This window comes from Zosterops lateralis, assembly GCF_965231275.1.
Source record: "Zosterops lateralis genome assembly, chromosome: 8".
Taxonomy (NCBI): domain Eukaryota; kingdom Metazoa; phylum Chordata; class Aves; order Passeriformes; family Zosteropidae; genus Zosterops; species Zosterops lateralis.
The window spans coordinates 2,134,340-2,384,618 of record NC_139768.1 but is presented as its reverse complement, the minus strand read 5'-3'; the positions used below and the strand labels follow the sequence as shown (position 1 = coordinate 2,384,618).

At 41.1% G+C, this 250,279-nt stretch overlaps 8 protein-coding genes across 9 annotated transcripts; 4 read left to right on the top strand and 4 right to left on the bottom strand.

Moving 5' to 3' along the window:
• Window positions 1-3,508: 3,508 nt before the first annotated feature.
• LRIT2 (leucine rich repeat, Ig-like and transmembrane domains 2) lies at window positions 3,509-6,984 on the bottom strand (the record flags this gene model as incomplete). Its single annotated transcript, XM_083866392.1, has 3 exons — window positions 3,509-4,317; window positions 5,717-6,498; window positions 6,875-6,984. The coding sequence occupies 3 exons, from the start codon at window positions 6,982-6,984 to the stop codon at window positions 3,509-3,511; spliced, it is 1,701 nt and encodes a 566-aa protein (XP_083722518.1).
• Window positions 6,985-14,587: 7,603 nt separating this feature from the next.
• LRIT1 (leucine rich repeat, Ig-like and transmembrane domains 1) lies at window positions 14,588-24,456 on the bottom strand (the record flags this gene model as incomplete). The annotated part of the gene is made up of 4 exons (XM_083865914.1): window positions 14,588-15,576; window positions 18,140-18,445; window positions 21,419-21,885; window positions 24,335-24,456. The coding sequence occupies 4 exons, from the start codon at window positions 24,454-24,456 to the stop codon at window positions 14,588-14,590; spliced, it is 1,884 nt and encodes a 627-aa protein (XP_083722040.1).
• Window positions 24,457-31,576: 7,120 nt separating this feature from the next.
• Window positions 31,577-43,299, top strand: RGR (retinal G protein coupled receptor). Its single transcript, XM_083865915.1, has 7 exons — window positions 31,577-31,803; window positions 34,552-34,708; window positions 35,925-36,046; window positions 39,590-39,743; window positions 40,304-40,421; window positions 41,813-41,926; window positions 42,904-43,299. The coding sequence occupies exons 1-7, from the start codon at window positions 31,725-31,727 to the stop codon at window positions 43,045-43,047; spliced, it is 888 nt and encodes a 295-aa protein (XP_083722041.1). The 5' UTR covers window positions 31,577-31,724; the 3' UTR covers window positions 43,048-43,299.
• A 30,688-nt stretch (window positions 43,300-73,987) lies between these two features.
• SLC18A3 (solute carrier family 18 member A3) lies at window positions 73,988-76,462 on the top strand (the record flags this gene model as incomplete). Its single annotated transcript, XM_083865842.1, has 1 exon — window positions 73,988-76,462. One exon carries the CDS (start codon window positions 73,988-73,990, stop codon window positions 75,572-75,574), a length of 1,587 nt encoding a protein of 528 aa, XP_083721968.1. The 3' UTR covers window positions 75,575-76,462.
• Window positions 76,463-77,649: 1,187 nt separating this feature from the next.
• On the top strand, window positions 77,650-106,688 carry CHAT (choline O-acetyltransferase; the record flags this gene model as incomplete). The annotated part of the gene is made up of 15 exons (XM_083867000.1): window positions 77,650-77,751; window positions 80,693-80,828; window positions 82,732-82,923; window positions 84,998-85,116; window positions 86,535-86,588; window positions 87,481-87,661; window positions 88,660-88,837; window positions 93,141-93,310; window positions 95,153-95,253; window positions 95,451-95,579; window positions 96,769-96,891; window positions 98,327-98,468; window positions 101,872-101,934; window positions 104,713-104,850; window positions 106,419-106,688. Exons 2-15 carry the CDS (start codon window positions 80,766-80,768, stop codon window positions 106,686-106,688), a joined length of 1,923 nt encoding a protein of 640 aa, XP_083723126.1. The 5' UTR covers window positions 77,650-77,751; window positions 80,693-80,765.
• A 13,401-nt stretch (window positions 106,689-120,089) lies between these two features.
• Window positions 120,090-167,443, bottom strand: OGDHL (oxoglutarate dehydrogenase L). The gene is made up of 23 exons (XM_083866761.1): window positions 167,414-167,443; window positions 164,896-165,130; window positions 158,152-158,325; window positions 154,007-154,109; window positions 150,616-150,731; window positions 148,825-148,979; window positions 146,100-146,246; window positions 145,432-145,522; window positions 144,755-144,934; window positions 144,249-144,377; window positions 143,387-143,566; window positions 142,617-142,769; window positions 142,006-142,108; window positions 141,272-141,400; window positions 139,085-139,235; window positions 136,905-137,032; window positions 131,445-131,623; window positions 127,525-127,596; window positions 126,586-126,711; window positions 125,906-125,978; window positions 123,705-123,868; window positions 123,011-123,165; window positions 120,090-122,294 (listed from the first exon to the last, which is right to left on the bottom strand). Exons 2-23 carry the CDS (start codon window positions 165,100-165,102, stop codon window positions 122,171-122,173), a joined length of 3,039 nt encoding a protein of 1,012 aa, XP_083722887.1. The 5' UTR covers window positions 165,103-165,130; window positions 167,414-167,443; the 3' UTR covers window positions 120,090-122,170.
• Window positions 167,444-180,043: 12,600 nt separating this feature from the next.
• On the bottom strand, window positions 180,044-230,501 carry PARG (poly(ADP-ribose) glycohydrolase). 2 transcript variants are annotated; one of them, XM_083866210.1, is made up of 18 exons: window positions 229,953-230,501; window positions 226,998-227,064; window positions 224,313-225,290; window positions 223,148-223,334; window positions 221,889-222,011; window positions 221,093-221,176; window positions 219,936-220,010; window positions 207,378-207,470; window positions 205,134-205,291; window positions 198,087-198,166; window positions 196,396-196,456; window positions 195,694-195,769; window positions 193,798-193,945; window positions 188,667-188,745; window positions 187,755-187,863; window positions 186,780-186,885; window positions 184,108-184,236; window positions 180,044-183,454 (listed from the first exon to the last, which is right to left on the bottom strand). In XM_083866210.1, exons 1-18 carry the CDS (start codon window positions 230,410-230,412, stop codon window positions 183,279-183,281), a joined length of 3,189 nt encoding a protein of 1,062 aa, XP_083722336.1. In that variant the 5' UTR covers window positions 230,413-230,501; the 3' UTR covers window positions 180,044-183,278. The 2 variants fall into 2 exon arrangements, with proteins under 2 accessions (XP_083722336.1, XP_083722337.1); XM_083866211.1 differs by having other exon boundaries at window positions 223,148-223,331.
• Window positions 230,381-247,707, top strand: LOC310912036 (mitochondrial import inner membrane translocase subunit Tim23). The gene is made up of 7 exons (XM_083866212.1): window positions 230,381-230,507; window positions 230,943-231,001; window positions 233,722-233,815; window positions 233,906-233,990; window positions 236,895-236,953; window positions 239,431-239,541; window positions 247,162-247,707. The coding sequence occupies exons 1-7, from the start codon at window positions 230,411-230,413 to the stop codon at window positions 247,275-247,277; spliced, it is 621 nt and encodes a 206-aa protein (XP_083722338.1). The 5' UTR covers window positions 230,381-230,410; the 3' UTR covers window positions 247,278-247,707.
• The last annotated feature ends 2,572 nt before the right edge of the window (window positions 247,708-250,279 follow it).

Below are 250,279 nucleotides of genomic sequence, written 5' to 3'. Positions count from 1 at the left end.
TTCCATGACAGTAAAAAGGCACTGAGAGCAGAGCACTTTTTTCACCAGATCTACCCCACAGACTCCCCCTCAGGTTTGTTTCTGAGGAGATGTTTTTCAGCTGGGCCTGGGTGTTTTCCATCCCCTGAGGAGAAGGCAGCACCAACCGAGCTGGCTGGGGAGTAGCACCCTGCACCCTCTGTCTGAGACCCAGCCCTGCACAGAAGCTGTGCTGTCATGGTACCAGGAACATCAAGGCAGGGAGCAAACCTGACAGGACACACCATGTTAATTCAAGGGGTTTATGAGAGTTCTCCAGCTGTCATTTCAGTTGAACCAGCAGACCTGGCCTTCAGGATCTCCTCTCCCTCCAGCAGCTGAAATAAAATCCCCTTTTTGCACCAGGACTTCATCAGTTCAGCAGATAGCTGGTTGAATATGAAATTACTCACTTACAAGGAAAATCTCTGCAGCAGAGTCCCAGCTGGGGGCCATGGCAGGAGCACTGCTCCCAGAGCCTCTGCTGTCACATCCCTCCTTTTCTCTACTGTTTTCTTGCTTATCCCTCTTCCTGGGGCACTGTGATGTGAGGCCCAGGTTCTCACCTGTCCAATCACCTCATCCTTTTCCCCAGCCAAAAGCTGGCTGGAGGGAGGGGACGTGCAGCCCCTGACCGCACTCCTGCTGCCCTGTGTGAGCACCTGCCTTCTGCTGGCTGAGTGTCTGCAGGTTCTGCAATGTTCCCCAAAGTTCCTGATTTATTCCCCATACCACTGTCTTCCCAGTGTTGTGTTATTGCCAGTACTCAGTGTTCATTCTCTAATGAGGAAAGCCTATAAAGACCATTCAATTAAGTCAGATTTAACAGGAATTACAGGCTTATAGTCTTAGAGATTATATTTAAGAGGCAATAAAGATGTTTTATTACTATGTTGTGAGACTCCCCATTACTCTGTATTTCAACTTCAAGGAATTTTTTAATAAACAAATTTTAAAAAATTCTGCAAAAGGTGCTTCTGTGCTTGATGTGCTTCTGCTGACAACACTGCCTTGCCATCACCTGTTACTTGACCAGCTACAGGCAGCCAGGCCACTTTTTAGGATAACCAAATGGGCTGCAAGTCGGGACAGGGGCTGTGTGGATTTTGGACACCACCAGGCTGGAAGGAGAGGAGGTGAGAAGCAGGATGGCATTGGCACAGGCTGTGGGCAGGGTCAGAGAGCTCCTGGCCGAGCTCCACAGCAGCTGCAGGTTCAGTCTGATGCCACTGCCCAGGTGCTGAGATTTGTTATCAACTTCCTCCACGTGCTCAGGGGATGTTTTGTCTTTCCCTGGCTGTTTCCTCACTATGATTCAGCAATTCTCTCCAGTCCCTACAGTGTGCTGTTGTCCCTCCCTGCTGCATTGGATGGAAGAAGGCCAGTCATTGCTGATGGTGCTTTGTTATTTACTCCCCTCACCCATGGCCCCACACTGGTCTTCAACCAGCGTCAGCACACAGCTCACTCTGTATTAGCCATGTCTGGGGGTGGCTTTCCCAGGACAAGGCTTTCCTGCTAGGCCAGCTGCTTCTGCCCCTTCCTCACCACTCCAGAGCCCTGTGACTTGTACTGAAGCTGCCTGGCCTCCTCCACCCCTGCAGCCAAACCCCAGAGCTCCTTGGAATCCAGGTTTCTTTGCAATTTGTAACTGTAAAAGGCCAGAGATGAAGCAGAAGACCTCTGTGTATTCTGAAAATCTGTTATGTTTATTGCTTTGACACTAAAAGACTGACAAGACTATAGGAAGTCCTGTGAAGTATTAACAGCAACAGTCAGCAGTGATAGAACAGAGCTCTGTTAAAAAGCTGTGCAGTACAGTGTAGCAGGAGGAGGTGCTGGAGGAGGAATCATAGGGCCTGAGGAGAGAGAGCATGGAAAACACACACCAAAAACCAAAGTACAATTAGAAAGACAAGCTACTTACTACAGCATGAAGCTCAAAACAGCTGAGGTGTCTACTCTACACTTTTCTTTTTGAAACTATCTAGAACACACCTAACAAGGGCTGTGGGTCCATGGGCCACATGCTTTGGTTGTGCTGGAAAGCATGAGGTCAAAAAAAGAAAAATAATAAGTCACATATCCTCAGACCCCTGAGAATCACAGCACTGAGCTGCTCCACAAGAAGGAGGCAGTCACTTTTACATGCATCTTTGGGCTTTTTTTGCCTCTAGCAAGGAGGTGAGCTTTGGTTTCAAAGCAGCAGGATAAGCAGGCACCTGTCTGCATTTAGGGAATGTGCATCTTCAGCTTCCAACCCCCTGCCTCCACCACATTTCCTGCCCCTGTCCACTTGTCCCACCAGCCTTGCAATTACACTTGCACTTTTCCTGTTTGTGGTACAACCAAAGCTGTGAATCTCTCAGGGCTGCGTAAACCTTAAGGAGGAGTGAAAAAAAAAAAAAATTCAAACCACAAAAACACACACCACCTCCAAAACCAACACTTCTTGTCAAAATATTATTTTTTCTCCAACTAAAATAAAATCTCTTCATCGTGTTGACCCAACCCTCCCCACCATTAGCTGTTGCTGGGCTGTGAGCACAGCCATGCCCAGCTCCCCTGTCTGTTCCCAGGCGCTGGCACTGGACAGAGCCACGGACACACATAAATAAAGACACACCCGTGTGAGTGACTGAGGGAACGCTTCTGGCCTTTGGCCACAAGCATTACTGTAGTAGTGTGAAACTACTACTTTTTAATTTCTGTATAATTTTTGTTGATAAGTTTCTGTATGATTTTTTTCTACCCGCCCCCGCATGCCCCGCTCCTCTTGATTACAGTCGTTAAGTCACATAATAGGCCTGGGCCATCCTCATTGTATGTCTCTCATAGCCCAGCCTAGGCCATTGTAGATCTATTGTATGTTATCTTGGGCACTCCCTCGTACTTGATGGCTCTGGCTAAGCCAGGTGGCTCTGCCAGGCCTTGGGTATCATCCACAGCCCTTTTTCCCCTATATGTCAAAGTCCAGCCCCCTGTACCTAACCCACTCCCCCTAATTTCCATCTGTAATGCCCACGTTGATAAGGGCAAGCAAGAATTCTCACACTCACTCACGCTTTGACCACCTGGGCTTTCACCCTGAATAAACACCTTCCTAAGCAACACCAAGTGTGAGTCCACTCCATTCTTCCAAGCAAGGTCATGTCTCTGTCTGAAATCTGGACCCAAAGGATTAAGTCGTTTGTATGGTATCTGAAGAGCATAGCTGGCCGGAGAGACAAGCTCGGAAGGACCATACATTACTATTGTTTCAGGGGTTGGTTTTTTTTGTCAGTGTTGGTTTTCTCGGTGTGCCGGTGTGCGTTGCTCCATGACAGAGCCCGGGGCTCTGGAGGGGCAGCTACCTCCACATCCATGGGGCACCTCCATTCCCGGGAATGCCGCAAACACCCCAGTCCTGGCAGCACAGACCACCCTGCCACTACCCACCCTTCGAGGTGCTGCAGCGGCTGTGCCCTCAGGGCGGGCAGGGAGGGCTGGGCTAATAGAGATCAGCGCTGTTCCTATGGGGTGGCCGGGCCTTGCTGGGCTCTGGGGGCTTCCGTGCCGCTCCTCGGCCGCCGTCGGGGCGGCAGAGCCCGTCCTCGCTGCCGGCGGGCAGGCTGTCCAGCGTGCTCTCCTTGCTGCCCGCCGCCTGCCCAGCCGGGCTCCCTCGACGGCGGCGCGGGCAGGGTCCAGGACAGCGGGCCAGGCAGCCGGGCAGCGCCTCGGCCGTGCAGGCGTACATGCCGGCGGGCACGGCCAGCACCATGGCGCACACGATGACCACAATGTGGATGAGCTTCTCTCGCTGCTCCATCTGGCTGACGTCGCTGCCCGTGACGAAGACGACGCACTGTCCCTTGCGGGGGGCCTGGTTGCGCACAGCCACGCACACCTCGTACTTGGTGGCGGGCAGCAGGTCGGTCACCGAGTAGGTGTTGACGCCGGGCCCAATGTAGATGGTGTCCTTTTGGGCGGCGTCGTAGCGGCCCAGCAGCAGCGTGTACCAGATCTCGCCCGGCTCCGCCGCCGCCGCCGCCGCCGCGAACCACTCCAGGGTGATGCCGTAGACCGTCTGCTTGGCGATGCGAACCTCTACATGAGCTCCTGGCTCGGCGGGGGCTGCAGGAGCCCAGCCCTGGGCCGTGGTGGAGGCCCACGGGGCGACCACACGGAGGTTGATGGCCACTGAGGTGTTGCCCAGGAAGTTGGCAGCTGTGCAGGTGTAGTTGCCCGCGTCTGCTGGCCGTGCCGCCGGGATCAGCAGCTCCGAGCGGATGGTGTCCTCACTGATGGGCTCGGTGGACACTGCGTGCAGAGAGAAATGAGGGGTCAGCAGGGAGGCTCATGTGGGACAGGCCCGCTCAGGGCTCACCCTGCCCGGGGAGAAGGGAAGAGGGGACAGGAACGTGCCCCACAGAGCTGACAGCAAAATAATGTCCATCTGAAAGGCAATAAACTTAGCATTGGGACAGCCAGGCATGAGAGGCATGGAGTGTGTCTGACCCCTGCCCATCTGCCATCAGCCTTCTTAGGGCAGGGCAAACCAGCAGAGACACTGAGGAGGCACAGCTACATTTTGGACACATGCTGCATCCTCTGTTGGGATTACAAATGTCAGTTTCAAGGGGCTCTGACCAAAATAGGTGTATGAAGCTAGAAAGTGTTGGGCTGGAAGTGAAATGCACTTTGAAGAACAGTGTGAAACCCTGTCATCTACCTAAACAGGGGTGTGTGGCTGTGGTTGAGAAGAAACTATGTAATTAATCAGCGTGTGCCTGTGGAAAGACACACAAGTGCTGCTACTGTGCTGCAATTGAAGCAAATATCAGCCCAGGATTAAGGGCTAATGCTATCCTATTTAGTTAGCTGGCTTATTAGGGGCACACAGAATCTGTGTGCTGGCTGCCTGTATGTCTTATTACCTTACCTGATGAAAATAGCAACTTGTCCTATTGAAGGCTCTTAGTAAAAATAAATGTGAGGGAGGGCAGATTAGGAGGAAAAGGTCTCATATTACAACACCTTTGCTAAAGAATATAAATAAGCGAGACTTCAGGAAAACCACCACCTCTGTTTCAGTTCATTCAGAACATGAATGGACACAGACAGAAAACAGAGCAGCACAATTTTGTGGTTTGTGTAGTATTTCTTGAGGAAATACATGGGAATAGTGTAGGAACATAAAAAGTCAGTGTATATCTGTGTGGGGTCGTACAAACATATCTACATGCACATATACAGAGTGTGTGCATATATATATATATGGTATATGACATATAGTAAAGTGTGTAGTGTATATAATACATAGTAAATATACCTGCCTATTTAGATAACTATATATTTGTTAAATATGTACAACTAATATAGGATTAGTAGCTCCTACATCATGTATCATGAGGAAAGAGCTGCTTCTTAAAACCCACAAGATAATTGTATAAAAATGAGGCCATGCTCCTTTCATCACTGACTGATGTCCTGCATGAAACAGCTCTTCTTATAATGGTCAGATGTGCTTAGATGCACAGAATTATTAAGATCATTTGGATTACTGCCACCACAATAACTGTGGTGCTCTAAAGGGGCTGAGTTGCTGTGGTGACTGTGGTGGCCTGCAGACCTATGTAAGTAGCATAGTACAGCATAAATTTTTTATGAGAAAAAGAAAAAAAAAGAGAAGAAGAAGAAGAAAAAAAGCCTTGCTTACCATTAAATGCCCTTAAAAGTTTGAGTGCATAGGTCCACCAGACAGCCGGGGAAGGGCTGGCTTGCACAAAGCAGGTCAGGGTGATGTTTAACCCTGCTGGGACTGTCAGGTTGGTGTCAAGGGCTGAGGTCAGGGGCTTCATGCAGCTGTTAAGCTCTACTTCATGAAAAAACTTCCCTGTCCTGAATTTTGGGCCTGAGCAAGTTAAATAGGAATTCATCAGGATAATGGGAGGGCCCACGGACTTGATGAACTGGACAAATCCCCGCAGGCGACAGTCACAGATCCAGGGGTTGTCGTGGAGGGCCAGGACAGCATTGGAAACATCTTCCAGAGGCCCCTCCATCCTCTGGCTTCTCTGATAGACAGGCCAGTTGTAGAAGACATCCCTGGATATGATGGTAAGCTGATTTGAGGACAGATCTAAATAGGTCAGGTTGGGCAGATAGCGGAGCGCGTGTTCCGGGAGGACATCCAGCCGGTTGTGCTTCAGATCCAGGATCTTCAGACTCGGGGTGTCTTGGAATGCTGTCCATGGCACCGAACTTAATTTGTTCCCTTGCAAGCGCAGCTCCTTCAGAGCTGGCAGATATTCCAGGCTCTTGATGTGCATCACTGTGATGTTGTTAAAGTTGAGCCACAGATACTCCAAGGCACTGACGTTCTCAAAAGACCCGCGAGGCAATTCTGTTAGGTGAGAATTTTCTATTCTAATTTTCCGGATGTCCTGAGGGATGTTCTCAGGGATCTGCCTCAGCAGTGCAGACATGCAGAGCAAACTCCTGGGGAGGAAACCAGAAAATTTTCCAGGTCACACACCACATTTGAGGCCAATAAACCAGTTCCCTATGCAGGTCTACAAGCACTTGAATAATTATAAGGTATTGTATGTAGGGCATGCATAAGCCATCCATCCATCCCTGGGGTTTACACCAATTTTTCCATAAAGAATGCAATTAAGTCATAAAAATGGCTATTTATGTAACTACACATCTCAGGGAAATAAGAGAAATCTCATTCTATGCTCAATTCAAGTGTTAGAGGTGGCACTCCATGCATCAGTCTGCTTGTTTTTGGTGCTCACATCATCGGCAAGTTTCTACTGGGGCTGTCTGAGCCACTTCATCGGTGCTACAACAGGGGTAACAGTGTTCTTACCTTCCAAAGCTGTCCTGCGAACAAGAGCATCCTGTTATGCAAGATGAAACTGATGGGTTTATCTTGTGGAAGGCCAGAAGAAGAAGAAAAATATGACAGACAGGGTCCATATTCTCCCTTAAGAAAGCACTCTGCAGGGGTTTGCACCAAACACGCCAACAGCCTCCAAGAAGCAAATCCTATCAGCTGTAATCTTCCTTGACGCAGAAATAAATCCTGCTGGGGACCCAACCCTAAGGGAGACATTTAGTGTGGTTCTCAGTCTGTGTGCCAGGGCTAAAAACCACCCCCAGGACAACTCTTGGCATTTCTCCTCCAGCTGAGGGGGTTCTGACATATTTATTTGGTTGGGAATATGAAGATGGAGCCAAAACTACTTTTGTCAAGCCCAGGGCAATTTTTTTTTTTTTTTAAATTTTTTTTTTCTTTATTTCATGGGGTCTGTCTCTAATCTCCTATATTTTAATGGCTTTTATCAAGGTCAAAAGCCACAGTAAGGGCCAGATCTCACAGCTGTGATTTTCCATGTGGCCCATTGCACAGTCCATCCTCCCCCAAATCTGCTCAGGCACTGTGCAGAGTGTGTTCTGCTCATGGTGAGTGCAAAACTTGCTCCCCAAACTAGGATGTTACAGCATGGAACCATAAGCATGGCACCTTTTTCCTCTGAAATGACTCCTCCTCCCCACAGTAGCTCAGTTCTTACACATTGGGAGTGAAAATAGCAACACAGCTGCGGCCAGTCCATGGGTTTCTCTGACATGAGTATCTTGGAACTCAACCTCTTTTGTATAAATCCAAACTTTCAGTGCTGTTATCTGTCTTCCCTCATAAGACACAAGTCATCTTGAAAAACTGAGCTGTCCTGAGAAGGGATTTTGAGCAACCAAATTTATTGATCTGTGTTAATCCAAAATAGCAGGTTTCATTTGTGCTTTCCAAGGAGTTCTGCATTCTCCGGGGGCCCTCTAGTGTGGATGGGCTTCACTACAGCCCACAGGGGAGCCTGCCTGGGAAAAGGGCTGCCCCTCACTCCTGTGTGTGTCACACTGGGTCACAAAGCGAGATTAGCGTGAACCTGCTTAACCTCTAACCTATGGGACCAGGATAGAAAAATATTTAAAGCGCGGCAGCTTAGGGCTATATGTGTCTCTCAGGGTTGTGCTGTCTTCAGCCCATGGAAGACACAGGCTCATTTCTGCAGTGTTTAAATCAACAGAAACATTTATTTTGTGGCAAATCAGCAAAATAAACTGGTGGGGAAACTTCTGGGGACTGATACAGGGCTCTGCTTCTGTCCCCCGTGTACAGGGAGCTAGCCACAAAGAGTGTGAGTGTGAGTGTGAGTGTGAGTGTGAGTGTGTGAGTGTGAGTGTGTGAGTGTGAGTGAGTGAGTGAGTGTGTGAGTGTGTGTGTGTGTGTGTGTGTGTGTGTGTGTGTGTGTGTGTGTGTGTGTGTGTGTGTGTGTGTGTGTGTGTGTGTGTGTGTGTGTGTGTGTGTGTGTGTGTGTACAAACAGAAATAGTACTAAAAGCAATCTTACTCTTGATGTATTACAGCTGTGTTAATTATCCAAGAGTGGGAACAGCCTTGCCCTCCCAGCTATGGGTGTGATAAAGAGTGAGGTAGTTAGGAGGGAGTTAGTTTGAGTCTGCTGGGTGTGCTGTGAGGAGAAGGGGCCAGGAGGTTGGGCAAGGGACAGATTGCCACTGTACAAGGGACAGACAGGTGGCCGTGCTGGGGATGGGAAGGAATGAGCTGGAACTGCAGAAGAAAGAGAAGACTCCAGAAAAAGAGCTGGTGCCGTGTAGAGCTGCCCCTGAGAGGCAAAAGAGAAAAGGTATGAGAGACTTGTTGATAACAAGGTGATGATGCTTAAAGCCCTCTGCAGTTTTGATGAAGCACTCAGAGTGTTGTGGCCCAACTTCCACACCTGTGGGGATGCTGTTGCCAGCAGTGCCTCACATCTAACCACCAGCACATGGGATTTTTGTGGTTTGGGGTTTTTAGCTGAAATATTCCTTATTATTAAGTACGTAGCAGCTAAGTCAAAAAATCTTTCAAGAAAAATTGTTGTTTATTTACAGGTTTATAAACTACTGGAGTTTCCCTCCGTGTATATCTTAAGGCACAGGATAGGTGCCCAGTGTCCTGGGATGCAGGAATCAAAATTATATCCAGGGTTCTCTGGTAGAAATATCTTACTTAAAAAAAATGAATAGTAGTTATTGCAGTTGTTTTCCTTTTTCCACATGAGAATTCCTGCCAGTTCCACTTATCTTCTACAGGGCTGGAAAATGGCCTTACAAAGAGTGGTGTTAGTCAGTACCATGGGCCAATGCTCTGGCTGATATTTATTTGCTGCTTGAGAGCCCATTTATCTAAATATATCCAAATTCCAAGTCTACTCAGAAGGCTCAGTATTAACCTGGGAGTCCAGTAGTGAATCACTTACCAAAACTGGATGAATTAGAGTAGAGAGAAGGGGGAAGGGGGAAGTAAGGGAAATAAATCCCCCAGTTTTGGCCACAGTCATTATGCTTATGTTCCCTACTGGACTGGGATTTTGCTGCCTTTTTAATTCAGCCCACTTTATGCCTGCTTGTAAATTTAATGGTCACTATTGTGACAGCAGATGTCCCCTCAGTTCAGCTGCTCTTTAACATCCTGTGGCATCCTGGCTGAAGCCAAAGTGCAGAACAAGCTGTCTAAAACTCCAGCTGTCAAAATAAATCTCCACGGAGACAGTATCTGCTGGTCTGTGGGAAGTGGAGTTGAGGAGACTGTGCTGATTCCCAAAGCAAATGCCAAGAGATCACCTATTGTGACAGCCAGGGAGTCAAACTCCATCTCGAAATGACATTTCTTCTTTTCAGAAATCAAGAATGGGCTGATGCTTTTCAATTAGTCCCTCTGCCTCAGCCTTCAGTGTTAGGAATCACTGCTGGGCAGGACAGAAGCATTGGAGGCTGCACTTGGGTGTTTCAGACAGTGCAAGTATCAAAGTCTTTAAATAATGAGTTGATGTGATACAGTTTAGTGGGCGTGGTGATATCCAGTCCAGGCTTGGTAGGAGGGAGTGCAATAGCAGATGTTTGATTTGCTTCTCCAGCATATCTGGAGAATTGACTTTAATCAAGAAAAAAAAAATTTATTCCTTACCATGCTGAAACTTCATGCCTGACAGCCCTTCCATGAGAGCAAAACAGAAAATCCCGTGAGATATTTATGTGTCTGATACCACTGAAAAGCTGACCCAGAGCCTTGAACTCACATCAGCTTCTGTAATGGTTTGAAATTTCACTCACAGCTTAGCAAGTACAGACCAATGCCAGACAAGACAGAGCTTGTGCAAATTTGTACCTATTGCTTATTGTGTATGAACCACCAGTGCAGTGGAGAAAAGCTTGTCTTGAGCAGCAGCTGAGATGATGAACTGGGATGTCTCATCTATGACACAGTGAGAGTGGGCACAGCAATGAGAGAAGTCACCTTTATTCCATTGGGGATCACTATTTATTCAAAATAGAAAAAATATGCAATCAGCAATCCTGAAACTCAGCACAAAAACTGCTGCTGGGAAGACAAGGGGTTTTCTGCTTTTGTAATTCTTTTACCTGTCCCTCTTTTTTATTAATTTTTAAAGCTCATATGTTCTGATGTTAAAACTACATCTATTACCAGTTATCTATTAAATATGGGACAAGATACATAAAAAACCGATAACCATCACCAAAACTTATTAAATCTAATTATGTCGCTGATATGGGGTCTTGCAGCATGAGAAAAATAAAAATAATGTCCAATGTCTCTAGGGGACATTGAGATAATAAATGTTATACTGGCCAAATAGTTGAGTGTCACTGTTAGGGACAAGAAAGAACCACACACTCATCGGTCAGGTTGAAGTGAGGAAAGAAGGGGCAGTTTATTATGATTTGGGGTTTTTATAGGATTTGGAATTTGGTCAGGGATTGGTAGATGAGAGGAACAGCTCTCTGATCCCAGTGGTCATTCAGATGTCCATCACAGAGAGGTATGTGAAAACAATCTACTTGTTTATGTTACACGTGTGAGAAACTCCAGTTCAAGAATGTGAACAATCAGAAGGTTAAAGAATCAGGGCGACAGCTGAGACTCAGAGAAAGTGCATCATTAAACAGAGTCAGAAACCGCTCCGCGCTGGAGAGGGGGGGAGAAAGAAACCTCGGGCCGCTGCCACCGCGGGGAAAGGAAACAACAAAACGTAGGGATGAGATCGGGGAGATCCTGAACTCCTGAGCGGAGCCGCCCCAACACCCGCGGAGGGGAAAGAGCGACACAAAAATCCCCTCCAAAGGCCGCGTGTAGCGAAAACAAACACAGAAAAGGTTAAAGAGACACACAAAGCTCTGAGGCTCTCTCCTCCCGCTGGTGCGGGGCGGGAAATCCCTCAGAGCCCATGAGGGAATGAGGGACGGGCACTGGAGCCCCGGGGCTGTGGGAGATCCCGGGCAATAAGGAGAGGCCGCCATTGGCGCCCTCAGCCGTGGGGAGGAGCCGGGAGCGGGGAATGCGCTCCGGCTTCTGCCGCCTGCGGAACTCGCGCGTTCCGCACGGAGCTGCGAACAGACCGCGGCTCGGGGGTTTCTGCGGGATAAAACACCCGCTCGGGGCCACCGCGGCCCCCGCTGACACCGCGGCTTCCCGGTGTACATTTATAACACCGGGGAGCGGCAGCCGCCAGCCCGCAGTGCCGCCCGGGGAGGGTGTTTCCCGCCGGAACCATTTCACAGAGCGCACGCACACGGGTTCCGCTTCCGGGCGTCTCCGCACGGCTCAGACTGAGGGTGGTGTCAGAGGCGAGAGAACACTTTTAATTCAGTTTTCAACCTGAAAAACGGAACTAAAAGGTAACTCTCCCATCGTTCGGGGGGAGGGGGGGCGGCTGCTGCGGTCCTTCAGCAGATTGTAATCTTTTTTAATGGATTTCTAATAAAGTATAGGTAGAAATCTATTGTCACATTGTTTTCTACGCTATAGCAATAAAGCTCCCGATTTTCTTTTATCTCGTCTGTACAAAATATTACACGTATAATAATTATTACGTGTAATTATTACACGTATAATTCAGCTGCTTTTTCGGCAGCTGAAATCCGTGGTCTGGGATTTCCCGTGTTTTACCGTAAACCCTTTTTCAAAATTCTAAGTCTGGATATTAACCCCCGGCTTATGTGTCTCTGTTCATTTCTGTGTTTCTTTCTGGGTTTCTTTCTGGGTTTATTTTTCTGTTTATTTCTGTGTTTCTTTCTGGGTTTGTTTCTCTGTTTATTTCTGGGTTTGTGTCTGGGTTTGTTTCTGTGTTTCTTTCTGGGTTTGTTTCTCTGTTTATTTCTGGGTTTGTGTCTGGGTTTGTTTCTGTGTTTCTTTCTGGGTTTGTTTCTCTGTTTATTTCTGGGTTTATTTCTGGGTTTGTTTTTCTGTTTATTTCTGTGTTTCTTTGTTTATTTCTGCGTTTGTTTCTCTGTTTATTTCTCTGTTTATTTCTGTGTTTCTTTCTGTGTTTCTTTCTGTGTTTGTGTCTCTGTTTCTGTCTTTGTTCCCGGCTCCCACTTTTGTCTCTGTGTGTTTGGGGCCGTCCCGGGATGGAGCTGGGGCTGGAACTGGGGAAAAATCAGTTCTTTATTCTCACAACTCATTTTATACAGTTTTCACAGACCTCGTGTGTGTAACTTTAATTGCTTTCTTGCCAATTACTCTGTTGGTAAGTAAAAGGTGTTCTCCTTGTCTATCAAATCTCTCTATTGTATTGTTTATATATTTTCTTTACTGGTTCTCATGGGACAACTCCCTTGTTATTGCAGGTGCATTTGTTTTTCAGCCCAGGAATAGATTGTTGGGCTAATGAGTTCTCATACCAAGATTGTTTTCACCTGGGAACTTGTAAGTTACTTAGAAGAAGTGACAGGCTGACTTTGGCAATTTAGCAGAGCAGGCCTGAATTTAGGAGGCCTTTCTTTGATAATTCTTTAACTGTCACGACCTAGAAGTAGCATGAATTATTTTATACAGGGATTGACAAATTCTCCCAATACAAGAGAATTTCTTTGTCATTAATGCAAGGAATATAGAGAGTCCTATCCGAAACTCCTGGTACATCTGTGTTGAGATCAAATGAGTTACTCTTTCCATCAGGCCACGTAATCTGACATAAGTGAAGCCCTTCTGTACATGGAAGACTTGCAAAATCCATACAGGGCTCCATTCTAGCCAGGGAATTTTGTTAAGCCACATCCAGAACGTGAGTAGAAGTCCTTCCAATAAATTTACAAACACATTTCAGAACAATTCAGCAAGCTTTATCTGTCAGCATTCCAGCTTGGCAGGATCTTTCCCCTTCAACATTTGGCAGAACGTATAGAATGTTATTCATTAATAATATTTATTGCAAAGAGAAAAATGTTATATGCAGTTTTACTACCTGAGGGACTTGAGTGGAAAATTACACATCTGGGAATTGCTTTGTGATAAGCACTCAGATTCGAATTCCAGTTAACCTGCAGAACTTAAATGACTGATCAGTTCACCCTGATTATGAAAGTACATTTAGATTAATATTAAACAGGTTTTTTTTTTAACTTGGAAAATGTTTTAAACCCAAAAGACTGCACTGAGCCACTGAGAGCACAGACAGGAGTGGCTGATGTGTGCATGGCCCATGCTCTGACACCACATCACCCTCCTGCTCTGCACAGAGCAGCTTCTTTTGTGCCTGGCTGATCCTGTGTCCCTTCACCATCACTTCTGCCAGGAGCACAGGCAGCACTGACAGGGCTGGTTTGGGAGATTTTTGCAAAACTCTCTAATGTAGCTTTTCCAGTGTGATTACAAAGGATTACACCACCACACACAATGTCCAGAGTAGGCTATTGTATGATTTTTATCTAGCACAGCTGGTATAAAATATAATCTACTAATTACAATACAGGTACAAAATGCCACCTAGGACTGATAGTGAAAGACCTTTGCTGTTGTTCCATATCTTTAGGACAGAGTTTAGGGCCAAAATGCAGTCAGCAAATGCTCTCTGTTATGCATTCTTAGGAGTGGATTGGGTTTTGTCTCTTCATTTCTGTCTCCTTTGTACATTTCTCTGGATTCAGAGCATTGAGTTGTGATTATGTTGGATATATTAAAAACAGTTGCTGTACATCTGTATTTAATGATCCATTAAGCATCAAGCTGCATGTTTCATGCAAATCAGGGGGATGTCAAAGGTGAGACTCTCAATCTTCACCTTCATAAGTATTTTTATTAAATTTACTAAACACTCTCCTGGGTTGTCAACCAAAAGAACATCAGAAGAGCTGAGAATAAAATACACAGCATATTGTAGAGCAGGTCCTAAACAACACCAAGCAGAGCACACTCAGAAATGTTGCTTAATGTCCTCACACTTAGTGTGCACACTTCATTTGACAGGAAAAAACAAAACAAAACAAAAAAAAAAAGTGGTCCAGGAGAACGAGGCCATTATCACAGTAGCTTTTGACTGGGTACAAAGCAGCCAACCCCAAGTGATCTGAGCGACATGTTTCTGTAAAGCTTGGGCACCATCTGCCCTCTTGCATCTTCTTACAGAGCACATCAGGAGCATGGCCAGGGTGGGCTGCAGTGCTGCAGCAGAGTCACAGACACAGCCACAGCTTCCCACTGAGGGTCAGCCCAGCTGCTGTCAGCAGAAATATTCATTAGGCTGTCCCTCTATCTTTGGTATGGCCTCTGAGTCCACGCTGGAGCGGGCAGACAGCAGCCTGTTGGACTCATCAGGGGTGTGCCTGGTCAGGTACTCCCCCTCCACGCCCTTGGCCTTGGCCCCTGGAGAGAGGCTCTCAAAGGTGACATAGGACTCCTGCACGTCCTTGGGCTTTCTCACAAAGCATTTTTTGCAGCGGCGTTTGAGGGCTCCACAGCACACCACCAGTGTCAGGGGCACAGCAATGACACAGGCCACGCTGATCACAACCACGTTGATGAGCTTCTGCGTCCCCCCAGCGCTGACAACCTCGTCTGTGGAGAATATGATGCACTGCTCCTTCCTGGGGATCAGCCCCTTCACGCAGACACACACGATGTATTTGGTCTTGGGCAGCAGCCCATAAAGAGTGACCTTGGTCTTCCCTGGCTCCACATTGATCCTCCTCATGTCCCTCTCCCCAAAAACGGCGTAAAGGACGCTGAACACCGTGGTGTTCTTCGCCATAGGTGCCTTCCAGGCCAGGGTGATGCTCTGGTCGGTGTCCCCGATGACCCTGACGGACCTCACCATCCTCTCTGGCTCCTGCTGCTGGCCCGTGGTGGGGCTCACCAGCAGGTTCTGGGGGTTGCTGTCCTGGGCCCCCTCCGGGAGGAGGAGGCTGTCCCCAGTGCCCGCCCCAGCGCCCAGGGTGGGCACGGTGGAGGTGGTGATAACATACCTGGCCACCAGTTTGTCGTTGTAGGCAGCTGCCTCCATCCCGCTTGCCTTCCCATTCCACGTGCCTCTGGCACTGGAGTTGGGGTCATCTGTGGTTTCTGAGTCTGTGATGATGAGCGAGATGAAGGCCTCTGTGGCCCCCAGGAAATTCTTTGCTTTGCAGATGTACTCTCCAGAGTCCAGGTAAGAGACGACAGGCAGGCCCAGGATAGACCAGCTCATCCCATCACTGGAAATCTCTTGGTGAACTGCAAGGCAGAAAAAATGTTAAATAAACAGGCAATGATAAGCGGAATTAATTCCATGTTTGTAAAATATTAAGACTCCATCGCCAAATAATCTGCTTGATAAAATATATAATAAAGAATTATCATTTCTGCTTGCCACCAAGAACATTACAAAATCAAAGTAAATCTAAGAAAAGGACTATGATTAGATTATGTCAGGTTTTAAACTGCTTCAGAATGAATATACATGAAAAAATTGATGCTATTTCCTCCAAATTCATGTACACCTTGAGAATGTAACAGGAAAGGTTCTTCCATTAAAAATAAAAGCTTGAAATTTCTTATGTAGGTACAATACTTCAAGGAGTGGAAGGAGCAAGCAGCAACATGATCTATTTGAGTATTAGATGAAGACCACGGTGGCAAAGAAAAAACAAACAGTGGTATTATTATTGTAATAAACACACATGGACTAGCCTAGAGTATATGGAAAAATAGTTGAAAGATAATATCCCTTCTACTGGCTAGTTGTTGCAGGTGTTTATCCTGTTTATCCTTACAGAGGTGTAATCAATACAAATGACATGTACATAGCTGAGTATTGATTTGCTCACCTGCTCACTTGCAGGTTAAAACTAGGTTTTTTTGCCTTTTTCTATTGGTGCAGAGAAAAAAAAAGAGTTGGGATCACGTGGAAGGGTAAAGCACCCTCTTCATTATTAAGCAGCGTGTGCTGTCTCAGCCCTTTCCTGCTGAAAGGTAAACCAGGGAGATGTCTGAAAGGCAAAGGTAAGAAGATGCAAACCTCTCCCAAGCCCTCTCGGGGTCAGGATCCAGCCTTGGCAAACAGAGCCCCTTCCAATGGCAGTGAAATACAAGGTAACAGAAGTTACTTTTTCTGTTTAATTATTTACTGAATGAGTATATTAAAAATCGTTAAGCTATGGGTTTACCTATGGAAATTACCTACACATACAGACTGTGGACTGTTTCTCACTCCTTTCTGCTCAGAGCACCAGCATTTCAAATAGTCACATTATAGCATTGGCACAGAAGCTGCCATTGCTATAATATATATGAAATAGCCTTCCTTTCCAGCTAACTTTTTATTGAAAGATACCAGCATCTGATTTAATGGGGCTCAAGATACATCATTCTCAGTTGTAGCTCAAAGTAAACTCAACACAGGCTTTCAGGAAATCATCCTGGTTTATTTTTTGTGGTGGGTCTCTTTCAGGTATAGGAGGGATGCAGCATGATGGGTACACATTATCATTGTGAGGGGCAACTCTGCTACATCCTGCACATGGTGCACAACAGAGCAATGACCTGTGCAGGTCCCAGAAAATGATACTTATTACAAATAGTTCTCCTACACCTGAAAGAGACCCACCACAAAAAATAAAACAGGATGATTTCCTGAAAGCCTATGTCTTTCAATATATCAGTAATGCTGTATGTTTGCAACCTGTTCTTTTTTCTGCAGCTGATCTGAATTGCAGTGAATTCCCATCAGACATCTCTCTGCCAGAAAAGTTTGCTAACAGATTAGCAAAAGAGTAGATGAACAGAATATAGAATAATAGAATAATTCAGTGGGAAGCCTCTTCAGTGACTCAGCAACTAACTAACTAACTGAAAACAGCCTATTGCTACAGTTAGAAATACTTCATTTTGTTAACTCCAACATATTTGCAGAAAATGCCTCAACTTGTGTCACCACCAAAACTGCTATGAAACAAAGCAAAACCAACTTCCTAGACAAGATAACACACCTTTATCTGATAACACTTAGATCAATGTGTAAAGTACTTTTCCAGTCTATAGAAACTTGTTGGAGTCCAGGGCACCCCTCTGGGCACCCTGGGATAGTCACAGACCTCAGTAGAGAGGCCTGGGACCCAAGAAAGAGGGTCTGGGGTCTGTGCAGGGGGGTTTGAGAGCCTGGCACAGAGCCCAGGAAGACACAGGCTTTGATTTTGGTCCATGAGAAAAACTTCTAACACAGAGAAGAATTGCAAGTCACAAATGTGTAACAGACAGTAGTGTAGTTTATCACTGTGTGGAAGATTTTGTAGTTTTGAGATTTTTAGAATGTAGATGCAAGGGGACAAGATGGTGGAGCCCTGGGTTCTGCTTGTTCTCCCTTGGCATTCATCTTCTGCAGTGACGTGGGCACAAAGTAGTTTCAGTGGATTGGGTCAAAGTAGAAATTACTCTGTTGGTATAGGTGATAGGCATTGGTATGAAATGGTAAATAACAGCCACGTAGTTATCTGAATAAAAGCAGTGTGACCTCCCATCACGGGGGGAGTCACATCATGTCTGAGCTGCTGTGAATACCTTGGCTGGACACAGAGAATTGTAAGACAAGAATTAATAAATGTGAGAAACCAAGAAAACCAAGACCTTGAGACTCTACATCATTCTCATGATGAGCCCCGCATCAGAATCAAATCCTTCAGAGGTTGGAGAGGGAAAAACACTCCCTCGGACCCACACAAACCACCAGCCTTGAAATCTCGGATGGAGAGAAACCTAAAACCTGAGAGAAACTCACAACACAGGAGTGGACCATACCCACCTGTGCCATTGAGTGGAGCTCCATCTGCTCTCCTCCAGCTGAGCTCGGGGATGGGCACACCAGTGGTCCCACAGCGCAGCAGCACCGTGCTGCCCAGGATGGTCTTCACCTTGGCCACTGACGTGTGCACCACGGGGCTCTGGCACTTCCTCAGCTCCACCTGGCTGAAGAAGACTCCCGCCAGGCTCCGTGGGGTGAAGCATTTCAGCCTGGGCTCGATGAAGGCTATGTTAGGAGACTGGAAATTTAGGAAGTGGACCATTTCATACAGGCTGCAGTCACACACCCAAGGATTGTCTTGCAAGCCTGTCAAAAAAGAAATCAGGGCACTAAGTCACTCCAACAGCACCTTTTGTTTCTATTTTTCAGCAAGAGAAAGTGTGATAGGCTCCCAATGTGGTCTACAAGAACTGCCTATGCAGGAATATGTGGGATGGGCTATGTCCCCCCACTGCTGTTGGCTGAGCCTGATGGATCCCACAGTTGCCGGAATGGAATAAAGGTGGTTTGCTAAAGTATCTCCAAATCTGGGTCTGAAATCATATACTTTAAGTTCAATGCAGGATCATTCAGATCATGAAAACATTGTGACCTGTAAACATAAAGAAGCAACACAGGAGTTTATTATAAACACATTTCATTCCAGGATGAATAAACAAATACTCATGGGAGAAGGGCTGTGGATTCTTTTGGCATGAGGAGACTATGAAGTCTCAGACAGGCCAGAAAATTCTTCTAACTGGACATTCTTAAAATATTAGCCAGATTGTCATACCACTTTTCACGCCTGCAATAGCTGTACCTGATCCTACTTGCCTGTCATAGTTCTCTTCCAGCCTTGTTATTCTAAATTATTTTCATTACTTTGGTAATTAGTTGCTTCTCCTGAAATGCTAGTTTATACTGGATAAGATGAAAGAACTACTTTAAGGATTAAATTGAAGAATATGGCTGTTATAGTATATAAAAAACATAGATAGACCATAATTATATTTAGGCTATACACACAGAAAGAGATATATTGAAAAACACACTCCTGTTTCAGACTCTTGGAATGTTTCCCTTCTTTATTCTGCTCTCCCAGTTTGCACCTATTGAATTCCAGTTCTGAAAAAAATGATATATTATTAAAAATAGACCTGTAATATAGTACCAAAAAAGCAAATCTGGAACTAGAGCAATGCACATCCATGAACAGAAGTTGCTGTATTCTGATTAAATCTATGTTGTCCTAGTTACAGATGTTCAAATCCAGCTGTGCTGTGGACAGGCTGTGGTCTCTAATGATTTTAGCTAGCAGAATTGGCACTAGGGATATAAATGCCTTCTAAGCCCAGGCCTCCTGCCTGCCACAGGAGTGAGCTCTGCTCCCTCCAAGAGGGCTGCACCTCCTCTTTTCTGTGCACAGCCCAAGGACATGCCTGGGAGCTGCGACCTGCCTGAAAGGGAAGAGTACTAATATTCCCTCAAACTTTTAAAATTCTTCTGAGTGCATTCCATATCTTCTTCCCTGGGCTTAGAAGAGGACCTGGAAGCAATGGGTTTTGGCAGGAGGTCAGTTCTTGTAAATTAATATTTTTAAGGTGGGATTTACTAAGTAAATAATGAACATTAAGCTTGGCTGTGTTGTTTTATGGCATTTTTGCTAGCAGTTTCTAGTTCATGCACTGGATAACTATTGATCCCAGGTTCCCTGGCAGCAGCACCCACAAGGGCCAGTGCAGCACAATTCAGTGGGCTCACTAAATTCACATTCAGTTCTTATGTGAAAAAGCTTGCACCCTTGGCACAGAATATTAGCCAGCAACTTAGCACAGGAATTACTTCTTTGAAGGAGTGATGCACTGCAGACAAGGAATGGATTGGGCTGACTCTTTTTATTATTCATGATTTTTTTATGCCTCCATGAGAAACAGTCATGGGCAGAGTGAAACAGAAACGTGCAGCTGTGTTTTCCCAGCCTGGTCCTGTGAGGGACATGCATTTTATCTACCTGGTGCCTATGGGTGTCCACAGGATAAGACCTAGAAGCTGGAGTGTCTGTCCATTACTGCATTAATTTTAGCATTATACTCACATGGCTACATTAATTTTTTAGGATCCTGGCACAAGCACCTATGCACAGCTGGATATTACTCAGTTTGGCCACGTGCATCTGTTCTTCTTGATAAAACACTCTCCTAATCTATATTGAATGGAATAACATTTTTACATGTAACTTGACTCTAAAAATAAAAAAAGGAAAAGTATGATCTGGGCAGTCTTGCCACAAATGAAATGGGCAACCCCGAACTGCCAGTTTGGGCTAAAAGAACTTGTTACTGCATCTGGCTAAACAGGATAATGAAACACCTGCTCCTCTCCTGATGCTAATGAAACCTTCAGCAACATCTGGTATAGGACACTAAAAGCTCTGTAGGTGCTATTTTGCATCTTTTTAAAGTCTTGTATCTCTTTCCACTGCAATCCAGTTTTAAAAACTTCACCTCCCTGAATTTATCAAGGGAACAAAGAGCAGCAGGTACTAAAAGACTATGGCTAAAAGACCATGTGATGATCCCACAAGTTGGGAAATGTGCTCCAAACATCACCTGGGCATCGTGCAACTGAGAGTGAGCTGTGAGATACCCTGATACAAAAATAGACAATTGCCTCAAGGCCATAGCTCTGAGGAGCCTAGAGCTGCCCCCAAAAAGGGTGTTCTTGCAGCTTCATAGCTGCCCCTTCAAGGCAGCACTATCTTGGCGTGTTTGGGTAGACTGGGGTTTAATTCTGTGTGAACAGATAAACAAGGCTCTGGGAAGAGACAAACTGGCAGCTCTGACCCAGATTTTATGCTCAGTCGTGGCATTATTCCTCTTTAATTTAGGCATGATAAATTATCCGTCCTTTTATTTAGTTCTGCTTAAAATGGGTCAATTCCAAACACGGTGCTGTTAGAAAAGAGCACACAAATGATGAAGAGCTGTAAACATGTTTATATTTCTATCCAAAATGGCAGTGGAAATAACTAAAAAGGCCTTGAGCAAGAGTCACCAATTTTTTGCTACAAAGATCCAAGCAAATAATCAAATTTATGGCATAATAAGATGGGTGTGATGAGCCTGAGGTGAGTTTGTTAATATGCAAATGAATATACACACATTATCTGAAATATTAAATTGTATACATAATATAGCAATGTACTTTCTATGGTGACCACAGTGGGTGAAAAGGCTGCAAGAAGATGAGGAACTCTTGACATTTGTACCCCCTGCAAAATGCAGGCACTTCTCTTACCTAGGATGATCTTGGAGTTATCATTGGGGAAGTAGGGAACAGTCTGGAGGCTGGCCCAGGTGGCAATGAGAGCCTGAGGAAGAGTCATCAGCTTATTGCTGGACAGATCCAGGTATGTGATATTCTTGACATAACGAGCAGCATCTGGAGGGATGGAGGTGAGTTCATTGTTGTGTAAATCCAGAAGCCTCAGCTGTGGCATGCCAGCCAGGCTTTCCCAGGGGAATGATATCAAGTTGTTCCCATCCAGCCTCAGCTCCTGCAGACGACGAAGGCCCTTGAAGGTGATCCCACTGAGGCTGGCCAGGGAGTTGTAGGGCATCCAGAGGTACTCCAGGTGGTGGAGCAGGTGGAAGGCCTCTCCTGGCACCCTGCGGATGGCTGTCTTTTCTATCCGGAGCTTGGCTGTATCCACAGGGATGTTCACAGGAGGGAGAGTCATCTCTGGGTCATTACACAGCACTGTCCTGGTGGGGAAAGACAAGGACAAGCAAAGATGTGACTTTCTTTTATTTTGAAAAGATTTGAAACCTTATTTTAATGCAAGATTTCGATCAGCCTTTCTTTTTCCACAAGATTTCTTGTCATTTCTTTCTTGCTGCTGATCTCTGCATCATCACTGTAAATACATCAACTTGCAGCAATTCCTATGTGCCTTCTGACTGCAGAGATCACAGTGTTGTACCTCTCCTGGAGTGGTGTGAGTCCACATCTGGCCCATTCAGTGTTCCTGTTGAGTTTTGCCATCAGTTTTTTTAGATGATAGACAGCAGTGACAACATTCCTGCACCACAGAGGATTCTAGTGCAAGTTAAAACAAAAGGATCCATAAATTGAACTATTAAAGCCCTACAAAAAGAAGCCTTATTGACATGTGGGATGACAAGAAGTTATATAGATTAAATATGACACAGGAACTCTGCTTTGAGAAATGAGGATAAGAAAGCCAGGTAACAACTCCTTGGAAATACTCTGGAGTAAGCTCTGCTTTACTATGGAAGGTGTGTAAAGATGGGAGCAGTCACTGCACTGCAGGCACAGAAATGAGACTGAAAGCACTGAAAATTAACTCTTTGGAAAATGCTATACTGAAAGCAAGGCAGATTTATGTTTTTTAAACATTCCTCCCTATTTCTAATCTCTAGAGGTCAAAGCGTGAAAAGCCTGTGCTGCATTTTTGCAGCCTTCAGACAAAAAATGGTGATTTGGGATTGTTGAGAGCCGTGAGAAATGAAGGGAGACAAAATAGGTCTCTCAGAGTGAATTTTAATTTGCCTATCAGCAAGTAAAGGAAGGCGAATTCTTAACAAAATACCAAGCCACCTGCAAAAGGTAACAGGCTAGATGGGCATGTTCCACTCCACTTGCTGAACAAGACACCACAAGAAATGTGATGTGATCAGTCAAGTAACATTTCCCATCACACTGTCACTATAAGCAGAATATTACAAAGCTGTCAAAACCAGACTGGTTTTGGCTGAAAGCAATTATTTCTCCACTATCAACAAAAAACATATAACATTGCTGAACTGCTCAGGCAGTTTTATTAGATTTATGAGATTTAAATGCTATTTGAGCCTACAGTTAAATTGTTATTTTATAATCAAAACACAATATATTACTCTCACCCTCTACTTTTATTGTGGCATTAAATCCTGTCCACCCTCTGCTGAAAGTTGAGATTTTGAAGAAGATAAAAATCTATCAAATAAGAAAAATCCACAAATCCACTTTCAATAAAACATTTTAGTTTGTATAGTCATGCAACAAAATATTTACTAAGAGAAAGACCATAGCAGTAAAACAGAATGTCCCTAAATTATGTCAGTGAGCACTAAACATTTAATCTATGGGATAATCTCCTTGTAGTGAGAAATATGAATCATAATGCAGAAAAAAAAAAAAAGGTGGCATTATGCTCCTTAAGGGACTAATGGATATTTGCTTTATTATGTATCTTACTAAAATGCACAACAGCTTTTTCCAGTCACTGAGAGGAAATTCCCCTGGGAACTGTGACATTTATGGAGCAATAATTGCCTCTCATGCTGTTGCACTCCCTTTTAACAATTGCAGGCTACTTGTGTCCCTACCATGCTTCTCCTTACTGGGAAAGTTTCTAGTATTAAATCTATAGCACCATAAAAGAGAGAAGAAAGCAAAGCTATTTCATACAGTTCCAAAATACCTCATTTTCAGTAATGAAAAAATATTTCAGTCTAGAAAACGTTTATTGCAAAGAAATTTGCAAATCCTGTATCTCTGTCACAAAACCTCTTCTGCTGTGAACCACACCTTGTGAAAATACGGCCTCTATTTTCTTTAAGTCAGATACTTTGTGCTTACCCTTTAGAAGGACTCTTTTATAACAGTCCTCCAGAGAAATGGATGTACAATGGCTTTGCCTTCAAAGATGGATGTCCTTCTAGTTTTTTCTTTTTTAACAGAACGTTTCCAGTCTGAGAATTAACTTTTTTTTATTGCTACTGTCTGGTTTTTTATAGCTATGCCTAAAATCTCCAGCTGAAGGATTTTTTTTTAAAGTAAATTGTTGAGTTTGATACCACAACATGGAATCAAATCTAGTCACACTTTAGCAATGAAGCAGCAGAGCAGAATGAAACCTTTTAGAACCAGAATTTTCAGCATAAAGGTTAAATATATATATATATAGTTTAAGTTTTATTCCGTTTTTTGTCGTTACAGCAGCAATAATTATGTCACTTCTGTTCTCACACAGAAGATGCCCCAAACGCTTTCCCTGCAATCAGCTTACTGCCTTTTCTGAAGCTAATCCTCTGCAAATATAGCCGGAGCGCAGAACAACTGGATAAATAATAACCACAAATATTTTCTCCTGCGAGCATCCTTCCAAAGGAGCAGAAACCCCCTTCCCCACGACCCCCCAGGCAATACCTGGCCTTGGTCCCGTCGGCGAGGCTGTGGAAGGAGCAGCTGCACTGAGAGGGGCAGGAGGCACCGGCCAGGGGCAGCAGTGCCAGTGCCCAGCAGCACAGCAGGGTCACCACCAGCCACATGGCCACTGGGCATGGAGCACACCTGGCTCTACCTGGCCTGGAGGGCTTCTCTTTTTGTTATATCCATCGCCCGCTCACATCTTGTTAAACTCCCTTTTGTTTTCAGCCCCCGTGCGCTCTGATCTTCCAGCCCCAGCGCTGAGTCCGGCAGATAAAAAAGGATAGGCAGGGGATTAAAGGATGGGGGACTTGAGTTATTTTCATTGAAGGTGCTTATTGCTTCCTGGAAGTGTGCTAGCAGCGTTTCCTCCTTCAAAACGCTCTCCTCCTCGGGCAGTCTGGGGCTCTCATGCAAGAAAAAAACTAATATATTTTTGGTGGATCTACAGCACAGGCAAGATAACTGTTATCTAACCAGGAATTAGCAATAATTTACTTCCTCGCAGAGGTATTGGGGAGATTTAAAACAGTTATTTCTGCTAATGGAATGTAAGCCTTCTATCTGAAAACACTAAAATATATAGAGAGCGATGCCATTAAAAGGCTTTATTCTCTTTTAAAGACTCCTAGTTTGATAAAGCAATTATTGAACTGTTGGCAACAAGCCTGATACCGATAAACAGTTTATAACCCAGTAAAAATGTATATATTTCAGTTTCTACCAGGGCTGGCACACACCTGCAGGGCTGAGCACTGTACTCTGACTCACTGACACAGCTAAGCTCAGATAAGGGACCCTTTTGTGGAGTTCCATCTGTGGCAGGAATTCAGGAATGATAAGAAAAGCTCAGCTCTGTCTTAAGCTCAGCCAAAGACTCACCTCACTTTTCCAGCATTCCTGCCTGTTGTGGACCTGTTGATACTGCTTTTCCTTTTGAAATTACATAATGAGAAGTTACCAACTCAGAAGTGCAGCAATAACACACCTATCTATGTACAAATTAACCGGGAGGTTAATGACTGTGCTTACATCACTGTTGTTCCTAACAAAGATTGCTCGCCAGGATTTCTGGAGTGGAGCTCTTCTCATGCAGAGTTCATCCTGTGTTCTTCACAGTGAAATTATGCTGGTAATTTTTCAATCAGTCTGGGTAGTGAACTTTCAAAGTTTCAAGGTAACGTAGATGTGGTTTGGGGCTGATTATTAAACAGACATTTTATGGTGCCATAGTTTCACATAAGCTTGTTTCACAAGTTACTCAGACAATTAATTAAGGCTTGCAGAAATCATTTCTCGAGAGGATGGCCCAAATTATTATTTTTCCCCCTGCCATTTTCACATTCTACATTTACTCTTGCTCAGAGAGAAATTCAAGTATCCCATTATTTATTTCTGAAGAGATATTTCTGAGAACATAATGCATTTCTGCTCATTAACTATCCATAGTTGTTCTCTCATTGACTTCCATTAGGTCCCATTTCTAGATTTAACGATTTCTCAGTTCCCTTAATGATCTCCAAGCTAAGACCAAGCTTATTGGGTTGGGGTTTTTTTTAGTGTGCTCATTGTTTAACTTGCCTTGCTGCCCAGACTCTGCCTCAGCTCAATACTCACAACATTGACTGAAACATCTGAAGTTAAATTCTACTTGAAAAGGCAATACAATATAATTAACCTCTTGTATCTGGTTTGTTTTTGTTGGTTTTTTTTTCAATCCATCTGATAAAGTAGTTGCCCTCCATTGGAGCTCTCAGATAATAAACTTGTAGAAAGCAGAACTGTATTGTAAGGTTTGCTTTTGTGACCCTCAATTTTGCCTCACTAATGAAACATTTAAGTTACCACTAAATGTCAGGAGCAGTAGAAGTAAACTTAATTTGTAAAAATCAACAGCAATCAATAAAGCATGCCTTAGCAGCAGCTAATGCTCTGCACTTTGTCAAGAAAGCTGCTATTTACTTAACATGACAGAGTCACTTCTGTTCTGAAAAAGAAAGACCTGGAGGTAGGCTGAGAGATTAATAAAGCCAGATAAAATAAAAGAGGCAACATTAACAGGTTTTATATCTTGGAGTGTATTCACAAGTTGTCTCTGGAAGGAGGAAAAGGACCAGTCAACTAATAACCCAGTTATGTTTTATCAGCACTTACATGTTGGAGTTTTCCCTCCCTGTTGACTGTATTTTCCTATAATCCTTCATTGATACATCACCACCAAATGATGCAAATGATGGGTTAACCATCAAGGCACAGATACACCCATGTTAGGCTTGATCTGAATGGTCAAGAGAGCAGTCTGCTCTCACCCTGCAGAAACTCAAGAGGTCCATCAGGAGGTGTGGAAACCAGCTAAAGCAGGCTTTGGACTTAAGGAACTGGAACAGAAAGAAGTGGAGGAGGAAAGCTTTGGTGCACAGGGAGTAGATATATTCCCCTGGTTCACAGGCTTCATAGATCATAGAATCACACAATGGTTTGATTTGGTTTGGAAGGGACCTTAAAAGACCACATAGTTCCAAATTTGCTGGGACAACTTCCACTAGAACTGGTTGCTCAAAACTCCATCCAACCTGGCCTTGAACACCTCCAGGGATGGGGCATCCACACATTCTGTTCCAGTGCTTCATTGCTTCATAAACAGTCAAGAATTTCTTCCTAATATATAATCTAAACCTGCCATCTGCCAATTTAAAGTGCTATTGTCACTGCATTGTCCCTCTTGTCACTACATTCCCTTGTGCAGAGTCTCCTCAGCTTCTTGCAGGCTCCCTTTGGGTACTGGAAGGCTGCTCCAAGGCCTCCCCAGAACCTTCTCTTCTCCAGATTGCAGAACACCAACTTTCTCAGCTTGTCCTCATAGGAGAGATGCTCCAGCCTCTGATCTTCTTCATGACCCTCCTCTAAGCAGGTCCAGGTCCTTTTGTTGGGAATCCCTGAACTGGACGCTGTACACAAGGTGCAGTCTCAGAATGGAGCAAGCAGAAGAGAACAGAATCAGTGAAACAAAGACAATGAGAAGAGATCATTAAAACTGTAAGAGTAGATGCCAGTACCTGCACTTCAAGGGCTGCATGAGGCAGCACTGATGAGTGGGCTGCAAGAAGATGCTATTTCTGCTTACATTCATGCTCCCTGCTTAATTCAGGGAGATGGAAGAAATAAATCTGGAAGCAAGATCTGATTGCTGTGTTCAACAGACTACAAATTCACTTTGACACAAATTTCTAGTTAATCCTGAAGCACTGTTTGCAGTACAACAGCTTTCTAGATTTTCATGGTATTTTTAAGCCTAAAGTGCATGACCTCCTCCCAACTACTGAACAGTTATTTGCTCATTATGCTCTGTAATGCAAAATGAATGCTCATTAGATAATTTCCTTGTAAGTGCAGGTGATATTTATTTGAGACTTTAAAATCAATACCACATTTTGCAGTGCAAAGTAAAAGCATTTTTTTCATGACAGACAATCCCATTCCATAATGAAACTAGCAGGGGTTAGGCTCTTTACTTACAGTTCTGCACTCCAAATCATAAAAATTGTGCTCCTTGCTGTTTACTTAGGAAGGGAAGTAAACAGTTCCTTCTCTGCACCAAACCAAAAATATCAGTTGTAGGAAAAAACATACAAAGAAGCAGTGAGAAAGTGTAATTCACCTGAAGTGTAAGAATTTGTTTTGCATTCTTTGAGAAGAACCAGATCTCCCGTTTATATTTTTTGGTGTAAATAAATGCAAAGCAAATGGGGTCAAAGTCTATTGTCAGCAAAGTTCAGGACATGGCAATCTTTCTTATCTTTCTTAGGTGGGGTTATAATTCAGAGAAAAATTTTTGCTTTGTATTTAATAAGACTAAATGAATTATTTTACATTATAGTTTCCATTTTTTCCCCCAGAAATGTTTGATCAGAAGATTCTCCTCACAAACTCTAAAGTTAAATCTGAGTGACAAACACAGAATACTCCACTAAGTCTCTCATTTTTAATATGGCAATTGGACAGAATTTATTTTTATTTCTTTTCTCCGTATACTTAGAAAAACATGGCATAAAGCAAACCAAACAGCATATATTAGCATAAACAAAAGCCATAAAATACCTTATTATCATGATTTTGCATGAAGGATTTTATTAGCAGGCAACACAGGCCAGCCACTAAATCAATTTCATTAGGTAAATGCAGCTCCAAGAAGCTTCTGGCAGGACACTTGTGAAGTGGAAAATCCTTCCCACTGATGCAAGTGGAGAGCACGTTAATGCATTACGTCATTCTAAATTGGATCTTGCATTTAATGCTGATGAAGGCAGCTCCTTCAGACCTATGGAACAAAGTCATTAGCAGAGCTCTGGAAATGCTGATGACTTTTTCCCTGCATCATCCCTCCTTATGGCCAACACCAGGTGCCTATTTACAATCTGGGTCATATTCCCTATCACTCCTACCAAACTGAAACAAATTTACACAACTGCAGCCAGAAGGTCTCCAGACAATACACTTTCTGTTTCCTTTCCTTGGCAAGAAGCCTTTCCCATGAGGACCAAGATTCCCTCTCGTTTCAGTGACACCAAACTGCAGTTCTGGGTGACTGCACTCCCAGCCTGCTTCTGCTGAAATGCTGCTGTTTTTTCATTTAAAGCCATATTTCAACATAAAAAAGTCAAATTCAGCTAAGCCTGAATCAGAAGAAAGGATTAGGAAGGCAGAGGAATAATGATGCATCAATTTAGCAAAGTTCTTGCTGTGAATATAAAATACTGTGTCAGTAATCTGCATTGATTGCTTGAAGAAAATTCAGAGTGCATGAGCACTCTGTTATCTTTGAACTGCACCTTTTTTTGTTGTGCTTGTACCAATGCATATTTTACAAAGATTAATATGCTTCCATCAGATCTTTACAGTTCTTTGAAATCCATAGGGACATCTGGCAAGAATATACTGTAATTTTTTCTCGTGTATTCCTGGCAAACAGATTAGTAACCAGTGAAATATTCTTAAGTGAGGGGGCAAAAGGAAATGGATAACATCAGGTTGAGCAAAAGACCTTTTCCCCTCGATTTGGAAAGAGCACAAAGCTATTGAAAGAGTGCATAAAATAGAAAGGGATCATTAAAAACTTCATCGCTAAGGAGTTAATGAGCGTCTTTGGCAAACCTGTTATCATTTGCATGTTCTTCCTGACTTTACAGGAATACACAATGTGAGGTTATGTCTTACATAAATAAGACAGAAAGGAAATGAATGCATTTTTACCACCTGGAAAAAGAACTATCATTAGCAGATTCTATCAATATCTATTCCTTATTTGCACTTCCTCTTTGCTTGAAGAAAACCATTTACAATCTGAACTTATAGCTGAAGTTAGAAACCATATTGGACCATAAATCATTCCATACTATCTCAACATACCTTTAGAAAGTCAGCTTAACACAGCATCAACAAAGGCATTAAGAGACTGATGCACAAAGTTTCTGTCAACATGAATTTCACTTGAGTCAGATGCTGAACTGCCACTGGAAAGTTTGCCTATGACTAATTTGGGTACACTCTGCACTGATAAATTAAGTGAGACTTAGACATGGAAATTGTTAAGGTACTTAAAGAAAAGCAGTCAACAAGTTAATATAATCATTCTAGTAAAGGTGTTTTAAATCCAAGGGGACCAGCGTAGTACCCTACTTTCACAGAAGAAATAGTGTTGGAATGAGAGCAAAGTTTGCCCCACAGACTTTAATACACTCCACAAAAACCATCAGCAGTGTAACACATTTGCTTGGGGTGAAGTACAGTGGCAGGCAACCAAAAGTACCTGACAGCCCTCAGGAGGGCAGTTCAAATATCTGTGTCCTTTATCCCCAGTCTAGAGGAGCTTTATGTTGACAAGCATTACAATGAGCCATCCCTTTTCAGAACTATCATGCTATGAAGATTTACAGCACATTTACAAGATCTAGCACTAATTTTTTTTGCAAGAACATACAATGGATCACTATTAAGATGGTTTAGATCACTCATTTGCCATGCTAGGAGGCAGGACTGTCACCTTCTTTGTCATCAAGACATGCAGGTGGGTGAAAGGCAAACATAACAATGGATTTATGTGGTGCAATGTAATTTTACTCTGCTTAAGCCAAACATCTATACAGCCTAACAAATATCATGTCCTCCTGAATTCTACTTCAAAATCCAAGAGCATATCCATCAAGGCAATTACCTACATCAAAAAGAGCTGTAAATTGAATACCAGAGATCAAAAAAGCACAGCAAGATGGTTTCACAACAGCCTTGAAGCTCTAATCAGTTCTCCTGGGCATCACACCCTTTAAGCACAGATTTCAGAAAAACTGCAAAAAAATCCACTACTACCTTCAACCAACACCCCTGACTGTAAATGCACCCCTGAAACGTAAACTTCACCATATAGTCAAGAGAACAGAAGGAGCTCTGGTGGCATCTGGAGTGAATTCCCTCTGCCTGACACCTCAATCAGCAGGTCAGCACAGTGTGGGGTCTGAGCTGGGGGAAGCTCATATATCCCCTTGTGCTCATATCCCTTTTTGCTCCCATTTTGCAGTAGGATTATCAGGATGAAGAAATTTATGCATCAAAGATGGAACTATCCTGCTTGTTTAAGGCAACAGCTGGAGGTTGGACAAGCTGCACACTGCACATCCAGACTCCAAACATCTCCAAAAGAACAGTGAGGTGATGCCTGTGAGCCCTCACCACTGAGCAACTCACTCATATCCTTGTATGTTTAGGGCCCCAAATCAGTAATTTGTGTTTGTCTTTAATCAAGCTATGCCAGTGTGCATGTTAGTTTAAGCCTCAGTTACAAAGAGGAAATATGTTGATATAGAGGACAGTCATTGCCAGAAAAATACACTGGCCAGTTTCTAAAAAAGTGGGTGAGGGGAAGATCTACAAGCTGCAGAAATTATTGGTTCCTACTTTTCCCTCTAATTATCAACTCAATGAGTGCCCCTTTGTTTTTCAGGTCACTCCCCAATTACATGTTTCCTTTGTTCCACAGCATTTAGTTCTTTTCCAGTGTTGCAAAATTAACTGGACAGGTTTCTTAATCTTGTGTCTACAAAGAACTTGTTGTGATTGCAATGAATGCTTTCATTTTGCTGGTGTCTGAAATACGATTTACAGGGGAAGGGGGAGTGCGGGCTGATGCTGGTCCCATCATTAATAACATTCCTGCAGGGATTGTAGTGGTGGGAGTAAAAACCCCAAAGCTTTTATATAATAACAGCATGTGTTTGCACGTGAGCTGCTCCTTTAAGAAGCCTTGGGGCTACTGGAAGTAGAGAGATCCAGAGAAAAGGCAGCCCCACAGCTATAACAGAGGGCAGAGGTTAAATCTTTTGGCATATTTACCATAAGGATGGTCACTGCACACCCTCTCCCTGAAGGCTTCACTGAAATAGAAGTGTTTGCCATTGGCACTGCCCTGCTGGTAGAAGGTAAGTTTGGTGTGGGACCTCAGCAGCAATGAGATTTTTTTTCCTCCTATTATTTCTGATAAGAGGAGGGAAGGAAAATTGAAGTGAACAGCAGTACTTGTGGTATGGTGACCCTGGTTACAGTGGCTACATCACCAGTACTTGTGGTGAGTAAATCAGGGGGAGCTGCAAGCTCCTTGCCTTGAATATCTGTGCTCTATGTGTAGCTGTGGCAGTGAAATACTTGTTACTCAGCTCTTCTCAGTAATTTGGGATGTGATATTTTGTTGTTGACTTTTAAAGGCAATTTTATCTTCCTCTGGGGAAAGAAGTTGAAATGACTGATAATCTCTCAATGAAATTGGACTGCTTGTTTTGTGGGTTATGATGGCTGTCTTACAATCAAAGACAATAGCTCCAAAAAAACCTGTAAACTCTTAGCATACATCCAGACTGCAATGGTAGCACTGTGATTAATGGCTGCTGGGTAAAAGTAACAAACCATATCAATTTAATTTAGCCAATGTGATCTTTTCTTAAGGCATATGCCACTTATTGAGAGACTGCCACAAAACCATGAATTTGTATCTACCTGGCAGCCAGCAAAGGTTCACAACTAGGATTATGTTGGTGTCAGTCCCAGGGCATGGGATCCCATTTCTGCTGAGTGCTACTCAAAGGGGGATGTGGGAATCATGGGGCCCAAGAGCCAAGGAGGAGAAGCTGTAAGCACCATCAGAGTGGGATAAATGCTCATTAGCTCACCCCATGAACATGTAGCATGGGTGTTTGCCTTTGCCTTGCAGCCAAGCTCATATCTGGCTGCAAAGGAAAGCTGGAAATGCTGTCAGAAACTCTTCCTTGGAAGAAAGAGGAAAAAGCTTCCACTTCTTGCCCAGGAGCAGACTGCTGCCTGAACAGAGTCCAGGGCTAAGCCTGGCTGACAGTCCTGAGCCATGTGCACAGCCTGGCAGGATCTGCACTCTGGTCCTGAAGGGTGGGAACAGCAGGAGGACAGGGACAGTGCTGGGTCCTGCTGGGGACCTGCTTGTGGCACCACAGCCCTGCAAGCCCTGCCCTGTGCCAGGGGCTGCAGCCTGTGGGGACCTGCACTTGTGCAAGTTCCAGCAAAGAACCCCGTGGTAACCACCTGCAGTTAAAACCAGGTGTAGTCTAATACATTTCTGGTTTACTAAACACAAGTATTTTCCACAGGCAGAATGTGCCCAGTAGATTGGCAGTAAAACTTTATTATTGTCATTGGTTAGAAGACCAAGCTAAATAATCAGGTTTAATTCACCTTCTGAAACACAGGAAGACCTCTCCTTTTTTTATGGCAGCTTCTTACTGCAGTTCACAAAAAAAGGTTGTGGTGAAGATGAAGAGCTGCATTCACTTTATTAAGTGGACACATTTGCTGATCTAAAAATGAAAATTCAAAGCTTTTAAAAAAAATTTAGTAAGTTCTCTATTTGTACACTCATGATGAGCTTCAAGAAAGCAGAATCTGGTAAAGCCTGAGGCTTCCAAAACCAGGGCAAAGATAGAAAATAAATCTGATATAGTAATAACTCTTCAGCTCTACTCTAAATTTGCTCAGAACACATCTCTCCTAAAGGCTTCTCTGCATTTGGGAGAGTTGACAGCAGTTTTACCCTGTGGGTGGGAGGTAATCTGGCAGGGAGGAAATAAAAACAGCCGATCTCAAATGGCTCCAAATATTTCTCCTGGAAATATTTTGTTATATGTTGTGTAATGATAGACACACATCAGCTGGTACTATGGTTATGCCGTCAGCCATTAATGCAATTAAGGTAGAAGCAGGATTTCTGACTAGAAAAAAAAAATCATCCATCTTATGTAACTGCAGAATTAAGACAATAATCATAAGTAACTACACTATTTTACAGAATTAGGGGATAAGGATTTTTTCTGTGCTACATCATTTCTTTTTCCAAGAAGAACACAAAGACAAAGTGCCTCTCATCTAACTGAAACTTAGGGACTGGATGTTGAGTCAGAGCCTCATCAGAGGTAAAATAATTCAGGTTGCCTTGAAAAAGGTATTAAAAGACAAAGCTTGAGTTTAAACCAGTGAAGGATGGGCTTTGGAGTGGCACAGCTCAGGTTGCTCTGAGGACCAACATAAATTTATTTTTTTTTAATCTATCAGTGAGTGCTTTTCATAATTAGATTATTCCTTTCCATGTATAGTCTATTGACGAGGAGCAGTAATAAGATTGGGCTGGTGTGATTCAAGCCCTGTGTAGCTGCCCTGAGACAGAAGCCCAAAGGGAGGCAGCCTGACTGAAACATGGCTGGGAGATTTCTGTGCTTAAACGGAAAAAGAATGTTAGAATGGACATTAAGCACAAGCCATTTCTCTATCAAAGTCAGGCCTGGACATGTGTACACCAGCAGCAGCTCTCCTGGAACTGCTTCCTCTGCATCTCACTTGCTCTGAACCCTGAACTGTGTGTCCCTGCATGGAGCCTGACAATCCAGCTTCTCTTATTATCACAAAAGGCAGAATTGCAAATGAGATCAAACCTCTTCTGCTCCACATGACTGATGAAGTCTGAAGCACTGGCTTGAGCCATGACTTCTCATCTGAAAGCCTTTGTAACTTGCGTGCAGACTGACCACTACAGACATATTTCCTGTGCATAAGATTCCACTGTAATTATTCCGTCATCAAAGAAAACAGCAGTATCATTGTAGATATTTTCCATTTCCAGTCGAATCACACCAAACAATTCTGTCTTTCAGCCCTGCTTGGTTTCTGCCTGAATGGCTTGACCATTATTTCTTTCCGAAAAATCAAAGAGCTGAGAACACCCAGCAACCTGCTGGTCCTCAGCATCGCCCTGGCCGACTGCGGGATTTGCATCAACGCCTTCATCGCTGCCTTCTCCAGCTTCCTCAGGTATGGCAGGGAGGTTTTCCTAAAGCTTGTTCAGAAGAACCACATGAAAATCAACAGCTTAAGCTTTAAGAGGTCTAACTAATTAAATGGCTCTCTTTCTGCCATAAGTCATAGCCAACTTTCTTGTTCCTTGTCGTGGTTTGAAAGCAAAACCAGTGAGAGGCTTCAAGTCAGAAATTCAATTTAATAAGAAGAAAGGAAAAAAGTAAAATAAAATTTAAAAAATGCAATAACGCAAAAGACCGCTGACAGAGTCAGAACACACCCTGAGCAGGGTGGTGGGAGCAGTCCAGGGGAGGGGCTCTTCCTGAAGCAGTGATCCCACAGAAAGGTCTGGGAGCTCTGCTCCTCTGGGAATCCAGTGGCTCAGGGCTGCTTGTCCTGTCCCAAATCCCAGATTCTCTCCAGGTGGGAATGCTTGGCTCCTCCCCCTGGGCATTGGGAGCATCTCCCAATGGGATGAGGAGTCGTGCAGTGGGTCCTTGATGGCCCATTAAACAGAGAGAGCTCCTGGAGGGAGTTCCCTGTGAGTCCTGGGCAAGGCATTGATGGGCCATGAGCAGAAGAGCCCAAAGGAGGGGCCTGGGAAAACACTGCCCCACCTGGTTCCAACAGCTCATGGGGATGGGGAGAGAATAAATACTGTGTGTACATCCTACACTGCAACCCAGGACAGTAGAAAAGCAGATTTTACTGCATATAACCAGTGACAGATTATAAGACTGACTAGAGAAGACATTTAGCAGACATCTTCACCAGTGGTTATAGAAGCTACTTGAATATCAAAATATCACTTCACTAAACCTCTAGACTGACCCCAAATTTGTCTGCAAGTCTTTATCTGTTTGTTGTGTTGCACTGACTTGCACACATTGATAAATTAGCTCCTCACAAAGGAGGCAAATCTTGAAGATCTGGATAATCGGACAAAATGTAGATTTCAAATTTAAATCCTCCCAACTTTTCAATACACAGATAAAGGGTTATATTTTCTTCTCAGCATTAAGAGTACAAATAACTGTTGCACCACAAGAGAAACCAAATGCCTAAAAGCAAGTCCAGTAACATCTTTCAGTGTTTCTTAGACAGATGGGACGAGCACAGGCTATCAAGGATGAGCACAGGCTATCATTGTACCCTCTCTGCTGATGCAATTTCCAAACATGCCTTCACCTTTCTCTATGATTTTCTTAGCCTGTTCCTTGTTTGTTGACAGATACTGGCCCTATGGCTCTGATGGCTGTCAGATCCATGGCTTCCATGGCTTTCTGACAGCCCTGGCCAGCATTGGCTCCAGTGCTGCCGTCGCCTGGGACAGATACCATCACTACTGTACAAGTAAGGGCTGCAATTTACCTCCCAACCACATCCACAGCCTGCCAAAGGCAGCTGCCTGATGCTTCTGAGAATCAAAGCAAGCACATACTTATCATTTGTATTTTATATATGAGTTTGTTTTTCTTATACAGTAGATAGGGCAAATATAAACAGTTTCTCCAAAGGACCCTTTCCCATACAGGGGGAAATTATTATCAACCACCTTCAGGAGATATTCCCTCTTCCAGATCACATCCAATTTGTGACCTTCTTTCTCTTAATCCGTAAGTAATCTTTAAAACAAAGTCCCAAATAAAATCCAATCCCTCATATTGAAGAAAAATCTATTCATCTTGGGCTTTCACCCAACACCCTGCTGTGTACCAAACAGATCATCATGTTCATGCAGAGTTTACTAATTACAGATAAATTTGGTGTAAGCAGAGAGCTGCCTCTGCAGAGACAGTGGCTGGAACAGAGCCCGTGCAGAGGCAGGATTGGACAGACACAGCTCAGCAGCCCCTTTGTGCAACACACAGGCATTTGGGGCTGCAAGAGACTTCTTTTACCCACAAAGTAAAATATATTTTACCCACAGAGCCATTGAGGCACAATCTCCATGTGATTCCAGCAGCAAACAGCAAAGCACACCCCAAGCACACAGGGAATATGGTCAGTCTGATTATCTTGTTGAGGAAAGGCTGCCAACTTTTTTGTTCTGCAATTTTTGCAGGAATTTGGCTCAGGTAAAGAAATATATTTTTTTATGTCTAGACAACGGTCCCAAATAATGCAGGCTGTGAGCTAAATCCATACTAACATCCCTTGGACACTGAAATGCATTTGAAGCATCTGTATTTTATGAGAGAGAGCCTGAAAATAAGCATGTCTGGGAAAGACATTTTACTCTCGGCCACATTGGCTTTAATGCTTTTGTGCCATGCACTCCTCCAGTCAAGAACACACAATACATTTAGAGTACAGGCAGAAGGACCCTAAGGGCACAAGCTTCTTTACTTTGCTCAAATTGTTACTTACTGATGGCCAAACATGGCTCCTAAAAGTGAACATTTTGAACAACAAAACAAAACAAAAATCCCCGAAGGTGCTCATGCCCTGTGGTTATTCCAGTAAAACCAGCCCCTTCTAGTTCAATTCTTCACATGCTGATTGCAAGGGAGATTAAGGCATATTTCACAGATGTGCTACACCAAGCCCACAGGCTACGCTGTGTTCTCAATCCATACATTAAACTCCTGTTGACACCAGTGTGACTTGCATGCCTGTACAGCAGGTACAAAATACCTTTACCTAAAATATAAAGCTGTCAGCCTTTTAGCTTCACTCCCCAGGATCTGGTACTCCCTTCCAGGCTCAATTACATCATCCCCAGGTGGTTTTTTTTTGTTATGTCCTAACAGTTTCCCAAGAAAACCTTTGCTGTGGCATTCATCAGCTTGGCACTGATTATTCACTATCCCTACTTCTGGGAAGAAAGAGCTCATGAGAATGTAAAATTACTATGATAACCTGTGGCTTTACAACTATTCTGGATGCTAATATCACAAATTTGTTCATCAACATTCCAAAAATTAACCAGATTTTTAGACTTGGACATCAGCAAGCCCTAAGTGATAAATACCTTTAAAATGTTTTGATAACCAGACAAGTCACTCACCAGAAATCAGGTTGATATTGTTTGGCAATATGAAAGAAAACAGTATTATCACCCCAGCAGAGATTTATTTTTTCAGTCTGTGAAAATCAGCTAAATGTTTGAATAAATCATAAATCTTAAAAGAAATACATTCATAAATGTTTCCACAAACTAAACACCGAGATATAATTTATGATTATATCACTAAAAACTGGCCTTTATGATCAAAAGGATTAAGGTTCCGTGATCTATCTGGCACTTGCTAAAAGTTCATCTTTTGGCATCAAAATTTTAGTCATCTTTGAATGATGGGGGCACAGTCTTTCTGTTCCAAAGCAATTAGAGAAATTGTTTTAAATTCCCTGCATTCATATTTCACTGTGTGGAAAAGAGAGGCTTCCATTTTGCTTTTAAAAGAGAGAAAACCAGAGCACAAGAGTGATTAGACTTAATAGGACCAAACTGCCAGCACTGGGCACTAATTAGGAATTATATCTACAAGCATATGCTGAACCCCATACATTTTGCATTTAATTGAATTAGGACCTACACAGCTATTACATTCAATTTTATCAGGCCAAGAAAAGGCATTTAAGGTAAAGCAATGGATTGTTGTGCACAAAAACAACTGAACTGCTCTCAACTTGTGCTCTTGCTCTCAACCTTCTCAGGGAAGGACATTTTTGCCACGTGAGCACATCTTTCACTGTTCTTATACTGAAAGTATTTTTTCTGAGAAAAACTAAAACAATCTCAAGATTGTTTGATTTTATATTCATATATTTTTAACCACTTCTGATGTGTGTGTAAATATTTCCTGAAGGGTCAACCAGCAGCTGATTTTACCAGGTCTACTTCACCATTAATCTCATTTTGCAAAAGGTCAGAGCCAAAAGGAAAAATTTAATTTTGTTAGTTCTGATTCTGTCCTCTTCAAGCCTCCAAAGTGGGGCCCAAAAAGTATTGCCTCCCCTTAGTGAAAACGACATCATTCCTTGTCCCTAATGGGAGATTGGATTAGAAGGGAAAGTCACTGTTCTCCCTGCTGGTGTCATGGGCATGACAACAGACACTGGCCTGGATAACAAAATTATCCAGACTTTTTTACATCCCAGCACTGGGGCTAGCACAATATCCTGCAGCAGCAAGGAAGCCTGCCTGCTTTCTCCACGAAGAAATACTTCCTGTGTCTTCTCAAGTTTCCAGTCTTTCATTACATTCCTTTGGGTATTTGATGGAACTGGATGAGATAGGTACAAGAGAATACTTTATAATAAAATTAGAAAAAAATTGCTAATGCTGAGTGTTTCACATTTCCTGTTACAGGCTAAGTGATGATCTAAAGGGCAAAATTACTTGTCCAGTAGTATTTTTAGAACAAGTTCTGTTCTCATGTTGGGTATATATATTCACATATATATTGATGACCAGTAATTTTAGAATAGAGTATATTAGATATCCACACATGCCATGCACTCCTGGCCAGGCAGGAAGGATGAAAGCAGGGGCTGGGGAGTGTGTGCAGAGTCACATTTCTGATCTGACCCACACTCTGCAATGGGACTCTTTCTTCAAACACTCTTTATTGCATCACCTGTTCATTCTACTCTCTGCCTCATCTGTGTCTTTAAACACATTCCCAAAACACAGGAATATAATGTTTGTAACAGCAGCTGTATCTCCAGCATGGAGCTGAGCAGCAATACAGGATTTATCTAAGTAAAACACACAAAAGAGAAGTTCAGTTTGCTGTTTGCTAAAAGCTTCCTTCTGATTTTATGGAAGACTGACTCCTCCAGACTCTGGTCACCTTCAGGATGCAGAACATGAACAGCTGCTTGGTGGGCCTGACAGCTGTTTCCAGTGGTTTTGTTCAGGGCATGGAGACCCCCTTTGTCTTCCCACAGGGAGCAGGCTGCAGTGGAGCACAGCAGCCTCCATGATGGTGTTTGCCTGGCTCTTTGCTGCCTTCTGGTCCGTGATGCCCTTGCTGGGCTGGGGAGAATATGACTACGAACCGCTCCGAACCTGCTGCACCCTGGACTACAGCAAAGGGGACAGGTGAGGGCCAGGGCCAGCTCCAACAGGCTGCCACCCCCTAGGATGGTCTTGGTGGCACACAAACCCCATCCCAGCTGTGCCCAGCACTGCTCCTGGGGCAGATGTCCCTTCCCAGCAGCTGGGACAAGGCAGGCACCACCCAAGGCTGCCTGGACTTGCATGGTGGCACAGGGAACAGCTCAAGTCAGCTTCCTCTGGGGGAGAGACTGGTGCTCAGCTTTCTGACCCTCCCTCACTCATCTGTACACTGCATCTTTTCTGGGGTTAGGGCTTGAAATATTTCAAACTTTTTTTTTTTTTTTTTTGGCTTTATGCAGGCCAGGACAGATGTCTGAGTAGTGATGGTTTACAATACCAACACCAGTTGTACAATACTATCCATCCCACACCTGGCACAGCTTAACTGGCCTTCAGCAAATGCTGCACCTCAAGCATGTTGACAAAAGTGGTCTTAGCAATTTTAAAATTACAATTTGATAAATATTTACAGCAAGTTTACAGAGATGCACTAGAGTTGAATTAACACCCTCTGTTTTTTCTTCCCTCCTCACCTTTTCCAGAAACTATGTCACATTCCTTTTTGCTCTATCCACGTTCAATTTCATGATCCCAGGCTTCATCATGCTGACAGCCTATCAGTCCATACACCAAAAATTCAGGAAAACTGGGCACTTTAAGGTAAGAAAACTCCCTGAACCCCTGTAATCACCTTGACACAATAGGGCTGCATTCAAAGTAGTAGAGTCAAAATCCTTGAAAAAAAGGACTTTTACAAAGACTTTGAATCAGCTCCCTCTGTCCTAACTCCCCCAGTGCTACTTGACTAGGAGGGTAGTGCAACACAGAATGGAGACATCCACAAAGTTCATGGAAACACCATCCTTGGAAATGTCAACCTTTTACCAGAGGGCCAACATTTTTTACAAATGCTGTAAACAGTTCCCCATCAAAGAGGGAGTTGGACCAGTGATCCTGAAAGATTTCCCTCCATCAACACTGGTCCAACTCTCCTCACAAAATAATCACAGAGCGTACAGAATATTTGCCAATAGCATATCAATATTTATCCAGGGAAGTTTATCTCAGGGAGGATTGTTTTTTCCTGCTTTGCCTTTGGCTCATGGCTGAGGAAGTCAGAACTGCAAGGAAACACACAGGCACCCCATTGGGGGAGAAGGGCCTTCAATACACATTGTGTTTACACTTGGCTGAGGAAATCCAGGAATCTTTATGAGCTGGAAACAAAGGAATTGCTCTGCTGTGGCAGGTTTATGGGAGTGTAATGTGGTGATTATATGAGTTGTTTGCTGAGGTGCAGGCTGTACAATCTGGGGCACCATGCATGGCCAGTGGGCACAGCCCAACCCCTGCACTCAGCAGACAGTCAGAGCTCAAGAGAAATGTTATATTGACAGAGACAGTCAGGCAGACTTGTTTGTAGCTGACTGCAATAAAAACATGTCTCCTACGTATTTCTTGAACAAGTCTCAGTGTTCATTATTATGTCTATTACTTTTTTCCAGTAAGTTTGTATGCACTAGCATGTCATTTCTTTCTCACGATTCTCTGTAGCTGTGCAGACAAGTTACAATGCAGATGAAATTTTCACTTCCTTAGTCATTAATATTTATTGGCCATGAACACCATGGATAGGGCCTTAGCATAAAGGACAGAGAAATCCCCTTACCACAACATAGTTACTGCATCCCTTTCTCGCACCAGCATGGCAGTGGCTTCACACAGTTTGTCTGCAAGTCAGCAGAATATCATTCCTTTTAATCTACTTTTAAATTTTCAGATTCCTCTCCCTTCAGCAGCATTACTGGCCATGGCTTCTATATCCAGCACACACTGATTTAGCTGATCAAAACACCATAAGGTGTTTTGCCACCTCTGCCACTCCCCACCCACGCCCAGGATCAGCCTTTGGTGCTGCTGCTCTGCTCTGTCTCACATCCTGTTGCCTGATCCTCTCCTGCTGCTGAACACAAACCACAGCCCCACAGGACCTCTCCCATCCATTTGTGTGATGGTGAAACACAAAGAAACCCGTTGCTCTTGTTTTTCAGTTTAATACTGGTTTACCATTGAAGACACTGGTGATTTGCTGGGGTCCCTATTGCCTCCTGTGCTCCTATGCAGCAGTGGAAAATGTGATGTTCATTCCACCCAAATACCGCATGGTACGTCAGTGCCACCTCAGGACACACCAACAGTGGGATTCTCCTCACTCTCCTCTCTCTGTCTCTATGGAACAATGCCTGTTTACTCACTACTGGCTTCACTTGTAAAAATATAAATATTATAAGTATTATATGTAAGTATACTTATATATAAGTATACTTATATAAGTAATATAAGTATTATAAGAAGTAGTCCTTTCCCTTAAAGCATTCTGTTCATCTACCATTTTTTAGTGAAAACAGGTAAGCACAGTGATGTAGCAGGCATTGCATTTTTGCTTTGATCAAGGGAAAGTTTAAGAAGTTTTTTTCTTCAGCAGTTAGTTAGAGATGTGTAACCTGTACTGTTCCGTGCCATGTAGGAGCTTTTTGTGTCCTTCCAAGAGTGAGGTACCAGCTCAGAATTTTCAGTTTTAAAGAGACTGTTTGTCTCATTCACATTTCTAATACTTCTCTCTCCTCAAGGAAGCTGTAATTGATCATTCCTAAGGTTCTGCCACCTCCTTTTCCCCCTTTCTTCTATGAGTCTTGGCTCCAAAGCCACTTTTGGGACTCATCAATATCACATCAAAACTTTCAACTTCCATTCCATGCCCCAAACCAGCCCAGTTTCAGGTTACCAAATGCATTACTGTATTCAGTATCCCACATTAAATGTTTTAGCAACATCAGCCTGTTCATCCATCCACAGGTGTCCATGGCACACCTTTCACTCCTCCTAAGTGCTTGTATTCACTCTCAACTGAATTATTCCTTTTTCAGGCAATGCCAACCTCAATTCTTTCTCCTAGAAACTGTAATTTCCTGAGTACTTCCCACCAGTCAAATTGCTTTTACTTCTCCCCTGTCTGGGAGCAGCAAGTTAATGCCATTGGAGAGAGGGGTTTTTTGGTAAAGAGAAACTAAACACAGGCTGAAATCAGCCCATTGTATTCTCAGTGTGTTTTCCTAATAATAAATATTGTGTTTCATGACAGATTCCTGCCCTTATTGCCAAGACTGTGCCAACGGTGGATGCCTTTGTATATGCCCTGGGAAATGAGAACTACAGAGGAGGAATATGGCAGTTCCTCACAGGACAGAAGATTGAGAAAGCAGAGGTCGATAATAAAACTAAATAACCCATTATGGCACTGAACAAAATTACTGCGGGTACATCACTGAAAGCAAAAATTCAAGAAAACTGAGTGCGTTCTCTGATATGTGCAAAGGTGGTTCCACATTGGAAAGGCTGTGCATTGGCTACAAACAATGAAATATGGAAAGAAAGCCCTCCAGATAAGTGTCCAAACCATCACGAGCTGCTTGTCAAACAAGCTGCCTTAAACCTGTGTTGATTGCCATCGGTCTCATTTTGTATGTCACTGCAAATAAACTATGGGCTGGAAAGCATTTTTTTTTTCTCCTGATAAAAGCTAACATAAAAGCTCAGCAAGTTAACTGAAGCAGGATATTCATTTATCCAGAGAGGCCTCATCAGACCAATCTGTGCAGGTTGTCCATATGGTAATGTCTGGATTATTAGAAGATTAAACCAGCATCCAGCACTGACCACATGTCCGTATAAATAGCTTGTTCATCTGAACAACTCGTTTTCAGTGCACCCAAAACGGGAGTTTCCAAATTTCCATCATGAATCTGACATCCTAGTTCCATAAAAACATTTTAGTGAGCATGTTTCCCCAGAAAGGAATATTAGCTTGGCTCCTATTCAAATGAGTTACTGCATGACATTCAGCCTTGTCACACACTAAACTGCATCAGATTTTGCAGCTGCTGCTTAGCAGGACAATCAAAAGCTTATAGTCCATCATAAAAAACATTCATCTTTTTGTTGAACATTGAGCAAAAACTAAAGGGAGGTATGAGTCAGATTCTGCTCAAAAATGTCATAAGAATAAAAATTCACTTCACATCTTCCATTAAATTCCTTTACATTCTACATAAGAGAGCAATCACTGAATCAGTGGTGATTAAAACATCTGAGCAATTAAAAAGTCACTTTCACAATCATCAGAATTCATATGTATGTTAAACTCTCAGAAATGTCCACTTTAAACACTTGTATTTACTCATGTTGCTCCTATTGCCTAGTGATGAAAAACTGCCAGTTGATATTGCCTGTTATTACAAGATGTGTCTCAGAATTGCCCACTTGTAGAAAAATATGTGCACGACACAGATTAAGAGAGATTGTGTGTACAAAAAAAAGCAAACTAATTGATACTTACAGGGATCATATGGTTCATTTCCAAGCCCTGACAGTAAAAAGGGTTTTTGAAACAAACCAAAGAAAAAGCTGATCTATCCTTTTGATGCCTTCCAACATATTAAAAGGGAAAACAGTTGTTTGTGAGCTACAAAAGGGTAGATGGTACAATCCTGCAAGCTAAACTATCAGTGGGTAGAAGGAACATTCATGTCTAGAGATAGGGAATAAATGTCATTTTGTCAGTAGTTAACCAGCAGGATCCCATTCTGAGATGTGCTTTGGGACTCCATGAGGTTTAATCTGGTCACAAACTACCTGACAGAGCACTGAAAAAATGCCATAACAAAATTATGCAGAACAATGACATCCAGTGCTGACAGCAAAGACTCACATCTTAGGTACACCTAATACAAAGTGAGCAGATGACAAAATGTTTGTGCTGATAAGTGCAAAATAACATGTCTGGGCACAAAATTACCTTTAAGTATGTATCTGCAGTGACAGGCTCTAAATGTGCAATTATCTCTTTCTCAGGAAAGAGGCTGGGGAGGTCTTGCAATCACCAGCTCCACTGTCAGCAGGGTCACAATGACAAATCCCAGCAGAATGCTAAAAAACACCAAAAATGGAGTAGGTAACAAAACAGGACACAGTCACACCATTTGAAAACCAAATATTCAGACTTAGTGAACAGGGCACATAGTTTGGGTTGTTCCAACTCAGAGAGGACAAACTAGAAAAGAGCCACAGAGATGATCAAACACAGGGAGAAGCTTGAACACAGTAGGGAGGAAATGAAGGAGAGAGATGGCTGGTGAGGAGAATAGAGACAGGCTTATTGAACAGGGATCCAGGGCATGAGAGATGGAATGATTGTTTGCTGCTCCCAGAGGAATGATGGGACATGCAGTAAAATTAGTTTGAGATGTGCATTTTCTGAAGTTCACAGTTGGAGGAGTGTTCTTCATCTCTGCCTATTGAAACACATTATGGTTTACATTAAAAAACTGTAATAATCTAATAAATAACAGCTAAAGACATTTGGTTAGGGACTGAGTCCCTTTGGCTTAAAGGAAACATACATCAGGAACTCATCTCAGACTTTGGTTTAGTCCATTTGCTGATTGATTTTTGATTTGCTCTTACTACAAACTTTCTACTGTGGGAGCAGAAAGCAGCAGAGCTGTTTCTTCATTCTGTTGGACAGCTACAAATCTAAACATGCTTAGGTTTGTGCATTCTTTTTCATACTGATTACTGAGAAGTAGTGGTGGGTAAAGCTGAATATCATGACTTAGAGAGCTGAATGTTGGTAAAGGGTATTCAAGCCTTGTGACAAATGGGGCCTCTGTCCTGAGCAGCAACAAAAGCTGTACTCTAGAGCCCCACTGAAGAAACAAAGTCACTGAAACCTTTCAGACCTAGGGAAGGTGCAAAACTTATAGACAGACTGTGAAGAACACAGGACATGTTCATAGTGCCCAATGTAGGACTTGGGACTAAGCAGAGGCAGTGCAGTGCATTAATAGTGAGATGAGAACAGCCTGTCCCACCCCAGGGAGAGAGACACCTCCCTTCAGATGGTTTCCTGTGCACTGTGTTTCTCCCACTGAGTCAGAAATCCCACCTGGTTTCACTCTGCACCTCTAAATGTAAAGATGTACATAAAACCTGAGTCATTTCTCCTGTCATTTATCTCCCCCCTAAATATCTTCAACAAATGCTTCTCAGGCAGTTGTTCCAGCCTGAAGACTCCTTCATACAAGTTCCTGGCTGAGGGGAGAGAGGCAAAAAAAGCATTTGAACAAACTGTTCAAATTCTAATTTATAGCCTTGGCTGCTGACTTTCTGCCAAAGAGGGGAGGAATTTGGGTTGCTCATGACTCATTTATTGGATTATGGATACTTTCTCTTCACCAAAAAAAATTGAAACAAAAAAAAAGACACGGAAATAAACATGAGAGTTTCCAATGACTGGTCACCAAGATCAGGCAGTACCTGATAACTGGTCACTCTTCTGGCTGTGACTAGTCCTCACCAATGGGTTATTCACATTAATGATGACCACTAACAATGGCCTAAACAAATGTCCTGCACTTCAGGAAAATATCTGAAACCAAACTGCAGTGCATCAAGAAGCCAAACACATACTTCCAGTTAATTATACAGTTTATCTTTAGCACAGTCAGCCTTCACCACAATGTGCTGGCCCAGCTCCCCATGGCACTGCCAGTGGATATCTGTTACCATCCCGATTACACCTGCCACAACAAGGTTTTATCTTGAGGAGTTTAGGCTGAAGCAAACAAAATCCCATCATGTTTTTGCTCTCTGGAGAGTCCCAGATGGCCAGAAACAGGATTTACATTACCCTAATCAAAGTACAGGCCAGGGGGTTATACGGGGGATACAAGACACTCCTATACACAGAGTATCCCACCTATTCTCTAAACCAAACTGCATAAGAACGAAAAAAGGGAAATTCAGCTTAAGCCAGTACAGCCAATATGAACATCAGTGATTAATACCTGTCCTGTCACTAAAGATGAGAGTGACTACAATGACTGTGTGCCCACTGTTAAAAAGTAATTAAATGACACCTCAGGTTATATATATCACATTAACCATTGCAACCCTTTGTTGGGGACAACCCAAACAGAAGTGAAAGTGGGGCTCTCCTTGGCTTCAATTACTTGGTTCAGTATCCAACCACTCCTAACACCCAGTGACCTGCAGCATTATATCCAATATCACTTAAACACCCCACCATCCTTCTTACAGGCAAACTAACTCTGCTTATTTGTGTCACACTGATGAAAAACAGACTTTCAGAGAAAAAACAGAAAGCAATTTTTCCTCCTTATCTCTAGATACAAAGGGTAATTTCTTTCAGCAGACATAAATGCCTCACACCTTAAATAGCATTTCATGCAGTTCTATTTTCAAGGTTATTAAACGCCCACAACTCCAAATGAAGTTCCTGTGTCCTCAATAATGCTGCAAATCCAGACCTTGCTGACTCAGCTTTCATGCACTGCCCACACTCACAAACACACTCCAGTTCAATAAAAGGGAGCCAGGTTTTTTTGCAGTGCACATTCCTCACACACATTGTGATGTGCTTTTCCCAGCACCCTCAGTACAGCTGCTGGGAGCATTACACAACAATTCAGGAGGAATCTGCACTTGTTCCCAGTTTATCATCATGCCTCCTTGAACCCCATTCCTGTAAAACAGGGCAGTGAGCTGGTTTTGTCATCACAGAAAAAAAAATCTTAAACATGAACCCAAGTGATTGGTTTGGTTCAACAAAGTGGGATACAAAGACAAAAAGTGAAAGATAAGATCTTTATAGCACGATGAATGGCAAGTGTTAGTCATGAGTGCTCATCCTTCCTGTTATGTCTCACTGAAATCTCTGTTCATGTCTCACCTGCAAGGATGACAAAGAAGAAGCTCACACCTCAGCCCATGATAGTGAGAGTTTGCACGTTGGAGTTAAACTGGAATATTTGGTACCATCTGCCTTTTTACACATATTCACACTCAAGACTGTCCATCAGAGGATTACAGTCAATGGTTTGTCTGAGCTACCCTGGCCAGGCTAACACAGTAAATACTCATAAGGCTTTTTCTTATGAAAAAGGTATTCCACTCTCTGCAGAGAAAAAGGGAGGGTGGGTCTGGTGCACGAATATTCTGTAAAATATTAAGTATTTTCAAATGGTGAACACACATGCCTACACATCTGTATTAGGTGTTGTTTGGAAGTTTACTAATGTAAAGTAACCTTTTGTGTATGTCATTAAAAGACAAAAGGATCCAATAACAGCACCAAGAGGCACAAAAATTCTTCTCAATGAGATGCAAGTCTGAATGATTATTAATACAATTGAAATTGTGAATGCAAGATTTAAGAATTGGTTTTTTAATACTTTGAGACCCTTGGATTTCTGCAGACTGTAATTTCTTCCAGTGTTTGCCACGTATGAAATTTTCCAAAGCAGGTTTTGTTCAGAACAGAACATCAGAACACAGAACTGTCAGAAGAGGAGAACCAGTGGTGTGTAAAGGGGCTACAGGCTTTCCTTGTTTCAGGAGAAAAAAGAGACAAGCATAGGACTCACTGGATAGGAATAATACCCCTGAGCAATGCCAGAGGTGAGGCAAAGGGAGCTGCAGAGAGCTGATACCTCCCTCGAGACTCTGACCCACAGAAATGGTCAAGACAATTAAGATTATGCACCTAAATGCCAATTTAATGTATTTCAGATGCAAATTCAATTACCTGCTTTAAAGGAATCTAATTTTAATTAACCCAGGTCTCAAATTAATGTAAACTAATTAAACATTGTTTAGAAATATGTTTCAGAGGACAATACCTAGTTCAGTAAGTGTCTAATGGTAGAAAATGTGCTTCCTTTACCAAAAATTGGTTCTTGGGAATTAGAAAAATAATTGTGTAGCTATAAAGCAAGGTCTGATATTTTTTACAGTGCTGTTAAAAATAAAGTTTGAAAAATAATTCTAATTATTGTACTACAAGATTATGACTCTAGGAAGACAAACATTTGTGGTCCTACAATTATTTATCTCATTTTTAAATGGTGACAGCAATAGTTCACTTACATATAGACCAGGTTGGATGGAGTTCTGAACAACCTGGTCTTGTTAAAGGTTTCATTACTAAAGGCAGAGGGGTTGGAACCAGGTGATCTTTAAGATCCCTTCCAAACCAAAAGTGGAATCCACACAGGAAGTAAGGAAAAGGACCTTAGGCTACAAATCTGAAAAGAGGGGAGATTTTTGTTTCATGTTCTTTGTCAGCACATTGAGCCACTTCACTGCAGTCTGTTTTCAACAAGGATCCAAAACCTGGGACTAGGCAACTCAGTATCATTGAATATTTAAGCCAGAAATGACCTTTCCAAAATCACATTCTTTGAACTACCAATTAAGAATAATTATTTTTAATTAATGGTTGGACTTAGTTTTGCCAACTGAAAGAGAACAAGTAATTTGGAATTGATTTGACTGGATTAGATGTGAAGAAATTTAGATCACAGTATTTTTTTTTTTTCCAGGACGAAATGCAAAGACTCATGTGCTCCTAGTGAAAAGTTGAATTTCCCCAAGATACTTGTAAGGATAAGTAAAATACAGCCAATTACACCTTTTGTGGAATTCTCTGAACTGAATACCAGACTATTGGCAGTTCTTAAAATAAAGTTCATAGGCAGGTACCACTAAATGGGGACATTTTAAAACCAGAGACTTTTTCTTGATTGACTCTTTGGTTTTGCTTCTTTCTATGCTACAGTCCCATCTTCAGGTGACATAAAACTGTGTGGAGTAGTAACTTAACTTAAGAGACAGATGGCTAAATGAGGCATCAGGGTAAATAGCTGTAACCTGAAAAAATGTATTTTTGTAGGATCAAGTGTTTGAGATCCAAGAATGGCAGTTGCTTATATTTACATGATAGAAGACTTTGCTTTGAAAAACAGAGCTCAGAAAAGGATTTAGGGGTCATTATGGATAATCGCCTCAATGTAAGCTGTCTGGGCAATGCTGCTGCAAAAAGGACTAATGAGATTCTTGAATATGGGTGGGGGAGAATAATATGAAGCAGAAATAATGAAGGATTTCAGCATCGTTTGGCAGCACTGCCAAGACCCTTACTAGGTTACTGAATGCTGTCCTAGTGTCTGCATTTTAAGAGGATTTGAAGGCATTGGACAGAGTTCAAGTGAGTGTCACAAATGTATTCTCTGGCTTTAAAAAAGAAGCCCATGCCTTCTGACGTGATGGGTAAGAAGCTCAGCATATTCAGCTCACTGAGGAGAAAGCACAGACATACCTTCATCACACTGTGTAGGTAATTGCTCTTGGGGAAGACATACGTGAGGAGCTTCCCAATCTGGCTGACAAAAATCCAATGAATAAAAGTTGAAGCCAGAAAAATTCAACCTTGAAATAAAGGGAAATTTCCCAGCAACAAAGTAATGAAAGACAGAAACAGCTTATCAGGGGAACTAGTGAAATGACCATCACTTGCAACCTTTTAGACAAAGATAGATAGCTCTGAAGATACACTTTTGGCCTAATTTCAGACTAGATGATTATGGTTGTCCTTCCTGGCTTGGTGAGCTGTGAGCCCTTAGTTCCCCTATGCACAGCTTTATTTCCTCAGCCCTTGGTGAAACAGGACTGCCTGTACTGGAACCAATGTGCCTGCAATGCTTCCCTGATGGCTCAAATGATGATCAAGGGTCAGCATTGTGGGGTCATGTTGGCCTCATTCTCAGGGAGAAAGGGTAACCTTATATCCTGTTCTGACATAGACAGTCAGAAAATTTGATATCAGGTGTTTGAGAGACCATAATCCATTCCTAAGGATGCAAAACAAGTGTAAAATCTTCTTGGGTAGCAGCGGAGAGTGATCAACCCTTGTGAAGCTATGAATACTTTCCTTTACATTAAGGCCAAAACTAGTTTGAAATGTTCCCCTGCTTTCTCCAAACTCATCCACAGAGCACTTGGAAAGTGAAGCACATCACAGATATGGCCAGATCTGATCCCAATGGGCTTGCTGAAGGGAGTCACACTAGCCAACTTCACTGGTCTTAGAAATTTAGAAGGCACCAGGTACTTATTCAGAGGCAGGATCCTCCAGGGGAAACTGTACACTGGAATTACAGACTGACAGATACACCTGCTGTGGGATAGACAGGTGGGGAGAGCAGAGTATCAGCACCTCTGACACAATTGGCCAAGGATGGCATTTGAAATCAAATGTATATAGCAGCCATACTTATAAATACAACACATGAAGCAGCAATGAGTTTCAACTTGAAGCATCTGTGAAAAAAACACAGTTCTTGACTCCAGTGAAACCCCATTCAGCAGCTGAAATTAGAAACATTAATCCCATGGCATTGCCCATAATTAAAGGCTCCATCTACCACCAAAATGCTGTGTGACTACTACTAGGATTAGGAGGAAATTAAAAGAGAAGCAAGCATTGCAAGCATCAGTAAGACAAGCAATAGCTTAGTGTCTTCTGTTACACAGACGAAATGATAAAATTGGTGTCCTGTTGCAGTTGCTCTTTCCCAGAATTCACTATCAGCAAAAACGAGAGTATTATAAACAAAACTCAGGAATTCAGGACTAGAGGCATGCCAGAATCCTATCGCCCAACAGTCTTTGCTTACATGGAACATTTATTAAATTCTTTTTGCTAAAACATTTCAGAGGCCTGAGCTTGCCACTTGTTCTGGTTTTGGCTGGGTTAGAATTAATTTTCTTCATAGCAGCTGCTATACAGCAATGTTTTGGATTCGGTGTTTATAACACAGAAATGTTTACCTTTATGGCTGATCAGCTTTTACACAGAGCCAAAACCTTTTCTGCTCCCCATCCCACCAAGTGAGGAGGCCGGGGGTGCACAAGGAGCTGGGAGAGGACAAAACCAGGACTGGCCCCAGCTGACCTAAGGGATATTCCAGCCTCTATTACATCATGCTCAGTGTATAAAGCTGGGAGAAGAAGGAAGAGGGGGACGTTCAGAGCAATGGCATTTTTCTTCCCAGGTAACTGTTACATGTGAGGAAGCTCAGCTTTCCTGGGGATGGCTGAACACCTGCCCACCCATGGGATGTGCTGAATTCATTCTTTGTTGTGCTCTGCTTATGGACGAGGCTTTTGTTTTACCTATTAAACTGTCTTTATCTCCACCCACGAGTTTTCTCACTTTTACTCTTCCAATTCCTCCTCATCCCACTGCGGGGGGAGTCAGTGAGCAGCTGTGTGGGGCTTAAATTGCTGGCTGGGGGTTAAACCAGGACACCACTGAATTCTACTCCATTGATTTACACCACCACGAGAGAACACAATACCTCAGACAAATATTTACAAATAATTATCCAAAGGGATGGTGTTCCCTCCTTGGATGTCCCTAAATGGTGCCTGTTGTTTTTTCTGGCTAAAAACCATTTGAAGATGTGGACAAATGACAGGATAGCAACAAAAAAGTGCCATCCTGTGAGAAAGGTGCCATATGGTACACAAATCCCATTAGGAGGGTTTAATTGTTATTTAAAAACCCACAGACGAGCAGGAATTAAAGGGAGCCCTGTTCAGACATTCTCTGGATGCTGATTTTGCTTCAGTTTCGGTTGCAGTCAGAATGCAAGATCCATCCCTCCTCCTGCTGGTAGCCATTAAATATGACTGGAATAATGCAGAATAACCCCCAGGAAACCAGGGCTGTGCATTTTATCTTACCAAGTCCCCAGGCTCCTGCAGTGCCTCGGTGCCAGCAGCCAGTCCTTCCTCACTTGCACTGACAACTGAACTCAGACAAGCTGGTTCATCCATAACATGATGGGAATTCCACGGTTTAAAATTTTTTTGTGTCTCTTCTCAGAAGTAGCCCACCCTCCTCCTGCCACAGCCATAAGGCCATGGCTACAAACAACATTATTTGTCACTAGTCTGTTTCTTCTTTCTTTTCTCTCCAGGTGATGGAAAAGAAATTATCTGGGTGGTCTTTCCAGGCAAAGTGGCTGTAACTGTGACCAAGGGGCAGAGCTGCCATCTGCACTGGCTCCTCACATCCCAGCCTGGGCTTTCTTGTCATGCAGGAAGGAATACAGATGAGGAGCTGGCTGACTGCTGCCTCCAGCAATCAAAAATTATGGCACAGAGCTGCCTTGCCAAGCTTCAGGCAGTGGAAAAAACTGACCTCTGAAAATATATCCTGGCTGTTCCATCAAGGGTCAAACTGAAGTGGCTACTTTGATTTTATTAAATTGGTGTATGGAAATAGTACATCATTTAGAATCACAGGCTTTCGTTAAAAGTATGATTGCAAGGTTTTAAGCAGGTCAGGGGCCCAATTAAAAAAATTAAGTCCACAAAATTTAATCCCTCTGTACCTTTTTGCTTCAATGTGACTCTTGTTAACTCCCTAAAATTAGATTTTTAATCTCAGATTGGCACCCCATTCTCTGCCACTCAAGTAATACAAGCAGTGAGAAGATTATGGCCACTTATGTAGTATCTATTTTCCTATAATCCTTTTAGCACCATAAATGCTAAATATAGCAACCAGTTTAAATTAGCTTTAACCTCAAGTTGACTCCAGTTAACCATGCAGGAACAGTCAGGGGAAAAAAAAAAAAGGCAAAACCAAAAACAAACCACACCCCAAACAAGACTAGAAAGAGGTAAAAATATTCACACACTTAAAAAAAAAAAATAAAAGTAGTAAGCTGTTCAGTCCATATTAACAAATGACTGCAATAGTGGTGAATTGTCAACAGCTTTTTGAAAATGTGAGACTTGTGAGCCCTTAGTCTGCCACACATGAATAGACTGGTCACAGAACTCACCCACACAAACAGCCATCCCAAAAAGCACAACAAGCAATTGGGGTTGCTCCTGCAGCTCCTTATTCCTGCCTGTATTTACAAGTCATTAACACTGAACACAGAAGCATTTCTGTGAATTAAACTCCCACTGGTTTTTCCAGGACAACCCTTTGTAGGCACCATGAGACCTTCACAAGGAAAACTGATACATCCCCTAATTAGGGGAGGACCCCCATCGTAAATTGGTGGTGAGAAGAGCTAAAACAGGCTCAAACCTAGAACAGGAATGACTTCAGTAAAACAACTGCAGAGTACCCTGTATTTGATTGGCAATTGCTTCAGGAAGAAATAAATCCTCAGCACCACAGCAGAGGTTTCAGGAGGTCTCCCATTCTCAGAGAGGGGTCCCAGCTCCTGCTGACCTCAGTCATTTTACAGATGCCAAAACCAGATCACTCCATGCATTTTACCTTGGACATTGATATCTTACATGCTGACTTGTTAGCCTGCATAATCTATTTCTTCTTCAGTAACAGCACTCATTCAGACCAGCTCTGTTTTTTCACCAGCCACTTTGCTCAAGGAATGTTGAACCTACACTAAAACTGAGAAAATTTCTGGACAGTGTGAGTACACGCACATATTTGTCAAAGTGGGAATGTAGGACATTATTAATGCAAATTAATCCCAACAACTGAATCATCCCGAAGTAAACAACCATTAAAATTACAGGTTAATCTCAAAATTTAATACTAGATTTAATAAGGCTGCAAGTTTTTCCACTTTTTAATTTTGCCCTTTTCAAACACCACATGGAAACAAGGCAAGCCCACTCTCAGCAAACCTGGCATTTTTTCATACCCCAGAGACAGAATGACTCCCAAACCCTACTCTGGCATGGGAAACGTCCCAGAGATGCAAATTAAAATATATCTGATTGCATCTGCCTGTCCATTTTGCTTCAGCTTGTTAGAAACAATTAAACAGATGCCTAATGCTGAGCAGTAAAACGAGTACCCAGGAACTCTTCCCACAGTTTTCCTCCTTCACTTGGAGCACTGCCACACACACAGATTGCAACATTCTTAAATGTTCGTTATTGAGACACACTCATCTGCTCAACACAGATGAGAAGGAGAGGATAGACAGAGCTGGTCAAAGGAGAAATAATGAACCAGGAAATGTTCGTGTGTTCTGTCACAGCCACTACCAAAACATGTGGTGGGCTTCTGTTTAAAAAGCCATGAAATCTCAGCAAAATAAACAAACACACCGATGAAAGGGAATTGGGGTTCTACATCAAAAGCAGAATCAAACTGACTGCAGGCAGAAACTCCAGAACTCATGGTACCCTCATGCTGCTCCCAGAATATTTTTCCTTAAGAACCATCAAATTTCTGCTATTTTCTGGAAAGGTTGTATAGTAGAAGAGTAACCAAAACATTTTCAACTACACCTGGCTACAAATCCAAAGAGCGATAAGACAGCAACCAGTATAGATCATATCTGGAGGAAATATAAACTCCAGACATTTATTTTGAGCCTCCTGAGGTTAGACATGGACCACAGCAGGAGTATCACTCACTGAGACATGAGGAGAACAGCAGCACCATAGAGAGCAGGGGGGATACAAAGGTGAAAGACAAGAAGACAATGGTAGAATCACATATTTAGAGGAGAAATTTATTCAAATTTGCTATATTGCATTTGCAAACCTATTTAAGTTTTGACTTCAGCAATCTCTCTCACTCTGGACCAAACCCCCTACAGTAGATGACAGACAAGGATCCCAAGTAGGTTGCACAAGAAGTTACCTGGTTCTTAGTAACAACACAAACTTGGGCCTTTGGAATAAAATCTGATTATTTTTTAAATTATTATCAAGTTGAACAATTATCTAAGCTATCATTTCCTCCTGAAATGCAGGTTGGTTAAATCTTCTTAGGCTTTGCAATAGTACTATGGCACACAGTTACAGTACAAAATAGCAAGTCACTCCAGATGAAGGAGGCCAAAAAGGTTTTGCTCTCCTCTTTACTCTCAAAAACAAATAAAAAACAAGACCTCATCATAACATAAGACAGTCCAGTCTTAGAAATTGGAAGAAAAGAGATTAATGTTATTATGTTTAGTGGGGCCATGGCCTGTAATAGTGAAGACTCAGCACATCTTCTCTTTATTAAGTCCTGTGTTGCCATCACCAGAGTACACTGAAATGGCAAAGTTCCACCAGAGGGGAAAAAATAAGTGGCCCAATGCCAAGTCATCCTATCCTGTGATCACAGCCAGGAAAGATGCAGAGCTGGTGCACACCTGAGGTTGCCTAATGACACTTCTCATCCCTGCAGCAGCCTCAGTGGGCCCCAAGAAAAAACCTCAGTCAATTCCTTTTTTTCCTTAGTTAGTTTTTTTTCTCCTGTCAGAGAAAAACAAAACAAAACAACACAACACCAAAAAAAAAAAAAAAAAAAAAAAAAAAAAAAAAAAAAAAAAAAAAAAACCAGCAAGTGTAATGAGAAGAATATTTCTTTAACACCGCACTAAGATTTTAGGCTTAGCCAATGCCCAAACACTTCCTAATATCCCCAGTGCTGCAAGTCCCCTGACAAGAGCACTGGGCTTCTGGACACTGGGTATTTTTTTTGGGGGTTTTTTTTTTGGTTTTTTTTTTGTTTTTTTTTTTTTTTACTTATGGAATGGATAGGAAAGAACCAATTTAACATTAGATATTTCCTCACCCTCCCATCAAGAGAGCATAGAAACCAAACTCATGTGAAATTTATTTTATTGGTAATGAAACAACAAGTCTGTGTTTTGAGGAGTATTGAGTACTCCTCATATATACATATGTACTCATGTACAAATATATGAGTGACTTGCTTAACTTCTGCAAGGGGCTGCTGGTTTCTGCTGGGGCTCACAGACTCCTCAGACAGGAGATACACAACAGAGACAAAAGGATGTGTGGCTGTTTGATTTGTTCAGCCTGTGACAATCTCACGGCCAGCTAAACAAAAATCACTGGGCATCTCTTGGTTCTGCACTTTCTGAAAAGTCAACATTGCTACCATATTATTTCTCTCTTGTTACAGAAAGAGAAATATAAAGCCCACAGCCTGTGTTCACCCAGCATGTGCAGAGAGCACTCCAGGGTCCATACTCAGAGGTAACCTGCCAAAGGTGCTAGCAAGGCCTTTCCTAACAGCCCACCAGGACAGGTCTACCACACTTGGTGAAAGGATTTGGGTCCATAAGGCACAGCAGAGGCACAAATTTATCTCAATGACTGCAGGGCGTCCAATGCCCATGCTGCTGTTTGAGACCATCATTGTTTCTTCTCTGCAGCTGTCCAAGCAGCATTGGCCAAGTGTGCCAAGAGAAAAGCACTTTCCTCCTACCATGGCATCCATGGAAGGGAAAGGCACTGGTAATTTATGTTGCTGTTAGTTTTCCAGGCTGTCTCTCACTCCAGAAGCGCAGGCATGTAGGGATGGGAGCCAAAGACAGGGAATTGTACCCACAGGGTGGTTTCCAAAGCAAGAGTATCTCCATTCTCTAGCAAGCATCAGCCTCCCAGTCCTGGAGGTACATTAAACCTCTCAGGGACCTCTCTAACCACATCTGTCACTACTTCCAATTAATGACAAAATAATTTCTCAAACAAATTGATCTTAGTAAGTGCAAAGTGTTGGAGAGAGAGAACAGTCTCTGCATCTCTTGCTGAGGGGACCTGGTGTCCTGAGTTCATGCCAGTCCATTTAATACACTGACCTGTCTCCATTTACTGGATTGATTTGGCATATGAATGTTTACAATGCTGAGTGTATTTAAACTAATGGCTGCTAAAGCAGCTTATGTGACTTTTTAATCTAGCTTTTCCATAGAGTCATTTGTGGAATGACTGTTTGAAAGGGAAACAGACAAGAAATTGGGGCAAAACTTACACTGACAGACTCACTGAAAATGGGATGATGAGGCCACAGCAGTTACATGGCCAGATTTGTGGCTCTGATTCATCACCATCAGACTGTTCCCCCAGCTGAGCTTTTCTACAGGCCACCTACCAGAGGCACAGCCCACTCCCTGCCTGAGCTGACCTCAGGCAAGCCCAAGACAACCTGCACTTTACAAAATTAATTTCATCTTCTGAAGCAGAAAATAAAAATTCCTCTTTCTCCCTGAGGAAAGGGGCTGGTGGGGGATGTGACCAGTTAAGAGAGGCTCAGCTGGGTGGTTCACTCCCCTGTGCTCTGAAGGGTTTTGACTTAATGAGCTCAAAGATCTTTTCCAATCTAGTTGATTTTGTGATTCACATAGTTGTTTAAAGGATTCTGTGTGAATTACAGTGAACCTCAAAAATTGCCACAGAGAGATAATTCTGTGTGATTATCACTAAGCACTGAGGCAAAAGGTGACTGAAAGAGAGTTTCAAGGGCCTGCTGCAACGTACAGAGACTGGCTCTGATGACAGATTACCTGATTTATTGAGCAGATGTAATATTGTGTCACTATGGTGGAAGTCTCTTTGTGCCATTTTCCCTTAGAGAACATAATGCTCTTATAAAACACTGAGATCTGTTGATCTGTCACCAAATATATCTGTATCATACTATTTTCCTTTTCAGACTCTTCCAAACTTTTTTCCAGTAATTAAGGATGGCACATCAAAAATCAAATCTGTGCAAAATCATACTGACCTCCCAACACGTCACACAACCCATGTTGTTTCAGCATATGATGGAAAAAGTGAATCAAGGGACAGTAAACAGTCTTTGCAAGAGTAATAATTAGATTTGCTTCTCCTAATTCCTTGCACATGATCTTCTGATTTGCACTGCAGGCTTATCTATCCACCACACTGCAGCCCTGCAGACAATGCAGCACCAAGTCTCTATATATCCTATATAACCCAAAACTTCTTCACTGGCCCTTTGTAGGCACAGCCACTGCTGTTTTACAGATGACCAATAAATTGACATAATGTTCATTTTAAAAATGAGCATTGTCTAAGCCTGCTTTCTGACGCTGATACATCCTTACCAACACTTGGTACAAACATTGCTTCAAAATTAGAGACAACGAAACCGAAAAACTCCTTCAAGGGGACTGGTGCCTGTCCCATCAAACATCTCCACCTGTAGGTGCCCCCACAACCACAGATCCCTGGTGACTGTCCAGCTGCACTCACAACCCTGCTCAGAGCAGAGTGTTGGTGAACCAAGATACAGATATAGGAATATGAGATGGGAAGGGATACATAACAAAATTATGGTTCTCATCCTCAGTTTCCTGAAGGAAACCCTATTCCATCAGTGTGACTCCAAAGGTGAAGAGTCAGTCCCCATTACCTGTCACTGCAAGGAAAGAAGAAATCACCTTTGGGTAATCTCATCCTGAGGATAATCATGTTAGCTCAGCCTGACAGCCCCTGCAGATCTGAGGAGCAGGAGGAGCAGAATGGTGTGGCCAGCCCAGCTCTTGCTGAAAGCCACCTTCACTGTTGGGTGAATGAAGCCATGCTCTGAGCAGGGCTTTCCACAGGGAATAGCTTCCATTTCCTTCAGTCTTTGCTGAAGCTTTAGAAAAGAACATGGGCTGTTTCTGTTGGATTTTTAATTAGAAGTGGACTATAAGATTTCCCACAGAACCCAGGATGTCCTCCCACAGCACCCATCCAGACTGTATGAAAAGGGAGATTGGATGAGTAAGATCAGACCCAAAAGGGTGCCTGAAAATGCAGAAAATATTCCTTGGAAGAAGGTGAAGACACAGAGGTGCATTCAGGCTGCAGTTACAAAATAGTGGAAACCTTTAAAGGCTCCTGCATTCAGCACCTTGTCTAGGGAGCCTGGCCATGGCTCAGCTTGTGACTTATTTTAGACTCCCAGGATAGAGCTGAGTGTGACAAGTCAGAGGCAGGTTCATTATCAGGTCTGTTCAGGCCACTGCAGCACACACCCCACTGCAGCCTAAGCTGCTCTAAGCTGCCCAGACAGCAGCTGCCATTTGCTCTGTGCTCTTGCATAAAAGCTGAGGATATTTCTCTGAAATCTGGATTTGACAAAGTGGGAACCAATAAAGATGGCTGATACTGATACCCAGGCATCATTTTTCTTAATGGAAAAAGAACTCTGCCAGGAAGAAATTTGTTTCTTGTATTTTTAAGATTTATATTTTTTGTTTGCTGTTCACCAAACAAATAATTTGAACAATATTAATCTCCTACATTGTAACCCATCTTCACTGACATAATCTTAATGCATTACTGGAGTTACAATAGAAAGAAATAAGAAAAAAAAGAAAGACAATGTCACAAGTGAAATAATATTTGACCCACTGATCATAAACCACAGTGCACACAGAGAGTTGGATTTTATCAGGATCCTCATGAAGTGTTTAGAGAGTACAAAACAAGGACTTCCTCCTGCAAAACACCTGTTGAAGCCAATAACTTTAAGGTAACTTCTAAGTGAGGAAAAAAGTGTTAAATGTTCCATCAAGCATGAAGATACCAACATTTGGCAAGGAACGTTCTACTTTTTATGTCAAAAACACTACCTTGTACTTTTTGATTCCTTTCAAATAGTTCTACCATTACATAAATACCATTACCCTACACATAATCTAGTGAAAACATATGGCATTTATTAACAAATATTCTAAACACATAAAATTGCCATCAGAGTCTCAGGGATATCAGATCAGACAGCTGATGTTTGTGTGCAGAATTCAGTGTCAAGCATACACCAACCAAGAACAACACTTGCTAAAGCAGCAAATCAGGTTTATAGTGGCAATAGAGAATGAAGTTTATATATCAAACTCTCTAAGAAACAAGAGGAAACATTAAATAAGTGCACTCTGTCATCCTGAAGGTCGAATTAATTTTTTGGTATGCCCCAATAACTAACTTCCTTCTCACTTTGAAAAAAACTTAGCTTTTACACACAAAAGGCAACATCAGATCTTTGTGAAAGGAATGAATAGGCAGAAGTCAGTCCATAGGTCAAACAAGAAAATAAAATATTAATAAATAAATAAAGACATGCAGAAATGCTGTAACAATAAAAAATTCCCCTAGAAAATAGAAATGAGTTACAGGCAACAGAGGGAATTCCATTCCCTGCCAGGCTGCACCTCCTGTTGCCACTGGTGTAGGTGCAAAGTGAAATTAGATTCTATCAAATAAAACTTGTCCATCTGCTGACACTCTGCATTTTTCCTATGCTCTTTCTCCTTTGTAGTTAAAAACTTCCCTAAAGGCTTGGCAGTAAATAAAGAGATGTGGGGCTGAGCTGAAGAAGAAAAGGGCATTTTTTCCCCCCAAAACACGCTACCTTTGCACCCTCTGCTGGGGAAACAGCCACGAGCAAACAGTCTGCAGAGTCTCACCGAGGAGATTTTCCCCACATCGCCCAAATGTGACCACAGGGGAGCAGTTTTCATCTTAAACAGGTTATTTCTTTTAACCCCATATCAATTGGATTCTAGTCAGGAGCTTTACTGACTTTAGTTGGAGCCAGTGAAAAGTTTACATATAGGACTAATGTATAGTGAGAGAAGCTCATGGAAATCCCTTATTTATCAAAATCTTGCAAGATAACTCAGGTTTTTTGGTTGGATTTTTTGTTGTTGTTTTTGTTTTGTGGGTTTATTTGGGTGGGGGCGGGGTTGCTTGTTTGGTAGATTTATTTTTGTTGTTTTTTGTAAGGAAGGAGTCCCCTTGTGCTGAGTAGAAAAGCCATTTAAATATTAAAAAAAAAAAAAAAAGCTCTATTAGCCATATATCATTAAATAACATGTCCGGGGGACAAAGAGTTGCTATCTACTGAAAATCAGACCTTTGTTTTGATACACAAAAAGTCTGTGGCAGATTTTCTGTAGTGAGGCTGGTGAACCCTTTTGCAGAACCCTGAGTCTCTAAGGTAACTTTCCACCAGAAGGTGGCATTGAATGGCCACAAATCTGCTCCCAGTGTCCTGAACTGCTGCCTGCCAGAGCCGAGCAGGGAAGGGTTTGGACACTTCATGCTGTGTAAATCTGAAATTTAGGCTTCCACTCGCATAAACTCCCTGGAATTAGAGTAGTCAATACCTAATTCGTGTTACAGTAGCAAGAAAAGTACTTTATTTCTTCTCTCCTGCCTCTTCTCCTTGTGCAACCAATCCATAGCAAATCTGCTCTGGCTTTCTTGAAGTCCACAGAAAGACCCATGTGTACAGTATGTGCAATACTTAATGTGGAGCAGAAGGGACAGAAAACAAAAGGACCCAAGGGTGCAGCCCCTCTCCACCCTGCCAAGGCATCAGGGAAAAAGTAGATAAGAAAAGTAGTTTTTAGAGTTTAGAATACAGGATGATATGGTGATAGAGCAGTTCTCATGGGCTGCATGCAAAGTCTGTAGGTTTTGTATCTCGGGCCAGTTGGTCACTGTAAACTAGAATATTCAACACAAACGAGATATAATATATTGTAATAAGGTCCTCACTCTCTCTTGTCACTCTGACCCCTGCACTCTTCTCACCTCTCTTACCCCTGTTAGCTTTTTTACCTCCCTCACCTCATACCCTCTCTCCCTCTCTCTTTGGGGTTCCCTCCAGCCCAGGCTGGTGGCTGAAGGCAAAGCCCTTTTTACCCACGACCCTGCAATAAACCCACGTGTTTCTAGAATATCTCAGCTCTGCAGAGTTCCCTCTCCCTGCCGTCCACAAATGCTCCTACACCTGCACCCTGACACCAAAGAGAGCCCAAAGCCCTGGGTTTCCTCCCCGTGGTTGAGCACAGTAGGAGCTCAATTCCCTCCTACCCTGCTCTAGATCTGTTCCCCTCAGTCCCGGGGTGATGCTCCACCACCTGCCTGTCACAGCTGCAGAAGAGCTGTCCCGTGGCAGGGAGACACTCGAGATTCAGGGGATGATGAGAACAGCCAGGGAATGTGCTGTTGCAGAGCAGCCCCCAGCCCTGCACTGCCCACAGAGTGAACAGCAGGGCGAGGGAGCAGTGCTGGGGACACAGCACAGATCACCCAGCTCCAGCCAAGAGGGCTTGGAGTGCAGCAAACAACAGAGCAGGGACACAAGAGCTCCCCTTGGTCTGCCACATCCCCTCATCAAGTTGCAGCCCTGCTATCTCTTTGAAGGAAAGGGCTTTGCTGTCACAGGCCAGCTGTCAATCAATCATACTAACACCATGCAAATACAGGGTGCTCTACCTGGAATGGTTGCTGTCTCAACACCGGCTCTGGTATACTGACAGAAAACAACCTAGAAACAAATTTTAAAATAACCTTTTTTTTTTTTTTTTTTTTTTTTTTTACTAAGACAGCTCAACATGGCTGTTTCATTTACTCTTTTTAATGAGTTGATCATTACTCCTTTTCACTGAAGCCTTCTCTTATTTATTCTAGTGGTATCTCCAGCCCATCAAAAAGAACACATTTGGGAGAAGAAAATGCCATTTTACTGAACCAGTACAACAGGAAGAAAAAAAAAGGCAAGCATCCAAAATTGCAAAATGGAAGCATCAATGTTGGAAGGATCAACAAGCAGCCCTCTTGTTAGTGGGTAGAAATGAGCTGAGACACAGACTTCTTGTTTATCCCTCTTTACAGCTCAGCCATCCTGACCCCAACCAATCACTGACTCTGGCTGCAGCAGCTTCTGCTGGAGGTTTCCCTTGCAGCCTCTGATTGCTGGTTATTTCCTGCTAAACTCTGACCACAGAATATCAGTTTGCAAACCCTGACTGCAGAGATCAGTGTGCAGACTGTGACTGCAGCTTTTACCTGGATAGACTGTGGCTGCAGGGAACAGCATGCAGACTGTGACTGCAGCTTTTACCCAGCCAGACTGTGACTGCAGGGATCAGTTTACAGACTCCGACTGCAGGCTTTTACCTGGCTAGACTGTGACTGCAGGTTCCAACAATAGGCTCTGACTGCACACCCAGACTGACCTCACAGCAGTGATTCTCTCACCCCAGGATCCTTCTTCTTCATGATCCTCCATGATGATGCTCCATGATTCCCCCTCACCAGCAAACCCACTCAGTTTTATCACAATTATCTTTACTGGATATAGCTGTGACTCATGGGGGTGAGGCTGTATCGGGTAATTAACACAGCTGTTACTTATCAGGGACAAGATCATCTGTATTCCCTTCTACAGATCAGCTACTCAGGATATTTCAACTGTAATGCAGAATAAGGTGACAAGATTTCCTTCTTTCTGTGATCATTTACATGAAAATGCAAAAGGAGATTCTTGCAAGGAGCAATCCAGTTGCTGGGATCACTCTGTATCTACACAGAAAAAGTAGCAATTTTCTCAATGAGCTTTGACCTTATCTCAAACTTTATGTGTAGCTTTGCTTAGGAAAAAAAATAAAGATAAAAATAATATACATTTTATTCCTGTATTTCAGATAAATAATTCAGAGGTTTCTGAGTGTTTGGAAGCTCCTTTGTTTTGAAGAGAAGGGGCTCCAATGATGGACATTTAAAGAAGAGATCAGCTTTGTCAATCCTCGTGGCAGCGCAGACAAAATGAATAAATGCATGCAGAGGGAAAGCAGAGAAATAAAAATTCAGGGTTGGAAGAAACCTTGCCATTTGGGCTGCCAGTCATCTGGATCAGCAGAGCCTCTTGACAGCCTACAAATCTGCATTTCCTTTTCCTGGGGCTTGGTAGTTGAAGGACAGATAAGGTGGGCTGAAATCAGCTCCCAGAATGACATGAGCTGGATGTGGTCCTGAGCCACACCTGGACACACAATATAAACATGGTGTGTGTTCTGGGGGGTGCTGAGGTGTGAGCCCTGTTACTGCTGCCTCAGGAAACGCAAGGCAGGGAAAGGTTTGGAGTGAACAGGCAGTGGCAGGTCGATCCAATCAAAAGCACAGCGACGCTCAGTTTGTAGCACATGAAACTGCTGAAAGATTGAGTGCTCAGAGAGACTGAGGGAAATGCAAACAGAGCCCCCGGAGGGGAACCATTTTTCAGCAGGTCATGAGCAAGCCAATAATGATTTCCACTTCATTTGTATGTGTGCTAAACATACTTGGCATTACTTCAGAGGCTCGGGTCAAAAGTTCGATGATTGCTAAAGGCATTGTGCTAGAAGATGCAGCTGGATAGCTGCTAGGGGAGGGGAAATGCCAGCTTTGCTCCAACCCTTACCCCTGCCTTGTCCTAGTGGGCTTTCCCAACTGAGAACCATTATATATGCAACTGGCACACTGAAAAATGGCCACAAAGTTTATCTTGCATGGTACCTCACTGCCAGGAAGCTTCAAAACAGCAAGCAGAAAGCAGAGCAACTAGGGTCAGCACTCCTTTTGCATCTCCCAATAGCCTTTCCATGCTGCTGGTCTCCTGGACCAGCAAGAGCCTCTCTTTGCTCCTGACCCTCTTCAGCACGTCCACCAAAAACTAAGCACAACCCACACAAAAATCCAGCCATGCATGCAGGAGCTGGAGGAGCAGCTCTCTCAAACACCCATTGCAATGTTCCTCTGACAATGAGGACACTGCACCATCAGCTGCTCTCTGCTGGCTTTGCTGTAATGCAGCAGTGCCAGCCCCAGCACTACCTGATCTGCCTTGAGCCAAGAGACACACTTAGCAAGCAAAAGGCTGGGTAGACAATAACTTAATTTCTTGGAGACAGCACCAGCATTTTATCCTTACTCTTCAGGCTTTGGTGGTCTGGTGGACTCACAGTGTCAACATCACACACTCTGAGATACACGGTGAGGTTTGCAGAGAACTCCTTGAATTCCATGACCTTTTTATGCTGCCCCTTATGGTCCCAGTAACACTTCACACTGCTGCTTGGGCATAAGTGAATAAGAAAACGATTTGCAAGCACAGGTTTCTCTGCCTGAAGATGATAAAGCTACAGTAAAAAAAAAAAAAAAAAAAAAAAAAAAAAAAAAAAAAAAAAAAAAACACCAGGGTGAAAGTACACAAGCAAAATGCTGCAAGTGCCCCTTTCCACCAGCTCTTGATTTCTTCTTGACTCCTTGCCTTTCTCTAAAAAATGCCTGTGTGACAGAGACTCTCACAACTCCCTGAGTTTCAGCACACAGTTTTACTTTCTTTGCATTGAACTGGCAGGAAAGGAGGAGATTTACATTGATCCCAGGTACATTACATTGATGGTTTTCCAGGCACAAGTAGCCCCATGGAAAAGAAATCTTGCAGGGAAACAACAAGCAGACTCAAGGGAAATGGAGGAGCAGAGGTTTCCATTAACTCACACAGGGCATGGCTGAGCTGGATTCAGGTGCTGAGTATTGGCTGGGGAAGACAGAGGCTCATTTTTCAAAGACCCCTGTGAAACTGCCTTGAACTTGAATAGGAGCTTGCAGTGTGTGCTCTAAGCCTGATAGATATGCACTGTCAATTTGACTTTTCACAAGGTGGGGAGGAGTAAAGGAAACAAACCTGTGTCTTTTTTTAGCGACTCTCCCCTGCCTTTCTCTTAATTAAATTCACCATAATGACCACTGTACTAAATCTAATTAGAAGTCTGAGTTTCTGGTTTCCATTGGCAGCCATTTGCACTGCTCAATTTAGGCAACTCACTAAAGCATAAGAACAGCATTGCAGGACAAGACAACCTTCTTGAGTCAGTAAGTAAGAAGAAAAGCTTACCTAGACAGTATTAAATCACTAAAATTGATTGCCCCCTATTGCTTATGCTCTGATTCCACTGGCAGGAAGGCTCTGACACACACACACACACGCAAGTGAACTCATTCACACACAGCTGCTTTCTTTCTACCTCAGAGCAATAAAAATTAATAATAAAAATAATTAAACCTCATCAGCCTCCAAGCATTTGGAAACCCCAGAGCCCCATTGCCAGATCCTCTGAAAATGCATCAGCCTTCCCATGAGAGAGACTGGGGCTCTGCAGGGACTGGCTGCCAGAACTATCACGGCGCCTGGTCCGTCACACTCCAGCAACAGATTATTCCCTGCTATCGACCCCCCCTGCTCTGGGTTAATTCTTTTAATTGTCTCACCACATCTTTTCCCATTAGGCTGATGTAACTTGTTTAAGCATACACAGATGGATTTATGACAGCTCTAGGGATGTTAATCTGCTGCCTGCTCTCTCCAGTTAATGCACGCTCGGTGAGAGATGCAGGACAGCAGGTTCCCACATGGGAGCTCCAGCCTTTTGCCCTGAAATCAAAGGCAGCCTCCCAGCCAGAGCAGAATTACAGCACTCTAAGAATAGTGGCTTCCACTGGCGTTACGGGTCAGGCAAGATCACTGCATCCTGCTCTCAATTCTCAAGTGCCATCTTCTTTAAATATAGCAGCAATCAAGGAAATGGAAAATCTCTTTAAAAGTTCACTGTTAGGAAATTACTGGAGCCCACTGAATTCCTAAAATCTTGTCAGGAGGTAAAGAGTTCCCTTCAAATGCAGCCTCATTTGTCTCCAATTAGAATCAGTTTCCTTCACAGGGTATGTTCAACATCCTTTAGCTCATTGCTGTATTTTCCCTGCATTTCCCTTTTACTCAAGGGATGTGCACATAGTACAGAGACATGCACAGAGCAGCCTTCTGTTCCATACACACAGTTTAGGTCATGAAATGCACAGAATACATAATGCTCATATGCTATGACTTGAAAAACAGAGTTCTCAACAGTACCAATAAAAATTTGCAAAGCTTTGGGAAAAAAAAAATTTGGTTCTGATACCCCACAGAACCAAAGTGTTTTTCCATTCTGTTGCCATATTCACAATTAAAACAATTGGGTACATTAAAAAAGAATTAAGTTCATCTGCAGGTGCCACCATCTAACTGAAAGTCAAAGAAAACTTGCCCCATAATTTTGTGTTTCTGAAACAAAAAAAAAAAATTTCCAAAGAAACAAAAAAACTCCCACACACCCACTGTGCCAAACTGCTTAAAAAACCTGAAATTCTTCTTCGAAATCTAACCTACATAACCAAGCATTCTTTGGGATTACAACTGGGACAGCACCAGTCCCATCACATTTTGACAGCAAATCCCATGCATTTTCCCACCAGCAAGAGGGCTCAGAGCAGGAGCTCTCTCAGCTGTTTCTCCCAGATATTCCTCCTGCTATCTTTACAGTTGGTCCTGCTTTGGTTTTAGTAGCAAATGGACTTCACCTCTCCGGATTTTCAAATCCTCCAGAGAGCTTTCAGTACAATTTCTGAATACAAACTTACTAGATGTGCTGTCAAATCTCACCACTTTTTATGAAGTTTATTCCACTAATGATCTAATCTTCTCAGTTTGGGGGGCAGAGACATGGACAAGCTGAGACACTGACACTTATTCCATGGGCTTCCAGCCCAAGCAGGGAAGCAACAGGGGGTGCTCCATCCCTGAGAGCCAGTGCAGCACAGATTTCTGATGTCAGGCACCTCATTCTCTGAGAACAACCTTCATTCTAAGGGCAACTTAAAATATTTTCAAACAAGAGACAATTATACAAGTACCTTCAGACGGTTCACGAACAGAAAGCAAAAGGGGAAAAAAAAGTCTATCATAATATTAAATATAATATTAATTACAGATTATTATTCAACTTTATTCAAAAATACCAAAGGCTGCTTTGATAGATTTAAAAGCACCAGCAGCAGTCACTGCCCTTTGTACCTGGCAAAGAGAAGCCCCCAGCTGACAAAGGCCACATATGGACCATATGCTGCTCTGAGGCTGCAGTGGCAGCAGAGACTTCAGCAGATACTCCCAGTGACAAAAAAACACCACAAAATCACTAATTTCACTCTTCTGCCTCTACTGTCAACCAGTTCCAAGCCTTCACTCCAACAGCAGCTTCACAGTGACACCAGCTCATGCCAAGACCAGCCTCAGACAAGCAGGCTGAGAATCAGTCTGGTAACTTCCTGAGGTAGGAGCATGATGTACCCTTGATTTCCCTTCCTAAATCTGTGTGAATATTAATCCCACACACCTGTGAGGACCTTCAAGGTGGCTTCAGTCTCCACTGGCTTTATCTAACTTCTTATGAGCTAAACAGCGCATTGGGAAGAGATGGGCAAGTCTGGTGGCAAACACTGCCACAGACAAACCTAACACATAATAGATGCACTTGAGTAAATGTCTAAGATTTAGATATATAGATGCATTAGATGTAGATGAATAATTATCTTCTTTTCTGATTTCCTCAGGTCACATGGAAAAGTAGGATCCACTACAACTTTATGTTTGTCTCCAATGCCTAGTTCACACTTAGAATTTTCTCCTTGGAATTAATTTTGCAGAAAGGTATTAAATTGCCAGATGCCTGAGCTTTTCCTGACAGTGAAATTTTACTTTAATAGTTAGAAGATACAAGCTGACTTGTATCCTGTCACTGGGATGTGTCACTTACAATATATCTTGCAAACATACATTTAATTATTTGCCAAGATATTTGCCTCCTCATTTAAGTAAAACATTCCTATTCAATTCATTCTGCTTTGGACAAGTGAATGCCTTTGCAGATTACCAATCCAAAATATCTGACAGTGTTTTTTTGATATATCTTTCTTCTGTAGTCAGCATGAAGAGAATGTCCAGCATGATGGAAATGCACATTTGAACAGTCAGCAAAGCAAATTGCCAATATGACACCACTTTTAAAGCCCCAGAAACTATTTGTGAGCATGTGGAAGGTGTCTTTCCTGCTATCACAGTTTTGAAAGGCTGTTAAGCAATGAGGAATTTGATTTGGACTGCACCAAAGCCCCAAAAAGTGAGCAGAGATGAGTAACTAGTGGAGAAGGACATTAAGAATCAGGAGCATCCAAACATTTTTTCATCTCCTGTTCCCTGCAAATTTGGATCAGAAATGAACTTGAGGAATCTTGCAGCAAGGACAGATTCTGTATTTTTACAACTAAAAAGATGAAAACCAGGATAACTTTGCGGGAAAAAAATATACTTTTGTGGTTGGTTGGAGAACATTTTGACAGGCTTCCACCAAAGAGCAGAGAAAGATATGACAGGACAAAAATGGTGCTCAAGGACCAGGAAGAGAAGAAGCCACTGGGAGGAACAACATCTTCCCAGATTCTACAGCTGCTTCTTGCATCTCAAAGATGGGCACCATTTGTCATCCTCATGTAGTCTGGGATTAACACAGCAAATGTTTGAATGATATGAAGAAGAGGAAAAAAAATAGACTGACCATCACTCAAACCCTGAATTTTATTGGACAGATAAGTATTCTCCAAGAGGGAAACTGGAAATTCCATTTCACTGAGCAATTTACATGTTCAGAAATTACTTTGTCATAGAAAATACCCTGTACTTTTAGAGTTGGAAGACACACCATCATTTACTAGCTTCCTTTTAACTCTAACTGAAGAACTGTCTATTACAACTATTAAGAACATCAATTATTGCTAGAACTGACATAAACTTAGACACAAATCCCTGAATTGCTTTTTCTCTTACTTTTCCTATCTTCACCTATTTTTCCTTTCTCTCTAAGCACTATTTCCAAAGAGTGAAGCAGCATGAAGTATGGGTGTAACATTTATTAAAAAACCCCACCCAGATCATTTTACTATTCCTCAAAGTATGATAACTATTAATAAAAAGCAGTTTTGCTTATTAAACAAAGCTTTTACAGAAGTGGAAGGGCACACTTTCATGTACAGTGCCCATCCCACATTACACCTGTATGGCACAAGAAATTTTGACAGAGTTACAAGACACACAGTCTCCCCAGAAGGCTGTGCCAGGTGGCTCATCCTGCAAATCCTAAAGGTACCAGTGGTTGGAGGGGCTAAGGCTTGTCCAGCCAGGACTGTCAACAAGCCCAGCTGGAACCCAAAGCAGGAGCAGGGGCATCAAAAGCCCTGCCTGGCATGTCCCTGCCCAGTGCCACCTCATGGCAGGACTCCCTCTTGCCTCTGCTCTACAAAGCTCCTCTGTGTGTTTCATATTCTGTCTGTACTGTGTGTCCCAATAGGAAGAGCAGAAACCTCAGCTATTACTGACACAGGAATATGTTAATGGATAATGCAAAATACCTGTTGTTTTCTTGATAATTGCATTCACAACAATTATTTATTGGCTGCCATTTGACAGCCTCACCATTTCCGGCATAAAATGCGTTTGAAATTAAGTTGCTGAAAATGGACCTTACCTTCTATCTATTCCCTTTTCCTCTACCCCACTTCTAAAGATTGTAACATCTCAAACTAGGTAAGCTGCTCCTATTTGGCAGAATCAGATTAGCAGGTCTTTTAATCAAAAAAAGGAACACATACTTAGTTTAGACCTAAGTGCTAAAAGGTATTGCCATATCCTGAAGAGGACAAGCTCTCTATTGCAGACATTAAGTACTGAGGCTATTAAGAGTATTAATATTTTGCAGACCTGTAGGACTCTTAACTCTCTGACTCATTGTGTTTGGACACCTCATAGCAAAACTTTTTCTCCTGTGAAAGAAAAGACTCCTAAGGATGCACAATTAACTCAGCTCCATTCCTGACAGCAGAGTGCATCACAGCAGTTGTTGCTTCTCTCCCTCTCTCTCTGTAAAATCACCCTGATATAGCATCAAAAACAACTGTCATTTCAAAGCACAAGAACTATCAATTCAGTAGGTAGCACAACAAGCAAGAGCAGACTGTACACAAATATTTTTGTCTGTTTAAATACTTACATATTTATTTTGATGTCTGGAGAGAAACCTCTCTCATTTTTCCAAAATTCCCAATGTAGGTATGTCTTCCTTTTTAAAGTGAGTGTTAGAAATGTGATAAACTGGTTATACTAAACTTCACTTTACTCATATATTCAATACTCATATTGAACTGATACCACCATCAGACATGAAGGTTTGTATGCTCATACATGTTATGCATTTTCTAGGATTTTTTTTATCTGAAATCTTGAAGATCCTAAGTATAATTTCTCTTTCTGGGCCATGGGCTTTTTAGGTTTCAGTAATAAATTCCTTTTCATTGCCAAAGAGTCTTCCTGAGCTACTTTTCCCTCATCTACAGCCTCTAGAACAAAGAAAGTGATAAAAGTCCTGGTGCAGTCATCTCTGGTCTTTACACAGATCCAAAATATTCTCTATGTCCTTGGCATTACCAGTGGTTTTCCAAATCCGCATGTTCTGCACTGGAGGACAAATGAAGTGCATCACCTCCTCTGCATTCCTCCTCTCAAACTAAATAATTGTCACATCTCCGGCCTTTGGGATAAAAGCACGAAATTTTAAAAGTCATCTCACTTCACCTTAAAGTCCCTTCCCAAACATAATTATAAATTTCTAAGCCAAACACCAGGGGAGACTTTTTTTTTTAACTTTAATTTACTGTGGGTCCATCAACTTTGACCACAGTTGAAGGTACATTTTCTCCCCATTAGTTCTGTCTAGTCAAAGGAGCTCACGTAGCGATGACGCATCTCTTGCAGATAAGGGTATCCACTGATTTGATTTACTCAGGAAGCTAAATTTATTATGCAACATTTTACAAGTATAATTCTGCTTTCTCTTGATGGTAATAAATTCGATATCAATTCCCACGAGACAAGAGAACCAGTCCTTTTATTATCCAGACATGACCCCTAGAGCCAGATTCCATTTTAGAGACGGGAAATGACCATATCTCTGATTAAAAGGGAAACTTTAATCAAATAAAGTGCCTCATCAAGAGAGAGCCAAGATTCCAATACTCCTGACTGCAGCACAGCAACGATCCAAAGTCATATCTGCCCCCAACCCATTACTGCCAACTGCAAACGTGATATCCATCCTAAACAGGAGGTGCATCCTTCAGCCATCTCCTCATCATCTGGGTACCTGCTCCTCCCACACTCACAGTCCTGTGCAGAAATATGTTCTCAAGAAGCTACGCCAGGGTCTTTTAGAGGAATCAGAGGAAGATGGACTTTGTGGTGTTTGGTTTGATTTCTTTTTTTTCCCCAACCAAACCAGTCTCTCATAAGTGACAAGTATCTTGACATCATGCAGCCAAGTGTAGCTTGGCTTTTAGCTCAGTGCCCTTCTAGTCAGACTCTTCTATTCCTTCAGACACTTTTCTCCTACACCTTGAAATTAGTTTGTGAAGCATTCAGGATAACAGCTTATTTAGAGCCCCAGGTCCCGACTGTCAGTGGTGCATTTCTGCAGTTTTACAGTAGATGTAATAAATGAATAACAACAATATGGATGTCTGGGGGTATTGTTATTTTAAATATGCTCTGAGGTTCCACTCCTGTGTAAGCACAATCAGATCTGTATGCTACTCCATGCAGGGATCCATCTTAAAGTCTTTCTGGCCATCCAGAATGTTTTCTCACAACAAGAGCAAGACACAGCGACTGACAGATAAATCACCTCCCTCTCAGCTGTGGAAGCCCGGCCACGCAAGCAAATGAAGTCGCCCGAACTCCACAATCGCTGGGCTGGGAGATGGGATCATTCCACACAGCCTTCTGCAGAGATGCTCCCTGGACCAGCCCACACGTCATTTCTGCTACAGGAGCAATGAAATGCTGCTTTGTGCTGAGAAGTGATTCCCAACACCTCTGCAAATTCCCAATTCCCTGCACCGAGCGAGTCTCCACAGCTCCTCCAGCTGCTGCACCGGCCCGACAAATCGCGGGCACAAAAACCGTGCTTGAGGATTATTTCCCTGGCGTTTGTCAGAGCGCTGGTAACACGCTCCCATGCGGGAAAATAGTTACTGTGTTGCTGTATGATTTCCGATTAAACTCCCACGATCTCACGCCCCTCCTGAGGTGGGGCAAAGCTCAGCCCCGTTCTTGAATAGCCCAGATCCCCCGGAACGCCCTCACACCCTTCCCTGCCCGCGGGCAGCCCGGAGCATCTCTGGGGTCAGACGGCGGCGGCAGAGCGGCACAGCCCGTACCCGCCGGGCTCCGCTGGGGCAGCGGGGACACGGGGGGGACACGGGCGAGCACACATCGCCCCGGCCCAGAGAGAAGCACCGGAGAGCTCCGGGAGGCTGCGGTGGAACCAAGCTCGCTTCCAGCGACCAGCCGAGCCGTCGGGCCGGGCAGAGCTGCCGTCGGGCCCCCGCCCCGGGGGCGGCACCGCGTTCCCGCCGCCCCCCACCCCTCAGGCACAGCCCCTCAGGGCGCGGGCAGGGCTGGGCTGGGCTGGGCTGGGCCGGGCTGGGCTGGGCTGGGCTGGGCTGGGTTAGGCAGGGCTGGGCAGAGCTCCCATCCCCATCTCGGTGCAGCGGGGCGGGGCACGGAGGGCGGGCGGGCGAGCGAGCGGCGGGGGCGGGTGGGGTTTCGGTGCAGCGGCGTTTATTAGTGTGGTGATGGAGGAGCGGCCCCCGGGAGCCGCCTGGCAGCGGCGGCGCGGGCTGACGGCCGCCCGGAGGTGAGCGGCGCCGGCGGCTCGGGCGGCACAGGCGGCGGGGCCGCCCCCCCCTGCCCCATGCGGGCGGCGGGGCGGCACAGGAGGAGCTGAGGGGCCATGTCGGAGGCGGGGGCCGCGGGCCGGGCGCGGGGGGCCGCGGAGCGCCTGTCGGAGGCGGTGGGCGAGCGGCGGCGGCAGCTGGGCACGGCCATGGGGGAGGCGCGGCGGCAGCGGCGGCTGCTGCTGGTGGTGGTGTGCGTGGCGCTGCTGCTGGACAACATGCTCTACATGGTCATCGTGCCCATCATCCCCGACTACATCGCGGCCATGCGGGGCGGGGGAGCCGCCGGCCCGTCCGCGCCCGCGGGGGGCAACGGGAGCGGCGGCGGCGGCAACCGGAGCCTTCTGCCCGCGCGGTACCCGCCGGCCTCGGGGGACAACGAGGACGTGCAGATCGGGGTGCTGTTCGCCTCCAAAGCCATCCTGCAGCTGCTGGTGAACCCCCTGAGCGGCACCCTCATCGACCGCGTGGGTTACGAGGCGCCGCTGCTGGCCGGGCTGGCCGTCATGTTCCTCTCCACCGCCACCTTCGCCTTCGCCGAGAACTACGCGACCCTGTTCGCGGCGCGGAGCCTGCAGGGGCTGGGCTCTGCCTTCGCCGACACGGCGGGCATCGCGCTGATCGCGGACCGCTACCCCGAGGAGCCGGCGCGGAGCCGCGCCCTGGGCACGGCGCTGGCCTGCATCTCCTTCGGCAGCCTGGCCGCCCCCCCCTTCGGCGGCGTCCTCTACGAGTTCGCGGGCAAGCGGGTGCCTTTCCTAGTGCTGGCCTGCGTCTGCGTCCTGGACGGGCTCCTGCTGCTGCTCCTGGCGCCGCCCGGGGGCACCGGGGCTCGGGCCAACATGCCCGTGGGCACCCCCATACACCGCCTCATGATCGACCCCTACATCGCCGTGGTGGCGGGGGCGCTGGCCACCTGCAACATCCCGCTGGCCTTCCTGGAGCCCACCATCGCCAACTGGATGAAGGATTCCATGGGGGCCAGCGAGTGGGAGGTGGGCCTCACCTGGCTGCCCGCCTTCTTCCCCCACGTGCTGGGCGTGTACGTCACGGTGCGCCTGGCCGCCGCCTACCCGCACCTGCAGTGGTTTTACGGGGCCCTGGGCATGGCCATCATCGGCGCCAGCTCCTGCCTGGTGCCGGCCTGCAGGAATTTCGGGCAGGTCATCGTCCCCCTGTGCGGCATCTGCTTCGGCATCGCGCTGGTGGACACGGCCCTGCTGCCCACGCTGGCGTTCCTGGTGGACGTGCGGCACGTCTCCGTCTACGGCAGCGTCTACGCCATCGCCGACATCTCCTACTGCGTGGCCTACGCCCTGGGGCCCATCGTGGCCGGCCAGATCGTGCACACCATGGGCTTCGCGCAGCTCAACCTGGGCATGGGGTTGGCCAACGTGCTCTACGCCCCCGTCCTGCTCTTTCTCAAAAACGTCTGCCAAATGAAACCCTCTCACTCGGAGAGGAACATCCTGCTTGAAGAAGGACCTAAGGGACTCTACGACACCATCAGAATGGAGGAGCGCAAAGGAACGGGGAAAAGCCTCCAGCCAGGGGGAGAGATGGATGAGAATGGAATGGGCTCTTACCACAGAGACCTGAAAGGGGTGTCTGAGGAGGACTCATCAGACTATGAGTACAGTTAGGTTCCCTCCATGTGGCCCAGGAGCAAGGAGAGGCGTGTGGGACAGAGGCAAAGCAGGGGGATGAAAATGTTACTGCGTTGAATGGCACGGGCTCTTACCACAGAGACCTGAAAGGGATGTCTGAGGAGGACTCATCAGACTATGAGTACAGTTAGGTTCCCCCCATGTGGCCCAGACACAGGGAGAGAGGCAAAGCAGGGGGATGAAAATGTTACTGCATTATGTTTCTGTACTGATGTGCAATATCTACACTTTAACCTTTGTCATGATGTAATGGCTTTCTTCTAGACTTACTTTTAATCCGTATTTTCCCCTCAGCATTCTGGCAAGGTGGAGGGAGTGGGAAATGGGAGACGATACTGAAAAAAAATTATTGGAGAAAAAAAATTATTAGCAGAAATCTGAGGGGATCTTCAAAAACAAAAGAAAACACACCAAAAAGAAAACAAAAAAAACCCCATCAGCCTTGTAGCTGGGGGTCTAATTGTGCAGAGTGTTCTCAAACTGAAACTGTGTGTGATATACTGTATATCTCTGTAAAAAATTACAAGAAAAGCAAAAAAAGTATGCGTAAAATTCCAAACGGTGTATTCAGGGACTTAGTAAATCTTGTGTACATATACTCGGACTTTCAGTTGGTTTCATATATTTAAGAAGAGCAACAGCTGTCTCATTTTATTCTTCCTTGGGAATAAACTGAAGTATTGTACCTTTTTTTTTTTCTCTCTCTTGTGCTGCTCTCCGGTAAGTGCAATATGCTGTATTATGTTGAAGTCCAAGTTACAAGAATAATACGATCTGAATAAACAGAATTGAAGGGGATTGATTGTCTTTTGTTTTGTTTTTGAGGGCTGCCTGGGGGAAGGAGGTGGTTGTGCTCAGTGTAACCCCCAAAGTCACAATTCCCCAGAGCACAATCCTCACTGTGTACCAGAATGGCACAGGATAAAACCCCAGCACAAAATGTTCTCATTCATTCATTCTTCACCACACAACGGGGCTGAGCAAACATTGTGTTAAAAACAGCTCCTGGAATTCCCGTGCGGATTTGATTTTAATTCCCCACAATCGCGAATTTCAATTTTATAATATTTCAAAAATGACACCACCAGCAGTTAAGAGATACAATAGAGGAAGGTGCCTTTCTCAGTGCTAAACGCTGCCCCAATTAAAAGGCACCCGCCTCAATGACCCGACAGGGATTAAACAAAAAACAAAAGACGGGTGAAACGCTTCTTTCAAACATTTGTAAACAGTGAAAACCTTCGATCCACTCACAAGGGAACCAGACCGCACCATTTCCCCTGCAAAACTCCCTTAAAATAAACCAAAATCGTTTTGTTTTAAATTCTTAACCTATTAGAAAACAAAATAAATTATTTTATATAAAAGAGAGGAGGAAAAAAGACATTTTACAAGCACCTTGAAGGGCTCTCACCCCTCCGGGAGGATTTGGGCTCTGCAAAACTCCCGAAGACAAGGGATGGATGGATGGATGGAGGGATGGATGGAGGGATGGATGGATGGATGGATGGATGGATGGATGGATGGATGGATGGCTCTTTGGCACGGCTGTTCACGGAGGAGCGACGGCGGGAGGTGAGACCTGCGTCCCTAAAACCGCATCTTTGTGTCAAAAAAAAGCAAAACTCCAGGCCGATTCTGCAGCTCCCCACGGCACCTCCCGGGATCTCTGCAGCCCCATCGCGGTTTCCCTCCCTCCCTCCCCGGCATCCCCGCCCGCCCCGTTCTCCACCGGAGCTTTCAGGAGCCGCAAACGCCCCACTCGACTCTGGCGACATCCCCGCGGGTCTGAGAGCTCTGTAACCCCCCGGGGCTGCCCGTGCCGCTGCCGAGGCTCATCCCCCCGGCCTCGAGAGCGCCCTGAGCCCGGCTGTCCCCGCCCGCCGCCCTCGGGGGACTCGGGGCGAGCCGCCGCCGTTACCAGCGGCCGCGGGCGGGGAGCGGCGCCTGTTGCGCGCAGCGGGAGGGGCGGCGGGGCCGGGCCGGGCCGGGCCGGGCCGTGCGGGGCGGGGAGGAGCCAGCGGCGGTGGGGTTGAGCCGCCCGCCCCGCACGCCCGCACCCAGAGGGGACCCGGCGGCGGAGGAGGCGGAGGTACCTTGGACAGAGGCTCAGAGCGCTCCCGGCGGCCGCTCCGGAGATCCCCGACGGGCAGGTACGGGCGGGAGGGAGCGCTGAGGGGCCCGCGCCTGCCGCTGCCACGACGGCGCGGCTGAGGGAGAGTCTGGGGCCGGGAGAGCCTGGGGACAGCCTGGGGACAGCCTGGGGATGGAGACAGGGAGAGCCTGGGGGCGGGGACAGCCTGGGGATGGAGACAGGGAGAGCCTGAGGCAGGGGACAGCCTGGGGACGGGGAGAGCATGGGGCTGAGGGAGAGCCTGGGGACGGGGACAGCCTGGGGACAGCCTGGGGATGGGGAGAGCCTGGGGACAGCCTGGGGATGGGGAGAGCCTGGGGACAGCCTGAGGACAGGGAGAGCCTGGGGACGGGTCGGGGGGTCCCACAGAGCGGAGTTCCCTTCTCCAAACTCGTTGGGTCAGGCGGCGCCCCCGGAGCCGCCCGAGGGTCCCCCCGCGATGGGCGGTTGGGCAGGGAAAGGGCTCCCCTTCGGGGCTGAGCCTTGGGAAGGTGTCGGGAGCGCTCCCCGACGGGTCCAGCGCTCCCACGGCCCGCAGGGAGCTCAGCCCGGTGACAGGGCGGCTCCTCGGCTTCACACCCTATTCCTGACAGCGCACACATCCCTCTGAACCTCAAACACAGACTCCTGACAACTTTAAGCTTATCCTGATAACACTGAGAGTGAGGATGAATGGATGGATGGGGACTGAATGCATTGCCCCGACAGCACCACACACTGCGAGCCGCCTCCCAAGTTCACCATGTCAGGAGAACTCGAGTATAAGCACATGGGCTTATTTTAGTCCTTCTCTGCTCTCTGCTAGGAGAGATCAGTGCCTTTTGTTGTGTGGATTTGAGTTGCTGCTTTGAGCTGTGGGGAAGGCCACCCGGCTCTCCAGGCTGCTGTGGCTCCCATCCACTGTGCTAAGCTGCTCACCCTGGTGCTCCAGCTAAGCCAGCTGTAAATAAAAACAGCTAGGATTATATTTTCTTCTTTTTTTTTTTTGCCTAATAACTTTGACAATGTACCTCAAGGCTTTCTGGTGAGCAACTTTGAAGTCATCTTGAATTTCTGCAGGATTTTCTCCCGTGTCAGTTTTTCTCGTCCTTTATTAAGCAAATGCAGGATTGGGTGTGATGCTAATCTGTCAGCACTTGAACCAGAGACAAAGCATCCCTTCATCCCTGCAACAGAGAAAAGCACAGTTCAGGCTACCACCTCCAAACCAAACTCTTTATCACACTGTTTTTACAGATATGCAGGGGTGTTAGTACCAGCACTTCCCAGAGACATTGAGCCAATATAGGCTTTTAGTCAGCGTGACACCATATTGCAGTTTGACTAAAAAAAAAAATTAAAAAAAAAAAAAAGGAAAGAAGAACAAAAGTCCCAGCAAAAAATAATACCAGCAGGATTTTTCCTGTAAGGGAGTACAGTTTGAGGGGCTCTAAAGATAAAATGGTTGCTCTGTATTTGAATGCAGGACTGTGGGCAAGCCAAGAGTCTTCCAAGAGTTACAGGAGGTGCATTGTTTGAGGTGCTTTGGACCTGTGTTTTGGGAATAGAGTGCATGGCCAAGTGATGAGCCCTGTGCAGCACACAGGGGGAGCAGAGCAGTGCAGGGGGTTAATGTGGCCTTTCCATGAGGGAAATCATCTCTCACCTGGGTTGAAATTGTGAGCAGATGACAGACCAACATGAGTTTGCTGCGTGGCTCATTGCAGGGCCCCAGGGGCATCTCTCAACCTTATACAACCTATTTCACAGCACATGGCCCCACTGACAGCCAGAGCAGGACAGGGAGAGGACACGATCAACACAAGGTGTCAGTGACCACATACATATTGCATGCTGAGGCTGCAAGGCTGGAATAGCCAAACTAATTCCTCAGGAGAGGAAAAATCCACAGCCATCTCTGCCTCTTGCTAAACAAAACTCTTCAACTCACTTGCATACACTGTAGAGTTTAATCCAAATGGTTCTTTAAAGCTCTTTTAGAAGTAATTCCAGTGCCCTGAATGTAATAATTCCAAAGATTACAGAAAAAAAAATATTTTCTACAAAGCAAACACATTGTCTTTTATATTTTGCATACATACAGTGCAAATTAAAAGAGAACAAAAAAACCTCCAATCCATCAAGACCTGACTGAACACAAAAAATTCCCTCTGCTGTAGCTGTATTTCTGTACTGTCATAATTAAAGGACAATTGCTTGGTGTGGTCACTAGTATAAACAGAAGAAATGTGTGTGTCAGACAGTTTATTCCTTCACAGGAAAGGAGTTGAGGCATCTTTAGAAGTGAAAACTGGGATAAGCACAACACCAGAGAGACATGAGTGAAAGTATTTCCTCTGTCACAGATTATTTTTGGTGACTTTTGGCAGGTTCAGCTGTCTCCCTGGATAAGTATTTGCTATTTGGAAAGACTGCTCTACACAGCAGCTCAAACCAGGGTACAGCACAGGGTTCCCCAGGCCAGACCTGTGCTCCCAAAGCACTGGCACCTACATTTAAAGGCTGTGGTGCTTTCATATAAAATGGCAAAAGGGGGAAATATAAGATCCTAATATAGAAAAACTGCAACATTACTATTTCCTGTGTCAACATAAGTGCATTCAAAGAAAAGTCCCCTCTTTCCTCCAGCTGACATGTAACAGTAATACAAAGCACACAGATTGTGCCACAATAAATTGCAAAGTAAATTACGGTGACAAAATAAACCACGCTGAGAGGGCACCTTTTATGAGCATCAGATAATTCTGAATAAATAAATTTATAGCAAAATGAGACAAACAGAATGTCAGAGCAATCTCCACAGGGCTCAGTTCAGCTACTTTGAATGTTGTACTTTTATTTCTCTTCAGGTTTGCATTCTGAAGCTTCTCTGTGTGTGTTTGTGCAGGGAATACTCCCCTCATACATTTTGGTTACAAATAATGGGTACTGACAAGACTTTAAATCTTTTCTGTTTCCAGAACTGAGGCATCAGGCTCCATAAGTGCCCCCGAGTGACTTCAATTTCTGTCCTCAACCAAAAGAAATGCAGGAATGCCTGACCTAGAAAAGAACATGCAGAAGAACGAGAAAGATACATGCAGTAAAAATGAGAGAGTAAGTAACTCTTCCCAGAAAAGTAAAAAGGAAGAAAAGAAGATGACTTAACAACTTTTAATTCTGTAAATTAATATCATAACTGTAACTCAAGCTCTGTTCTAGAGCCAGTTTCTTCATTTCAGGGAATTCCAGTTATCCTGCAAAGGTTTATAGCCAGAAACTTTGATCTAATACTAGTGCTTCTCATATCCAAATAAACTCTTTCTCCCAACATCCTCTGAAGGATTACAGTAAATTAAATATTATTCTGCAACAAATATTTTTATACTACAAAGCCAGAGATGGCATGAAATTATTCATGCTAGTACAGCACTATCAAACTATCACATATGATTAATTTTCAAGCTGCTTTAGAAGGTGCTGGCTGTGTATGCCTGTCAATATTCAGCCTCCAGAATGTTTTTTTTTTTAAGCAGAGTCACGAACTGCACAGGAAGCTACCCAGAAAGACAGGGCCAAAGCCAGGTATCAAAAAGAAATACTAGTTAGCACATCTGTTTCCAATAGCCAATAAATCAATGACAGAAGAAATGTGTCTTGACTAAACATAGCTTGGAACTGTAGAATTACCATTCTTTAATTTCTGAGTGTATTACAGGCTAAATTGGATTTGCATTTCCATGAATAACAGGTAATCTTATGGCACTTTTCATGAGTATCTAAAATGTCTGGTTTCTAGATAGGGAACATTAGGCAGCACTGACTTTTCTGTGGATGTCAAAAGGCAGAGCTGGTGTCTGAGCTCAGAGGACACCCAGTCCCTGCCTACTGTTCATACCCTCCCTCCCTGCTTGCCCTGGACTAACTCTGAGCAGCAGGTGGGACAGGGAACTGCTAATCCTTTCTTCCACCCAAAATCACACTGTGGCCTGCAATCCTACTAAAATTAATGTCCATTACAGCAAGAGCTAGAAAAAAAAAAAAAAAAAAAAAAAAAAAAATCTGAACGTTGCCTGCTTTAGGAGATGGGCAAAAATCAAATTAGAACAATAAAGGCTCCAAAAGTTTATGGCCTACACTAATCACTAATGGACAAGCATTAGATGACCAATTCCCAACTAGGAGATGCAGCTCCCTCTCTGAGGAACCATACTCAGAGCATCACAGCCTCTTGCAATTTCCCAGTCTTTCATGAATTACCTCTTCGCTTGATTTTCCCACCGCCCCCATAATTGCTCTGGCTTTTAAATGACTAATTACACTTCACTTGGTTAATTCTACATTAAAAAACAAAGGAAACTTAATTGCATGGACAGCATGGAACTCTTTTCCTCCCAGATACTATTGCTCCAAAGAGGGTAAGGAGAAAGGAAGTATGAATGGAAATGTTTTATCAGGCCTTCCAGGGGGGTTCCAGACTGACTGACAGCAGAGATTTGGCTGGGCAAAATAGAAGGTTATTAAGGATTGTACCTAATTAGTACTAATAAACTGGTAGACCTGCATGTTTTCTACTTCTATCATTTTATAATCATTCACATTACCAATCAGACAAGTATTAACCCATGGTTTTACTAATCACAAACTAAATGCACTTCTTTACCAATGAAATACCTTTAGATATTAGTCTATTATTTCATAATGTGTTTGCAGATTTCCTAGAGTTTAGCTCAGGGTATTTGCTTGCATCACACCTCTTTGTCCTAGGATTTCTAGAATTTTTACCAAGGAATACTGTCCTTGATAATTTTCCACTAATCCCTTGCTCTATATATGTACAAACAGATACATTTGTATTAATCAGGCCTGTCAACTGCTAAAACAGAATAATTTAATTTTAATGGGATGTAACATATTAATCAGCAACAAAATAAAAAAAATAAGAAAAAAAAAAAAAAAAGAGGACAGATTGGAAACAAGTCGAATTACTCACTAATATATATTTCTGTTTAACAACTAGGAAGTGCCAAAACTTCCAGTTCCACCACTGCAGCAGACCTTAGGGATGTACCTACAGAGCATGAAACACTTGGTGCCAGAGGAGCAATTTAAAAAGACCAAGGCCATTGTGGAGAAATTTGGAATTGCAGGAGGCCTGGGGGAATCCTTGCAAAAAATGCTTGAGGAAAGAAGTGAAAAGACAGCAAACTGGGTAAGGAAATGCAGTGGAAAAATAATTGCTTTGTTGAATGATGTTTATTTACAAGTTCTTTCTGATGTTCTCTGTGAAATCACTGTTTTCTTTCAGCAGGTCAATGCAAACAGAGGTCATTTTGACAAAGGAACTTTACAGACATAATGGGCTAGATTTTTAAAATTATATCAAAACCCATGTCAGTATTATGTTTTCAGATCAACAGATTGTTGACATTAATGAGGACATTCATTCAAGTCAGGTTCATGCACAGAAGTGTCACAGCACCTGTAGGAAACACACCTTTTGGATGTAATTTCTTCCTTTGCCTTAAATAACAGGACTTAGAATTTTTATTAGAATGCAAAATACTTTCTGATAGGGCTTTAAAAGTGCCTTGCACAGCCACCTACCCAAAGTTCTAATCCACTCCAATTCTTCTGGAATGGAATACTTCATTATAGGAATTAGTCTTTTAAAATTGAACTATTGTTTGCCATTCATTGTCATGCTATACCAGTGTAGTTCCCCTGAAGTAGTTACTTTGCCAAATATGCACATCCATGTATATACATGTACATCTATCACACAGACCATACTGAGACCTCTGCCTTTATAAAAGTTCAGCTTTTTGCTTCCCAAGGCAGGAAAATTAGGTAAGCCACAGAAAAAGTAGATTTTACCATTCCACAAAGTTGCAGTTCATCCTGCCTTTGTTAACCGTGTTAGAATAGGACAGCTGAAAAATTAGAGTTTTATTGAAGTCCTTCCATCCCAAGAAGGAAAATGATTTTGTGGGTTCAGTGAAATCCTGCAGGCTCATTACTGATGTCAGTGAATTGTAGTTCTCCCTTTTGTGTGACGCATGAAAAACCTCCATCGAATTGCTGCTACAGTCAGAGGGAAAAGGCTACAGTGCTGTCAGTGCTTTCATTTTAAAAGTAATGCCTAATTTCTGAACAAAATGCTGCCCAGTCTTGTTTTCATATTGTAACTCATGGTGGCTAAACTAACCAGCATTCAAATAGTGTTCCTGATGGGAAATAATATTCCAAAAGACAACTGCTCATTCGAACACCTATAGCATGAAAATTACAGAGGAAGGATGCATAAGCATTTTCTGAAATTGGGACAGTTTTAAATTGTGGTTATTAAAATAAATATCTGATTCTTAAGGTAAATTAGAAATGGTTATATTTAGAATTTACCATGCCAGGAGTATATCTCTAGTATGTTCCCCTGAAGACTCCAGAGACTGTGGGGGAAGCATCTGTTCCAACAGCAATGAAATATCTCAGAGGAAAACTTTTTCAACTGATGCATGCATTTGTGATTATTTTTGCATAATTTTTTTGTTGTTTATAGTTACCATATGCAAAGCCTGCCCTCTCAGAAAGACCATTTGATCTTTTTATGAAAACCTCCATTTTCCAAATAATGATTCTTCAATCTCTGCTCAGACATAAAGGAACACAGTTACCGTTCATCTGTGTTTTCAGTAAAAATGGTCAGATATTTAATGTGTGTCTGTCTGGGTCAAGAATCAGCAATCTGCATTTGTGTCGGTGGACACAAAGGGAATTCTCCAGGAGTCCTGTCCCAATGACACTCTCTGCAGGACTGAACCATTAGGCTTGGGAAATTCTGGCTTGCTACAGGACAATATCTGATGGCTGGCAATGGAGCATCTTGGCATTACTGACAAATACTTGAAAAGGCATCACTAATAAAACCCTGGCCCTCTCTTAAATATATTCTAATTGCTGTGCAAGAGTTAACTTGTCATATTCAAACATTTTCAGCTTGTAGAGAGAAGCAAACAACAAAATACTCAAAGCACCCCCAATCTGGAGCTTGTTTAGTTTTTGATGGAACGCACTGTAAATTGCCATTTATTGAGAAATAAGATTATGGAATTGCAGCTGAACTTGTGCTGAGCTGAGGTCACAGAGCCCAGACTGAAAACGCTCAGCAGCTCCATTAATCAGAGCCTGTGGCTGACACCAGGAACACCAGGCACTGTCCCTTCACCTCCAGACTGTTTTCGTGTGTGCTCTTGGCAGCTTTAAGATGTTGTGTCCCCTTCCTCCAGGTGTTTAACTACTGGCTGGACGACATGTACCTCAACAACCGCCTGCCTCTTCCAGTCAATTCCAGTCCTGCAATTATCTTTGCTCCTCAGTCTTTCAAGGACACAAATGACCAGCTGAGGTAATGTATCACGACTTTGCAGCTTTTGCCAAATGAAAGGATATTTCAAATGTACAGCTTTTGCAAAAAAGAAGACAATCAGCTTTCATTAAAAAATAAGGGCTGTAGCCATTAAAGTGATTTCCTATGAGGCTTGCTGACTGAGGGCAGTGTTTCTGGGATAACTCATACTGATATTCAGAAAGAAAGATGTCGTTACTATTAAGTTTATTGCATGAAAAAAAAAGCCATGGGATTTATATTTTTAAGGAATATTTATGGAGCTTTTTACTGTATGTGATTTAAGTAAATCACTTTGTGATGAAAAAGAATAAATACTAATTTCTGACACATAGTTTTAAGGAAAATAATCTTTAGCTTGGCTTTGCCATGACTCGTAGCCACCCTGCAAACTGGAAAGGCCACACTGGCATTAAATTGTTCCTCTCAGATGCACAAAAGGGCACCAGAAACACAGGGGACCTAAGAATAAGAATTCAGAAATCATTCTTCCCCAAGAACACTGCTTCCTTCAGGCCCATCAGTCCCAGCCCTGAACTGATATTTCTGCTTTGAGCTGTAGTGGGCAATTACTGTAATTTAAAAAGTAAGAAGGTAAGCATGTAGCCAAGCACAGAATATACCTCTCCAGACACCCTTAAAACAGGATTCCATTCTTCAGCCTTTGCCAAAACATTCTTCCTTTTAAAACAGTAAAAAAATCTACCTTCATATAGTGCAATTTTCCTCTTTGCTTTTTAGCACTTTCTAGCTGCTCATTACTGAAATAATTAACTGCATATGAATTTATGCTGTTATAAAACAGCCAGAACCTTGAAACCAATATGCATTATTTTAACATTTTGCATAGACAGCTAATGCATCTTTTTACTTTACTTTAAACATAACTATAAATGCTTCCATTCATTACTCACTAAATTTATTGTGCACACAGCTTTCAAAAAAACCTCCTTGCATTTTCTAATGCACATGCTTTAACAAGGAAATATTTTTCTCAGAGCCTCCCATTCTGACACAGTGCAAGCAGACAATGTCAGGAAATAATACACCTGTCCCACAGCTCTGCAAAAAGAGTATCTGCTTAGGACAGGAAGTACTCTAGTACTGGACAGGTTATGAGTATTGATATTGAAACCCATGTGAGGATTCTATTAAATATTCAGTCTCTGTTCCCATTCTCTAAATAAGCATTTTCAGGCTTCTTCCTGCAGTGCTCTGTTTAACCCTTTGAAGGGACTGTCTAGGATTTCATATTTCTTTTGACATGAATTAATTCAGGTTTTGGTGGGGGCAGGGAGCTCTTCTTGCCAAGCCAGAAGACTTTTTTTCTCCTTATGCTGTGTCATCAATCATTGAGGCTTTCCTCTGTCTCCCAGAAACAGCCAAATGACAAAAGACTGATGTCACTTCTCTTGCAGGTTTGCCGCCAATCTCATTTCGGGAGTGCAGGACTACAAAGCTTTACTGGACACGTAAGTAGCTTGGAAGGAGAGCTTGAGTACCCACAGGGCTTCTATTCAAGGCTGCTCTCAGTGCAAAGCTGGGCTGTATTGCACCTCTCCACCCCTGCCCCTGTCTGACAAGTTGCAAGCTTAGTCCTCTTTTGTAGAAAGAAAATCTCTGCACTGTAAGATCTTCTTCCTCCTGTGGTCTCTGCAGCCTTTCCTGACCAGCAGCACCATTATTTCCTGCTGCAGTGTCAGTGGAGTATTTTATAATCCATAATCATAATTGAGACTGTGATAATTGGGTTTTTTTCCCTGGCAACTAAAAAAGCCTTTTAAGAGATGCTGGTTTCACCTACCTTCCAATCATAAAAAAAAGAAAAAGTTTTTCAGCACGTATTACTCCATAGGTCTAGGTAAAAATTAGCACAAAAGCCAGGACCTGTGGAAAACAGAAATTCCCACTGTATTGCCCAAGTCATTCCTGTTTGTCAGGCAAGGCCCTGTCACACACTCTCTAACCAGTCATCACAGTACAGTTCTGCTGTGATTTACAGGGAATTTAATCAGTACCTTTCTTTGAGGCTGGTCTTTCCCAGCTGTTGTGCTGGGAAGTTTCTTGGGTCCCATCTAGGCAGGCTTCCTACACATATTGCAAAGCTGCTTGTGACCTGCTATTTCCAATTCCACTAGATGATAATGCAGTTGCTTAATGAATATGCATGAAGCTGCCAGGAATGATGTATTTAACTTTGGTATGGGAATTCATCTATTTCCCTTATACTGTAATCTCATTTTATTATTCAATTTGTGTTATACCTGATCTAATTGTAACAGAACAAAGGACAGATTAGATTTCTTTTCCTTTCTGTCTCTCTCCCCTCTTTTCCTCTGGCTTTGTTTTTCTTCTTCTCTGCAGCCATGCTTTACCTCCTGATTTTTCTCGTGGACAGCTGTCTGGTCATCCTCTCTGTATGAAGCAATACTATGGACTCTTTTCTTCCTATCGTCTTCCAGGATGTACCAAAGATACCCTCGTGGCCCAGAAAAGCAATGTTATGCCAGAACCAGAGCACATCATTGTTGCTTGTAACAATCAGGTAAATTCATTTTCTTTTTTTTCATACCTTTCTATATTTCTTAATTTGCTTAAATTCACTCCAGAAGAGCCTAACCTAATCTCTGCTCAGAAATGCAATTAGTGTGCTACGTATGAACTCACTTCTTACCAAGCGTTTGCAGTTGATATTTCCAAAAGATGCTTCTGCAGCATTTTTCTCCTTGGCCCACATTATGTTCCAAGTACAGTGATGCAGAAAGGAGGAATGTGGCAGAATTCATTTGCTTTCTCTTTCAAACAAAAATGTTTAATAAACAGAGATGAAACCACAGATAAAAAAGAATCCTATTAGAGTGCATTTGCTGGGAATGCTCTTCTCTTGACAGTCAAGCATTGCCACACAGTTCATGGTTAACTGTACCACCATCACACCTGTGCATGGCACAGACACCAGGTAGGGGCCCTAAGCTATGCCTGAAGAACTTAGCACAGGTGCAGACAGAAATACTGAAGTGTTAGAGTGACTCTGCCCCAACCAGTGATTACCAGGGAGCAGCAGAGTCTGTTTCCTGGGCACAGCTTGACTATTTTCAGTACTGGAGCCAGGCCTGCAGGCACTCTTAGAATGAGGAGGTAGGTTACAGTGAAGTGCTTTCTGCTTTTCCAGGAAGTGCAGGAAATTTTCTAGATTCTCTGTGTTATATCTAAATAAACAATACCACGAAAATTACTTACATACTGCCTGATTTTATCTGTCCAAGTGGTTTTTTAAGCTTGTTCAAATATTTTATTTGAGCCCAACACACAATGTAAGTCCCCTATGGCAACTGGCATTGCATTGCTGTTAAAACACAGGAGGGGTGAGCCCTGAGCCATTCCCCAGTGGTTTTGTGTTCCATTGCGTGCAGTCCTGGCTCTCCAGGCAAGACTTGAACATCTCAACACCTACCCAGGGGACAGCAAAATGTTGGACCACAAAGGGTCCAGCCCACCTCTGACTGATCTTCTGACTTCTGTCATTTTATATTTTTTTTGCAGTTTTTTGTTTTGGATGTTGTCATTAATTTCCGTCGTCTCAGTGAGGGAGATCTTTTCACTCAGTTACAAAAGATAGCAAAAATGGCAGAGAATGAAGAGGAGATGCTGCCTCCAATTGGCCTGCTGACAACAGATGGAAGAACAGAGTGGGCAGAGGCCAGGACAATCCTTATGAAAGGTTAGCAGCAGCAACCCCAGCTTCCTCTTCATCATCTTCCTCCTCACCATCACTGCCTTTCTTTGCTGAGAGCAAACATCACAGCAAACACAGGACTGAATGTTCAACCCCACTGCTGACTTTTTCCAGCAGTAGGAAACTCAGTATGTGTAAGATGTGTGTTGCCAGGGGAGCAATGGCTTGTCCCTTTGGCTCTGTATGTTTAAGTGTTATGCCATGTAATAACTCTCACTCCATTCTTTGTTTTTCATCACATAAATTACATTACATCAGATTTTGTGATTTGTCTCTTTCTTCATATCCATTTTGTACCAATAGGAACGATGTATCCTCTTAGCTTTTGGCAACTATTATTTGATGTTATTGATCTTATCCAACTAAAGCATCTGCAAGTTAAACACCTATTGAATCCAGTTGTGTGACTCTCTCTAGTCAATGGAGAAGGTGCCAGGGCTGATTCAATCAATTCTTAAGTAAGTATTTAGGAAAGATGGCACCAGTTATTATCTGGGCACTGCTCACTCTCTCTTTTCCAACAAGCAGCATTTACCTGTCTCAGATTCTGGACTTGAATATCAAACTTGGAAACAGTTGAAAATAAAGAGTGGGGTTAGTGACCCCTATCACATCACACCTTATGTGTTTTACCCTGAGGCTGAGTGATATAAATGCCCTCTTTTTGCCATTTTACACGTCTTAAGTATTTACTTTTTCATCCTGAAGAAAACATTAACTCATCTCTTTATCTCCAGTTCAGCAATGCCACAGAAAATATTGCTGTTTTACTAATGCCCTGGGATATACAAGAGTTGGCAATAGTCTCAAAATAAGTTTGTCATCCTAAGGAATTCCTCTTTTCTTGTTTAAGTTTATCTGTGCTTATAAAAATTTAGTACAGATACACACACACACACAGAGTCCTGGCTATTATTTCAGCAATATTATATAGCATTAGTCTCACCTTTAAGCTTTCTCCTCCTCTTCCTATCATTTCTTTTTGAAGAAGGAGACAAAAAAATAACTTATTTTAATGAAAATTGAGTGAACACCCAATCATTTATTTTCATGCCATACTAAGTAAAACAGTCAATGCCTTGAAACTTACAGCAAAATTATCTTTGTTAACCTACATCATGGAAAAGAAAAACAAAAAGAAAATGCAACAAAAACTTAGCAAAACCCTCTCCATACTGTTTTTAGATTGCCTGGCATTTAACAAAATGTTAATTTTATTCAGAAGGCAAAGCAACTCAGTTATGCAGCTGAAAAAAAAAAACAGATTCTCCACTAGTAAATCTCACGATGGGAGCCTTCTCTAATCTAAGCAGGAATCCCATCCCAGACCATTCATGTTAGCACAGCTCTTCTACAGAGGTGAATGCATTGCTGTTACACATGGATATATGATCATTAACAGCCCTTTTTCTTTCTTATCTGTGATGCTGAAATGTTCCTGCAACAATCAATAAGAGAGGAGCAGAGAAGCAGTGTGGGTGAAAGGGTCACTCCACAGCTGGTCTGTGCTGGCCAGGGCAGGAGAGAATGCTTCAGGTCTGCACAGCCATGCAAAAAGAGCATAAATCTTCTATTATAATATCCAAGATATTATAATAAACCAAGCCATCACTGATTTCTAAATACACTTAGCACTGTAACTGCACAACCAACTTGCTCTCCATAAGTCCAGGAAGTGAATTCTGTATGAACTGACTGGCTACAGTCCCAGGCATACTACATCTGAATTTGATTCAAAACTGTCTTCTCTAGATTAAAAAACCCCAACTAACCAACAGCTGGCTGGCCAATTCAGTGCAACTGTGCATTAGAAAGGAAGAAATGTCTTGCAGGGCTTTAGGCTTGGTCTTACTGTCCTCTGTTTTAGCTATTCCTAAAGATAATTTCAATCCCAAGTCCTGGTTCATGAGTTCTTGTACAATTTATTGCCTGCTTCACACAATAATTTTTCAGTGTTTGATCAGCCCTCTGGATATGTCTGTTTCCTTCTGTAAAGGCATCTTTTCCCCTACATCTCTGTTTCTGGCACAGCTTAATTTTATTCACTCTAATACCTAGACTCCAGATACCCTGAAGCCATATGTCAGACTAAGGGCTTCGTATCTGTCAAAGATGTGTGGGTAGCAGCCACAATGAAATATATATAAAGCTATCAAACAGCGTAAAGCAGAATGCTGAGCAAGCTGGGAGCAGTTTGTAAATCACTCTCCAAGCTGTTTTTCCTCAAAGATGCCTGTCTGCAAACACCAGGAGCTGATGTATATAGGGCAAGTTCCATTCACCAGGATCTTTTCAGCCTTTGCACCAATGCACCCAGACCATCAATGAAAAATTATCACAATTATGGTCAGCCCTGCAAGGGTGAAATACTAGAAAAGCTTTACAGCCAAGTGGACAGGGATGTGTCCTCTCTTATAAAGCTTCTGAAAGCTTTTGAAGACACTCCCAAGGGACACTGGTGTTTGCCATTTGCAGGGCAGCAACCTCTTTGCACGCCCCATCAAACACAATCTCTTGGCTCGAGCCTTTGTAGGAGCTGGCAGGTGCTCCAGCTGCTTTCCCTGGGACTCCTCTTCTGTTGGCAAGGGGACACACACACTCTGCACTCCACCAGGTCCCCAGGGAGCCTGCAGGAAGTCAGGCTGACCATCCCCTGGGCTCCTGGCTGCTAACGCTGCCTTGCAGGAGTCAGCAAACAGCAATAGGCAATATCTTACCCTAAGCTGCACAAGGCCACAGCTCCCCCTCTTCCTTCTCAGCCACTGCTAGCACTTGCCTCCCCTTTTCTTGACACATTTTTAATTTCTTGCATGTTTGGTCTCTTTTTCACTACATGGCATCTGGAGAATGAACCTGGATGGTAACAAGGGTCTGGGTTTTTTCTAGCTCCTGAGTAACCTGTGTTAGTCCTTCTGGAAAGGTGCATTGTTTCTTACTACAAAAAATTACAATCAAGCTACTTTACATACTTGCACACCTTGAAAATAGGCACATATTGAAATGGCCCCATATTGAAATTGAAACAGGCTCATATTGAACAGGCCCCATATTTCAAATGCAAATCAGAATTGTTTAATTTTATATATTTTTCCATTCTTTCAGTTAAAATAATTTTTCTGAATTGAGCATATATTTGTTGAACTTAGCCTAGACTTGAAAGAAGTTTTGCTCAATCTGAATTCATATCTTTTGTTGAAAACATTCTGAAACAAATTTACATTTACACTCAAATCTAGCAAAGCCAGTGGATGAAACCTGATCTGTTAAGAACACAAGGAATTTTATATTGATGATTGAAAGCCCTTTTTCCTGTGATCTTGTTAACAACCATATAACAACAATTAATAATGTTGTATACTTTTATAAATGAAACAGGTTCTTGTGATAGGTTGCACACTTCTATCTTTTCACTGAGGAACTGTAAAAAGTGCTCACAGTTAAATATTTCCTATGCTTCGAAGTGGTCCTCAGATGAAAACAAACCCTTAACCTTTGTAATGTTTCTGAGTCTGACAAAGAAACTGAGAAGCACATAAATACACCATAAATAAGGAGGAAAACACTGAGGACAAGGTAAGAATACCCACAGTGTCAGGATAGGGAAAAGAAACAGAAAGAGATCCAGAAAAGCCCATTTTATTCAGCAGTACAGTAGTGATAGGAGAACAGTGTAATGTGGCAACCCATGATTTTGCCAAAGCCATGTCCAAAAATTAACCTTAAAACCTCATCCATAGATGTTTCCTCATGTCATGTAAGCAATATAACCTAATGATCAGAGTTAGGAGAGACAAGAGGGTTTTAATACAATAAGACCAAACCAACATAGACCCTGCTGTTCCTTATTCTGAAAAGGGTTTTTATGGGAGAACAACACAAAAACACTCTAAGCTCTGCAGTTCCAGAGCAGAATACTGCAGCAATAGCGTGAGCTTTGAAATCTCCTATTTTCCACCTGTCCTTTTTTAACTGTTACATATAAAACAAGTAAGCAATGCTGGCTTTAAGAGTAAAATAGATCCATTTTGTAATACAATTATTTCAAGGAAATGAAAGGCAGAAAAAGAAAGTGGTTATTATTGAATCATGTGAGAGATACACAGAGTTACCAAAGTTAACAAAGGAATTAATGCCTCGGTATAATGTTCCCTTGCACTGGGATGACCTCCTGCTGAAAGAAGCTCTGCAGACAGCAGCTCATTGCAGAGTCAGATCTTCAGTGCCCTCCAAGGCAGAGGGTTGTGCTTAGAGGTGAGAGATGTGAACATTTTCACCCTTCCATCCCCAGACTCCACCAACCGCGACTCCCTGGACATGATCGAGCGGTGCATTTGCCTGGTGTGCCTGGACAGCCCCAGCACTGTGGAGCTCAGCAACACCAACATGGCCCTGCAGATGCTGCATGGAGGAGGATTCCACAAAAACGGGGCCAATCGTTGGTATGACAAGCCCATGCAGGTAAAGACTTTGCAGCACTGTGACACCACTTGCATGTTGCCTTATGGTGGGGACCACTTGAGTCAGCTGGGAGAAAGAGGGGAGGGTGGTGTCAGCAAGGCTGTGGAAGCAGGGAGACTTCCACCTCTTTGCCGTTTGCTCTTGAGATAACACAGATATGCAGATGTATGAGTAGGTAGATATTGGTTATTAAAAAAATAATGCATTTTCCTACACTGAATCAAATGGGACAATATTTTTCTTTGTTTCCTCTTCTTACGCATTTTCCTGACATCCCAGAAATGCTACTGCATATCATTTGGCATGTGTTTAAGTCCTCACTTAACAGACTGTTTACTCATTTAATGACATCCATGTTGAGGCTTTCCTTAAGTATTGACTTCTCCAGCCCTTTTCCCCATCAGATTTTTGATTGTCGTATTTTAAAGCATCACACTGTTATTTCCACACTTTGCAATAGAGCCAGAGTGAAGTGATGTATTAATCTCTAACTGTCAACAATGTTGACACCTTATGAAAAATTGAAAAAACCCTGACTGATACACAGCTTGCATAATGCTTGTTGCTCTTGCCAGATCTAAAAATTATAACATGAAAAGAGAAACCCCTAAAATAATTTCACTTGCACCAACTTACCCAAGAGCAAATACATTTTGGTAATCGTTCCTGATTAATGCCACTGCAAATGACATTTTTAGAAGACTCTTCTGAAGAACAAACCATTTGTCTTTAGAACCCTGTTGTTTGCAGGGTTAAGTGTTGAGTTATTTCATGCAGATGAGAATAAAAGACATTTTCTTTTTGTCTGCTATCATAAGGCAACAGAAAGCAAATAAAATTGTGTAGAGTGTGAGAGAGCTTAATCTGTCCAGATGTTTTCAGGTCAAAGAAGTTCAAAGGTGAAGAGAAATTCTTGGGGAAATAAGATCCCATTTCCTTTCATGCAAACACACATTAGGTAGGAAGCCATTCTCACAGCAGAATTTGTTCTTTCTCTCCATATTCTTCCTCACCTTTGCAGTAAGGCTTCAGAAAATGTCCAGGTGAACTTTCTACATCGTGTCCACTCTCTAAAAACCTCATGGAAAGCAGGGAGACAGGATTTGTATGTGACACAAATGTGCAAGACAGAGCTAAGTGGGTGAAGTCCAGACAAATGCACTTCAAAACAAGTGTGGGGAAAAGCCCAGAAAAAGCACAGGAAAGCTACAGTATTGGCCTAGACATTTGCTTTTGCATCAGATGCAGAAGCTCCAAATTGCATGGGTGTGTCACAGAACTGGGGTGCAGCAGGTTGTCACCAGCAGTGCCACGGGTACACAGTGAAATTAAGAATGAAGACAAATAAGAGGGGAAATGAAGGAAGGCATCTAAAAATAAAAGATTCCAAATAAGCTATGAGAAAGCTAATAATAAGGATGAGTTTTGTAATAAAATGGAATCCTAAGGATTTTCCAGATACAGATTTTGCTTTATTGTCCTCAAAAGTGGAAGGAGAACCCTGGCCTATCTTTGTATTAGTGGGTTTTCTGTGCCATAAAGCAGATGCTAAATCAAATCTTTAGACTCCACTGGGAATTGCTAAAATGTACATTCTCACAGGATTCAGTCCCAAACAGCAGCATGAAAGGGATTCAGTGCAACACCTTCCATAGGACAAGCAAGTCTCCTGCAGTAAATCTGTAAGCTGCCCACTGATCTCTAGGGCAAGGAAGTTCCTGATATGAGCAATAAGAAAACACAGGGGAATGACAACACGCCTTTGTCAGGTTTCCATCACAGACAACTTTACCAGAACACAATTTATTCCCTGTTTATGCTGCACCCATTCTTCTTGTTTAGTTTGTGGTAGGAAGAGACGGAGTCTGCGGGACCGTGTGTGAACATTCCCCTTTCGATGGCATTGTGATGGTGCAGTGCACTGAATACCTGCTCAGGCACATGTGAGTTCCCTTTCTGTGCATTTCATACCCATTCCAGCCCCTGGGAAACCTCTGCCAGTGGCAAATTTCCCCTGATGCACAGGGGCACTACGATACATAAAACTGTTGAACAGCAGTGATTCACCTGCTACAAGAACAGTGTTTAATAAATGGATTATTCCTGTGACATTAATGACTTCTGTCTCACATACCAACAGAAAAGAAAGTTCCAAGAAATTAGTCCGAGCTGATTCAGTGAGCGAGCTCCCTGCTCCACGGAGACTAAGATGGAAGTGTTCCCCTGATATTCAGACACATTTGGCATCAGCAGCAGAAAAACTCCAAAGGTAGAACAGATGCTTCATTTTTCTCAGCCGTGACTGCAAGCTGGGAACTACCCAGCACATTGCATGGGCTCTCTCCTAGGGGGCCTCCTGTCTTCCTGCACATACCTAGCATCCCTCTGCAGGATGGGATTTTTATGGGTTGGAGAAATTGCATTACCATTGTTTTCCTTCCATGTAAATATTAGGAACTCTAAAAACCACGGGAAAAAAACTGCTTCCCCATATTTGCACAGGATGCAAACAAGGCAGGTCCTCTGTTTTTGTGGATGTCTCTTATGGGTTGAGCTGACTCAGTCTGAAGCCAAGGCAATAGGGGTACAGGGTATATAGAGAACAGTAGAATATAACTGGTTTGAATGAACAATTTGAATTTAGGAATGTAATTTGTCTACATTCATATTGCTCCTACAAAGTCTAGTTTTTCTGACTCTGTTTCCAGGCTGCGAAAGATTTGCATGATCTTTGGGTGTGGAGGCAGCAATAAGATTTTTTTTTCTCAACATTCAGGCGCGTGATCTCTTTGTAGAGAATTTATACATTTTCTGCATGATCAGCTCTAAGCATGTCCAGTGTGGTTGCATTAGATAAAACCTCAAAGTGGCTAGAAAGATACATAAGAGTGAGAACATTCAGGATGCAGAATAGCTCCTTTGTGTTTTTAAATAAAGGCAGTAGTCCTCTAAATTGAATCTTGCAAGGCCTTCATCAGGTCCTAAATGCACCCAATTCTCACACCAGTAAATCTCCCAGAAATTTGTCAAGAACAAAGGAGACCCTTGCCTTGGCTTCAGGGGTGGAAACAGTAAAGTTGGGGGGATTTTTCATTTGGTGTTGTTTTTTTTTTTTTAAATAGTGTCTTACTCAGATTTGAGTGCCACATTTAGGGCTGCACATAATAAATCTGGTGCAGAACTTGTATGAATAAAAGTTACTGACTAGGAACAAGTTACCAAAGACCAGGACTGTCTGCAGAGCAGGAGAGCTGGAGGCCACTTATCTCTAAGAGGAAACTGGCAGGAAAACATCTCTGGGTTTTATTTGCAAACAGAAGTGGGACAGAATATGGTTTTGTGGTAAATAAGGTAGGGTAGGTTAGTGGTTGATGATCTTATGTTCTTTTCCAACTTTAACAGTTCTAGAAGATTCTTATATCTACCCCCACAGTAACTGCCCTCTGCTTGTTTTCCAGGGCAGTGGAAAATCTGGATTTTATTGCCTACAAGTTTGTGCACTATGGAAAGGAATTTATTAAGAAACAAAAGATTAGCCCAGATGCCTACATTCAACTAGCACTTCAGCTGGCATTCTACAGGTAAGGTCAGTTCAATTCATAGGAACAAGGTACCAGGGTACTGGAGTTTTTGATACAGAGGGTCCATTTTTCCCTCAACATCCCAACAAATGCCTCCTACATAGAAATGAGTGATCTTGACTGTAGGGTGGACAAGATAGAAACTGATACCTGGTTCTGGGAGAGGGCATTCCTTTTCTTCACTCCTTTTCCCTTTTCTTGCTCTACCTTCCCATCCCTGCATCCCACATGTGCCATTCCCAGACAGTCCCCTCCTGAGAGCTGTCCCTGTGCTCAGCATAGAGAAGGTGAGGGAATATGGCAGGGATGTCTGCAGCAGCAGCTGAGGAGCCCAGGTTCCTTCCTGGGGCAGGAACACCACTGCCTTGCCCCATGGGCAGCTGGGGAGGAACCATGGCAGTAACCACACAAGTCCCTCTGGCACCACAGGCTGAAAAGCATCCACTGCAGCACAGCACATCAGACTAGAGTTCCTACACAGAGCAGTAACTGCTGCTGTTCCATTCTGCACAGGCATCTCCAAATTTGATAAGATCTCCTGATTTGCATGGTCCTATCAAAGTTAAGAGCACCTTTCCACATTGCCAGAACTCCAGGGTAGAGAGAGGTTGTATGGTTTCCTGCAGAGCAGCCTATGATGTAAATAATTCATTATCATATCATTAAATCCCAGAGTGGTCTTTACCTGGTCAAGACCAGAGATGCTTAACACACTTTATGTACTCCTTTAACATCTGTTGAACATCCATTTTGCATATTCCATTAATAAAACTTCAACAATGACTTAGGCCAAGATTTCAATCTGGATCCCAGCCATGATATAAATCCCATGCTGGCAATAAAACCCTTAGGGGTGTTCTGAGACCACTTGCTTCAGCTGAAAGGCACAGTCTCTCCCCTGAAGCAAGGAGTAGTATCTGTATACCTGGGCACAAATTAAACAACAGTCTTCATAATCTATTCTAATTGCTATGAGGGTTTTCATTCCAGCTCACAAATAACACCCTACTCCCCTTTTAGTTTTCATCTTTTCATTAACACAGTCCATTTTCTCTTGTTTTAAGTAAAACATATTTCAAGCCCATAAGTAAATGATTAATTACACAATTATTTTATGATGCAGTACAAATAAAGCATTCCTTGAGATCTTTCAGTAAATTTTTGTTTTACTAGCTTTCTTTTTCCACAACAAGTCATTTTTTACTGGCAATGAGTAACTAAAACATATACAGCTGCATGCAGCTCTTCATATTAGCCAGGAGTGAGCATCCATCTTTTTTAAGTTTCTTACAGAATCCCATCAACATTAAGATGAATACTGTGCAAGAAATAAAAGCGTGGCTGTAACAACAAAATGCACCAAGCCTATATTTCTCTTAGCCTTTATGGCTCTTTGAAAAAACAATCACTCTTTGTTCTTCCTTCGCTCTCTCAGGTGTCACAGGAGGCTTGTCCCAACCTATGAAAGCGCTTCCCTGCGCCGGTTTGATGAGGGTCGGGTGGAGAACATCAGATCTGCCACCTCGGAGGCACTGGCCTTTGTCACAGCCATGGCAGGTGACAGGACAGCAGTGTCGGTATGTTGGGCTGGCTCCCTCTGGCTTATCAGCCAAAGCACTAACTAAATAATATATTTATCTCAGGTTTGGATTTTCTTTTCACCCGAGAATTCAGGTGGTGGTTCTGGTGGGCTCAAGGGAGTGGTTTTTTTCCTCTGCTTTCTCGTGTGTTTATTAATTCTTATCTTACAATTCTCTGTGCTGGCCAAGGTGTTCACAGCAGCTCAGACATGATGTGACTCCCCCGTGATGGGAGGTCACTTTGCCTTTATACAGATAATTATGTGGTTATTATTTACCATTCCATACCAATGCCCAGTGCCCGTACTAGAAGGGTCATTTCTACTGTGACCCAATCCCTTCAAATTACTTTGTGCCCACATCACTGCAGAAAATGGATGCCAAGGGACAACAAGAAGAACCCAGAGTTCCACCCTAAATCCTCCATCTTGTTCCCCTGCATCTACATTCAAAAAATCCCAAAACTACAAAATTTTCCACCCGGTGATAAACTACACCACTGTCTGTCACACCTTTGTGACTTGTAATTCCTCTCTGTGTTGGAAGTTTGTCTCATGGACTGAAATCAAAGCCTGTGTCCCCCTGGGCTCTGTGCCAGGGTCTCAAACCCCCCTGCACAGACCCCAGACCCTCTTTTTTGGGTCCCAGGCTTCTCTACCAAGGTCTGTGACTTTCCAGGGCATCCAGAGAGGTGTCCTGGACTTTGACCCATTCATGGCCCCAAGTCTCTCACTTTTAACTCTTAACTGAGAATTTATATTCTTTATAGGCATAGGGCAGGGTAGAAAGAATTACAGGATTTTCCTTTTTGTACAGACCAATCGTTAAGCTAAGTATAAATATTCCTTTATTTTTATTTAAACATCCAAAAGATTCACAGGTGCTTAAACGTGACATAATAAGAAACATAATATCTAATTTTAGATTTAGTACTGTCTTCTGAGTGTTCTATCTATCATCAGGTCCAAATTCAGCTCCCTGGAGAGATCTAGGCTGAGCACACAAAGTTCAGGATCATTAAACTGCCACACCAGGGGAATTGCCTGGCAGGTCTCCTGCAGTGGTTAGTTCTGTTGCAGTCTGCAATACGTGATGTCATTCCCATCCTTTCATTTCTGGATACGTGGATATGTTCTGGCTGATCTTTTTTGTTTTAAAGGGATGTTTCTACCAAATAGACTAAGTCTTATAGGATCCTCAAAGAGGAAAAGCTTCATCAAGGTAATCAAACAACTCTCCAAACTTGTCCTGATATCATACCGCAAAAAATAAAAATTAAAATTGCCTTTCTTTGAGGCACCACCATCTGTTTGCCAGAAGCACGAGCCCTGCACAGAGTAGATGGAGATGCAGAGAGGTAGAGCTGAGAGCTGAGCTGCACAAACAGCCCTGTGCACTGTCCTGCCCACCCTCCCTGGAGAGCCTCCCTCAATGTCTCTGCACCACTTCCACCCACTGCACTGCGCTGCCCTACAGGGAATTTCCAGGTGGCTCTTTAGATGCAAAATGCTGCCACAATACTGTTTATTTTTCACAGTAAGCCCATTCCAGTGGCAACAGCCCACATGGCTGTTCTTTAGAATTCAGCATAACGTTGCTAGAAGCGTTGCTTCTGGCAGTGCTGTAGGTGAGGTGTAAATTAATGAAATATTATAAACCAAGATCTAACATCCCAGAGGATTACGAAAATTTGCCCAGCCAACATGCTCCCACCATATTGTTTCAATAGATCTTTCTATCTCCTTGCAATCATCCCCTCCTTTCTTCTTCCTTCCAACATTTACTGACTTCTGCAGCTCTCTCAGAGCTTCAGCATTTCTCACCTTTTCTCCACCCAAATCTGAGCTCAGCTCCCATTTCACGGCACCCTGACCTGCCCTGTTTCACACAAGGAAGCCAAAAAATGCCACCTGTGTCTAGATGGAGCTCAGTCTCAACCCCTGTATCTTTCTACTGCATTCCCTGGCCATACAGAATAGGAGGGATAATGGTTTCATTTCCCCTGGAAAGGCTGAACCATAATGCATATCCACTCACTGATAGTTTTCCTGGCCTCTTCTCCACCAAGAGATACAAAGGACATTCATACTGCTCTGTGATTGTTCTTTCCAACACACATTTATAAATCTTTGTTTTGATGTGAACACTTTTATCTTTCCATGCAAAATTCCATAGATATATTAGTATTACAGAAACATTAGAAAATTAATTTAATACAACTCTATTCCAAGGTGATTTCTTTAGACCTAAGCACTGCTCTGAATGTGAAGGGGTTAATTCTTTTTTTCTGGACAAAGAGATGCACCACTTGGTGTAAGGAGCCTTGAAGTCCCCAAAATATTGTTTGTTAATAGCTATTAATTCAAATCCAATTAAAAACAGTTTTTCTTCTGACACGAATAAAAATTATCCTCAAACTATAACTTGAACAGTCACCCAAGATTGATTGAGTCAGATTGATTCTTCAGCAGGAGAAATATCTCATGCATTTGACACTTGCTGTAAAAGCAGCAGCTACTGACACTAGAGATTGCTTGAATAGCTGTAAATTAATCAGATTTAAAGACTGCATTCGGTAATTTAATCTGTACAAGGGAACTAAGGCCTAGCTCTAGCCTTGTGAGAAAAAAATATCAGACTTGGTATTTTGAAGGTCCCTGATGGTGACCTTGACTTGCTTCTAAAATGAATTCTTTGCTCAAAAGATCATTCATCCTCCAGAGAAGCTGAAGGTCCCCTGTTTATCTGGAAACCCACTCGTTTCTGGCTGTTTCAGGGTCTCCCAAAGTTGCAGCCCTGGACTTGATGTACAGCAAGGCAGCACTTCTTAAGATCATTCCCTTAATATAAAAAGTTGCCATTTGACAGGAGTTAAAATTTACTAGCTTGTTATCTGAAATGTGAGGCATCTGTGGAGGGTAGAGCAGCCTTGGAAAATTCTAGATGCTCTTTCACACATGGGAATAATTTTTTGACTGGCTAGTAAAATATCAGTAATGGCTTTCATTAATATCACTTTCATTGTCTACATAAACCATTCTGGAGAAGGTACACTGCCTGTCTGTTTTAAAAATACTGAATTACACTGGGCAATTATTTTCTCTACTTCAAATGCAGAGATTCTATTGGTAATAATCAACACCCCCAAAATCCATGGAAGGAATACACAAAGGGAACTGCTAAGCCTTTTCTTGACTTCAGACAAACCCTCACCAAGATGGTTCACCTTTTGCATGACCTGGTGCTGATCAGAACACTGATCCCTCTGTCTTTTCTTTTATCAGAGTACTTACAACTGGACATTTGAAGTTCTGGCTATTTGCCTCTCAGCCAGTTGATGGAAGATGCTATTTCTTTGAGAGTTGATTCAATAATACATATATTCTAATTACCCCAACAGGATTCTGAGAAGATACAGAAATTTAAGGATGCAATTGCAGCTCAGACTAATTACTCTATTCTGGTGAGTAAAACACTGCCTGGCTCTGTAAGAACTAGTCAGCTTTTTAAAGAAAATTATGAAGACACAGTTATTAGCTATTTAAACACTAGAAAAATGTAGACATCTCCAAACAGGAAAGTATCTGCTGTCACACTTAGGAACATTTCTAATGGCCCAAATAGCCATATTCAACTAACCTCAATTTTAAAAAACCCTAAAACTAACCATCTAGGCATTTTCTTATATTTCTCTTCACTATTTGGAACCTGATGCTCAGATGGATGGGTATTCTGGAACATGTATTCTGCTATTCCAAAATTGCCATTTCTAATAAAGGTCATTAACAATGGCAGAGTGATTATTGTTAGTTTTCTTTTAAAGACCCGAATGCCATGTCTAATTAAAGGGAGAGATGCCCTCCAGTGAAGAAATCAGTTTAATATCAAATTCAACTCATTTTCTGTTGATTAAAAATGAGACAATTCAGTCTGGGTAATGCTCTACGTCCCACTGTGCCAAGGCAAATCACAGACTTGTTCTATAAACAACTTAGTCATACCACTCATGAAATTAATAAATATTAATAACCAGCTATGATAAGTGAATTTGCTACCTATGATTGTGCCTCAGACCATTGCATATAAACCCATATTGTTGATTACTCTTTGGATATTCATAATATTCAAGAAATCATTCACCTTCAGGTTTTAAAGGTATGTTCTGAGCACTGAAGAGGCAAAGTGTTGCTTTCAGGCAGGACTGTGAAACAAAAGAAGCAATGGAATTTCTGTACCACAGCTCTCAAAAAAAAAAAAAAAAAAAAAAAAAAAAAAAAAAAAAAAAAAAAGAGAGAGAGAGAGAGAGGGAGAGAAATGTTCATTAATTCTCCCCTCCAAGTCATTTCAGATCCAGAAATTGTTAAAAAATTCAGCCTCCAGTGTAGCTCATGGGAAAATATTAAAACTGCCATTGGAAAAATAACTTCTCTTTAAATTTAAAAAGCTCTCCAGGTATTTCTACTTACCAAGCTCCCCCTCCTTTCTCAGAATAGCAGAATGTAATCATTGGGGTTTTAAACTCTGGGTAAGACTTAGATGGTCTGACTAAATTGTGCATAACAGACTGAAACGTAATAGCTCCTAAGGAAAACAAACAAACAAAAAAAAATCTACTTCATAAAACAAAAAAGCAATTTAATGATTTTATTTCCCCTTGTTAAGGCTTACTAGTAGCATTGCTATCTTAAAAGTGGAGCTCTAAAATTCAATTTAGGCCAGTTTTTTCCTATGCGTTGACTCACAGTTTATTTCGTTAGCCTGTCTCGGCCTCTCCTCAGACATGACATTGATCTATGTTGCAAAAATGTCATTGCTAACAGCCTTATAAATCTTGTGTGATAGCAAAAAATATTTCCTTTGATTACCAAGCCGGTTGCCCTGTATGGGAAAAAGAACATGAGCACAGGGCTGATGTATGCTACCTCTTTGCAAGGATCCTTCCTCTGATGAACAAATATCTCCTTTACAAATGGGTGCTCTAGTTTTTAATAAGCCAAACCAGGCTATGCACTCCCAACCCCCTGCTTCAGGCACTTAGCAGTGGTTAAAATTATTCTCATCATAGAGAAAAGCACAAGTTTACTTCTCTTTTTTTTTTTTTTTTTTTTTTTTTTTAATCCCTAAGAGGAAAACCAAGCTCATCCTCTTTTTAAAATCCTGCTTTCTCTCAGGCTGTTTGTTCCCCTTGTTACAAGGGTGCTGTGCCACAGAGATATCAGCTCTGCTCTCAGGGCAGTACAATGTCCCTCATTGAGTGTTCCCTTCCTACAGGACTTCAGCCTGGGCCATGGCTCAGTCCACAAAATCAGTGCTCTCACCAGCAAGAACAAACCTGGACTGAAGGATTTTGAGCACACTTATTTATCTGAGGCAATTCCTGCCTGGTTGGACCAAATTTTGGGTTGGTTTCCTATAGAAACAAAACTCTGTGACTATCCTGTCTGCCAAGCCCCCAGTGCTGACTTTTGATCCCATCAACCATCTTCAATCATGTTTATTAGTAGGGGAAAGCTCTTAAAGCTAATAAATGCCTTAAGTCTAGAGCATTTGGTAGCTGGACAGAGCAGAGACCTGAGCACAGGCAGCTGATGGCAGGGACTTGCTGCAGCTCCTGTGAGCTGCCACTGCTGCTTCTGCATCCCCAACCCCAGTTTTCTCAAGCAGTGGAGTGAGATCTCATCTTTGCTCACAGATCTGTGATAGATCACTGGCAAGTCGATCTGTTATTCTGTTCAGCCTGTTGCAGACACGCACCAGATCCTTGGACCTAAATTCCATGGGATAACATGTGCTTTAACTGCCACAGGGAGATGCAGGCAGCAAGGCAATGAAGACTTGTTCCAGTCTGGAGGTGTTTTGAAGCCCTCCACCTTGAAACATAATCCAAGTGATGCACAGAAAATTCCAAAACATGCTTAGAAATTTCTGGTGTTCCATATGTTCCCCTTCAGCATCTTTAGAAGCCCAGCCCATGATATTCAGCTCTGAGAGACAATGAACACACAGCACATAACACACCTCAAGACTGTCTCCTTCCTGATTTGTAAATCTCCAGAGCACCATATGAATTTCTAGTTACTGATCTTCAGCAAAGTACATACTCAGAGTAATATGTGAACATTACAGGCTTTACATCACTCAAACCAAGTTCATCAGCTCTGACCAGAGCACCAGGCAGTAATAGTCCAAATGCCTCCAAACTCAGTTAAATGCTGTTAAATCTTATCACATCTTATCACAGGCTGTTACTGGAATGGCAATAGACAATCACCTGCTGGGGCTCAGAGAGGTGGCACGGGAGCACTTCAAGGAACTGCCAGAGATATTTACAGATGAGACTTATCTGACAAGCAATCGATTCATCCTCTCAACCAGCCAGGTGAGTTTCTCCTTTTCACTGCTCTTGCCCAGCAAAGGATAATTCATTTGTGTTCTGCCACACCTTGTAGCTCACAGTGTAAAAAAAGGCGAGCAAACAAAAACAGTATCATCGAGAAGTCTACAAATTGTTCCACATTTTCAATCCTGTTTTGGTTCACCAGCACAGTAAATACTGACTGCAATTATTACTTCATGGGTAACATTCCAAAGTCCTTCACAGAAATTCTGGAAACACACACACAAACAAACTCAGTAAAATTCACGCGAGGGCTCAGTTTCCTCAGTTTCCAAACTACATATATTCCCATTCCCCTTCCTTTCCTCCTTCCCCTAAGGTGACAGCTCTAGTGAGCACTAGAGCTTTTACTCTTAAAAGTTTCTACATTTAAGGTCTTTGAGAGCCTTCTGGTTTTTTGCTGTAAGACAGCAACCCATGCAGACCTGCAACTCAGACTTAGATATTTACAAATTTACAGTTATTTGCACATGCAAGGTAAGAGTCAATATTTCCTACATTTAATGTTCTGAATAAGGAAGCATCTTTACAGCATACAGCCTAAAAATTAAATGTTTCATTGCATGTAGTAGCAGTCCTAATGAAAAAAGAAATCTATGTAGGAATTCATTAACTGAAACACTAACCCAGCTGCAGCAGATTGGGACTATGCCACAAAAGAGACCTACAATATCATGCTACAGCATAAAACCTTAATAAGTAATTTGATCTTGTCATAATGTTTGTAGGCTTTCAGACATGAGTGAATGTAACCAACATGCCACTACATAAATTCTCCAAGAAACTATCCATGAGCAGAGAGCGCCTCTGAATAGCTTTATGGCCTTTGGCTGTTGCACAGCAAATTCATCTGACAATTCTATGGCTCTATTAGCAGGACTAATGGCCTGTTCTACACCATTAAAAAGGCAAATGTCGTTTGAGAAGGCCCATGTGCACCAAGTCTGAAACATATAGATTTCTAACACCTTTTATTTTCTGCAGGAAGAAAGTGTTTCACTGCCATATTATGCCCTGATTAAACTGGGGTGTAATAGAATGCCTGGTTGCATTGAAATATTTTTATACAGGATCAAAATTATAAACTATTATTAGAAATAGTTTGCTAATAGAATGCTAATTTTTCTAATTTAATGCAGTCTTCACATTACAAATTTAACACAACCTTAAGAAATTAAAAACCTTAGAGAAGTTTTATGTATCTACTTTATCTACAAAGACTATATAAAATTCCTATCTATCAATAACAAATCTTACAGCTTTCTAATATCTGCATAAATTGAGCAAAGAAATGCATTATATCCACCTCAAATTAAACCAGTTTTTTAAACCACAGTGAACAAACAGAGCAACCAAATTCTATACTGAGATCAGCTTTTGCCTTGCAAGGTAAATCCTCTCCAGGACTTTTGAAGACAGTAATACTCCACAAGGCTGGATTCACCACATTACCTGTAGCAATTTCTTCTCTTTTTCCTAATTCCTAAGGAGCTGATTTCTAGGTGCCCTGATTAATCAGAAGTCACTCCTTCCCTTCTCCCTGCACCCAGGTTCCCACTACTATGGAAATGTTCTGCTGCTATGGGCCTGTGGTGCCCAATGGATACGGGGCGTGTTACAACCCTCAGCCAGAGCATATCTTATTCTGCATCTCAAGCTTTAAAGAATGTAAGGAAACCTGCTCAGACACCTTTGCAAAAGCTGTGGAAGAGAGTCTCCTGGCAATGAGAGATCTGTGCACCAAGAGCAGTTCTGCTGCAGCAAAGGCACCTGCTAAAAAAGATACAGCCACACAGCTGCAGAGTGACCACCACCACTAAGAGTCCATGGGAATTGTTCTCCTGAGTCCACCTTATGAAGAAACATCACATAGTTGCTCAAAGGCAAGACAGTACTCGTAATATAATAGTGTAGAACCAAAGTGTCATTTGTTTGTCATTTTTGCCAACATTTACAACTCTGTGTACTAAATCTACCATTTCTTGCTTATGAGTCAGCAAAAAAAGGTTTGGTCTCACTGGCTTGAAATGAAGGAGGAAGTCATAAAAGTCGTAGTACCATATCTAACCATAATTAACTTGTGCCATTTTATCACCTGAAAAATTGAGTAAGTTTGTATATGACATCAATTAAACACTAAGGCACAGCAATTAATATCCCCTGCAAGTAGCTCTAAAATATTCAAATCTATTACTACAAGATTTGCATGCAAAGAAAAAAACCAGAAATTTCCCCTATTGGGAATTTTGAGAGTAACACTGTAAATAATAGGCTGATGCCATTATATCTTGAACTTTTGCATGAAGAGTATTTAATACCACCAGTCTATTTACTATATAAGAAAAACTGATTATTCTTAAGAGTGGCCCCTGTGCATTTCCACAGAGTTTAGGGACATAACGCGAGTGTTTGCATGTTTGCCCCAATTCGAAAATGCTGCAGAAATAATTTAGCTTTTATTCTGGTTTGTACTGGTCTCAAGCACAGTCCTGTTCTGAAAGCAGCATATTGGAGAGATGACCCATCACAGAGAACTGGGAGAATTTTGTCCCTAGTGAATTGGCTTAATTATTTCTATTATTGAGCAAAATCCACCCTGAAGAGCAGCAAAGCACAAAACATAAGAACTATTCAATCCTACTTAAGACCTTTCCTGTTTGCATTGGAATTAATTTAGTCACTGTCACTGGCAGGAGAGTGAATGCAACCACACAAAATCAAAGAGCAATAACTAGAATGAAGAGGTAAATTTGCAATATAAGGAAATCTTCAAGCTAGAGTTATAAATACCAGTTCTGGTACTCATATCAGCTTTGCATCATCCCACTTGGAGGGATTTATATTTTTTAATAGCAGATATAGGGTATCATATTCTGCAATATACAGTAAATCCAGCCAGGAAAGTGGTAATATATAGTGCCTGGTAATTCCCATTTTATATGAGTGTTATCCTGAGGTTTTTCTCATTATCTCTTTCATTCCCTATAAATCCTTCCGGGGACTGATATTTTCAATGACTTTCTTGTGAGGTAAAATATGCTGCCTTACACAGTGGTGTTCAGTATCATTGTTAGAACAGAACTTACTCACTGACTGAAGACACTTCATTCCAAACTCCAGCACAGATCCTGTGCTGCACAAAGCTGGAAAACACTCTGAGGCCTGACCAGGGATTGCTTCCTTACCTGTGGAGAGGTGGAGATGTTCTCTCTTCCTCTGTAGACCCAACAATCACACATTTAAGCACTCTGAAGCCTAAAAGCAGAACAGATTTATTGCAATAACCTAGAGATGCAAATATTCTGTTTAAGAACTCTAGATACAAATTCAGGAGATTCAATAGATCCATGATTATTTTATTGCCTCTTTGGTGTTGCATACCTGCAATTAAGCAGCCTGCTTAAGGATATTCACAACCCCATATTTGAAAGCACAGTGGACCTGATAATCAGAGCAAGTAGTTATGTTGAAGTAAATTAACTATGATAATTTACAGACATTAAGAGCTGGGCTCATTTTTTTTAAAGTTATTCCATTCCAGGGAAAAATATATGTGTTTTATTACTCCATGAGCTGTGGTTCAAATCAAAGATGAAATCTGGTTTTAGATTACATAAATAATATTATATAGCATAAAAGCTGCCCCAAAGATATCATAGAATGGTTTAGGTTGGAAAGGATCTTAAAGATCATCCTGTCCCCACTTCCCTGCCATGAGCAGGGACATCTTCCACTAGACCAGGTTGCTGCAAGCCCCATCCAACCTGGCCTTGGAAATTTCCAGGGATGGGGCAGCCACAACTTCTCTGGGCACTGTTCCAGTGCCTCACTGCTCTCACAGTAAAGAGATTCTTCCTACCATCCAATCTAATTTATAGGTCAAGATGTAAAAATACATCAGCAAAACCCAAGAAAACTGTTAGCCAGACCAAAAGTTTGCTTAAAGAATGCACAGTTCAAAATAATTCTTTAAATTGTTCTTATGCTATAATTATGAAAATTATTTTGATAATTCCCCGTAATTTTGCTTTGTCTCATTTCACTACAAAAGTATTATGCATTTCTAACATAAATGTAGCACTGCATATGTTTTGTAGAAGTATATGCTTAAAATTGTGGTCATATTTTAAGTGTATAAAAATACTGTGAATAGTTATTGCATAATTTATTAATTTTCTTCTAATTAAATATATACTTTTATTTTGTAATCTTTGCTACGTAAGTACCAATAGTTATTTGCAAATATTACCTAGTCCTCATTTTACTTTTTTGTCCAAAATCTCAACAGTAGCTCAGACACTGTGCTCAACACAGTGACTGAGAACTCAGGATGCATCTACACCCCTACCTGATATTTTATACCAATTTATCATTAGGAGTCCCTTAGTTGTCTGCTGCTGCTGTAACTAGTGTTTTGCATTCTCCAGCTCTGGAAACTACTGGTGGTGGAAAATAGTGACACTATATTTTTACTTAAGGACCGGTGACCACCCATGCTTCCTATTTTTTTAGCTAACCATCCTATCCTTGTTTTAGTGATCTGGTTTTAGTGTTCAGCATCAATATCTGCAAGGAGCAGCTTTGATGAGCTCAGTGCCTGCAGAGGAAGACTTTTGTGTACATGGTTTACCTTTGCCTCTACCTGTGCTAAAGGCACTGTCTGCAAGGTACCTGAATTTGTGCAGGAAGCTTCAGGTCTGGTTAAATTGGAGGGTTCTGGTTAAATTACAGATGGATAAAGATTCACAGGCATTACAAAGTTCTCTGACAGCAGGAGCTTCACGAGGGACTGTACTGCTTCTTTTTTAACACAATTCCCTACACCTATGTGGTGTGATCTCATGCTATATCTACCAAGGATTTCAGGAAACAGGCTTTCTTAAGTTCTTATTTAAAATTATTTGTGTTACGCAGATGAAGTTCCTTTATGAAATTAAAAAATACACACTTTTATGCACTTACGGAAACCAAACACGAGGCTTTAAAAAACGTTTCCAACCAGAATAGCGTGGAATGGATTGTTCAGTATAAAAATTTTTGATGGACAAACTAAGTGTGATTACATTAATATAAGTATGATTATATATAGTATTATATATAGTATTATAATATAGTATTCTATATAGTATTATAGTATATAATACTATATACTATATATAGTATTATATAGTATGATTATAAGTATGACAGGCTATGATTTCATGAGCCCTCTTGGTGGGACCTGGGGCACACAACCCCCTGCAATAGAACTTCCAGAAGGGAATTATTTTGCTCTTCCCGCGGGTGTACAACAACATACACCCAGTGCTGGGGTGCAGAAATCGAAAAGCAAAATTTTTAATGAAATTCTGTGTAAAAGTAAAAGACATTCGACTTGAAAACAGGGATGTTTGAAGGGCCAAAGAGCCCAGCCTGTCTCCTCTGACAGGAGAACTACCATAGTCCTCCATGCCAAGGGAAATTTGGCAAGTCGTGGCTGTGACAGCACAGCCTGAGCTGCAGAAGACAGAGAAATATTTTAGTGATACTTTTATTTTTATAAAAAAAGGTATATATTTATGACAAATGTAAATGTGTATTTATAGCACATGTTGTTCCTGTTGCGTTTTGTCTCTGTTGGAATATATTTATCTGTCTATGTCGATATAAACTGCCCGAAGTGTAGCCGGTAACACGCATTCGGCTCCTCCATGGACGGAGCTTCGCACCGCGAATAAAACCCACCAGAGGAAAGATCTTGTCGCCTTTTTGTGCCGGGCAGCCCTGGCCCCTGGAGCCCAGCTGGACTCACTGCTTGGAGCCTCAGGGGCCGCCCAGCAGGGATGGACCACAGCCGGGACTGTGCGGAACCTCCTGGCGGTGCCCAGCCCTGATCCGCCCTGTGGGTGTGCGGGGGAACTCTGCCCTGCCCCGCCCTGCCCCGCCCTGCCCCACCCTGCCCCACCCTGCCCCGCCCAGCCCTGCCCCTCCCTGCCCCACCCAGCCCCACCCTGCCCCGCCCAGCCCTGCCCCTCCCTGCCCCACCCAGCCCCACCCAGCCCTGCCCCTCCCTGCCCCTCCCTGCCCCTCCCTGCCCTGCCCTGCCCTGCCCTGCCCTGCCCCACCTGGGCTCCTGATGCAGGACTATGCAGCATCACGACTCAGGAGGGAGTCGCAAGGATCCCCAACTCCTGGCCCTGCTCAGGGCAGCCCCAGCCATCCCATCCTGAGAGCGTTGTGCAAACGCTTCTTCAGCTTTGTCAGGCTGGTGCTGTGGCCACTGTTCCAGTGCCCAGCCACCCTCTGGGTGCAGAACCTTTTCATGATGCTCAGTCTGAATCTCCCCTGAGCAGCTTCAGGCCATTCCCTGCGGTCCCTGCTTAGATTCCCACTGTGACAGAGGCTTTCAGTGCTCAAGGCTGTCAGGCCACTGTGAAAGGGGATCCAGCAGCTGTGCCAGGTGTGACACAGGGAAAGGGCTGCTCCTCACACACGCTTCAGGAACCACAAACACCTCCGTCTTTTGTGTTTGCTAAAATAAGCTTGCGTTACACTGTGTATATATTTTCCATTTACACAGACCTCATTAAAAACACAGACTGAAATAAACACATAAACCAATGATGAAAACACTTAAACTCATGATGAAAACACTTAAACCCAAACGTCGAGTTGGGTTTAACGTAAAGTGAAATACTTGGGAGTAGAGTTTACATTTGCTACTCACAGCTTGGCTGTTATTTCCAGCAACCAACACCAGGCAGGTACCCCCAGGGTCAGGGCAGCCTTGGCAGGTTTTGGAACAGAGCTGTGGGTGAGGGACCAGCTGTGCTGCTCGGGGCTCTGCTGCAGGGTTTGAAATGCTCCACAGCAATTCTGACACAAGAGCAGCGCCTCGGGGCTTCACAGAGCTCACAGGTGCTGCAGAACTGTGCTATCCACAGCTAGAGTTGCAGTGATGGATTGCCCACAGAGGAGGATTGTAGCTATTTTTTTTTTCTCATTCATTTCATTAAGGACTGGTGGAGTCTGTTTCCTGCTTATGAGAGAAGGAGCAATGCTTTTCCTCTGCTCAGATGCTCTCCAGCTGTAATATATAACTATTGTCATAACTATTATTATATATTATCTATAATAGATGTAGAATATATCTATTCTACTATTATATATTATATAACTAATATAATAACTATTTCTGCCTAACAAAATTAATCTAAGGTTGCAAGACAAATCAAATTGCATCCATGTCATCTCAAGTATTCAAATAACTACAATTTTGTGAATTTAAAGGGTTTAGGTGACATCAAGGCACCCCAAAAAAATAAAAGAAAAAAATAAACTCAGTATTAGATAAATCCCTATTTGCTTGACACTGAAAATTTGCAAAGAGCATGAGTTAATGCAGGAAATGGGCTGCTGGCATCTCATTCCAATTTTTTTCACTGGGGTTGGTAGATCATGGCAATGTACCTGTCATGGCCCTAACCTGGGGAAACTAATCAGGTGGGCTTTTTAATTTAAAGCCCACAGTATAGAGGTGTCATCTCTCTCACCCATTTTATAACTGTGAATTAATTGTGTGGCATTACCATCAAAGATTCCTGGAAAGCAGCGAGAGCTGTCTGATGGGAATGGCAAAACAGCAGCAGAAGCTGAAAACATGCTGCTTTATAAAACACTCTTTCCTCAGCTACTTCTCCTACTCTTTCTGAATTAAAATACTGCAAACAACTCTCACAGGTGGCCACAGTTAAGTTAAATGTTTGAGGAATGCTGACTCTTAAAAGTCATACAGCTCCAGTGGAACTGGGACAGAGAAAGTACCTCCCCCTGCCAGGGTAACTGAGGTGTCAGTACAGCCTTAACTCAGCTGACAGAAACCTGGAAAGGTGACACCCTGAATGTTGGACTATACAGGAATCTGTTTTTGCCCAGTAAAACAACTCAATAGAAAGCAATGAATTAAAACAAATTTGAATCTGGGGATTGGCCAGGCAAGTACTTGGCATTTCTGAACTGCATTACAGGCCAGTTTTGTTATTTCCTCAGTTCTGATTAATTTAACATTATATACTGTACCATAATAAACCTGAAAAGCACCTAATGCATCTAAAAAAATATGTGAATCAAGAGATTATTTTGTCCATTCTGATTTGATTCTTGGCCTCACAAAAATCTCAAGTCCTTAATGTCCCAAGAAATTATTCTTTCAGCAGAAGAAATATGAATTATGCCTCAATGAACAATTGGGTTATCAGGGTTGTTCACTTAATGTTCCAGCTGTTCTATAACACCATCTTAATGCTTATTGGAGAATTCTTTTGATTTTAGTCTTATTCTGTGGTACTTACAAATAAATGCATTGTGTTTCTTACAGCTGCTCTGCCAGTTAATAGCAAATACAAGTACAAAATTAATTTTTTGCCTTTTAGCCCCAGACCTAGAAATGACAGAGGGTGGAAGCTTCATTCAAAGGAGATCCATTAATGTAATAATAGTGAAGATGGAGATTAAAGCTGATGGGCTTTGTGGGGAGTTTTGTACAGCACTTAACTACATTAACACTGGGTTTTCTCCTCCTCATAAGTGCTAAAACTTAGATATACTCAAAATTCACTGGAAACCAAGCAAATTCAGTGCTGGCCACAGCTTCTTTGCCCTTTTCAGCTGGCCTGAAGGCAGATGGACATCACCTTACTCTGCAGGTGGTGACAGACTGGAATGCTGTGGACCTGGTGGTATTTATTTCATTGCAACATCTGTGACCTGGATTTTGGTAACTCCTGAATTTTATTATTTGCAGTTTCTCCAAAAGCACTTGCATTTTGAACTGAGCACTTCCTGAGGCATAAACAGTTCAGGTTCTCTCCACATTGGCACTTTTAAGCTCTATACTGCTTTATATTCAGGGCAGTTTGAAAGGCACAGCCAGGAACAGAGAATGGCTTGGGAGTTAAGGCCATGCTTGGGGGATCTCTGTCTGGGGCCATCCCACATGCACCAGCACACAACCACAAGAAAACCTGCTAGGCTTTGGTCCACAGTATGGTACTCATAGTTAAAACTGAGCAAAGCAGGAATGGTATTGTCCCTTCAGAAGACTGAAACATTTTTCCTTTCTACACTCTGATATAACAAGATTAGAAAGTGGGAACATTCAGACTGAACTGGATTGAGAATATCAATACAATGAAGCTTTTGCAGGAAGATTTCACACAGACAGCAAAGAGAAGACCTGGGATTTCAGCACCTGCCCTGGACAGAGGGAGTTTGTTCACACCTCACTGTCACCCTGACCCTCCCCTGCCACTGCTGAGCAGATTGTCCTGCCCAAAATCCAGCTCTCAGCAGAGGCAGGGCTTTCCCAAACACACCTACTGCATTCATCACTGGGACACCAACAAATGGCTTCCTGCTCTGGCAGTAAATCGTTTATTGGCCTCTTAGGTAAATGCAAATTAATTAGAGTAAATTCGTTTAAATAATGCTAGTTCTGGGCAGGATTTAGTCCCAAAAATAGCAGAATAAACTCCCCAGATCTCTTGAGCGTGGAAAGCTGCAAACATCACTGGAAACACTGCAAGCAGATGAGCTCACTAGTGTGACTACTCTTGGGGTAGATTATTATTTTTTTTTATTTGTTATCTTGGTCGTTGAGTAGGTTAATTTTGCTGTATTTGGTGCCCTCTTTACCGTTATTGTGAGGACATTTCTGACGTACTTCCAAGGCAAAATAACAGCATTTTTGTAGGGAGATATTAGGTCTTAATAAATCAACATGTTTAGCTGGAGTAAATACAAACAAGCTTTGAGGAACACAAAGATGCAGGCTGGAAACAACAAGCTTTTGAGACAAGCATGGATGGAGCACAACTGCTCTGATTTTGCTTTAGAGCAGTATTATGACCAAACTGTGAGAGTGAGACAAAAAATCAGCTGCATCTAAAAGAGATCTCATAGTTCCACACAGAGAATTTAGGCCCCATCCCTGTGTTTTTGTCACAGAAGGAAGAAATAAACACAAATTTGCAGTAGCCCTTTCAGTGTGGTACCTGCCCCCAAACACAACCTGCAGCTCATTGCCACAGCACTGGCAGGCAGCTGGATATTATTGAAAGGCACTAAAGTAGCCATATGGACAAAGGCATGTAATTTTTTTATAATGAAATACCCAATATCTTTTTTTCCCCTCACTTTTTTTCTTCATTTTTTAAGGGGATTATCTGCCCTGTGGATAATCATGGCCATTCAAAACTGAATTTAAGTCTCCAAGCCTTCCCTACAGCAACTTTCAGCCAGATTATTGTGGATAAAGTCAAACAAGGAGGAAGAAAGAAAGCAGCCGCAGCAAATTATTCCAGTAGTAACACCAACTAAATTGCTGTGCAGCTTTTATGGTTTGACTAATTGTCTCATTAAGGCACATTTCTGATCACTGAAATGGATCTCAAGTATTATTAATCACTGAAAAAACGGTGCCACTAAGAGCCTCTTTCCCTCCTATCCCTGGCACTCTTTGCAGTGGAAAAGGCTCAGAGGGTGCTGTTGATTGGAGCCCCACTGCTGCACAGCTGGCAGTCAAATGGTACTAATGGCACAATAACCCAATAGAGCTAAAATAGTTATGCCTTTCACAGTAACAATCTCTTATAACACGATTAAGCTCCATCATGTGTGTTTCCTCGTGTTTTGCAAATGGCTCGAGAAAAAAAAAAATCTGACAATTTTTCCCCAGTAATTTCTTCAAAAGGAGAGGGAAAATGCATATGAAATTCATTAGCCATCGAGAAACTAATTAAAAACATTTGATAAATTAATAAATAAATAAATAAATAAAAACCTGCAGCAAGCATGGGCTGCAGGGCTGCATGGTTGTGTGGCACCCAGCCCACTCTCCCTCGCAGAACACACCTCCAGGGACTGGCTTTGGCTCAGTTACTTGCAGGCACTTCAGTGAACCTTTAGTTTAGGAGCTGGGCTACCTCTGTAACTGATGGAGAGAGGCACCTCCACAAAGCAGTTCAGGTCTCTAGGAAGCACAAACTGCAGCATCTCCAGGCTCCTAATCCAGGCACTTCATTGGTGTTTGGTTTGAAACAATATTATGAAAGATGAAGCTCCTTCCTCATATAAGGAGCACATTTAAAAAGGAGCAAACTGGCCTTATGCAAGACACCACTGATGGGCTCTCCTCATTCTCAGCAAACAGGAGGACTTTGCTCTTGGCCATCACTCCCAGTGGCTGCACAAGCCACACACTGCAACAGGACAGTTCCCCTTACCAGGCAGGTGTTTATCCCATGCATTATAATATTAAAGACAGCAGGCACTTCCTTCCCAAGCAGCTGATTTTCAGAAGCCTAATGCAAAAATGGCACAGTTATTGCTGCAAGACCAATCGACTTTCATGGTTACCAGTTTGACCAAGCAGAAAAAAAGACCTGCAAAGGCCTGGGAGCTCTTCTGTGGAGATGGAAGTGGTGCATGGGAAGGAAAGTACAATAATAATCATCAGCATAGGCTCCTTCAAGTGAGACACAAGATGCATCACTAATTTTAAATTAATTTTAAATAAATTTAAAATTGATTTGAAATGCAGCCATTGCTTGCTACATGTTTGAGTTTTGATCACTTTTGCAAGGCAGTTTTAAGAAAAGACAGGTTTGTTCTGCACCAACACACAGGCACCTTCCAGGCACATAAATATTTTCTTGCACACAGGTGTATATGCAAATGTGCCCAGGAATGACCCACCAAGGCTGTATGAAGTATAGCCAGAAACATCACAAACAAGTGGGTTTTGTTGGAGGCTTTGGAGCTAATTCTGGGGAATAGAATGTGGCTACAGAAATCTCCTTCCCTTTGGGCTTTGTTACAGAGACAGGACCCACCAGGCTGAAATCTGCACAAATCTACTGAGCTCCTGAGCTGTGCAATATTTATCCTCAGTATAACAAATGTTATTTTACTGATGGGTCTAATGAGGGACTTCAGGGTTGTGATAAAGGCCTAATGAAATAAAAATGGAAATAACAAAAATAATCACACTTCATGTAGTGTGTCCCTAATTTTTTAATGTACATAAATATCAGAACAATAATGCTGAAAAGAAGGAAAAATACTAGGGTTTGATTTTTTTTTTTTCCTGGCAGTCCCTTCAGAAGCTATTTATGAGCAGTCATAAACTGACGTGCACACTCAGATATATTTTCCTGAAGCCTGTAGAGTTTTGTCTAAGCAAAAGCTTCAGAATATGTGTGTGTAGATAAATTAAAGACTGTCTGGTTTATAATGAGGAGGGTGTATTGTGGTATAAATATTGCAGAGCACATTAAATAAACATGGTCACATATGACCAGGTATCTATTAAATGAGCACATCACAGGAGAAGTTAATTATCTAAGAGTGTAACTAGGAACCATTTAGACTCACTGGAGATTAAGTTGCATTATTTCTGTTTATCTTTCCTTCTGAATAGGCAGTAGGTTGTTGCAATGAAGAGTCCCTAAGCAACACAGAGTTTCAGCTCTTCATCAGCTCTAAGATGACAGTTTTTGTCAACACCAGTTTGAAGACAGGAAAAGCCAAAAATTTTACTCAATGTAATTTTGTGCAAAATGGGTTGGCACAGAAGAGTATTTTAAGACATAAAAGTGCAAAATATTTACAGATACCTTATGTTGTTCAGGGGAAAGAGGAAAACTTGAATGCTAAATATGTATTTGTCTCATACTGGAGCCTAAAAAAGTATATAAGAACTTCTTCAAAACTGATTTGTATTGTCAGAGACTGGTATCCTGAGAGTAACATACAACTTTACCACAGTAATAAGATTTTTCTACACTTGACAAGTTATTGTCTTTCAGTCCACACACTTAAACATCAGTGTTGATGGAATTTGGTTTTGCTTGAGCTGTGAAACTAACAAGGAAAACTGTACACTATTCATCCTATACAAAATAACCACCTTTGCAAACACAACTAATTAAGGATATGTTTGGGCAAACTGCAATAGCACAAAGAACAACTGATGAAGGAGGATTTAATCACATAAAATTACTGAAAGCAAGATGAAGCCAATCCCTTTAAATTACTTAAGTACTGCTTAAACCCTGTAATTAACATATAGTAATAAATATTTCATCTTTAACAAGCCTACTGGGAGCAGTTTGTTAAACATTTATTTCTAGTCACGGGAAATTACATACGGTCATTTTGTCAGGTTCTATATTAGACAATTTTATTTTATCCTCTTTTATTTCATCCCCAACAGTAGGTACACTGATTTGGGGAAATAGAATCTAATTCTATGCTCCTCTAATGTGTACACTGGCTGTGTATGACATGGGCAGAAAGTGTCTCTGCGCTCTTTTTATAAGAGTATCAGTGAATTGATGAGTTATTGAACAGGAAGTAAAGATTTCTGAAATTATAATTCAGGGTTTCACACAGCATCTTTAGTGATGGCTACAACTGCTTTCCTCTCTAAACAAATTAAATTTCCATTTGCCATTAATGACTGAATCACTTAAGTATCACAAAGGAACTGCCTGGTGCGCTTATTAATAATTGAAAACTTTGAGGAAATCCGTGAAACATTTCCAATCAAAGCTAGTAATACTCTAAAATATTATTGTTCCTGAATAATTACTCCTTTTGGTCTTTTATTCCTTTTGGATAATAGGCAACATTTTAAATAACAGCATTAAAAAAACCTGAAGTAACTGTTAAGAGGTATCTAAGACCAGAAGTGGTTTTGATGTTAAAAATGTTAAAAAAACAAATTAGAAAAGAAAAGAAATATTCATCTATTTCCTTCCAGCAAGTATGTCGAATTTCTATTTTAGACTGCATGCTGTTCCCTGATATCTTACACCAATGATTAAGAAAATATACTCACTTAATCTCTGTATAAACATGAAGAAAAACTTTCAATTATCTGTTTAATCAGTAGAGCCCATGAAATCAGGACTCCTATTGCTACACAATTGGACTTTGCAGAACTACTCAACAGCCAAAAGGAACAAAGAAAAAACACCCACAAAACTTTTTTTTATCAGCCCTAACAGGACTCTTGAATGCCATATTGTAGTTATTCTACTCAGTAACTTTTGCCACTGAAGAACAAGGGCAGAAAGGTAAATGCTCTAGCACAGACTGACTGTAGCATGGGCAGAGCAAAAGTTTCCATCAAGCACACTCCTGCTGTCTGTGAGGAATGAAGAACAGTGACAGAGGCTGATTGTCTTAGCAAGTCTTGCTGCTGCAGGCAGGCACAGCATGGTGTGACCCCAAGTAGATGAAGTCAACTCGCTCTCACATTTGCTGTTTCTCCCAAATTGCAAAGCTGTCATTTGAATTTCAGTGCCAGTTTTCTTCACAAGAGGTCTCCGTAATACTTCAGTCCTTGTCAAACAAAGATGAATCTTTTCATCATTTACCACCTCAAAGCTGAAGACACAACATGTTTAGAGAAATGATTTACAATGTTTAGAAATTAGAGATGTTAATTGCAGTCTAGTTCCAGTATTTTAAAAACTCTCCTTGAAATACAAATGCATTGTGTTATTTAAAAAAATTAGCAAATAGTAAAACAATGTTCTGATATAACCTCAATTTTTTTTGTCAGTTTTGACTCAAAGGTTTTGAATAATTATCTTTTGCTAGTCCAAATGCTGTCTACCTTACTGCTTCTACATTTAAATAATCCACCATTGAGGAAACAAACAGAAAACAAAAATGAGCTGTCCTAGCACTCTTACAAATGGGATGTTAATGTCCCCACTCAAAGGAGAAACTGTCAAAAAAGCACAGCCATAATAGACAATTTTCTTCTTATGTACTTTTATTTTATTGGGGTTTTTTACATCTTTGATGGAATTTTTATTCAACTATTATGCCACAATATGATACACAATGAGAGTCAAAATCTGTCATTTACCATTTATATTTCTATGTTAATTTTGTTTTCTACCTCTGCATACACTGTGGTAAAAGTGCATTTATCATATTTCATGCAGCACTGACTGCCTTATGCAAACTGAGAATACAATAAACAGAGCCAGCAATATTTAGCTGCACTCAATTCTTGCTACAGAAACAAGCATTCATAAAAGCATTAAAATACTTTGGGTGATGGTTACTGTCTATCACCCTAATGTTCTGAGCTATAGAAAGGGATAGGAAACAGTATTTGTGGCTGTCAGCTGCAGCACTTCCCAAGTTCATTAGGTTTTCAGGGCAACCAGCCTGATTTAAAAGGATGCTGCAGTTTCACAAACATTAGACTAAGTTCAGTTCTGGATGCCATGGTAAGTACCTTACCACAGCGATTCTGTGCTCTGACAGAAGGATTGTTTATTCACCATCATGGTGTGTCCAGGCCAAATAAAAGGACAAGACAAGGCACACAAGCCTTTTTGGAAACCTGCCTGGGTATGTAGTACCTGATCATAGCTGAAGTTTTTAATTGCAGCTCTTTATTTTGATGAGACAAGAAGCTTTCCAGCATCACCCAACTCTTGGAGTCAGACATGAACTGCCATGCTTCATTATGTCACAGTCCACACAGCAGCAGGAGGGCAAAACATACTCCCAGAGCAAAAGCATGTCCAAGGAGCCTGCTCAGGACAGGGAAGTGGAGATGGAGTGAAGCCTCATCTCTGTGTTTTCCAGTCACTTGCTATCTCTCAGGACATCCAGTCTGACCCTCAGGGCACTGCTGGGGTCTCTGTGCAGCTGTTTTCAGCTCTCTGCCCCAGCACAGGCATGGCCATCCCTCTGCACCCCACTGACACTGCTCACCTCACCATTCCCTCTACCAGCCACTACAAAGAGGGCAAAAAGTCTCCTGCCACTGCACAGATTAGTGCTGCAGAAACCTGCAGGTCCACTCAGAGCCAAGTTTTCCTGGGGCAGAGGGAACGGGACTTCTGACAATACTAGTTCTTATGTTAAGAGGGGAGGGGAAAGCTGGGCTCACCTCCTTCTAGCACAGTGCAGGAAGCACAAGCAATGGTTCTCAGACCACCCTGCCAGGCAGTGCCTCCCTAGAAGCCAAGCAATACTTCCCAGCAAGAAAAACAGCCCCTGCTGCTCTCTCCCCTCCAGTACTTGCTGTACATCAGCCCCCTGACACAGAGCAGCTCTTGAGGTGGTTCACTTTTATGTCCATACTGAAAGTGCATGGCAATTGAGATCTTAACTAGCAGATAAATGTAAGGGACCAAAAATAACCAAATACAACTTCTGCAAAGCCACAGCATGTGCCTTTGGTAAATCAGCAGCTGTTGCTTGCCCACCTTCCTCTAAAAGAAGAGTGAGTAAATCAGGACTAGCCACTTCAGAGCTGAATTAGTATCAGCAAGCTGATGGGAGGTAGTGAATGGCACTGGACAAAGCAGAAAACCTGCTGCTTATTGCAAAAACAGATTTCTCATCCAAACACAATCTTGTAATGGTCAAAGAAAAGCAAATTTTAATAGTGTGGTGAGGGAAGGACTGTTCATCCAAAACAAGGATGTTTACAGGATCCCACAGTTCCCTAATACCACAGCAAGAAAGCAGGGAGCCCAGGGAGTGGGAGCACCTCCTACTTCTGAAGTCATTTGATACTGAATTCTCCTGGTGATCACCCACTGCTCTGTCAGCTGTGGTCTCATGTACACTTCTCCCCTCTTCAAGTATCCCCAAACAATCTTTTCTTGGTCTCTTTTACTTCTGCCCTTCTTGACCTCATATCTAAGTGGTTCATACTACACTGTTACCCCCCAATTCTTTGTTATGTGACTCACTGTTTCCAGCTTCCTCCTCACATCTCCAGGTTACACCTCACCATCTCCTTCCAACAAACACAGCTGGTACATTTCTCTACCAGTCATCTACCAACTCTGCTTTTCAGTTTCATTACTCTTCTCTGATAGACAGGCAGAAAAAAGTCATTTCTTTTCCTTGTGATAATGCCTCTTGTGTACCAAACTGTGGTGCTGTCCATGCCTGCTCAACTTACTTACAGCAATTAGACAGTGCCCAGAGACTGAGTTATGAGCCTCACTGAGCCACACCTTGCATCCTGGGACAGGAGAAGCTTCTTGTGTCAAAAAGGTCTCAATTTAAATAGATAAGTGACAAAAAATGGTAGAAGGTAAGCTGGAATTGTTTTTTGCTTATAAAGTGGGGAGCAAGCTACAGAGTAATGAAGTCAGCTGCTGGATTCTTTTATTTAGTAAAGCAAAAATACATAATTTCCAGTCCTCTCCCCACTTTCTTTTCGGATGCAGTGTTTTGAGAGACCACCAGTCAGAGACAGGTCAGGGCCCTGCAGTTAGAATGTCTTTCCTTCAAAGGCCTCCAGGTTGAAAGCTGTATCCAAGAACCTTCTGAGTGACACCAGATGCATGTTCTTGTTGCCTGTGGCAGGTGCAGCAGCAGGCTCTCGGCCAACATACCTTCATGACAAAAAGAATTGGGCAGACAAATGAGGTGAGAAAAGTCACTATTTTGACAACAGCGAGCATGAGAACATGCTGTTTAATGCATTCAAGTCAGCTTGGCAGATTTGGATATTTAGTCATCAACCTTTCTTAAATAAAAATCAATCTAAGTTGTCCCAAGTTATGCCTTCTGGTCAGCTTCCCTCTCTTTCCCCCCTCCCATCATTGTTAAGCTGTCTTCTCACCATCCCTCTCAGGGCAGCCAGGTACACTGTCTCATATTTAGATAACTTGCTTTTGGCAATGAAGACTCTCATTCCTTTGATAGCTGCACAGGCAGATCTGAGAGTCAATCATCTAAAATAAATGCAAAGGTGCATGGACTGAGCTCTTACAACAGCTGTTTCCTGCAGAAACCTAACATCTGGAAGGAAATTCTTAAAAGGAAGATTCTTAGACAAAAGAGAGCTAAGTGCTGTGCTAAGCAGCAATAAATACAGACCTAGTTGCTACTGATTTTCTTTCAGATCTACAAGGAGGAGCAATATGTGCATCTTGTATTTGAGAAATAGTAGTCTAGATTTTTCCCTCCTTCACCCAAGAACCCAGACTCAAAGGTTTTGATCTGTGAAGAAACTGACTTACCCATGAATACCTGAAAACAATCCCAACCAAATTTAAAAGTAAACAAATCAGGCCAGGAGACAGAGCAATTGTTTAAAGTCTCATACCAGATGGGTCGAGTGCGGTTCACGATAGTGCGGAAACGAGGTCTGACATAATCATAATATCCACTGTTTTTGTGCTCCTCCTGACACCAGACTAGATCAGCAGTTGGATACTTATCAAGTTCTTCTTTAAGCAAGTCAAAGGGGAATGGTGAGATCTGGAAAAAGAGGGTAATAATTGTCAAGGCTTTCTCTTATGTGCTATTAGCCCGTGGTGAGTCATTATTTCTCCATGGAGAGTGACTCATGTTTCTCTAATTGATTTAATGCTCAGAAATGAATACACAAGTATTTTATAGTTGTATTAGTATGAACAGAAGTAGGTCATAGTCCAGATCACCTGCATTCCTACAGCTTATTACTGAAGTAGCTGTAGGATGTCCTTAATCAGTGAATGACAATATAGCTTCAAAGTGTATTATTCGCAACATTTAAACCTAGCAGATTGCATATACAAATTTAAGGTGCTATCATATTGTAATCTTCACTTTGTTATGTTGCTGGAAAAGTCATCAAGATTTCTGGATCTCATTGTTCAGTATGCTATTGATGTGTTCCTTCTCCACAAAGAATTAGAATATGTCTTTTAAGATGCTACATGCTAGAAAAATGCTATCACCATCCATTCTAGGAGGGATGTCTATTTAAAAGCACAGAAAGTCCCATGACCTTGTCTTGTGAAGATCAGGGAACTCACCTGTTCAAGTCTGGTTATAGCTACTTGTTTCTCCAGGTCTTGGTTCTTTCTCTCTTTCACAAGGTCATAGTAGACTTTTCCTGTGCAGAAAATCACTCTCTTGACCTCGTGCGGTGCCTGAGTTGCCAGCCCAGTCTCAGGAATCACACGTTGGAAAGTGGTACCTAGTTGGAGCACAAATTAGGAAAAGTGCTCTCAGTGGAGCTGACATTTCAATAAAGCAGCCCAAGAAACAGTCCTTTAGTCCTTTACTGAGCAAGCAGCAGGTTGTAGTGATCAAAGGGTTCTCCTGCCTCTCTGGTCCTACTTTCCAGACTGGTAACTTGGCCAAAGTGATCCCCAGCAGTTCCATTTCAAGAAGTTAGAAGATTGTCAATAATCCAGTTTTTCACCACACTTAATAGACAGAATCATATCAACAGTAGACTGTTTTTCAGCTTTGTGTTGTGTATCACATCTTTACTTTTAAATTGATTGGACAGCTCAACTTTGCTTCCAGTTTGGGGTTTTTTACAGAGAATCACCTGAAATACTCTTTCTTCTTTCCAAGATTATCTCAGCCATGTAGCATTAATACAGCTTTACAAATTTCAGAATAGTCTATAAAAACAAAACACATATCTCCAATGCAACTTAATCTGACAACTGCAGAAATATTTACCCAAGCACACACATTACTTTGGTATATTTGATTTAAACCTCTGTTTGAGAGCTAAAACAGCAATATCCAAAGCAAGAATTAGCACAGAGCTGAGCCACATGTACAAATGCTAATGTACAAGTAAAATTTGAGATGCATATCTTCACTGCTACCACCTCCCAGGAGTACAATTTGCTTGGGGTACGTGAAACTGGAAGAGGGACTTGATGGTCTAAAACATCATTTTTTTTTTCTCTCATATATGATTGAGTAGAACTATTCCCACATTAAACAACTGCTGGGTAGCAGATAGCAGCTCAACCTCCTATTCTGAATCAGCACACCCACTTACCAGGAGGATAAGCTCCTGTTTGAACCATGTCTTGGGGAAGAAAAGCAACAGCACAAACATATCAAAGCAGAACTGATTTATGTCAGAATTATCTCATCCCACTGAACAGCAGAATTCATCATTAAAAAAGACTGAATCTGTGCTTCATTGGGTCAGCTGGAGTCAGTCTTCCTCACTCAGCTTTTCATTCAAAGCAGACCAAAAAGGGTTAGCTGAGAGTCAGAAACACTTTATTACCTGCTGTCTGTCCTCTTCAGCAGAAACATGAAGGTATGCCAAAATTCAACCCTGACTGTAACTGGAAACCTGACCACACAACCCTAATGGTGTAATCCACACCCTGATGGGACAACCTTGGGCTGCAGTTGGGAGGTGGCTGGGGTTGGAGTTAGGGAAGGGGCTGGGGTGGGTGGGAGAAGGGCTCAGGGGTGGGATTAGGGTTTGGGAGGAGCAGAGAGTGGGGTTTGGGGATGGGAGAGTGGCCAGGGGCAGGGTTTGGGGTGGAGCAGCAGGTGGGGTTTGGGGATTGGGATGGACTAGACCAGCATACCTATGCCCACATTCCGACTCTGAACAGTCACTTTAATTCCTCAGTCATTACACATCACTGCATTTCCTGATGCTACTCCAACACGGTCTAACCAGTGCAGGGCAGGACAAAACCACTGCAGTGTTTGGTATTCCCCCTGCAGTCACTGTGTCTCTCTTGGTGGTGATGGCATGCCAACCACAGCTCTGAACTCCCTGATCTCACTTTAGATCCCTGGTGTGACACAGCAGCCCCAAACCAAGCATTGCAACAAGAACTGGCCACATTATTCTTCCAAATGGGCCCAGGGTAATTACAATCTATCTCAGAGTCTTGGGGTTGGGAGGCACAGGCAATACAAAAAATAACTAAATTTTTATATGAAGAGAAAAAGAGCAGAGGGACATAGTAACCTCTTGAGGGGAAACTCCCTGCAGAGATGGAAATACACTTTCCATTAAGATTAATGGCTGGTTACAAGATAAACCTGTTAAAATTAAGAATCTGTACATGAAGGCAAAATTTTCAGCAGAAGTCCCTGCTAGATCTCACTATGACAGCTCCACAGAAATTATGTTGAAAGAAAAGACAAACTCTGCAGAGCAGATTCTGTTCTTCACAGTCTGACATGCAACTTGGTATAACTAATTATTTCTCCACAATACTTTGAGGTGACCTACCAGACACCATTTCATCAAAACTGGATTTAGCTTCTGGATGCCTCAGCAGTGACTTGGGTGTCAAAACAATCAGCTGTAAGACAGAAATTTTTCCAACACTCAGGAGCTGCTTTATCTCCATTACAAATGGAACATTTGTAACACTGTGCACACAAAACCCACAAACTCAATATGATATAGAATAAATTAATATGAATAGCAAACACAGGAAGTTATTTTTTCCTGTTTTAAAAGCCATGAAAGTTTGAAAATTATTCTGAAGATTTAGGTACCCTACTCATTTTACAGGTTCTCAAAACTCACTGCTTATGCTTCTTTTTGACAACAAAATCAATTCACAGGCAATGAACCAGTAAAACATTCAACAGTTCCATCTTGGCTCTTTGAAGTTCCAGCAATCAGACATGCAGATGATAGCTCTGCAACCTGTTAGCTACATCACTGATACCCTGACAAGCTCATCTGAAGATCTGCACAGCCACATGGGAGCAAAGCTGAAAATCAAGTTTTAGAGCCACAGTAAGCTTCTTTCCATCAAACTGGCAACTTCAACCTGTGTTCAGTTGAGGTTTTTCCACCAGCAATCCTTACTCTTTTCAGCAGTGTGTCATATGGAAAGGCCACTCCTTGTTTGAGGGCTAATTTACCTGGAATAACCAAATCCATGAAGGAAACCTTACCGGCTTTCTGAACGGCAGCAGGATCTGCCTTCGGAGGACATGGAAGTAATTGGCTGGAGTTGAACAGTTCACCACGATCCAGTTGCATTCATACAGCTGGGAAACGTCAAACTGCTCAGTGAATTCCTGACAGAAACATTAAAGGCATTAGGAAAATGTCTAAAAGAATAGAAAAAAAGCTTGAAAGCCATCCTTCTATTTCTGACTCTCGGCAAGTCCCTTCCTCAAAAAATTTATTTAGCTGAGATTTTTTTTATTAGCTAAGGGAGCATCCCTACAAATCATTCCTTCTGTTTCTGTTTCTTCCTAAAAATTCATGCAAATAAACACTAAAAGTATCCATTAATTCAGAAAAGATGGGAAGTCCAGGAAGTCTGAGGAGGACTAGGACATCAGCAGATGGAAGAAACAAAATAGAACTGCTTTGAAAGAATGTTTAAAGAACTATAATTCACTTTTTGAGTGTACAGTTAGGTTTCACTCTCCCTCCCATCCTGCAGAGTTATGTACTTTATCAGCAGAAGTGAATTACCAATCTAGTAAAAGTCTTAGCCCAATCAAAATTAGAACTTGCTTATTTTTGTGCTCCTAGCAGTACAATTTAGCTCCACTGCAAAGAGCCAGGGTAGTCTCACTTGATCACCTTTAGAAATTGGCTAGAGACACCTATTTGCAGTGCACACAACAATACAAACAAGCAGGATCACTGGCCCTGAGGAACAGCCATAAAAAGATCATGCTGCCAGAGATTAATTGTATGTGACCTCAGCTTTGTAATGAGCAGCAAAGCTGCATATTACCATTACTTTTACTGGGATCAAGCTAATGTTACACCAGGACTTGAAGCTGAATCCTAACCTGCTATACCTAGCTAAAAGGATACTACTAGCAAAAAATCTCTGGGGATGTGAAAAGCAAGAAAAGGACAAAACTACTTACTGGATAGGCATCAGAGTCATCATTGCTCATCTGCAGAAACCTCTCAGGCCTGGCTGATGAATGCTCTGGACCCTGGTAAAGGTATCATTTAAAACAATGTTAAAATGAGCAATTAGACACCAGTCTAGACCACTCACTGCATGTGCCCTCTGCACCAGCTGCACACCTGCCCACATCAACAGCAGCAATGAGACAGAGGGCACACCACAGGACAGGAACTCCTCATCTTCTGTTCTCACAGGAGATTTGGTTTCACATTTCCAATGTTTCTACCAGCTGCCAGTGATTTTTACCCTAGATGCACAAATGAAGACCAGTGGAAAGGCAGTGGGTCCATGTGGGCACAACAATGACTCTGTTAATGCAGAGTCAACAGGAGCATGAGGAATGTCAGGAAGAGAAACACTGGGTGCCCCAGAGTATTGCAGTGACTCACAGTTTGTGCATGCTGAACTGGAGCAAACACAAAGTTAACTGCTGACCACTTTGGCTTTATTAGCAACAAAAGCTGGCACAGGATCTCTCCTGCTATTGTTCACTGTTCAGTACAGGACCAAATACCAAGATGAACGCTTTAGCTAAAATGGATCAAAATACACACACATATTATCTCCAGACTAACCTATGATTAATCTCTGCCTCCTCAGGAGATATTTTATGTTCTCTCATTACTGAACACTCCCATCCACTGTCTCACTAGCAGTACCTATGGCAATTATTTGAATTGCACAAATGCTGTTAGTTTCATTTTACATTAGCAAAACATGCATGCTGGCCACAGAAATTCTCAGGAATAAGGAATGTAGCATAGTGTGTTATTTTTCCTTTTCATGTCCCTGTTTATAAAGGATCAGAGAAAGCTGTGAGGAGTGTGAGAATGCAATGTGCTTTTCTATGTATTGCAATTGCTGACAGCCTTGGCTTATTCAAGTGACAGATACCCTTAGGAAGAACTTTCATTTCACACACAGCTGTAAAGTATTTTAACTCAAAGGCAAACTATTACACTTCTCAACTCTCTCCATGTCTTTAAATCTAATCATGTTTATAAAGAGATTTTTTCTTTATACGGCTATCTCTCATCATAACTCCCTCTGTTGAAATCTTAATAACATGATCTCCAAAATCAGTCATTATTCCGACAACTAGTAGTCCACCTTCAGTGAACACATCATCCTTCCTAATTCCAAGTGGAGGATTCCAGATCCATAGGAGAGATATAAAGATGATCAGAAGACTGAAGCACCTTTCCTCTAAAGATAGGCTGAGACAGTCAGGATGGTTCAGCCTGGGGAAGAGATGGTTCCAGGGAAATATTTCACAGCACCTTCTAGTACCTAAAGGGGACCTGCAGGAAAGCTGCAGTGACTTTTTACAAGGTCAGGTAGCAATAGGACAAGGGGGAATGGCTTTAAGCTGCAAGAGAGCAAGTATAGGTTTGATATAAGGAAGAAAATCTTTGCTGTGAGGGTGGTGAGGAACTAGCACAGGTTGCTCAGATGCCCTGTCCCTGGAAGTGTTCAAGGCCAGAATGGATGGGGCTTTGAGCAGCCCTGGTCTAGTGGAAGGCTCCCTGACATGGTGAGTGGGTTTGAACTAGATGGTCTTTACAGTCCTTTCCAACAAAAACCATTCTATGAATCCATGATTCAGTCTGCTTCATGGACGAAGGGAATTCAAAGGAAAAAACCATTCTGGTGGTAACAAAACAGCCTAGAACTGTGCCTTGTATCACTGCTCCTTTGAATTCTGCCTCCACTTTTGAGGTGCCAAATAATCTGGTCACAGATAGGTAAGGACTTGAGAGCAAGGAGCAAAGCTGCACAAAACTGTGGTGCACAGCAGCAGCCCAGTTTATTGTAGCACCTCTGCTGTTCACATCTGTTTGCTGTAAACCAAATCCTGCACTAAACATGGCACACACAGCACAAACCCAGTGCTTCACAGGCACACTGCAGTCAGTACACTGGGAACAGAGATGTTACCAGCAAACAATTACAGGACAGGCAGGTGAGGCTGCCCCATCACTCAGACACTGCCCCAGCAACAACCTCAGTCCAGAGCCTCAATGTCCACATCCATCTTCGCTTTCTGTGCTGACACCACCAATCAGACTGCCAGCAGCTGCTGCGTGGGATGGGGCAGGGTTTATTTCTGCTGTGACCACCTACCCAGTGAGACCTATACTGAATCCATTTGCTACTTTCAGATGAGTCCCCAAGGAGCCATTAGGCTGCAGAGTCTTTCAATCACAGCCAACTTGCCTGTGAATGCATGACCTAGAGGTGAAGGGATCCATATCCCATTAAGAATCCTTCCCCAAATCATCTTGTCCCCAACACTGTAGTTATAGAAAGACTAGTCCTCCTGTAATGAAAAGGTCCTCTGGGAAGATAAAAGATCTCAACAGCCTGGTGGGATTCTTAAATATTCCAAAAGCAGCTGACACTAGTAGCAAAATAAGCATGTTTCAGAAGACTTGTGCAAATCTGCACTGCCAAGTGGCTATGGGAAAAGAAAGATTAAAAGTATTGTGAGTAGCAGAGAACCAGCCCCTTAAGCTGAGTGCTTCCCTGCAGAGGACCACACCTCCTGCTGAGGGCTCATTCAGGCTGTCCCCTCAGGATACAGTTAAAAAAATTAATTTATCAAAACCCTTGTGAACAGCATCAGACTCTTTATTTAAGCACAATGGATATGGAAAGCCATTCATAAGATATGAATGCACCCCAGTGTATCAGGACAGGATCATAACTGAATGGAAAATAAACTAAATTGTTTGTGAGAATAGAAATGCCACGGTTTGCAGTGAAAAGGTCTAAAGCATTTATACAGACAGAGATTGCCACTGTGGCACTTACTATGCTTTTTTAAATAGAAAACTAGGAACATACATGCAACAATTCATGAAGGTTGATGTATTTGAAAAGGAGAAAATTAACCTTGCCTGACATGATGTTCATATAATCTTAAAAATAATTTAAAATATTTGAAGAATAATTCCACTGCTGATACGAACTTCATGTAACTTTATACATAGGGTGTGCCCACGCCCTTTCCCTCTAAGACATTGTCTAGTTCCTCCTACTAACCACCAAAGAAAAGATGGTCAACAGCTAATAGAAACATTTTCCTTTCCAGAAAGTGGGAGATTTCTTATTATATCAAAACTAACCAATTATTTTTGAAGAAGTTTTAAAGTTGTTTCATATCATTTCATGGCAAGAGAATTTAGTGCAGAGTTTACGCAGACATACTTCATGCAAAATAAAATCAAGCAAGCACTCTCAGATATGATTTCTTTCTTATTGTACACTGAGAATGCAGCTTTCCAGGGAAAGATACCAAAAAAAGAGAGAAAAAAAAAGGAAAAAGATGAGAGGAGAAGTGGTACATGCCACTAAGAAGGACACAAAGCTAAGAGCTCAGAAATATTTCTCAGGGTTTTCCCAGGCCTCTCCTTTGGGCTCTTCTGCTCATGGCCCATCAATGCCTTGCCCAGGACTCACAGGGAACTCCCTCCAGGAGCTCTCTCTGTTTAATGGGCCATCAAGGAGCCACTGCACGACTCCTCATCCCATTGGGAGATGCTCCCAATGCCCAGGGGGAGGAGCCAAGCATTCCCACCTGGAGAGAATCTGGGATTTGGGACAGGACAAGCAGCCCTGAGCCACTGGATTCCCAGAGGAGCAGAGCTCCCAGACCTTTCTGTGGGATCACTGCTTCAGGAAGAGCCCCTCACCTGGACTGCTCCCACCACCCTGCTCAGGGTTGTGTTCTGACCCTGTCAGTGCTCTTTTGTGTTATTGCATTTGTTTTATTTTACTTTTTCTTTCTTCTTATTAAACTATATTTCTGACTTAGAGACTCTCTCTGGTTTTGCTTTCAAACCAGGACAAGGTGGCAGTGGCAGCACTCACCATTCCTTCCATGCCATGGGGCAGGAGCAGGACGATCCCGTTGTGCCGGACCCACTTGGTCTGCCCGGAGCTGATGAACTGGTCTATGATACACTGAGCCGTGTTGTGGAAGTCCCCAAACTGGGCTTCCCAGCACACCAGGGCATTGGGGCTCGCCATGGCAAAGCCAAGTTCAAAACCTGACAAGCAAACAAGTAGGAGAATTAGAAAATAAGCAGATTTCCTGAAAATTCTGTCCATTCCTTGTTAAAAATTTAAAATAACGCAAACCCAAAATTAGAGCATGAACCGGATTTTTGGAGCCCTGTTACGAATCATGCAGTTTTCAACAGTACCATTTCCAAGCCTGACTTCAAGCCTTCAAGCTTTTCCTCAAACACTGCAACATCATAGGAGTTTTTAAACAAACTAAACCTTCCCCCTTCACTCCAACTTTAGTATAACATTTCCCTAAGAGCTCACTACTCTCTTCTCCTGTAAAAATGCATTTACAGCCCAATTAAAGAGTTATTTATTAATTCTAATACTTCCACAGCCCTACACAACATCATCTTTCTTTCCCTCTCTCATACGCAGACGATGAAGAAAATTACTGACAACAACAATTTTCAGTCTACAGACATGATCCTAGTCTTCAGATCTTCCAAAAAACTTGAATATAACAGCTTCATGGCAAACACATCTGGGACTAGGATGAACAATCCTTTCTTAGGCAGGACTAATGACCCTTTGGGTTTCTGCTTCAGTGTTGTAATATTTGATCTCTGTTCATATTTTCCTTTGACCCTTTGATATAGGAGAGCCTGGAGTGCTGAATAAATATCTGCACACAGATTCTCCACCTCTAGTTTGGGAGTGATTATAAACAAAAGGTTAAAGCTCTCAGTAAAAAGCAGAGCTATATAGCAATGCTCTAGGTGTAGAGGTTCTGGCTGAGGCAAAACTGATTCAGTACACACAGAGAACAAATATTTAATTGATAGATATGTTTAATCTTGAAGCTCTACACAGAAATAATAATCTGGTTTCAAATACAGAACTCCAGTATGAGAATACTCTCATTGAAGCTTACCCCAGCGCATCAACTAACTTCAGGCTCTTCACAGTCTACTCCTTGGTAATTCCAACCCAGTTTTTCGCTTACCATCCCCATGGCAAGAAATCTTTGAGTCACTTGGCTTTGGGCTACTGATCTCTGAACAGTCCATCCATGACTCCAGCAGATGCTCATGGTCCCACCAAAAGGCAACTGATACATCAGAGCCCAAAAGAAGACTGTAAAGTCAGAGACAGCCCTTACACTGTGAGTCCCCATGACCAAAGAGAACAACTTTTGCTGGCCTTGCCTTTGGCCTGACTGCCTGAACATCCTTTCCTTCAGACTTTCCTCCATCTCTGGCCTCCTCATTTGTGTAATTCTATTGTTCTTAACACAATGAAAACAGTGGAAAAATTTACACAACTCCTTCAATCATATTCCCAAAGGTGTCTGAAAAAGATTTCCCTAGGTAGGCTTGAATCCCATTCTAATTTTACACAAGCATTAAGAGACCATTTCTGCTGATTGGGTGACATGGTTGAGAAAATATGCAATATGTTCAAGACTTATTTGTGCATATGCTCCTCTCTCTGAGGGTAGGGTAATCCAGCTTTTAGGGAAGCACAAACTGAGGCTTTGACCACCCAGAGTTATCAATAATCAAACAGTGCTTTTCAAAGAGCATGGAGCTCAGTGCATACTCAAAATTTGGCCACAGCACACACATAATTCTACTTCATCTATGAAAGATCACTCCTAAAATTCACATGGAAAAAAAGAGTGTAATTTCTCATTTCCTATCTTGTTGACAACTCCATTCTAATCTCTACAGGGTAACAATGTTCTAGGTGAAGCTGCATCAAAAAAAGTGTGATCTTAACACAGATATCATTTGCAAGCTTTCTGACAGCTATAAAAATGTCAAGGAAAATATATCCAAATGTAATCTATATATTCTGATTAGTATTTTGAGAATGATATTGCTGAGACTACTATTTCATGGCACATGTGTCTGTGGTATACACATCTTTGGTATACCAGAATTCAATTTTCCATCAGGGAAATGGCAATGAGAGTTTCTAAATTAAAACTATTCCAATCGTGATTATAGCAGTGGAAGAGCTTTAATTCTTGACAGACTAAGGAGTTTGTGAAGAATTACTATCACTACTACCTTCATGGGGAGAAAATCGCTTGAAGAACAAGATCTGAACTGCTAAATAAAAAATAAAATAAAATAATTTTTTAAAAAAAGTGCTGGTGCAGAGATCTAGACAGATGCGAGGTAAAGAGCCCAGGAGAGGGTGGGGTGTTCTTTTGAAAAAGGGAATTGTTGAGGCACCAGAGTCAAAGTCAGGGAAGGTGACCTGAACTAGAAAGTCTCCACCGTTCTAGAGATGGGACATGAACTGCAAGTGAGCAAGTTCCTACCCAGGTCCTTCACGAGGGCTCTACCTCAAACCAGAGAAAATAATTTAAAAAAATAAAAATAAAAAATAAATAAAAACTACAGCAGAGACCTTGCAAACTTCATTGTTTGCATTTGCAGAAACAAGAACTAAACTTTTTTTTTAAATCCTGTGCAAATTTTGTGGTTTTAAAGGATTAACTCTGTCTAGAAACAGAGAACAGGTTGAAGCTGTGAGGAAATCCAAGGCAGCAAGACAACTTTCAAAGAATGTCAGGTAAGGAATCTGCACACCCAAAGGGTGCTGGAGAGCAACCAGCCAACTCCAAACAGCAGGCAGCTGCTTAGGGCTCCGAGCACACCAGGGCACAGGGAACCAGGAACCAGCACAGCAGTTCGTAAACTTCTACACTGAGGAGACAGAGGGAAGAAAAACACACAGCACTTGATTAAGGCTGCAAAACTAATGTTTAATTGTTGGAGTTCATTATGGTCCCTAGATGACAGACCCAGCAGAAATGCTTGTTTCTATTAGTCCAGTGCCTGCTGTGCTCCTTCACTGTTCTTCCGTCACTCTGGCACAGACAGAAGTGTTGTCAAGCAAAGTGGCAGCTTACACAGCATCCTGTGCTGTGCTTTTCCCCACAGCATTTTCAGGATTGTCATAAGAATAGCTGGTTTTCAATTAATGTAAGTAAGACTACAGCCATAACTTAATTCAATATGATTTTGAAGTGACTTTTAGGGCATGAATGTTAATTAATGATTAAAAGGGCTTATCAAGAAGATACAAGGATTTTATGTCAGAATGAAGATAGCAAAAATCTGTATTTGAACCTATCTTTAACAGATATTCTAAGCACAGGGGCTACAGAGGGATATGCATCCCTTCACAAGGCCAAACACAGCTCAGGACAAAGTGAAGTCAATATCCATCTGGGGGCTGACTGATGCCTCCTCAGAACTCCATGCAGATGAGATTACTACAGTCTGTCCTAGTTCCTAACACAATTTCTCACAGCTATTTGTATTTGCTACCCCCAACATTAAAAATACATTGTTCTAACTGAGCAGTAATACTACATATTTCATTCTAGGTGTGCATTGCAAAAAAATAATTTTACATTAATAAATACCTGTCTTCTTCCTTTCATCTTTTGCTTTAAACTTGACTTTTTCCCTTGAAAAAACTATACTCCAAGTCTCATGGTTCAGGAATTTCCTGAACTACACACTAATTCCAAGTCTATCTTGCCTGATCAACTGCAAGCCTTCACTTACCCTTCCATGTATTAAAAAGGAGTGATGCTACCAATCAAATAAATATCAATTCTAATAGGTCATCTTTGACTCAGAGCCTTAACTAGAAGAAACATATTTACACACTGCTGCTTATCCCAAAACTGTCTCTCTATGGAGAATATACACAAGAGTAAACATGTTGGAAAAGGTCAATATATAAAAGCCAGCAAGAGAGAGAAAACTTCATTATAAAATCACTTCAACACAGAATGTGGCATTTTTAGTTTAAAAAAACCCAACCCCACAAACACACAAAAAGCCACATCACGTATCAACTATTTGTATCAATTTAATCTCCTTTACTCTTAGGAAACACCTCGGACATAAGGGATTTAAAGTTCTTGAAAATTAAAAGTATCAATATTATTAGTTTTGAGGAACCTGTCATCCCATCTGCTGAAGCAGAAGTGCACAGAAATGGTATTCTTGTTTTCAGCATATAAACAAAACTCTATTTTACCCTATTGTTTGTATTCAATGAATTTTGTTAAATCAACTTTCACCTATCTTTTGCTGGGTAAGGTGGAAGGGCAATAGTGAGCAGGAGGAGATCAAGAAAGAGACCCCACTCTCTCTTGAGTTAGTTTTTTGAAGAATGGAATTGTGACACTTAGAATTGCCTTCACGCCATATCAACACTAGGCCTCCTATTGACATGTTATTTTTGAAACAAAATCAGACTGCAACCATATCCAGACATTTGTCACTTCTTTTGGAATGTAAAAAACCCAAAGCCAGAAACCTATGACCCACTTACACACAAGTTTTGCAGCAACCCTGTAAAGAGGCTCAAATTAAGAAACCCCAGAACACGCCATGAGAAACAATAGGAAATTGGAAACAATCATTCTCTGAAATTAAATTCTTCATTTTTATCTATGCCAATTATTTTTCTCCTGTTAATACACATCCTTACTTGCATTCTCCTGTTTAGAGTTTACCTTTATGTGTTAGCAATAGAAAAAATGTGATTCTGCTCACACTTATTCTGGCACAGACTTAACAAAAATACCTACAAAAATCTGGTCTTCAGCCCATGCTGTAACTGTACAATTTTATACCACTTTAATTTTAATATTATTAGCAATAGGTAATATGTAGTATTGCAAAATTGACTAAGCAACCAAATATTTCTGGAAATTTGAAGCAAGCAGCTATCAATTACCACCTTTATCTAGTACAATGTGTTTTCCTTCACATGATATTTTATTATCCATAGAATCAGTAACGCTTTTGATAAATTAATAGATGTATATGTTTCATTCTCCACATTCCTCTTGCCACCCTCAGCATGTCAGAATAAGATTATCCATTCTCTGTGGCTGAAGGTAAAATAATTCACTGTGATTAATGCTATCACTAAAAAGGATTTGTTTTCTTGAAATAGCACATTCAGAATAGCAGTTCAGATAGGGCCAAGATGGATTTTATTTTTTACATTTCTATGACAAACTGTCTCTGGTTTTCTTGTCAGCTCCTCCCCTTTTAAGAAAACATCAGGCACACATTCCAGCACTCTCAACAAACAGCAGATGGATGCTTTTAACTGAATCCCAAAATTGCAAAACGTGGGGACGCTTGTTTAAAGGATGCCAGAACCTGAGAGGAAGAGCTTTGATATCTGTTTCACATATGACCATTTTACAGGTTTGTTTCTTTCCACATTCATTTCCTGGCAGCCCCACCAAACCCCAGGCAGATGGGGACATACCCAAGACCCCGTACTCGGACAGGGAGCTGTTGCACACAGTGTAAGGGGCCTGCTGCTCCCACAGGTGATTCATGGGAACACAAGTCCTCTTGTCAACATCTTGGTCATGGAGCACATGGTGACGATGGCTGCAAAGAATTATTGAAAGATTTAATAGCCAAGAAGTATTAATAGAGCTATTTTCAAAGCTGAAGTATCGAAGTTGTGTTGTGGAAAGCAAGCAAGCACCGTGGTTATCTCTGCTACGCACAACACCCTGGTGGGGTTGAAACCCTGGGAAATACAATTACCTATCTAAATACAATTACTGCACTGTAAGGACTTTCACTGACTATCCAGATGAACTTCTTCAACTTGAACTTGACTCTTCTCAAGCACTCACAGAAACTGAAAATACCTCACCACTAGTAGAACTGCGAAAAAGAAAAAAGGATGGGGAAGTTGTTGCTACAAAATAGAATTATTAAAGTAAAGAAATTCAGAGGAACAATATTGTTATTAAAAACATTTTGTTCTTCCTTCCTCACAAATTCTAGTATTTTCCTTGAAAAAACTGTTCATCTTTAATGGAAAAAAATGTAATCTAATCTAATTCCAGCAATGAAACTTGAAGGAGTTGTATCCTCTTTCCTGCTATTTCCACTCACATGCACCATTTACAGTTCTCTAGAACACCATTAATCAGCATTAGAATGGGGCACCAAGGAATACTACCAAAACAGAGATGACTGAAGTAATTACTGCAATCCATTAACTGTCTGAGCAGACTGAGTGAATCACAGCAATATGTCCAGCTTTACAACTGCTAACATAAGGCCAGTTATTGTACTGGTAACAACACTGTGTGTTGTAGAGCTGCCAACACTGAACTCTGAATCTTTTTCACTTCCCTTTGCTATAATGAATGCTAGCAAAAAACCTCTGAAATTTATCTAGAACTCAACAATGTAAAGCCAAAAAAAGACTGAACCTTTGAAGAGCAGCACAGGGAGGGAAGTAGAGAAAAAGGGAAATTCACGTACCAGGCAGCTGTTTAGCAGAACCAATTCTTGCCACTCTAATTTTGATTTTGTCATTAAGCCAACTACAGAAGACCTAGATAAGTGTTAAGCTTCTTGAGTACAAAGTTTTGCATATCCCCAGCAAAAGGTGATTAAGATGAGCATAGATGGCAAGCCAGAAATATACAGACACACAATCTGCATGTGTGCAATTGGCAGATTTACTGACATCAAACCAGTACAGAACCAAGGCTCTTGATACCCTCTATCCTCAAGACTCTGTCTCCAAGAGAAGGAGTCTGGTGCTTCTCTCTGCAGCTTTATCTAGCTCCTATCTATTGATAATATTGAGGACTGAAACAGGAAGAAGTCATCACACGGAATATTGAAAGAATGAACTGTTATCTAGACATCACTTTAGAAGCTCCAAAATAAGGAAAGCACCCCATCGTGTTGTTCTATTATGGCAACACAGTATGTTCAGTTCTTCCCAAATTCTAACCAATACTGTACCAGAGAAGACAGGCACCAACATTTATTCCTCTCTTCTGCAAGCATTTACAATGGAGCACAGTGCAGCATTCACCCCAGGAACTGGCATCACATCAAGGATTTCAATTAAATACATCATTAGCATTTTACTCTACAGAGAATCAGGTAAGGCACAAACTGTATGTACTTTACCAAGTGATGAGATCCTGCCTTCATACATGCCCCATAGGCATTAAAAGTCTCAGCACAAAGGACCTCATTGACTTTAAAAGCCTCACCAACTGGCAACATGTTTGTTCACAGGGTACACTTGTTCCAGCCACTACTGGAATTGTATTTAAAAGACCCAGGATCTGCTGCAGCAAGTATCCTCTCTCCTCAGCAATTAGATGGAATGCAACTGTAGTTTTTTGTTAGAAATCAGGGGGAAAGATACCATTTCTGCTTTTCAGAAAAAGAAAGTAGAAAGTGTTTGTTCTGGCTTAAATATTATGCTTTAAAATGCTGCTTACAGACACACAGGAAATTTGCTTATTACTGTCTGCTAGAACTTGTAACATTCAGATTAATGCTGAAGAAACAGCCCCAACTTCCCCCTCCCTGTAGAAGACTGTATTTTTTAAACAAACGTCAAGTTGTTTCTTTAAAACAGTTTTGAGAACATTTAACATTTATCTCAGTACTGACCTGAAAGTGCCTCTCTCCACGTCCTGCCCACTCAGTCGGACGTGGATTCCCTCTTTGAGAACAGAGCCAAAAGCCATGTACTCTGCCAAGGCCCAGTCAACCAGCCTGTTCTTGGTCATTTCTGAGCGGGCTTTCAGAATCCTAGAGAGTCCTACATGGAATAAAGATCAGAAATGAAGATGAAGATCAGAAATGAACAATTCTGTTTCAGAGAAATTCTCTGTACACATGACATTCACCATTCTCCTTCCCCAGTGGCTAAGCTAAATACAGATACTAAATCAGGTCTACAAACTGTTCTTCTAGAACTGAACTGCTGGAGAAATAAAACTACTTGCTTCCCAAGCAAACAGCTGTGTAATGTTCATACCTTGTTTTTGAAGAAGAAAGTAAGATTGACTATGTCAGAAACTACTGAGGACAATTAAAAAGACCCACGGCAAAATTCTTCTTCCTCAATATTTATTTTCACATCTCTAACATCAAGTACTGTTTTATAAGAGACTGAAAACAGCAATTTAGTTTCTGAATTTTTCTCTTCCTTCCTTCTCTCATTTTTTCTTGCCATTTGTCTTATTGCACTTCTGGAGATGTTATACAGTGAAAAAAGGCTGGATTGATCAATACCATGAGTGTCATAATAATAGAAAAACTGTAGCAGCTGCCAATGGACTTTCAGTTGGTAACCAACAGCTGACTTTTCAGTGAAGATTTTATAACCTCCTGAGCCAAAACACAAGTTACAACACTGTAACTTTCAAAGGGAACAAAAACTTCACAGCTGCACACAGGTGCTTCCAGATTTGAGGCCACAGGTCTCCTGTATTCACTGTCAATTGACAGCATCTTATTTTCACATCCACACTGATGATTTTGGTAAGCTAAGTCCCATAAAATAAGTCCCATATGTTATTTTACCATATTTCCCTTCCCCTTCTTTCCACAATTTTACAGAAAAACACCCCACTTTCTTTCCAAATAAAACTCTCATTGAAATTGCCTCATTTTAAGTAAAAAAAAAAATCCTGAAAATTTTCCCTTTAGAATATACTAAACATTTGATAAAAAAATAATCTTCCCAATGTTTGTTGCAAGACTATATGATATTAAGCCATTTCGTTCTAGGGAAAGGACAAAGTACTTCAAATTTCTATTTCTCTCCTATTTCTCCCCAAATTCTCTCTCATGACCTTTTAAACTGCATAAAAGAATCTAGCATACCATGATTGTTTTGAACCATAAATCTACCTTATATACTGGTAAGTGTTCCCCAGTGTCAATGGTTAATCAGCTTACTAACAAGAGACCAATTTACCTTTTTAATTAGAATGTCTAATACTCAATTTTATTGGGCAACTGTAATTTTTCATTTATCAGTGTCACAACAAATGTGTAGAAGAGTCAAATTTATCCATTAATTGTATCTGCTCAACAAGCCTGCAATTAGTAACTGAGAATGACCTACCATCATTACTTGTGTTTCATTTCCCAAAGGAACATAAACACATAGAATATTTAAAGAAGACAAATTTTATTCCTTGATGGATGACTCTAGAGAGGATTAGCTTTCTCTCTTTAGAGATTTTAAAGAGAAACAAGCTCTTCTTTCCTTATCTTTAGTATGTACAAGAAGAAAGATCCCTAAGCAAAGGGTCTCCCATGGAGAGGGTCTCCAAGGGTCTCTCCATGTTTCCCCATGGAATGAGAAGGTTATTGCTCCCAATAGTTGCTGGATTTCAACCTGCCCAGGAAATAAAACTATATCAGATCTCTGACACAGTGCTGGGGCTCCCCAGTGAGACAGCACTTACTGTAATAGATGCCAAAGTGAGGACTGAATCTTTTCAGAACAAAATCTAGGACTTTTTGGAAAAAAAAAAAAAGCAAAAATGAAAGGAATTATTAACTTAAGGTTGCAAAGAGACTTTTACCTCCCCTCAGAGGAAAATCTATTTTAATGAAGTATGAAACAGAAGTGGTGTGACACTGAAAGAACATTATGCTGAGAACAAGCAGCAGGAATTTAAATGTCACATTCTTCTCACCCATATAGAGTGGAAGAGTCAAAGTAAAAAAAGTCACAGGCATTTTCCTCTTTGAGAAATGACCCAAGAAGAACTTCTGTACAGAAACACTGAAATGGAGCAAGACACGAAGCCAGCAGGAGATGCAAAGCCTTCAGCTGACCTGAGTGTATCTTGAAGTCCTCGACTGGCACTGAGCTGGCGACGTTGCCAATGTGAGTCAGCAGCTCCTCCGAAATGCCCGTCGGGGGACAAGACATGCTCTTGGGCTCTCCATCCACGTTAAAGAAGCCTGGCAGGAAAGGATTTGGTGACATGTTCAAGGACTGCTTAGGAGATATGTATATTGCCTACAATTTACTCAACAAATCAAGTAACATTCTAAGCAGCATACTAAGCCTAGTTCTTCCCCTTTTGCTCAGAAACAATACTTTTGATTGTGTCCATGACAGCAGAAGCTGATCTTACAGACACACAATGATCTATTTTGTTTCTGCCTTCACTCCCTGTGAAGTCCAAGTATGTGGGCAGAGGCAGCCAATAAAAGGCATGTGGCACCTCAATCCCTCAAATAAAAATAAATAAATGAATAAATAACATCAGACATACTCCTTCTTCTGATAGCCCAGACAGTTAACAGTACAGGAAACACACTTCTCTGCCAAACCGGAAAATGGCTTTTTCAAAGTCACAGCTTACTGTGCACATTTTTTTAACAAAAGCATTTATTTCAAGTTTATCTGGCAGAATGCTACATTTACTATTAACAGGGACAAATCAAAGGTCACATATTCCATTTTAAAGCAATGCTGTCTGATAAAATCTATTTAAATCCTAGATTTTGGACTCAAAAGCACATTTGAGCAACATCAGGATAAGTGAAAGGACACTCCTTACCAGGCCAAGGTGAATCCAGCCAGTGCTTGATATGAAGGATCTTGTTATCCTTAGATCTAGTATATGCTTCTTCACATATTCTGTCATACTTTGCAATTTCTTCCTGTAGAACAAAAAGGTTTTAAAATGGATAAACATAACAGCCTTATATCTTACAGATGACACCTCTCATTTAGCACGATAAAACCAGCTGTTTAACTCCATGAGAAAATTTAGTTACAATAATACCAATAAATAAAATTAAATTTATCTAGGATCAAACTGCCTTCCAGGAAAATGCTTAAATAAATCATTTAACTTTAGACAAATCATTTCATTCATTGGACAAGTGTTACAGAGGAGTGTACCAAGAGCTGAAGCTGCAAGCATTGCTCTAAAATGAGACAAAACTGAAATCAATTTTTTATGTGCAACATATTTTAATTATTTCAGAGCACTTCCAGTCCTTTTGTTACAACAGTAGCATTTTACATGAAAATACAAGCCAAATTCAACCACAGATTGTCAAAGGGTAAAGACTCATCAAAGTTTTCAAGCAGGCAGCATACAGTGACAGTTGGATCTTTCTCTTTACAATTCCTTGGATTCCCTCTAACTCTGCTGGTGTGTACCTCAAACTCCTGCAGTGTCACAGTCCCATCTGCAATCAGTTTGTCAGCGTATTTCTTCAGCACTGGCACCTGCTTATGGATCTGCTTGTACATCAGGGGCTGGGTGAACATGGGCTCATCCATCTCATTGTGCCCTCTCCTGCGGTAACAAACCTACAAAGGGAAAGATTGCTTCTGTTGATAAAGAAAAATGTAAAATGGAATATTTCCATTTCAGAGTTTTACAGAGATTTTAAGAGGTTTATTGTATAAAAAGCATTCGTGGCTTCTTGTGGGCATGTTAGTTGTTTGGTTTTTTTAAAGTGAGGAAACCAAAGGCCTTTAAAATCAAGTTTGTTCCTTGACTGGACATTTTAAGCTGTGGAAACATGAGACCTTGGAAGGCCAGGGCTCAGGTCCCCATTCAGTCACCATGGTGTCATGGGGCAGGGGAGTCCCCACAACCCCAATCCCAGTTTGGCTGTTAATAAACAAGATGGGTATGATGAATAGCCCAAAGATAGGATTTAATGCATCAGATCATAGGCTGCATCCAAAGACAAGGGGTGTGCTCAACCTGGCATTTTATAGGGTTTTACATGGGCAGGTGTCCAATCTTGGTTAAAGGGCAGGGGGCTTGACCTTATAAAGCCTAAGGTCATGAACCAACAGGGATTACTCTGTATTAGCATCTTCCTAACACCCCACCTGCCAGAGTTCTCAGGTTTCACGAAGAAATAAAGAGTAGTACACAATGCACAGAATGAAAAGTTCAGAAAACCAAGACTTGCCAAGTCAACGACCACGTCCTTATTGAAAGTGTTTCTCCACTCTGCAGCCACGTTGCACACGTACATCACTGCTTCAGGGTCGTCAGCATTCACATGGAAAATGGGAGCATTGACCACACGAGCAACATCAGTGGGGTACGGAGAGGAACGGGCCATACGGGGGTCTGTGGTGAAGCCAATCTAAAAGTTCCAGAAACTTCTATTAAAATAATTTGGACACTTCCCCCTACTCTGTTTTGAAGGTGGCATTTAATAGTCATCCACACAGCAACAGGATCAGCTTTTTATTTTGGCTAGCTAGCTTCTTTTTGCTCCCTTAAAAACCAAAGCAAGCCTATGTCACTGTTTCAGACACTAAAGACAAGCAGGCAGCAGCAGGTCAAGCAGTGAAAGTTTTAATTTAATTTCTGATTCTATCTACTTATGTACACTTTGTACAGAAGGCCAGAGATTGGCCAAAAAGGTCACAATTTTATGAACATTACTGGTGAACATCACTGTCAGTTACGTTTCTCTTCCTAGAGAAGAAATATGTAAACACATAGATAAATTCTAAAAATACATATAGTTTACATGAAGCTGTGTGAGAATCATGCTGCCAAGATTCAAAGACTCAAAAGCAAGAAAATTCAGGGCAACAAGACTAATCCAATTAAGTATTACAAATTGAATGGAATACATGCAGGTGATAAAATATTATCCACTCAAGAGTTGCTTGATACCAGCATCATCTTCAGAAATATCTCAACCATTCTAATAAAATCAGAGGGGGCAAGGAACCCAGTTAATAGCAAACAACAAAAAGAGACAGATGGGCAAATATTCAGCAGAGAAGTTGATTGGAAAAGGCTGTACTTGTTACCTGGTTGTTGACCACAACGTGAATAGTGCCATTTGTGGTGTAGGATGGGAGGTCACTAAGATGAAATGTCTCATAAACCACTCCCTGTCCTGCAAAGGCAGCATCCCCATGTAATAATATGGACATAACCTAAGAGGAAGAATTGTACACACTTATCCACACATATATTAGAAAGGAAAGCTGCAATTTGAGCTTCTCTGCAGGATTTCTTGGCTCCGTATTTCTGTAGTGCTTATAAAATAAAACAGTAATTTTATAATAAACCATAAATCTCTCAGCATTCTGCTGCCTTTTCTCACTTTGCAAAGGAAATAAAGCTTCAAGGCTACTTCCTGAAGTTACCCTTGAGGTCTCATGTCAGAAATCTTACCTAGTTCAACAGGTGATACATTCCTTTTGTGACGGAGGAAAAAGAGAAGATTCTGTGACATGAAACTACTGGCAAACTATTTTTACTGGAAATACCACGAAAACCATTAGAAGTTACTGTATTAAACAATCTTTACCTTTTTCCCTGCTGTATCCCCTCGATAAAACTGTTCAGCTTTTGTTTTGCCTTGCACAACAGGATCAACTGCTTCCAAGTGAGAAGGGTTAGCCATCAGGGACAGAGTGATTTTCTTGTTTGTTTTTCTGTTGATCCTCTCATGGTACATTCCCAGGTGGTATTTTACATCCCCAGATCCCTAACAAGGAAGACGTAATCACAATTCAGAAATGTCATTTGGACCTGCACCATCTGATTCACTGGGCTCAAAATTCATGCTTCAGCCTGAAAAATGCATCTGGTTACCTGAGCATCAGTGTGCACTATGAGTTTGACACCATAATTTCAGACTGGGACACTGTTCCTATTCTATTATCTTACTGTTGTCATCAAATGTCAAATAAATACTTACAGCATATAAATACTCTCTTCATTCATCTAAAACATGCTTAGAGGTTATGAACTCCATCAAATGCAACTTTTTTATCTACAGTCACTCCTGAGAGACCTTCTGCATGTTACAAGTATAATGTAATTTTTAAATTTGTCAAGAAATTTCACCAAATATGTTCCTCAAACTAGAAAAGAAGGTGTTGCAGCTGATAATGCTGTTTTCTTAGCAACCATGACCAAAACAACTGAAAATTATCTTGAATGTTGACCTCTTTATACAGATCTAATGAAAAACCATCTTACCTCATCAGCTGCTTCAAGTTTGGGATCAAACTGACAGAAGATCTGCTCCAGCTCTTTTCTGATTACATTAGCCAATACATTCAGCCGACCTCTGAGAAAATTCCCAACACAGTTATGTCTCAAAAATAGTACTAACAGAGTCAACAGTATAAAGCCTACAAAATCTGCAAGCCACCCTGTCAGAAATTTGCAAATGTTCTCTTCAAACTTTAGAGCCTGAAACCCTTAATTCAACCCTTTTTCCCATTACAAATTTCCTCCAATGCATTCCCTCATTTTAGAGCACAAGTGAATGTTGTAGCTATCTAGCAGTCTTTAAATAATCACATTATAAATCAGTTAAGGCAGACTGCAAAAGTAAGTTCAATCTACCTCACCAAGCTTTCCCAGCTCTAGAGACTCTGTGCAATGGCAGAGACACCATGGCTGCTGCCACATTTGTTTGCAGCTTCAAAGTATCCTGAAGACAGTTTCTCTACCATTTATTTTGGACACCTGTAGCCTCTTACTGACAGGCATTTGTTAGAGTTCTGTGTTTCCATTACTTGTTATGACTCACTCTGCCTACCTCAATCTCTCTAATACCTACTTTTTAAATAAAATTCTCAAACCCAAAACTTGTCCCACCACACTAAGCCCATTTGTTGGGGTGTTTCCATTGGCATTACCTGTGAGGCATTCCCATTATAACATATTCGATGCCCATTTCACTGGATTTATCGATGATGGTCTTAAGTGCAGGAATCATTACTTCACATCCTTCCAAACCAAATCTCTTTTCAGAAGACCACTTGCGAGCAAGGAAGTCTTCAAATCTTTGCCAAAAAGAAACACAAAAATGAGAGAAATTATTTGTACTAAGGTAATGTAGCAAATATTTATTGTTTCCCATCTTATAGCAAATAAAGTTACATTAAATTGTTTCAAAACATCCGTGAATACAAGTTATACGCCTCTGGAATTAAGTCACACATAGGGAGGGAAACAGAGGAGAGAATTTAGTCTTCTTTCTCCCCCATCTGAAAAACTATTTATTAGGACTTTAAAACAATTGAGAATCCCCTTCACTTCTCAAGTTACACTCAGTTCTCATGTACACAAATCTGAGCACTGGGAAAACAGAGTGACAGCAAAGAAGTCTCCTCTATGAACTGAAAAAAATATAACAACCTGTATTTTCTAACACTTGTAAAAAAACCAGAGTAGAAAACACAGCCATTCCACAGGTCTCATTCAATAGCAAGGCTCCTCAGACTGTGTGATGTAACACTCAGGAATGGGCCAAGAAGCAGGACACTGGTGTCTCTGCCTCAGCTCCAGCAGCAGAATGATGTCAATCCCTGACAGCTCTAAGCTCTTTTATTCTTTAATGCATTTGGGCCAGAGGCAATGAGAGTGGTTAAAAAGTACCTTTTAAACAAACAGTGAAAGGATTATACATTGTAAAGCTTGGAGATAGGAAAGGCAAAGAAAATACATCTGCATGGAAGTAACTGTACTGGTTACATCATCTGTGCAGTGCCTCACCCCCTAACACTGCCATAATCCATTAATACTCAGCTTATTCCTCGCTTAGAATCCTGAAGTCCTAAAGGCAGTGATATGAACTGTTGCCAAAATCTCTCCTGGCTCACCCATCAACACCTTACAATCCAGCCAGACCCTCAACTGAGCTGTTCTGCCAGATTTCCTCAGGGAAGTCTGTGGGGCTATGCCAGTTTTTTATATAAAGGGAAAGGGCTGTGCCAAGTGAACAGCAGGTCCCACATGGTGAAGGAAAGCAGTGCACACACTGATTTCTTCCTCTTTGCAGCAGCAAGTTCAGCCAGTACTGGACAAGCAGGAAGTTCATTACTTGAGGCAATCTGCCACTAAATGTGCAGTATTTCACAGGCACACCTTGCCAGGCCCCATGTGGCAGTAGGAGACACAGAGCCCCAGCCTCTGTCACTGCACACATTCAGTACCCAGAGAGAAAAACATCTGCTGAAAGCTGGCTGCTCTCAGAAGGGACTGATCTGGAAATACTTGACCCTGCCCAGGCTCCACATCTTTACTAATGCATTACAAAGTAGCTCAGAAATATATAATGAGTATTTTACATAAGGAGGAGTTTAAAATGACCCTTTGTTCAATAACCTATCAGTGAAAACCACAAGGCATGAGAAATACAACTTTAAAATTCAGTTTCAAGTACCTAAATTCTGTAGTTCTTGGAATGAACATTTTTAAAAAGAATCTTAAGCAAAGCAATGAAAACCTGCTTTACAAAGCCACAAATCTCAAGAGGACAACCATCTTTCCACAAAACCAGACCTTTTTCCTGGGTCATTTTCAGACAATAAAATAAAAAGCACTCTAAAGATAGCTGGATAGAAATTTTTGTAAAACTTTTTTTTCTTCCCTGTTGAGCAGACAATTAATTTGGCAGAAGATGAACATTAGGTTCCTTCATGCCACTAGAAACCCCAGATCTGTCCACAGCTTAGGTAGGAATATAAGCATAAATTCTTGTCTTAGGATAAATGGAGATGGTTCATACTGAGGGTCTTGTTAAACAAACTTACTCAAGCTTAATATTCACTTGATCATTGAGTGTCATTTTTTGTTTCTGTTTAAATGAAACTTTTAATGAGACATTATAACACCAGCAAACAAAACATCTGGCAAAAATATCTTTTGACACCTCCAATGAGCACTTCATTTTTAGGTCTCTGAACGTAGAATCTTAACCAAAAAGTGTGCCTTTACAAATCTCTGATTCTCGTGTTTAACAAAGGAAATACACACTGTTTCAGACTGCAGGGACTGAAATAAATCTTGCGTCTGAGCAGCCTTGTGCCAGGGGCAAGAGGATAATTCGATCTCTGGGATCACAGTATTTCCACACAGATAGCCACAATGGGAGCAGTCAATAAGCTATTTCCAAATGTGCTTTCTTTTACTGTAGATACCAAAACTGCTGCTGCCAGGTTGTGCAACAGCACAATATATCTTAGCACATCTCAAAATGAAAAGGGCAGAAACAGTACTTGAAATCACACACCGACGTTGTTCTGACACTTATTTCCTGAAACAGGCTACAAATCTCAAACACAAATGTGCATTACTAGTGTGCTGAAAAAACTTTTTCCTAATTCAGCTCCTCAAGCCACTGAAAACAGTGCGAGGCATGCCACTAAAGGCCTTTTAAGATATCAGACTAAGTCACAACAGGGACCCTGACAGATTCCTCATAGCACACCTTTTCCTTTGATAGGGCAGCCAGGTTAACTACACCCACCTGTACCCCAGATTGCAGTGAGATTGCCCCCCCTACATCAGCAGCTTGCAGATCCCACAGCTCCCCCAGGCAGCAGGCACAGAGCAGAGGCCCAGCCCAGCCCAGCTCACCTCATTGAGCGCACCAGCCTCGCCAGCAAAGTCCTTTTATCCTCATTTGTGAACTTCATAACTCCCGGCGTCTCAAACTTCTGACGGATCCACTGGCACTGCTCCACATCGTTGATGAACATGAACTCCAGGCCAATGTGTTGGCAGTAGGTGTTCTAGAAAGTGAAAACACCCACAGAGAACCTTTAGGAGCTAATTGTACAAAGAAACTAATCTATTTTTAAAATTATATTCTCTGTTATTCTCCTGAAAGCTCTCACATCTTCCTCTTACACAATATCTTTCCCAAAGTAATTCTATAAATGAATAAATTGTTTACTGGATCTGGTTTTGTATCACAAAGTTTTCTCTACGAAGTAACATTTCAAAGTTTTTAAAATGGAAGATTCTCATCTGGTGCTACACTCAAAGTAGGCAACAAACCTGCCTTACACTGACTGGCGCATTTCACAGGCATAGTACACTCTTCTTTAGATGCACCAGCAAAGATTTCAAGTAATTCATCAAAATTTGTGTCTTTTCTCACGTCTTTTTTAAATGTCACCTTAAACCAAGAAATAAAGTCAGGGAGAAGACAGCTATGAAGCCTAATGCAAATTATCTGGTAACTGTCAAGTTTCAGAAACCTGGAAATGTGAAAAAAATAATCCAAGCAGCTGAGAGCAGAGAAAGGACATGGAGAAATGCATAGACACATCAGAAATTTTATCTCCTTGTTAATTTTTAAAATTTTCCTTTTCTTATCTTAGAAAGATTATTTCATTAGAAAAAATATGTCTAAAAGACATACAAGTCAACAGAAGTAAGACCTACTGTGAGTTTGAGACAAAACTACTCCCAACCATAGTGTGTGCTCTCTACTGCCTTTAAGGAGTTGAATGTTAACCTCTATTAAAAAAAAAAAAAAAATCTAAAGCTCTAGAGAGAAGAGGAAAGCAGAGGGTTATCTCTCCTTAACACAAATCAGTTCCTTCAGGCTTTTACATTTTGCAATTGATTTTGTTCTTTTATCTGCAGATCACAATTTTAAGGATTACTGCTACACAGATAAGCTAGAAGTGCAAAAACAAACAAAAATCCCCTCAATCAAATATAGAGCTCAAATGCACAACGAAGATAATGTGGTTTAACAATTTGCCATGCCTCAGCTAAGCCAATGTAAAAGTCAAGCACCTGGGAATATCCAACAATGACTCACTCGACAGTCTACAAATTCATTATCATTCCTACTTGCTGCATTGCTATTTGGAGTTCGCCTCTAATGATATTTGTTCCTTCAAATTAGGTTTTCTTTGAATTATTTTAGCTTTGATGACTTCCTATGCCATAAACCATGTCACCTGTCAGATAATGAAACTAGAAAAAAGACTTGGGATGGAAAACAAGGACCATCACAGTCTACAAGCCACAGCTGGGCTTTCATGAATTTGGTACCCAGCCTCCATATTTTTCCTCAAGTAAAGGTCCCACTAGAGGTGAGGATCTGAAAGCAACCCCTGAGTGTCCTGAACAATATCAGTTCTTTCCAGAACAAGGGCTGGCATTAATATTCCACCCTATTCACCTCTTTTATATTCATCCTTAATCTACGTATTTCCACTATCCAGCTAATTGCACCAGCGGTGCTGCTACCTCTAGAAATAGTGCACAGGTTATTTTTAATGTTGTTGTTATTAATACCTGGCAAATGATAAGGGGGGGGGGGGTTTGTGACTGACACCTGGAAAAAGTTCACTCCGGTCTGAATGAAAAGAATTGGCAAAGAAAACAATTAAAACAAGTCCCACTGACCTCCAGGCGTTTGATGATCTCTCGCAAGGAAAGGCTGTTCTCATTTCCTCCTATGAAGGTGGTTGTTGGCAGCTGAAAGACTTTGTCCAAATCTGATTCATGCAAACCATAAAACCCTACAACAGGCACATTATTGATTTGCAAAGCAGGACAGGAGACAAAAAGAAAACCAGCATTGTTTTTCAAGCAGTGACAATTATATTTAATAAAGCAGCATTAAGAAAGAAGATACCAGATTAAAAATTGAAAGTGTGACTATTTTGAAGGTATCCATTAGTAAAATGGACTTTAGTCTGGATTTTAAAAAGAGTGTTTGAATTTAATAGTTATTATTTGATTCCCTCTTAAATGCTCAGATGAAACAACTGAAATTAGAATAATCCAAGCCTTTTTTATATTTTACCATATTAAGACACATAATCAATTTTCCATACTACTTCTTGCAGCTCATTATTTAATAAAATACCTGACTCTGTCATGAGCAACAAACACAAAGAGAATCCCTTCTCACCAACAGAACCAGTTGGTGGAAGCATTTTACATTAATAGATAAACAAAGAAATTCACAACAGGTTCAATAAAATGCTGCACAAGCACTCTGAAGAACTTTCAAGGTATTTCTATTCACCTTCTCTCTCCTTTTAGAGAAATTAGTTTGAAATAGTTGTGTAATGACCTGTACAGCCCCCAGGCAGTGACCTCTTATAAAATACACAGATTTCCACACCCCAATCTAAAACTTGTTTAACCACATTGACCCATCTTGATTTGGACATATCTAAACTTGTTCTGGCAGAGAATATTACTTAAGAAAATATTTAACCTCACTATTCTGCAGTTTCAGAAGCCAAAATACACAACAGAAGAGACTGAAAGACTGGTATCAATGCAAGTTAAAGGCCTTGTATGATAAAGTTTAACTTTAACCTGATAAATGAAGGAAGGAAAAACAGTTTCTTATAACTGTAAGAAGCAAAGGAACAGCACTTCTAATACACATTACCCACAGTTACAGAATCTTATACACACACATTAAAACTACATATGTTCCTACACATGTAAAAATATTTGAAAAATTAAAAACAGCTTCTCCATTTTTAATTTTGAACTCTTTATCATGGTTCCAGATAAGCTGTAGATACCCACTTCAACACTGATACCACAGCATGCACATAACTCTTAAATCAATAAGTTGCTTGAATGTTAAGTGACTTTTCTGAAGATAAAAGCAAAGCAGCAAATTAAGGATGAAATAATAAGAGCACTTAAGAGTTGAAGACAGGCCATAGGACTGCGTTGCTACCACTTCCACTATACAGCACTGTCAGTAAATAACAAGTTTTTGTTTTAAAATGTTGATTTTGGTGATAATAAAAATTTCAATAATATATTAAAATGTCAAACCTGGAGTGGCAAAAAAAACCCCAAAAACATAGATACCACTACTTGTCCTTTTCAATATCATAACAGGTTTTCTCCCAGCAGGAGGGGAGAGTGACACAGGGGATGACAGGGCCTTTAGTGTCATTTGAAACAAAGCATTTACTTCTTCAATTTTGCTGACTTTCCCTCAGACTTCAAAGGCTCTTGATGTCCTCTCATGCATGAACCAGAACACGTACAGCAGCGATTTGGGCACACACAGAACATCTGTGCTTTGTACCACAGCACCACACACTTACTGAAGCATCACTTCGTGTTTAAAGAGATACAACCTTACTGAAATTCTGAAAGCAATTCTGTACTGTGACTCATGCAGTAGGCACACCTGTAACTATCTGCATTTTTAGAAGCAATTCTCATTTTTAGAAGAAATTTCCTACCACAAGGTTTCTCAAAAAAGAAACCAGAAGATGGGACAAAGAAAATGCACAGAAAAATCAAATATTAATTAATATTAATCAAATATTTCTGCCCTGCTTAAGACTTCTCATAAATTTCCTGCCTGGAATATTCAAAGATAGGCATTTGAGATCTTCCTCTATTTTAGCTGTGCCAAGATTGGGTTAGAAATTGTGAGATTTCCCTTCACAAACTGAAATCTCCTCAATCACATCCCCCCATTTCATTCAGAGGTCTGGCATGTTTTTCCTGTGGGCATGAGGACTTCAGTGGATGCCTTCTGACCATTCACAACACCCTGTACTAAATTATCTGTGGAGTTTAAAGAAATGTGTACTGACGTGCCAGTAGTCACCTATGCTCCAAATTAATTATATTTGCTCAGTAAATGTCCCATGTGTTTTCTAGTAGGTACTTTTCTATAATTAAAGCTGACAAACTTCAGAGAGAAGACTCAGTTTGTGTAAGCACCTCTCTCTGTTTAGTCTTAGGAATCCACTTCCTTTTTACAATCAGAATTATTTCTTTCCCTACACCAGAAATACACAACAGAGCAGCAGAGGCAGGAGATATGCTTACAGAAAAATTAAGCAAAGAGTGTTTTATTTACTTCCTGCACTATGTTTTATGTCTGATCGAAAAAAGCTTCCCTACACATCAAAGAAAAATTGATTCGGTGTCTTCATCAAGTAGAAAACCACATTTTAAACAAACTAGGTAGATTGAAGAGCAGAGAAAAATCAATCGGGTGTTTTTTTATTCAAGTAGAGAGAGGCAAAGAAATTGATCAGTGCCAATTTCTCAGGCACAAGCCCTCCTAACAATGAGAACAACCTTTGCAAAAGCAGACCCCAGTGCACTACACTCTTTCAGCAGCAAACTGAAGTTTATAATAGAAGATATAATCACCATTGGATTTATATCCACAGGTAAAGAATTCTATCCTTTCCATGTTTTCTTCTGATAACCTCAAAGAGACTTCTTCAAGATAGACATAAGTAATAAATATCAGACATCAGATTCCAAATTTGGTATGAAATTTACCGTAAGTTCCTCTGTCCTGCTTTCTTTATTTCTTGATTTCCCTATTGACTAGCCTTCAGATGTCCCCAGTTCAAACAAGTATGAACTGTAATGCTGTAAGGGTAATTTAGATTATCAGAATGTATTGATTAGTATTAATTTCTGGTGTGGTTCAAAAATAAAATATAGAGGGGGTTTATAGAGTATTTCTAACAACCATTCATCAGAAGATAAATTCATAGGAACCTCACCTGTGATCTCAGAGTAGAAATTCCATTGTCCTGAAATTTTAGCCTCCTTACAGATGCTCAAAGGCTCTATGTCATGATATCAGCAAGCAGAAAAGGTAAAAGCACCCCTGAAATGTGGCATCCCTGCCAATAGAGGGGAGTTGGGACTAGGTGATCTTAAAAGGTCTCTTCCAACCCAAGCCTTTCTATGAATCTGTGCAATGTCTTATTAAATCACCTCAGTCCAGTGACACACAAATGAGCATTGCAAACAAGAAGGCACAGAGGTTACACACCGAGTTTATCGATTGTGGTAATAAGGTCAGATGGAATAAAGGAATCCAAATCTGCATCCAGAATTCCAAGGGGGTCCAGCTGAGCCACATGATGGCCACGGATCTGGAAGAGGAGGAAAGTAAGAGCAAAATGAAATCACACTGAAAGTCAGACAAAGGGAAAGAGTCAGAGATCTCTGTCCACAGTTTGTGTATCAGCCATTAAGCTGAACAAGCAAACACCACTAATGTGATGACAGGGTTACATATTCCCCAAGTTTTCCCAAAAAAAAAAAAAAAAAAAAAAAAAGCATTATATCACTGATTACATATATACCTCCATCAAAAACTACACATTACAACATAATCTTCATTGTGTCTGACACACAATTTAACTGGGATTACACTGGAGTTTTGGTGAAGAAGGCTACTAGACAGTACACTCCAAGTCTCTGGGTAAAATTAGGAAACTATGATGAGCCCATAGACCTCACCATTTGCCAATTCATTTTGTATTTTTGCCTGACTCCTGCTTTCTTAATATACTAATACACTGCACCTGCAGTATATTAAAATACAGAATTGCTGACTTAAAACAGATGGGTGCTGAAGTGGTTTATACTGGCAGTGAAGGGATCACTCTTCCTGAGTTCAGCTTCACATCAGACAGCATCTGACAACATCTATTTTCATTCATGAATTTTCAGAAATTTGATCTGAATTGATAGCCAAGACACTGAAGAACACAAACTGAGTGAGGAATTCAGCCAGCTTTCAATGATCAGTGTGACTGGTGTTAATGCATGCCACAAGTTGCTATAAACTAGTGAATTATCATATAACATTGCTACAAAAGAAAAAGCTAATTGATCCCAGAGAGTCACAAATATAAAACAATTTTTAATATGACTCTTATGTGTGACTCATATACAAAATTAACTCATTAAAAGTTTTGTATAGATGAATATATTAATAATTTCTCCTTATAATTGTTCTTTTTAACAACAAATTGCATCCCTTGGGTAGAATTTCATTCACATTGCTAATATCCTAATTGTCCCTGAAAAATAAAATCAAAATTATAAAGTGCAATGGAAGGGACCTGTAAAAACACTGTTCCACTATTGTATGTTTGCAGGAGAATTTATAACAAAATGGTTTCCAGTCATAAGAAACCAGAAATGCAGCATCTTTTTTGGAGCTACCAACCCTGTAAACTCAGCTTGACTTCTGTGATTCTTTGCATCTCATGAATCACTAGTAATGAAACTCTGACAGGCCAAATGATGCCCACAGCAACATCTGTGCCATCTGACTGTTTACAGCAGCACTAAGTTTATCTGACTGGAACAAAGCAAACAATTCTGTCTCAAACATCATCAACAGGAAAGAATTCACCTCCCTAAGTTATGTCAGTATTAATAGGAAAAGGAAGATCAGCAGGAATGCCAAAACCCAAAAAGGCAGATCAGTAAATGCTGTGCTATATTATTCCAGGAGCAGTTTGGGCTTTAACTAAAAGACAGTATTTTCCTCAATATCAAGGTATTTTTTACCAAGTCCTGCTACTTTCACTCAATACAGAAAATACTAATATCTGCAAAAATCAGAGATCAACCTTGTGAAAATACATACATGGAAATTTTTAATGTATGTATTGACATGCCATATGACTGAATGCAAGTACAGACTACCAGAAACTAGACCTTGATTTCTCTGGCCTCGCTTTTGTTAAGCACATCCCACTGAAAATCCTTCTTTCAGTGTTCCCAATGCTCTCTGTAAGAACAAGCAATAGATTAACTGCCTTCTCAAAGTCCAGCTTAACAGACCACAGAGCAGTTTACCACAAAAACCATAAAACACTGACAGGTCTGAGAAATGAAAATTCTGTCTCCTTCTCCATTTCATTTCATTATCAGGCACAGGAAGGTCACAAATTATCATACCCCTTCAACACTGAATTTAGAGGGTACTAAATACCTTTTAAAAAGCAGACAGTTGCCTTAGGCAATCCTCTGTGACTGTTTGTTGCAGACACATGGGTGCCTGCCATTTCTACAGACATTTCTGTTCCATCAGTTGACAAATACAGGGAGAAAAATGGCAATCCCTGAACTATTTTCAAGTAAATTGTGTCAAAGCAGCAGCCTAACGTTCTCCAATTTTCTTCACCAATTTTTTACTGCAAAATTCATTATTTTCTATATCTATTTCTAAGCATATTTCACATATTCTTCATATTCACAAACATTTCTACCCTTTTACAACAACTCTCCAACTCAATGGTGAAAACGCAATGTGTACAGAAAAAGGTTTTTTAAGAAATTCCTCTTCTGTTCTTCTCATGATACCAAACAGGATTTAAAATACTTAGGGCAGGGAGGAACAGATTGCTCAAACCAAACTGTAGGAAACTTATTGGGAAGTTACTAATGTAAAAAATACTTGTGGAATATTTTGTTAAAAACAGATCTAGTTTTATGGGCTGATTATTTCTGGGGATTTTTTTACATCATTTTTAAGCCTTTTATTGAAACTAAGACAGTAAATACAAGTCTAAACGAAAATATTTAAACTTTTTTTTCATTTGGAAAACATCTAACAGAACTCACTGTCCTATTTTTCAAATTCCTTCTTCTTTTAGAGGAAAAATAATGAAATTAGACTTAATTTCTTAATTTAATAAAAGGGTTAAAAATCAGAGTGTGAAACAAAATCAATTTTGATGAACAGCTCTCTAAAAAGAATCCATCAAAGTTAATCCAAACTCAGTACCGTCAGCCTCCCAAAATTCAGTTTCTGGTTAATTCATCATTTCTCCTCTCTCTTTTTACCTATTCCCCTGCTCAAATCAGGAATCTCAAGATTCACCTTAGATATATGAGAAGGCAAGTACATTCCATCTTTTCTCAAAGAATGGCAGTAACATTTAGGATTGTAGTACAAATGTTCCAAGAGGTGAAGGCAGACTTGGACAAAACACTACCTCCATAAAGTCCTTCTGGCCTAAATCAGACAACCAACATCAGCTCAGTGGGTAATCTGAATTATGATTTTGCTCAACCAGACGATCACCCCAGTCAGAATCCAACACTTCCATGTTTAGACACAATTCTGGGAAGAAACACTGTCTAGTTCAAGGCATTTTGGATCAGACACAAGACAACAGTAAAGACCAGAATACAAATGAGAATATTAAAAAAAAGCAAAAAGTTTCTTTTTTACTTTAAAGACTTTTTTTCCCCGTAAGTTATGAAGGAGACTAAGTGTTGGATACTTAAGAGGACTTGACCAAAACAAAGAGGTGGCCAAAGCTCAGCTGGGGAGATTTTTCTTTATCTGTTGTAACTCCAGAAGGGAGGGGGTAACTGCCTTCTCTGATAACAAACCAGCGGTTAAAAACTGGGTGGAGCATTGTTCCTTATCTCTGCTCAGTCTGCCCCTGCCTCCCAAGGCAGCTGTGAAAACCAGATGGAGCAGAGTGTGTTATCTCTGTTCACTCCTCCACTGCCCCATGGGAATATCTCCTGTTAATGGGCCATTAAAGCTCATGGACCAATGGCATCACACATTTCATCATCCCAGTGTTCCTTATCTCCCCCATGGGAATATCTCCTGTTAATGGGCCATTAAAGGTCACCAATGACATCACACATTACATCACCCCAGTGTGAGATGCTCCACCCAGGGAGGAGGAGCCAAACCATTTCCACCCAGATAAAAAGGAGCCACAAGTGTCCCCAGGCACTCTGGTGTTCCCAGGGGACTCCCAAAGGCAGACCAGACCCATCTCTGGCCCCTTTGGCTCCACAGGACCATCTCTGCTCCCAACAGGACACACCTGCCACTCCAGGAGGGCTGACTCTGGGCTGTTCCCAAAACCCTCCTCAACAGGATGTGAGGTTGTATTTCTGGCTCTGTCAGGGTTCTCTGGGATTCCTTGTTTGTTTGTTTGCTCATTCTTTTTTACTACAACATTTATATTTTTAATATCCCTAGTAAAGAACTGCTATACCTATCCCCAAAATCTTTGCCTGACAGCCTTTTAATTGCAAATTTATAATAATTTGAAAAGGGGGAGGGGCTTACATTCCAAGGGTGACTCCAATCTTCCTTGGCAGACACCTGTCTATCCAAACCAAGACACCCCAAAACACACTTACCTGGTATGCTCTTATCAAGGACTGCACAGCAAGGTGGTCTTCCACAACCTTTTCAGCCTTCCCTGGGGTGGGAGCCAGGCCATGGCTCTGCAGGAATGAGGCCTTTCCCTCCACCTGGGCTGGCAGCTGGGCTGCTTGGCCGGCGTTGGCACTTCGGAAAAACGCGTCCCACGACTGGACACGCACACAGAGAAGAGAGAGAAATATTTATTACTTCAAAAAGTCCAACCCAAAGCAGCTCTTTCGAGCTGCAAATGGAAGGTCACTGCATGACAGAGTTAAACAGCACTACAGACAGCAAAAAAAAAAAAAAAAAAAAAACAGCTGGTATGTCCCACTCTCAGTAGCAACTGTGTGTTTTATTTACACAGAACACTCTTCCTCTCATTTCTTACACCAAGTTTGCTCAGCAGAAAACTCTCCAGCACACAGGACTGTAAAGCATCTTTATATATTATCCATTCACACAGCTCTTTAGAATTGTGCTGTTTATTCAGGCAGCCAAGAATGGGTACAGTATCATGCTGCTGGTAAAGAGCTATCAAGCCTATAAAACAAAGAATCTTAATAAACTAAATTAATCCATTCCTTTAATGATACTTATAGAATTTATGGAACCTCAAGACAGTCACTGATTATGCTAAATCAAAATCAGTCCTTAAGAGCTTTTCTTGAAGAAACTTTAAAAGCAATTAAAGCTTTTTTGAGCGAGACTTTTGTTCTAAGATCCTTTCCTCACCAGTTTAAGTCACCTTACCATGAAAGAAAATATGGGCCTGGTTTCTGGTGCAAGTCATAATTTTAGAAAAGTACTTATGTCAGAAACTGAATCACAACAAACGAAAGATCCTTTTATTTCCTTCTGCTCTTTTACACAAGCTACTTCCCTCACATATGCCCAAATCTTGTTTTCATTCTGATGAGGTGGTCTCTGTGCCAGGTTAGAATGGTATGAGATATGAGTGCCAACAGAGAGAGCTGCTAACAGAATGGGACAAAACACATGAGACACACTCAGTAAAGAAGGAAATCTGTGTAAAACACTTCCCTCAGTTGGCTATCTTCAGAAAACAAAAAGGAAGCTATTTAAAAACTGACATATCTTTGTGACTGGAATAGAAGAACTGCAAGGGATAAATTTCTGGAAGGGATTTCCATTACATTTCAAAGAAACAAGTGGTGAAAAAAAGAAAAAGTAATCTAAAGCAATTCTTTTTAAAATATCACTTAATATATGCATTACAGAAGCCACAAAAGAATCAAAATCATGTAATACAAGCATGTATGAGAAAAAATATTTACAAAATCCTTTTTGTTTTCATTAACAAAAAGTCTTCATATTGAAATTTCTAAAAGCTCTAAGGTGTTCAGAAATGCCACAAGAGGGGAATCATGAAGGAGCTAAACATCACCCAACCTTCCAAATTTAAGTTGTGGAAGTGGGGGGCTTCACTGAACCTCTGGGTGGGAATCTCACCATTAGTATGAGGCCATTGCCCAAGAAACACTACTTTAATGCACTCCTCTTACTTCTTTATTCATACAAAGCTGCATCAATACAAACATAGTAAACTTAATTTATCACCCTGCTCTTACACAGGCTTATCTAAACATAGCCAGGCTTTTATATGCCCTGACAAATTAGGGCAGACAGATCATGTGTGGTGGCCAGTTCCAGACACACTGATGAAGAATTCACTCCTCCTCCCTTCTCTTATTCATGCCTGTTTCCTATATTCTTCCTACCTTGACATCTTGGCAGCCACACTGAGATTAAGAAGTCTGAATTTACATCCTATAAGTGGTCTAGAAGAGCCCATTAGTGTGACTGTATTTCAGCTGGGATTCTCTCTATACATCTTCTTGGTCTGTGTTAAGAAGAGTATTGTTATCCCACACCTGCACAGCACCCAGTCTGAGAGCCCAGAGACCCCTGACAGTGAAAAACAACCACAGTCCCTTTTTAAATTACTAAAGTTACATAGACAGGAGAAATTATTTGGGCAACACAGAGTTCTAAATTTCCATTAAACATTAAATTAGGAAATTCCAAACACACATTTGGATCCATGGCATCTCTCACATTCGAAGTTTTAATAAAGAATTTGCTTTGCTTATGTTGAGGTTTCCTCCTTACTTTTTCCAGTGCCATGATACACATACAATGATGATAATAATAAAACAATTTTTTGTTGAGTAAAACTTCATTTAAATGTAAAAGTTATCACAGCACAATCCCACAAATAACTGAATGTATTTTTAGACAAATGCTCTGCTGAGAGAGTTGTTAACTCCAAACAGACTTGCCCAACAAGTGATCTGGTTAAGGAGAACCAGTATAAGGCCCTTTCTTCATGCAGAATCACAAATATAAAGAAAATGTTCCCATCTGAAGATGCAGCCAGCTGAGACAGAATGGACCCAGATTATTTTTTCCTATCACATTTTTGAACTTATTGATTTGTTGGACAGGCTTGACATTTAATCAGAGGGGAGGGAAAATACATCATTTGGCTACAGAAAATTAGTTTTCACTAGATACACATCCATCAAAGCCTTTACAAATTTCTATAGTGTCTTTCAAGATTGATACCAGATCATAGTCTTCAACTTTTGTGTATCAATGTCAGTCTTGGGCAACAGCTTTTGCCATGTGACTGAACAGATAGAAAACCAGTTTACTCTCACAGCAAACCTGCATTTTCTCAACTAAATTAGTATAAAGTTCTTCAAGAAAATGGCAGAGGAGATACATAACACAAAAAAAAAATTCACCAAAAAAAATTACTATAGTGATAGATGACACATTTTCTTTCCTTCTGCCAGCAAATCTATATTGTAGTTAACCATTATTTTCTCAAGTAATATAACACAATTCAAGTGATTCAGTGGCAACATTTTGCTGTCATATAATAAACAGTGTTGCAATTAGAACAAAAAGTAACATATGCTTTATCTTGATGGTTTGGGGTGGTTTTTTTCCTAGTGCCATCACAATATTCATCAACTGCAGTGAGGACAGCAAAGCCTTAGAAGACACATATTGAGCATCACTATATAATTTTAAAAAGAAAACTAATAAAATTAAATCAAAGCAAAACAAAGCCACATTTTTTTCCTAGCCAATAAACCAAGGAGATGATTACACAGAGAGGCTGCACACAGGATAACATGGCAGGCATTATGTACTCCATAGCCAACCATGTAGTTTTGTAATTAATCTTGTGATAGTAATAACTGAGCCTTGTCAAGCTTCTCTCTCATGATCTATGGCCCTGACACCAAGCTTCAAGGAGAAATAATGATGCCTTTTTCAGAGCCCACGTCATTTTATTCTGATTGTTGTTTTGGCTACTCTGATGATAGGAAATTCAGAAGGCAAGGAAAAGCAGGGAATCATCTGAAATGGGTTTGTACAAAGAATAAAAGCTCTTATATATAAATATATATATATACATATGCATATTCCTTGATACGTAACCATGACATACATAGAAAGGAGACATAGTTAGAAACACTGCATGTGCTCATTGGAATGTGACAGCCATATTTCAAACAGTTGTAAATAAGCATATGTGGGAAGTTATGTTCAGTCAAATATTCTGAGGGGGAAATCAGTTCAGGAGCCCTGATTAATTGGAGTTTCTAAATACAAGTGAACAGAGTGTGACTTTTAAAGCCCAGGAAAAATCAAGTTTTCCATCTAATCAATGAGGGGGCACATCCCCTCTGATAAAGGGTTATCTGAGAAGAAACATGAGGAGAAATAGGGTATAAAAAGGGAAATGAGGGAAGAAAATCCAATGTCTGTATACACAAGCTGGTTCTCTAAACCATGCTGGACATATTGAATAAAACAATGAAAATGAGTGACCTGCAGACAGTCAAATCATTAACAAAACCATAATCAACACCACGTGGTGTCTCTCGAAATTACTTTTCAACACTTCCTCTCCTTTCCATACCTGAATGACAAATGCACAACTTTAGAGTCAAAATCACAGCACAAATTTTCCTGTATTTTTTTAAAAAACAGGGTGATTTCAACCCTTAGCATTTTTGTTTTATGAAAGCTCAAATTGAATAATTTCTGTCAACAAAAAATCTTGGGAAGGTATTTGCAGCTTTCAGCCAATGAAATGAGATGGCTTTCAAGAAATCAAAAATTAATTGTGGTGATGAAACAAAGTAAAATTAATTGGCATTCTTCTCCACCTCCCCTTTTTTTATAGGCTCTGAAAAAACTAATAATTTAGGCAAGAATAGCTGTAATCCATTATTTCCATCCATCATATTCTTTCAAAGCCTCGTAAATCAGGGACACAGTGAATTTACTTCAGCTTGTTACTGTCGCCAGTTTATTAAACACAGTTAACCTAGAAAAGAATTCACAGGGTTTTATAATCATGCTGGTTTGGGCTGGGGTAGTTAATTGCACAGTAATTGGTTTGAATTTCAAAAGTAATTGGTTTGAATGTCTCTGTTGGCAATACAGAGACATTTTTGTTATTGCTGAGCAAAGCTTGCACAGCCTTAAAGCCTTTCTGCTCCTCACCTCAGCAGTAAGAAGCCTGAGGGTGCACAAGGAGTTGGGAGGGACAGAAATAAGACAGCTGGCCCAGCTGGCCAAAGGGATATTCCAAACCACATCATGTTCAGAATGGGGAAAGAAGAAGGAAGGGAGGACGTTCAGAGTGATGGTGTTTGTCTTCCCAAGTTACCATTACATGTGTTGGAGCCCTGCTGTCCTGGGGGTGGCTGAACACCTGCCTGCCCATGGGAATTGGTGAATGGACTCCTTGTTTTGTTTTGCTTTGCTTGTGCAGCTTTTGCTTTGCCTATTAAACTGTCTTTATCTCCATCCACAAGTTTTATCACTCCTACCCTGCTGATTCTTTCCCCCATTCATGCATGTGTGTGAGAGAGAAAGCACAAGTGGCTGTGTGGTTGCCAGATGGGGATTAAACCACGACAAAACCGCATCTTGAATCATCCACTCCCTAGGCCACACCCTGCATTCCTCTGTCAACTCACTTGTGCTGATTTCTTGCTTGCTGTTCAACCCTCAACCCTCATCATCTAAACGGAATCCATTACCATGTTGTGCCTGAACTGCCAGATGAGTTGGACGGCCTTTCAGCAGGATTTTTAGCATTTCTGCCGACCCCGAGCACCAATCCGTAAGGCGCAGTGCGCATCTCCTGGCCCTTGGTTCAGCACCCTGGACAGCTCCGGGTGGGCTCCGCTCTCCAGCGCTGCCGCTCCGGGAACTGCGGGATCTGCGGGCTCTGAGCTCCCCTGCCCGCCCCAGGGCAACTCCCCACCCACAGGCAGCCTCTGCAGGGCTTCCCAGCACCAAAACACACTCCCCACTGCAACCAGGACCTTCATTCAGCTAAAAGGAAAGAAGTTAGCCCGAAGCCAATACAATGAAAATACAAGATGTCACCTTGATGTCACCACACGCGTGAGTTTGTCCCTTCAGCATCCCCAGCATAAAAGGGTTGGTATTGATCTACAGCCTTGACACATCCTGAGGGCTTTGCAGAATCTCAGTGCACCCACACAATGCGCTACCCCAGCCCACAGTGGTGGAGCTCAGCTGGCAGCTACAAGGGCTCAAAGTCAGGTAAGAAAGAGCCGCTCGTGGAGAAGGTTTCTCCATCCCAAGTTCAGGTGTAACATAAAAGACCTGGGATCAATCTGCTGTGTGAATAACACTCAGTCTTCAGAGTGGGCGCTGCATGTTTGACCTTTTAACAAGACTAAGTTCATACACAATATCCAAAGAGAAAAAAAAACAGCTCCAAACCCACCCTTCTTGGTTTCTTTTTTTTTGTTTCTGCCCTCAGCACGCGTCACTTCCTCACACTCTAGACAGATTATCAGACTTAGAACAACAACTTCTAAGTGACATTTTGATATACATGCCTTGAGAATAAGGGAACAGACAACCAATTTGGTAAACGTTTTGGGCACAATTCACATTACTTCCTGGAAAATGGCTTGTCTGACTTAGAATTGATCAGACTTCTCATCGGCTTCTTAAGTTACTCTACATGTATCACCATAACAGAGCCCTCTTTGTCAGCAGAAAGCTTGTTAAAAAATAAGCCTATGTATGCTGTCCACAAAAAAGGATTTAGGTAATAGAGTTTTCAGAAAAGCAAACAAATGCCTATTGCCTAGAGAGAGAAAGAGAGACACAAAACAGAATATTTTTCAAGGTACTTCAGAAGAATATTCTGACAACTCCAGATTCAGTTTTAAGGTTACAACTCCCACAGTTAAATCCAAAGGCAATTGAACATTCACCTTCTTCAGGCAGTTTAGAAGCATCAACATTAACACATATTATTTAAATATAACATATTCTCTGCTAGCCTAACTATAAACCAAAAAAATTAAATATATTTTATTCTTGGGTCTTCTTCTGGATGTAATTAATTACTTAACTGACAGCTTGACCAGCATTTCCATGGAGAAATAAAGTTTCAGAGCAGCTTTCTACTTCTGGTCTGGACTTCCCATTCTTTCCACTCTGCTCACCATGCCTGTGCCTCCTCTGTACTTTTAAAGTTGCAATATCACATCTTACACCAATCAATAGGTGGGAAATTAATTTCACGTTTTTCATTTCACACAAGACCTTTTCCCAAACTTTTTTATTAAAAAAGGAAGTGAAAAAGTAAAGGAAGCCTACCCCATTCCTACCCCAGCATTACAGTCAAGTTCTAGACTTACCTTGTGTACGCTTTTAGGGTTTTCAAGCCACGCATAGTACATTTCCTCCACATAATTGGAATTACTCCCACTGGGGGATGGCTCTGAGGCTCCTGATGAAACATACCGTTGGCCATGTAAAAATGCCCTCCTGGCTACATCCTGTTTTTCCAGAAGTTTAAAGCCATGCCTCTTCAGCACAGCTGCAAACAACTTGAGATGACTCATGTTTGTTTATTAGCCAGACGATCCAAGTCTATTAATAAAAGAAAACCAAACTTAATCAGAAAAAAAGAGCCAATGAATTGCAGACACATTTCAGCCTCACAGCAAAAAACTGAGGTTTCTGGCTGCAGGGCTCTAGCACAAAGCTCAGGCCTAGGCAGAGAGCTCCCTTCAGGGTCACAGCCATCTCCTCTCACAGCTCCTCTCAGTGCTCACCTGAGCAATCCCCATTTGTGCCACGGGGCCCTGAACAAACAGGGCTAATAATCACTGACCCCTCCAGAGCTCCCGGCAACCCCCACTGCCTCCCCTGTGTTTGGAAAGCTCTGGCCTTTTACTCAGTCACACCGGGGTGGGGTCAGCAAACAGGGCCAGCCACAGGTGCCGCAGAAAACAAAAAGCTGCCACCTCAAATTTCTGCCGCTAATGGAGCTGACTGAACGATTAGAAGTGTTAGCTGAGTGTTCATATTGACATTAGCCTTCGACCAGACAGTGAAACACTGAGAAAAAGCTCGCTTTAATTTGTTTTCCTAACGGGCAACGTTTATCTTGTGCTTCCAATGATCTCTTATGAGCTTTGTAACAAGGACAGCAGATTCCGTGCAATTTGGAATTGAGAAATTCAATTTTCCAAATCAATTTCCCACCATAAGGGTTGACTCTTTTGAATGCTGAACAGGATCAGCTCCAGTGCTTAGCACAGGGAATCAGGGAATCACGCACGAGTCAGGAGGAGTTGGGACTGTTCCACTTCACTTTGTTTCCCAAACCAACCCTGAAATGGAAACAGTGATTGGAAAGGGGTCAAGCTGAGCTAAGAGCAACCTAAGGAATGGTGTTAATTAAATCTCCACCCGAGGTCAAAAATAAGGAAGAAGCAGTGAACCACAAGAACAACCTGGTATTTAATGCACCACAGCACCCTCAAAATGGGGAAAGTAAATGAAAGCCCTGAGCAGCTGAAAATTCCTGCAGCTGTTCTGTCTGAAACAACAACCCAGCTTTCACCTCGCCACCTCCACCTCCAGAAGTGCCCTAATGTCACAGACAGTCTTGGGAATTACTCTACCCAGGTTTCTACAGGGTCAGAAAAGCATGTGGAAAACAGACAGCAGACACTTCTGACAAAAAAAAGCCTTTATGCAGCTCTTTTCAGGATCATTTTCAGTATAAATAAACTGCACATCTGAATCAATATCCTCCTGGCATTGCCAGTGACTTTACTGAATTTCTTAACACATGTGAAGCTCTGCTGCCAATATTAGCAAATGTTCTTTATTCTCTGCAGAAGCAGTGGTTAAAAAGTTTGGTCCATATTTCATAAAAATAGTTCTTCATCCACTCTCATGGTAATTTCCCCCAATATTCCCAACACACAGCTTACTCTTAAAGTTCTTTTTAAGACTGAGTAATTCGAATAACACAAGTCTGACAGTGAAAAAAAAAAAAAGGATAAAGTTTCTCCAAAAGATGATCATAGATAATTCAAATCAGAGGTAGAGGGAATATCCTTATTAAATAAGGCTAATTCAGGGACACCTCCATGCCCTAAGAGTTTGTTTTCCCCCAGCACAGGGAATATCCTTATTAAATAAAGCTACTACAGGGACAACTCCATGCCCTAAGAGTTTGTTTTCTCCTAGACAGGGAACATCCTTATAAAATAAGGCTAATTCAGGGATACCTCCATGCCCTGACAGTTTGTTTTCCCCCAGCACAGATGTGCCGGATGGAGAACCCCAATTCTGCACACACAAAGGTGACCTGCAGGAGGTTTTTTCCAGCAGCACATTCACCCCAAGGCGCATAGAGCAAATCCTGGGCCATGGAGGTGCAATAAAACCTAACGGATTTATCACCCTGCGCAGCAAAAAACACCTTCGGCAGCGGGTTAAATACTGTAATACACCAGAGGGATAAATAACATCAGCACAGGGATGACACCAGCACAGGCTCCCAGCAGAGCAAAGGGGAGGGGCCGGGTTTGCTCTCGGGCCCCTCCCCGTAACGCCAGGACGCGGCGTCCCGGTCACCCCGGCCACGGGAGCCGGAGCCTGCCGGGCTGTCCGGGCTCTCCGGGGTATCACCGGAGCCTGCCGGGCTGTCCGGGCTCTCCGGGGTATCACCGGGCCGGGCTGGGCCGGGCTGGGCTGGGCTGCCCCGCTCGCCCCGCGCTGAGGGCCCGGCCCGGCCCGGACCCCCTGGGCCGCAGGGAGAGGCCCCGCCGCGCCGGGGCCTGTGAGGGGACGGGCCCTGCCCCGCACCGCCTGCCCGGCCCCGCCGCCCCCCGCCCCGCACCGGCGCGGACAGACCTGCGGAGCCTCCGGGGCATCCGGGGAGGGGATGGAGGGCAGGGAGGGATGGACAGCGGGAGGGAGCGGCGGGCGGGGGCCGCACCTGCGTCACGTGAGCGGAGCGCGCTGAGGTCACCGCGGGGCGGGGCCGGCACCCGCAACACCGACCGGGACAGGGGACAGGGGACACACCGGCAACACCGACCGGGACACCGGACACGGGACACACCCTGGGATATGGTCACGGGACACACCCCAGGACATGAGACACGCCCGGATATGGGACATGGGACACATCCCGGCACACAGGACACACCCTGAGACACGCCCCCGGATACACCCTGGGATAGGGGATACAGGACACGCCCCAGGGCACGCCCTGGGACACGCCCCGGGACACACCCTGGATATGGGACACGCCCCCGGACACACCCCCGGATACACCCTGGGATACAGGACACGCCCCTGAACACGCCCCAGGACACACCCTGGGACACAGGACACACCCTGGGATATGGGACACGGGACAGGGGACACACCCTGGGACACGCCCCAGGATACACCCTGGGATATGGGATACGGGACACGCCCCGGGACACGCCCCTGGACACACTCTGAGACATGGGACATGCCCTGGGACACGCCCTGGGATATGGGACATGCCCTGGGACATGGGACGCACTCCGGGACACGGGACACGCCCTGAACACAGGACACGCCCTGGGACACACCCCAGGATATGTCCCCACCCCTGGGAAACGCCTCCGCCCCTCGGGACACGCCCTGGTGAGCACCTGGGACAGGGAACAGCTCAGGAAATCCCTCCCATGGACAAGGTGCTCCTATGCAGAAGTGTGACGGGAAGAAGATGGGAATACAAAGTGTCCCAAGGAAACACACTCCACATGTTGCTCTCCAAAATTTGTACATAAACTTGTAGTAGACCTTGACAAAAAGGTAGTCTTATATGACTTCTATGACCAAATATAAAATGCATGACAATACAATTTCAAAATGTTCTTTTGCTGGTGGAATTCTTATTTACATCTTTCATGTTTTCTTTTTTCCTGGTTGCCTTGAAATTATGTCTGTATTTCCTCCCATAAATCAGAAATTATGTATTTTTAATTTACCTGCTCTTAATCAAGTTACAGCCAAGATCAAATGCCTATATATATATATGGTAAATTTGGTATTTCAGATGACTATTGACACCATCACACGCATTCCAATGTTTGGTAACTTTCTGGGTAAGTAATAAGAGAAGATTGATGGGAAAACTGGACACACCTTAAAAGGAAGGAAGAGATAAAGAGCTATTATTTGCTTTGTGCTAAGGAGAGTTATAATTTGCTTTGTGCTAAGGATATAGTGCAAAAAATTAGTTTATCAGAGCCAGGTGGGCAGAAATAGAAAAACCTTAGGAAGGAACACAACAGGCTTCATCTGGAGTTTTGTCACCTCACGGTCACTCAGATTTTCTTGAGGCTTACTGGTTGATACAATTGTTGATTAGAGTAAAATTAATTTCTTCAAGATGAAAAAAAAAAACCTTAATCCTCACATAAATACATCAACAACCCTATTATCATCTCAGCAGTTTTCCCAGCATCTGTGCACCTTCAGGGGAGTGCAGAGGGGAGTGTGAATGATGTGCTGATGGTTTTGTGCTCCAGCGTTTAGTGCAGGGAACAGATGGAGCAGGGATGGGGCACAGGGAGCCCCAGGAGAGCCCATCCCTCACTCAGAGCTCCCGGGGAGGGTGGCCCAGCACCCCTGCAGAGGGAAATGGGGGCTCAACTGGGACCTGCAGCTGGCCAGATGCTGCCCGAGCCTTCTGGCAAGTGGTGAAACATCGTTAGATGCTGCAACTGCTAATTGAGTCTTAACCTTATTATGGGCAGACAGAAGCCATCTTTAGAGCAATCATGTTATGCTGACTGAACAGAAATTCAATTAAAGATTATAGTGAGTACAAGCAGACCTCCCCTCCACTTTAGAGGGAAACCCACATGTCAAATCTGACTGTGAATACCATTGCAGTGAAAAGGATAAATTAAATATGCTTGGATAGACACTAAGATATCACAGTATGTTTCAAGTGCTTATGTTGTTCCCAAAAGCCTTTGTCCAGTTTCACATTTATGTTATATATATATATATATATATATTTAAATGTTTCGCACAATAGGAATTTGTGTGCTTGAAACAGCAAGATTCTGGTTTATTGGGATTTGGAGCAGCTCCCAAATTCTCTGATATTTATTGTGACTTGATTGTCCCACCAGCCTGCCCCAGCAGCTTTTGGTGCACTGAGCTATTGCCTTACTGCTGCTGGCTTCTGGTGTCACTTTGACACCAGTCTCAGCAGCACCTGCTTGCCACTCATCCATCTGCTCTCCAGTGAGCCCAAGATAGACAATTTGCTCACGATTCCTGCTTCAGTTCTTACAATTTCCATTTACAATTCACATTTACCTGCCCATTTATGTGTCCACTTGTATACTTAGCTATCCCTTTGGTCAGGCAAAGGGAGATCCACACACTGGCTTTGCTTCTTGCTGAACCATCACACTTTGAAATTGGCTGGAATAGAAATCCATCAGCAGGATGAAAACTTTGGGAAAAACTGCAATTCCTAGCACACACAGGGGCAGGTGTGCCAGCTCCACAGTGAGGAAGTGTTATGTGTTAGGAAGTTTTGTACTGGATAAAATGTACAGCACAGGACAGTCACAACAGCACCCCTGTGCTGTCAGAGGTGACATTGCCTGCTGTGCTGAAAGACACACTGCCTCACCATTATTTATTTTTATATTTATCCTTATGTCCTGTAGCAGACCAGTGTGAGTCTAACAGGTTTGCTTACTTATTTCTGCCTCATTTCTGTCTCAGCTCAGGCATGAGTTTAACAAAACTAAATCCAACCTGTTTAAACAACTCAAAGCATGTTTTAACAAAACTAGAACGCAGCTGGTTTTGGAAACTCACTGTGCTGCCCACTGTGCTTGTTCCAGGGTATGGTGCTGGACTCCCCTCTAATGCTTTGCCCTGGTCTTTGCTTGGGTTTGGTGGGAGGGTTTTCCTTGGTGGATCAGCAGCCACTTGCAATCAGCCAGGAGTTCCTGTGGATAATTGCTCCACACAACTCTCTCTGCAACACAGCACGACTTCTCAGTGGGCTTGTTTTTTCAAAGGGTAATCTCATAGGAGGTGGTCTGGGTACAGGATTACTCATAGAAGGACAATCTCATTAATAGCCTCCCCTCCTGAGATGGATACATTTATGTATTTTTGGCAACTCTTCGTTGTTGTTGGTAATGTAATTCCACTAGAGACAATGTTGACCATAAGTTCTCTTTAAGCCAAACCAGAAACTCCATTTGCCTTTATTTCCCAATGTGTTTATTACACACAGAGAACATAAACTCACAGAGGTTCAAATCAAAAGCACTATCTCTTCTCAAAGCAAGGCAGTTTGGAAACTGTAAAACCTGCTCTCACTTTGAGCCTAACACAGATGTTACACAGGACTCTGGTCATTATGTTTGTCTAACATTTAAATCTGAGACCTAAAAGCCTTAGAGTCCAGACCAAACAGCTGCAACAAATGATTCAGTCAGTCTCCAAAGGAGAGGCTGTGGGGGGTTTCCTAGGTAGACATTTCAAATACCTGCTAAAACCCTTTTTTAATCCCCTTTTTTGTCATCAAATAATTTATCCAGCTTTTCTCCCTCCCCAGTCTTACGTAAGAGAAGTATTTTAATTACATCTGACATCTCCTGCAGAAAAGTTCATTTGGATTACTTCTGTTCCCTTTGCTTTCTGAAACCTTGGCTCTGTGTGCTATAAGCTTCTGTAATATCCCTGACTTCTGTGAATAAAATTCCCGTGGTAAAGGAGATGTGCTGCTGGATGTCTGAGGGACAGAAAAGTCAGTCCCAGCTTCACACAGCTCCTTGCTTTGGGCAGGTTAAGTGTGAGGCAGCAGGGAAAGCCAAGACCCTGCTGGGCTGTGCCAGGTGAAGCACAGCCAGGAGCTGGAGGGAAGCAATGACTGCCCTTTCCTCAGACACAGGGATAAATCAGGGGATGGGGAGTTCAGCAGGAAGGCAGAGCCAGCGAAGCCAGGCTCCTCACTTTCTGCAGGGCAGGAGGATGAGATGGTGAAATAGAAATGGTTCAATCTAGACACAAGGAAAACATTGTTCACTCAGAGGATAAAAACCCATCACAATAGGGATGCAGAAACATGATTCCATTTTTGGAGGCAAAGCCCTGGACAGCCTGGTGTGACTCCACTGTTGATTCTGCTTTGAGCCCTGGATGATCTCCAAGCTTCCTTCCAACCTGACTGAGGCACCTATGATTTGTACCAGTTTCACAACAGAAGTCATGTCAAACCTAAGGGCAAGCAGGCCATCATTATTTGGTCAACAGACAAAATCATATTGATAGTTTTATCTGCATAACAGCTATCTTGGGTTATTTTATTCTCTGTTCTAAAAATCCAGGCTGTGATGCCCTGGAGAAAACAGGTACAAGTACAGAGTGTGTTATTGAAAGACCAGTAACACCCAAGAGTGCTCCTTGATTGATTCTGGCCAATAGATTATTTATTATTTTCAAGTGATTTTATTCTCCAAACATATTTCTGGATAGAATCAAATTGCAGGAGCCCATTTGTCTGGCCACAGATCTGTTAGAGAGAGACAAGCTAGACAATAAAGCTGATTGAAAAATCAGGAAAACACAACTTCTACTTGGTGGTTTCCCAAGTCTTTCCTAATAAACTAGCCCATTACAGCTACAAGAACAAAAGCAGCTGTTGCTGTAATTATTTCTTTGATATCTCACTGTATTTTCATTAAATTCTTAGGGTAAACAATTAACTACAGTATATACAAAGCAGTGAGTGAGTCAGTAAGACACGTAGGTTAAGGAGGAACTCTGGCATAGAACATTTATTATAGCTGCCAAATAATGAATTCATGGGGAAATTAGCAACAGCATTAAACTTAATTTGTCCCACTAGTTTAATGGCAGGTTAGTACACTGGCAGTCAAAACAGCAAGTCTTCCCACTAACTGTGGAAACAGATCACTACTGGCACTGCAAAAGAGCCTGCCAGCGTTTGGCACAATGACAATGAACAAAGCACTGCCAACTCCCCTTTCCTCAACTAAGAAAGAATTGAAAACATCATCTTCTTCTTTTTTACCAGTGAATTAGGAGAAAACTGCCAGAAAATTGTTTTCAGTATTTGCAGGTGTTTTGTTAGGGAACTCTAATTCTAAAACTAGAAAAAAATAATTTTTTTTAATATACTTTTCTTTTGGCTACATCTAAAACACACTGTATTTTGTTAGATTGTTGCTTTAGGTAACAATAAAATTTTAAGGTGTCCTGACTTCATCACACTCAACTGGAAGATTATCATCATCTCTTTAGAACTACACCACTGGCTGTGTTTTCTTCAGGGGGATCTATTTTGATTTTTAATGCGATTTATCCAGATGAAGGAATATGCAATTATCTTTTATTTGGAAGAAAAGAAATAAGGGAAGACAGTTCTCCATCAGCTAAAACTTCTGGAGTATCTGAGATTTACAGCTCTCACTAGGAGCAGGGTTTGCTAATGAAGCTTTTGAAGCCACAGTGGCAGTGTCTGATTGTAATTGCTGAAAGGTGACTCTTGAAGAGCTTTATTTGCACTAATCAACACCATGTTGTGCCTCAAAGCTAGAGTTCCCTTAGAAGCACTGTCCCTACTGAGTTATTCTGCAATAACTAAATAGGCTTTTCTATTTACTTCTGTTTTTCAGAAGCAAAAACTTATCTATGTTTTTCAATGGGATCCTTAAGAGTTGCACTCCAAACCTGTTGTGCAGTTAAAACATAATTTCTTTCTAACACTTTCCTCTGGCACTCCCAACCATCTCTTTTCTGGTGCCAGAGCCAAAGGGACCATCTGCAAAACTATTAATGTAAAATACCCAAGGCTCAGGGGTGGCCTGGGAATATAAAACCTGTTAGATGAGAATCACAATAATTTCTTATCTTCCTGATGGTGGCCATTTAGGAATGTTACATTCAGTGCTGAACTCAGCTGGACAGTATTAGAGAGTGATTCTGCAGCTCTGTGCTTCCTTTATGTTTAGTCTCCAGCAAACTGTTCAACTGTTTTCCTGTAAAGAGGAAACACCTGAACTGAGTAGACGTGTGAGCATCTCAGTTACCAAGGTGAGCTTCATGGGGACTCTTGATGCACTACCAGCCACCACATCACCAAATACATTTTCAGAAAAATAATTTTGATGCCATAGAAAAAATGCAACAACTCACCCCAAACTTGCCCCCAGTATGTAGTTTTGGGCTTGTTTTATCATCTACTGGAATAAACTGTTCTAGCTTTGGTCTAAATTCATTTCAGAGCAGTTTGCTGTCACATCACAGAGATCACCCTATTTTAAAAAGTCCTCACCGACTGACACTGAGCTCACTGAATTGCTCTAATTCTTATTAACAGGAGGCAGTTGTGGAGCTCAGCACAGAGCACCATCACAGTGTCCAGCTCTCCAGTCTCTGCAGGCCAGTTACCAGAGAATATCTGTACTTGTGTCACAGTTACCAGAAGGTATCTGTGCTGGTGTCACATATGTGAAAAGTCCAGCTCCATTTGAAGGCACTTTGAGCTGCATGAAATCCTGGTCAGATGAATCATAATATCACCTTCAATGCACAGAACACTACATGAAGAACAACATCATTAAGTGAAAGGCAGGAGGCACAGTGAAATGACTTTTGTGTGTAATGATGCCAGGTTTGGGGTTTTAGTGCTGTTGCTGCGGCAGCCTAAGGCAATTACAGATGTTGCCTTAACAAACAGACCTTTCCTGCATAGACCCATTCCCTGGACGTGTATAGCACCTGTGGGAGGCTGTCACTGAAGCCAATTATAGAAAAATATTGAAAAGTCTGTAAAGGTGTCTGGAAAAGTGAGAAATAAATCCCACCTGTCATTTCTTCCTCAATCTCGCTAGCAAACCATAATCCTCAGCCATCACCACCTCAGACTTTGTAGCACGGGAAGGATCTAGCTACGAAGAGTAAGAGGACTGTGGGGAAGAAGACTTTGGGGACTGTGATTAGCCCAAGCTTTAAGTAAACGAGTTTGGCTCTGTCAGTTCAGTCAATGCTCTAAAGGCACTAAGCCAGGCTGGCACACACTGTTCCCCCCAGGGCTGAGTTACAGCTCCTGCCGCAGACAGGAGTGAAGGGTGAAGCCTTTGGCCGAGGCTGAGCTCATCGGGTAGACACTGCTGAGGAATAAACACAGAAAACGAGTGCTTCAGTAAACAAAGTGGCTTTTGCAAAAAATGAACGCCTTTCTCAAGCGTGGGACAAAACACGCGCGGGTCTCGGCCACAAGGACTGGATTTACAGAAGTGTGTGTGATCTCTGTAAGGCAAAGGTGCTGCCTGTGTCTGCTGGGCACTGCCTGAGCAAAGGGATAAGGGACACTCATGGGGGTCCTTCACCTCATTCTTTCCTTCTGTCCACTCCAGAGAATTCCACCCACCTGGGAGCATTGCCAAGAGTCGGTTTTGGAAAGGCTTTAAGACACAAAATACCAAATACAACATAATTGTTATAAATGTATATTATAAAGTTGGCTTTTCACAAGATGTGTGCTATATGATTAATAATGTTGTGGTAAGAATATAGGGTTTTTATTTCTGCTATTAGTAAAAAAAAATTAGGCATAGTGGTAGTAGTTGATGTAAGTATGGTTAAACTGTCTGTTTGGTTGAGATAACATCCAGTAAACATATAAAAATAAACTCTGCTACTAATATACCATCAGCATCTCCCATCTGAAGAAAGTATAGACCAAGGCCCAGCTGGAGATGATAATGAAGACACAGCCAAAAAACACACAAACTCTAAAAAGGTGGACCCAAAAAGAAACCATGCAAAACAGTTCCTAAAATATAGAAACTAGTTTATGGAAGAATATGAATATGCACAAATTGATGCAATAGAAAGAGTATTTAATGAATGTCTCTGATATAGCAAAGCGTGGATTTGCCTGAATGTCAAGTCACCTGGCTGGTCGTACTTTGCTTTTTTATCTCCTAATTGTCTTAAATTTTTTATTAAATCTATCTCTTAAAATTTACCAAAAAAGTGAACCTCGTTTTTCACACCAAGACTTGGTTTTGGAAAGCCTTTAGGACACAAAATATCAAATAAAACATTATGATACTCGAGCCACCAGTTGCTGCCTTGTGTTATGTCTCTCAGCCCTGGAGAAATATTAAGGCAGCAGAGAATACTTGGAGTTATTTGACCTGGAGATCAAAATTCAAAGTTAAATTTAACTCCCTTAAGACATAGTTCTGTCAGGTCATTGCCACATAAATTTTCAGAAGAGCAAAGCCTTCCCCTGCTCATTTAAGTATATAAATGCCTTATTTTGGTCACAGATTAAGCATTTCTCATGGGTACAATTTTACACTGGACTCTAACTAAAACCAATCTCAGAGGAATTTATTAACATTTTGAGGCTCTCTGAAGGTCATATGTAATCAAAATTTGAGACAAAAAGGGGATGCTTGTCTAAAGCAAACAGAAATTTGATTAGCCTTGAAATCCTTCAAGCTACTGGGGCCAAAGAGTTTCCTAGTAGGCAAAGGAGGTTCCTGATGTAAGTCAGGGTAACAAACCCCTTCCAAAACTGACATGCAGAAGGTGCAGGTTCATCTGAGTGTTTCCACGTCTCATGCCAATGATTGGAAACAATTTTAGGACTTCAAAAACTTTAGAACAAAACCAATCCCAAAAAAATTCAGTCGAAAGATTTAGAGCCACAGATGCTGAAGCCATACGACTTTAGGAGGTACTTAGTTGTCACTAGAAACATCTCATCCACATGATTGCTCACAATCAAGTAACCCAATTTCAGATAAGAAAAAAAAATTTAAAAGTTCCCAATCTGTTGCATTTTAAATTCAATCTGCTGGGTTTGGCTGCTGGTTTTTGTGCACACAGAATGAGGAAGGAGTGGACTCAATCAATCAGTGGGTCTTTTGTTTTCATCTGAATGCTCAGGGAATTGTCATCACCAACAGTAAAGTCTAAACGCCACTTAGCTGAGATTTATGTGGGTGAATTAGGAACCTTCTTTTCTCAAAGTTGTGGTATGTTCAATCCATGTCCAGAAGACATTGACTGTCTTTTTTTCTCACTTTTCTCCTCAAAATGCAAAAAGTTTTGATTTTCCACAGAATGTAAAATCAAACATCCCCTCACTCCTGACCCACATTTGCTGCAGGTCATTTAATTATGAATGAAAATGTCACTTTGTTTATACGAGTTCAATTTATGACAGAGATTAAGTTATGAAATTTGTTCTCCTGGCATCTTATTAATACTGCTCTGCTGTAAAATTCCTCAGGCAACAGGCAAAATAATGACTTAAACCAGCAATGGGATAATTACCTAACAATGCAGGCATTTTGAAGATAGACGTAACTCTGGATTTGAAAATACAATTTTTAGGACCTTATCCTTCATATAAAAGGGTGGGAAACACTTAGAATTATCTTAATTTATTTTCATGACATTTTGGTTTAGAGCCAATCAATTCCTAGGACATTAAAGAAAATTTTGTCATTATTCAATAATAGGATTTAGCTACTCAGAGCAATTTTCTTAACCTTTCACTTTGAAAAGGTAAGTCTTCAAATCTTGGCAAAATTAACTTTGTGCCACAATGAAACATTTTGATGCATACAGTGCCTTTATTGTATCTGGTATGCCAAGATGCTTTGATGAATGAAAAAAAATGAGCACATTCAGCACTTCCCATCAAGTTCCAGCTGAAAGGCAATTGTACATGTGCAGAGGAGCCAAGTCCTCACTGATTCAAGGCCATGGCAGAGGTTTCTTCTGAAGCATCTCTAAATCAGATGTCATAAATTACCTCTAAATCTTAAGTAGACATGATTTATTAATTTATTTGATATAACTCCCTCCCCTTTCAAATGGAAGTAAACAAAACTTCTCTCTGCTTAGTGATAATTCACACAGTTCAGGATTATGAACTTTCCTAAGTGTCCCTTTATAAGCAACTCCTGATGTAGAAAATAGCACAAGAAATTAATCCACAGGAATGGAGAGAGTTAAACTCCTGGGAAAAGATCTTTAATGTAGTGCTTTTCCCCTTGGTCAATTCTGCAAGGCCAAGATTGCCAGAGGGGACACTCTGCCCTCTCTACACATGGACCCAGTTCCTCACTGGCCTGGAAAAAGAGGACCCCATTAATATGGGAACATTGTTACTCATGAGGATGCACAAGCCACAGAAACAGTTCACTGAAAACCTACTCTCTGTTGTTCAGGTACACAAAGCCAAACAACTTGAACCAACCAGGCAGCCTGGAGAAAGTCTTCCATGTTTTTTCTTATTCCAATTCTAAAGTTGCAAGATTCTAGACATGTAAGGTGCTTAACTGTCATTTTCCCCACCCAGCTCCAGAACAGACATGACTTACTTGGACACTTATGGTCAGAGCTCACATTGTTTTCAGAGAAACATCACCCTCATGTTTTTTCTCCCCTGTAAGCAAAGCAAGACTACTGTCAGGATCCAGTCAGGACAGTGTTTAGCAAATGAAAAACACCAATCAAACAGACACCAAAGGAAACCCAGGCATACTCTTACTGTTTTGCACCCAATGGAGAAATGCCTTCATTGCATTCCATTTCTTTAAAAATTTGAACATCAAAGTAGTCCTCTTAGCTATTAACTTACAATAGATGGCAAAACCCCTCGTATTTTTAATATCACCTGTTCGATGTACTATTAATTAATGAATAAAAATCACATGAAAAAAATCCCAGTGTCCCACAGTGTCACCGAGGAGCTGGAACACACCAGTGCCTCCTTTTACTGGAACAGAGTGTCACTTACCAGGACCACGCAATTAAAACCCGGCTGACAGCTCAGCTCAGCAGAAATTGATGGCATTGCTGTAATGGAGTTATCAGTGACAAATACCTCCTATGCAACTTCCAGGTCACACTCACTTAAGCAATGATAAATGAGCGTGAAACGCTGTTAGCACAAAACAAGATCATAAATACTCAATCCTGAGCTTAAAAAACCCAACCATTTCAGACAGCTGTTGCATCTTGCAGTCTCCATGATTTTATGGATGTTCTCACTCTTGACACAGAGGTGCTACAAAACAGCAAAAGATGACTTTATGTAGATATTAAAAAAAAAAAAATTAAAAAAAAAAACCCAAAGAAAAAACCCAAGTCATCCATCCAGAGCAAGCATTGCATCACCCTACACTGGCTAATATACAATTACCTCAGTGAACCTGAAAGAGTTTGTAACAGCTTTTGGAATCCCAAGGTCTGACACCCATCTGTCCATCCTTCTGTCATAAAAAGTTGCTCAGGGTGAGAGGATGCAGACTGTGAATGTAAACATGAAAAGTTGTGAAATTCAGGTGTCTGGGATTGCTCTGTCCAAACACTGACACAGGTGGGAAAACAACGGGGAAAACCAGGAAAAGTCCATGGGGAAGCAGCTCTTGGAATTGTGTTTTATCCTCAGGGTTATCTCTACAGGTTATGGTTGCTTTTAAGAGTTTACCAAGTGTATTCCTGAGGGTGTTTGCTGATCACAGTGAGATCAGGGACAGCTTGGGACAGACTGGCAGCTGCTTATACACTGCAGCAGCACAATGGGAGCACCTTCTGCCTCCCCTGCACCTGGGATTTCCAAGGTACAACATGAAGAGCATCAACCCTCCTCTCCCTTCCCAGTTGTCACATAACCAAAACCCCCCACCCCTAGAGCTCATCCAGCACCCAGCCAAACACTGCTGGTGAAAATGGGATCCTTTTGGCCATTTCCATGAGCACAGTTATCTGGAAGTTCCCTCTGCTCTGCCATGACCCACCTGCTCATTCCTGCTCTCCTAGACGTGTCTGTTGGGTCATCTTTGCTTCCATTGCTGCTGTTTGATGGATGAAATCCTTCAGTGTCAACGCTGCAAACTTCATAAGCACAGCTACATATAAAACCTTAGGAGCAATCAAATAATATTTTTGTCCTAATTTCCTGTAATGCTAAAAAAATTAATTCCTTACTGGCTTAAAGCAACATTATGGAAAAAAGTTTGAAATGGTTTATTTAGGAGGATCTCAGCCCCAGTCTTATAAACCATAAAATCCCTTATACAACATGCTAATTATTTATATATATTTTAGGGGGTTATTTGCTTTTATTTAGTGACATTTCCTTCACCAAGTTCAATGAATAATCCAACATCTACTTGCTTATCAAAAACTTGGGAACATCAGAATATCTGCATGTGGATAAAACCTCACACTCACACTGATACCCTTCCAATTTACAGTAGCTAATTGTGTTTTACATTGCTATGCAGACAGAAGCAACCACCACAATACTGTACAGGAAAAATAAATTGCCCAGCTCTGTGTTATGTGTCAATTTACTGCTAGAACCATCTGCAGTATTATGCCCTGTGCATTCAAATGTGCTGGAATTCTTCCATCCTGGAAAATATAGGCAGTGACAAATAATACAGCATGGCTTCAGTCAGAATTTTTTTAATTGTATTCCTACAAAATTATGTAAACATTAGCATACAGATTCAGAAAAATCAATACAATATAATGGTGCATAAACTGTAAGTTTAGAAGAATGTCAGGAACACTTCAACAGTTTATAAATTAATATATACAGTATTGGATCCTCCTCATTGGATAAGGAAACCTCAAAACAGTAATTTAGGTGCAAGAGCTGTAGAACAACAGAAGTGCTCAGACACCAAACTTGACTATGAGGCAACATTGCAATCGACATGACTGCCTGTTGTTGTTTCATATTAAGCTTTCAATTTAGCTGCTATAAAGTAGAAAACAAAAGTTTCAGTAGGAAGTTTCTTTTTATTGGAAATCATATAGCAAACATCCCAAAAATAATAAAAAAAAAAATTCCCAAACTCAGAATACTCCACCACCAGGTTTCTGCAAGAGTGAAACTGAAGATTTCTAGGCTGCACAAGGAGATCACTGCCATCTCCATTCCACACTACTTCCCCCAGAGCACCAAAGGCATCGCCAGCTAAAGGAAACATTTCAGGGAGTTTGGAAATGGGGAGAAAAAGAAAGATGTAGAGCACATATTGGGCTGACATGAAGCAATCTGGGCAGTTCAGCTCTTTACTGAATTAGAACATCATGGGAATGTAACACAACTGTTAACTAATTCTGTGCTGTTTTGCTTTTAAAAGACCCAAAACAAACAACAACAACAACATAATCTTCAGCCTTCCTGTGATCAAAATCCTATTCAAAGCATTCTTACAATGTTGCCCTTTACAAGATCACACCATAGAATCCAAGATATGTCACTCTTTTTCAGACAACACATGAAATGGAAAAGGAGTTATTTTCCTTTGTTCTTGTCCATATTTCACAAGAGAAAAAAGTATGATAAACATATTCTAATGAATGATCTCAAACAAAAGGCATTCTTCCCCATATTAGAAAACGCTCAGTATCACTGAAACTACAGACTGCATAAAGAGACTAGGATTATCCTGGAAGCACTTGACACTGCAAGAATTCTTTTAACTGGATAACTATAATATGATCATCAAGAGAATCTCTCCAAAGTTAAATTTTTCTGTGTCTAGAGCTGAAGTAGAATTTCATTCCATCATATTTTGGTACATTTTTCATACCTGACCAATCACTTCCCACAATGATAATATTGCACTAAAGAAGCAGTATTTATATGTAATAAAGGGGAGGTCATTTCTAGCCCATCTAAAGCTTTTTGTTGTATTTTTTTTCCAGTTGTTTAGGAACAAATTCTGTTCATCCCTTCTATACAAGATCCTGAGAAATAAGGTGAAAAAGGTTTGGCTGATAGCACCAGTTTTCCATCACTTGCCATAATTCATAGGGTTCATCTATCATCAGCAATGCATCTAGAAGCACTATCATACTTGAACCTAAATGCCCAAATAAGAGCTAATGAAGCAGTTATTCCTATTGCCAGAGCCAACATTGAAACACCAGGAGCAGGAGAAAAGATTTCTGCTAAATCTGAGGACACAGGTTGCAAACACAGGAAAAAAAGCCTGAAATTCTAGCCAAAATCTTTTCCTTATAATAGATGGGGGTGGAGAAAACTACAGCTGGTGAGAAGAACAGCAAGAAACCTCTGTGTCCATCACTTCCCAAGGAACACACCTTCAAGCTGCCCACTTAGAATTAATGCCAAGGTACAGCAACTTGAAGGTGTTTATAAACGACCCAGACCCTTTCTTGTTGCTTCCCCCAGAGCAGATCAAGCAGTGAGTGATTTATTCTAAGCCAGACTGCCAAGAGCTTCCAGCATTTAATTACCATGGTGTGTCTGAGGCTTGGAGAGTTTTATCTGACATAACTCAAAAGGATTCATTGATTAAGAAACTTAGGTCACTACATTTCCTGCTGCAGTTTTTACTTGTATTGCTAACTCATAATAGCAACTACAACAGACAAAAATCATCTAACACAGAAGAGGTTAAACTTAGGAATCTGGGCTGAAACTTAAACTGGGCTTAAACAACAAATAGACAAAAGTCTCACTGGATTTGCCCTGTACATAATACCTGAAAAAAGTTTTATCACAGATGTATCTGCAGTTTTGTGTAAACTATTAATGTACTACAGCAACACTAATTTGGTATTCACAGATAGTAAAAGCACAGGTTTTACACATTTTGCCAACTCTTCACTGTTGTTCCCGTGTCTAAAATGACACAGGCAGAAACTCATAATAGACCTCATGTTCTTATCTATAGCCTGCAGACTTTCCTCCCACTGATATGTGATTTGTTTCCTCACTCACATATCCCATGGGGATCTTGTACTCACACACATGCACACTGAGATAAGGGAGAACTGATATGACAATATCAACACAACTAGCAGACCTTAACTCAAATATTGCCAGCAGCACTGAACCTTGAGAAACTTCCAATAGACTAACATGTCTAAGATCTTGTTCAATGTGGTAACAGATAGCACCAAAAAAACAATATTGAAGAGTTGCATGTGAAAATCTTTCCCTCTGCTTCCAGCTTTGGTCACATTTCTCATTTTCCCACTCTCGTTGTTTTTTCTCTACTTCTTCATGCTAACTTTTATGTCTAATTTGGTAAAGACCATGCAGTTGTGAAATGCATTCTTAGCTCCCCCAGAACTTTTCAATTTTTAACCATTTATTTAAAAAAATAAATTAGACCCATGACATTTTAAGTTAAATGAATGAGAACTTTGGTAAGAACACTGATGGTACCTTGGCACTCTTAAGGATTATGATAATTTTCAGCAAGAACAATCATTAAAATGCTTCTCTCTAACATCATCTGAGGAGTTACATGGTTGTCTGTACTCCAGCTCTAAGCCTCCATGAGAAATCTACACAAGAGCTCTGAAAAATAAAGGCAAAAGAGTACAGGAGAAATCTGAAGTTTTTCAGGATCTGGAGTGAAAGATACATGTGTACCAAAATATTCTACTTAACAAGGTATAACGCAAACCAGACTTACCAAAGAATTTTTTTTTCTGCACACACATGAACAAGGTTTTCATGTATGAAACCATCAAACAAATAAATCTCATCTCTCAAAGGTGTTTGTGGGGTTTTTTTGTTTGGGTGTTATACATAACTACCAATGCAAGTTGATATAAATTAAGCCAGCTCATTCATTATGTCCAGCAACTCACACAATATACCAGTGGGAGGAGATAAACATTATTCTGATCAAATACATTTATTTTAATCTTCGAAACACAACCCTTTTTCTTCATCCTCATCATCATCATCATCAGTAGAATCTGCACAGGACTCAATGGTGTTGTATATGAAAGAGTACAGCTTGACATCTGGTCCTGAAGTGGAACAGTTCCTGCATTGCTCATTGTAGTATCTCAGCAACAGCCTATAAATGTCCCCTGCGAAAACCAAAGAGAAATCATTAAACACCAAGTAAGGACATGCCATATGAGCAAGTCTAAATGAGCAGAATGTAATGGGAATGTCTGCAGGTTGTTCAGAAGATAGGATGGGCCCCCTCAACTTCCTGAACAAACATCAGGATTGCATACACATTTCTTACAAATGTGTTGCCAGCTACCCAATTTTGTGCTTCTGGCTCAGAAATTAAAAGACACATAATAATTACAGTAGGACAATGGATACACTGCTTTTCTTGTATTGCAACTGGATAACATGTCAGATCACATCTTGCAGGATCAAGACAGAACCACAAATTTATATCAAGAATGCCTAAGCAGCTTTTGCCTTTTCAAAGCAGTTACATCAAAAGCTTTTGCAAATCTTCTCCTACCACATGTATCTGTATTTTTCAAATCCTACAGCATAACTCCTAAGCAAATCAGAAAGGCATCTAGAAGTCTTCTAACTGATTAGCACTGTGCAGTAGATCCTGAATCAGAAGAGCTCCCCATTCTGAAAACAGGTACAAATAAACCTAGACCCATTTGCTTGTGTTCAGGACTTAGTGGCAAGAATTTGTAGTGGAAAAATTCTACTTATAGAGATGGTTATGACTCTTTAGTGCACACAAAGATTTCTTTTTGCTCACCAATAGTTTGGCCCTTCTCACAGAGAAAAGTATGCATGCTGTAAATGTCCCGCATCAGCTCCACGTCTCCAAAGGTAAAATAAACAATATCACGTCCAGCCTCAGCAGCTGCCAATATCTGAATTAAGGCTGAAACAATGAAAAAAGATTACACAAGAACACACAGGATAAAACAATCTGCTGAAGGAAAAAACACACCTGTAAGTTTACAGCAAGCAACCATAGCATCCCAAGTTCAGCCAACATTACAATATAGACAGATTTTGTTCCTCTATATCCAAAAGAAAGAAAAATGTTTCTGATCTTGAAAACAGTTTTTTGTAGATTCACCTTGAGAAATCATCTGTACTATTGATCAGTAGTGCTGTTGAGCCAAGCTAATGACCCACTGCAACTGGAGAAAAGTAGCCCTGGTCCACTTTTCACCCAGATCCTGACTTTTCTGCAGCTCTCTGGCACTCATCAGACATCACTGTGCCAAATCCATTCACCAAACTGGCAGAAAAGTCATAGATGAAGAATAAAAGCTAATTGTTTTCTGCTAGGACAGCAGCTGAATTGGCAGAGTGAAGCGTTTGCTAAGAGCCAGAGCTGAGGCAAGGGAGGGCACCAGACCATAGAGCCAGGAACAACAAAGAGGGAGAAGAAAACCAGGACCCTTTTAGGCAGTACCAAACTAAGAGTGCAGTTTTCTCACCAGCCAGCAAGGCCAGGCTGGAGTGCTACAAAAGCTTATAATCAATCACAGTTTCATTTCAGGGAACTACAACAGTCCAAACAAGGGACCCCAGAAACTATTTCATCTGCTGCAGCCTGTCTTATTTCAGAGCCTGTTGGTGCAGCTCTGATATTAATTCTTCCTTTTTCTACCCAGTAAGTAGCGTTAATTAAAATGTGATTAATATTGTCTTTGTAAAGATTAATTTAAAATAAAACAGTGTACATAGTGCATTACCACCTGCTAGTGGAAGCTAAATAGAAAGCTGTTTCAGAGCTCAGCTCAAGAATCTTTCACATTTTTAAACAGACCTATTAAAACACTGTATTCCTTAATCAAAAAAACCCTCCTCTTGTAAACCCATAGCCAAAATTATAAATTACATGATTCACATGTGAAATTAATCTCAATCTGGGAATGATATTTTAATTAAACTACTGAACCAGCTGTGGATTTAGTAAAGCTTCAGTAGTTCAGCTTTTAAAGAGTCTAATTAACTAGCTTGCATAGGGGAACAGAACCTAATGAATCTTATTATTCATTCCAAACAAACGGTGCAGTTTCACTTTACAAGATACTAAAAATATCCTACTGTTTATTTGGAATTGCTATGGAACGAAGATCAAAATTCCTGCCAAGAATCAGAGTTCACAATCCTCTGGACATAACTGATACACAATACCACGGGAAATTTCCATGCTGCTGGTACAGAAAGAAGCACCAGAGGAAGAGAATAGAGCCTGTGGTACTGGGGTCTGGAGGGATCTGAGCTCTCCTGTCCTTTGCACTCAGCTGATGTGATCCCATTTAACTTCTGGATTTCCACCTACAGCAATGGCTGTACTGACATCCCTTCTTCTACATTATAAAAACATACAAGGGATATTATAGTTCAGATCCAAGATCTTACGCAAATTGAAGTATTTATTAAGCCTTCCTAACATAAATCAAGTGTGCTCAGATCCTACAGTAAATACTAGTCCTGCATTTGGCAGCCTGTTTTATCTAATGGTAGTCAAAAATTCCTGGCTGCCAGGAACTCAATGAGCACTGAGGAAAAAATAGATGCTTTAGGAATTAAGCATATTAACAAAGAAATGAAGCTGGTAGCCTGATGATGGCCACACTGTAGCAACCTAAAGCTGTTCTGAAAAGTAAATTTTAAATACTCTCCAAATGCTTGAAAACAGCAACAAAAAAATGTAAATTTCTATTTAGGATTACATGAACCAGGATATGAATTTATATGTCAGGATCCATCAGTTCTTGAATTGATGGAAAAGCTCTTAAATGAATGTAGGCATGTGATGTCTGCTGCATTATAAATACTCTAATTAAATATAAAAGAACATGAGAAAGTGAGTGATATATCAGGCAAGTCAGCAAAGAAAGCAGCATGACTGAGTGACTGGAAACCTCTGGCATACAGCAATATATTAAGGGGTAAAACTAAACATTAACCATTGCCAGCAAATTTGTTAAGCCTTGCAAATTACCAGGAACTTTAAACAGCTTTGCAGAGATATGAATTTCAGGCAGAATCTAAAAAGACTGCTCCAGAAAGGTCAACTGATTTATATGACTGACAACTGCAATGAATATGTTCATCTGTGAACTAAAGCTGCATGTTTGTGTTTTGGAAGGTTTCAGTGTTATGAGTACTTGCAAATGCAGCATTTCACCATCATGGGCTTGCCATGAACCTTAAACTGAAAATAGCATAAAAGTCTAAAGCATAAAGAATAGAGTAGAATGCTCTTTTATTGTTTAAGGCCACATTACTCGTGGCCTAAAGATCAGCACTAATGAACCAATTCTCTAGAATGCCATTTCTTGGCAAAAACGTATTAATTATAACAAAAGCAAAAAATGTACTCTAACAAAAACACATGGCCCAAGATCAAAATATAAGTAATTTGATTAAATTGAACATTAACTAATTGCTACCATGTACCTTTTAATCGGGAGTCCCCTCCAAAGGCACCACACCCCCAGTTTCCCGTGGCTATTGCAGAGAGATGCTGAGGGGGAACGTTGGGTCGAGAGAAGCCACAGAAGGCCTGCAGGCACACAAGAGTCACATATGGATTTGTGAGGCAATCTCAAACAACAAAATTATAACAAAAAATCACTGTTGTCTTCTAGAAATACCAAATTCAAACTACTTCAATACACCATTAGTCTTCCTTTAAATTCAACATCAATAATGAAAACAATTAAGGCAGGAAGACTTTTGCATTATTTGGACCCATGTTAAAAATTAAGATACAGGTCCTGAGTCCCAGGCATTTCATCACAGCTACAGTAAACTTTTCAGGAGAGCCTGAACAGAAAATGAACTCAAGACTTAAAATTTTCTTTAAATACCAATCAGTCCTCATAAAAAAAATCAGCCAAAACAACACACCTTATAAACGTTGCAGTGATCTACCTTAATTTATTTTAAAAATCCAAACCAAATCAATACATTGAAAATTGTAAGCAGATCATAAACTCACTGATGTAGGCAATTAGAATTTTGTATTAAGGTACCAGTGAAGTTTACAAACTAGACTTAACTGTCTTTTTTAGGGCTAATTTCATTGCCAACCATGAAGAAACAAGCTGATGAATTTTACTTTAGTCAACATGCTAAGGTTTCACAACTAATTTAAATTGGTCCTTCAGCACTGTACATCATTTCAAGAGGGTGTATTCCCTTTCCAGCTGAGAATTAGGGCAGTGTGTTCCTATAGTTGAATTTATTTAAAACACATCCGATAATACTCCATACTCTCCTGCACTGCAGAAAGGAGGAGGCTTTAACAACAAAACCCTGTCATATAAGATACTAACTAAGCAAGAACTTCCTCAGATGAACACAATAACAAAAATATTTGAAAAGGCTCTATAAACATTAGACTGCAGGCTGTTGTAAGAAGTTACTGGCCTTGTTGAGCTCTCTTCTAATTTTCTCTGGACCAAACTGATCAAGGAAACGTCTGAAGTGAAATGCATCTATAGCAACAATCTCAGTGTAGCGTCGCTGCCATTCATCCCTAAAATTGGAGGGGGAAGAAAAATAGATGACATTAGTTGTTTAACATCAGCCATAGAACCCCAATTCAAAATGAGCAATTCCCCTCAGAGACTCTCTGTTAGAAGCAGCTGAAAAGGTGAACTCATAACAGACAATGGAATACTTTTTCTTTGTGGGTTGGGAATGAAAGCAGAATCACAAATGAGACAGGCCTCCCCATAAATTTAGAAATACTCTGGCTAGACTTTGGACATGAACGTGAAACAAATCTAATTACACAGCACTATTTATCAAGTATGTAAGAACACTGCAAGGTCAGTGTTTCTCTGTCTTCCTCCAACATTTAAATGAGAGTACACTGTGTATGCTTCTATACCAAATGAGTAATTTTGTGCATACACTCTAATGATATTGCTGGAGAAATAAATTCAAGAGCTCAGAGCTTTCTACTCAGATTCATGGTATTGATTCTTATTTTGCCACACATCAGCTGCACTGTGGCATCTGAGGTATCATTGTCAAACTTCTTGTGACATTGCAAACCATAGTTTAGCCAGTATCTTAATAAAAATGTGCATTAAATACATATATCTCTAAACTGCAAAAGATGTTGGTTTAAGAACCAACAGGTACCACTTATGAGAATTAGTATGGCATTACCAATATGACACTACTTTTTTAGCTTGTTGGGTGTACTGAAGACAGCAACATCAAGCAAATATCACATTAAGGCAAATGCTAGGAAATACATAGAAGTACCAAGTTTTCAAATTTCAAACATTTATTTCTTCCTTCACTTAAAATACTTGTGTGGCACTTTACCTGGGGGTCTTATCCTCGTGGCTCCTCGCCCAGCGGTAGGTCTCTGCATAGCCTGTGTACTCACTGTACTGCTCAGTACCTGAAACAAATCATTTTCCAGGTTACATACAAAATAGGTACATTTTTTTTTCACTTGACAAATCTTTAATAGGAATCACTGCCTCTCCAAATGAACATGCAGCTCTCAGAAGCAATGGGAACCAGAGAATTTGAATTTGCACCACGAATACAAGATTTCCTTGTAAAGCTCCCTTCCCACAGGTGATGAGCAGCACCCACCACAAAATGTTATGAGTGCAGATCTACATCTGCTCTCTAGTATACAAAGAGAAGTGGTCAGCACTAACAAACTACCTCTGTAAAAGCACAAAGATCCAAAAAAACACAGTCTGAACATACTTGGCTGCTCTTGAAAAAGTTGTCTGAGAAAGTATTAAAGGCTTTAACTCCTTAAGGCCACCAGTAGTTCGAGCTACTATGCTCTGCTATACCAACTCCTTTTCAAAGGTTTATCCCAAGACAAAGAAATACTGTACCTTAACTGAGAAGAAGGACCATAACCTTTCTAAAAGGCTGCCTTTCACCTCATTTTATAGAGCTTCAGGACTTTGTTTCAAAACCTGGCCATTGCACAAATGCTTCAGAGAAATACCCCTGAAGTAATGCCACAAAAATCACACCTTTTCCCTCTGTTCTGAGCCTACAACTTCTGAACCTGAGTTTCAGAAGTCATCACGGAATAGTCTGGGTTGGAAGGGACCCCCAAGGATTGAGTCCAACTCTTCAGTGAACTCAGGACCTTGGTGTTATGGCCACTCTGCTCTGACCAGCTGAGCTGACCTGTTTGGAGGTTCATGCAGATATAGCTTGGCACAATTATAAACAGTAAGAGTAAGAAGAGAACTGTTAAGCAAACCCTTAATTTGTGCCACCAGCTGTGCCTATAAATAGAATGGGGAAAAATAGGTTTTAAAGAAATGCAAGCTGACAGCACAAAGCATCTGATTGCTAAGACAAGAATACTGCCTAACTATTGCACAGATCAGCAACACCCTGAGAATACTAATGTTTATATATAATCTAAGTTTTCCAATCCCTAAATAAAAATGCAATTGAAGTTGAACAATCAAAACCATGAAACTATTAACTTCAAACTTCACTGACGAGGAAATTTGAATGTTTGCCTCCATGGGAAACAAGCTGTTAAAAACTGTATAAAAGGACACATAAATGTCAAGATATTTTCCCCATTTACCCATACTGATTTTAACTGACAAGACTTATCAATGCTCATTTAACTCATCTGCCCTGTTACCCACTCATTATTTATTTAGTCTAGAAGATTAATCATTCTGAAGGCACACAAATCTCACTCAAGGCTATTTTGAAAAGTTGCTATGCAAACTGAGTGGGATGGTAAGAGATTCTTCACCGAGTTCACTTCCTGATAAAAAAAATTATCTGAAAAATGTGGGTAAGAAACTATGCCTATGTATTCACACACATCCATGCCCTCAGACAAATGCCAACCACAAGCAGCTCCCATATTCAGAAATCAGTCTTCTAATTGAATTGCAGGCTATCAGCCTTCACTAAGACTTTTCCTGACATGAGTAAAATTCAGTTCTCTTGATATGCTTGGTAAAAGTGAGCACAGAGCAAGAAAAGACAGATAAGGGAAGTATGTGACTCTTTTGGGAGCTCTCTTTAGAGGACAATCTAGCAGAACTTCCAGCTTGAAAAAGGAACCATTTCCTTTGATGTCTAAGAAAACTCTAGGTCATTGAGATATTGTACCAGGATAGATTAAATGATAAAAGTATTAGGCTGGCTTTTTCAAGGTTCATTGTTTTTGTTAATTTTTTATGGAAGTGTAGCTGTCTGATGGCAAAAACACCAGGAAACAAACAAACAAGCAAATACACACACATTCACACATATATCTATTAAAAAAAATCAATACTGGAGAAATTCAAGGAAATCACACAGACTCTAAAGTCGTGTCTCTGAAACCCAAAGTTAATGAAAATCAATGAGTTTTCATAAGTGAAGCTCGGGAAATTTGTCAGACAAAAATGATTATTTGACTGGCAACACTTCTGCTCCTGAACTAGTGGGATACAAACTTCTGTTACTGGGAGAACAGAATCAGTATGGGATAAGCCAGATACATTAATGTTTTTGCTGAATCTTTCTTCTTCTCATGAAAAAAAAATAGAGAGGTGAAAAAAAGCCAAACCACAAATAAAGTTCCACCAGAACTTTAAAAACAAGCTACAAAACCTAGAAAAGCCTACTTAAAGTCAAAACAATGCATATACAGGAAGCATTTAAAAATCCATCCTTTGTGAGACTTGTAAAAGTTACAGCATCAGACAAAAAGCAAAATACTCAAGTGTTGGTGTTTATGGGACCTCACCAATTCAGACAGATTCGTAATTCTTATGAAGAATAAACATACCCTTCTCAGACTCCATAGTCTAGCTGGACATTTGCATATGATCTGTACAGCATTATAATGTTTCCAGGGATAGGGAAAAATCCCACCATAATGGGATTTACCACCTCTAGTATTTCCAATGAGCTAGAAATTATACCCCTGAAGAGGTAAGACCACTAGCACTAAATAAAATGCAGATGTAAAAATTGCAAGAGTTTAGTTTTGTAGTCACATAAACATAAAGGCACATTTAGTGCCATAAGTGAGAGGAAGGTCCTTTTTTCCCTTTCAATCAGTTCTTCCAATCCTTATCTTGTACCACCATTAGTCTTTGGCTCTCCCAACGCTGGTACAATCAGCCTGCTAAATCCAGCTGAAAACCAATTTTCCTCTCTGAGTAAATTTTCAGCCAAACCAATTAGCTCATCTCATCTCATTTGCTGCCTGGCTAATGTGGTCAGAAGTCTCCAAAACTGCCCTGCTAAGATGCAGTCCTGACTGGCCACTGATAGATCTGTAGATTTAAAGCAAACAAGGAGCAACAGCTTCATCTGCTCTTAACACTGCCTGATGATATGTGAGCTCAAACAGGGGGGAAAAAAAGAAAGAAAGAAAAAAAAATCTGAATGAAAACCACTCACACTTCTTCACAGCTCTACCAGAAATGCAGCTGTGGGAATCTCTGGTGTTGCTGCTGACATTTCTGTGGTAGATGTCTGCATTTAAGAACTCGACTGTTTGCATGACCAGCTTCATAGCCATTACAGAGGTGATCTTAAGCAGATACTGTGAAATCACAACAAATTTAATTTGTCCCCCAATTTCTTGGGCTCCTCTGCAAATTTAAGCTCCACAGTTATATCCATTAGGCCGCTGAGTCAAGATGCATCACAAAGATGTAATTTATCAAGAGGATCGTGACACAGAGGAGACTTGGCTAAGAACCAACATGGAAAAGCTCCAGGGATTAAATAAAAATGATGGAATGGATATTTCCATTAGGGAAGAACTACATATCCCAAATACTAATTGCAAAACACTGAAAGATAAAACATCAAGAAAGATAAAATGTTGCTGCAGTGAAAAAACATTCTCACCTTTACTTGCCCGTGGCAAATCACTATTTTTGTTTGCAGGGGAATGCAAGAAAGTCTTTCAAAACACTAATTTAGTGTTTCTCCCTAATCAGTTATTACCCAGACTGATAGCTGTGCTCTGTTTTTACCCTTCCCAAAAAAGCCTCTCCCAGAGGAGAGTGTTTAAAATATGTTAATATTTTAGTATCATATCCAAAATACAGAACAGAAGTCTCTGATGGCAAAGAACTTCTCTTCTGACTCGTTTTTCAAAAATGTAATCACAAAAGCCAATTTATCAAAAACTTTTCAGAGAAAAGGCATTAATTCTGGCAGAGTGGAAAAACAAAATAAAACACTGTCTTTAAAAGATTACCAAGCATAAGACTGAACACAAAAGATGCTCTGCCCAGTACAATCGATAACTCAGGAGAGAATAAGACCTGCAAGATTTAAGCTGAAATTTCTACTGTGTATGCAGGTGAGAGAAAAAAGTGCTATTGATGGATTTTTCCAAAAAATGTGTTCTAATACCTACAGAAACTCCTGACTTTTTAGACAGCTCAGATAACTAAACTCAACATTTTTGCTACAGCAGACTGAAAAATATAAACATAGTCTATTATAATATCTACCAGAGGATCTCTTTGATCATATATTTTTTTCTTTATAGTTGCTTGTTTTAGCATAAATAAAGCAGTATTACAGCATCATTTTATTCCTTCAGTCATGAAAAATGCTCATTCATGTATAAACTGAGACATGCAGCATGACCTGGGCTGCTCCAGTTCTTAGCAGTGACATTTGGTTTTTTATGCTAACTGGTTTAACCCAATGGATAATAAAACAATCCAAGATCTATGACAGAGTGGGAAGCAAAAGAAAAAAGCCTTTCAGCTGAGCTCTGGCCAGACAGGATGTCTCCACACACAACCCCTCAGCAACATACTGAAGGAGCAGGTTGTTTCTGATGTAATTAGGAACCCATAACTAATTTACAAGCAACACAAACACATATGTGGAACTTATTACAAGAAGATCAAAATCCTTCAGAGACAGTTCCTAGCTTTCTACCCTTTTCCAATGAATGCAGATTTTCTACTTTTCCACTTCCTCCCCTTTTAGGTAATCAGAAGTAACTCTTCTTATTAAGAGTGTTCAATCCTGCTGATCACATCAAATGTTACAAATTCAGGAGAGGAACAAAACCCCCACAGCCTTTAATGTAAGAGAAGCAGTATCAGCTAATAGCTGGAAATTGTGGCTGTTACCTATATTGCCCAACAGCATTCTTTAGCTAAATACACCAAGTCCTCAAACACATTTACAGAGGATAAAATAAAATCTTTTGCTTGCTGTCACTTCTTTTTTCTCCTTTCACAAAACATCTGTGGAAGTGTCCCTTGTGGTGTTAGATGGGATGAAGTAGGAGGCTCTTTGTCAAATGAGTATCAACTTTTTTATTATTTTTAACTTTTTTTTTTATCCTTACAGCATTAAAACACACTCAACTTCAACTTGAAATGTATTTTGTATATATATGTATATATAAATAAATATATTTTATATATATAAAACCAGAATTCGATGTGAAACATTTTCTGCAAAGACTAACCTGTGATGATAAGACATTCATTGTGATCCAAGACTTCAGTGATGAGCCTTGATACAATCAGTTCTGGATTGATTAAAAACCGAATTTCTTCTTGCACTAGTCCTGCCCCAGTCACACCACCTCCAACAAAACGGTTTGCAAAATCAACCTACCAAAAATACATTCAGGAGGATTATGATAGGATAAGAAAAAAAAAAATAAAAATAAATCTTTTTATTACCAAAGTAAATAAAATCCTGCAGAAATTTCAATTATTGTGTTGAAATCTGCTGCTATCACTTAAAACTACCAACAGAGAGACTGGTTATCATGATCATGTCTGTCTCTTTTTTTCCATTCAACTTCTCAGGAAACTTCTGACAAATGAGACATTACACAGCAAAGGAAATTTTGCATCTCCAACACTCGAAATCTAAGTTGTGTGGGTTTCCCTTGAAGAGGCACATATTTCAGAAGAAAACACGTTTCAGTAAATGTGAAAAATGAAAACAGCATTCTTTTTAGGGACAGTGAAAAATCATTAGTTTGTCCTTTGGAAAGCATTCTGCTCCAACTGTCTACACTGAAGTATCTTTAGATTAGCACTGCCCCAGTTCTATACCCAAAAAAACCCTCCAACAAATTCTTTTTGAAATGTACTAACAATCTCTTACGAATTGTCCCTGAAATGAACTTGAACAAGGCAAATAAATTTGACTCTAAAGGTTTCTACTGAAACAGAGAAGCTCTAGACTATTTTTTGCTGCAATACTACATATTTTACAAATTAAATTTTCATACAGACAAGAGTTTTAAAGACATCAGGTGTGGGCTCAGCCCAGCCCTGTGCTCTGCTGATGTTCCCATGGTCACCAGACATCTTTCACTGTCCTTGGTGCCCTTGCCTTGGTCTGATGGCCACCAGCCACCAGCAGGAACTGTTATTGTCACCATCCCTGCCCCATAAAGGTCACTGTCCTGCCTTGGTCATCCTGCTCCCTGCTGGAGTGACTGCTCTTCATCTCAGCAGAGATATTTTGTTTGATAAGGCTTGAAATAGCCAAGAGGAAGAATATCACATCCTAGGCAATACTCCCTTATAGTGCAATAATAAGAAAAATGGTCATTATTGAGCAATTGCTGAGTTCTTCATAATTTCAGCACACATTTGAGTGCTCAGGTTTCATAAAGTTATGAGACTTTTTAAAGTCTGAGCAAAAAGCATTGCAGAAAGAAAATTCTCATCTCCTTCCTCCTCTTCCAATGCAGTACTTGTCCCTGGCTAAAAATGTTCTAATTTTTACTCTTTTTTTTTTTTTAAATAAAAGAATTCTAGAAGGCAGACCATAAAAAAAAAAAAAAAAAAAAAAAAAAAAAAAAAAAAAAAAAAAAAAAAAGCAAACAACTAATTTGAAAACTCAAACATGTTTCTTCCCATAGATATGGACAGGACATCCTCCTTATGAATTTTTTTTGCTGACTGCCTCCCAGACTGAAACAGTGGTGTTGGCAGCAGCAAGAAAGTCTCCTGGAGCACTGACCTGGTCACTGTCTGGGGCACAAGAATAATGTTTTTAAAATAAACTGAAACCCTTGACAAGTCATCAAGATTGCAGCCTGACTCTTTTGTCTTGTCAATCTTTGATCCTGGCTTGAACCAGAAGACCTGAAGCTGTCCAGGACTTGTGATTTTCTGTCAACCCTTTCTGTAACAGGTACATGTGCTACCTAGATGAGCTGGGGAACATTGACAGGATTAAGACTGCCCATGGAATTAATTTTGATGAGTTTTTTTTACACTGCATAACATCTTGTCATTTAAGTCAATTGAGGATAAACAAGTAACTTTGTTAAGCTGGCAGACCATGAAAGTATGACAGAGATATAAAAGCCACATGAAGTGTTATATGCACTCACCTGCAGCATACCTTGTCCATTGCTTTCAATGGTGCCTTCATAGGTGACATGCAATCTAGTTAGTTTTTTCTGAGATCTACCATTGAGGAAAAACATTGTACACAAAGGATCATTTCAGAACCCCCACAAAAAGCTATTCATTTAAAACCAAAATTCACCCAAACCCAAACTGCATACACACTTTAAACATAAGGTGGTTTTAAAAAAACCCCAATAGCCCTGACAGATTAAAGAAAACATGTTTGCCTTGCAGAAACAATGTGGAAAAGTTTAACACAGTCATTTGTTCAGTTTCTCCACCTTTTACATAAAATCCCAAATGTGAAGTTCTAAGTTTTCCTGTTCCTCAGCAATGAAGCTGCAATACTTGTGTTCATGCTGGTCATCACCCATACTTCATTATATTTCCTGCCATTTCTTAAATCAAGCCATCCCTCTCTTTTTTCCCCCCACTCAAGCAATAGCACCAAAGATGTGGTACTGTTTTAAAACTTCAACTAAAACTTGTTTCCTTTACAGACAAATACATAGGAAAATTCAGGACACAAACTACTTGTGGCAATTCACCCACTGCCCTCTGCATTTCTTTCTGCAAAGATTGTTTCCTGTAGTACTTCTAGACCTGACGCAATTCCAAATGAATGACATTCAGTTATCATGGACTTAAGAAATTTCTTACATTTAAGAGTATGTTTGACTTACCTCTCCCAGTCTGGAAACTCCTGGAGACACTGCCTCGTAAACGTCACCAATCCCGTGGGTTCTACAGGCAAACCAACCCCAAAGGAAAATGTATTAAATGTGGGAGCTTAGCCCTTAGATTATCTTAACTGGCAAGCTCTGAAAACTACAAACATCATTCTTGGCAGAGACCAAGAGCTTAACTTTCCTCAAGAGTGACTCTGAATTTTCCCCCCTGACAGCCCATGCTCTAACTGAAGACAAGTAACATGAAGACCAAAATGTTACTTCTCTTCCCACTTTGCAGTTGAAATATTTCAGTTTTTCCAGAAAACTGAACTTTTTTTTCTAAGAAAAACTATTTTCTTAAGTGATTTTCACTTTAGCAACACTAAACACTATTAGAAAGACCCAGTAGTTCAAGTAAAATGTGCTGCTTTAGAGGAAAAAGAGATTGTGAACCTTTAAAATCAACAACTGTTCAGTGTCAACAGGCAATCCAGAGAGTATTCCACCTCTGTTAGGAAATCTAATATGGTAGTTTCATAAAGCATGTTCTCATCAGATTTCACATGTTCAAGGGCTCAGGGTTTGATTTGCACAAAAACATTATTACTCAAGCATTAAAAAGAGCTGGTACACCATATCTCTTCTCAGTCCCACACATAGATCACAAGTTACACTTTACCTCAGAGATTTAGTTCTATTGATATTGCTTAAAGTCTGACAGCTGAAATAGGATACAGCTGCATTTATTTTGTGGTGAATTAAAATGATGAAGATGGTCTGGACCAAGTAAGGGGCTTTTATATTTAATAGTTTAAATCCATCTTTCTTTTAAAACAAACCTTTCTGAGAAAGTATGAAGTTAATAGTAAAATGCTGCCAAATAAAAAGAAGTTCTTTAAAAAAAAGGGTATTGCTGCAGATCTGACGCATGCTACTACAGTAAAATCTCTTTCTCCTCAAAAATGCAATATATAACCTATGGTAGTTATCACAAAAATAGATCTCTTTCTGAAAGCTTATGCAAATGTTCAAATCTGTGGTAATAATAGAGATGTGACTATGCACTGAATTCTCCAAGAGCAGGAGATATGTCTTGCTATCATTTGTTTTATTTGAACTGGGCAAACTTAAAAACACCTTTGCTTTGGAACCATAGAAGAGAAAAACCTGAAATGCCAACACAAGTAGGGGAAAATCCCTCAGAACTACAAACATTATTGTCAATAACTAAATGTGCACTCTGCAGGAAAAGTGAAGCTTGACTCAAAATCTTTAAGGCTGTTATTTTAATGGCTGTAGTGGTGCCAAGTTCCCTCTACTTTGATGTGGTGAGACAAGTGGTTGCATATATTATTAGCATTATATATACATAATATTTATATCTATACATGTACACGATGATATACACACACTTTATATATATATATCTACAGGGAGCTAAAAATATATTTCTGTATATACACACATATATATTTATATATATTTATCAGAAAAAAACAAACCAGGATGAGCTCTGGGCAAATAATTTGCTTGCATGCATCATACTTATAGTAAGAAGTGCCATTAGTATGAATATCAGTGTACTTTGCAAGCTGTCTTTTGTTAAATTCTTCCATCATGGCTGTGTAGGCATTTTTAAATGTAATGGGATTAAATTTTTCATCTATCTGCTTTGCAGCTCAAAAAAAGAATAAAGGATATACTTTTTTCTGTGACTCTTCTAAAATAGCAGAAAAGGGTCTTAAGTTTCTCAGGCTTTCTTGGTGACCTCCCTTCAAACAATCTGAAAAACAGGAAATAAAAGAAAACAATTAGATTTCAGGGATGAAGTGCAGAGCAATTAGTGCTACATACTAATTGCAATTTGATTTTTTGTAATTATTATGCACACATTTCATTAGCCTTGCATTTAAGTACCGTACTGTAGAAAGAACCCTCTAGACAGCCCCTCTGTAATTCAAGATTTTAGGATTAATGAATTTATTGACTTGCCATATTTCTGATGAAGATGCCAAGTGAATACTCTTCTCACTTGCACCAATTTTCTAACACCAAGAAATGTCATTTCAGTACAAACATTTTGGAAAGCTACTAGTTTTATTTCCAACAAATTGAAATATTTAACAGGCCATTAAGTAACCAAGGGGTGAAAACAGGTATTTTGAGTACTCCAAGATCCAAATGTCACCCTCCTTTCAGCTCAGTGAGTTGCTCAGAAGAATTAATGCAACCTTGTTGCCTTCAAGAGCTGCACTGCACCAGCAACATTTCTAAAGAAAAGAACCTTCTTCTCCCAACAGAAATGGCTCCATCCACTGGGCTGTCACAGCCATTCTAACAGTCAATTATAAAAAAAACCTAAGCATTAAAAGGAAGGATCCTATTTTTAGCCATTAAGTGAATGCATTCTTTTAAGGTTAGCTGAAATACTTTTACTGCATCATCTGTCTTCCAGCAACTTGAACACGCATTACTTAATTTGCCTCCCAGCAGAGTGACAAGGCATTGTTATTGGCAACACATAATGGAATTTATCTGGAAGGAAGAACAGCAGAGACTTCAGAAATAATACCCTCTGAATAGGAAGTTTACTAAAAGATGTCTGATCCACTGAAAGCCCTGAGGATATAAGATCCATCCCCAATAAATAGTCTAAGTAAAGCAATGACACAACATTATTCCTTTGTTTCTGTCTAGTGGAATGACAATCTGCCTTTAAAACCAGAGTGCTGAGAGGGGAATTGAACTTGATTCAGCAAGGAAACGAACTAGATTTTTTTTCAGCATTTAAAATTCCTTATGATGCACACAGGCTGAAGAGATCAATTGCATCCAAAATCTTTATTAAGTCACAGAGCTTAATTTTATTAGCATGTTATTCTCTGAACAGTGAATCAGGACTTTAGGAAGGTAACCTCCAGGATTTTACAGTCTATTCTAAAATGGGCAAGTTCTATCAAAGCCTTGAACATGCACAGGTAAGAAAAAGTTTCTAAAAGGAGTTAATATGTGCATGTGTGTGCAGGTGTTGCCTAAATTACCCCAGCCTCTTATCTAGAAGCCTCATTTCCTATGAAGCCTTTAAGCTGGTTAATTTATCTGTCAACCTTTGCTAATTTTTTGCCTCCTTCACATCAAAGTGACACCTTGCTTGAATTGCAAACTCTCAGGAGAGAATTCTTCATGTCACAGGGGCACTATGTGATACAGTATAAACAGCAGGCTGGGCAGGAAAGGTGCACAACTATGCCTGAAGTGAGTCAGATCAAGCTAAAACCAGTCATATTTGTGAATGCAAACAGGAAAAGCAAGTGATATTTACATGATTCAAGAATGGCCTGGTCCTACCCCATTAACTTAAATGAGGACATCATATGGCAAAGTTACAAATCCTTTAAACGTTGAAGCTTACTTCTGAAATAATCAGTTAGACAAAATTATGAAAATTTTGTTTTTGAAGCAAATATTTTAAAGAATAAAGCTACATGAAGGCATCACTAAGATATTAAACAACATTATTCTTCAAGCGCTAAGACACTCAAAATCCAAGATCCTACTAAAAACCCACCCAAAAATCTAAGTGGAAACCACATAATTTCCTTACAGAAGGGCCTAGGGCCAAAACCCATTAATCTCAATTAAAGAACTCATCCAAATGAAGTGCACTGTAAATCAAAGGCACTGCAAGTCCACTTTCAGGTGAAGTAATTGAAATCTTACTGGCAACTGCATATGTCAGCTTTGTACAGGACGTTCCCACTGCCATGCAGTCACTTCAATTTATCAGCTACAGGAGCTGAGAAAAGCCTCCAGGGCTGATCACCAAATTCATCTCTGGCTCTTCATCCAAGCCAGGGGAGTAGCAATTTTAATCAAACAGAAGATCCCCACAAAGATACATTTAAGTATTTGAGGCCAGAGATTTTAAAATGTAAGAAAGTAGATGAGTGAACTTTGCGTTTATGACTTTGCAGATTGTTAAAGTCATTGTGGCTAAATGAAAAATCTTTCCTGGCAATTATTCAGACATTTAATTGTTCTGAAGAGAAATCCAATATATGAGAAATAAAATACTAAAAATAGTAAGAACTAATATTGGGAAAATGTAAAACAACTGTCAGTAAACATACAGTAAAGTTACAAGGCAACAGTTCCTACCATTTCAGCAATTATTACAAAACATGCACATATTTTTACATGAGCATTTTCCTAAAACTTCTGGGGTGGAAAAAGCAGCATTTTAAAATGGGACATTCTTACATCCAACATAAAATATAAACCCTTACTAGAAAGTCCCGCAGTCACTGAAAATACTTTAAGTGAGAATTAAAAGGAAAACTATTCAGTACATTACAACTTTATGAAATTTGGATTTAATGGAAATCAAAAGCTGAATAATCCAAATGAGAAATACCTTCCAGAGAGATGAAAGGCAGGCAAATTTGCTATCCCTCTGACAAAACAAAAGGAAATGCCACTGAACACATCTTGCATTTCCTGACAGAAAAAAAGAGCACAACCTCACACAAGTCAGGCACAGCAAGCTTGGTTCTGCTTTTCTGGGGCCTGGTGTGTGCCTCTTCCACTCAACATGAATTCTATCTTGTTCCATTAAAACTACCTTCCTTCCTGCCTTTCTTCCTTCCCTCAGCTTACAAAGGACGTCATTTTAGAGTTTTCTAATTTCCTTCATATCAAGCAGGAGAAAAACAAAACATTCAGTATTTCAACCTCATGGGCAATTTCTAATTTACTGTGATGTGTCATAGGTACAAGCTGTCGTCATCTGAGAAGTTATTTAAGAATACTGCACTATTCAACAACCTTATGTTGAATTGCAATTTCATCTCTAGATTAAATAATGACTTTTAAGATGTGTGGAAACAAAAAAACGGAGCAATGTAATTTTGTTGGGAAATCTAAATGTAAGAAACTATCTTTTATCTCAGAAACTCCTGTATACTCACATCTCTCCTCTCTGTCCTTTTCATTTTGTAGTTCTGTTTATTGTGGCAAGTAACTTGGAGCATTATAAATCTGTTTTAACAAAAGGTTTTGGTGATTTATGAGTCTTAAAATACATCAGGTTGATATCTGAGCTTGATGAAATGAGAAGATGCTAACTGCAAATACTCAACACCAGAGAACAGCGGGGTAAAATGTTTCATCCTGAGGATCTAAAACATAGCACAGCCAACAGCATGGTACAACTGACTTCTGGACTACATTATTATATTTACTAAGCTAAAAAATAATTCAGATTCAGTACTTTTTTAATCACTACAGCAAAGTATTTATGCCAGATTCATAAAAATAGTGTCCATTTGAAATTGTCTATTTAAAGAGTGTCTCCACATTTACCAAATTCAAATGTTGATTTAATTTTTTTTTACTAAAAATTATACTCAAAGTAATCCATCCAAGGCTAATCACTTCCCATGCCCAAAGCAGGCATAACAGAATGAGTTTTGTAGATCAGTGTCCTTTAACTCAGAAAATCTAGAACCACTTACCAGAGGAGCAATACATCTCAGTCCAAACCAAGTTCTCTCAAAGTCATTAGATAACTTATTCCCCAGAGAACATTCATTAGTTGTGAAATTGATGTTGTTTATGGAGAGATAATTGCATTGCTGGTAAATTAGATTTCAATTCCACTGCATAAGTGTACCATACAGTTCCCCATTTCCTTTCATATATTATATATTCCATAAAAGAAATACATCTTCACTAGTGTGTTTTTCTCCTCATTTCCAATCACTTGAAATTACTTTAAAGGTTTGTTTGATAAAGATGAAGAAATTCAGGCCACACTGGTGGTTTCAGACCAGAGCACACACTAATACATGAGCCAGAAGTTCTACCAGGTTCCTGTTGTTACTCACTGCCTCCAGTTCTGAATTCAACCCCAGGGCTTTAATGGGAACTATCACATCTCCAGCTCAACTACAGAGTGTTTGAACAAGAAAAACGGAAGAGTTTTTCTAACTTGACACAACAGCTGAAGCAGATCTGTAGCAGGTCAAAGACACAGCAGAGGCAGAACAGGTCCCTGACAAACCTGTGTCCTTTCCAGAACACTGATTCAATACTGCAGACATTTTTTCCTCACATTTTGCTTTCACATATAACCAAAGCAGACAGTTTCCCAAATTACCAAATTCTATAATGTAATTACAACCATCACCACAATCACCTATTTTAAACACTGCAACCAACATCATAAATGTAGTGAGTTAATGCAATTCAGGCTCTACATTCAACTAGAATGCAACTTCAAAGAAAAATACATCAATAAGATAAATAAAATGGCCAATTCAATTATTTATTTTTTTGTGTGATGGGTTATTTTGGAATAAAGCTGCCCAATCTATTGTCATGATATATATTATAGTAGTGTTTTTTAAAAAGAAAAATTGACTACTTTAAATTTAGCTTGATATTTTGAACAGAAGCAATACTTTATGCTATTGAGTATGATCTAATGTTTGGCCACTGAATGGATGTCATTCTACCCACTTGAATTCATAAATATTAAAGCTCTTAAACTATGAATTCCTTTTTATCAACTATATTTGAAATGAATTATGTTATTAATGACTTAAGGCTCACAATAGGCTCATCCCTGCCAAGCAAAAAAAGGGGAGAATTCAATTAAATCACTGAGTATTTAATTATACAGAGGTGACTTTCAGTCTGTAGCAAGATAAGGAATCAAAATGGACAGTCAGTGTCACAACACACCATTAAACCAAATGCTCCAGTGTCAAAAGAGGAATGGCCACATTGATTCTCCTCTCATTTGGCAAGACTAACAGCAGGAGAGGAGAGGTAAAGCACTGATGATGTATGTTAATATTAACACACACAACAGCCTTCCTCCCAATCAGCTGCACTTATGTCTCTGTGAGTCTTAAATTTTATTTCTGTCTTATTTCTGTCTAAGACTGTCTTATTTTGTCAAACAGATTTGTGCCTTGAGAGGAGTAGGGGTGGAACTTATAATATGGTAGTTAATAGCACATAAAAACCTAAAGCAGGGAGAAAACTGGGAGGAAAGAAGAAACATATCAGCATTTAAATATAAAAACTGCAACTATTTTGTAGTGTATAAAAAGGTACTAAAGTTTCAGTCTGCATAAAGTGACCTGATAAAAGACTGCTGTGTAAAAACCAAAAAACACAAGGAAACTTACACAGTTGTGTTTCTAACTTAGAAATTTCAGTTTTTCAGTCTCAGAGATTTGAGGGGAGCAGTGGGAGCCTTTTGGATGAATGTAGACAGGACATGGATAAAGGAATCAAGGAGCACCACTTTTGCTAAAAAAAAAACCCCTCAAACGCATCCATGCTCTCAGTAATTTGGCTTTGTTAGGGAACAACAGCAGATTATTTTTGATACCTTAAGAACAAAATCATTCATTCACAGTCATATAGCAAATGAATTATGCTGAGACAAGAACTAAGCCTTAAAAAAGCTACAGACCATAATACTATGGGGACAAAAGGTTGCTCTGTGAACAATCTGTTATGCCCATCCCTAAGCAGCCTCCAAAGCCTTTACATCAAAACATTTTAACAAGCAGAAAAAAAAAGTCACAAATATTTTAACTTCAGTCATTGCCTACTGCCTTTTGAGTACATCCAGCTTCCCAAAAAGCTTTTTTTAAAAAGCTGAAAACACACTGCAGTGAACCAAATCCTGTCATCTTTACAAGTCTGAAACAATAGCTGAAAACATGACAGTTTACTCTGTCCTTGCTACTTAAGAAGTAACTTTGCAGGGCAGGAAAACACAGGGTTGACAGGGAGAAAAAAGATATAAAATACTATCTATCCTCCTTCTCCCCCCCTCATTTTTGATTTGAACTAAGTGAGGTTGCATTCAGTAGCAGAAAACTGTACAGTCTTGTAGTACTCTCACCACAACTCTTCCTTTTGCTTTTATCCTACCAGTCCCAGTCTCACTGACACATTCTCTCAAATTTTATCCACTGCCTGCCGCACCTTGTATTCCACTTCACTAATCTGTTTATTATCAAATTCAAAATACAGGGAGTGTAGGAGTGTGGATTTGGTTCAACAAATGGTTAAGTAAAAAAAAAAACAGAATGGAAAAGGAAACTGTACTCATCTTATAATGCATAAATTGGCAAATACTGAGGAAGCACTAAGAAAAAAAGAATAAATGTTTGCTTATACATCAGAGTATCTTTAAATAGGCTAACCTGCAGCAAAAAGAAAAGCTTCATTTTAACATGCAGCTCTACCACTGCCTTAAAATAATGGTATGGATGCTGAAGAATGGAGTCCTATTGATCTGACTCAATGTGCAGATCACCACTGATGACACAGGAGACAAGAGAAAGGTGGCTGGGGAAACACCAACCTTTAATTTAAATACACGCAGAACACTTGAAGCACAACTAAAATATACCATTTGCAGATGATTGGCTTATGAGGAGGCAGGGAATTGTATCAATCTAATTATGCCAGAGCAAGAGTGTGTCTGTGCATGCTCATGCACAAAAGAAAATTTGGAATAGTAATCATATCCTCCTGTGCACAAGATCCTTTTTTACACAGATGCACAGTTTTCTTGTCCCTTAGAGGTAACAGGAAAAAAAGACAAAAAGCAAACTAGTGAATTTAGTGACAGAAACATGAAACAATGGAGTTTCTCCCCTAAAGGACAACAATATTTTCATGGCAGGGTTATCAGGTTCATTACTGCTGAGTGCCATCCATACCTGTTGAAGTTAATGTCTGGATAACTGGAATACTCAGACTTCATCTTGGCGTTGCGACGTGGAAAAGTACAGAAGAAAGCATTGGCCAGGAAACTGGCGATCTGCTCCTGTGACATTGTGATGGAGTGATTCATCTTTTGTTTCAGCAGAGGTATTGGCTACCAGCAAAAGAAATGAGGGGGAGGAAGGGGCAGGGGAGAAAGGAGGGAAGGAGAGAGAAGAATAATTAGCTTACCCTTTTTTGAAAGAAAAAACAGAAGCACGAAATTACGTTTGTTACATTAGAGCAAGAGTAATTTAGGCCATTGGTAAAGCCTTTAATCAGCAGCACCGTTAAAGTCAAGAATAGTTTATTCAAGACAATTCAGAAAGGGCTTGCCTGGCAAACTGCAGATTTCTAATCAATAATAAAAAGATCAACAACAAGCAGCCATCAGGAATGCAGAGGGGAAAAAACAGAAGGGATGTTGCAAATCCTGGGCAATGTTCAAAACTGAAATAAAAATCCACTTTCAATAGCTGTATAGTTAAGAACCCTTAGGGAATGCTTTCAGCTACATAACCATGCTTTGAACTTGACAAAGAATCAAGGAAGTCATGCCACAGATCATAACTCTATGACTTGCTTTGAATTTTTTTTCCAATCCTACTTGAAGAAATAACACTGATGATGGTATTTGTAGAAAGTTATAATTATTCATTCTTTTATAATCAGAATGATCAAAAAGCTCAGCTTCACTCTGGTCTTCAGTTAGAAGTTTTATTTTACTCTGGTCAGGGTTTCCTTAATATAAAAGGTGATAAAGGGGAGAAAGAACTCCCCAACTTGAAGCATTATAAATCTTGCATTTTATCAGGCATCAGCCTTCTGATTTTGAGCTTTGGCTCACAACATTCATAGTATTTTATTTTGTTATTTACGTGATAATATGGAGCGTGGCAGGGGCACATCATTCTGACTGCTGAGTCCAGTAACCACTGTGGATAAACCCACTTGACAGGAGAAAGAGAACAGTTTTCACCTGCTTGCAAAATTCTCAGCCATCATCATTAGCCTAGCTCCAGTACAGCTACATTTCCATCCTTCTAGTTGTGAATACAGAAACTGTTGTTGATTTAGACTGTTGAATACAGCCCTGTTTACTCCAGAAAACAAACAAGTTTTCCTTCATTCTTGTAACTACTACCTTCACACTCACTGAAACTCATTCTGTCTTCTGGCTATTTAATTAACAAGCTACATTATGATGTCTGAAGTCACACAGCTGGAGGGGGAAAAAAGCCTGAGAAGTTCACTCTAATAAGTTTGACAAACCTATAAAAATAGAATACTTTTGATAGTGTTATATTGGAACAAATTTATCTTTATGTCTAACCAAAAAAATTAATCTGACAGACATCTTCACAATTTACGTTGCCTAGCAGTTTGGGATCTCTGAAAGTCTCCTGCTTGACTTGTGTTCAGAAACTTTGTAGCATTTTCAAACAATTTCCCTCATTGAATTACCAGGGAAAAAAAAAGTAAGAAATATATTCATAGCTTGAAATTATGTCTCTACTTCAGGACCCTTGCAGCATAAAAGTAGGGAAAGATTTTCCCTGCCTATTCCCAACAGAATCAATTTAGAAAATGGCAACAAAGGAGTCCACAAATTGTTGTCACCCTATTAATGTTACCTACCATACATCCTCACTTGACCAGCTCTACTCACTTTTATCAGCTTTATTCCTTACAGAACTAATTCCCACAGCATTAATATAGGATTAATTAAGGTTTGTATATGTGCAAGTACTATACACTCTAAACAGAATAAAGTACGTTCCTGAGTGAATGAAAGCTTTATGAAAATACCACTTCTAAGATTACAAAAAAATCTAAAATAAAATATTAGATCAGATTGAAATAAAAAATTGAATCAGATTATTCAATTGTTCCAGTTTCTAAGTGTGATTTACCTGATTTAACCTGATTTGTTGCATGGTCATTTCATTTAAGAAATACAAGAAGCAACTTCAGCATTCAGAAAGTGTTATTGAAGTTCAGGCTAAAATTATGACAGCGAGATTTACCCTTTTTTTTTACATTCTATTACATAATTTCAGATGTGTATTGTCCACTCTGCTCCCTAGGTCTCATCTGCCTTCGACACAAAAATTACAGCTTTTATTAAGAACACAACATGACCCTGATGATTTGACCCTGCCATCAGCTGCAGTTTGCAGAGAAACACAGACTTTGCTCACCTGGGTGCAGATAGTAGGGAGACAGAGTGCCAGCTTGACCATATCAGGAAGAATGGACTGGAACAGATGTTGAGCCTCTGCATCTTCAAGAACCTGTCAAAAAGAAAGAAGGGAAAAAAAAAGCTTTTTACCTCAGAGATAATGATTGAATTAAAAGTTTGTGAAAACAGGACCCATGCAAAATAAATGAGTAAAAAAACCCACGTCTTCTTAGATTCATGCCAAATCTGTAACATTTTCACAGTAGTGCCTAACTGAATTTCTGTTTGGGAAATGGGGCAAAATATAACAATTCCAAGACCTGCACAGTTACTTTCTATGCATTATATATGCTGCTTGTGGAGGCATAAAAATGAGGATTTAATATAAAGTTTTAACATGAAACAAGAACTTACAAAGAACAGCAAGCCCAGGAAACATGAAAATCATTCGATATGAGGAAGAATCTATGTAATAAACAAATTACTTCTGAAAGCAAATTTATTTTTAAGATGGGAAATGAGCAAGATGCAACTCTCTCTCCTGTTGCTGGCTGCATATGCACCTACATATTTACACAGCATAAGTCAAACCCTGAAAACTGTGACCTAACCTTTAACATCATCTGCTCTAGCAGGAAACTTTGCTCTGTTGTTTGGCACAATGTTTTTAAGCACCATAAAGTCACCAAATGAGCATTTAAAGTCTGGAATTTCAGATCTCAACCCATAAAATAAATACGTAAGTTACAGCCATTCAAAAAGTGACATTTAACCTCAGATGTCTACCAGGCTGTCAAATTCTGATATTCTCTTCCCTTCGGGTAACACTTCCTCTCTTTTAAAGTTGACATATAAATAGTGGCTGCTGTGCTTTGCTGACTGCCACAGACTGTACAGTATCACTTATCTGGTGACACATTATGGCACCGGACTTTGTCACAGCTGTCAAGACTTCAACCTTTTCTTTATGCTCCTTTGAAAACAACATAATAATAGTGTGAGACAATTCCTTCCCAAAACAGAGGCAGGCCAGCAATTGCACAGCTCAGCTCTGATGCAGAATACTAAACTATAAAGGTCACTTCTTCTACTCTGAAATCCTACTTTTCCTTCTTCTTATCTTCCTAATGATGTACCAGAGTATGCTTTCTTTTCTATAGTATTTCCATCCATGAGTTTTACTAGATCTCCACTAATGAAAAATGTCAGCATTTAGAGGTGTTAATGCCCAAGAGTGTTCTCGTTGACTTCTGATTATTCTTACATGTGAAAGAAGTAAATTTTTAGAAGAGTTTTAGATGCCATGAGGACCCCACAACTTCAAATATATGACCATTGTGAGTTCACAGACCTTGTAAAGAAACCCCTAACTCAGCATTGTTCTCTTTCAAATGGCCACATCCACATTTAGAGTGAAATTACACATTCTACATATTTGATGCCTATGAAAGATAGATGTGTTCATTCTATCCACTCAAACACACACATACCTCCCCACACTCCACAGTTCATCACTTCCCATGTTCATCTGACAATTTCTTGAGATCTTTCATCTTGCTGATTCTACAGAAAAATAACCTGGAGGTGGGGGTAAGTCTGCCCATGCAGTGGTAAGTCTAAGCAACCTACCAAAAAGTCCTGCATTATTAGATGTGTGCAGAGTGGGTGGTAGGTGAGAAAGAATTAGTCATGACCCTTGTCAATGGGCTACAAAGGCAGATCTCAGTTACAACTCTTCTCACTGAAAAAGCAGGAATGTTCTAGTCAGAATGGAGTTGTTAGAACAAGCACCTCACTTGGAAGTAAATCTGCTAGCACAGGAATGTTTGTATGAATTCACTAATGCGCTTTTAATTGTGTACAACTTTTTCAAGGCTACAACTCTGCAAACATTAAGAGAAAGGACTGAGTTTCCATTTTTAAATGAACTAACATTTATCTTCTAAATTAAGGAATTCTAAAATGTGAAATGGTTGTCTACAAGTTTTCATAAAGGAAAATTCATTTAACTACCATAGCAATTTTGGTTTTAAAACAATTGATCAGCTTCTCCTTTCCTTATTACGCACTATCATCCTTCACGGCTTTTTTCAGTATTTGAAACAAAAACATAAATACAGTGTTGACTTTATTCAGTGCTCCAATCATGCAAAATATGTAGGAATTAAATACATGCAGATATTATACCCCCAGGGAAAAGTATATGGAGCCAGAGTTGCAAAGCATGACTTGCTTTTTACCAAAGAAATAATTTGGCAATTCCATCACTATTTTCATCTGAGTGACTGATTAAATGAACAGGACTTAAGGCTCCAATTCCTAAGATGCAAATGGCTCAGTGAGCCGTAGCAGAGGTATGAGCTCTTGGCCAAACCTGCATTGCAATTTAGCAAAATGAACATTCATCCTGCAGCCAAGAGGCCTGACTAAACAGGGCTGTAAGTAATGGGCTCTTGTCACTATAAACCAGCACTCCAAAACGCGGCAGACGAGCGCGCCTGGCAGGCCTAATAAGAAGGATCTGAGGTAGCACGGGGTAATAGTGATGGTAGAGAGTTTAAATCTAAATCTGACAGCTCATCAAAGCAAACAAACTGCACGTAGGGTACACAACTGTGGACAGCTCCATCCATCACCTGGGAAGGCACAGCCATCATGCCAACAGGCAGCCAGCATGCGAAGGCAGCGATGGCTTAACGCTTTCAATTTGTTTGGTTTTATATCCCCATATTAACTTTTGTGGCAGGACAAGGACCATTTGAATCATGTTCTTAGGGATGAAGAGGAAAACCAGAGCGTTTCCTTCAGACTGTGTGTCTCTTATTTCCTAATTCTAATGGATTTTGACCTTCTGACTTTTTCCTTCCTCATGCTGTCAGTGCTCTGAACCATCTACAGTTACTGCACTGAACTTCCCAGTAACAAGTTTCCGAATTATTTTAATGTAAGATATTATATGGTTAGAGGTGATAATGCTGAATGAAATAATTAGACAAGCCAAATAACTGTATGTACTCTATTTACAGTAAGTTCATTCTCCTGATCTCAGGAATAGTTTTTTTTCTTTTGTCTTCTTCGCTATCTTCAATTTTTCTCAAATAAAATATTAATTTTATTAATTTAATTAATTAATTAATTAAATTAATAAATTTAATTTAATTAATTAATTAAAACTCCTTAAGTTTTAATAGAGTATTTTGAGGAGCATTAAATACTTCAAAACTGAAAACACCATCCTTGGAGGTATTTTAAAAATGTGTGGATGTGGTACTTAGGGACATGGTTTAGTGGTGGACTTGGCAGTGCTGGGTTAATGTTGGATTCTATGAAGTTCAGGTTCCATGATTTTGAGACACTTAAACACCTGAGTGTGCTCAAACAATGACAACATGTGGCTGCTCCTTTATTGCAGTGTTTTCATTTTCTCTTCCTTCCACAGCAGCCTGTACTTATCTCCTTGTTCTCCTGTCTCATCCAGAAGTCCCATGCTTTCTGCATACTGTTTAACCTAAACATGGTGAGGTCTAAATCCATGACTAGAACTCTGCAGTGCCAATAAAACAATAAAGTCACTGGTTATGACATTGAAGTCTTTCACCTGAAAGTAACCAACCTCACACTGGCAATCTGTACCCCTTTTCTTCCTCTAATCCTTGTCATAGGTGTCTTTAAGCATTACAGAATCCTAAGAGCAGACTTTCTCAAACTGATATTTGAAACAGCTGGGGAAAAACAACTAAACAAACCAACACACAAACAACAAAAAGACCCATGCAGGTTCTTATTTGAAGAACTTTAAAAACTAATCTATTTAAATTACACACCCAAAACAAGCTTCACTATGTAGTACACTCTACAAAGCCTTTCTTTCTGGACAGAGAGGAGACCAATTTTACCTAAAAGCAATTGTGTGACAACTACCAACATACTCATACCCAGATAGACACCAGGCTGCAGCCCAGAAACTCTTATGCCTCTGTAAAACAGACTCATCATAATAATAAACAGTGTACATATTAACAAAACCAAAACATAGAAAAAATGTGCAGTGGGGGGCGTGCTGTGTGTGCATTTAATGTTCCTATTTAATCATGTCACTGGACTTCCAAAACTGCAGGAAAGAATACTCTCATCTGCCTCTTCCAGCTTGCTTACAAAACTAATTCAGTAGGAAACACATTTAGCTGTCAAATCCATCCCATTTATTGAGCACTTGTCTGATTAGAAACAAAAGGAAGGACAAAGTAATCTTTGGAGGAAAGAAGAAAGAAACCGTATCACTGGATTATGCAGAGAAATCTTATCTGAGAACATGAATGCTTCTGACATTTATCAAAACCACAAACTGACACTTCAAAAGGAAAAAAGAAGACAGCTTACAAGGCAGAGGTTAATTTGGTTTTGTTTAATTTTTTTCCCCCCAAAGGCTCATTCATGTCTTCTGCCAATCCAACCCTGGAATAACCTCTCAGGTGTATCATCCTTTGCTTTATTCTCAAAGCTTCTAAACATTCTAAATAAAATCTGAGAGAAGAACATGTGTTTATTTTTCAATCTCCTCTTTTTAGTTTCAGAAGCCCAGTTTACACTTCCAAGGACCTGTTAATCTAACCTCAGCCATTTTCACCACCCTTCAGGCCACCAATAGTTTCCACCCTTTGCTCCTGCAGAGTGATTCTGTCATGGGTAGAAGCACCACAGCCATTCCCAAAGCAGAGTCCTGGGATGAAAAGTCAAATATGACTTTCTAAGTACTTTCAAGTTATTCTAAGGAAGTAGAGCAGTGGAGAGGACAATAACCTTGTGTCTACAGAAGAGCTGTAACATGAGGGAAAGATAAAGTACCTTTCACCTGCCTGATACAAGTTATGAGTGAAAGTGATCTGTTTCCAGATTTATTCAAAACTTTTGTCTCTCTGAACACAGTAATAGGGGAAAAATATTTACCATTGATTTATTTATTTTATTGATTTATAAAACATTTTTTAAACAGTGTAGAAGCATTGGAAAGCCATCAGATGCTAAATATGTTCTGCAACCACTTTTGACACCTTGGCACAAAAAGCCTCACAAGACAAGACAGCTGTTATGAAAAGCCCTTATGAAAACTATTTTCTTTAACATGCCAAAAAACCAAACCAAACCAAAAGAGTCAAGCACAGGCAGAAGGGGAAAAAGAAAAAAAAAAAAAAAAAAAAAAAAAAAAGGGGCACCTTTGTAAACCTGCTCTTTAAAGAATGCATGACAGCAGTAACAAACGCTCCAAGAAAGCCATATAAGCAAATTCAGTTTTTCAGATGAAAAGGAAGGAGGAAAAATAACCCCAGGAACATAGTTACAATCCACTTCATTTATACTTCATAGTCATTCTAAAAAATGGCAATGCCTCTTTATCACTTTCCTACCTAAATGTACACCTTTTCAGCAAGCATTTCTCTTGAAAGCTTTGAACATCAGGGTTTGTTTCATGGAGCTTTTGTATTCTAATTGCTCAATACATGATAAATAAAATTTAAAAAAAAATAAAATCCAATAGCACTAAGCAGCTAAGGAAAGCCCCCACACATGAAAAAGAAGCTTATCTTAGTCATTTGGGACATACAGGGGAGCACAGATAAATGATGACTTACAAATAATCCAGTGGAAGAAAAGAAATCTATTCAACAGCCCTCTGACCCCAAAACAAAACAAAGAAAATATCAGAAGGCAGCCTTTAAACCCAGAATTTTATATTTACTAGAATTTTAGATTTCTATTTTATTTTTTCTATTTACTAGAATTTTATATTTATATTTTATATTTATATTTTGTTTTCAAAGAGGAATGTTCTCAATACAGGGAAAAACTATGAAAGAGATGCTCAGAATGTCTTTACACAGACCTTTATTAAAGCACTGAATATCCACAAGCACTTGGGACACGGTGTAACCATATCTCTGCATCTGCTATGTGCAGCCATCTCTTCCCTGAAAATTCCATCTCAGCAGTCATTGGGACAGTGCTTACAAAACATCACTTAAAAAAATACTCAACTGTTCTACCAAGAAAGTACAGAAAACTAAGAATAAGCCTGTAATTCAATGCTCTTTCTCTACAATGCTTAGTTTCTAATGTTTTTGAATGTGTACAAGATGCATATTCCCCCTCACCACAGAAAAGCTCACCTTTTGTTCAGGATGGGAATAAATTCCTTTCTGCTGCTGCGAAAAGAAAACCCTTCATGGCACACTCAAAAGGCCTTTTCAGTTTAGATTTTAAAAAGGTAACCTCATGTAATGAAAATTGCTTGAAAACATCCAGACTAAAGTAAAATCCAGCAAGGAGCAATGGATAGGCTATTTTCAGCCTTGGGACATTCTGTTTCTTGCTTAAAAGCCTACATTTGTAGTGCTGACATCTCTATACAATGCTCACTTCTGTTAGTACTGTCCAGACAATTATAAAAATGATTTATCAAAAACTCAGTCACCAGAACAATTTGGTACTTCAAAATTCCTTCTATTCCAGTTTCACTGATTACAGCAATCACTTTTTCAAGCAGGTCATTCAAACAACAAAACGAACAGGAAAGACTGTCATGGTTCATAAGACCTACAAGGAGACAGGAGTGGGGTGAAGCCCTATTAGGACATAAAGATTTCCCAAGATATGCACATACTTAACTGTAGCAGTGTCCTGTGTTTGGTCTTTTTCAAATGAATGAAAATCTAGAACTCAATCATAATCCAGTTAAACTATATTGCATGTGCATCATCTGCAGATGCTGCATTTATAGTTATTTTTTAAGATGAAACTTTGAAAAAATGGGTAAAAAAAATTGGAACCATAATTTCCAAAATTACCCAGGTAATTTTAAAATTTTCTCAAGCTAATTTTGAGGTTATTAAAGATAAGACTATACACCCACAAAGGCTGTATGGTTCTGTGGCTGCCTGCAACTCTGCAATTGAAGTAGAGTATTTCATTGACAAGATAGTTCTTCATTTTATTCAGTTATCCCAAAATGCAACCAATTCTTAGAGAAGAAGCAGACACACTGCCAATATTTGCATGTCTGGCTGTTTTGCTCAGTTCTCTATCATTTAGTATGCTCTATCTTAACTCAATTACTTGTATCTGACATTTTCTGAAAGTAATAAGTTCAAGCCAAACATGTTAGTATTTAGATTTAAATGAGAAACCACATTTTTGCCAAAAAATGCACTAAGCACATTCTGCAGATATTATCCCAGGTTTTACAGGTTTGCACCACAATCAGCAACACACATGTACTAGATGTTCCAGTTAAATACATCAGTGTTCTTCTATTAACTTTAATTATTCTTAAGTGCAAAGCATTGACTAACAAGACTCATTGTAACAAGCTCCATCTCTCCTCACTTTCAGAATATTCTCTCATATTCTGGAATCTGCACACAACACCTGCAGTAGGAAAACTGGTATTTTAGAAAGTGTGTCTGCACATACCCATATAAATAATGCTAGGCCAAAATTAAAATGGATTTGTGGAAACAAAAAGCAATTTCTAGTACAAGAGTTAACTTCAATTTTGCAAGAAAAGGAAACCAGACTTTTTGCAAGACCAAAACATATATAATATGGATGTGTAGTATTTGTGGAAGATAGAAAAAGTTGTATTTAATAGATTAATTTCTTTACATATTTATCTTATTGCTTAGTTTATGCGGTTTTAAATTACATCTATGGGAAATACTAAAAAGGCATTAAGTGAAGTTCTAAAAACTTACAAATAGAGACTTGCATGTAAAAGCAGATGGTAACAAAACTCCTTTTCTAATCTTGTATGGAAACTAATTACAGCTGCAATTCTGACAACTATTTTTTAGGGGTGTAGAAAACTAGCCATATATTCCTCCAGTTTGACAAGTGACTTCGTTTTCTTGCTACATGTTTTTTTGTCAGATTTTAGAATAAGCAGAGATTATTCTAAAACCCCCCAACTGCCAACAGTCAGTTTTGAGGCTAAAACCAGTGAACTCACGCTTGACTGGAAAAGGAGAAAGAGGAGCACAGAGAAAGTAGTCTGGTAAATTCTTCCCTCATGCTGAAGGTTCTCCTCTGTAATTAAGTATAAAGAAGGGAAGAGACTGGTCTTTTTAGACACCATCATCATTTTTCTTTCAATCTCATAGAAAAATCCAAAGGTGAAAGTTACACAGGTTCTTTCATAACATAAAAAGATTTCCTGAATGCTGAATTTACATGGGAATCAACAGCAAATATGCAATCCCTGGCCATTAAATAGAAAAGACAAAAAGACCACAAGGCATCCATACACAGGCACTGCAGACACAGACAAAATTTTCTCTATACTAGAAGCAAATTTAACAGCTGGAAACTGAGTATTACACAGTGGAGAGTGTCTTTGTAAAGATACTGATAACATATCCCCTTTAAGTATTCCTACTTGAGTCAAGTAGGCACCAAGGGTTTAAAGAGAGCCTGGAAAAGCAAATTTTGAAAGGCCTAAGTGCCTTAAGTGATTCAAGCATTTAAAATGTCAATGACCTTTAGTACTTTTGCCTCTTTAAAAAGTCTATTGTATAGATGCCATACCTTTCTGTCAGCAACATCTCATATTGCACACTATGCAACAACAGGTCAAGGCCACTTTGCTCAACTCTCACCTTCAATCTAGCCAAGCCATAAGAATGTAAAAATGGACAATAGTTCCATGTACAACAGAACAACAATGGAATGAAAGCACATCAACAAAGAGTTCCTAGAAAAGTCTAACAGCAAGAAGCACAGGTAATCAGCAGCACTTCCTCATTTGCAGTAATCAGTACCAGAAATCCCCAGAGTCCATCAAAATATCTCTGTGGGTGTCAATGAGATCTTTTTAACAGCAATTTCTCCAAATTCCTTCAAAAGCTGATGTGAGGCCATAGCATCCTCTAGGTCCCCTGACAAGGGGTTCCACAGCCCTCTGTTCAGTATCTCAATAATGACTTTTCTCTGGTGTTGAAACCCTTACCTGCTAAGAACACTCACCTGATGTCCTTTAACTGCTTTACTAGAAGAATGGACAGACATTTCCTCTTCACCCTCTCCTACATTTCTTTTGGCCAGCACTGTTATACCCATTGCTCATGTCCCTCAACTAAGATGAAAAGGTTAAATGATCATAACTTATTTAGACATTCCTCATGTGGAAACTATTACATACCTTTGCATCACTCCTGACTCCTCTCCCTGTATCTTCTCCATTTCCTAAACTTTCCATCAAGATGATCAAAGACTCCAGACAAAGAAGCATGTCCAGCACAGGGAGGCCCAATCTAAAGCAGCAGACCACATAGGCCTACTTTTCCCTTTATCTAAAGTTGTTGTTGTCACAGATTAGTCTAAGGCATAAGCCCTGAATGACCTAAATAGACTTCATGCACTTGGGAAAAACAAAAATAACTTAGTTTTGCCTGGAAGTGGAATGGCAAATCTAGAAGAAAGAAAAAGAAAAACTACTACAGTACATAGCACTGCTGAGCAAAAGCATGCAATTAATACCCAGCTCATCATCATTCCCAGAAAGAAAACTCATCTATAACACACTGTGGGTTCCAATACAGCTCCACCCATAGTGGTTTCCTCACATTTCCTTTTCTGATTGTTGCTTACTCTTCCCTGACTTGTAGGTAAGTTCTGGGAAAACAGATGCAAGGATAATTTCCAAGTGACAAGAATTTTGTATGTACAAAGAAAAATATTGGCACTAATAACTTTCATCCATTAAGTAACAACTTGAAGAAATCCTAAGCATGTATGACAATATCAACAGATAGATGGCAAAACAAATTAATACAACGATGCAGAAATTCTGTAGAGAACAGCAAAAGAGTCAGATGTCTGAAGTAAACAGCCATCAAGATCTTTACATATATTGTTCTATGAACAAGTTCTATGTTCTATGTACAAGTTCTATGAAATTGTCAAAAGAAATAGAAAATAATCCAAACTTTACAATATACCTCACTGTACAAACAGGAATTATACTTCCACACAATAACTGACATTCAAGAGAATCTTTTCAAAAGTGTGAGGGCTCCCTCTTCTGACCAAACACTTTGACCAAACTACAGAACTTGCTAGCTGTGCTGTTCCAAAAAAAAATCTCACATATGAGATATCTATTTTCCTATTAGTTAAGAAAGCTGAGAGCGTTTTCATCTTAAGGGAAAATGAACCTAAGTCAAATAAACTGATAATTATTGTCATTATAAGAAAATGGACCTCAATCTTACAAAATAGTGTTTAAAAAATGCATATTTTGATAGTATGACTTGCAAGGAACTACCTAAAATAGGAAGAACCCCAATGCAAAACTGATATGACAGTGAGCTGTGAGGTGAGCTGTGTCCATCATTAGAAGACAAAATAACAAATAGCACTTTTATAACCAAACACAGACCTATCAAAGCAGTATCTGAATAATCCTCAAAACAGATACCACATACACAGCTCCCTTCTAAATCAGACTACAAAATCCTTGGTTAAGCAGGCACTGAAAGTCAATAGTGCCCAATGATATAAATACATATCTGACAACCACAGACTCTGTTTTAATCTTTTTCTTTTAATATATATGTGTGACCACATCTCCTTCTGTTGAGCTGCTGCCAAATGAATCAGCCTTTGGGCTGATTACTCAGGCCACCTTTCCTTTTAACCAGTCTCTTCAACTGTGGCTGGGCAAACCTGAAACAGCTCCTCTGTACGCTCAAAATCACAGGATAAAGAAAATACACAGGCCAGTGGTAAGCCCTTAATCAATAACTTGCAAATACAATAAATTCAAAAGCACTACAGCTCACTTACAGCCAGTCAACTTTCACACAAGAGCTGCTCACTTAGACTGCAAGGAGATACCTTGGTAATTTACAAAACTTGGAAAGTTCACACATCCCTTTATAATACAAAAATTCAAGCATTTCTCTGCAAAATCTATTCCCTCCACATGTCCTGTTCCCTAAACTCGATACATTCAACGAAGCAAGCAGGGCTTGCTTTTGCTCCTGTGGTCTACAAGAGGCAACTCTGTCCTAAGCTTTTCAGTTTCTTGTTTAAAATACTGCTGCACACTCTTTTAACTCAGTTGAAAAATCTGTGTATGAAACAGAACTCCTCCCTTCATCTGAGATCCACACAAATAAATCATCATTCCCAGGATACAGAAATTCCCTTTTCATCCTCATGAAAGATTGATGTCCAATCCCTAGTTTATTTCCCTATTGTTCCCTCTCCCCTGGAGACAGCTGATATTACTTACGCTCTCTGGCTGATGATCTCTGAATCTAATCACACAGAGCTTCCAAAATCCCAAATGTACAGTGTGAGCACATCAGGACAAGCTCAGTGGTGCTTGGAGCAATAGGATGCAAATTTGGCATGTTCCTGAGTCAGATTTTTAACTGAACAGCACTGATACTTTAAAACATTCTAATTTAAGCATGTACACTTCGGTGACACACGAGTGAACTGACACTGAACAGGCCAAGTTAATTTTGCTTAGCAGGAGAGTCAATAGGAGCAGGGATTGACTGTGACCCCAGAGATGAGGAGGGAGCACTAAATCTGTAGGATGGGTGAGCACAGCAGTTCTCTGGCTTACAAGTATGATACCACTGGGATTTTTACAGGTGCCTTTCATCAGTAGTAATAATAGTGTGCTGCATGCAAAAGGAAATTCATCCTGTGGAAGAGCAGTCCCCACATGCAATGGAGACAGGCAACAGAGAACAGAACAGCTCCTCTGCTCACAGGGCCTAAGCAGACATCTATTTACATACATAACAAACAAAATTCACTCCAAATCAAATTTAGTTTCCACTGAGTCTTAATAGAGCTTAGCAAGCCCCTCCCAAGAAAACAAGAAGTGTTTTAGAAGTACTTCTGAAGTGTTGGAGAAAAATGCAATTTCTACTGCCTCTCATTTACTCTTTCATTATGTTTTAATTAACATAGTTTCTGATTGTCAACCAGGATGTACATTAATAATAGTCCACCTTGCACTTGAGACCTGCTACTTATTTATCTTTTTCATCCTCCCCATGAAAGTACTAACACCTAATATTTGAAGCTATAAAACCCACCAAAGGCTCTACAGTTTAAATTCACCACCTCACCAAAGAGCAAGATTTTCCTGCATTACCAGCAAAGCATAATCTATACAAACACCACTGCAATATAACATTAAAGTTTTACAAAAAAGGACAAAAAGACCAACACTTTTTAAAACAAAAAAAAATTACACTAGAAATATTAATACAATTTCTTAATAAATCTGGCTGTCATCAAACAGGAAAAGGGAATTTCTCACCTTACCTTCAGGAAGCTTAGATATTACTGAAGAACCCAAATTACATGTATAAAATTTAAAATTAAGCCAGTTTATAAAGTATAATTATTGTTTCAGCTGAAGTTAAATAGCTACTCACTTAGATATCTGACAGTTGGAAAAATTTACTCTTAAAAACGGAAATAAAGTCAAAAGCATCGAGACACAAAGGCAAAATAGTCACTTTTACTTTTCTTCCTATTTTAAATCAACCTGTTTTACCTTCTCACAGAAGTCAGTAAGAGCTGTGAAGTCCCATTTCTTGGAATAAGCAACGTTGTACCTCAATATGGCCTCCTAAGGAAGAAGCACAACAAAACAGAGCTCAGAGTTAATTGTTAGTGGAAGAAAAACCATCTTAGAAAATTTACTTGTTGAAGGAACAGCACCATCTGGTGACTAAACCCTGCCACAGAGCCTGCCAAAATCCAGAACATTTAATTTGCTCTAATAATATAGAGCAAATCCTTGATACTGAACCCTCTGTTTTGGGTTTAGTAATGAATAAGCTTCAGTCTGTGGGGTTTTTTCTCCTAACAAACAACATAAATGTTCCCCATCCCACACTTGCTCTTGTTAATGGTACCAATAAAAAGTATTTAAGGTATAAAAGCAATATAGCAGAAGTTCTACCAGTTTAGGAACTTAAAGAATCAGAACCACAGAAAAAATTAAATAGATCCTTTACAGTAACACCACCCTTAAAAAATTCACAAGGAAAAAAATACCATATAAAATAACAAGGGAAATCTCCTCAGTTGCTGGGGAAGTTCTATTTGTTAATTTAAAGTTTATCTATGGCTTTTGCATCCTCCTCCTTCCCTGCCTTTCAGGTATAACCTAAATTACATTATTCTTCACCAAAAAAAAAGGTAATTGCAACTCTAAGCTGCTCCAAATCAATATTCATGTTACTGTAAGACTTTGTGCCAACACAACTGTAAGAGTTATCAAAAGAGCACTAGTCTCCAAAATCTACAGATTTTTGTCAGCAGCTTGAATTGTGATTTTAGTGGAGTGAACTGATGCGAAGAGTTGCTATTTCCAACCTTCTCACCTGTGCATCCCCAACCATCTGGCTACACAAAACCCTCACACTGTGTTTACCACAGACTAGTATATACTGCTGGACAAACACAGCTTTGTGCAGACTTTTAAAGGGCAATTTATTTAAATAATCTGAATAAATTCACTGGTAACACTTAGTACTCATTAAAAACCTCCATTCTTTAGGAAATCCCTTGAACAGCAGAGAGTTTTTCATAATTTATTTTTCTAAGTCATTAAACAAATAGAACCAAGCCAGTATCACTGTCAGTATACAGACAACCTGAATGTATTTATATGCATGTAGATTGATTTCAATCTGACAGGCTTACCTTTAAATCATGTGAGCAGGTAAATTTGTTAAGTAAGGCAGTTTGGATTAGTTCCCATCGACTTCCAGCAGTTCTATCTCCATTCTTTAAAGTAAGAGTCCGAAACAAAGTCAACTTAAGTTATTCAAAACATAAAGACACATTTACTGTAAAACTGGTAAGTGAAAAGACTGAATGTATTTAATAGAGGCTATAAAAATTCTTTGTTTCTGAGTTAAGCATCAATAATTACTGTGGAGTTTTTACTACAGGACACACTTGCTGATTATATTCACCACAGTCTGAAGTATTTCAGTGGGTATGTTTAAGCCTCAAGCAGTGACAGAAAATATCAGACCAACAAAGCATGCAGGGCTAATCTCTGCAGCTGTTTTAGCAGAACAACAGTCAGATACACCTCACTGTCAGCAGCACCTGACAGAGAATTATAATCAAACTGTGCTTACAAATTCACTCACATCTGTTGAAATTGCAAATTGCTTTACACACACAAAATACATAACATATAAATACATAAGTAAATAAATATATTGTTTATAAGGAGTTCAAGTTTACACTCCATGTAAGTATAGAAATATATACAGCATCAAATCATTGGCTAAGCAAAATAATTACCAGGAAAAAAAAAAAAGTCTTCGGCTCTGTCTGAAGCATCATGACCCAAAATCCAGCTTTTTCAGACTTGATTTTCTAATTCCATAGTCATTCTGACAATTGAGCAAATGCAGTAAACTGAAAAGTCATCTATGTGGAAACAAACTTATTTGATCACACAACTGTAAATACTTAATCTTACCTCATCCTCTACAGGGTATAAATTTTGTTCTGAGCAGGGCATTTTAACATGCTTGTTGTCCCACAAATCTTTGTAGTGAGTTGGAAAAGGTTTAGGCACCTCTCCTTCCCTCAGAAGATCTACCTGTAACACAGAAGGACAGGGAAAAAAAAATCAGACTCTACGTTCAAGTTTTCAAATGGAAGAAATAAAAAGTAAGCAAAAATACAGTTTAAAAAGCTCTCATCTCCAGCCATCCTTTTTGGAAAAGGGAAAGCTACAAACTGACCACATGACAGCTAGCTACTCAGAAAAAAAATCCACCTGTTAATCTTACATTATACTGTTGAAAAGTACACCACCTTAACACACTCAAATAAAGGTAATATATTCAATTATTATATATGCAACCACCAGCTAGAAATTTCCTCATTTATCAATTTAAGTATCTATATATTTTCATCCAAACATATTCAAAATGTAGTTAAAAATGTAACCATACTCATTTGAAGAAATAGTATTTTTAACATAACACCAAAAAGGATAAGGAATTACTATAGATAGAGTAGTATCTCAAGCTTACTCCACAGAACATCAGAAAAGTAAAAAAAAATAATAATAATAATAACAGCACATTCTTAAAGACTTAATTTGCTGTTCAGCCCTCTAGCAGCACTAAGTCTCTCAAAATATGTATTTAAACCCAATGTGCTTTTCTTTTGGTTGGGATTTATCCATCATCCCATAGTTTTCTGGTCACGTTTTGTTTCAACAATAATTGGATTGCATCCTACTCCAAAGAATTAGAGCAAAATGTATCAAATTTAATCTAAAATGCAGTGGTAAAACTGCAAGAAACTCTGCTTCATTCTCTGTCTTTTTCATATCTTAACTATCTCAAGCCTTTTGTATGTCTTGAACCCAAACCAGAATCACATTAAAATGAAAACATAACATGAAAATGTTGGAAGTACCAATTTTACTTGTAGACATATTTAAACTCCCAAACTTGACAACTCAGTCAAGGAAGCTCTCACAACCCCCCACAAAACAAAAACACTTGCCCTTAACAAGACAGAGGCAGCAAAACCCCATTATTATGTTTCTTCTGGATCTCCATATCCTAATTCTATGCACCAGAACAGCCGATTTTCAGGAAAATCAGTTCCCCCAGTCTACTTGCAAGGAAACAGTATGAGCAGAATGTTGAAATGTAAGATTAAGAGGTGGCATTTCCCATTGCTGGAGGCCTGGGGCAGACTGTGCAGTGCATTTTTTACCCTGACAGTGACGGTGTGGCTGGCCGAGGGCCGCAGGTGGGGCAGCCGCGCCCCGCACGCCGGCATCCTCCTCATCTCCTCCAGTGGGGTCCCAAACCACTTCTTGTTGCTGGGCAGAGGAGGTGGTGTGTATTTAGCAGCCTTTCTTCCTGGCCTCTGGGGTTTGAATTCGCACTTGTCTTTCCTGCTGTTAAAATATAATGCGTTGAAATGTTTTATTTCCACTAAAAAAAAAAAAAAAAGGTAGGCAAATATACAAACTTCCACCCCGGGGTTACAATAATAGCAGTCAGTTTATTTGCCAGCCTTTGCTGTGGCCTCAGGCCAAAGCTTTATGTGGAAGAACTCCCACCACCACCAAGCTTCCCCTCCCCAAGACACACGAGTACATGTCCACCAAAACACTCTTCTCTAGAGGCTTACAAAACCCTTCCCAGGACTGCAGTGGGCTGGCAAAGCAGGGTATTCCCTCTGCAGAGCCATGCTCCTTTCCAACGGGATCTATTTATCCATGGACAATGCCCCAGTAAAGATGTGCAAAACTATTTTCTTGCCCTACTTGAAGGATTTGAGTCATGTCAAAGAATTGCATGTTATACCAAAATAAAGAGTCCTTTTGTTTCTGTTCACTCCTTAGACATTTATTCACTTTCTCAGCTCCCACTGAAATCCAAGGTCTTCAGAGCAGAGATGATCCTTTTGCCCTTCCCCAGCATCTGGCATGCAGAGTCCTGTGACATGCTCAGGGCTCCTGTTCCCATTGCTGCAGTGGAATCTGCAGTCCTTCCCTCTCCCAAATTATGAATAGAGCCAAACAAAACAAACAAAAAAAACTGACCCAAACCAACCTCAAAGATTTCTACAACTGCTCTCAAGTGATTTTTTCCATGTCTATTTCAATTAGCATTGACAGTTCAACAAAATAGATTCAATATTTTTGACAGATCAAACTAATAAGAATGCTAAGAATTGAACTGGACAAACATATCCTTCAAAACTCCCACAAATACCCTCATTAAAAATAAGCTATTTCAATCTTACGTCAGTTGTGTCTTAAAATACATTTTGCAAAACTCTCTATACAATCCAGCCTCTGAAATTCTATCACCAAAGAGCAAATTTCCAAGCATGAAAAAGCCAGATGAAGAGTCAGACAGAACACTACCTTTTGTCCTCAGCTTTGGGTATCCTCATGAAATGAGAAGTGATTTTGGAGTCTCTCTTCACACCCTGTTTTGCAGCTTTGCATTCTGATGATGGAGCAGAAGAGATCCCAGGTGCCTTTGTGTGCAGACTGTCCTCTTTAACAGAATTATCTATTTCCTCAAAGCTTTCACAGCCCTTGGCAGAAAAACGTGATTTCCTCGCCTCCAATTCAGCATCCCCATATTGAATTCTAAAAGACTTGTTTATGGGTTTTGACATATTGATCTCCTCTCGCTCATCCAGAAATGGACTTGTTTCTTCATCGGCCTCTGAGCCATGGCAGCTGTTTTTAGAATTATCCACATCCATTGGTGACTCTGGTTCACTTTCTTTCTCAAAAGCAGGTGAGTCCCCTGAACTGCTCTGACACTTGCCCAGTTTCCCAGGACCTCCAAGATCAGATACACAGGCATCACAACCAGCATCTGAAAGTGGACTTTCTGGAACTACATCCCCTTCCTCTTGCTCACCCACCAAACAGACAGAATTGCAACCCTTCAGCTTCTGTGAATTGCACGAAGCCACTTGTCCATCTGTCTCGACATCTTTTGAAGAAGGTTTTGAATTTCCTGGTTTTGAAGCCTGGCCTGCTGATAACTTCCTCTGAGTCCATGTGGCATTGCTTTCCTCACAGCCTCTCTGCTCGCCAGTTTTGTGCATCTGATCAATGTTGGCATTTTGAAAGAGGTCTGCAGACTGTGGGCCCTTCACAGGATCTGTATCTGAGGCTGCATCATTGTCCTCAGCCTCCCAGTTACACTTGCTGCCTGTCTGGGGCAAATTTACCTGCTTTGCATCAATTTCCACAGATATTTTTGCATAATTTTGCTGACAAGTATTCTCCAGCTTTTTCACATCGTGCTCACAACAGTTCTCTTTTTTAATGGAAGTCATCTTAGGATTTGCTTCAGTATTGTTATTAATTTGGCTGTGTAAGCTGTGGAAGAGAGAGGGAAATTAGTGTCTTACTTCTGAATGAGATTTCTGTGCATATTTTTTTTTAAGGAACAATGATAAACAAACAACAGAAAGTACAGATTTTATTCATTCTACTCTGCAAGTGAGCACTACCAGGAGCAACAGGTTTTACTGCACTGAGGACTGTAACTCACTAGCAACCTATTTCCATTTAAAGGCTCCAAAGGATGATCAAATCAGTTGCTTACCTCAGGAACCTATTCCAGTCTTTCATTATCCTTATCTTCAAATCTAAACATTGTGATGCTACTATTTAGCTGTTTTCTCCAGATGAAAAAAAACTTAGAAGTTGTGATAAAGTCCTCCACAACTTTCATTTTTGTCCATTACATACAGTGAGCAAGGAAATCATTGGTTTTATGGCCATTCCCCCGGAGCTACAAATACATCAAAGAAGAGGGCACAGCTGTCCACAGTCTCCTATTACTCCCTTACTTTTATAAACAGCCATTGCCTTCAAAAAAACTCGATACAAAAGCTCAAGTCAAAATATATTTCAAAGAGAGTTATGATACTGCTGCCATCTCAATGACTCTTTAAAGGTACTGACAATATCTGTTGCCAACTCGAGAAATTAAATCTAACACAAAGACAAATTAAAATTGTGATGTTAATTGCAATAGAAAAGCACAGGAAATGTTAATGCAACAAATCTGCTTCCTAAAGCTGCCCAGGCTCTAATCTGTCAGCAGGGATGGAGAAGGGCATTGAAGTGCAATACTATAAAGGGAATTTAAAAAAAAAGATTCATTCCCACCTTAAGAATCCTCTTAACATCCTTGATTTAATAGAACCTGTAAACCTGTAATTAGCCCTGCATACTTCTGTATTAATCATTATCACAAGTTCTCCCAGCTATTTCCAGCACTGCTATGGACTTTGATCTCTATTTATTAGCAAACATCAAAGAAAAATGAACCAGCACACTTACAACTGCAACAACAGAAAAATAATATCTGATATTCCTCTGCACCAGACAGTTAAATTCTTTGGAGTATAACTTTAGGCAGCCTTGCAACCACTTCTCCTGACAGACCACATTAGCCAAAAATATCAAACTTTACCTGATACCATCCAGCAGCAAAAATTCGTAATATCTTTCATTAAAAAAACCTCAGTGCACCTGTAAATTCTGGCTGTAATTAAATCAAGCTGCATATGTTTAAACTACAATTGCAGTCCAATGAGACAAACCAAAACAGATTTTTTTCTGTAAATTAACAACAAAACAGTGAGTTGGCCACAGGACTATCAGTACAAATCTATGTCAAACAAAAGTGAAAGCAGAACTTGACCAAAGACATAGTCTGATATCACAAATAAACTGATCCAGTGTTGGGCTGCCACTGGAAGCATCACTCCCACTCTGCCTTCCCTTGCTCCAGGCTCCCATAATTTGTTTTGCAGGAGCAGATGTATTTATTCACCTGAACAGTGATGTGCCTCAGGAATCTCTGTCAGCAATAAGTCTGGGCTTAGGTGTTTAGAGAGGATGTGTGGGGAGTCAGCTGTTTGTAGGGAAAGTATCTGTTACTCAAGAGGATGTGCCAAGGTAAGGAAAGAAGCAGAAATGGGGCTGCCTCCATTTAGCCAACTGCACTTGTAGCTCCCACCAGTTCTCCTCACAGAACACAACTTTTGAACAGGTTTATGTTGTGCTTTTTACCTTTTGGACTCCGTTGTCTTGGGTCCTTTATTCTCCAACCAGCTGGTAATTGTCCGCTGTTTACAAACTGCAAAACCACAGTTCAGTTATTACATGAGACATGATAAAACTGCAACATCATTGCATATGAAAGAGATAACTTGTACTGGGTGAAGATAAAAACACCTCCAATTAAGCCTCATTAGCATCTCTGCCATAGGGAGCATCCAGACACTAGTAGTACTAAAACTACCTGTGATGCAATATTTAATTTGCATTACCCAGCAGTTGAAGGTTTTGTAATAATCTTTATAAATTCCAGGCATGGTGTGTGGTGGGATTTGTTTCATCCAATCTTTTTTTTAAATACAGTTAAAAGGTTAAAAGTATGTGTAGAATTCAAAAATAAACCCAAAGAAACTTGAACTTTCTAGCTCTCATCATTACCTTTAATCACCACCACAGTGAGCCCCAAAAGCTTCTGCTGAATTTTGGAATGAAAAGGCAACATGACATAACTTAAAATCAAAAAAGAAAAAACAACAAAGGCATCTTTGAGGACCCATCCAAGAACTTTATTTGTATGTAGCATACTGTGAAACATAAGGCTCGATATAACCATAGCACACACTAGAAGTGACAAGCACTCAAAAAATAACTTTTTCCTTTCTCCTCCATTCACAAACAGTTTGAAAAGCTTTTCAATTACTCTCCCACACAGCAACAAAATGAAGGATTCAATTTCTTCAGATTTATTACCAACAACACAGTTCCAGTCTTATCTGTGGGTTGCTGCAGCTCAGACAAGCTTTCAGGAGAGCAGCAACATGATATAACTATGCAGAGACTTGGGGGGGAATGGAGAGAAAAAATTCACAGCAATTCTTTCAAAACTGGAAAACAGTCTTTATTAGTATAAGGGGTGCTTAGTTTTGTTGTTGTTATTTAAAGATATTCTGCAAATCTGGCAACTGGCTTCAAGTCCCTTTCTTTCCATTTGCCAAGAGAAGGATCTCCCTGTCCCTGCTGACTGTGAAAGGTGTTTGCTGGCTGCTCTCAGCTGGGTGAGGAACAGCTGGACTACCTGACTGAACAATAGTTCTGCAGAACTTCAAAAGGTGTAAATCAGACCTGGCTCTTCTGATCCTGACTGCGGGAAGTCTCAGCAGGGTTCTGCAAAGGGAGGTTGTGTAACTTGTAACAAAGATGGCTTAGGATAGGTAACTTCAGAGACATTGTTTCATAAACACTTTCCATAACATTCAAGGCCTTGAACACTCTTACAGAGCTGCTTATCAAATACCCTCAATCAGAGGAGATCAGAGTTTTTATAATAATCTCCAGAAAACACTGAAATCATTTTCAGTGATGCTGTAATGGCACAAAGAGCAGTGCAAAGCTGCCACCGTGTGAGTGGGTCAGCAGGGAGCAGAGCCAGGCTGGATGGAGGCCACAATCCAAGGACACCTGTGCCACCACCACCAGCCACTTGTACACACCCCACCTCACCCCACTCAGACACAAAACACACACTGACAGATTCCGTGAACTAAAATGTTTTTTTATTTCCAAAGGTTCGCTAAATTTAAATCCGACAGTCATTCTGATTGGCAAATTTCACCTTCTTCTAACATTTGAAGTGTTGATCCAAATTGCCTACAGGTAAGCAGCCAGAAAAAAAAAAAAAAAACCCACACTAAAACTTGAAGAGACATGTTAAAACACGGGACAAATAAACCTCTTCAAAGGCAGCTGACTGCCTCTTGAGGTGTAAACTTGTGCTGAGGAAGAAATACTTATTCATTAGCACAATAAATAGAAATGATGGCAGCAGCACCAAAGAACAAAATGGCTTTAGACTGAACCTCAACATCTGAGCAGCCATGTAAGCCCTCCAACCAACAGAACACACACCACTTTCACACTTCCAGCATGGCTTTTTGCTGATCATAAGGTGGTGAAAACAAAAAGACAACACATGCTTATTCTCAGCACAAACAACACAACAAGATTTTGCTATCTTTTTTTTTTTTTTTTTTTTAATGGCATCTTTACTTCTACTCAAGATTCCCCAAACCATTCCCATAAGACAAATCATCCCTTACAATCTACCTTTGAGGAGAACACCCTCATTTTCAGAAGGTTCTCATTTACTCTGTAGGAGCACACACCTTTAACTCCAAACTATCAAAGTTGCCTCTTAGGGGTTAGCGAGGTTTAACTCAACAGCAAATCTCTTTGGGGTCTTTTTCCCCTTCCATTCTATTCCTGAAAGAGGTGCATCAAATTTTTATTTATTATCTTTAGCTCCAAATAGAAAACAAACCTAAGAAAGGCTCGTGGGGAGTTTGTCTACACAGGAGGGCAGGAGGAGCCAGGCTGGCATTCCCGGGCTTATATGAGCTCCTGTCATCACTCCTGTCATTGCTTTTGTGTGACAGCCCGGCACAACCCCCAAAAAGCCTTTTTTCCAGCAGTATCTGTCCCCTTTCTTACAGAACACTCTACCTTTAGCAGCTCACCCCTCTCTCCGATGCCCCGCACTATTATTAAGGGAAACTTACACAGAATAGACCACAAAACCAGGAGTTTAAAGACCCTGCGCCCCAAGCTGTCTCCAGCTGACCACACCACCGGGGGGGGACACGCTGGCACCGGGCAGAGAAATCAGAGACAATCCCAGCCCCAGGAGGAGGGACAGCTCCGGGGGGCTCTGTGCCCCGAAATTAGAGACAATCCCAGCCCGACAGGAAAGGGGCAGCTCGGGGGGGCTCCGTGCACAGGCACAGGCGGCCCTCGCCGGCAGCAGCACAGCAGGGATGCCCTGAGAGGGACACGGTGACCTCCTCCTGCCCAGCCCCAGCCCAAGGCGGGTGGAGCAGCGCTCCTATCCCGGGCCGGTTCGGCGCTGCCCGGGCTCTGCGGGCACCGTCCCCGCTCCTCGAGGAGCCCCGCTCCGCTCCCGCCGCTACAAACCTTTATTCCCCACGGCGGTGGCGGAGCTGCAGCCGCCCCCGGGCCCGTCCTGCCGCTCTCCCTGGGCGCCGCCGCCGCCGGGGCTGCCGGGGCCGGGCCGGGCTCTCTTGCGCGGGGGTTCCCGCCCGCAGCCCGCGCTCATCCTCGGCGGGGCCGCCCTGCCCGCCGGCGCCGGCCAGCACCCGCCCCCCGGGGACGGCGCGACGCTGCGGCAGCGGCTCGGCCCGTCCGCATCCTCCGGGCTCTTCCCGGGGCCGGGAACCCGCGGCGGGGCCGGGAACCAGCGGCGAGCAGCGAATGGGGCCCGGCGCTGGCGGCAAGATGGCGCCCGGCGCGCCTCTCCCCCGTCGCCATGGCGACCCGCAAAGCAGCGGGGCCGGGCGGCGTTTCGCGGCCCTTTACGGCGGCGCTTTGCGGCAGCCGTTGGCGGCGGCGAGGGCGGCGGGCGCGGGGCCGCCATGGAGGGCGGCGGGAACTCCAAGGGCACCGGGCTCGGCGGCCTCTTCGGCGCCGGCGGGCTCGGATACTCGCACGCCGACCTGGCCGGGGTGCCCCGTGAGTACCGGGGAGGCCGGCGGGCCCGGCTCAGGGGGGGCAGTGTCCGCGCACCGGCCGCAGTAGGGCCGGGCGGCCGGGAGCGGGAGCGGCGGCGGGGCCGGTGTGGGGACGACGGGCCCCGGGGGCTCTGCCGCCGCCAGGCCGGGGAAACCCATCCCGAGGTGGCGGAGGAGCCGGGCCCGGGCGGGGGCCGCGTGTGGGGCCGGCTCTGGTCCCAATCAGGGACATCCTGCTCGCCTCGGCCCGGCCCCGCCGGTTCCCCGCCCGGAAAGGGACGGCTCCGGCCCCCGCCGCCTGTTGAGGGGTCGGGCGACTTCACGGCAGAGTTTTCCTCCCTGCCACGCGTGAGATCTGCCCCTTTTTCGCTTTACAGGATGTGACTCCTTGCTGCGGAAGTTGGTATTAAAGCATTCTGTGTTTTTTTCCTTTTAGTAACTGGGATGAGCCCTTTGTCACCGTATTTAAACTTGGACCCCAAGTACCTAGTACAGGTGAGAGGGAAAGCGGGTTGTGTTTGTTGTGTTGAACTGCATTTCAGTGTTTGCATGATCATACCCGGACACCTCAAACCTCCTGCTGTGCTGGGCACTCTGCACCCAAGTCCTGAACTGAAGAACAGTGGAGAGAAATATTTTTTTCAGTATTGTCCCTTATAAAATTTGGAGTGCTGTGCCATCTAGAAGAAAATGAGCACTGATAAAAGGATGGGTAGGGCTGTTGTGTCAATCAATCCAAGCCTGCTGCTGTTGGAATGAGCTCTCCCTCCCTGCCTTGAGGCTCAACACCAGCTCACAGAGTCCTGGCACTGCTCATTCCTTCTCTGAGCCCCTCCAGTCAGGAAGAGCAGCCAGGAGCTCTCCCTCTTTGCAGGGATGAGTTTTCTGAGCTGTGACAAGTTTGATCAGTTTACTGAGGTGTTCAGCTGATAAGAGGCTTTGCCATCACAGCAGCTGCCAATTCCACATCACTGTCCTTCTCTCATTCCCCAGCTGAAGGGAGACCATGATGAAGTAAAACTTCCCATTTTTTCTCTATAGAATAATGTCACTGTCACAATTGCACACCTTAAGACCAGTTAATATAAAATGAGGCCATCATAAGGAAAAAAAATAAATCAAGTAATATTTCCCTTTTTCATAAATATTAACTGTAGCTGAAAATGTTTCAGTTAATCCAATCAGGATGCATGTCAATGATTTTATTTAGTTAGTATTTTTCTACATATATGGCTCATAGTATCTGAGAACATGAAGTTTTGTAGAATTGGCAGTTGAAGGTCAAGAGTTGCAGAGTATCTGCTGAGCTCTGTGCCTTGTTTCTGTGCCCTGGGTCACTGTTTCTTTTGTCAGTGGAAGCTCTGCAGGCAGTTCTGGGCCCTGGAAGCTGCTGTAGCCCAGATTGTACAATGTAACATTCCCAGAAGGATAGAAAACCACAGCTCTCTGGTGGAAGTGGGTTCAGTGCTGTGGCTGCTGCTGTTGAGTGGTCAGAAAGAAGCTGAGATTATTTAGACTTTCTCCAAAAACACCCTCTAAAGTTGTTTTCTTTAGTTAGTACAGTTTGCCTGAGAAAGTGTTGGTGTTACAAACAGTGTAGCAGGGATTTTGGAACAAAATGTGTGTGGTACTAAGAGATTTTAGAAACAGAAGAGAGGTTTGCTTTAAATGCAAAGGAGTTGGCATTAGTGTCATGATACAGTTCTAAAAATACTCCTGATGGAACACTGGAGGCTGCAGCCTGTGTGTAACACTTCACTGCCCTCCATGTTTATTTACCACTAGTGTGTTGAAGTAATAGCAAAGTGCACTGAAATAAAAGGGAATTCCATTTTTTTTACCTGAACAAGTTGCCCATACAAGCTGTGGGGTCTCCTTCCTTAGAGAATTCCAAAACATGGGAATGGCTCTGAGTGCCCAGCACTAACTAACCCTTCTTTTAACAATGGGGGCTGCACTAAACAGTCTCCACAGTTCCTAGGATTCTAAATACTGAAGGAAAAAGACATATTATTTCAGAATATAAGAACTTCAATTATTAGCCTTTAAAGTTGGGGTTTCTGTGAAGGTGCATGTGGAGAGGTGAGGGTCTCCTGGTGTTTTAAAGCCCATCTGTTTTCAGAATGCAGCAGGGAAATCAGCCTTAACCTTGAGAATCTTACACTGAAACACTGAATTTCTCCAACTGTCTGGTTCCAAGGAAGACAGAAACCATATTATAAGTTCATTTTATTGATAACACTTCACAATTTTAGGAGCTATTTTTTCTGTATTGCCATTTATATTCAGTGTCAAGTGTGGGCCAGTAAAACCCTTTAGAATGGATTTCCTTGAGCCTGCAACAGGAATCATGTATCAGTTAAATAGGGGTGGATAATTCTGTGACTGGAAAACACAGAAGCTTAAAAGAGACCTTATCAATAACATCTTCAGGCATCTTCAGTGTCTCCTACTGAAGAAATTCATTTTTTCTCTACACATATGCCAGTTTCTCTAGGCCATTTCTCTAGCTTTTCAGACCACTGATGTGCAAGAACAAGTGAGTCCCTTGAAGACAAAATGAAAGATGGATAAGTAAAAAAAATTAACCAACCTCACATATTTCCTGCCTGATCATCACTAGTTTTGAGTGTGTTCCTTGCATTTTTCACATCCTTGAAATAGGTTACTTGTTTCAGTGCAAGGAAATATCTCTTTTCATAAAAAGGCAATTTTTATGCAGGATCAGAGTAGTGGGAAACTTCCTTAAAGCATTATTGTATCAGATTGGGTTGCTCAGTGAGGAGACAGTGCTATGTAATGAGACAACAAGAAACAATTCCAACATTCCAACAATGTTTTTGGATGGCTTGTATTGCCTGCTGCAAGATGTAATTAATAATTAAGCAAATAGTCATTAAATACAAAAACAACCAACAATCCACAACCCACACAGTATGAGTTCCTTGGCTGACTGATATAATTTATAAAAGGTTAGCACAGCTAGAGGGGGGAAAAATGCTCAGCCAACTGAACTTTTTACAGTCCTTTTTCATGCTTAATACAAGATCCACATAGTATATTCCATCTCTGTCCTACTGCAGGCAAGAATTTTCCAGAAATACTCATCCATCTTAATTTAATTGCATGGATTAAAGAAAAAAAAAAATTGATACAGCTACCATTTTGAACTAGACTTGGAAAATACCAAAGCCTTTGTTTTTGTTTTCCCCCAGGACACAGATGAGTTTATCTTGCCCACAGGAGCCAACAAAACTCGGGGCAGATTTGAGCTGGCCTTTTTTACCATTGGAGGATGTTGTATGACAGGTGAGTGGTTGTGGTTTTCTCAGTATTTGCTTCTAGTGTTGTTTATTCTTTTTCTTCTTAAAAAGTAATAACTGATATTATTCCAACCAGGGGCAGCATTTGGTGCACTGAATGGTTTGAGACTTGGCTTGAAGGAGACACAGAATATGGCATGGTCAAAACCTAGAAATGTACAGTAAGTGTCCCATCTAAAAAAAATGTACTTCTTAGTGACAGAGTGGTTTATTCCAGTTTGTACAAGGTTAGATCTGAATATACTGCAAAAATAAATGGTTTGGGTTCCTTTTTTGTTTACTGGGGACAAATGGGAGTCAATATTGGTCCTGATCAAGTTATTACATGTTTTTAGTTACACTGATGTTCAGTTCAACTTTTTTGCTTTTTATTTAGTCACAAATGGTGTGTCCTGTGGTTTACTTGAACCATTTGAGAAATAATTACGACTTTGATGTTTACTAAAAATCTACTTCAAAGTCAAAGCAGTGTTTTTATATGTAGAAATACTTCCAGAAGCAACAGTGTTTGCTTTGAGCTATTTTTTGCCGTAATTCATCTGAGCACAAGACTCTCTTCTTTCCCAAGCTTTTCACAGCCAGGAAAAGATTCAAATGCAGAGCTGGGCCTGTCTGGATTTGCATTAGGGATGACATTGGTGCATGTTGCTGAGCAGGGATTGCAGTGGGGAGTGCTCTGGGTTATGGGATCAATGACATTGCCATGTTTTTGCCTTACCTGATTGTTTGAAAGAACACAGCAAAAACGGGAACATTTGTTTCAACAGGATGTTTCTTCTTAAAAATAATGGTAGCTTAGACATAATTAAAGAAAAACCTAAGTGAAAGAGACATTGGAAACCAGAGGAACAGAATAACCAGTGGAAAACATGGGAAATTTTCACTCCCAGAGTACTGAAGAACAAGGGAATTTTAGAAGAGGAATTTAATATTTCCTGGTACAGTTTATATTGGCTCTGTTCCTTTTTAAATTGTTTCTATATTCATCCCCTTCTTTATCAAAATATTCACCACTATAATTATGACTTTTTCATAATGCTCTAGAGGAACAGAATTGTATTTCAGGGTTTGGAATGAGCAGAGTTGGACAAAGGTGTGATGTTGAGCACAAACTTCAGCAGGTCAAGCCCAGGAGGTGGCAGTCAGTGCACACACACTGCTCTTATCCTGGCTCTGCAAGGCAAAGGTCTGCCAAAGGTCATCACCTTCCAACAGTGCATTAAGTTCTGTTTTTCCCTCATCAGGTGCAGAGAACAGACTTGCTTAGCTAGATTTCCTCCAGATTTATCCTTAATGTATACAGATTTATTTCTCAATGAATTTTAATTTTACTATTATTCACTTGTCATCAAATACCTCACAGTAGGCCATGGTTGTTAGAATTACTGATTCTCTTATCAATTCAGAATGAATATAAAGTTAAAAGGTGGGGTTGTAATTAAGGAGATAGGGGGCAAGATAAGCCTCTTAGATTTTTTTTCGCTCTTGTTTCAAAATGAAACATTCCATTATTGCTTAGTTCATTGCCTAACCATATTCAGTACTGACCTGTGTCCTAATGAAAGTTACAAAAAAAGGAAAAACAATGGAAATCTAAATCAGAAGGAACATAAAGCAATAAAAGTGTCAGACACAAAATGCTGAGCTAAGTTCCAGTGGTAGTCAGCTGTCCAGGGCAATCCTGTGCCTGGGATGGTGTTACACTGCTGGGAGATAAAGATCAGTCATTCCTTCTGGCCGCTGGTGTCACCGTTCTGGAGGCAGCTGGTGCCAGCAAGGGGTGACATTGTGCTTCCCTGAGAGCGCACTAAAGGTTCTCTCCTCCTCTTTAGTGCTAGTCTGGAAGCCTACACAACATAGACATACACACAGACACCTCTGGGCTTTGCCTGGGGGCTGAGTGGGCAGGTGGGATTGTAAGGAGCTGCCTCTTCCTTCCTGACTTGCTTTAGTGCCCACGTGGTTTGCTCGGGCATCCCCACACTCCTGACACAAGGTCCTTGGAGAGGAGCAGAGCCTTTCTTGGAGGCATTTTCTTGGGTTTGGTTTTCTTTTCCCAAGAGTCAGCCTGGTGGTTCTGGTGGGTCTTTTTTGCCCTCTGCCCTTTGAAGTCTTTGAGTCTGACATGAGAATGAACTGGAGTCTCAAGGTCTTGGTTTTTTCTCTGGTTTCTCACTTGTTTATTAATTTTATCTTACAATTCTCTGTGCTGGCCAAGGTGTTCACAGCAGCTCAGACACAATGTGACTCCCCCCGTGATGGGAGGTCACTCTGCTTTTATACAGATAATTATGTGGTTATTATTTGCCATTTCATACCAATGCCCAGTGCCTGGACTAGAAGGGTCATTTCTACTGTGACCCAATCCCCTCAAACTGCCTTGTGCCATCACCACATCAGAAGATGGAGGACGAGGAAGAAGGAGAGGAACTCAGGGCACCACCCTAATTCCTCCATCTTGTTCCCCTGCACCTACATTCTAAAAATCCCAAAACTACAAAATTTTCCACCCAGTGATAAACTACACCACTGTCTGTCACACATTTGTGTCTTGTAATTCCTCTCTGTGTTGGGAGTTTTTCCAATGGACTGAAATCAAAGCCTGTGTCTTCCTGGGCTCTGTGCCAGGCAAACCCCCCTGCACAGACCCCAGACTCTCTTTCTTGGATCCCAGACCCCTCTGCCCAGGTCTGTGACCTTCCAGGGTGCCCAGAGATGTGCCCTGGACTCCAACAACCTTTTACCCAGGTAAATCTGCATAAGTGTGTCAGTTCTTCCAGGAGCTGTGTGCAGTCACCTCATAAAGAAGGATAACTTGGGTTAGAAAGTCATTTGAAAGGAAGATATTTGAATCCTGGGGGGGGTTCAAGTTTGCCTTGAAAAAGAGAAAGATTTTCTTAAGACTTGACAGGACTGAATATTTGCTTTCAAAAGCTTTTAGTTCATCATTGCAGTTTTATTAACCACATATATAATGTAAACACAGGACCCCTACTGTCATAAATACTGCCTTGATGTAAACATAGAGTGCTAAAGATTTTCACACCTCTTTAACTCCTTTATAGAATTCTAAATATGGTGACAAGGCAAGGAGCATTATGGGCTAACACTCTGGGATCATTGGGTAAGTAAAGTCATTCCTTCACAGGGAAATCAATTTTAAGATGTATTTGTTGGGAAAGTGTATTTGTGTATTATCTGAGTTGGAGTGTTCTCTAAATTTTCATTATTAAATCCATCAGGAAACGATGCAGGTTTTTTCCTTTGAGGGCTTGAGGGTATTTCAGAAGACATGAAAAGGGAAATTAAAGGCTAAAATAGGATTCACAGCATAAGGAGCCAAAAGCCTTTAATTAAAACCCATTTTTTTCCCTGTATTATAAACAAACTCTAATTGTATCAGAAATAACTAGAAATTACAGATAATGGTTACTCGGTAATAAATTCCAGTTAAATTACAACTTAAGGCAAAAAAAAAAATAATTTCATATTTCTGAAATAATTTAATAACCTGCATTGAGTGGTCATGTAATCAACTGCGCAATGTTTGTTTCCTGTTAGAGTCAACAAAACGTTTATGTGAAATGGAAATGTGATAGTCAGTACACAAATTTATCCTTTAAATGCTAGTACATTAGCTAGAAAAATCACACATGATACCACTGACTTTCAACCTAAATGTTGCTTACAACTAATGTGGGTTAGTAAAAAAAGAAAAGAAAAGGACCAATAGGTTGATGTATGAGAAAAAAACTTCCGTGAACTTTTGGTTTGGGTGGGAGGGGGCTGTGGAATGAAATCACATCAGTTGCCTCAGAAAAACAAGATTATTTCATAAAAGTCAGTGAAATAACTAATGCCCTAGAAATTACGGATTTTTTTACCTCCCCACAGTCTTCCGCAATCTTAAAAAATTAAAACCAATGCAGGAACTTTAAAAGGAGAAATCCAAAATAGATTAAATTAGTTTGAAGAAAAATAACGATGGAACTTGTTTTCCTACAGAGTTGTAGTAGAACTTAGCAATATTTAAATCAGAGACTACATGAGGATATAACCCAGTCTACATATGTTTGACTTTTGAGAAATGCATCAAGAATAGGCCAAGTTGCATCTCTGACATTTTATTTCAGTCTTATTTCTGAACAGCAGATTAGCTGCCATTTAATTTAGCTTTTGAGGCATAATATAGAGGGGACAGTTAGAGGTGGGATTCTGAGCCACAGCAAGAAAGGCACTTTTTCTATAAGAAATCCATGTTGCCTGCTGAGTTTTATTGGGGCATTTTTATTTGGATTTTTTTCTTTTTTTTTTTGTTCCAAGTCTAACAAAAACATGTCTGAGAACTGAGATGCAGGCACACTGCGGTTCAAGGTTTCAGTTTAAGTGACACATTAACAGGTTTTTCCAGCTGTGTTTGAAGAAAGATTACTCAAGAAAATGTTTGTGCGTTCCAGTAACAAATTGTTATTTTTCTTACAAAATACAACATAGTATAGAGGGCACAGAGTTAAGCAGAACTTTATATTTGGGATTCTTTTTGTCACTACTGAGAATTTTTTGTCATTCTGTTCCTGAACAGAGGCAACATCTGTGTGGAATTGTTTTAAAAAATTATGTTGAATTCAGCTTTTCCTTCCCTCATTATTAATCTGCTTGCTGCTAAGACAAGCTAAAATACCCTTGCCTGCGCTGGATGGAGAACAATGCTGCTGTTAACTCATTGACATTATTATGGTTGCTTATAAAGGATTTACTGCCTTTTAGCAGAAGGAAAGATTTCAAATTCTTGGAAGGCAAAGAATGAATTAAATGGCATTGACTTTATCACTTCAAAATTACAACATACTCTACTGTTCTTTGCCAGCATGAAATATATCATGAGGGGTCAGGACAGGGAGGCTTTTCCTTACATCAAAATGTATAAGTGATAAATAAATGCATCCATGCTAAAAACTCCATGCATTTATTTCTCTTTCTAGTCCTTTCCAGGACACTCCCTAAAGCTATCCCAAAGCAAGAGGCCCTCTGGGGATAAAGATTCCATGCACAGCAGAGGTGAAACAGCTGTAAATGTCAAACCCCAAGCATTCTAACAGTAATTTTTAAAAGAAAAAAGCCCATTGTACTCCAGCTCTTGGTAGCATGGTCTGAATGCTGAACTTAACTCACATTTCATCAGTGTCACACACAGACAGCAATTTTCTCCATCTAGAAAGGGCTGGGTTTACTTTCATGGCCTCCAACAGAAGACGGTTTGATACTGCCAGTACAAATTTAAACCCTGAATTTTCAAACAAATTCAAACTAGCAAAGGAGGCTTAAACTTCAGTCAGTCCTTTATAGCACATACTGTAATGAAGAATGCTACTGTAAAACCAAATTATAGCTTGAGAAAGAAGAAATAGCTATACTAATAGCTGTAGAAAGAGGTTTGGAAAAGAAGCTCCAAAGATGGGATTTTGCAGAGGATTCCCTTCAAATAAGCAGAAAGTCTGTTTTTTAGAAGTGTAGTCTAAATAGCTACACCAAGCCTGGATTCTAAGCTTTGGGCCTCAGACCATGGAAGGTTTTTTTAATATTTTTCTTTTTTTCCCCCAGCTCTGCTTTACAGTGCATTTGGAGTCATCATTGAAAAAACACGAGGTGCAGAAGATGACCTGAATACCATAGCTGCTGGAACCTTGACAGGAATGCTATACAAAAGCACTGGTAGAGTAGCAAAATATTTCTCCTTTTCCTTCTCTTATGCTTATCCTAGTTATTAGGATTCTTGTTACTTTTACTAAATACTGTCCTGCTCTGACAATTGACAGTGTAAAAATGGCCATTAGCTCCATGTCCCTTAACCCAGAAGTTTTTACACCCAATTAAGGCTACTTAAGGAAAACTTGGACTAAAAAAAAAACTCCAGCTGAATCTAATTTGATTCCTTGCAACTACACAGGACTGACAGTAAGCAGGAGAGCCAAATTTTGACTGCTCCACATACATACTGAAGAAACAGTAATTTATTTCCTCAGATATGTATAAAATACATACCCACCTCATTCCTAGACATGTTTTCAGCAGTAGCAGAAACAAAAATAATTGTTCCTCAAGTCCATGAGTGGATGCAGATGGAAATACCTTCCAAAGTGAATGGGGACAGGGAAGGAAAGCACAGAACACAGAGCTTTGATTGCATGAGGATGAGTAATTCACATGGTAGTGGTACCTGGAGCTGCAAAGACCCTACACACTGAGAAATTGGTGTATTTATGAAATTATTACTTAGGTGTTCATAAAACTGTTGTCTTGTGGTAGGATTCTAGTCTTTGCATAGTGATCAAAACCAACAAACAAGGTTATTTGAGAACAACACGGATTTAAGGTGAGTTTAAAACTAAATTGTTTGCAGGAGGGTCTGAGCTTCATCACTAAAATGGCTGTCAACACATATTCCAAGCTCAACAATTGGAGGTATCATCTTTTTTAGAGGATTGCTAGGTACCACAGATTGACATTAGCTCATGGAAAAAAAGTTTTATGTTTTAAGTAACTCAGTAAATGTTTGGCTGCGTGACTCACCTGCATTTTATGGCTGAGATAATGCAAGAATTAACCTATGTACTTTAGCATATCTATGGCCTGCTCTATGTATGGGGCAAAACAGTTTGAGTAACTCTATTTTCCTGATGGCTTAGACTAGCTGAAGCCAAAAATAATTGGCTGAAGCAGCTTTCATAAATATGAGACTTGCAACTTTGCAAGGGCACATAACTCTCCTGTAATCCATTTTTTCCTTGGGATTTCATGAGTGACATGACATTTTTTTGGCACAGTGCAGCCATGGATCACTACTCCAGTCACATGCACAGTCATCTGATACTACTGAGGTTTTTATTACCAGAGCACAGTGGGACATTTGTTTTGTTACACGAGATCTGCAGAGCTAATGGCAGCCCTGACAAAGGCAGATGAAGTCAGTAAATCTCTATTCATTATTGTGTTTGAAGTGTGTGTTGTGCATATGAACCACAGTGCAGAGAAACAACACCCTTCCTTATTCTGTATGGTAAAACTTAAAAGTTCTGCCTTAACACTGCATCAGTGTATGTATTTACCTTAAAACCTTGAATATTTAAACCATATTTAAACTATGCAAAAGATCAGCACACATCTGACATATTGAGAGTCTAATAATTGCCTGTGTTACATGGAATGCCATGATGTGTTGGCATTAAGGAAAGGAAAATGTAAAAGCTGTCAAGGAGGTTGAGTTACAGATCTCCATATTTTAGTGTCAGCTGGAAGCTCACACAAACCTGCCACTGCAAATCCAGGCTGCTCTGTAGTCCACAAGGGGTGGATACAAGGTTGCAGGCAGTGCTGTTCAAAGGCTCAGATTTCCCACTTCCATCATTCCTGCTTTATAAAGAGATCAGGAACACACTTAAGCAGAAATGGGATAATGTATGGCAGGTCTTTTATTATTATAACTTCATGCTTAACCACAGCACTGATGGAGGAATCACATCAGCAGCTCTGCTGCACTGAAAACCACTCCTGTGTACACTGCAAAACCCAGACAATATCTGAAACCAATGATTAAGCATCTGATGAGTGGGCAAGAAAAAAAAATAGTGGGGAGACTTTGTGAAGGCTGAGATTTGTTGCCCCAAACTGGTTCCCAGTTTTCACAATTTGTCCTTGCAGAAGTGTTAATCATTACCAAAATGGCAGCAGTCAAACAGAATGTGCACGTTCTAAAGCCATTGGCTGTCAGTTTTGTGTAAAGCTGCTTGATAGAGCTTGTGTGGGAGAAGAGAGGATTGAAAACTCTGCAGGTGAGGACAGTGGCAATTGAGCCCCCTCTCTGTTCAGTGGCAGTGCCATCACTCACTGAAAGGTCCCACTGGAGTGACTGAAGCAGTTCAATCCCCATTAAAAGCAGTGAGGGCTGGGCTCCATCTCAGCAGTATTGCATGGCTTAGGTCAAAAGACACCTTTTGGGAGTGGAAAACTGATGTGAGGATTCTGCTTGATTCATCTGAACAAAGTCATCTCCAGCTTTCACATTTATTTAAATTTAATGCCACAATTACTGACTTGATTTTAGCCCAAATGCAGCAATAAGAGTACATATTAATTTGTTACACCAGTCTTACATCTTCATGGGAGCAGTTTTTTGAGCTCACCACTTCACTTCTACCCAGAACATTCAGTTTGGGTAACAGAAGAAAACCCTTTGGGTTCCTCTGCCAGTGGCATATGCAATAGAAATGTTACAGCAACTCAGTCAGTTCAGGTTTTGCTAAAAGGGGGTCTGATATGCTAAGTCCACAAGGATGGCTTTTCCATTTTATAAGATAATATTCTTTATTCTTCAGTTTTAAGCAGAGGCAGAAATTATGCCATGTTTTTTCTGATAAATGTTACAAAGGACAAACATACCTTAAACCAAATGTTTAGCCTCCTTGCATGTGTTTTCAACCTCTTTTCTAAACTGACCACCTTTATTTAGTTTTCATAGACTTGTATTAATCATGAAAGTAACAAAGCACCAAACAAAACCAATAGTCACTGTGCCACTGTTGTACCCTCCCACCATGAGAATGCAGAATTCCAGTTGTCACAAAGGTCCAGCTGGCTGAGGCTCTACACTCCTCAGGTGTGCAGGATTGATCACTCAGGAAAAGATACTGAGCCAGGTGGGACTTTGGCCTGACCTGGTGTGACAGCAGTTAATTTCTCACTGGAATTCCTGATGGACTTCAGTAAGCAAAAAAAGTTTAACCAATCTTTACCTCCTCTCTGAGGGTGACACAGGTTGTAGATGTTCTTTTTCTGGGATGATTTTTTTTCCTTTCTCGAGGTTAGGGGTAACAGCAACAAAAGTAAACTAATCCTTTGGATAAACTAAATTCCTTTGTTTACTTTTGTGCAGTAGGAACCCGACTCTAGGTACAGCATCTCATGCCTTTGATGTTACATAGTTTGGTGTACAGAAAATAATGTGTGTCTGAAAAGAAGGGAACTGCATGCCAGCAATAGCTGAAGGTAGCAGTTGTTATTTTAAGACCTCAGAACACAACCCTGGAAAGTCAATACGTTATGATTTAGGAAGGGCTAAATTGCCAGCAGTAAAATCTGGCTGGAGCTAAAGATCAGTTTTGTGACATCCAGTGGGTAGTTCAGGGCAGTTGTGTTAGCCGACAACTTCTGGAGCTGTAAAAAGTTTGTTATCTGAGCCCATCCCATGTTTTTCTTTGGGTCAGACAGGGCAGTTTTCTTGTTTCTCTTGGCTGGGGAGGGGGAAAGAACTTTTGAGTGATTGCTGCAGGTAGAGCCTGGGATATCTTTGCTGCAGTATTTGGAAAAAGTGAAGAACTTGCTTGTCATCACTTACATTTAGGGCTGTCAGGCATTTTGGAAATTAAGGAACCCCCTTTATTGAGGAACATAACAAGTCTATAGGATTATCAATCAAATCATGTTTAGAGAAAGGATTTTTTTGAATCTGAAATAAGGAAGAGATAAGAACAATGTACAAGCAGCATTACAGGTAACACCTTTTGAGGCTGTTTTAATCATGTTTGCAAAGTGACTTACACAGCTCTAGTACTTCCAAACCAGTAAGTTGTAGATTCCTACTGTTTTTTTCCAATTCAGCCTCCATAGCACAGTAACTACAAGAAATGTTCCCTCTGTTAAGGTTTGTTGTTTCTGTACTCTGAGCACCAAACTGCCTTAGCTGCAGCAAAATGAAAATGAAAGGTGGTTTTCTGGAATACATCTTGTTTCCAAATAGAAGTTTATCAGTTTCCTCAGTAATTTCTGTGTCCACGGACTTTGCTCACTATTTACAAGATTTCATGAAATGAACCCCATGGAGCAACAGGAGGAAACTCTTGATATTTTCTAATGACATCAGGCCACCCACAGATGTTCAAACAAATGACTGCTTGATGTTCAGATGGTCTGGTTACTGAGCTTGAATTTGGAGCCAGACTGAGATTGCCTTGTACGCTTGAGTTGAGCCCTTTAAACCATTTAAAAGGAGTTTTATTCCTGAAGGCCCTGGAGGAAGAGAAGCTGTTTTCATTCAGAGTATCCAAGAGAGATTGGAAGACAGAAAGCTAATTGCAATTTAAAGATTATTCTTTTATTTGGCATAAGTATGTGGGGCTGAGGTTTTGGTGAAGGTATTTGTAATGCCTTGCTGTTGGATTGTTCTTGCTTTAAGTATTCCAAGGACTATCCCAGGACATTGAAGTAACATTCTGAAAATAGAGACAGTAAAGTTCTAAATGGAAGGTTTTGTTTTCGTGTTTTTACCCACTGGACAGAGCAGCTCAGTGTTAGGGGTGGCTCTGCCATGCTGAAATGCAGAGCAGTTGGAATGTTGGAATGCTGAGCTGTGCCATGGCACACTGGAAGCTGGAACCTATGGAAATGCACAGAAGAGGAACAATACCTGGTGGTGAAAGGGTGCAGCAGCTGAAGCCAGATCACTAATTTCCCATTTTTCCCATTTTCCATCTATCTTTGGAAAGCCACAGCAGTTCTCAACTCTTGTGCAAGGTGCCTGATCTCAGAATACGTGCACCCAGCCAGTCAGCTGGAACCTTTATCTCCAGTGGGATGTGCAAGATTAGGGGCCCATGGCCACGTTTCAGCAGGGCTTGTCAGGGCAGACCTGGTATCAAAGGCTTGCAGAGAGTGATTGCAAAGGAGGGTGGAAACATACTCTATCATGCAAACACAGCTGGGATGGGAGTGGAGTTCACTTTTTTTTTTTTTTTTTTTTTTTTTTGTTAACAAGTTAATTTTCTCAGAGGCCCTAAGATTTTTCCACCCAGCAACAGGGCTGCATTCTAAAGTGAATTACTGTTTGAAGTCTGCCACAGACCTGGACATATTTACCCAAACACAAAGTTGACCAGCTAGGGAAAGGAAAGTTTTCTTTCCCTTTTTTTTTTTTTTTTTTTTTTTTTTTTTTTTTTAATTTTCTGTAGTAGAAGCACAGCATAGAAACACTGGTAAAGAAACACTTCTTGTTTTTTTTTTATATTTTCTCTCAGTCACACACCTGTACCAACAGCACGAGTTTAGTACCCTGTTCATGAAACATCTCCAGCAACGTCCCTAAGTTGTCTGCAGGCCCACAGATGGCTTTGGGCCCTGTGGTTGACTTTTGCCACTGGTTTCAGAGCTGCCTGGCTGGCTCAGCACATGAGAACACCAATATTTGTTGTGGTAGGAGCAGCACATCTCAAGTCCTCTTATGTGGATGCTATAAAATGGCTCATCTTTAATTCAGCCATCTGAATTAAAGTTGACCTTTCTTGTAGAACCCTGACTTCACAGAATCTGGAGTCAGGCTTGATCATCCTTCAGCTACCTGCTCTTGCATGGGAAGAATGGGATTTTAAGAAGAAAGGAGAAGAATTAAACCTGGGAGTGAGGAAAGAGACTACAGGAATGGTCACAGTTCTGTAGTGCATTGCATTCTGCAGGGATGTTCCACATTTCCTCATACACCTGATGGTCATGAGCCCCCTTTGGGAGTTCCTGCTGTGATCTCTTGAATCCTGATATGAAGAGCAGAAAATTGGCCTCTAATGTTGTATTCATTTACCCCAGCAGGAATGAGGAGTCAGTATTTTTACAGATACTTGTTTTGTACAAAGTGTCCTTTAAATTTCACCTGTGGCTTTTTGCCAGACAGTGCTTGCACATGGTTAGTTTTGTGTACCCAGCTGCAAGCCCTTCATATGAAAAGCTTTTTGTGCAACAAATTCAGGATCAATTAACAAACACAAACATCTACATTTGCTTTCCTAAATGCTGATTTAGGCACATAGATCATACCCAGTAGGGCTTTTCTTAGAGTTGTTGAATTCTCAACAGTTCCAGCAGTGAACTCAGCCTTATACCCTAAAAAACTCTAATTTTCACAGCTGGTCTGGCAATGAAATTTCCAGAGACTGTGGGTAGACATGGCTTCTAATGCCAAGTCCCACTTCTGCAGCTTCTTGGTTTCATTGCATTCCTGGGCAGTACAGGGAGGTTTAACAACTCCAGTGAAACCCTTTTAACCTGGTAACACAGGGTCAGCCTAGTTGATGCCAACAGCTTCTTGCCTCACTAAAAGCCTAAAGGCAATTCTGTGAGACAACTTTATGACCCTTAATGGAAAGAAAAAAAACCCAAACACAATCTCTCTGATTACTGAGATACATTTGCTTTCAAGTTTCAGGTACCTGAGCTGCACTTCCAGATTCTCCAATAAAGCAGGCAGGGTTTTTTATCTTGCCGTCAGCAGAAACTGGCCTTGTTCTATACACTGTACACATTATCTACCTTGGTTCAGCTGCAATGATAAACATTGCAGAAACAAACTCACTGAAGTTTTCCTAGCATTGAGGGTCATACTCCCAGGTGTTCTGTACATTTATAATGCATTCAGGGAGCTCTGCCAAGGCACAGAAGAGTTTTGCTGTTCAGTAAAGGCAACAGAAGTTTCTCCTTTGCCCCTCTACAGCCCAGTCCTCACTTGGATGGACTGGAGGTAGGATGGAGTTCACCTGCTCCAGCCAGGTGCAGTACCTGCAGCCAAACTTGCCCTATATTTCTGCCTTACACTAAAGTGCTCACCAGCACCTTAAGACTTTAATCACTTGTGTGACTCAATTTTACCATTGCAAGTTGATAATTATGATTATTAATAAAGTAATAAAGAAAGCTGTTCAATGTACACCACAGTAAATACCTGCCAGTTAATCCCTTGCATCTACTTCCTGTTTTTTTATTGAAAAGTTTTAAAATTCCAAAGACACAAAAGCAGTGATAGGTTTTGCATGATGGCCCTAATGAATCTCTGGAACCCAATGTCATGTCCTTATCAGCTGCTGTTTTGTTCACTTGTTTCCCTCCTGCCTCTTCTCCTTCTGCCCAGAGCTAATCATCATAATTGAAAACCTGGATTTTGTCACAGGAGGAGAGCATGTCTAACTGTAAAGACAAATGTAATAAGGACAGATCAAATAGATTAAGTAAGGCTTGGGAAAAGCCATCTTGGCTTCCAGTGCTCCTTGGTGGTTCCCTGAAGCTGTAGTGCTAACACACTTTGAGAGGAATTAGTGTCAGGATCAGGAATGAGTGACCACGAGCCTGGCAGCAGGTTTGAGAGGAAGATAATAAAAACACAGGGATTCTTTCTGGAGAGTTACTCAAGAAAGGACTGTTCATTAAGATGCCTCTGGATTTTAACAGCTCACTGGCAGCTGCTGTTGACTGACCCTTTCCTGAAGCAGCACTAACCACCTGCCCTGTTCTGTTTTGCAGGCGGCGTGCGCGGGATAGCGCGCGGCGGGATCGCGGGGCTGACGCTGACCGGCCTCTACGCCCTGTACAACAACTGGGAGCACATGAAGGGCTCCCTGGCCCGGCAGTCCCTGTGAGCAGGGCAAGGACACGCTTGCTTAGTCACCAATCAAATCACTTGTCAGACCTATCTGGTGCCCCTTGCTATTTAATTTACAATTAGTGTGAAAACCAATGGAAGCTGTGCTGGGAGGAACTTCTTGACACCGTGTAGCTGGACTGGCCCTTCCTGCCACCAGCTGCTGGAGAGGCAACAATATTTGTTGGACCTGCGAGTGAACGGAGCGGCCACCGAGGCAGAGCCTCCCTGCCAGGCTCCCCAGGCCTGCTGGGCCCCCAGTGCTGCTCCTGCTCGCTGCCAGGTTCACTGGGTGCCTGCAGGCTCTGTCCCCAGAGCACTCCCTGCCAGCCTGGCAGCACAGCCCCAGCAGGGCTTGCTGTTCTGACAGCACGAGGCAAGCTAGCAAAAGGGACATCATCAGAATAAAAAGGGTGGTACTTACTCAATACCATTTCTATCCTTTGCTCTTCCTGCTACAAAAGTGTGCTGCATCCAGTGACCAATTTATGGATTCATTTTAAAGGACCAGTGTGATGAAAATTGTGGGGGAGTTGGTGGGTGAGGGAAAGTGGACAAGCAGGCTGATCATCTTCTGATGGGAGGTTATGGTAAGCCATAGCAGGGTTTGTCTTCACTCCTTTATTTGCTCTAACAAATAAGGACCTGATTGTTCATGGATGAAATAGAGTTGCTGTTGCAGAACAGCTGCCAGTGGATTACCAAGACGTTTGGGTGGTCCAGTATCTCAGAACCCATTTAGCCAACAATTAGAAAACAGTATAAAGACTGCACTCATTACCTATTACAGGACTTAATTAGCAAAAAAGTTTTTGCCTGAAATACCATTCATAGGTTATTGGCAGAAATGTGATGAACCTACACATTCTCCAGTGTTAAACCATGAACCAAGCATCATTTGCAGATAAATTAAACAATAAGTTGGGAAATAGTTCAGTAATTAGAGTTACTGTATAACAGCTCATTTTTTCCACGTTTAAATAATTAAAGAGATGAATTATTAAAGAGGTCTGAATACAGGGAAGCCAGAGCAAGGGAAAAACAGGTAACTTACTGGTCAGCAGACAACTTAATGCAAACCAAGTTTACATTTGAGTTTTTGCTACTGAAATAGCTCTTAATAATTACATTGTATACAGCACAATAAAAACAAAAAGCAGCAAAGGGAAGGTGGTAGCTCTTACATTTCCCCAAGAAGAAATCCACTTTGCTTAGAACCCTCATTAGCAGGAAATAACCCCTGAGACCAGCTTTTTATAGAGCAAGTGCTCCAGCGAAGGAGCCCTCACAGGTGAACCCAATTAGCTTTGCTTGGATACCAGGTCAAACTAGATACTTTATGCCAGCACTTAAAGAAGCATAAGGGAAACAGGCCTTTTCTCACTCCCTGTGTCAATGCTGGTTTTTGTTAAGCCTTTTAAGTTCCACAATTGCATAGTGCCCTGCATGTTACTGCTGTGATGTCAGTGCTGGACTTCCTTCCTAGCATGCATTTTTTGAGGGCTGTACCACAAGAAAAAAACCTGTCCCCCACTTGCAGGCTGCAGAGGGGTGACCTGGGCTTCATCTGCACAGTGCTGCCACATGGGACATCAGGAAAACACTTGCACTTTCTCCTGAGCTTTTCCTCTCCCCACTGGCCTCAGTGAGTTCCTCCCTTGCATGTTTCCTGGTCACCATTGCTTGGACTCGTGTTCCTGCACTCTTGACCACGCTGGATGAAGGATTGAGAACTGCCTTGGGGGCTGATGGGGGGCAGGGGTGGCTTTTTAAATGTCAGGAACCCTGCAATGTATCTTAGGTTTTCTAAAGACTTTTTCAGGACTAGAATGTGACCCAGGAACTGTCTGCCCTAATTGAAGTGGATAAACCATGAAGTTTAACAAATGTATTCCCTTCTTCAGGTACCCTGGAGATAAATAATATAGAAAAAAGCCTTTTCAAGGTCATAGTTAGCACAACTTTAAGGCTAGGCTGGCTCTTGAACAACTTAGCTTGTTATCTGGTCTGCTGTGTGCTCAGATTTCCTGGAACTGCTCGCCTCAAGGGCAGAGCTGAGAGCATTTTTCTGGAATAGCTGTGTTACAGCTGTTAAAAGTTTTGGTTCATTATCTGTTTGTATGTGGAGTGATCTGTAGCTCGAGCTATGAAGCACAACCAGCCCAGAGGCAGCAGTGAGGAAGGTGAATTGTACAATACAATACAGAGAATGTGTTTAAAATATTCTGTGTCATGACATAACTGTGTTCACAGTTTACTGGCAATCAGTATGAAGTTGCTACTTTAAATTGTGTCCAAAAATATATCCAAGTTACTGAACTTTTTATAGGAATAAAAGGATGTAAAATCAAGTTGAAAACAGGATTTGGCTCAAGTTAGAGCCCTCCCATTCAGTATTACATAAATGTGAGCGTGGGAGACCTTGACTGTCCTGGTGAAGTGGGGTTTTGGTGCCAGTTGTGATGTCTCTGCTGAGAGATCCAAGGCACTCGTGGCATCAAGTGAGGAAGCTGAGACAGCCGGTAAAATTGGAAAATTTTAATTGGAAATTGGAAAAATTGAGTCTTCTTAAGCTGGTTCTGCTTAGTGTTTGGAACAGAAAGGCAAATCTGCTTACACCATTCCCTGACAGCAGGTGACTTCTCTTACAGTTAGAGGAATTCGTTGAAAAATCCCTACTTAGGGTGGAAATCTTGAGTACCCTGAAGCAGAAGCAGCTTCTGAGAACAGGAGGCAAATGTCTGTTAGGGCAGAAAAACAATCCTGTGTTCATAGTCTGTTTCCTGTGATCTAATCTGGGACTTCAAAAGGAGGGGGGAAATCCTTTTGTACGCTTTTAACAGAAGGTTACCCCTGTGCTTAATAAATTCTAGATAGGAAACTGGTACGTTTTAAGTGGAGCTTTGTGCACTCTGAGTATTGGTCTGTGCTGTTCAATGCCAGCCAGTGCAGGGACACCAGAGGGTACCCCAACCCTTTTTGGTACTTTCCCAGCATGAT

Bases quoted from the DNA above. Each gene is read 5' to 3' on its own strand.
- RGR (XM_083865915.1), top strand. From the start codon at position 31,725: ATGGTCACTGCACACCCTCTCCCTGAAGGCTTCACTGAAATAGAAGTG. The intron at 31,804-34,551 runs GTAAGTTTGGTG...TCTGTCTTTCAG, and splicing joins CACTGCCCTGCTGGTAGAAG to CCCTGCTTGGTTTCTGCCTG. The intron at 39,744-40,303 runs GTGAGGGCCAGG...CACCTTTTCCAG, and splicing joins GACTACAGCAAAGGGGACAG to AAACTATGTCACATTCCTTT.
- OGDHL (XM_083866761.1), bottom strand. From the start codon at position 165,102: ATGAGTCATCTCAAGTTGTTTGCAGCTGTGCTGAAGAGGCATGGCTTT. The intron at 150,732-154,006 runs GTGTGTAACCTC...TGCCTGTTGTAG, and splicing joins TACCACAATCGATAAACTCG to GGTTTTATGGTTTGCATGAA. The intron at 125,979-126,585 runs GTAAGGTTTCCT...TCTGTCTTACAG, and splicing joins TGCTGCCGTTCAGAAAGCCG to CTGATTGTTTTGACACCCAA.
- LOC310912036 (XM_083866212.1), top strand. From the start codon at position 230,411: ATGGAGGGCGGCGGGAACTCCAAGGGCACCGGGCTCGGCGGCCTCTTC. The intron at 231,002-233,721 runs GTGAGAGGGAAA...GTTTTCCCCCAG, and splicing joins ACCCCAAGTACCTAGTACAG to GACACAGATGAGTTTATCTT. The intron at 233,991-236,894 runs GTAAGTGTCCCA...ACTCCTTTATAG, and splicing joins TCAAAACCTAGAAATGTACA to AATTCTAAATATGGTGACAA.
- PARG (XM_083866210.1), bottom strand. From the start codon at position 230,412: ATGGCGGCCCCGCGCCCGCCGCCCTCGCCGCCGCCAACGGCTGCCGCA. The intron at 207,471-219,935 runs GTAAAACAGGTT...TCTTTTTGACAG, and splicing joins TTACTGACTTCTGTGAGAAG to GTTCTTGAAGATGCAGAGGC. The intron at 193,946-195,693 runs GTGAGTGCATAT...TATTTTTGGTAG, and splicing joins ATGGACAAGGTATGCTGCAG to GTTGATTTTGCAAACCGTTT.